Source organism: Mauremys reevesii, linkage group 11, assembly GCF_016161935.1.
Source record: "Mauremys reevesii isolate NIE-2019 linkage group 11, ASM1616193v1, whole genome shotgun sequence".
NCBI classification, from domain to species: Eukaryota; Metazoa; Chordata; order Testudines; family Geoemydidae; genus Mauremys; species Mauremys reevesii.
The window spans coordinates 11293580-11535431 of NC_052633.1; the positions used below are offsets into that span (position 1 = coordinate 11293580).

Genomic DNA, 241852 nt, shown 5'->3' on the forward strand with positions numbered 1-241852 from the left:
AGCTGGTAGAAAATTTCCAAATTTCAATTAAAAATGTCAAAAATATTTTGAATTTCAATTAAAGGACCTGGTATAAAATAACAACATTTGTGCAAAACCTTGTTCTTGAGTAAAAGGATCTTTGCAGTTTAGTCTCAAAACAAGCATCCCTTCCCCACCCCTGCAATGTACCAATGAGCCATGAGCAGATGTGGTTCTGGACCAGGGGTGCAGGTACTCCTGGGGGTACAGAGAGGTCTTTAAGGGGGTACATCAACTCGTGCAGATATTTGCCTAGTTTAACAGCAGGCTACATAGAAAGCACTACCGAAGTCAGTACAAATTAAAATTTCATACAGGCAATGACTTATACAGCTCTGCATACTGTACACTGAAATGTAAGTACAATATTTATATTCCAATTTATTTTATAATTATATGGTAAAAATGAGAAAGTCAGCAATTTTTCAGTAACAGTGTGCTGGGACACTTTTATTTATGTTTGATTTTGTAAGCAAGTAGTTTTTAAGCGAGGTGAAACTTGGGGGTACGCAGGACAAATCAGACTCCTGAAAGGGGTACAGTAATCTGGAAAGGTTGAGAGCAACTGAAAAATTAAACCTGTAGGAAAGATGATGCATTTCCTCATTTTGTCCTATAGGGGACGCCAGAGAGCTTCGGTTCCTTGCAGACCACCTCAGTCTGAAGCTTAACATCCGAATATACAATTCTGGGCATGCTGACCGAAAATGGATTAAAAAAAAGAATAGCCAGTTTAAAAAAAATAAGTTGACAGCTTAAATATAGCTAAAGTGCAACAGCAGAGCTACAGTGAAAAATATTGTGTGCTGATGCTGGCCTGTATAATAATACCGATCTCTTGTATTGCACTTCTCATCAGCAGATCTCAAAGCACTTTTCAAACAGGAAGTCAGTATCATTATCCCCATTTTACAGATGGGGAAAACTATAAAGGGGTTTGCAGTTAAATTATAATGTGGACTCTCTCGGTAACTATCAACACAGCAACTCGACACCCACAGCTGGCCTTATCAGAAATTTCGGGAGGTGCCCTCCTGCTTCTAAAGGCCCCTCTTCCAGCCTTGCGGGAGGAACCGCTGGACCAGGACCCAACTGAATTTGGGGGACAACTAAGGAACAGCAGGGCAGGGAGTGGTAGTCACAGGTGCAGAACTAGGGATCCAGTGGGTGACACCAAGCGGAGAACGCCGGACAGCACCCACTGCTCCTCAAAGCTGTCTAGGGAGCCAGTGGACGCCACCCAGAGGAACTCTGCCCGGAGGCGTGAGACCAGGGAGGAGCAGAAATAGGCCCCACCGTCGCAGAGCACCCCCTCATCCAGCATCCTCCTCCTGGTATTGTAGGTGGCCACTTTGGCTAGGGCCAGGAGGAGGTTGACAAGGACTCGCAACTTTGTGGGGCCATGGACAGGGTGTGAATATATGAAGAGGTGTGGGGAAAAGTGCAACCAGAACCTCATCAGGAGGAGCCGGAATAGGGGCTGAAACCTGGCGCATTCTAGATAAGCGCGCATCAAGGTCTCCCTCATGCTGCAAAAGGGGCAGACGCCCATGCTCATGGCTCCATGAAGGAGCCGCCAACCAATCTCCCCAGCGGGCCACAGGACCAGGGTGGAATAGAGGCTGGCCCACCGGGGTTCCTCATCCTCTGCAGGTGGTAGAAAGTCCCACAACTTGGCATCGGGGCAGGATGCCAGGGTGAGGAAGTGAAATGTGTGGAGCACAAGCGTGTAAAGTTGTTCCCTTGGCGCAGTTCAGAAGCAAACTGGTTGCATGGCACGGATTACGGCGGAGGGGGTCTGGGGGGCTTGCGGGACAGGGGCCTGATTTAAAGGTCTAGAGGGCCTGGGATGAGAGGATAGCACCCTCACACGGGACCCTCTCAAAGAAAACCTGAGAGGTGAGTGACAAGGCTGCCCCCACATCCTGGAGTACGTGCAGGGGGGTCTGAAGGGTGGAGAGCCCCTTGCGCTGACCGAGCGCTCGTGGATTCACCTACTACCCGTGCCAGCTACCTAGGGCTCATGGGGCTCAGGCTGCAGGGCTGTGTCATTGCTGTGTAGACTTCTGGGCTTGGGCTCTCGGACCCTGTGAGGTGGGAGTGTCACAGAGCTTGGGCTCCAGCCCAAACCCAGATGTCTGCACATCAATGAAACAGCCCTGCAGCCTGAGTCGACTAGCATAGGCCAGCCCTGGGTTTTTCTTTGCTGTGCAGAGAGACCCAAAATGGCCAAGATCCAGCTGTGCTGGGCCTTTGGAACAAATAATGTATGAAAAATGAAATATTGTAGGATGCTATGTGGTTATCCAAGGACATAATTTAAATTGTATGATATTATAGTGCATTGTCTGAGAAATCATTGAGAGAGATCGCATATGTTGTTTGAGCAATAAGTTATTGTATTATTACAGAATTCGATTGTGACCATACAATTCATTCCTTTAGGCATTTGAAGAGTACCTTTGGCTTCACGGACTACTTGTACATTAGGTTAAGTGTGTACTTTGTTTGAGGGATCAAGGCCTAAGAAGCTATCAGTTGTGCGCTACAAATACACGTATCACTGTAAATATACTGTATCTATTTAATACAGTTATCTCCATAGCACTATGAAACACACAGGGCCTGATTCTCCATTGTCCGTACTTTGTGCAGTCATTTACACCAGTGCAAAGTCACTTCTGGTTTGGTAGCATTTGACATCCATATAGCAGACATTTTGCAGTAGTGTGATTGGCTGCACAAGTTAGACGGCAAGAAACAGACAGGCCCAACATTTATGGTGGAGAAAAACCTGTTTTCAGCTTTCCTGTACAATTACAAATACAGAATTTTCAAATCAGTAGTGAACAGTGCTGTGTACACAAATTCTTTTCTGAAATTAAAGAAACGGTTTGACAGTGTGCAGAACGCACATACAATATACTGAAAAGTAATATTTGCATTTTATGAAGGCAGTTTGAGGAGAGGTCACATAAAAAAACCCACAAGTTCATAGAGTCCAAGGTCAGAATGGACCATTGCAATCATCCAGTCTGACCTTCTGTATAACACAGCCCATAGGACTGTCCCAAAATAATTGCTAGAGACAATATTTTAGAAAAGTATCCAAATCTTGATATTAAAATGGTCAGTGGTGACGGAGAATCCACCACGATCCTTGGTAAATTGTTCCAGTGGTCAACTCCCCTCACTGTTAAAAACTGGATATGTGGACTCAGACCCTATGCCACAAGCACTCCCAGCTATCTCCGTGACACCACTGATTTCCTGAGGAAACTACAATGCATTGGTGACCTTCCAGAAAACACCATCCTAGCCACCATGGATGTAGAGGCTCTCTACACAAACATCCCACACACAGATGGAATACAAGCTGTCAGGAACAGTATCCCTGGTGATGCCACAGCACAACTGGTTGCTGAGCTCTGTGCCGTTATCCTCACACACAACTATTTCAAATTTGATGGCAATATATATCTCCAGATCAGTGGCACCGCTATGGGCACCCGCATGGCCCCACAATATGCCAATATTTTTATGGCCGACCTGGAACAACGCTTCCTCAGCTCCCGTCCACTCACGCCCCTTCTCTACCTACACTACATTGATGACATCTTCATCATCTGGACCCATGGGAAGGAGACTCTGGAAAAATTCCACCAAGATTTCAACAGCTTCCACCCCTCCATCAACCTCAGCCTGGACCAATCTACACGGGAGGTCCACTTTCTAGACACCACGGTGCAAATAAGTGATGGTCACATTAACACCACCCTATACCGAAAACCTACCGACCGCTATGCCTACCTTCATGCCTCCAGCTTCCATCCCGGGCACACCACAAGATCCATTGTCTACAGCCAATCACTGAGGTACAACCGCATCTGCTCCAACCCCTCAGACAGAGACCAACACCTACAAAATCTCCACCAAGCATTCTCAAAACTACAGTACCCGCACGAGGAAATAAGGAAACAGATCAACAGAGCCAGACGTGTACGCAGAAGCCTCCTACTGCAAGACAAACCCAAGAAAGAAACCAACAGGACTCCACTGGCCATCACATACAGTCCCCAGCTAAAACCCCTCCAGCGCATCATCAGGGATCTACAATCCATCCTGGACAATGATCCCACACTTTCACAGGCCTTGGGTGGCGGGCCAGTTCTCGCCCACAGACAACCTGCCAACCTGAAGCATATTCTCACCAGTAACTGCACACCGCACCATAGTAACTCTAGCTCAGGAACCAATCCATGCAACAAACCTCGATGCCAACTCTGCCCACATATCTACACCAGCGACACCATCACAGGACCTAACCAGATCAGCCACACCATCACCGGTTCATTCACCTGCACATCCACCAATGTAATATACGCCATCATATGCCAGCAATGCCCCTCTGCTATGTACGTCGGCCAAACTGGACAGTCTCTAAGGAAAAGGATAAATGGACACAAATCAGATATTAGGAATGGCAATATACAAAAACCTGTAGGAGAACACTTCAACCTCCCTGGCCACACAATAGCAGATCTTAAGGTGGCCATCCTACAGCAAAAAAACTTCGGGACCAGACTTCAAAGAGAAACTGCTGAGCTTCAGTTCATCTGCAAATTTGACACCATCAGCTCAGGATTAAACAAAGACTGTGAATGGCTTGCCAACTACAGAACCAGTTTCTCCTCCCTTGGTTTTCACACCTCTACTGCTAGAACAGGGTCTCATCCTCCCTGATTGAACTAACCTCATTATCTCTAGCTTGCTTCTTGCTTGCATATATATACCTGCCCCTGGAAATTTCCACTACTTACATCCGAAGAAGTGGGTATTCACCCACGAAAGCTCATGCTGCAAAACGTCTGTTAGTCTATACGGTGCCACAGGATTCTTTGCTGCTTTTACAGATCCAGACTAACACGGCTACCCCTCTGATACTTCACTGTTAAAAATGTATGCCTTATTTCCTGTCTCAGTTTGTCTAGCTTCAACTTCCAGCCACTGGATCGTGCTATGCCTTTCTAGATTAAAGAGCCCATTATTAAATATTTGTTCCCTATGTAGATACTTAGACACAATATTGCCAACCCATGATTTTATCACAAGTCTTACAACAGTTGGAATTTATTTTAAAACCTGACCTTCTAGAATCAAGAGACTGCATGAAATTTTCAGCTTTTCATTTAAAAAAAAAAAAAGTTTCTAGGCATCATGGTTGCCAAGAAAAGCTGGGGAACATGAAGTGAGTACAACCTAAAGGCTCAGACACTGGAAAGCAAATAAAAACAACCCCACATTTGGGGGGGCTTCTCTCTTGATATTTGAACTCTTAGGTTACTACTGTGAGAGACAAACAGGAAATAGTAAATAGACAAAACTTTGTACATGTATTCTCTTAGAAGCAGCTTGTGACATACAGTAATAAATCTGTTCCAAAGGGTATCTGTGGCCAAATGAAAAATACTGTTAAATAGTACGAGTGCCATCATTATTATAATTTACACCTCAGAGAGAATAAACCTTCCATAAAGAGTACAAATTTAGAAAGTTGTGCTGGGCCTTTGGGACAATTAATGTATGAAAAATGAAAAACTGTGAGGTGTTATGCACGGCTTGTGACAGATATGGGAATTTCCTGCAATAATCCTGGACAAACCTTATTGAATTAAGTTAAACCAGACTGAATTAAATTTAAGTATCTTAGGAGTTCATTGTATTAAAAATCCAAATACTTATGTATTATTGTGAGGTTGTATGTAACTTCTTTACAGAGGAGACATGGCTAATATAGACCTTAGAAAGCTTCATGAGCTCCAACAAACTGTTTGAAACAATGTGCTAGACACACAAATTAAATGACATTCCTAGGAAATACTGGAGAAGAAGGGAAGGCAATGTCTTCTTTCTGGACCCATACTTTTGAAGCTGCGTCCTGAGGAGAACCCCATTGTCACCTGGTACATGAGCACAAAAGCAGAGGCTCCAAAAGGGGTTTTAAGGTTGACCTGCCAGAGCCCTTGTTGGAATTGGGTGATTTTTGGTAAGCTTTTTAGCATGCGTGTAGATTCTTTGATTGTTTTCAGTGTTTTCTCTGTAATGAATTTAGCCTTAGAATAAATATGCTTGCTGAGAAAGAGCAGTATAGTAAATTAATTGTGAGTAATTACACTGTTGGTAGCCTCTCAGGAGAAAAGCAAAGCAGGCCTGCTTAGGCAGTTGGATTTGCTCGTGAATTCACAGTATAGGTACGGAACTGTTTAGCTTGGAAATACCCTGATCCGAAGGGAGAGAGATGCATGTCTCTGCCCAAGAAAAGTGATGGCTGGGAGCCAAAAGCCTATGGGTCAGGGCCGTTAGTTGGAGTATAAGAGGAAAATACAGTTGCAGTTGCCCTGAATTGCGACATAGTTATCCAAGGATGTAAAATAAATTGTAGGATATTGTAGTGCACTATCTGAGAAACAATAAAGAGCGAGACTGTGTATGTTGTTTGAGAAATAGGGTATATTGTACTATTACAGAACAAGTATTTGATCATGCAGCCATTCCTGTGCCATAATGCTTACACACAGCGTCCAAAAAAATAGTTCAAGGGACACTGTCAAAGTAAATGATGGAATTTGCTTTCCCAGCTGATCCAGCAGTTTGTTGTCTTTCAGGGCACGTTGCAAGGGCTCTGTCATTTCAGGGTTTGCCTGGTGGGGTAGCTGGAGCCGGGGCTGAGTTTGCTTCTTGTGAATTGACATTTTAGTTGATTTTATTGAGCTGACAGTTTAGCTGTGCTTTAGTCACCCATGTGGGTTTATATGTGACATGCATGTTCCGCAATTCACGACAGACATTTAAAAAATAGAAAACAAAGAAATAAGAGCAACGCCTTCCTGAGTTTTAGTTTGCGTTTTAAAATTAGTAAGTACTAATTTGCTTTTTAAAATGAATACACCTCTACCCCGATATAACTCGGCCTGATATAACATGAATTCGGATATAACGCAGTACAGCAGTACTCTGGGGGTGCGGAGCTGCGCACTCTGGTGGATCAAAGCAAGTTCGATATAACGCAGTTTCACCTATAAGGCGGTAAGATTTTTTGGCTCCTGAGGACAGCGTTATATCGAGGTAGAGGTGTAATTATTACTAATGGCTGCTAATACATTTTTTTGTGATGATCACAAGCTTAGGGAAAGCTGAAGTACCCCACACTCCCACCCCTTCAGCAGGGAGAAAGGAGCTCACTACAGTTTTGCCTTGTGCTTTGAGCCACCACAAGAATGCAAGAGAATCGTACTGAAAATTATAAGGAGAGACTAGGGTAAGACAAACAGTAACAATAGGATCACAGACATCATATAAACGTGTTACTTTGTTCGTACCAAGCTCTACATCCGTGCACAGACAATCAGACTTAATTAACTCTGCATTCTGCCGCTTTAATGAAGAAAAGTGAAAAGCAGGTCAACACTGAATAGGGATATACAAAGAACACAGTTCCAGTGTTTGCAGTTGTCAAGGCGATACCCCAGATTCCCCTCTCTGGAGAGGGTAGAAACTAATGGCAATGCTCTTTATCTACCTTGGCTTCAAATCGCTATTGTAACGCTCAGTTTTTGTATGCAGCACACTAACAGGATTATAGGGAAAAAAGAGGTTGATTTAATCACTTATTCATTTTGGTATGTTAAAAGGACCTCTGGGTGGCCTAAATATTTTTTTTTAGGTCCTTCTCAATAACTAATTGTTTTGCTAATTGTTCATGCAAATCAAAAGCAATTCAGAGACTATACCCTTTGAGTCAATTATGTTCAAAAACTCTTTTGTCTTCCTTTATTCTCTTTATGTGACTCCACTAAAAACATCACGATTCTAATAGCATCCAGACACAGATATTTTGTATAATTTAAGGAGAGCCAATATGCAACATCTGTTCCATATGAACTGTTTTTCATACTAATGGTCATTTAATACATCAGAAAATGAGAATCCAACGTACAATTCAGGAAGAGAACTACATTTTAAAAGGTGATTGCTATTATTTGCATTACAGTAGCACCTAATGCCCTCCTTCTGATATAAGGACCCCATTGTACTAACCACACACAAAAAATGGTCACTGGCCCAAACATCTTACAAGGTAAGATACCAATTCTGCAAACACTTATGCATGTGCTTAACGTTACTATCTACTGTCCACCGAGAAGATAGTAGGGTTATAAGGAGAAGAGCCAACAAACATTTGTCAAGAACAAATCATGTCAAACCAACCTAATTTCCTTCTTGGACAGGGTTTTTGGCCTTGTGGGTGTGGGCGAAGCTGTAGAAGTGATGTATCTTGAATTTAGGAAGGCTTTTGAAAGGGTCCCACATGACATTCTCATGTGCTAATTACGGAAATATGGTCTAGATTAAAGTACTATAAAGTGTGTGCAAAATTGATTGAAAGACCTCAATCAAAGAGTAGATCTCAATGGTTCGCTGTCCAACAGGTAGGCTGTATCTAGTGGGGTCCCAAAGGGGTCTGGTACTAATCAGTGTTTTCATTAATGACTTGGATAATGGAGTGGAGAGTATACTGATAAAGCCCGAGGGATGACTCTAAACTGGGAGGGGTCGCTAACATTTGGCGGACAGGATTAGAATTCAAAATGGCCTTGATAAATTGGAAAACTGGTCCGAAAACAACATGATGAAATGCAATAAAGAAAAGTGCAAAGTGCTACACTTAGGAAGGAAACATCAAATGCACAACTACAAAATGAAGAACAACTGGCTAGGCAGTAGTACTGCTCAAAAGGATCTGGGGGTTAGAGTGGGTAAAAAACAGAATATGAGCCAACAATGTGATGCAATTGCAAAAAAGGCGAATATCATTCTGGGGTGTATTAACAGGAGTGTTGTTTGTAAGATCTGGGAGGTAATTGTCCCACTGATGAGGCCTCAGCTGGAGTGGTGTGTCCAGTTTTGAGCATCACACTTTAGGAAAGATGTGGATAAGCTGGAGAGAGTCCAGAGGAGAGCAACAAAAATGGTGATAGGTTTAGAAAACCTGAACTATGAGGAAAGATTAAAAAAGCTGGGTATGTTTAGTCTTGAGAAAAGAAGACTGAGTGAGGACCTGATAGCAGTGATCAAATATGTTAAGGGCAGTTATAAAGATGACTGCTCAGTTGTTCTCCAGGTCCATTGAAGGTAGGACAAATACTAATGGGCTTAATCTGCTGCAAGGGAGATTTAGGTTAGATATTAGGAAAAGCTTTCTAATTGTAAGGAGAGTTAAACTCTGGAATGAGCTTGCCAGGGAGGCTGTGGAACCTCCACTGTTGGAGGTTTTTAAGAACAGGTTGGACAAACACCTGTCAGGGATGGTCTAGGAGGTGTACTTGGTCCTGCTTCAGTGCAGGGGGCTGTACGAGATGACCTATCGGGGTCCCTTCCAGCCCTACGTTTCTATGATTAGGGGATGGCTCACAAAAGTGAAGATAAGCATATGCTTATGTGTTTATAGGGGTAGGGCTTAAATAGACAAGTTAGAGGCGCCGAGAAATGATGTGATTTACCCCGCATCACACGGAAGTTCAGAAGATTAGAACCCAGCTTTCCTGAGTCTCAATCCAGCATCCTACCCATGGGATCAACTGCCTCTCAGATTTATGGTGACTTCAGAAAGGATCATTACTACTGCAGGATGAAGCATCACCTGTGGGGTTATAACATGGAGTGCTAGAGTTAAGCTAAGCATTGCTCTATTGTATGTTGTTCAAAAGCTGCTCCACACTAAACAGGCCACCAGCTTTCGGTAGCTAATTAACAGAGGTTTATTTAGCAGCTTTGCTGAGGAAAAGACTAGCTAAGCGTAGTCCATAGTAACCAGAGAGACCGAGAGCTGTAATTATTTTACAGTTCCCCTATCCATTGTCTATCCCTGCGCAAGCAATTCTTGTGATTCTACATTCAATTTATCCTTAGCAGGTGTTACTGATTCAACTCCTTTTCATACAACAGCACAGGCTGATGGTTCTGCTGGCTGTCCTTGGCACGTCTGACAGCAGGATCACAAATACAGCTATGGTGACTTGCTTGTCAACAGCTGAGTGTTGTTCTTCAAAGCAATTTAGAGCTGAATTTTCAAAAGCGCTCAGAACCCACGACTGGGACCAGATTTCCCCAAGTTCAGCTTTTGTTTATGCACCAAAATAAGCACAGAGGAGCTGAGCATCCAAAGTGTGGAGCTGTTTGGAAAATATGGCGCATACTTTTGTAGAAAACAGTACAGACTAGGCAACATCTACACTCGCTGTTGGAGGAACTGCTACTCACAAGACAGGCAAAGCATGTAAAGAAGGGGTTCTCAAACTGGGGGTCAGGACCCCTCGGGGTCGCGAGCTGTCAACCTCCACCCCAAATCCCGCTTTGCCTCCAGCATTTATAATGGTGCTAAATATATAAAAAAGTGTTTTTAATTTATAAGGGGGATCGCACTCAGAGGCTTGCTATGTGAAAGGGGTTCCCAGTAAAAAAGTTTGAGAACCACTGATGTAAAGGACAAGAGCATGTGCTAAGCAACGGTGCCACCTGTGGGCATACGGTTATCCAATATTTTTTATGACACGTTCATCTTTGGTGCAGTTTGATTTCTGGGTCTGCTTCTGAGAAGAAAGCCACTTCTATTTTCAATTGTGCTAGTGCACTCTTATGCTCAGCAGTGCATTCCTTACCGCATAGTCCTATAACATCCAGTCCCCTAAAGAGATGGTGGTGGGGAGAATGGGACAAGGCAGGATGTACTAAACCAAACTTGTTGTCTTTTTTTTTCCCCACCCAAAAATGGGCTAAAACATTGTATTAGAAAAACAACAATTCAGTCATCGGAAGCACCAGCAGGTTAGTTATAAAAACCAGCCACATTAGAAAAGGGTAGGTGGTTTAAATGGCCAGATTGAAAAAGGCACAGTTGAAAGTAATTTGGTTCCACCACCTTTAGTTTTGCAACAAAGAAAAAGCACCTTCCCCGGAATTCTTTTTTGGGAGTTCAAAAACAGACAAAAAGGCAGTTTTGTGATTATATTTGTCCACTAAGTGCGGGGACCTCAAACACCACCCCTCATTAAACAGAGCTCAGGCAGGTGCTAATTATTTCCAAGCTGCAGAGTTTTGATGCTTATGGTTCTCGTCAGCACCCGAGCTGTGTCGTAACTTGTTTTTTGCATCCCACAGATTAGCAAAGTAGAAGAATTGGACCTCAAATCCCTCCAGGGTGATTTGTTAGCTTGGCTTTCGCGTTACCTTCCTACGCACTCCTTTATTTTATTTTAAATTCCATGAGCAGGAATCATGGCTGTACACCAGTTTGCGTGCAGTGGTTGGGAGGGTTCTTGTTCTGAAGTCATTTGATGCTAACGATAAAGCTGGCTATAATTTGGGGGGGGTATTTTTTTTCTTTTAAAGATAAATAATTGCAAACAATTACATTACAGATTATTTGTTAGGATTCAACCTTTACTGTTCTAATGCCCTCTCTCTATAGGGGCCTTCACCCAGTGCAAATAATCGCTGATGTAATTCTGAATGCAAATTGTAAGCACAAAAAGGAAAGCGCTAAGCGGGGTTTAAAAATAAGAGCCATTATCTCTTGTTTTCCTTCAAAATAGAGCAAATGGCCATGGCTGAATAACCATGCCACAAGTATCTTCTCTCAGCCTGCATCACAGGACAGCTATGGAGCTACTCGGCAGAAGCTGGAGGAGTCTCCATGAGCAATGATGTGCCCCACATGGAAGGACTGTCCCCTCGGTGCGGTGACTGATGTTTTCTAGGGCCAGAGAGCCATAAGCAGCGGTAGGGAACAGGAAATAAAGTGAGGCCAAACTACAGGGTCTGATGAGCTATGGTTGTTTTCCAGAATGAAATTAATACATTCAAGGGGTAAAATTGTGGCTCCTTTGAAGTTAATGGCAAACCTTCCATTGAGTTCACTGGGGCCAGGAATTCACCCATAGAGGTTCAGACCAGAAGAGATCATTGGGATGATCTAGCACAGGGGTTGGCAACCTTTCAGAAGTGCTGTGCCGAGTCTTCATTTATTCACTCTGATTTAAGGTTTCGCGTGCCAGTCATACATTTTAACGTTTTTAGAAGGTCTCTTTCTATAAGTCTATAATATATAACTAAACTATTGTATGTAAAGTAAATAAGGGTTTTAAAATGTTTAAGAAGCTTCATTTAAAATTAAATTAATATGCAGAGGCCCCCGGACCGGTGGCCAGGACCCGGGCAGTGTGAGTGCCACTGAAAATCAGCTCGTGTGCTGTCTTTGGCACGCGTGCCATAGGTTGCCTACTCCTGATGTAGTCTGACCTCCTGTATACCACAGGCCATAGAATTTCACCCAGACTATTCAGTGTATTGTAGTATTGATTATTTTCTTCTCATTTTTTTTTGTACTAAAGAAATGAAGGAAGTTGTTGGATATTAGCCACCAAATTGTGCCCTTGGATAAATGTCCAATGTCTTGCTAGAGCAGAGTGGACTTATCAAAGGGCAGAATGTGGCTATATTCCATTGACTAGATTAATGGAGTTTAAATTTGACATTCTAAGGACAGAATCCTGTACATTTTTATTGATCATAGAATCATAGAATCATAGAACTTAAGATCAGAAGGGACAATTATGATCATCTAGTCTGACCTCCCGCAAGATGCAGGCCACAAAAGCTGACCCACCCACTTCTGAAATAATTCTGTCCCTTGACTCAGATGTTGAAGTCCCCAAATCCTGATTTAAAGACTTCAAGTAGCAGATAATCCTCCAGCAAGCGACCCCTGCCCCATGCTGCGGAGGAAGGCGAAAAACCTCCAGGGCCACTGCCAATCTACCCTGGAGGAAAATTCCTTCCCGACCCCAAATATGGTGATCAGCTGAACCCCAAGCATGTGGGCAAGACTCTCGAGCCAGACACTCAGGAAAAAGACTTTCAATATCCCAACATTGACCCTCGGTACTAATTACCAGTGGTGGCACGTTATTAACCTATTGACTAAATCACGTTATCCTATCAAACCATTCCCTCCATAAACTTATCAAGCTTAATCTTAAAGCCAGAGAGGTCCTTCGCCCCCACTGTTTCCCTCGGTAGGCTGTTCCAGAATTTCACTCCCCTGATGGTTAGAAACCTTCGTCTAATTTCAAGCCTAAACTTCCCGACTGCCAATTTATATCCATTTGTTCTCGTGTCCACATTAGTACTGAGCTGAAATAATTCCTCTCCCTCCCTGGTATTTATCCCTCTGATATATTTAAAGAGAGCAATCATATCTCCTCTCAACCTTCTTTTGGTTAAGGAAAACAAACCGAGCTCCTCAAGTCTCCTTTCATACGTCAGGCTTTCCATTCCTCGGATCATTCTAGTGGCCCTTCTTTGTACCCGTTCCAGTTTGAATTCATCCTTCTTAAACATGGGAGACCAAAACTGCACACAGTACTCCAAATGAGGTCTCACCAACGCCTTGTATAACGGGACTAGCGCCTCCTTATCTCTACTAGAAATACCTCGCCTAATGCATCCCAAGACCGCATTAGCTTTTTTAACGGCCACATCACATTGCCGACTCATAGTCATCCTGCGATCAACCAGGACGCCGAGGTCCTTCTCCTCGTCCGTTACTTCCAACTGGTGCGCTTATAACTAAAGCTTATAACTAAAATTCCTGTTAGTCATCCCTAAATGCATAACCTTACACTTCTCACTATTGAATTTCATCCTATTACTAATACTCCAGTTTACAAGGTCATCCAAATCTCCCTGGAGGATATCCCGGTCCTTCTCCGAATTGGCAATACCTCCCAACTTCGTGTCATCCGCAAACTTTATCAGCCCACTCCTACTTTTGGTTCCGAGGTCAGTGATAAATAGATTGAATAAGATCGGACCCAAAACCGAACCTTGAGGAACTCCACTGGTAACCTCCCTCCAACCCGACAGCTCATCTTTCAATACGACCCGCTGCAGTCTCCCCTTTAACCAGTTCCTTATCCACCTCTGGATTTTCATTTCGATCCCCATCTTTTCCAATTTAACCAGTAATTCTTCATGCGGTACCGTATCAAACACCTTACTGAAATCAAGATATATTAGATCCGCCGCATTTCCCTTGTCTAAAAAATCTGTTACTTTCTCAAAGAAGGAGATCAGGTTGGTTTGGCATGATCTACCTTTCGTAAAACCATGTTGTAATTTGTCCCATTTGCCATTGACCTCAAGGTCCGTAACTACTCTTCCCTTTAATATTTTTTCCATGACTTTACATACTACAGATGTTAAACTAACAGGCCTGTAGTTACCCGGGTCACTTTTTTTCCCCTTCTTGAAAATAGGAACTATATTAGCTAATCTCCAGTCAAACGGTACAACCCCTGAGTTTAGAGATTCATTAAAAATTATCGCTAACGGGCTTGCAATTTCACTCGCCAATTCCTTTAATATTCTAGGATGAAGATTATCCGGGCCGCCTGATTTACTACCATTAAGCTGTTCAAGCTTGGCTTCTACCTCGGATACTGTAATTTCGAACCCCACACCTTCATTCCCATCAGTCACTCTGCCACTATTCCTAAACCCTTCATTAGCCTCATTAAGGACCGAGGCAAAATATTCGTTTAGATATTGTGCCATGCCTAGCTTATCCTTAATCTCCACTCCGTTTACAGTTTTAAGCGGTCCCACTTCTTCTTTTTTGGTTTTCTTCCTATTTATATGGCTAAAAAACCTTTTACTATTGGTTTTAATTCCCTTCGCAAGGTCCATCTCTACCCGGCTTTTGGCTTTTCTCACTGCATCCCTACACCCTCTGACCTCAATAAGGTAGGTTTCTTTGTGGATCCCTCCCATCTTCCACTCCTTGTACACTTTCTGTTTTTTCTTAATCACCCCTCTGAGACGCTTGCTCATCCAGCTCGGTCTAAAACTGCTACCTAAGGACCGTTTTCCCTTTCTCGGGATACAGGCCTCTGACAGCTCCTGCAACTTCAACCTGAAATAATCCCAGGCGTCTTCCGCCTTTAGATCCCTAAATATATTAGTCCAATCCACTTCCCTAACTAGTCGCCTTAATTTCGTAAAGTTAGCCCTTTTGAAATCGCAAACCTTAGTCTCAGATGCAATTTTGTTTATCCTTCCATTTATTTTGAACCGAATTAGCTCATGATCACTCGAGCCAAGGTTGTCCCCTATGACCATTTCCTCAACAAGGTCCTCATTACTCACCAAAACCAAATCTAAAATTGCATCCCCCCTCGTCAGTTCAGCAACTACTTGATGAAGGAATTCATCAGCTATCACGTCTAGGAAAAGCTGAGCCCTAATATTATTACTAGCATTTGTTCCCCAATCTATATCTGGGAAGTTAAAGTCTCCCATGATCATACAGTTCCTATTGGTATTTACCTCCTTAAAAACATTAAAGAGTTCTCTATCCATATCCAGGGTAGATCCCGGCGGTCTATAGCACACCCCAATCACTATCCCAGGGGAGGCTCTAGTAGTTTTCTTCCCTAATGTGACCATTGCCCAAACAGACTCCGTATTATCCATTCCATTACTAGTTATTTCATTACAGTTTACCTCATTATTGACATACAATGCTACTCCCCCACCTTTACCTTTGATTCGGTCTTTCCTAAACAGCACATACCTTTCCATACCTGTACTCCAGTCATGACTACCGTTCCACCATGTTTCGGTTATTCCTACGATATCCGGTTTCAATTCTCGTACCAGGAGCTCCAATTCCTCCATTTTGTTACCTAGGCTTCTCGCATTGGTGAACAAACATCCTAATTTTTGCTGTTTGGCTTCTCTCACCTTCGTTACCCAATTTGGTAGGGACACAGTACCACCAGTATGACCTATTGGTCTAGTATCCATCCCCCCCCCTCTTCCTTATGTCCAAACCCCTCCCTCTGGCTATATCTGTTCTTATCCTGTTGTCCTCCCTCTCAATGTTTAAATTAGGCGTGGAGAGTGCCTGGACATCTCCCAACCGTCTCCCCCCAATTCCTAGTTTAAAGCTCTTTTGATCAGATGAGCCAGCCTCCCTCCTAGAAATCTAATTCCTTCCCTACTCAGGTGGAGCCCATCCCGTGAGAACAGTTCTCTGTCCCCAAAAGCCTCCCAGTGCCCATACATCCCAAAGCCCTCCTTATAGCACCACTCCCTGAGCCAACTATTTATCATCACAATCCTGTCACCCCTTTGTCGCCCTTCCCTAGGGACAGGTAGAATCCCACTGAAGATCACCTGAGCCTCAATTTCCTTGAGCGTCTTACCCAGCCTGGCATAGTCTCCCTTGATTCTCTCCAGCGAGAATCTAGCCGTGTCATTCGTTCCTACATGAAGGATGATCAACAGGTTCTTACCTGCTCCTTTTAGGATCCTTTTCAACTGCAGGTCCACATCCCGTATTTTAGCGCCCGGTAGACAGCACACCCTTCTGTTCTCTGGATCGGCCCTGGTCACAGGCCTGTCCAACCTTCTCAGTATGGAATCCCCAATCACGTAGACCTGCCTTTGCCTGGTGACAGTGCGGTCTGCTAACCTATCCCCCGTTCCCCCTGGTTGCAAGCTCTTTCTATTCCTATCCTCCCTTGTAGTCCCCCTTATAAGCCATCCTGCATCCTCCCGGGGCCCAAAGTTGGTGCTGTCTCCATCGACTCCTCCCCTCTTTCTATTGGACTAGCCGCTATTCTCTTCTTCCTTGCCCTCCCACCGTCAGCTACCACCTGCTGTACCCCTTCTTCATTCTCCAAACCTTCGAACCTGTTCCTTAGCTCTATTTCTCCTTCACTGGCCCTCCTTTTCCCCTTCCTGCTTCTCATGGTCACATGCTTCCACTGCCCATGTTCCCCATCCAGCATTCCCCCCTCACAGGCCTCAGCCCCTGCTTCCCCCTGTACCCCTGAGCATTCCCCTTCAGCCACAGCTTGCCTTTGCTCCATCAGCTGCTCAAACCCCCTTCTAAACTCTACCAGGGTTTCTACCTGCATCTCTAGACCTAGGATCTTTTCTTCCAGCAGCTCTATTAGGCGACACTTCATGCATACATACCTCTGTTCCGGTGCCCCCACAAGGACCATGTACATACCGCAGCTGCCACATGCAATCATCCTCATTGTATCCTCTGCTGCTTGGCTCATGGCTGCTGTTGTCTCTGCCTCTATCAGCCTTCTCACCTGGGGAACACAGCACACACAGCACCACGCCCCCTGCCCCTTCCTACTCCCACTCAAACTCCCCTGTTCGCCGGCTCCTGTGCCGCCGCTTGCAGCTGTGCCGCTGCCTGGCTGGGCGGCCGCTTTTATAGGCCCCTCCTCAGCCTAGCTCCTCAGCCTAATCAGGGCTCGGCTGCCCGCTCAGCAGTCTGCCCCTACAGGCCTCTACAGAGAGATACACAAGCACTACAAAGACAGATGCAAATACAAATACCTGCTGATGGTATGTAGCGTTTAGCTAGGGAGTTTGATAGCCAAAGGATTTTTTCACCCAATGCTTATAAGCAAAGTAAACTTTGGCAGAATCTGAAAAATGATGGTTTGGTTCCAGCCATAGTTAGCTGACACAGGCTGAGCACCCTGGGACAGAAAAACACAATTAAAGAAGACATTGGAAAAAATAGGCCTTAACCCAGCTAAGAGCAGATTAATCACAATAAGTCTGATAAGCATCTTTTAAAGGTAACCTGAGGAGTTTCTCTATTCCAAGTCTATTCCTAAAGTGCTAAAATCCTGCAACCAAGCACCAGCAACAACTATTGGACGCACAGGATTAGGTGACTACTTGTTGCCTATAGTCTTAGATTGTAAGCCCTTCATGACGGGGACCGCCTTTTTTATAGTATCGTACGGTGCCCAGCACAACGGGGATTGGGCGTTAGGTGCCACCTGTATACAGTAACAGTGATAATAGCCATGGCTGAAAGTTAGGAGTCCTGGGTTCTGTTTCCAGCTTAGGCACAGACCTCCTCTGTGAATCCTGGGCTAAATTCTACCCTGGTGCAAGTGCACTGAAATTGCTGGTGTTCCAGCAGGAATAAGCTTAACCTTCTGCATTTTTTGTTGCAGTCCTAGTTTAGATTTTCTCCTCATTTTTCCAGATCGTCACCCAAAACCTTCTCTGTTTTATCCATGTTTTTCTAAACAGGGCTCAGTCTCATTACCAAAAAAACCCCATACCAATTGCCCATCTTCTTACAGACAGGTAAGTGCTTCTGTTCTCTGCAGAGATTTGCATAGGCTTTCCAGGGAAGCCTCTCCTTTCCTTCCTAAAACACTCACATGCATAGTTCCTATGTGCTGGGTTTTCAAACACAGCCTCGGCTACAACCCATTGAAATAAATGGAAAGACTCCTATTAACTTCAGTGGGGTTTGGATCAGCTCATAGAGCACCTCCATCAACCCCATATCTGGATGACGGGGAATCACGTTTAGCCAGACAGTCCCTAAGGGTATGCTAATATAGGCAGACCATGGAAGCAAGCAATACTAGTCATGCTTTGCCTCTAGTTCCCAGAGCAAAGGGGAATCCCCAAGGGAAGCTACCAGACAAGAAGTGGCAGCAGCAACTTACAAAACCAGTAGCAGCAATGGGGGGTGATAAGGAAAATATAACCTGCAATAAAAGGGGAAGAACCTGCTCTACCTGCTGTCACTCAGCAGCATGTGCATGCACCCTGCTCTTGCTGGAGTTTTCCCTATCGGGAGTAGTTGTCTAAGCAATTGCCTATGAAATTACCAGATGCTGAAAGGGATGTCAATGGCTTCAACAGTTTCCAAACTCTGCTAGACCAGTTTTCTTACCCGCTGGCATTTAGAGTGAATCACAACCCTGAAATTCACATTGTTACAAGGCTGAAAGGAGACCGAACTAAACAGGATTCCAGTGACTCAACAGAATGCCTGATGTCATCTGATACAGCAGCTACGGGATAGAGAAGAAATTATCTTCTCTCTGCCCACTCTCTCCAATCCTCTCCTTGCCTTTCCAACTAAGAGCATGATCAGTTTTCTTACCTCCACTGCCAGAAATCTAGCTGTCATTTTTGATCAGCAACTCTTTTTTTTTTAATCCACTCCCAGTATTGCCAAATCTTGTGGTTCTACGGTAAGTCTCATGATAATTGGTGTGTTTTTGTCTTAAAGTCTCAGCTTTTAGAGTCATATGAATACACGAGAATTTTAGGTTCCCTTTTTAGAAGAGTATATTTCTAGCCCTTATGGCTGCAAAAAGAAGTTTGAAAACATAACCTCAGAAGGTTCAAAAACCAGTAGACAAATACAAAGAATGTAACATTATTTGAAAACCCATCTTGTGATTTTCAAGGCCCGACTCTTGATTTTTGAAGCATGCCAATACCACTCCTCCCATGCACATATCTCAAGCTTCTTCTTCTTGGCAGTGCTAAAAGGTTTAGTATTCTGCCCTCAGCTTTTGCAGCGCTATCCGTGCTAGTCAATTCCATGCGCCAGCTTGCTCTGAATTACGCAGCACACCTAACTTTGTGATCTGCCTTCCTACTCACTGACTTACCGCTCTGTGTTGTTGCTTTCAGGTTTGTACCTTTATTTTCACTTGCTCCTACTTCTCAAACTGACACATACCGTACTTCCCTCCTCACCCTCTTCCTTCCTTCAGCTTTTCAGAACCTGATCAGAGTTCAGACACAGAGGGCTGTCCCTAAACCTCATGCTCCCACTCTGCTTATTGTTTGTCTCATTTTCAGTTGAAATCCCCTCAACCCCTCACTCCTTCGCATTTGATATTCTGCGTTTTATTTCTGTCATTTCCACCTAACGATACTGACTTTCCACCTCTTCCCATTTCCGTAGGCTGGGATGGAATTTGGATGGGGCGCTACCAGTTTGTTGGTTTTGACTATTCTTTTAATTCCGTTATTCATTGTATACGTCATTGTTTCCTCTGCAGTCCCTGCCCAGCAAGGTGGTAGTAAAGGCGTTACGCAGATAAATATAAGGGAAGGCAATGCAGTGCTAATTATTAGAAATGGACAAAACCAAGACGGTTTTGCGAAAGTCTTGTCAGTCAGGTTTTGGTTTGGTTTCAGGCCTTATTATTATTTGTTTATGGTAGCGCCCACTACATGCTAGGAGCTTTCTAAGTGTTCAGTTCTCCCGCTCCAAGACTGGGCCCTGGGCTACAGTATCCTGTGTACCAGGGCTTGTCAACACTTACAGCACTGCACTGCGGTAGTGCTTAGTGAAGATAGTATCTATGCTGAAGGGAGAGCTTCTCCCGTCAGCGTAGGTACTCCATCTCCCCAAGAGGCAGTAGCTATGTCCATGGGAGAAGCTCTCCTGTCAACATCGCGCTAGGAGTTCAGTGGGTATACCAGGATTGTTGATTTTCACACCCCGAGCAACATAGCTATACTGACATAAGTTTGCAGTGTAGATCAGGGCTTAGTCATTCTTATCCTGGACTTCTTCCCTTTGGTAGTCTTAAAACAATGGTGAATTGAGTGACCAAACAGCCTTCTTAAAACCAGAGTATTGTTTATATTAATAGTAGAAACAAAGCTTTAAAGGGGGTTTGTTAAAGCACAGTGTACATGCATGTCTATTTTACCTAGTCTTTCTTACCATCCCTTCATGGTAACCTCAGCCAGCCTAATTTCTTCAGACACATCCAGCAGATGTCATCTGTCTCATTCTGGTTCCTTCAACAACTCCCTTCCCGTCCACCGCTTGAGACAGAGTCCTTGCAAAGACCATTATAGTTATTTTGATCTGTTGTGTTCCTGTCCGGACTTTGGCTCTTAACAACTCTCAAATAGTTGCTCCTTTCCTGCTCGTGTTTCCTGATCACCCCCATTAAACTAAATCAATATATTCAAACAGTAACCATCCCAGGAACCAATCAACCTACCGTATTCATAAATTATTACACAGCAGCTCCAAACCCATCACAGGTAGTCCCTGCCCTGAGTGGCTCACAATTTAAGGCAGACAAACAACAGACAGGTAGGCTGAGGTTATGGGGAAGAGAACAGGGAATGATGGATGTAATTTGCCTAAGTCAAAAAAATTGTTCAAGAAATGCAGGAAATGCAACTATTCTTATAGCTGGTTAAGCAAAATAATGAAAAAATTCAAAATATTTGAGGCAGCTCTTGAAGGCGAGAGGATTTCCTGTAGACAGCATGGAGAAAGTGAGCTTGTCAGAGGGCTCTACCTGCAGAGAGGGCAGGGGCTTATGGGATGAGCTCAGGGAAGTCTTACCATGCACATGGGACTGTGTCTAAGAAGGCACAGAGGTGATGGTGGGAGAAGCTGGCATATAGGCAGAGAAGGCTGGGGAGCAACACAACGCAACAATGGCAAGTAAGCAATAAGGTGACGTATACGATGGATGGACAGTACTGTGTAGTAACTTACAAGGAATTTATATATGGAAGCCTCATGTGTAATGTCACCACTCCAAATCTCTGTTTTACTCCTCATGTCCATAGCACCGTGGGATGCACTGTAAGAAGGCCTAGCCCAATTTTTCAAAATAAATCTATCATCCAAAGTGAGCTCCACTATCAGGATGAAGTTGAAACTTACCTACCAGGTTTTAACATGCATATTAATCCACCCACTTTAAATTTAAAACCAGTACTAGACAGAAAAGACACAGACATTATTCAAATTAGCAATGACATGCACAAGGTAAAACAAGATGTGAGTAACCTTATCCATGATGAGGTTTGAAATACTGATTTCCCACACTTGGATAGAAGTTGCACTTAAGGCTTTGCTTGTGTTACAAGGTGTATTCGTTTTGGCTATGTTAATTATGTATTGCCACTTACACAGTTTGTTAAAACTCTTTAAATCACATATAAAGGCTCTTACCACTGCTCCATATGTTAATTTGGCAAAGGTGTCTCCTTGACTATTACAATTATCAAGGCAACAAGCAGGGGCCTGTTGACCAATATCTGCTGGCAAGCATATATATAATTATATTAATAATGTGTAATATCTGCACCATATATGTATTAGTTTGCATTAAGAACAAATAGCATTAAGCACAAATATTATAGCAGTTATATAGCTTAAATTGGCCTATACATGTCCTGTAATCCCATTCACTTATGCTAAGTGTTCTATAACACCTTCCATTAGCTGAAGTAATCTTTGGCTTAGGTAGATAGGAAAGTCAGGACCAGGATATATGAGTATTTTACTATGGCAGCAGGTAGGGAGTTATTCTCACAGGCCTGTCCTGGAATGTCCCAAAAGAAGAGGAGAAGACATATGAATGTCTTTGCCAAGATGATCAGGGATGTAACCCTATGCTCTGGGTGTTCCTAAACCTCTGACTGCTAGAGGCTAGGACGGAATGGATTACTTGATAAATTGGGGGACTGGGTATGGATTACTTGATAAATTGCCCTGTTCTGTTCACTCCCTCTGAAGCATCTGGCACTGTCCAGGATACTTGGGTAGATAGCCATTGGTCTGACCCAGTATGTCCCTTCTTATGTTCTTATAAACCCCGATTTTACCCTAGTACAAACCTAGGAGGTGCCTTTACGCCCACTGGTACCTAGAATGGATATGTTCAGAAAAACAAGGTAGAAAGTTGATTGGTGAAATCTAGTTTCTGATGATGTACATGATACCTTTTACTTCTAAACAGGTAGGTTATAAAAAGATGACTTAAGAAGTGTAACTTTGGGAGCGCACTGTGTAAGGTGCACATAGCAACACTGCACAAGACAGCATCCCGGAGACTGGTATCATATAGAACCATTTTCCTGTACTATATTATTATTATTACTGTCTAACTGAGGTTGGTTATTTGGTCTCTTTGGTATATTTCATAATGAACCAAAATGTGGTCAGGCAATTGACTATACAATTTATCAACAAGTTTGATAGAGCTTTGGAGCTGGTGAAAATATGCTTTAAGCCAACGTGATAGTGCATGAGGGATTCAAAGAGGGGAGTTACATGGTCAAACTGATGCACAATCCACATCCACAAAGTGCAGGGTGGTTATTGTTGTTGCTGTTGTTTTTATTAAGGAACTGTGTTTTGTCCATCTGTATTATTTAAAGTAGGGCCTGATGTTGTTCCACTTAGAGTCAATGACAAAACACCCACTGACTCACTGAACCCTGGTCTACTTGGGGTGGGGTGGGGTGTTTTCGATCTAAGTTACGCAACGTCAGCTATGTGAATAATGTAGCTGAAGTCGAGGTACTTAAATCGACTTACCGTGGTGTCTTCACCACAATGAGTTGACTGCTGCCGCTCCCCCATTGACTCTGCCTGCACCTCTTGTGGCGCTGGAATACAGGAGTTGACGGGAGAGTGCTCGGGGGTCGACTTATTGCGTCTAGATCGATTGCTGCCCACCAGTCTGGTGGATAGTATAGACATACCCTGAGGTGGGATCCGGTCCTTGGAGTTCTCAGAAATCAAGGAAAATTTGATACCACTATCAAGTGCATTGATTTCCCCAGTTAGGCAATTAAAAACATGAAATGCTGTGTTGCTAATTTCTTTCTTAAAATTAATTTTACAAATGATTGTTGATGCAAATTAAAGGAAAAGTACTGCTCAAAAGAAAAAAGCTTTATTTGGTAAAAATGCTTCAAAATTTGAGAATATATTCTTGCAGTCTGCAGATACTGGTTAGTTTAATTCCAGAGCAAATAATTTAATTTTGTTTCTCTAGCTATTTTTCACACCATCCCAGAATAATACATTCTGCATGGGGAAGATATTAAGGGGGATTATGACAATTTGGGATGTTTCCTAGTAACTTTTATAATTCTTAATAACTATTAAGAGTAGCTCCATCAGATTCATATCCCAGCCATCAACAGCCTGCACCTGTGGATGGAACTAATGTGTCTTTGCATATGATTAACTGTACAACAAAAGCTAGAGTCAAACACATCCTCCTCATAGAGGCTTGGTTTCTCAACCATTTATACACCCACCTTCTAGTGTTTTCATCTAGACCACGTTTCACTAGTTTGCTGATGAGAATGTCATGTGGGACTGTGTCTAAAACCTTACCAAAATCAAGATATATCACATCTAATGTTTGTCCCAATTCATTAGGCCAATAACCCGGTCAGAGAAGGAAATTAGATTGCTTTGGCATAATTTGTTCTTGACAAGACCATGTTGGCCATTGCTTATTACCCTACCTTCCTCTAGGTGTTTACAAATTTATTGTTTATTTATTTGTTCTAGTAGTTTACCAGGTATTGAAATTAGGCTGACTGGTTTATAATCCTCTAAATTCTCTTTGTTCCACTTTTTAAAGATAGGTCCTGTGTTTGCCCCTCTCTAGTTAACAGGAACCTCACCCCTTCTCCATGAGTTCTCAAAGAAAATCGCTAGCTCTTCTGACAGTGCTTCAGCTAGTTCCTTAAATACCCCAGGAGGAATTTCGTTAGGCCCTGCTGACTTGAATACATCTAATTTATTGAAAAATTCTTTAATTTGTTCGTTCCGTATTCTGGATTGTATTCCTTTCCCCTGGTTGATAATTGTGTTAAGTATCTGGTCTGCATGCTGTCTAACAGCACCACGGACCAACAACTGGTCTCCCCTCACTTCCTCTGTTTCCTTAATATTCTTCCATGCTGCAAAGCGTACTGTGACTTAGGTTGCCTTCCACTCTGAAGGATCCCAGAATGCTTTACACCCTTGGTTCTGATCTGGCAGTGGGCCTCTGCCCAGCCAGTTCTCGCTGAAGGAGAATGGCCTAACACAAAGCATCCCTGAAAAGTATCTGCCCTTAGGTTGGCAAGCTACAGCTGAGTGGAAAAGCAGCAAGCACCATAGTGAAGAACAGTGGTGAGAGGATGACTTTGGTCACAGTCACCAGGATAAAAGCTGAGCTGATTAAAAACATGACCTGATACAAAGAGGCTGTGAAGAAAGTGAGCTTTTTAAAAGAGCAGGTATGGACTCACATTGTGCATTGATGCATGTAGAGGGTTGGATGAGTCAGACATAAATAATGTCTTGGTTCTTTATGCCTATTTTTTGATCATGAATAGACCATTATAAGTAGGCTTTGAAGGACTAGATTTTTATTGGTAAATGTCAGTAAGCATTGGCTTCACCCCACATACACAAACTGAAAACAAATATTTCCATCAACAATTGAAATGTACAAATAGGCAAAGTAAGAAAAATGCTGCTTCAGAACTTCTTAGGGTTTGTTTTAAGGATATTTACGTTGTATAATTTGATGTGATGCTGGCAATTTGTGTAGGGCTTTTACTTTTTGAATCTCAACATCTAATGTCATTAAATAATTGTCTGCCCCCCCTCACCATTTCCCACAACGATGAAAATGTAAATAGATAAAAATAGAAAAAAAATGCTTAAAATAAACATTGGTTTTAGCCATCAAAATTATAGAAATAAAAATCAAATTCCGCTAAGCCTGATGATAAGACCATGATTTTTGAAAATTGACTTTGTTCAAAATTATTGGTTAAATTATTCCTACAAGTAATTCTGGGTCTGCAACTTCTTTGAGAGCAGTTCATTACAAGTGTCTGATAGTCAGCGTTGTGCACATAGGTCACATGATATGTTTCTGCTCCCTATTGTGTAAGGGTTAGAATCAAGTTTCCGTTGCAAATGTTGGTGATCATGAGTTCAGAATTTCCAGCTCCAGACATTCAAAGAGCAGGCCACCAAAACCATGAGATTGGTCTAAATATCATGAGATTTAAAAAATATCTTATTTTCATTTGCTTTCTGGTATCTGAGACTTTAAGGTTCACATTTTCAAACTTTTCTCTGCAACCATTCGGGCTAGAACAGAGGTGGGCAAACTTTTTGTCCTGAAGGCCACATCTGGGTGGGGAAATTGCATGCAGGGCCATGAATGTAGAGCTGGGGAGAGGGTTGGGGTGCGGGAGGGAATGCAGGGTGTGGAAGGGGGTGTGGTGTGCAGGAAGGGGCTCAGGGCAGGGGGTAGGGGTGCAGGAGGGGTGCAGCAGGAGGCTGGGGGTTGGGGTGCAGCAGGGGACTCAGGGCAGGGGGTTGGGGTGCAGGGGGCTCAGGACAGGGGGTTGGGGTACAGTCAGGGTGCTGCAGAGCTCAGGGCATGGAGTTGGGGTGTGGGGTGCAGGAAGGGTTTGGGGTGCGGGCTCCGGCCTGGCGCCACTTAACTGGAGCAGCTCCGGAGTGGCAGGAGCATGCACCGGGTCCAGGACAGGCTCCCTGCCTGCCCTGGCCCCATGCTGCTCCCAGAAGCAGCTGGCACCATGTCCCTGTGGCCCTTGGGGGAGGGTGGGCAGGCAGAGGGCTCCACATGCTTCCCTCACCTCTGGGTACCTCTCCCAAAGCCCCCATTGACCACAGTTCCCCATTCCCAGCCAATGGGAGCTGCTGGGGAGTTACCCACAGGCGAGGGCAGCTCCTGGAGCCCTCTGCCCACCCCCACCAGGGGCCGCAGGGACTTGGTGCTGGCAGCTTCCTGGAGGGGCGCAGGGCCCACAGTGCCATGGGGGTGGCAAACCCACAGGCCAGATCCAAAGCCCTGACCGGCCAGATCCAGCCCGTGGGCCATAGTTTGCCCACCCCTAGGCTAGAAACTTGCTTTTTCTTTTAATGAAAGCTGAGGTTCTCACTTAATTAAATGACTCCAGGAGTTGGGGCTTTAAGAAGAACATCAAATATTGCGAGAGTGGGCAGCAGTGCAAATTCAGAATTTGTTTTATCAGAATATTGTGCACTAGTCACTTGATGTTCCCCTGTTCAGTGAGCTTTTCTGCCAGTACGCTCATTGGAAGAGCGTTTGCTGGCAGGGAACACTTCAAGAAGTGCAAAGTAAACTTGGTTAAAAATTCAGATGCATACTTGGAGCTATTTTGTTTTCAATATTCACCCTTCTTTAGCTGCTAGAATATTCCTGATGCTCTCTACAAATCTGGCAACTCACAGCTTCCTTACTAAGAGTTATTTTGCTTAAAAGGAACAGTACTGCACTTAACAGAGCTTTAAAACTGGATACTCTGTGATGAAGTGGGACTGTTCTTAATGTTTCCTCTGAATACTGTGTGGGTGCCTCAGTTTCCCCTATGCATTTCTTAAGTCTCTAGGTGGTGGGATAAAGGCCAGTGTGTATAAATCACGGACACTCTGTCTCCTGGCAACAAATGGCCGGGGCCCTTCCCCCCTGCAAGGGGATGGCTAAAGGTGAACAAAGAGATCCAGTGACCTCCTGGTCCGGGAAACAGACAAAGGCCAGAAAGGAGGGGCTGCAGGGGGTTTCAGTTTGGAGCTGGCTGGGGATGGGAAGTGAGTGCAGACGGGGTTGTTTGGCTCGCTGGGCCCCAGAATGGACCCAGCTGAGGGGTCCTGTTCTCTCTAACTACAAGCTCTGTTTTAGACTATGTTCCTGTCATCTAATAAACCTCTGTTTTACTGGCTGGTTAACAGTCACATCTGACTGCAAAGTGGGTGTGTGTGCAGGACCCTGTGGCTTCCCCAGGATTCCACCTTAGTGGATTCGTTGTGGGAAGCGCACGGAGGGGCAGAGGATGCTGAATGCTCCAAGGTCAGACCCAGGGAGGTGGAAGCTGTCTGCTCCAAGGGAGAGGAGGCTCCCCAAAGTCCTGACTGGCTTTGTGGGGAGCAGTTCCAGAGCATCGCCCGGGGACTCCATGACATACTCAAAATCACTTTTTCCACTCCCTCTCAGAACATCCCAGGTCCTCTTGGTTTTGCGGGTATTCTGTCTGATGGAATAATTACTACCGGCATAGAACAGTCCCATAGACAGCCCTGATACTCTTTTTTGGCTTTTTCCATAATATCTTCCACAGGCACCTGCGCTGAGCAGCTGGAACGAGATGTCACCAGCAGTATTTTCTTTGCAATCCATATTGATTTTGATAATTGACAATAGAGTCCAGGACAATGGAAATAGGATGAATAGGATGCTGCTTTTACAAGACTTGCCTAGTCCCACTCTCCTATATCGGATCTCTCTATCTATCATAGAGTAGCAGACTCAGCTGATGGCAAGATATCTGCAGCTGCCTGCCAGTAATAATTAACTTGGGTGGCGTGTGAAGGTACTCAAGAAACAACTTGAATCTGCAAAGGAAAAGCTTAGAGGTAGGATTGCATTTTATTTTTTTTTAAGCAGATGCTGAATGCAATACTTTTAACTGAATCTCCACTACATTCACAGTGGGCATTGAAATGTAGTGGAGATTCAGTTAAATCCACATACTACTCATTAGCCATGCCTGGTTTGGAATAACATCTGGCATCAAAAGAGAACACAAAAAGAAATCTGTCACTTCAGCAATAAAACACAGGGCGTGCCATGCTGAAGATCACTAGGCCAGGTAGATCATTTAGGTACAAAGCTGTAGGCTGATTTATGCAATCATTTGAAGGTGGTGATGTCCTGTGACACACTCCCTGTCATAGATAATTGCCTTTGAAGATATTTTTGAACAGCAAACATATTATTACATACAAAAATACAATTCCATAACCCAAGATAAATTAAATTAATTTATGCACATAGTAAGAATTAAGCCTTTTAAAACTACGTTTTCTTGCGCTACACAGAAGCTGGCCTTAGAACTGATTTTCTTTTTCGTTTGTTGTTTATTTATTTGATATTTGTTGGTTTTCCAGTCTGGAATAGAAATGAGCAACACACACAAAGGAGTGAAGACAAGTATACAAGCTGGCCCAAGCAGCCCAGTGCACATCACATGGCCAGGTGACCTCTGGCTTTCAAGGTCTCGTATGAGATTCTTTTACTCTGGACTGTAGTGTATGGGGCCAGAGAGACTTTTGAATATGATCGGTGTTTTAAAAGTAAAGGAAGCTAGATTCTGTGGTTTTACAAGGAACCTTCCCTAGCTGGAACTACAGCTTTTAAAGATGTTTTATGCTGCGCCAACCTTTTTACATCATGTATAGGGGCTGCAGCATGGACAAAGGTCTCACTCCAGAAATTTAAGGCTTGGTTCATCACTGTGTTACTCCAGTTTTATCCTGCCCTTACACTGGTCTCCAAATAACTAGCTATTGCTAGGGGGCTTGAATCCACAGGGTGATTTGAAACTATTCGAGCAGAAGAGAGCCACTGGGAATATCCCAACCCCAGAGCATTTTTTTCACTATGTCCAGATCTATCATGATTTAACTGAACTTAGGGCAAGATTAAGACAAACTGATTGTTACTGCTCTAGAAAAGATACGCTGGATAGGACAGTCCTTATGCAAGCCCATTTCTAAAATTTGCCAATTACATCTTAATATCAGGGGTTCTTAAATTTGGAAGAACTAAACCTTAATTATAGGGGAGATGATTGATTTGTTGCATTCAAACAGGTTTCATCTATTTCATGTTATTTATAACACTTATGTACATCTAGATTTCTTCATACTGTATATCTCATGCCAGTGCAATGGCCTTCTTTCGTAAGAAGTAACTCTACTTGGTGTCAGATGACTGTAGAGAAGAAATATCTCCATAGCGTATGCTCTGGTTATGCAATAACTTCTGGGAAGAAGCTGTTTCCCAGATCTGGGGCATAAAAAAATTGGGATCCCTGTTTCCCCTGAAATATCTTCACTTTAAGTATCTTGTCAGGCTCAGGGCAGCACAAATTGAAGTTGCTGCTTTTACGGTCTATTTGGTAATATGCTTGCACATAGCACACGGGCACATGGTGAAAGGACAGGCATGAGGGCCCCATCCTGAAACCAGTTAAACATATGAGTTACTTCATTCCCACAGATTGTTCCATTGACTTCCATGGCACTAGTCACATGAGTCACATTACTCATGTGCTTAAGCGTTTTCAGCACCAGGTCCCACAATTGGAATTCAGCCACAGACGGTGCCATTTATAGGATAGATTATTCTTTAGGCATAACTCTGAGCAAGAAGTGGTACATAAACTGCACCTCCACAGAAGCATCTCCTGGAGGGGTGCCACAAAAGTTTTCAATTAAAAAAATTCATTTTCATTTACTTTCTCCACTGAAATTTTGATTTTCAGTGGAAATTTGAAAACCAAAATATTTTGATTTGGAAATGCCACACTAGTGCCTCATGGGAGTTGTAGTGTGGATACCTTAAACTCCCATTCTTCTCTAGAGACTGGGGCCGGGGTTCCTTGGTTGGACAACATCTTCCATGATGCACCATAGTCTCCCCCCTCTTAGAGAGCAGAGGCAATGCATCATGGGAATCACTGGCCATAGTGCACAATGGGAGAGGTAGGCCCACTAGGAAGCCCAGCTCACAGGGAGAATGGAGATATCAGGCAATTGAACTACAGTTCCCGTGAAGCACTGTAGCATTTCCAAATAGAAATATTTTGGTTTAGGGGCATTGCATTTTTGACCCCCCAAAAAGTCAAAATTTTCCAGAGAAAGCAGATGATTTCACAGAAAATTTTACTGTGTCAAACCCCCAATTTTCTATTGAAAAAGGTTCTATCCAGAAGTCATTGTTCCTCAAAGGCACGATTCCTCCCAGCTTCCCGTTTGTACTGGGAAGGGGGACTGGGCTGTAATTTGCTGTTGGCCATTACCAGGAGCAAAACACCCCCCATCCATCCTGGCTGGTTCACTGGGGAGGTGAGGAGATTGAAGTCAAGGGTCCTGCCACTCCCTGGCTACCTGTCCTTGGAGTGTGGAGGAAACAGTGAGTGCCCTGTGCGCACCCTTGCATGCTCTGATGCAAAGTCCAGGTGTCTCACAGAGGTGCTCAACTGGGATTCTTACTCCCCTGCACAAGTGCATACTCCTAGTTACAATCTAGGCCTTAATCCAAGCAGTAATCTATCCAGGGATCAAGAAGATTACACTGGTGTTAGCTTTAGAAAATTAGACCTCAGCTAACTCCTGCCAAGGGATCCAATATCCTGGATGAATCCTCCTCTTGCATCGATTCCGACACCAGAAGTTGCCTCCGATTGCTTGTGGATCATGACACAGACTTTGAATGTTTGGCTTAATATAAAATAAAAAAGTGGCATTAGTAAGGCCTGCATGTGGCAAAAAACTGGGACATTGATCTCATGCTGGGCCCTCTGCTGAGGGGTGAATTTTATCCATGCTAATAATCAGTGATTGTCTCAGGCCATACAGCTGGTCAGAGACAGGACTAGAACAGAATCTGGGTCACATGCTGACTCCAAGGGCATGTCTACACTGCAGCTGTAGCACATGTAGACAGACTGATCTAGCTAGCTCAAGTAACCATAGCAGTGTAGCCATGGCAGCATGGGGAACAGCCAGGGCTAGCCACTAGAGTCGATCCCCAGGATCCCGGCTAGGACTGCATTCAGGAGGCTAGCCACGCTGCTATTGTGACTCATTTGTATCTACATATGCTGCAGCCACACCTCCCGAGTGCAGTGTAGGCATACTGCCTTCTCCCAACACACTGCGTTCCCAACCCTTTCAGGGGGGAACATGCTTCTCTCTGGGAAGGATTGGGTTGGTCCCTGGAGAAGTTACTTATCTGATTTCACCAGACTAGGCGCTCTTTCCTGCACCAGTAAACAGACCCCCAAATTTACCCTTGTAACTCCCACTTTGAAACCTTCCCTTCACACCACACCACAGACCTCTATGACCTGAGTCAGAAGATGGATTCTAGTGTCTTGTTGGAGTGGTAGCAGGCAGCTCTCCTTTGTAGAAGAATGAAACGGGAGATGCATACCACTTAATGAATAGTGGATGACATTAGCATTGCTTATCTATAGCTTAGAGACCTGCTTGAAACACCCTCTGAATGGGAGCAACCCTTCCAACCACAAACATTTATATTCATGCTCCCCATTCACCTACAGGCCTTTGTGAAATGATTTGCATACACACATCCTCTTGCAGTGGGTGAGTTCAAGCTCTGGGAAGTTGTCATGCAGCTTAAACTTGTGCAATTTGCACTTACTCATCAGTACGCCCCATTGCAGCTTGCAAATAAGGGTGTGTTTTTAGATAGCTAATTTTGTAATAGCACCCAGCTACCATGGTGATAGACACCTAAGAAATCATTCTAATAACAACTTATAAATGCCACATATCTGCACACCGTGTTGTTGTAGCCATGTGGGTTATTACAACAATCTGTAACCCACTAACAGCCCTCTCCAGCTGCTTCTCCCCCAACCTTCCTCCCTATAACTGGAGGGGTGTTAACGGGCCACTTCACTATGAACGGTCCCTTGAAATGTGTTAACTACTTATGCTAAACAATCCGTTCCACCTTGTATTTAGCACCTGACTTAGGGTGACCAGATAGCAAATGTGAAAAATTGGGACGGGGTGAGGGTAATAGGAGCCTATATAAGAAAAAGCCCTGAATATTGGGACATCTGGTCACCCTATCCTAACTTAGTTTCCCAGACCTGCAGAAGAGCTCCATGTAAGCTGGAAAGCTCATCTCTATCAGCACCAGAGGTTGGTCCAATAAAAGATATTACCTCACCCACTTTGTTTTTCTACATATTTGCACCACATTTTGACAGATCACTTTTTTGAAATACAGTTTGATCTGTAACAGGGTCAAATGGCTTCATGAGCAATATCACGTTCACTAGTTCTTATGGTAATTATTTTCATATCTGGGAGGTTTTTCCACAGATCCCAGTCCTTCACTCTAGGAAAATAGCTTCTAGAAAGTTCCACCTCCAAGCAAACTAGAAGATAAAAAGAGGTTTTATTATCCAGTAAAAAGGGAAATGTGTCCACATATATATATATATATATATATATATATATATATATATATATATATATATATATATATATATAAAATGTATTCACTTTGATCTACACAAATCCATATTTTGTTTGGCTTTATTACAGTAACCACACTCTTAACCTAATCAGATGGTTTCTCTATTAGCTCCATAACATCTCATTTTACCATCCATTCAATTCTGCTTTTACTTGTGGGAGACCCTTGGGACCAAGAAATGAGCTTTGTGGTGATTTTTCTATTCTAGCAGCTTGGACATAACGTAATAATCTTCTGATCATTTTCCTCTTTGCTTGTGTGCTTGATTAAGCCACATGGGCTTTTCCAGTAATTTGACTGTAGCAGCAGTATACCAGAAATACCAATATGGTTGGTTACAGATGCCATTAAGTTACTCTTTGTTATATCAACATCCTGCTGAATGGAATTGGCTTCTAATTCACTGGACCATGGTAACAAGACAGTAAAGTTCTTTTCATTTTAAAAGGTTCTTAGAGAAAAAAACATTTTTACTCTGGCTGGTAATTTGATTTGCCTAATGTATGTATTTTTGGTGGCACGCTGGGATCAATAGTAATGTGCTGTATTCTATCACTAATGCAGTCACATCCATCGAATACCTAATCAATTTCTTTAAGAATACTTTTCTGGAGGCAAGTTACGCTTGCTGACCCGTTTGATCATCAATAAGGTGTAAGTTTTGACAATGAGAGTAATAAACTCTTGGAACAATTTGCTAAGGGTTGTGGTGGATTCTCCATCACTGACCATTTTTAAATCAAGAATGGACGTTTTCTAAAAGATCTGCCCTAGGAATTATTTTGGGGCAATTCTCTGGCGTGTGGTATACTGGAAGTCAGATGATATGATCACAATGGTCCCTTCAAGCCTTGGAATTTATGAATCTGCAACTCACACCCCTCTGCTACCCGGCTACATACACCTCTACCCTGATATAACGTGACCCGATATAACACGAATTTGGATATAACTCAGTAAAGCAGCACTCTGGGGGGGGGGGGGGCAGGGCTGTGCACTCCGGTGGATCAAAGCAAGTCTGATATAACGCGGTTTCACCTATAATGTGGTAAGATTTTTTGGCTCCCGAGTACAGCGTTATATCGGGGTAGAGGTGTACATTGGACTTCCTAAACCACTATCTCAAGCTCTGTTGATGGGTTTCTGCCCTTATGTAGATGTGTGTGCTACCTGGCCTGATTTTGTGCCCAGTATATGAAGCAAGGTTAAGTTTCTGTTTAACAGTAGGTCATCCCTAATTATTTTGTACTGAATACACTTTCTGTGATTACATTACACTTAGCTCCAGTATCTATTGTGGAATATACTCTTTATTCATTTATTTCTAATGCCCCAAACCCATCTCTTGCAGAGTCTTGCCTAGCACATTTGTTAAAAGACCCCTAAAGAACTCCATCTCTCAAGCAACACTATCAGATCTTTGTCCTCCACCCCTATCTCGCCGGATGTATTTTATATGTGTGTATTTGTGCTGAGGGGAACACACTTTTATAAGAGGCTACTAGTGTAGGCATGACACCACTCGCCTGATAGGGATGAAGACCTTCAGGTGATGTTGGAAACACCGCCACATTTCTCACAGTCAAATCTGGCTTTTGCCACTTACGCCGTGTATTAAGGGTTGTGGTGAAATCTCCATGACTGGCAACTTTTAAATAAAGATTGGGTGTTTCCCTAAAAGATATATGCTCTAATTCAAACAGGAATTATTTGGGGGAAGTCCTATGGCTTGTGTTACCCAGTGGTCCCCTCTGGCTTTAGAGTAGATGCAACTATGAATTTCTTTACCCTTGTAGTCTGTCTGAATGCTTTTTCATTAAATGTAGTTCAGTTTTTTGATTGCTTACTGACACTTTTATTTGGGAAGTATCATTCTATGCAACGAGGAGAAAGATAGTCCAGAAGAGGATCTTGATAAATGGAGAGATGGGTTGGAGAGACATGGCCTCAAAATCAGCAGAGAAAAAAATAGAGTATATGGTATGTAATTTGAATAATGTGGACACTGAAGAATTAGCCCCAAAACTAGATAGGTAGACAATACAAAAAAATGCAAAGTTTCAAGTGTCTGGGTTCCAGAATCTGGGGCAATGTGGAAACTGAGGATGAAATTAGAGCTAGGATACGAAGTGCCTGGCACAAATGGAGAGAGAGAAATGGTGTAGTATGTGATTGGAAGATGCCAGTATGATTAAAAGGGAAAGTCTATAACCACTGGTCCATCCCATTTTAATATATAGTACTAAACGTTGGGCAAAAAAAGAAGAAACATGAGCAAATCCACAGAGATGCAAATGTTGAGATGGATGAGGGGTGTCAGCAAGAAAGACCATGTGAGGAATGTGCATGTTAGAGACATGCTCAAAATAGGACCCCTACATGAAAACATGGGGGAGTGCAGGCTCTGATGGTTTGGTCCTGATAACGGTGTGGGTAAAACAGTCCAACAGATCAAGACTGAAGAAAAAGACAGAGGCCGACCCAAGAAGTAGTGCTGGGATGTCATAAAGGAAGACATGTTCCATGTCTTGTGATAGAGGATACAGCACTGAACTGAGCACTTTGGAGGTCGAAGAGTCTTAGGGTGAACCCTGTTTGCTGGGATTTAAACAAGGAAGATGACAACTTTAATGTGGGAAGCACAGTTTTCACCAGTCCTGCAAATATCACCTGGACCCTTCCTGAACACAGCTGTTGCCTGGGACACACCTAGTCTTGTTTTTGCAAGGTTTTACAACACAGACACTTTACTATGGCAAAGCCTCAGGCCATCTCTTTGTATTTAAAAGGGACCCTCTGGGACTGTAGAAGTCTCAACCTCCCCAAAATGACCACAACATCTGGGCAAACAGCCAACTGCCAGGGGAACACTTGCTGATACAGCCCCCACCTGGTGTGTCCTCCCCTCCCAGGCTGCCGAGTGCGGGTTCGAGCCCTAGTGAAAAAAAAATTTCTGCCCCCCCCCAGCAAGGGCGGACCAGCTAAACAGGGCTGACAAAGCCAGGGAAGCCGGGTCCCAGGGGCCTGGCCCCAGTAATTTGTACTGGCTTTCCCACCCCCCTCGTCGGCCCTGCTCCCCTCCCCTCATCCCAGCATATCCCCCATTTCAGTAAGAACTGGAACACTCTAAAAAGGCTTTTCAAGAGCTGGTTCTGCCTCCTCATCTGACTTCTTCATCCTTGCTATTGCTTCACAAGCTTCCCTTCCAACCAGCCATCTGCTGATGGCACTGAACCCAGACTGGAATCACTCTGGGTAAGACCCTGTTGGTTACTCAGAACCAGCTGCATCCTTTGCAGATAAAAATGCAGATTCAAGGTCCTAAAAAAACACCTCTGGGTGTCTCATCCCCAAGCCTCTGTGTTCCACCTCTCGACAGACCAAAGACCTCTTAATGAATGGATACATCTTCCATCCTCACAACAAGAGAAAATACAACCCCATCAGGTTCCCCTTTCACTGTGCTGAGGGTGGAATGTACACTCTGACCAAGTGAAGGAAGAGCAGAAGCAGGCACTGATGTATCATTCACACTCTATGGAGGTCCATGCCAGCTCCTCCATCGTTCCATCACCCACTCCCCCAGCTCCAGGGCCCTCTTCCAATTCTGTCTCGCAATCGCTCCTTCCAAGCAGAACTCTGCCCCCCACCTTCCTGGTGTCTACTCTACAGCCCTTCCAAAGGGGGGAATGCTGGACCATTGCCACCCCGTCCCACTCATCCCCCGACCATAATGCCTTACTCTTTGTCAAACTAACATGGCCCCTGACAGTTGCTCAGACCACTGGAGGTAAGTCCTCAGCCTGTCATTCTCCTCAAGGTTCGTGACTGTGACTGATATCATCCACAAAAGCTACAACCTGAGGGAAACTGACATGACCCTGGCCTCCCTTCCCGCCCTCCCCCTAACTTCACCATCTGATGCCAAGAGTCTAACAAGGGGATCCACCAAGAACACACAGGCTCAAAGAACAGCCTAGACCTCAGTGGGATTGCCTTCTGCCCTGGCCAGTCACCGCCCCCTTGCACGGTGTCTGCAGCCAGGAGATAAAGGACTCGGGATCCCATAGTGCTGTAGTTCATCGCAGAGATACTCATGCCACACTTGATCAAAGGCCTTGTTCTGACCCAGGGAATACACGTACCCTCACCACGCACCTGCTGCCCCTGCCTCAAACACTTGCCGAAGATTACACACCGCATCTGCTAGCAGCCTGCTCTTGTCTGCACTGGCCTGGGCTAATGGATCAGGGTCCGAGCCACCTTGCCAAGCCTCTTCTGGAGCACCTTTGCTGAGATTTTATAATCTGCATTCAAGAGGGTGAGAGGTTTTCCAGTTTTCTAACAACCACATGTCTCCCCCTTTGGCCAGCAGGATCAACGAGCCCTCATTAAATGATATCTCCAACTCCTCCTTACTCAGTGCCTGATTAAACTCAGCCATCAACACCCAGCAAAAACCTCTGGGGAAGTCTGGTACAATTCACTTGTCAGCCCATCTGTGCTGAGCAGGAAGAGGGTGTAGTCAAAGCTGGGTCTGTGAGGGAATCCTTCCCATAAAGCATGATGCTGCAGCCTCTCTTGATGATATAACACAACACTTCTTTTAACACCACCATTTCTCTACCCAGTGCCTCCTCCCCCCGCCTTCCTGCCCTGCCTGTGCCAAACAGTCAGTATCTCTCCATTTTCTGAATTTGCCTGTTATTGGCAAAACTCCTGAAAAACTGCTTCATTTCCTCCTTCCTATTCACCCACCGGCTCTCCAAGGAGGGGTATGCCTCAGTTACTCTCTCTGAATTCTTAAACTGAGCAAGGAAATGAAAAACGCAGTCTTCTTCCCCCTGCTCCACCCAGTCACTGCCACTCATTACAAGAGCCTCGGATTCAACTTCCAAATTCCCTTCCCAAAGTGAATGAACTGTATCGAAATGCCAAGTGACCTGCACCAATAAATGATCTGAAACCTCCAATGCAATGGTCCTAAACCCTACAGACTTTACTCCCTTCTGTATGTACAGTCTATCAGTTCTAGTCCTCCTTGCCCCTCTAAAAAAAATGGGTATCCACAAACATACAGAATTGCCTAACATCTGCTTCCCTGATATGTTGATGCCCCTTCCAATCCACCTCACTGCCCACTCTTCTGTACCTGAACATGAGAGTTAATGTCGCCTCCAGAAATAACAGTCCGAGACATGAAAAAATAAGGAGCAACATCTTCCAACAATAACGCTCTTGCCTCCCTCCCCCTGTCCAAGCTAGGGTGCACAGAAATAGTGCTGCCAAAAACTCTCCATCAGAGAGCTATTATGAAAGCAGAGGTTGACCTCTCTTGACCCTGGCAACTGAATTGCTGCTATGATGTCTGAAGGCACAAACCCCTGCCTTTCAATAACAGTCTCTGTTAAGAGATCTCTTTCTGGCATTGGCGTTATTAGGGAGATATATTGGAAACGGACTGTGCACCTCCTTGTACATCTCCATTTAGTTGTCTCTGTACCCCTACTTCCCTTTCCCCACAACCCACCTTCCAAACGCAGCCTCCTGCCCTCACTGTTGGCCACCCTCCCTTCCTCCCAATCACTTCAAGGCTTTTGCATAAGAGACCACTGACCCCACAGCACCCCGCTTGGTAGCAGTTAACGCAGTGTCCGATTGCGACCCCTTAGTTGTCATTGTTCTTTTCTGGGCTAGGGGCCCCAGCTCCGGAGCAGACCCAGGCAGTTCCATGCTCTGCTGCTGCTGTGTCCTCTGCAGCAGTCCCACTATCCCACAGAGCCCTAGCAGGAGAATTGCCTCTGTTAGCCCTGTCTTCCTGAGTCCTCGATTTTCTAGTAATCCTCCCCTTTCGTTTGGGAGACTCTCATTCCCCAATCAGGGAGATTATCCTGTTTGTCCAGTTGATCCACCTTCTCGAATCCCACTCCTTCCTCCTCCTCCACTTCTACAGCCACCCTGGTTTGTCCCAATCCGCTTTCTTACCTCTGCTCCATATCCACACCCACATCTCTCTTCGGTGCAGCCCTCAATCCAAGCTCTGGGCGAGTAGTTCCTGCCTCCACCACCAGCCGCATAGCAGGTTCTCCCTAGTCACTGGGCACCTGGGGCGCTGCTTGCTGCACCCCAGGCATCTGCCGTTCCATCGCCATGCCTGCTGCTTCCTCTGTCATCCACCTGAGCAGCTACTGCCAGACCCTGTGACTCAAACTCCACCACCGGGGCTGACAGAGAGAGGGGCCTAGCTCATGCCCCTCTCCTCCTTCCATACTCCCTAGCTTTGCCCGGTTCTGTTGCTTTTCCTACTCCACCATGTCCACTGATGCCTGCCTGCGGCTGTTACTGCTGTACAGCTCTTTGCCTTCTCCTGGGTCTTTCCCCCCACCTCTCCAAGCTACCTGCCCTCCTGAACCCCAACATCCTCCCCTGTCCCCTAATCTGCTCACTGCTCTTGGAAGTCTTCTGGTCTATTAGCTGCAAGAACTCTTCCTGATGGGGCAGGCTCCCTAGAGAAGCCATTCTCCCCACCCCCAGACTTGGGAGACAGGCCCCTTCTCTCCTGTCCCAGCCCAGCCCTGGCCCAAACTACTTTTCATGCCCTCTGCTTTATGCCCTTGCCCTTCTGCAATGCCTCCTTCTGTCCTCCTCCCTTTTTCTTTCTCCTCTTCTTCCTTTTTCTCCTCTGATCCTAAATGAGAGCCTCGCAGGAGAGATTCAGGCCTTCCTTGCAACCCCCCTGGGTGTCCTCCCTGGAGCTGCCAAGCAGGCACAGGCCCCTAACTCAGCAGCCATCTTGTTCCTCTCACCCAAGTCCACAGCTAGTTCTCTGAAGGGGTCAGGGGCCCAGTGTACCTCTGACAGGCTCTGCAAGGCTGGGGGAATGAGGTAACTCCAGCTTCACCTGGGCCTAGTTAACATCTTGTGTTACCGGGTGCAGGTAATTAGGCAGAAAAGCACCTGGGTAAGATAAAAGAAAGCTGCTCCCCAGGTCACTGTCCAGTTTGGCCGATGTACATAGCAGAGGGGCATTGCTGGCATATGATGGCGTATATTACATTGGTGGATGTGCAGGTGAATGAACCAGTGATGGTGTGGCTGATCTGGTTAGGTCCTGTGATGTTGTCGCTGGGTAGATATGTGGGCAGAGTTGGCATCGAGGTTTGTTGCATGGATTGGTTCCTGAGCTAGAGTTACTATGGTGCGGTGTGCAGTTACTGGTGAGAATATGCTTCACTGTACATCGGCCAAACTGGACAGTCTCTAAGGAAAAGGATAAACGGACACAAATCAGATATTAGGAATGGCAATATACAAAAACCTGTAGGAGAACACTTCAACCTCCCTGGCCACGCCATAGCAGATCTTAAGGTGGCCATCCTACAGCAAAAAAACTTCAGGACCAGACTTCAAAGAGAAACTGCTGAGCTTCAGTTCATCTGCAAATTTGACACCATCAGCTCAGGATTAAACAAAGACTGTGAATGGCTTGCCAACTACAGAACCAGTTTCTCCTCCCTTGGTTTTCACACCTCTACTGCTAGAACAGAGCCTCATCCTCCCTGATTGAACTAACCTCGTTATCTCTAGCTTGCTTCTTGCTTGCATATATATACCTGCCCCTGGAAATTTCCACTACTTGCATCCAAAGAAGTGGGTATTCACCCACGAAAACTCATGCTGCAAAACGTCTGTTAGTCTATAAGGTGCCACAAGACTCTTTGCTGCTTTTACAGATCCAGACTAACACGGCTCCCCCTCTGATGTTTGGGGAAAGTGAGGCAAAGCTGCAAAGGTGGTGCTGCACTGGGCAGCCACGATGCGCTCCAGGAGTGAGAGGCCCCATTACAGGGGGTAGATAAAGGGATTACCCTCCTTGCAAATAGAGGGCCTTAGCTGCTAGTCGTAGAAGTAGCTGTGGCTTGTTGAAGAGCAAACGTAGATGAAGGTGCATTTGACTTGGGAGCCGGCTTCCAGTGATCAAGAGCTGACCAGCCATGACTGGTGACTGTCTGTGCGCTGGAGCCAAGTGATCAAGTGTATTATTTATTTTGCTTGACCCTTCTGGAATAAGCTTCTGAAGCTTTAAAGGGTGGGTTTTTCATCAGTGCTCTGCTTTGGTCTCATTCTGCATTGGCGTTCCCATTAACTTCAGAGGAATAGCCAATAACGAGCACATGTGGAAATCCCACCCCAGGTTTTCAATCATGGGTGCCTGAAATGGAGGCTTGGCTAGTCAGCACGTTTGAAAGTATCGCCACTTTGTTTTAGATGCCCATGTTTAGGCACTCGCGTTTCAAAGTGTTGGCCTAAAACTCTCACTCAGACCGAGTGCTGCTTCTCTAAGGCAGGGTTGATCAGAACCACTCTAAAAAAAGAGCAGCTATCCAAGCGCTTGACCCCACAACCAATGGTACAGCTCCCATTGACTCAACGGGGCTATGTACCTGTACTTCTTTAGGGTTGTGTAGCTGCCTAAATGGATGGCACCAGCTCTCCTGTGTGATGGCTGCTTAATGGGGGAACTCTTACAACTTCCTTTTAACAGAGAGAATTAAAAGGAACCCATTATTTTGCCCCTAAAACATAGAAAAACACCTAGTCCAGTGGCAACGTGCTGCCATTGTGGGCCAAGCTGTTCCAAAGTGACTGGTGATTTTGGTGGCCTCTGTTCATAGGTGCCTAAGGTGAGACATTTTTAAGGGGCCTGACTTCAGAAAGCGCTGAGCACCTGCCCTCAGATAACCAGGTTCCCTTGCAGCTGTCTCAGTTGGACACCTAAGGCCCCAAAGCCACTAGTCAGTGTGGGGAAAATCTCAGCCCCTGATTCCCATCAGGGAGACTTACATTGCCAGACACTTGCTGTCTGCTCACAAGGAGCTTGGAGTGGCACATCAGGCCCCTTTAATCACTCTCGGAGGGTTCTCTGCCTTGGTTTGCCCCACAACACCTTTTATGCAGCATTCCTGCTCGGGTAGCATAAAACTCACATGCCTCTTCAGCATCAACTAAGTGATAGTGTATCACATTGTCCAGAGAGATCAAATACTCCTGCAGAAACCTGCCCTGTGTAGGAGGAAGATGGCAGACACAAGGTGGCTTTGGGTCCCTTAACTTTGATTTTCCTCATTGCTGCAAGGGCATTTAATACTAATGAATTAACTCTTTCATTGCTGTGCTCTGTTCCATCCTCTCTTCTGGGGCAGAAATGATGTTGGTGCTGTGCTGTCTGGCACATGAGATACCTTCAGGGCCGGTGCAACCATTTAGGTGACCTAGGCAGTCGCTTAGGGCGCTGGCATTTGTAGGGCGCCATTTTCTTTGGCAGCGACCGCAGCAGCTGGATCTTCGGCCACCCCGGTCGCCACCGGCATTTAGGCGGAGGGAGCTGGGGCAGGGGAGCATGGGGAGGGCCGCCTGCAGCAAGTAAGGGGGTGGGGTGGCACACAGGGGAACTCCCCGCCCCAGCTCACCCCTGCCCCGCCTCCTCCCCGAGCACGCAGTGGCTGCTTCACTTCTCCTGCCTCCTGGGCTTGCGGCGCCTAAGCTGATTGGCGCCGCAAGTCTGGGAGGTGGGAGAAGTGAAGCGGCCACGGCGTGGTCGGGGAGGAGGCGGGGCAGGGGTGAGCTGCTTCACTTCTCCCGCCTCCTAGGCTTGCGGCACCAATCAGCTTAGGCGCTGCAAGCCTGGGAGGCGGGAGAAGTGAAGCAACAATGGTGTGCTCGGGGTGCTCGTGCGCGGAGCAGGGGTGAGCTGGGGGGGGAGTGCCTCAGCGCAGAGGGTGGGGGGTGGGGAGCTGCTGCAAGGGGGACGCCTCAGGGCGGAGTGGGGAGAGCTGCCGGGGGGGGGGCGCAAGGTGGAAGTTTCGCCTGGGGCACGAAATATCCTTGCACCGGCCCTGGATACCATATGAGTGCAGTCCTGCAGGCACTCCTGCCCCAAGCTGGCACAGCACTTAAGCACGTGTTTAACTTTAAGAATGTGAGTTGACCCAGAATGCTCAGCACCTTGTAGCGTCGAGCCCTACCTGAATCTTTCCCTAAGTCGCTGGTAGATTATGCAGCAGTCAGAGGGTTAATGCTTTTTCAAAGAATGTAAGAATGCAGAGAGATTTTTATTGTGCAATTAAGACATCTGCCATTGTATCATGCTGCAATCTGATTGAAGATGGTGTCAAATCCAAGTGACACTCTTGACAATGGAATATAAATTAGGGCTCCAGAATGTGGCCTGTTTGCCAATCAGACCATTACACAATGCACCCATGCAGATGTCTTGCAAATCCGTCTGCATTCGGTGTGGTTTTTTGGAATGGTGGCTAATCTGATTATGTTCCAATGACTGCCTTCAGAGCTCACCCCTCTCCTCCTCCAGGCCTCTACTGGCACCTAACCACTGCTCACTTCTGCCTCTTAAGTTTTTTCATGGTGTAGTCTCTGCATGCATATAGCAGCGCTACATGCCTTTCCATGGTAAGTGGAGGGCAGCTCTTTCAATGCTGGTTCCCTTGCCAGCTGGCTGAAGTCTTTGCATGTGCAGAGCTGTTCTACCTTCCTTCTGCAAGGGAAAGCAAACGGTGGCACCAGCCAGTTTAGTGCCTTTGCACACCTGGTAGAACATCACTCACCAGGCCCCACAGCTTCTCGAAGATTATAGCCCTGATTCAGCCCTGGATTTAAGCTTGTGCTTAATTTTAAGCACACAAGGAGACCCACTTGGTGTTGCTATGCATGTGTATATATTTGTGACTCAAGAGTTTTTCCTTGCTTATAGTGCCATTTCCTCCTTGCTGCTTCTGGAGGTTTCAATTCTCTATCAAACTGGCTCTCAGAACTGCTCTGTCTGGGCAACTCCCCTGCAGAGGCCATGCTGCAAAGGGGCTCGGAGAGCTGAAGTAGCATCTGGATTCACTGCATTGGAACTGGGGAAAACAGACCAGAGAGCATTTAAAAAGCCTAGTCTCTTCACACCAGTGATGTACACACCCGTTATAGGTGGGGCTTGGCCTTGCTAGCCCATAATAACCAGCCGCTATTGCAATTTATTTTCTCACATTCATATCGGGTAATATCTCTGGCTATTCTCATGACACTGGATCCCCTCCCTCAGTCCCTTTCTCTCTGCTTGGCTCTGCTGCACTCTGCTTCCTAGCTCCCCGATGGTGGCAGGGCTGACATCACCTCTTTGATGTGATCCTCAAGGGTGATTATGGGGCCTTTGGGTCATATGTGCAGCCCCTGGGTAGTGTAAAGAGGTGGTTCTAGAGAGCAGTTGTTTCCAGGCACTGATGCCCTTGCTTCAGTAGCTGACCATTGTCACAGGGTTTGGGGTGGAATCCAGACCAGTGAGAGACTGAGTCACCCCTGTCCTGTAATCCGTTGCCTCATATGCGTTACTACTGTAACTCCCTGCCTGGGATATTCAGTCAGCAGCAAGCATGCATGCCATCACCTGAGTGTCTGTATATAGCTGCAACCCTGATCCAGCAACTTTGACCCCGGCAGCCTGTCAGCCACACACCAGTCACGCTCGCTGGTCTCGACCAGCCTGGGTTACTACTTGTAGGGTGACCTCAACACACTCCCAGTCCTGAATTTCCCCAAAACCATGTGCTCTGCAAGGTCCAGCCCTCTCCTGGACAGTTCAGAAATAAGTTTTGTTTGTTCCTCTACAGGCACAAAAGCAGGCCACAGTTTATTAATTTAAGTGAGGGGTAAATATACCCTTTTATTTAACACAGCACTGAGTTGGTTTCTAGTGAAACTAAAACAAATTTAACAATTGGACATAGGTTAAGTGATGCCAAGTAAAGAATAAAAGTAAAGGTGGTTGCAAGCAAATCAAAGTGAAAACAGGTATCTAAAAGTCTAGAACTTAATCTAGCAAGTACTGGTTTTGCTCAAGATGGTTTCTCTCACCAGTCATTCTTCTTCCCAGCCATGGAGGACTTTCTCTCAGTCAGGCCCTTCCACAGAAGGTGCTGGATTCCCTTGTCTTCCTAGGTGAAAGATCTTTGCCTAAGCAGGTTTCTCACCTATATTCAGTTTCCAGACACTTCAACCCCCCCTTGGCAGAAGGACTCATCTTTCTCAGCTTCCAAGAGCTCTGGCCCCTTGTGTCTGTCTAATGATGGGTGCCAAAGATGGTTTCTGTCTTCGCTTATATCTTCCAAAGCTCAATGCCTTTGTTTCAAGAGGCAGGATGCTGTTTTCCCCTTCCTGTGTGCTTCCATTCACCTATATGTAAATGGGCCTTCTGTTGTTTTGATTCAGCCATGCTTAATTTACATAGGAGACAGGTAAATAGCTGCCTTCTCTCCTGTTTGGCCACAGACTTCAAAGTATATATCAAGTATCCATATTTCCTAATATAGGCATTGTACAATGATATTAATCACTATGGTGCCAGTAGCTTTCAGAAAAGACCTCACTCTGTACACTTTTATAATATTGTATAGTCAGTGAATTCAGTTGCTTATCACGTGTGGTTCCACCCCCGCTCTGCATCTTTATAGACCAGTAAACCTTTGCAATGTATTCTTTGAAGAGTAAAACCGAGACCCAGCTTCTCTCTCCTGCTGGGCATAGATGCCATGCTGTCTCCTCCCCCGCTTGATCACTTTGTTTACCAGATATGTAATTGGACCTTCATTGTCTCTGCCTGATAACTAGTCAGAGAAGCAAATACACATTCCTTTGGCTAGGGCAGATCTGTTTACCAATGCCCCCTGACATGCCTGGCTGACACATTTTAGTCGTCATTCCAGCATGTATCCATAACTCTTAATACACACTACATACATGCATCATGCCAGTATATTAACCATCACTGAGTTATTAATTTTCCGATGAGACCTCACAAGGCATATTTTGTACAAAGAATATTACAGTAGCGTGTAGGCTGTGAATTTAGGGAGAGTTAGGGTCACTACCACACAACGGGCACCTTACTACATGCTCTCATGCTGTGACACGTGTAGTGTTGGCCCAGTGCTGAGCACTCTGCTGCTGCTCTAACCGAGAGCTTCAGAACGTGCTCGGCCTTTGGCATGAACACCAGTGAAGCCCACTCAGTAGTTTGTTTCATTTTCTCCTGTTTGCGCTTGCTAGCTCTCTAGGGTCTTCCTACCGTGCAAGTGGTGGTGTGATTGTAGCAGTGCTGGATTTAATCTAGTTAGCACAGGTAATGCTAGCAATGTAGATGTGGCAGTATGGGTTAGCAACCTGGGTAAATGCGCTCTGGGAATCTTGGCGACTCTTAGTTTCTCACTCCTTTCCAGTGCTCTCAGTCCCAAACACATAAAGCTACATTATATAGGGCGAGTATATGGAGTATATGAAGATGCTCATTTGCATTCACTAGTTTATGCACAGACACCCGTATTTGCATGAATAAAAACTTCCCAAACAAAATCCAGATGTGTGAATGTTTGTGGGAAAGCAAACTAAGTTAATCAACTGTTTGGGGAGGAACTTTGTTTTTGTTCTTTTTCTACAGCGCCTTGCACAATGGGGTCCTGGTCCATGACTGGGGCTTCTAGGTGTTACTATTATTTATATTACATAATACTGAAAAAAACTGCACACCTGGATTATACCGAATCATGCTTCAGAACTCACAGATGTGTTTGCAAATCACTTTTCCCCACTCCTTGCGCATCTTCACGTTGACAGGAACAGATTCTGCTTTTCACTCCTGTGATCAGAACTGGCAACTTGCACCTGAATGCAGAATGGTGGAAACGTCATTCTCTTCTGCTCTTCAACAAGTTACCCTCTGGCTACCTCCCACAGGGAGTGTTTGCTGACTCAGTTCAAAAAAGGAAGTAAGGATATAAATTTGCTTGAGACAATTATTATCCCAATCACAATGTTCTTTTTAAATAAGTGTTGAGCAAATACCAAAAGGGAGCAATTAGACCTTGCCTCATAAGACCTTGGCAAAGCGCTGAATGGTGAAGCCAGAAACCCATTCCCTTTCTACCTTGCCCCTCACCAGAGCAAATGTATCTATTTCTGCAATTTATTCAGCTCAAGAGAGTACTGGGGTCAGATTTGTAAATGGCATCGGACAAGAAGTTGTTTGCCATGCTGGAGCCTCATTCGCATAGTTAAAATTAGAGTTGTGTTCCCAGCATTAGAAAATGCTGTTGACACAGACACAAATGACACTTTTCTACTCACAGCATAGAGTAGCGGGCAGCTGTGCACAGCTTTGGGAAGTGGGGACTAGAGCTGGCTGGGTCACATCTTTTGGACAAAATGTTGTTTTTTGGTGTGAAAAATGTGGATTTTCATTGTCCAGAACATTTCACGAATTTGTGTTAAATTCGTCAGATTGTTTCAGTCAGGGAAAAAAAATCCCCCCAAATCTAACAGTTTCATTTTGACATTTTCGTTTGGATTTTTGTATTTGAAATGACATTTGGTTTTGAATTTTGTTTTAATTTAATTTTAAAAGGTTTAAAAAAAATCTCAACGAGGGAAACAAAATGTTTCATATCCGTTCAAACCAAATATTTTGTTTGCTCCGAAACAATTTTTTTTTTTTTACTTTTTCAGATGGTCGCAAAATTTTCATTTCAGGTTGACCCCAAATAAATGTTTCCCACAATTTTTCAGTTTGATTTTTTTGGCTCTCTGCTCAGTTATTTGCCTGGCTCTAAAGGGAACTTTTGATCCTCTTCCTAGTTGCTATATGAGTGGCCAGAATATGTTCTTTAAGCTGTCTGTGCCTCTGTTTCCCCTTCCCATCCTTTGCCCTGTCTGTTTACATTGTGAGCTCTTCTGGGCTGTGGTCCCTTCAAAGTCTTTGGAGTATTTCCTTCACAGTTCCTGAACCCACACACTCCCCCTCACAGCCTTCCGAACCTATGCAGGGAAGACCCATCTCTTCTGCAGGCAACAGCTCCGTCTTTGTTATTTCAATGCCATTGGCTTGTAGTTGCTCTGCTATCTCTTCAAGTTGTTTCTGGCCATTAGGACTGGCTCCAAGGTACGGAGAGGGGAGGGCCTTTTTAATTGTCATTTTGGCTTTGCAAGTCACACAGCTGGCTCAAGTGCAGCAGAAATATCTTGCTATCGGCACAGGAATCGTTGAGTCTTTTTCACCTCACGTGAGTTCTCAAATTTTCTAGCGAGAGGAGAAAAGACCCATTGGCCCAATGATAAAATAAAAGGCAGGGGACAGGAAATGAGGATCAAGGTAAGCTTTGCTTGTTGAATTCACCTCTTCTCTTCTCTTCCACCCCTGTTCCACCACATTATTACAAAGTTCCCTTTTATTTCAGCAAGCGTGAAATTTGGGTGGCTCAGCAATGATTAAACCAGCTAATTAAGCAATGCTAATAACTCGTGGGCCAGGCTAATTTGTCCCTTCTGTTGCCTGATCCCATCCTAAAAAGATCCTTCCATTTTGCCAGCTAGCCCAGAAGAGGTTGGTCAGACTGTCTGAGTTAAGTAGGGGGTGACTCATGGTGAAAGAGATTCGAGGAGAGAAGTAGTAACCAAAATTGCATGCACGTTGCCTTGGAACAGGCAGTCAAGATTGTATTGTGATTACTGTTAGAGGGAAAAAAGAAAGAAAATAAAAATCCTGAAGCTTATTCCGCGGTGTTTAACTCTGCTTCCTTCCCCAGACCTGAAGAAGAGCTCTGTGTAGCACGAAAGCTTGGACCTTCCACCAACAGAAGTTGGTCCAATAAAAGCTATTGCCCCACCTACCTGGTGTCTGTCATATCCTGGGACCTGCATAGCTCAACAACACTCAAACGAAGTGGGTATTTACCCACGAAAGCTCATGCTTCAAAACGTCTGTTAGTCTATAAGGTGCCACAGGACTCTGCTGCTTTTACAGATCCAGACTAACACAGCCACCCCTCTGATACTTAACACTCAAACTGTGTTTGACTTCTCCACTGAGTAGCTGGGGTTCTCTCTGCATTTATATGCCAAAGTTCATAGAGGCCAAGTCCACAATAGTGTTGGTATGTGTTGGCGTTATGTATTATATGTGTAGAGTTGGATGTAGGCGGTTGGAGGTTACGTTCGCTTTTTAGGGTGTGTTTGACAGTGTTGCCTGGTCTGATCAAATCCAGTTTCATTTATTGTTTTGTTAAGGTCACCACAGAGCTTCATGCTTGGACCCCCAGGAGTTTAGATCCTCAGCGGGTGTTACCCAGCTGAGCATCTGGCCTGTTATTTTGAATATTCTTCTGCAGGAGGATTAAATGGAACACTGCAAAGTGCTAGGCTACGACTCAACGGGATGGAAAAATGGGTCAGACTTTTTGTCAGCCACTTTCCTTTAAGGGCAATGAAAACACTGGGGAGCTGCTAATGCATTCAGACACTGATCAAGGGCAATCAGGCTATTTCTAATCGCACCTATGGCCAGGCTCTCATCCCTGCAGTGATAGTGTTTCGTTCAACCCTGAACAGGAGAGAAATGAGATATTATACACAGGATCTCAGAGTTGGCCTGGTAATCCAGTGCCATCGTAATGCAGAGGACATGTCCTAGCTCGGCTGGGGAATGTACAGTGGCAGCCCATTCAGCCCTTGAAGGAGGGGAATAATAATACTTTGCACTTACATAGCATCTTCCCCCCCAGCACCTCAGCTCTCTTCACAAGCATGAATTAGCTAAGCAACACAGGACAGGGATGCAGGCATTACTACTCCCGATTTATAAATGGGGAAATGGAGGTACAGACGGAGTAAATTACTTCCCTAAGGTCAGATGGGAAGTGTTGTGACAGAGACAGGATTTAGACGTCTGTATCTTCTGATTCTTAGGGTGGGGTGGGGGAATGGGGACCCTAATAATCATAGTGGGTTTATAACCATATTTGGTAAATCAGCGGAGCTGGTTGGAAAATGTTTTTTTTCTCCCATGGAAAATTATGATTTTTTAAAAATAAACAGGAAGAGTACCCAAAACTGAAAAAAAAAAGTCAAAAAACTGTTTGGAAAAAAAATCCCCAAACTACTGAATACTGGGGGAAAGTTGACAATTTTTTTTTTCAGTTTTTGGCTGCAAACTTTCTGGGTTAGGGTTTTCCAGTAACAGGCTGAAAATTTTCAAGGAAAGCTGTTACTTTCTGAAAAACTTCTCATCTAGTCAAACATAATTTTTCAACAACAAAAATGTTTCAGGAGAAAATTGTCAGCCAGCTCTATGGAAGATCTAAAGAGGAGGCTCTCCCCTCCGAATGTGACGAACGCAGGCCCGCTGACTGGTTAGAGAATGCTGATTGACATCAGCACAGTGCCTGGGGAAGGCTAAGCTTATGAAGAGTGATAATTTTACATTGAAAATTCCCTAGGGAAAGATCGCAAGCTGGTTTGTGCATTTGCCCTCATCTGGGAACCATTCTTGCAGCTCCATGTGGAGTAGAACAAAGGGCACGTCTGCACTGCGAAAAAACAACCACCCTGGGGCAGCAAATCTCAGCGCCTCTGAGCGTGGCTGGCATGTATTTTTTGTTTTTGTTTTTGGCAGACATAACCTTATGCACCTTATCCTGCACTAGTGACACAACACACCAGTTTATAGGAGGGGAAATGGAAAAAAACCCATTGATTTTCTAAGGGGCGCAGCCAGTTGAATTAGGAGACTTCTCTTGGAGTATGGCTACTGCAGCTATTATTATTGCTACTTATTATAGCCACAGTGTAGCATAAAGCTTTGATAAGCGCAGTGCTCTGCTGCCCTGGGAGAGCACTCCATGCTTAAATGCAGTAAAGGCAGGAATTTAGACAATTGCTGTCACATTGCTGCACCTGCTATGGAGGCTGTAGTACTCATTATGTGAGGAGAAGAGTCCTCTTGGAAGTGGAAGGACTTGGCTGAGCTCTTGAGCTGCAAATTGTCTTCCTCTTGGGAAGGGGCAGGTCCAGATTAGCCACAGCATGGAGGTAGTTTTGATTGGCACCAAGACCAGCGAGGGGAGGGCGGGGGGCCGTGAGTGATACTGAATGACACCTGCATATAACAGGGAATAAACAAGCAGAATCTTGAAGCAACTAGACACACAAGCCATCTGACTGGAAGTCTGCATTATAAAATATGCTTTTATAATATCTAAAATTTATCACCAGAAGTGTACACATTTTAAAGCAATACAGATTAGGATTAAATATCCAGTGTCACCTCATTTCTCTCTTGGCAAGGAAACAGCCCACTCCTGGAGCCAAATACAGTCTAATCTACCTATTTACCAATCCATTTCTACTGCACTCATCACCGTGATGAGTGACAGTGGAAGTAATTAACCATTGGAACAATTTACCAGGGGTCATAGTGGATTCTCCATCAATGACAATTTTAAAATCAAGATTGGATGTTTTTCTAACAGATCTGCTCTAGGAATTATTTTGGGGCTGTTCCCTGGCCTGTGCTATACAAGAGAACAGACTAGATGATCACAATGGTCCTTTCTGGCCTTAGAATCTGTGAATTTATGAAACTTCCTGACTGCTTAGAAGCTCAGATAATACAGTATCACAACTCTGAGCGTGTATCAGTTTGGAACTGTGCAGCTGTTTAGTGGCTGACTAGAAAGAGAGATAGATGTCATACTTTAATGTGCTTGCAGTGTTCTTTTCGCCATGTTGGTCCCAGGATATGAGAGAGACAAGGTGGGTTAGGTATCAGAGGGGTAGCTGTGTTAGTCTGGATCTGTAAAAGCAGCAGTCTTGTGGCACCTTGTAGACTAACAAACGTATTGGAGCATGAGCTTTCGTGGGTGAATACCCACTTTGTTGGATGCATGTGGGTTAGGTAATATCTTTTATTGAACTGGTGAAAGAAACAAGCTTTTGAACTCTTGGAAACTTGAAATCTTGTGTCTTCCACCACCAAAAGAGTCAAACTCTCTCATACTTTACCTAACAGATATGGAAGACTATCTTTTAATTCAAGATCATGTGGTGATCGGTGTAGTATAAAAATGTCAATAGATAGATGGGTCCTATTCCCAAATCCACATTTATTTAGGTCACTAACAATCATAGTGACTTATATGTAAGTGAGGAGATGAGCAAAAAGATGAGATGTGGTCTTGGTTTACATAGACTTCCTGTTGACATATAGACTTCCTGTTGGTATTTCAAATCCAGCTCCCATGATATTCCAAGCTCCAGACTTTAGGAGAATTCAGATTTCTGATTATGTCCCAACTTTATTTCCAAACCTCACTGACTAGGTTATGGTTTTGATTGAGTTGGAGGGTATGTGTGTGTCCCATTTTACCTGAATCCTCAAAATTTTGTAGTAAGAGATTTTAGGTCAAAGATTTTACTCTCAACTTTTCTCTAGTAGTGGCCTTAGACTATAATAGATAAATCCCACTCACTGTTTAACTGCACTGCTGTTCTCCCAACTCTTGACTATGGGATTGAGTCACAGCTGAGTTAAATTGAATTTGAGAATGAACTCAGCCTTACCAGGCAAGGTACCCATGTACGTGTGTATGCAGCTGTCCTCTTCTACATAGAATCAGCTGCTCAGATCCTCCCACCTGGCTGAGCTGTTGAGCTATTCCATAGCGAATTGCATATCAGTTCCATAATTCATAGTTGTTCATACATGCTAGATGTCTTGTATGAGGTGATGCTGTCCACTGTGCAGTCTATCTTTACTTTTCCATCTATCCAGCTATCTAGCTATCTTTCTAATTTTCCTAGTTAGCTGGTTACTAGCAAGAAAATTCACCAACCAGTGATCTGAATTAACCTCACAAAAGGCTCAATCCTGCAGCAAAATTCCCATTACATTGCATCTGTCACATGGAGTTCAATGAGAGTTTTGCCTCAGTAAAGATTGCAGGATTGAGCCTACAGGAAGGAAGCCCAAGTTAGAAATTTGGGCCTTTGGATCAGCCCATGGTGGTTGAATTTTACATGCAATGAATACGTTTTTTCCATCCTTAACATTCTTATCATAATTTCCCGTAAATTTAGATTTAATAGAGAACCTCCATGTAGATACAGCTAATTTGACTTTAGCTTAGCAGAGAATGCACATGTTGCTGCTGCTGTTTTTGACTCCCAGTCATTGTGTGTGTGTTAAAGGAGGGCAGAGAAATATGACCGGTCATACAGGCCTGGCAAGCTGTCTACTGATGAATTTTTTATGACACCTCTTCCTCAGGTGCAATGTGTGGGCAGATATGTAGTTTCATCAAGGCGTGTAGCAACTTCAGCAGACGCATCTTGGAATGCCACCCATTTTATCACTCTGGGATTGAACAAAGCACAGTTAAGAGAGACTGGATATTATAATTAACACAAGCCACTACAGGCTGCTGCGTCTGTCTCCTCACCATTAGAAGAATAACCTGTTGAATTTGCTAGGAGCTATTGCAGTAGAGGAGGGAGCTAGATTTACTGGGAATACGGCAGCTACGAGTGGCTCAGGTAGCTGCTCCAAAGCTATGCTGTGGGGAGGAGGAAGGAGCTCGTATGCTGGACGCAGCAAATCTGGTTGGGTCAGAGCATACATTTTTGCTTTCTGAGACTGAGGGGAAAGAGAGGAAGCTGCTCGTCTGCTTTTGCTTGGGCGCTCCCAAGGATGGCTTCACTTTTTCAGCACTTGCGGATCCTGCTGTGGAAGAACTGGCTGAGCATCAAGAGGCAGCCTGTGAGTATGAAAATGAAGCTGCTGGAGGGGTGAGGAGAGAGACTGATGCAACGGAATGGAGGGAAGGGGAGTCCTGTGGTTTTTAAAGCCTTTGGGAGCAAGTGACAGGTGTAGAGAGAGGAGGAGAGGCTGGAAGTGAAAACTTGTATTTTTGCATCAGCTGAAGTCAGGGTGGGATAGCTCAGTGGTTTGAGCATTGGCCCGCTAAACCCAGGGTTGTGAGTTTAATCCTTGAGGGGGCCATTTAGGGATCTGGGGCAAAAATCTGTCTGGGGATTGGTCCTGCTTTGAGCAGGGGGTTGGGCTAGATGACCTCCTGAGGTCCCTTCCAACCCTGACATTCTATGATTCTATGAAAGGCTTTGATCCTGCATTGGGATCCACCAGTATGGACCCTGGGCACCCAGGTGAAGTTCCATGGAAGTCAGTGGGGCTGTACAGGGGTCCAGAGGTCCATGCTGGCGGGACCCGATGCAGGAACATGGCGATATCTGGTATGTTCATTGTCTGAACTAAGGACCTGATCCTGCTGCTAGCTCCAGGGCAGAGTGCAAGGTACATAAAAGGGCAACAAAATTATTAGGGGTCTGGAACAGCTTCCATATGAGGTGAGATTAATAAGACTGGGACTTTTCAGCTTGGAAAAGAGACACCTAAGGGGGGATATGATTGAGGTCTCTAAAATCATGACTAGTGTGGAGAAAGTAAATAAGAAAGTATTATTTATTCCTTCTCAGAACACAAGAACTATGGGTCACCAAATAAGATTAATAGGCAGCAGGTCTAAAACAAACAAAAGGAAGTATTTCTTCACACAATGTACAGTCAACCTGTGGAACTCCTTGCCAGAGGATATTGTGAAGGCCAAGACTATAACAGGGTTCAAAAAAGAACTCAATAAATTAATGGAGGATAGGTCCATCAGTGACTATTAGCAAGGATAGGCAGGGATGATGTCTCTAGTCTCTGTTTGCCAGAAGCAGGGAATGGGCGACCATAGATGGATCACTTGATGATTACCTGTTCTGTTCATTCCCTCTGGGGCACCTGGCACAGGCCATTGTTATTAGCGAGGATACTGGTCTAGATGCACCTTTGGTCTGACCCAGTGTGGTTGTTCTTATGTTCTTATGTCTACAGCTAAATCTAATTCTGTCAAGAGAGTGCTGCTAAGGGGAGACTTCTCGAAGATGGTGAACCTGGGGCCATTTTGGCCCCAAACTGTAAGGGACAAGGACTTGTCTATAGAGAGAAACTCAAAATGCATTTCCTCCCATGGTGCACCCAGCAGCCCTGCAGATCTTCCTAGCCTCCTCATAAGCAGCAGTGTCTATTTGTCAATCATTGATTCTTGTGCTGCTCCCAACACCTTGGCCTGCAATTACGTTGCAGGAATTTACATTAGTAATAATGTGTGTGTCTGTGGGTATGTGCACAAGGTAAACTTAATTAAACAACGTGCATCAGAGATTTGATTGCAGGGGAGGAGGAGAAAGTGGGTAATAATGTAAAAGAATGATAAAGGTACTATTTTCAGTGGCATACTGGTATTCTAAATAGCACAGAGAAGAAAAGGCATGTAAATCAGTTGTTTGTAAAGGCTAAAATGTTGTTAAATGCTGAAACTGTGCAAATAGCCGCTGAATGGGAAGGAGCATTTTCCTGTGTCTGATTTGGTGGAGTTGTTTCCCTCGTTGGACAATGCAAAGACTCTCTATCGACTCCTAGAAATCAGCTCTGCTGTCAGTTACACAGGCGTAAGTCCACATGAGGCCCATGGGCCTTGCTGGCATTCCTCTCATCCCTCCTCCCTTTGATGGTGTATCTCAGAGATGAATCAGGCTCCTAGGCAATGGGCCTAACTCTGGGTTTTCAGTAAAGAGAACTGAAATGTTGCCTTTTGGAAAACTCCATGGATAGTATCTTTTTTTAAAAATTGTGAATATTGTTGAAAAATATGTTTTAAATGGGTCGGCTTTGGGCACAGTAAAACAATCCTCTCATGCTTTGACTTCTGGCATAATAACCACCATCACAGGAACTTTCACATGCCTGCCATTACTATTATCTAGCACTATCTCAATGTGCATAGCATTTTGTCCAGCTAAGAGATGAACCTTCCTGTGTTTCGGTATTTCCAAGTGAATCACTTTAATGTCATTTTGCAATTTTATTGCCCTTATAAATACTACCTGGTTTTTAATAGTGTACATATAATAGTAATACCCAGTTTTTATCATCAGTAGATGTCAAAGCGCTTGGAGGTCACTATCCTCATCTCCACTTTACAAGTGATTTGCCCAAGCTCACCCAGCAGCAAAGACGGGAGTAGAACCCTACTTTTCCATATCCCTGTTCTAGCCACTAAGGGGTAACTGTCTTCGCTACAGTTGCTGGTTAATCTAAGCTACGCAATTTGAGTTGCGTTTGTAGTGTAACACAAGTCAACGTAGCTTAGATCTACTTTCAGAGAGGGCCACACTATGTTATGTCGACGGGAGACGCTCTCCCGCCAACGTTGCTTCCGCCTCTTGTTGAGGTGGAGCACAGAAATCGATTGGCGAGCACTCGCTCATCGATTGAGCATGTCTTCACTAGACCCGCTGAATTGATGCCACTGCATCGATTGCAGCAGCGCCAGTTTAGCTCCGTAGTGAAGACAAACCCGAAGCAACACTGCCTCTCAAAACAAGACAACCACTATTTACAGCATACTAATTATTATACACACATATTGGTACTTGTACTTTCTAACCAAGTTCCGGTGCTCACCAATACAACCAAAATAACAAATGTGCCTTTATTATTGTTTTATAGCTTTGGTCGTTCACCTTAATTTCCTGGCCTTTGATTGTTTTTATAATCCTGGCTATCGTCCGAATCAAATTCCCTCCAGAACCACAACCAAACTGTAAGTAACTGGAACATTTCTATATCTTTGGGATTTAATTCCCATTTCAGTGACTGACGTATTACTTTGAAGTATTTGGTTCCTTTACATATACAATTTTCTATCGTTTCCAGCTCAAATTTCCATAGGTACAATATGCTGCATACAAAACATCTCTGCTCTTCAGAGGTTATTTTTATTTACAGGTCTTTCATATTACCTGCATAGTTAGAAAGGGGGTTTACACCTATCTCACATTGAGATCTGCTCAGATACTACTGTAATGGGGGGGGCAATAGAAACCCCTAGACAAATGAGAGAGAGGGCAGTATGAGACACTCCTATTCAGCAAAGAGAGTAAGTACAAAGCTAACGGCCCACGCCCAGATCCACGAGGGTATTTAGGCTTCTAACTTCCATTGTATTCAGAAGTTAGGAGCCCAAATACTTCTATGGATCTGGGCCCATATCCTTAGCTGGTGTAAATCATAGAATCATAGAATATCAGGGTTGGAAGGGACTTCAGGAGATCATCTAGGTCAACCCCCTGCTCAAAGCAGGGCCAATCCCCAACTAAATCATCCCAGCCAGGGCTTCGTCAAGCCTGACCTTAAAAACCTCTAAGAAAGGAGATTCAACCACCTCCCTAGGTAACCCATTCCAGTGCTTCACCAATGGATGAAAGAGATCTGCCTCTTTATGTCAGCTGAAGATCTGGCGCTAAATGCATTCCATTTTGTTTGCACATAACCAGTGTTGCCAACTCTTGGGATTTTATCATAAGATGAGCAATATTTGCTATTTTATTGTAAAGCCTCACCTCTGGGAGTCATATGACTACATGCTCGGCTTTCATTTTTGTAAAAAAGTAGTTTTTTAGCTCTCGTAGTTGCAGAGGAACACTTGGAAATGTGGGGTGAAATCCTCCTCCCTGCTGTGGCCCTGTTACAGCATGGAAAAGGACTGTAGCACTGTAAGGCCCTGTATCTGGCCAAAGCAGGATTCCCCCGGTGCAGCCACAACAGAAACAGCCATAAATCTGTCTTCTAAGGACCTCCTTGCAAGTGCTGATGTAGGGTGCGTGGTGGGAGTGGGACAGGGGATAGGAGAGAAGTGTCGGGGCAGGGCTATAGCACCTGGTGCTTCCTGACCAGCTCTAGTGCATATTTTTAAGGATGCAATCACTGAGCATAGGTAAGGAATTGTTTACCATCACATAGCAATGGACAGATTATTACATGTCGCTAGCACAGGCAGAAAAGGGAATAAGCTACAGAGAGATAGAACAAACTTCTCAGACACCGACTTTTGTATGCTTAAAGATTCTCACTGAACACCTCAGTCTAAGAGCTAATCTCATCTAACCAGGGAACCTAAAAGTACCATGAGATCTGCAACTATGTCCAGTCAAGACTAACACAGCTCAAATCTTAATATCAAATTCTCCATAGGACAGGCTCCTAGGCAATCGACCGATCTGGAATAATTCAGTGACTAATGTTCAGTAATGAATAAATAGATTGGGAGGTTTTAGGGTAGGGAGTATCTTTTTATTGCACACTCATACAGCACTTAGCACAGACTGATGCCTCTAGATGCAACAACAGTACAGATAATAATAATAATATGCTGTTTGCAGATAATTCAGGAACAGAAAAAGAGCTGAAATGGGTCAGGTACATTATTTGCTATGCCTAGTAAAATAATTCACTCTTGGAGTGGAAAAATTAACTAGTCTGCACAGTAACGGTGGAAAAAACATCACCCCGCGCCATGCAGGCAACCTAGATGGTCTTACAGATCCTGGGAATGTGTACAAGATAGAATCGATCCCTAAGGGCTCAACCCACTCAGTCTGCCAAGGAACATAAATTAAACTCCTCGCCCTGACTGGCACTTGCCCTACCCCGCCACACCTTCCTATCCCTCTCCGCCACCTTTTTATTCTACTCCTTTGCTTCCCTTTCTGTTGCCATCTCACATCTTTCTATTCTCGGTATATGCTCTCCTTAGGGGACTGATCCCCACCTTCTTCTTCCACTTACAAGAAGTGGAAGATTGAACAAATAACCAGGGAGGAGTATAAAAGTATTGCTCAGGCATGCAGGAGTGAAATCAGGAAGGCCAAATCACACTTGGAGTTGCAGCTAGCAAGAGATGTTAAGAGTAACAAGAAGGGTTTCTTCAGATATGTTATTAACAAGAAGAAAGTCAAGGAAAGTGTGGGCCCCTTGCTGAATGAGGGAGGGAACCTAGTGACAGAGGATGTGGAGAAAGCTAGTGTACTCAATGCTTTTTTTGCCTCTGTCTTCACAGACAAGGTCAGCTCCCAGACAGCTGCACTCTGCAGCACGGTATGGGGAGGAGGTGACCAGCTCTCTGTGGAGAAAGAAGTAGTTTGGGACTATTTAGAAAAGCTGGATGAGCACAAGTCCATGGGGCCGGATGCGCTGCATCCGAGGGTGCTAAAGGAGTTGGCCGATGAGATTGCAGAGCCATTGGCCATTATCTTTGAAAAATCATGGCGATCGGGGGAGGTCCCGGATGACTGGAAAAAGGCTAATGTAGTGCCCATCTTTAAAAAAGGGAAGAAGGAAGATCCAGGGAACTACAGGCCAGTCAGTCTCACCTCAGTCCCTGGAAAAATCATGGAACAAGTCCTCAAGGAATCAATTCTGAACCACTTAAAGGAGGGGAAAGTGATCAGGAACAGTCAGCATGGATTCACCAAGGGCAAGTCATGCCTGACTAACCTAATTGCCTTCTATGATGAGATAACTGGCTCTGTGGATGAGGGGAAAGCAGTGGATGTGCTATTTCTGGACTTTAGCAAAGCTTTTGATACAGTCTCCCACAGTATTCTTGCCAGCAAGTTAAAGAAGTATGGGCTGGATGAATGGACAGTAAGGTGGATAGAAAACTGGCTAGATGGTTGGGCTCAACGGGTAGTGATCAATGGTTCCATGTCTAGTTGGCAGCCGGTATCAAGTGGGGTGCCCCAAGGGTCGGTGCTGGGGCCGGTTTTATTCAATATCTTCATTAACGATCTGGAGGATGGTGTGGACTGCACCCTTAGCAAGTTTGCAGATGGCACTAAACTGGGAGGAGTGGTTGATACACTGGAGGGTAGGGATAGGATACAGAGGGACCTAGACAAATTAGAGGATTGGGCCAAAAGAAATATGATGAGGTTCAACAAGGACAAGTGCAGAGTCCTGCACTTAGGACGGAAGAATCCCATGCACTGCTACAGACTAGGGACCGAATGGCTGGGCAGCAGTTCTACAGAAAAGGACCTAGGGGTTACGGTGGACGAAAAGCTGAATATGAGTCAACAGTGTGCCCTTGTTGCCAAGAAGGCTAATGGCATTTTGGGTTGTATAAGTAGGGGCATTTCCAGCAGATCGAGGGATGTGATCATTCCCCTCTACTCAGCACTGGTGAGGCCTCATTTGGAGTACTGTGTCCAGTTTTGGGCCCCACACTACAAGAAGGATGTGGATAAAATGGAGAGAGTCCAGCGGAGGGCAACAAAAATGATTAGGGGGCTGGAACACATGACTTATGAGGAGAGGCTGAGGGAACTGGGATTGTTTAGCCTGCAGAAGAGAAGAATGAGGAGGGATTTGATAGTTGCTTTCAACTACCTGAAAGGGGGTTCCAAAGAGGATGGATCTAGACTGTTCTCAGTGGTAGAAGATGACAGAACAAGGAGTAATGGTCTCAAGTTGCAGAGGGGGAGGTTTAGGCTGGATATTAGGAAAAACTTTTTCACTAGTAGGGTGGTGAAGAACTGGAATGGGTTACCTAGGGAGGTAGTGGAATCTCCTTCCTTAGAGGTTTTTAAGGTCAGGCTTGACAAAGCCCTGGCTGGGATGATTTAGTTGGGTTTGGTCCTGCTTTGAGCAGGGGGTTGGACTAGATGACCTCCTGAGGTCCCTTCCAACCCTGAGATTCTATGATTCTATGATTCTATGATTGCATGATGTCTTGAAAACAACCGCCAGATTCGGACAACTAATTTGATATTCTTACTTAGCTGCCCAGTCACAATGTGCCCATCACTGTAATGCCAAGTACAAGTACATCATTCTCCAGTTAGACCATAATCTCCATTCTTCCAATGACATGGACTTTCTGAGGAATCGTGCTCGACACAGTTTACAAAGCAGATGTCACTGGCTTGATTCACAGCCTGCTTTGCATAGGAAAGGCCTGTGCACAGAGCAGAACTATGCATTGTGTGCTCTTAATGTGACAGGAGTGTACCTCATTCCTGCTCTGAAAGGGTTCCTCATCTGAGGGCCTTCCATGAAGAATGCTCTCCTCCCTGCTCATGAAGTCTTTGCCCCACTTTCCATCATCCAGCATGTCCCTGTTTTCGACACTAGTAATCTTGGGGGTAGGGTGTAGTGCAGAGAGAAAGGTGATTCTTGTGCTGAAAGCCAGTCTTGAGTTTAACCTCGGCCCTGACATATTTTTATTGTAACGTACAAAGTGGGAGGGATGTTCTACCATGAGCAAGGGCCGGGGTCGATGCTGAAAGCCCGCTGAGTGTGGAACTCCCATTGGCCTCAGAGAGGAGTTCTCCTGGCAGGATAGGGCTCTAAGTTAGTAACTCAAGAGGGAGCTAATGAGGCTGAGATAATGAGGCATGATATAATCATTATTGAGATTAATACTGGAAAATGCCCACGCCTTGTTTAAAAGTAGAGGTTATACAATTTGCCTGTGGCATGTGAGCCAGGACTTACATAGGGTCCTACTTGTGTAGCAGAAACAGACAGATTCATATATTACATTTTTTTTAATAATAGAAATTTTAAAAGCCCTGAACAGTTTCACTTTGGGGCTAGGGAGAGAGAAAGAAAGACCCCCAGGTGACAGATGCGAGTCACAAAGGCGCATGTGGAAAGCGCTCAGGTACTACAGAGAGGATAATCGTAGCTGAACATGAATAGAACGGATCCTGCATGGTGCTGAGCCTCCTCAACTCCCATTGACTTCATGAGTGGTACAGGGGAAACCTGCACTCCCAATTCAGCATCATTCATGGGGTGAAATCCTGGTTCCACTGAAGTCAATGGAAGTTTTGCTGCTGATTTCAATGAGCGAGGATTTCACGCATGATCCCTAAATTAGCTTGTAAAATCAGCTTCCAGACACTAAGGGCATGACCTCGTGTTCAACGTTAAGCTCATTGAAGGCAATAGGACTAAACGTGTTTAAAATTAAACATGTGCCTGAATTTTCCGGGGTCGGGGCCTTGCTATCAGGAGCTGCAGTGCTTCATGTTCTCTTCTGTATTGGAAAGCTTTGATAAAAGGTGACATTTTTGATCATTTTGAAGTTTTTCTTTTAACAAACGATACTTTAAAAAAACTTGTTGTGACACAGGAGGGAAGAAGAACCTTTGCCCCTGGGCAAAGCAGATCACAAGCACCCTGAAGGAAGCTGGCTAGATTGGTTCTTTAAGGCCATCTTTGCTCCCCGCCCTGGTTCCTTGCCAAGGCACAGTTCAGCCGAACCTGGGAATTGGAATCTGTATAGTTTAGAAAACTTGTTTCGAGTTTTCAGACTATTATACTTTGTTCCCCCTCTAAAGAATGTGGCAACCCCCATCACACATTTTTAGAGAGCAAGTTCAGGGCTCATTGATGTTGCAGATTTTCTTCTCTCCTTGCTGATCCAAACCTGTCATGCAGGGACAGCCAATGGAGCTGAGCCCTGGCCTCTCTGTGGGACAGACTGACAATTAGTATCGGTTGTGATGGTGATTGTTGCTATGTGGAGACCTGCCCATTAGGCACTGGATTGAGATCACCACAGAGAATGGTTTGTATGAGGCTACCAGCAGACTGTATGCTCAGTCAGAAGACCGAGTGGGAGCCAGCTGGCCATAGAGGGCACTGGTATCATGGCTGTGAAAAAGAAGGGGGAAAAGCCTTAGAGTGGGATTACCAAAAGCAGTCGGCACCGACCTCACTCTGCTTCCATTGAAGTCAGCGGTAAAACTCTTATCAGTAGGTGATGCCTGCTCCTTTCTCCTGGGCCAAGTTCAGTCTTGACTTTTGGAGAGATGCCAACAACTCTATTGTCAGTATGTCACAATAGACCATACTGCTGACAGCAGAGACAAGCTGCTAACCATTTTTAATGAGATCCTTTTCCCTGTATTCATGTGTAATATCTTACTACCAAATTCATAAAGCTAGGGATGGACCAGCCAGTTATTGGATCAGTCAGCAGATAATTGTGAAGTTGTTTGATTTTTTAATATGTATATTTGGTGTCATAGAATATAGAATAGAATATCAGGGATGGAAGGGACCTCAGGAGATCATCTAGTCCAACCCCCTGCGTCAGAGCTATGTTTTGAAGGGATGCCAATGGCTCTTATGTCAGTAGTCCTTAAAGGCCACATAGTTGTTGCTAGGGCAGAACTGGTCAATATTTTAACAAGACTCTACCCCATGTTGATAGTGTGGTGTAATGCCTCATCACTCAGTGTAAAGAAAGGAGGGATAAGCAAATGAGTTTTGGTAAAATAGGAACAACCTCAGTCTTCTATCCAGAGTGAGATTCAGATATTTTCTAAGGATTGAAGGAGTTCATTTAACTTCCTTCCCGTTTTTGTGCACTTCAATGTTTTTTCATTCAGCCTGCGAGAGGTCTGCTCCCAGGCCCTGGATATGAAACCCCCAAACTTTAGGGAATTCTGGATCTGGACCTTATTTAGTGTCTGGCCCTCATGCTTATAATGGAGCAAATCAAAACCTCATATTCATACAGGTGCTTTTTGCTGAATAGTTGCCTTTTATTTGGGAAGGTTCAGATCTTGACTCATCTGGATCAGTTGATGCTACCTGGTTGATACCAGAAATGGGTGTATAGGTTCAGAGAAAATAAGGGGATTTTGATCCCATTCAACTACCATTGAAAACCTCACACCAAATCTTTTTATGAATATTCTACTTTTCTTTCATTATATTTCACTTCCCCCACTGCTCTGCATTTCTGGGTTTCACCTGGATGTGGAAGTGCCAAAATAAAATGAGAGAGGCTGTTCTTGTACAACGTCCAGCCCAGCTGGAAGTAGAAGAATCTTGTTTCTGTAGATCCAACATGTCAGGATTCCCTGGATAAGGTTGGGAGAAGCATCCACATTGATGAGCAAATATTTTCACTAAACTTTCAATTTTTTCTTTAGCTTTGCCAATCGCAGTCTAATAAACAATCGGATGCTGGGCCTGGAGGTTAATAGTTCCATTCTGTACAGAGTTTTATCAAATTATTCTTCACAATAAAGTTTTAGTCACCAATTAAAGAGATAAACGTGGACTTGGGGAAAGACTGGGAAGTTCTGAGCAGCTTTCAGGTAACACAATGAAATCTTCTAAGGAAGATGGCAGAAGTTCCACTGGAACTATATATCCTTTACTGTCTGATTGCTTTTTAACTACAGCCCTGGTAGGGGGAAGGAAGAAGTTGAACAAGGAGCAATAATTCAGTAGCATAAGATGAAGCACATAATGCAGCAGTCTGAATTAAAAGCTACACGATCTCATATAGCCCATAAGAAGGCATATAAGCAAAAATGGACTAGCTGGAACACTGGTATTAGGATAGCGGTTTCTAACCCTCATCACTCCATAGCCCCCTTTTATCACCTCATGACATGCCCTGGGGCAAATTCTGAATAAGACCTGAATATAATTGGTAATTTTAAAAGAGGGTGACATGGCTTAACACAATTCCTGGTTATAAATTAAATAGAAGAGATGGTTTAGGTTGCAGAGCCAAGAGAGCAACTGTATACCTAGAAGTAACCATAGCCTGTATCAAATGAATATTTTTTGGTGGAGGAACACGAGGTAGAATCTGTGCTTGTGTAAATATGGTGGAGTGCATACTACCAGCGTCCTGATCCGAACACGGATGGTGCGTATGAAACTCCGAGAGAGCTTAGAGAGGCTACAACAGCAAAAATAGGTGACGTGACTGTAACTGACTGAATGTCAGATTGGTGTGTGGCTTATGGGAACAGTGCAATGAATATCTGAAGCTGGAGCTTCACCCAGCAGCATTGGGCTGGAGGCAGGGAGTTGATGTTTTTCACAACGGGTGTAACAGTAGCCACTGGAGTCATGTGTCATGAGACGGGGGTGTTGATCTTTATCTTCTTGACCATGGTTGTGTGACTGGGCCAGGAAATAAAGTCACAGTTCCTTGCCAACATAAGAGAGGGACATGACGGGGATGGGAGCAGAGAGTGAGAGAGGGCACTGTGTATGGGGGAAGGGAGAAGATCTCATGCACAGCAGATTTAAACATTTTGTGTGGAAAAATCCAACAAGGTAAATTTTCATGTAAATATTTTTACTATACATTTTGTAAAATTTTGGTAAATATAAATGACAATAGACATCTAATGAGTTCCAAATGACAAAACACCATTCCGATTAAACACAGTGCTTTTTAATGAACAAATTTGCTCACAAATATGTTCAATGCACTATTTGACAGGTTGAGTGTTCTATGGAGTCCATGTGTCTTATGTATGGCGCATGGGATGACTTGATAAGGTTTATAATATGATGGCATGGTATGGCAAATTTGAGAGTAAGAGAAGTTTCTTACCCCAAGAAACTGGTAGTTCTATGAGGAAAGGAGGGAGGGAGGATGGACGAAAAGATAATAAAAGTTGCCTGAAACAAATAAAGAATGAACAGGGAGGGAGGAAAAATATTCTTAAATGTCAAGGAACAAACATTTTTAAGGCCCAAGAAGAAACCATTCAGACCACATCCATCCTGTAGGACAGAATATTAACTTTGGCAGGTGCTGCAAGGCAGAAGATGAATACAGAGAATGTGAAGAGGAAAAGTGAATCACTAAGAGCCAGAAATACAGGATGTAGACACATAAGAAGAAATGAATTAAGGACAGCAGTAGTAGGAAGCCAATGAGTGAGTCAGCAGAGCAGATTCAGTCCTGATATAAATCGGTGTAACTTCCAAATGGGAGTTGCATATTTTTATGCCAAGACTGCATTTTAACCAGGGTTGGAGAGTGGCCAATCAAAGAGAATAAGGAAAAGGTAGAGAAGTGTATTGGTCGATAGATTACATGCCAGATCCTCAGCTGGTGTAAATCAGCTTCTCTCTGTGGGTTTACAACCAACTGAGCATCTGGCTCTGTGTTTGTCATTAGCATTTACCATTATCTCATGCTCCTGTGCTGGTTTAATTGATAAGTAAAAGAGACAAACCTCTAGAAGTTTAAAGTAGAAAATGCAAGATATGTAAATTTGATTTCCTTTTCCTGTTGTTGGTAATGATGGCCTTGATCCTACAAACACTTAAGTGCTTGCTTACGTTCCCTCACATGAGCAGTCTCATTGACTTCAATGAACATTCTCGCATGGATATAGTTAAGCATGTCATGTTTGCATGTGAGGGATCATGATTGTATTCCTCTGGGCCCCAATCCTGCAAGAGGACCCCTGTCCTCATGGGAAGCGCCAATGAAATCAGCAGACCAAATCCTCCTCTGGTGCAAATCCGTGTAGCTTTAGTGGCTTCAGTTGAGTAGAATGGGTTGAAAAATTTTCAATGGAACAGTTTTCCATCAGAAAATGCAGTTTTGTCAAAACCGAAACATTTCATGGGAACATATTGATTTTGACAGAATTTAAGGTGGAAAAGTGTCATAATGAACCATTTTGACTTTACTGTTTTAATAACGTCAAAACATTTCATTTTGATACAGTAGAAAAGTTTCTTTTTAGACTTCGTTGTTTCAAGATATTTTGATTAAACTTTTATACCCTATTCAAATATTAATGCTAATGTTTTATACATAATCAATAATAATTTATAATGTTTCAGCATAATCAAAGCAAAGTGTTTTTATTCTATCAAAATGAAACATTTTGATGGTTTCAAATCAATTTTTTCTTTTGGAATTTCCATTCTGCAGGACATTTCACATTTTTTGACTTTTTGTTCCAGTTTGGAACTAAAACAACTGTCAAAATGTTGGAATTTCCTGGGGAACAGGCATTCCGGTGCCCAATCTGCGCTATAATCAAGCTATGCTGATTTACAGCAGCTGCAGATGTGGGCTAATATGTCTCTCCATGGGTGCGGACACCTACCAGATGGATCCAGGTGTAGGTCTGCAGTTCGTTGTGGTGTGAGTTGTTTAGTTTTTTCTTTAGTTAGTTTAAAATTTTAGAGGAAGAAAATTTTTTTAGAGAGGAGAGAGTTTGACTGAGAGAGTGGGTGTGAGATGCAGCGTTGCTCATTGCTAGCAAAAAGCAATTCCAGTGTCTTATTTATTATTAAAGAAAACTGTATAACACTGTGTTCTGATGGTCATGGTGGATGAAACCACTTTGACAAAAAGATGCTGCTGTGCTGCACATCTCTGCTGCAAAGAAGACTAGGGAAAGAAGATGGGCAGAATGTGTTGCCACATGCTTTTAGTGAGCTTTGATGACAGATGAGAGAGAGAATTACTTGACTACTTAGCTATTTTTAGGCTCCCCTCCCCCTTCCCCATCCCTATCTGAAGATCTGCTTGCATAATAGCTAAAAATAAGAAAAAATTCAGTGTTGATGATGATAATGAATGTTACATAGTTGCAAACAGCAAGTTCTTTTTTTTCCTGGCCCACCAGATCAGCCCTGATGTGATGGGGAGTGAGGAGGAGCAGGCACTCAGTAAAACGCTGCTGCTGCCGCTGTCTCCTCCTCTCCACAACAAATTCTCTGCAGCCTGGTCTACTAAGAGAGGGGTCTAAGAAAACACTAGGGCAAATTCAGCTACGTGAATAGCGTAGGCTGAATTCGAACTTCGAACTGAACCTACGCCCCACTCCACCACGCGCCGAACGCCGCGGCTCGGCTCTCAATCGCTACTCTGCAGCTTCGAGGTGGGGGTGAGAGAACGTCGAACTGCGGCTTCGGAGTTTAAAGTCTAGATCTAGATCACGCCAGCGATGACTCGAAGCTCGAAAGTCACCGCTCACGCGCGGCGTAAGTGTAGACTAGCCCTGAGTTACAGCTCCTGGGCTGGGGCTTACCAAAGGCCGTGTAGCCAGCCAGAGGCAGAGTTGAGGTGAAAGCTCAGAACTTCCTGGTTTCTGCTCTGTGATGATTGTAAAAATGCCTAGAAATCTGATAGGAGCCCTGATACCTAAGGGCATGCCTACTAATTCTAAACTTATAACTACTATTTTTAGTACATTTGCCAGCCACCACAGTTATGTGATTCACACACATTCATCTTCCTCCTCTTCTTTCTTTCTTCTGTGGAACCCTTCCACTGACTCAGAGGGGCAGGGGAGGGAGGGGGAGAGTGGGGGGCCAGCTCTGTGTCAGCTGCCCCTGTGCCTCAGCCCTGCCAGTTCCCCTTCCCCCTCCCCCTGCCTCCCCCCCTCCCCTCCCTCCCTGCCCCCCGTGTCGTCTGTTTTTGGTTTGGTTTTTCTGTTTTCTCTGAAATAAAAGAAAAGGATGCCAACTTAGAGACTAACACATTTATTTTTGAGCATGAGCAGTTGAGCATGTGCTTCAACCTTCATTGGGATGGGAATGGTGGAAAATACAAATATAAGATATATATATACACAGAGAACATGAAACATGGTATAATGTATGTAACTGTAATGGTTTGTACAGTACATGGTACATGGCAGTACATGTACCATCAAACAGTCTCAATAAAAGAGAAAGAGAAATGGACAACAATCATTAAAAAATTTAATTAAAAAAAAAAAACTTGAACACTTCCATTTCTTCTCTACACTCAACTCAATTACCTCACTCAAACAACAAAAAAAAAAAAAAATAAAAAAAAAAAAAAAAGAGAAATCAAATTTAAATTAATTTTAATTTGCAAATTGGACATGGGGGGGGAGGGATAGTGGTGGTTTTCAGTGGTTTGAGCATTGGCCTGCTCAACCTAGGGTGATGAATTCAATCCATTTATTTATGGGTTAAAAAAAAAAATCTCTGTCTGGTCCTCTTCTTCTCTCTGGGTTGGGTGGCCTAGATGACTTCTAACCCTGATATATTTTATGATTCTGATGAGGAGGCTTGAATAGACTGTGGTGGGGGATGGTCATTACACAAAAAAAAACCTATTTTCCCATTTTTTTTTTTACCCTTAACTAACTCACTTCTTGTCAACTGTTGGAAATGGGCCATCCTGATTATCACTACAAACATTTTTTCCACCTGCTGATAATTGCTCACCTTAATTATTTACTCTCATTACAGTTGGTATGACACCTATTTTTTCGTGTTCTGTGTGTATATATATCTTCCTACTGTATTTTCCACTGCATGCATCTGATGAAGTGGGTTTTAGAATGCAAGGAAAACGTTCTCTTTAGATTCCCTAGATTTCAATGTATTTATCCCATTGACTCAGAGCCATATGTTCCAAGTGTTCGGTATGTTGCTAACACCGATGCTACCACTGGGACCATTCAGGCTGTCGTTTCAGCTTTGCAGGCATTGCTGTGCACTAATACACTTAATAGGCCTAATGCTGGGGCCCATGAAAGAGATGGAGAGAAAGCGGTGACCAGATCAGGGAAAGGCGTGACTGGTCATCTGTTGTGGTTAAAGGGCAAGCTAATCAATTGCCACTACAGGCCACACAGAGTTTTCAGGCGGGGACTCATCTCCGTATAAGAAACAAGAGCAGCCGCCTTTGCCAAGTGTTTTTTTATTATTTGTTCATCTCTCCTTACATGCTGTGATTAAGTGAAAGCTCCAGGATTTACTAGAGGTGATGTCACTGAAAATAAGGCCCTTTAATGAGCCAAGTTGGCTGGCAAAGGGCAGGTCAGGGCAAATTGTATTTAAAATGCTGGCCTCTCTAATCATGTAGACCCCATCAAAATCAACCCGAGTTAGGTACCTAAATACCATTGAGGATCTGGGTCTTTGGATATGCCTACAGTGCAATAAAACACCTGTGGCTGGCCTGGGTCAGCTGACTTGGGCATGTGGGGCTATAAAATGTCAATGTAGATGTTCAGGCTTGGGCTGGAGCCTGGCTCTGGGACCCTCCTGCCTCACGGGGTCCCAGGACCCAGACCGACCCCAAATGTCTACATGGCGGATTTACAGCCCTGCAGCCCGAGCCCTGTGAGCCTCAGTCAGCTGACATGGGCCAGCGCCAGCCACAGATGTTTTGTTGCAATACCCTTAGGCTCAATTCTGGCCCTGGCTATGGGCTTGCACAAGGGAGGAAGGGGACGTAAAGGCACCCACTTACTGCCCTGGGCTGGCTACATGGATCACTGAACATGGGATGTGGGGGAGCAGGGGGAATGCAGCCATTGTGAGGTTGATACTGCCTTTCCCACGCATGCTGAGGCCGGAGGACAGGCACTGGTAGCTCCATCCCCCTTTGTGCACAGTCGAGCCAGCACACTAGGAGAAGCCATCTGGTTCCAGATCTGCTCCTGCTCTGCCCCGTCTATGAAGCTTGTGGCAAAAGCCACAATGGAGCCATTACTTCAGTGGGGACTGGATACAGAAGCCAGTGGTCCTGCAAAGAGGCTGTCCCAAGCAAACCCTGGAGATCCACCCTGTCATTATGGATGTTTAGCCGTTATGCTGGAGCTAAGTCCTGCCTTTCAAATGCAGGAACTAGCCATTGCAATTCTAAGGCTTTTCTCATCTTTTATATATTCATCTTTTTTTCCCACTTCTCAAAATCTTGTACTGTGTGTGTATTGACAAAAACCTTAGTAAAAATAAGGAACACCGGTTCCCGTTTACACAAAGCCCCTTGCCATGGTTCTGGCAGGCTAAAGGAGCTTTAACATAGGCAGGGCTGCCCAGAGGGGGGGCAAGTGGGGCAATTTGCCCCAGGCCCCGCAGGGGCCCCCACAAGAGTTTTTTGGGGCCCCTGGAGCGGGGTCCTTCATTTGCTCTGGGGGCCCTGGAAACCTCTCATGGGGCCCTGGCCCCCGGAGCTTCTTCCACTCCAGGTCTTCGGCGGCAATGCCGCCGAAGACCCCAGGCCCCCTGAATCCTCTGGGCAGCCCTGAAGATAGGCAGAAATGTCCTTCACAAGTACCATACATCCCCTTTGCATTGCCAGAGTGGTGTGAAGGGGCCTTAGCATAAATGAGACTCAAGCCAAAGTTCCTGAACTTAGAAAATTATTATAGATTCAAATGAAGAAAACACCATGTCACAGGAATTAGATTTTTTTTAATTTGTTTTTTCCAGGTTATCTAGCTCCTCGGAACCTCCCCAGTGCTGGTTTCTTCCCATTCCTACAAACCGTGCTTTGTGATTCAGACGCCAAGTGCAAGGACACACCGTACACACCAGAAGATCTGTTACCAAGACTTCCTGGCAACTCCCCTCTCAGACGGTAAGGGAATATGAAACTGCTTTGTTGTTATAGGCTAGGGAGCCAGCCATTCAATGACGTATGGGGGCCATCATGCACACCATTTCTGGGCATCACCCTCAGTGAGTGGTAGACCAGTCCCAGGCACTACAGTGCTTTAGAAATGTGTGCAGTGGGCATATTGCCCACTGGGCACTTTAAAAATGTTGGTATTAAAATAGTTATAGAAGGAGCTGGCACCAACATTATAATTCCCCGATGCGTTCCACTATGAGAAAATCTTCCGACACTCAATGCGCACACACACACACACACACACACGAGGGCTGAAGTTAGATTGCCAGAGAAATACAGGGGTGGCGTAGATCCCCACTGCACGGGTTAATGCTTTTTACTAGCATGACCTCTGTGCATTCATCTTTTGTCAATATTCCCTAAAGCAGCGGTTCTCAACCGAGGGCCGGTGGCCCCCTGGGGGGCCGCAGGTGGGATTCAGGGGATCCACCAAGCATGGCTGGCATTAGACCCACTAGGGGCCAGGGCAGAAAGCCAGAGCCCCACCGTGCAGGACTGCAGCCCAGGGCCCCAAGCCCCAGAGCTGAAGCCGGAGCTTGAGCAACTTAGTTTTGCAGGTGCCCCTGTGCCATGGGGCCCTGGACAATTGCCCTGTTTGCTACCCCCTGCTGGTCCTGGCTTTTATATGCAGAAAGACAGTTGTTGTGGCACAGCTGGGCCGTGGAGTTTTTATAGCATTTTGGGGGGGCCTCAGAAAGAAAAGGGTTGAGAACCCCGGCCCTACTTTGAGCCCTAAATCAGCTCTCCCAGCTTGGGACGATGACCTCTCACCCGAGGTGGGTGGGCCAGATGCTCAGCTGGTGTAGAAGATCTGTCATTCCATTGAAATCAGCAGAACTTTGCTGACTTACACACACGATGATCTGGCCCAGTACCTCTGGGGTGACACTGGGAAACTTGTGTTAGAGTGACTGCTATAATTTCTATTGGACTAGTGCCTAGAGGCCCCAACCAACAGCAGGGAACCATTGTGGTCAGCATTATATGAACACAGCGTAAGGGTGTGTCTACACTGCAGGGTAAGCCTGGGTCTGTGGGACTCAAGTCGGCAGGCTTGGTGGTTCTAAGCCTGCGCTTGAGTGTTCACACCGATTAGCAACCCTGGGTTTAGAATTTCTGACTCCTGATCTCCCACCCGCGATCACACATCCTCATTGCCCTACACAGACTAGAGCCAGACCAGCCTATCCCAGGCTTCCTAGTGCACTCCCCAGCTGTAGCCCTTTCTTTGTGGTGCACTGTGGGAAAACTTGACTGTCCATTCCGTGGCACTGTACTAGAAACTGTCTCAGCCTGTCAACACATCCAGCTGTGTCATCTTTTGGCTCTGCACACTCCCATCAACTGGAGCCTACAACGTGGATGAGGCACCATTTGAAGAACTTGTCCTGCTGGCGCTTGCACTCTTGTTTCAGGAAAAGGGCAGAGCACTGCAGACGTACCCTAAGTGACAGTTCTTGCACTAAAGAGTTGGCTAGCTAGATAGTAGAGCTGGTTGGAAAAGCTCTGATGGAACATTTCATGGAGACGGTTTCATTTTGTTGAAGTTGTGATAGAACCCAGGCAGGGCTCTAGTGGAATCCTGCCTGCCAGGTTTCTGAAACCTACCTGGTTTCCTTGCCTGCCCAGCTCTTTGGCAGCCGAGAACCTGGAAGCACTAGGAACCTCAGCTCCTGAGCTCCTTGACTTCTCAATTCCTCTGCAGTTTTCTTGGCGGGCAGCTGTGGAGTGGGGTTCTCAGGGCTCCCAGCTCTCTGTGAGGTCATCAGGTGGCCCAATAGAGAGCCAAAACCCAGGAAATATTGGGAGCTGCAATTCCCAGGGGAGCTCTGGAGCAGCCCACCAGGGGAACTGTCCCAGAACCAGAGCTCCATCCCCTTTCACCGAGAAGTTCAAAATGTTGGGGTTTTGTTCCAAATGGGAATTGACACCAAATCTGAAAATATTGAAATCCTGCATGAAACAGAATTCCCTTTCTTCTTACAGCTCTATTAAATAAACCAAGGGCTGAACTTGCCTAAGGTCACATAGCAGCTGAGTAGCAGAGCAATGAATCTCTCAATTCCCAGCCCACTGCTCTACCCAGTAGACCAGGCTGGCCCTGCTGTTTTGGCAGTCGTCATTTTCTTTATGCTTCTTAAAGAAGGTGGTTAATTAGGGATAACTCTCAGGCCCAAAGTTATTTCAAATGTTGCCATTCCTCCTGATTTGTCTTTTATTGCTTTGTGTAAAGAGGGCCAGATAAGGCTTTATTTTCCCAGCAGAAAATTTGGTCAAATGTGGAAAAAAACCTGAAAATGCAAAAGCCGATTAAAAAAATAATTTGGCAACTGAAAAACAAAATATTTTGGCTAAATTGTAGCCCCCTCCCCTCCCTTCCCAGGTCATTTGGATTGTTAATCAGCTATCCTGTCACTGGTAATATTTATACGTTGCTTTATACAATATAAAACAAATCTATCTGTGTGTGTGCACATGCGTGTGTGTATACACGCCCACATGCTCATTGATTAGATGCTTAATTTATCCGATTTTACAGGCTGCAAAAGCCTAGCTGAAAACTGTAGGGTCTGTGATATCAGCAAAAGGGTTACTTGGAGCAAAACAACACCTGGAGGTCTCTGATTTCAGTCATGTCTCTGGGGTAGGATCAGCCAATGGGAATTTGTTTTGATTACGTAACGCTTCTATCTTGGTGTTTCATTGGCTGGGTGTGTTGCTGCTAGACATTTTTCCGGAGGATTTTAGGGGAGACACACTGAGAAAACTAAGAATGTGTCTCCTATTATGCAGCTTGGTTAAACTTATCATTTTGCTAACTTACCTCTGAACTGTTCATTTCTATTGCTCCAAACACAGTAAATAAGCCAGTTTCTCAGCTTCAGTTCCATCTCACTTCCCGAGCAATGGAAGTCTGGCTGCAGCTAGCCAGCTGAGATTTCCCCCAGTGAAGTGAAACTGTTTCCCATGCCAACATCCTCACTCCCACCCCCAGTTTAGGAGATGATACACAGGATGGAGGTAGTGCTCTGGTACCCTGTGGTGATTCTCAAGAGGAGTACAGTCCCTTAAGGAGCACAGCCTGTTGTCTTAATTTAGAGTAGCCCCTAGGTTGCTTTAACTTGCAGTAAAGCCTGGGCAACTGTAAAATCAGGGAAACATAATCAACAACTTGGTGTTCCACCCCAGTCTTGTTCCGAGCATGTCTTGGCAAAGGACATAATCTGGCCTGATTATGTTTAGCCCTTCATTCAAATACAGGAAATTAAATAGATATTGAACCAAATTAATGCCAGATGTAATTCAGATGTAGTCAGTGGGGCCACATAAGGGGTGAATTTGGCCTTCTTATATTCAGTACCTGGGCCTCCCCCTGGAGTCAATGGTACTGAACCAGAACTTCAGTGCAGAGGGAGCATGAATCAAAACCCCTCATCCAATCAGCCCTGAAAGTCAGCTCAAGCTCTAACCTGAGCCCATCTCTAGTTTAGAGTAAATTCAGTTTTAAGCAACCGTATGTGGAGTTACAGGTCTCATCTCTTCCTTTATATCAGAAAGCAGAAAAGGTCACCTAACCTGGGGAAGACCATCCATCCATCACTGCAGAGTGCTGAGGTTCCAAAAAGCAGGAACGCTTCACTGGGTATGTTATTCAATTCTATTAGTGTTTAGAGAGTTCTCGGTGTGTGGCAGGGAAAGGTCTAATCTTTTAAAGGCTCATCTTTTAAAGCTCTCCTGACAGAGATGCAATTCCTAGAAGAGTGCTGTTGAAATGATTGATATGTTCTCTATGGCTGCTTGAGTGTAGTAGTGCTATTATTTTAAACTCGTGGGAATAATCACAAATACATTTCTTTACAAAGCTCAAAAATTTATTAACCCCTCAGGGATCAGAGCTTAGGCCCTCCTAGAGCTGAATCCAATGTTGGAATGTGGCCAGAACACTAGGGTTTTCTTCTAAGGAGTTTCATAAGATCTTTGATGCCCACTAGGGCCATCCAAGTATTTAATAAATAAAAATGCATGTAACTAATATTGCCTTTTCCCCTGATCATAACTCATCTACAAACTATGATCTTCACAAATTTCTTATTCAAAATTCTTCAGCAGATAATTTCTGTGAAAAATCCTTTCCCTGTAGCTCATTTGTGGCAATGTGAATATTTAATCTTTGAGATGTTTTCATTGGTCACAAGTTTCTCTTTCACTGAAGGAGTACTGCATATCTTTTGGACTTAGGTTTCAAGTATAAATAGTCATAATTATTATTATACAGTATGTGCTAGGAGTTTCCCAAACATTCAAGATGGACATCTCTGTTCCAAGGAGCACTCCATTAAATTATGAATTCACAATTCACATTCTGTAATATCTATTAAGTATTCATAATGACCGGAGGTGGTCAGGAACTGTTGAATTTTACATCTCATTCAAAAGATTACAGGTCAGATGTAAATCTGCGTAACTGCATTGATTTCAATGAACTATATAGTTGCAAACATGTGAATGTATACAAATTAGGGCTGTCAAGCAACTAGAAAATTAATTGCGATTAATCGCACTGTTAAACAATAACAGACTATCATTTATTTATATATTTTTGGATGTTTTCTTCATTTTCAAATATATTGATTTCAATTACAATGCAGAATACAATGTATACAGTGTTCACTTCATATTTATTTTTGATTACAAGTATTTGCACTGTAAAAAAACAAAAGAAATAGTATTTTTCAATTCACTTAATATAAGTACTGTAGTGCAATCTCTTTATCATGAAAGTTGAACTTGCAAATGTAGAATTATGTACAAAAATTAACTGCATTCAAAAATAAAACTATGTAAAACTTCAGAGCCTATAAGTCCACTCAGTCCTACTTCTTGTTCAGCCAATCACTCAGACAAACAAGTTTGTTTACATTTGCAGGAGATAATGCTGTTTGCTTCTTGTTTACAATGTCACCTGAAAGTGAGAACAGGCATTGTCAGGGCACTGTTGTAGCCAGCGTCACAAGATATTTACGTGCCAGGTGCGCTAAAGATTCATATGTCCCTTCATGTTCAACCACCCTTCCAGGGGACATGCGTCCATGCTGATGATGGGTTCTGCTCGATAACAATCCAAAGCAGGGCAGACCGACGCATGTTCATTTTCATTATCTGAGTCAGATACCACCAGCAGATGACGGTTGATTTTCTTTTCTAGTGGTTCGGGTTTTGTAGTTTCCACATTGGAGTGTTGCTCTTTTAAGACTTCTGAAAGCATGCTTCACACCTCATCCCTCTCAGATTTTGGATGGCACTTCAGATCCTTAAACCTTGGGTCGAGTGCTGTAGCTATCTTTAGAAATCTCACATTGGTACCTTCTTTGCGTTTTGTCAAATCTCCAGTGAAAAGTGTTCTTAAAATGAACAACATGTACTGGATCATCATTCGAGACTGCTATAACATGAAATATATGGCAGAATGCGGGTAAAACAGAACAGGGGACATACAGTTCTCCCCCAAGGAGTTCAGTCACAAATTTAGTCGACGCATTTTTTAACGAGTGTCATCAGCATGGAAACATGTCCTCTGGAATGGTGGCCGAAGCATGAAGGGGCATATGAATGTTTAGCATATCTGGCACGTAAATACCTTACAATGCCGGCTACAAAAGTGCCATGCAAATGCCTGTTCTCACTTTCTGGTGACATTGTAAATAAGAAGAGGGCAGCATTATCTCCTGTAAATGTAAACAAACTTGTTTGTCTTAGTGATTTGCTGAAGAAGAAGTAGGACTGAGTGGACTTGTAGGCTCTGAAGTTTTACATGGTTTTGTTTTTGAATGCAGTTATGTAACAAAAAAATCGACATTTGTAAGTTGCACTTTCACGACAAAGAGATTGCACTACCATACTTGTATGAGGTGAATTGAAAAATACTATTTCTTTTGTACAGTGCAAATATTTGTAATAAAAAAGAATATACACTTCAATTTCAATTACAACATAGAATACAATATATATGAAAATGTAGAAAAACATCCAAAATGTTTAATAAATTTTAATTGATATTCTATTCTTTAACAGTGTGATTAAAACTGCAATTAATTTTTTTAATCATGAGTAATTTTTTTGAGTTAATCGCGTGATTAACTGCAATTAATCAATAGCCCTAATACAAATAGTTCTAAGAATGTTGACTTCAGTGCTGCCATGCCGATTTACGTCAGTTGAGGATGTGCAATATACCTCAAGTAGGATAATAAACAGTGCCACCTGGTGAATCACTAAAATCACTTCTTGCAGTGCTTTGGTGTTCCTTAGAGATGTCCCATCCAATTACAGACCCAGGTCATTACCTTGTAAGACCTTGTAAGATGACTCCACCAAGTCTGTAAGACTGAAGACCCAGCATTAAAGTAAATGTGAAGACCCAATGAAGCATTCAAATGGATGAGTTTTAAAAGGTTACAAAAGGAAAATGTGACCTTTAGGATTTCATTAGATCAGATAAATCCCTTAAATATTTGATATTGACATACATCTTTGAAGATGGAGTAGTGACTAGAACTTTTTGGGAAACAGTTTTCATGAGAAAATGCCAATGTTGAAACCAAAAGTTTTGACGGAAATGGGTTGGTTTTGACCAGTTTTTCAAGTGTAATTTTTTTTTTGGGTATGGGGGGATTAATGAGACTGTCAACATGTTTTGTTTCGACATTTTTTAAACAAACAATTCTGCTTTTTTGGTTTGAAATTAATTTTTGTTTTAAAATTTGAGCTAATTATTGTAAAAATGATTTGTAAAGGTCAAAATCAAAACAAAACATTCTGAAATGATCAAAATGAACTGTTTTGAGAGTGATCAAACCCAATTTTTAAAAAAATGTTGGTTCACAACAAATGTCGGGATTATTACTTTTTGTCCCAATTTGAGAGGAGAAATGTTTTGATATCTCTACAATTTTTGTGCAATGGGAAAACTGTTTTCCACCTTGCACTAGTACTAATCACACAAACAAAGGTGTAGCGTTGCTAGCTGTGCTATTGCATGAGGTGGTTTATTCAAGAGGTTAAGAGTTATGGGTTTATTTGTGTCAGAACATTACATTAAGTATAATGTTTGAAAATTCTCATTATTACAGCGTTCTCAGATTCAACAGCTAACCTGAAAAGCACCTTGGAGGATATTTCATCACCATACAACTTGACTTCCAGAATAAACATGCTCAACAAAATTCTAAGTTTGGGGAAGGTAATTTTTGCATCCGTGGTGCAGTGACATGGAATTAATTTGTTTTTGTTTAAATAACAGAGTTTTAAGCAGAAGGGGGCCGACTACCAGCTGGTGTGAATTGATTTCAATGGGGTTACAACAATTGCGACGCCAGCTGACAAGCTGCTCCCATCATTTGAACATGCATTTTATTTTAGGAAAGGGAAGATAGTTGAGGAGGGTGGGTTGTTAAGTGACTATTGTAAATTTTGTTTTCCTCTTAGCATAACCTGCACGTGTTATGTTATTAATCCAAATTACTTTGCCACTTCACAGATAACCAAATACCAACAGACCATACCTCTGATATTCGAGCACAGGATTTCTCTAGTTCATTCAAAGGCACTCTATGAGGCAAAATGTATATTCTCTTTCATATTCAACTAAAATACCATGTCAAGTCATTGCTATCCTAGCCAGCATTTGCCAATGGCTACCACACGGTGGTTTCGGAGATGCCACACTATCTGTCTGTGATAAGAATTGTTTAGGGTTGTGAGCTTTTTGTCAGTTAATGTACAATACTATGCCCTGGACTTTGAATATATTAATGTTTTTATGTTATGGTCCCAATCATGCAAACACCTACCCATGTGCTTAACTACATGCATGTGAATAGACTCAGAGAAGTCAGTGGCACCATTCACATGCATAAAATTAAGTATGTGCATAAATGTTTGTGGGCTCAGGGCTAAATTGTTTAATGTAATTACCGCCGGTCACAATTCCTTATTGCTTTGATTAAAGTGACTGTCAGGAAAACCCTGTTTTTAGTACCACTAATGTTAAATTTTCCTTTTAGGCACAGACGCAGGAGTCATCTGCGGCGAACCTCAGAATTGTTATCTGTGAGATCATGTCACCATATATACCCTCTTCCAATCTCCCTTGGGAAAGCATGGGAGCTAACGTTCACAGGACGTTTTGTTTTACCAACTCGTCTCTTTTAGAATCATTTTTCCAAGCATTCCGAAGTCAGATATCTCAGGTGAATAGCCACCTCCTCTTGTCTCCATTGAGAAGATTAAGAACGGCTGTTATTATTCTGACTGTTGTATAGGGTAGTGCCTGGGAGCCCTACTAATGGACTAGGATCCCATGTGCAAGGTGCTGTACAAACACACAACCAAAAGATGGCCCTTGCCCTAGAGAATTTGCATTCTAATTCCTTAGGAGCAAGGATAATGTAATTGTTTAGGGGTGGCATTTTTTCAAAGCATCTACTATAATGAAGCACTCAATGCCCATTGAAAAGCAATGAGACTTAGGCATCTAACTTACTCCGACTGGTGTTTTGAAAATTCCCACAATAAAGATGGTTTGTTTCCGCCTGCTACTAGTCTGTCTGCTTTAGTAAATATAGGGATCTGCTGAGAATATTAGTAGATTTTTAGAGATCATCATGACCATCTAACCTGACCTCTTTCATAGGAGCCATATAATTTCACACAGTAATTCCTGTGTCAATCCCAATAACCTGGGAAAGAGCATATCTTTCAAATGGCTATATAATTTATCACTCAAAACAATTTTATCTTAAATAAGGTGTATGCTCCCTTTTTTATCAGGATGAGGGCTGTCTTGCGTTCTCATACAGAATATTCTCAGACTCAGACAGAAAGCTAGATTAGGTGGCACCCATGAGCAGGGTTCTCCGAAAGTATCGCCTGATGGAGTCACAGCCAGCGCAGCACAGCTGCAAAGTCTTTAAAACAGTTAGACCGCAGGGATCTTATGCTCTGACGCATTCATACTCCAGCGCTGAGATGAGGCTAATAAAGGAATCCTGGTCATGGCACTCTGCCACTTAGAGCCAAATGCTCGGCTGATGTAAAGGTGCTGCTTCATTGACTTACATGAATTTCTCCCTGTTTGCACCAGCAGAGAATTGGGCCCATGTTCTTTTCTCACCCCTCCCCTTGGTTCTAGTTTTACCACCTGTCATGTCCCCTACATCCATTGCTTCATGATCTCTGCTGTATAATCTTCTTGTTCTGGGTCCACGAGTGGGAATCTGTGGAGGGGATTTCATGAAGGAGAACAAGTTATTCCACCTCGCTGTGCTCATCAGTTACTCACCATGAAAAGACTAGCTAGAGCTGGACTCATCCCAAATCCTGTATCAGCTGAAACAATCGCTTGAAATGGAATTTAGATGGGCTGGCCAAATTCATCCCTGGTGTAAACACTTGGGAGGAATATGATCCATTGACACAAACGTAGGCACAATGTGCAGAATCACCCAGAGATGAGCCCTGCTGAATACCTGCGCTGGGGAATAAGAAGGTGTGTGGAGCCTCCTTGCCTGAATTGCCAGGTCCTAAGTAGAGGGAAATCAGTTGCCAAAGGGCTGCTACCTCTTGCCCCCGGCCTCCACTAGGTGACCAGATGTCCCGATTTTATAGGGACAGTCCCAATATTTGGGGCTTTTTCTTATATAGAGGTGTATTACTCCCCACCCTCTGTCCCGAGTTTTCACACTTGCTCTCTGGTCACCCTAGGCCCCACACAGGTTGTTGAGGAGTGGCTTGTCGGGGGTGTGGAATAAGCAGAACCCCATAAAGCACCAGGCAGCACAACTAAGCTGGCTTAGAGGAGGTCGTAAGCTGTGTTAGAAAAAGGGCGGGGATTGAATTGTGACTCCAAGGCTACGTCTACACTACCCCGCGTGTCGTAGTAGCGACGATTTTTCAGGGATCGATAGTGGCGGGTAAGTTCGATATATAGAGATTCGACTTTTTCAGCTCGTATTTCACGTAGCTGAAGTTGCGTATCTTATATCGATTTTTCCCCTTAGTGTAGACCAGCCCCAAGAGACCCCAGTTTGGTTCCTTCTCATGCTCTTGGGTCATTGCAGTTGTGTGTTATCCTTTGCTGAGGCTGGATTGAAAGGGTGCAGCCTCGCTCAAAATAAATAGCGTACTCAGCTCACAATTGTATTACATTCAAAAATATTGTCCAATTTTAATTTTCACACAACTGGTAAACACCCTCTAAAAGTGTCCTGGGGTTACCAGAGTTTAAAATGCTCTGGTACGAATTCCAGATAGCTGTACCCGTTTGAATGCGCAATGTGAATATTTTTGTTATGTGGTGCAGCTAGTTAACAAATATTAAATGTCCCCTTAGTCTGTAAATAATTTTATCTCATTTTTATGGTTTAAGTTGCAGCAGGACCCTCAGTACCAGGTGACATTTGTCAAAGAAACCGTCTCGTTCCTGTCACTCATTTCACGAGTGCAGAATGAAACCTCTCTGTGGCATTTCCTCTTGATGGTCCCCGATGTGGTCCAGGGCAGTCTGAGAATGAAGGATATATTGGGTTTTCTTCAGAACGCAAGCAGGTAGGACAACAGAAAGGATGGGAAGGGCGCTGATGGTATGGTGGTTATGCCTGTTATTGAGCAGGCAGTCATGATGTGGCAACTCAAAGGAACAAAGTTTTGGTGGTGCAGGGCTATCTTACTGTATGTCTGAAGGTCTCTAAGGATGGTGGGTAACACATTGACTTTCAGTGAGACTCAAGCCCCTCTGGGTATGTCTGCACAGCCCGCAGAAGGGAGCCTTTCAGCCTGGGGTTAACAGACTTGTGTTAGTGGGGCTCGCACTAGTGTACTAAAAACATCACTGCAGATATTCCAGACTGGGCTGGAGCTCGCGCTCTGAAGCCCACCCTGACCCACAACTTCAAAGCTAATTTTAGAGCTCTAGCACAAGCCCTGCTAGCCCAAGTCTGTCAACCTGGGTTGGAGGGCTTGCTCCTATGGGCCATGTAGACATACCCTGTGTTGCTGAGTCACTTGTGAAAGTAACTCCTGGATCACTCAAGTACTTTTGCAAATGTTACCCAGTGTCTGCTGGCTGTAAACCTGTTCTGAGGCATAGTCGGTGTGCAGCTATCATTACCACGTGGAAGTTGAAAGGCTAGGTAAGTGACTGTCCAAAATGTCAGATGAAGACAAATCCTTTCTTCTGTGCTCCTCAATAGGTTTTTGATGATGGTATTAGCTAACCAGCTCCTTTCAGAAGATCTCAGGGCCAGATGCACTGGTATATTCCAGCTGCTTTGTACCACTCTATGAATTTGGCTTAGAAGAAATATTAAACTAGGTTTACGGTTACTTTGCATTGCTACATTGGCATCAAGCAGCCAGACCAGAGTGGTGAATCTGGCTTTTAGAGTTTTGTGGCTTTGAAACTATATCTCTAGGTAGGAAGAAGTATCTTTGGCATGATATTTGTTGCTCAACAGTTACAGGGAAAATGGAGGGGACGAACCAGAGACTCATACATAGTCTTTGTTGCCCTGATTGAAACCTTTGACATTCTCTCCAACTAGGATTGTGAAAACATTCCTCAGTGGGCTCAGTCCTGAAGTCCTTTCCCAATTCTTACTCAGACAAAACTCCCCTCTAAAGCAAAAGGACTTCAGGATTGTGCCCCAAATTGGGGTATCGGGAGAAATTTGTGCAACTCATCCACTGGCTGCGTGACTGAAAGCTGGAGAGTGTATCCGTGGAGATCATTGTGTCTGGTCCACTTTATAATATCCAATGGAGTCAAACCAAGTGTCTCTCTGTCAAGTCTCTTTCCAACAATGATTGATGCAGATGATGCTGGCAAGCTGTATTTAATAAACACCTGGTAAGCTCCTTAACTTGAGCAGTTTGAAGACCCTTACAGAGGGTTGGTTGTGACCTTTTTTATGGAGTTGATTGTGATCTTAGTAGACTTGGGACTCACTCTTGCTCATCATTAACAAGAAGCAGAGGAAACTAAAAACAATCAATGTGCCATTAGTCTGGAGAAAACTGAGATAATGTCCTAACCTGCACTTGGGGAAGCACATGTAAGATCTAGTATCACGATCCTCAGTGGAGCCTTTCTCAACGTGATAACAGATTTCACTTTCTTCGGAGGAGTTTTGTCAATGCTACTCTTAATCGAGGAGCTACCTGTGAGTGTCCACATTCATTAGATTGCTGCTTCCAGATCTGTAACCAGGACTGTATCACACAAGAAGACATAACATTCACTGTGCTTATTCCATCTCACAGGGACATGTTATCACCTGTACATCAAAGAGCTGTGCAATTGATAAATGCAACAATAAAGGGTTTGTGCAAAGAGCTTGCACAAATACAATTGGAAATTATTATTATGACAGTACATCTTAGCCAGACTGGGCATGCCCTCTACAGGAAAGAACAGGTTCTCAAGAAAATATTGCACAGTGATTTTTTATAGGTGAGTGATCAAGAGGCACACAAAGAACCTATATATATATGGGAAGCTGCTGCACCAGAGCAGAGCAGTGAAGTACCATCTTGTGCAGAAAGTTTTGGAGCAAATTTTATTACCCTGTAGGAGAAACTGAGGCCTTGCAAGCAAAGAAAACAGGAATTATGGATAGGGTGGCCAGTTTTGATTGGACATATTCCTGAAGGTTTCATCACATGACATAATAATCAATTAAAGATTAATCTTTAATTCCAGAAGACTCCGGGACAATCCCGGGGGTTTGGCAACCCTTATTATGAACACCCCTAGTAAACATTCCTGGTTTTTAAATTTTCCTGCCCAGCCAGGGAATTAATAATTGGACTCTTCAGCTACCTTCAAGACCACAGAAGTTCTTGCAAAACTATTCAACTTTGACAGAAAGGACAAACAGCAACACCAGCTTCTATTTCTACTACCTGCTCCTTTACATAATTTGTGCTCACATTTGGCAATCCATGGCATCTAGTGCCCTCACTATTCCTTTCCTGATGCTTTTGGCATAGTGAGACAGGTGCAATTTTTATGCATATCCCAGCAGCAACTTCCCCTTTTTAGGCTCTTGCTACTTACCCTTCCTAATGTGCACCTGGGCAGAATGAAAATATTCAGGTTAACACCGAGGGGAGAAAACCTATCCAAGAACATTACAATAAATATGGAGTCGCAATAAGCACCATACTTTGTCCTTGCTCTGGGCCCATTCTTGCAAGGCAGTGTGTGTTCATCCACACAGGACGAATCAGCTCCGCTATGCTGTTTGCATATCTCTTGCAGTATGTAAACAGGGCAGCAGTTGTAACTCCACATGCAATGCTGAATTGTACAATGACTCCGCACCTACCATAAATTTTATACATGCAGAACACAGAGCAGCTGATCCAATGCCCATTGAAGTCAATGGAAAGAGTCCTAAAGATTTCAGTAGTCTTTGATATATGCAGTGTTGTTGTAACCGTGCTGGTCCCAGGTTATTGGTGAGACAAGGTGGGTGGGATGCTATCTTTTATTGGATCAGCTTCTGTTGGTGAGAGAGAGACAAGCATTTGAGCTTACGCAGAGCTCTTCTTCAGGTCAGGTTCTTCAGGTTTTTCAGGCCTGTGTAAGCTTGTCTCTCTCACCAACAGAAATTGGTCCAGTAAAAGATATTACCTCATCCAACTTGTCTCTCTAATGGTCTTTGATTCATATCCATAACACTGTGAATATTGAATAGATATTTTAACGGATACCTCTGCAATACAATCAACCTGACAGCTTTTTCTTTTCTAAAAGATCCCTTGTTTCCCTTCAGTCTGAATGTTTTAGAGAGAAAATGAATCCTTTGAAATGGCCACATATTTCCCTTCCATTTATCTTGTCTTCTGTGGATTCCCACTTTATCTTGATCCTTACCTGCTCTATTTCTTAGTTTCTTTCAGGATAAAATTCACCCGGCACAGTGCACCACCAGGATGGTGTGTCACTTTCATCCTAAGTACGCCCTATTTTGCAAATTTAGGTAGAGTACAGGCTTTGCTTAAGCTTCTTGATAGGAGAGTTTTAATGAGTATAAGGTGTGTGACAAAGCTCTGAGCCTGTATTGGTGAGTCCTGTGCTTCCAGGGGGATTCAGTGGCCTCAGAAGCTCGCTAAGGCCCTCAGTGTGACCTCCCTTTCTCAGTATAGCGGCAAAGGTCACAGCTTTTGGAGCTTCTTTTGTCACAGGCCAGTTTGGGAATTGGGAAGGTAGAATACCCACAGTCTCTGTTGCTCCTTAGAGCTCAGTAGGTTCAGTTCGGCCTCCTGCCTGGACCTAAGTCTGCTTCCCCTCTCAAGGGGATCTCTGTAGAGCAGGGGGGAGGGAGGGAACCCGGGCCCACCCTCTACTCTGGGTTCCAGCCCAAGGATCGTAATGGTAGCAGCTGTTGGCAGCTTCCCCTTCACCACTGATGCTGCTTTGATTCCCTGGGCCACTTCCCTGTGATACCCTTTTCCCAGCTTCACCCTTACCTCAGGTTTCAGCAACCCTTCTTCTCCTCCAGCTCCTTTCACCTGGGCTTTCTTGAGGAACTGGAAGGAGAGCTTTTAAGCAATATGAGTAGGACCTTGATTAGTTCTAACTGTCTCCATTAGCCTAACAGCCTTAACTGACCCTTTTCTGGTTAATTGGAATCAGATGCCTGCATTAGCCCAATGACCTTAACTGGTTTAATTGGCATCAGGTGACTTGATTGGCCTGGAGTAACCTTTGTTTGGCTACCAAGGGAACAGGGACCTGCTCATCCTGAGGCTGATATATTTGCCTTCCTCTACTCTTTTATAGCCTGCTGGTCTGAGTTTGTCACAGGTGTTATACATTTCTGCTAATATACTGCTATGGCTTTCCTTCAAAGCCCTTTGTTAGCATTTTGTGCATGATCCAACACATAATTAAACATAAGGGCAGCATCTTTTTTGCCATGTATTTTAAGAATGGTATGCTGCACTCCATCTATTTCCCATGCTCTTTTGTTTCTCCCGGTAATCCTTGAGCCACAATTTGTTTTCATTGTTTTTTCCCCTTAGTGTTCAGATGGCATCTCAACAGGTTTCTCCTCCAGTCATGAGTAATGATGGAATCAAAACTATCCACAACAGGGTTTTGCGTCTTTTGTATTCCCTGAACTGTTCAGAACAAGGTAAGAGCCTTCAAACTAGCTGTATCTTTGTTGAAAAACTGCAGCACCAAGGAGAAACATACTGTGAGCTTGTAGGCAACCAGACCAGTCCTACGCCATTCCGGGCTTGGAATAATGAATTGTCCCTTCAACTTTTAACAAATCTAAATAAATAAATAAAATGTCTCATCACCAATGGAAACTTAAAACTCTTCCTCAATTAATCTGCTGCTACCAAAAAAGATATGTTTTTACAGCATGATAATTAACATGAAGTAGCTTTCTTAGTGTAATATCTTAATGGAGGCAAAGTGTCATAGTTTTTACCTCAGTGTAACTAGGCACGGTCAACCCCAGGTGGAGAGTGTGGTATTGAACTCAGGTAACTAAGTAGAGGTGTCAAGTATCAGAGGGGTAGCCGTGTTAGTCTGGTTCTGTAGAAGCAGCAAAGAATCCTGTGGCACCTTATAGACTAACAGACGTTTTGCATCATGAGCTTTCGTGGGTGAACACCCACTTCTTCGGATGCAAGCCAGAGGTGAAAAGAGGTAAGTAGAGGTGAAAACAGCAGTGCCGTGTCTCCAGTTGGACTTTACAGTGAGATAGCTATCTCAAGGTAGTTGTCTTGCTGTAAAAACACACTTATTGGCAGTGAAGGCATAGCCTTTGAAACTTGTAGGGTATACATGAGGGGTCAGGAGAGAGATAAAGCATATTTTATATATACATATACAAAATAGGCTATTCTCCGTGTGTTCCTTTACCTAGTCATAATCAGTTTTCTGTTGTCTTGTTCAGTATGATTCATGGATGGTAGACATTGACATTGATAAGGAGGTTGTGGGATTAGTAAAGGGTGGAATTCCATGCCTAAGGTGTGGTCTGGAAAAAAGCATGAAGTCAACTGGTGGGAGAAACAGACAGTGGAAGAGGTTCGAGGTGGCAATGTTTGCAGAGCAGAGGATATGGAGGGGGGTTCCAAACAGAGATAAGAACAGATAATTGAGGGAATTGTGAAGGGCCTTGAAGATGAGCACAGAAAACTGAAGAAGCAGGCAACATCAAGTTGTGTTACTGGCAGCAAGATGCTGGTAGTGCTAATGGAGTACCTCTGCTAGCAGCCCAGATGTTCATGATTCCAAGGTGTTCCTCAGATGGGGAAAACATAGATGGGGAAACCAGGTCACTTATTTAGCTGCCTAAATATAGATTTAGGTGCCTAACCTTAGACATCCAAATTTGAAAATATAACCATAATTTTCAGTTCAGTTTCCAAACTAACATATGCATCTTCTTTATGCTTCCACTGTAGGCAAAAATAACAGTTCAACAGTGGCTGATATTTGCAATCTTTCCATTAACTGGAAAGACAACCGAAGCTCGGTATCTCAGATGGAAGAAGTTTGGAGGTAAAAAAGGACTTACAGAACCACGGACAATGACAAAAATATCATTAAAATTTGTGCTCTTTTCTCCAAACTGCTTTTATGTTTTCACTTAAACTAATTTCATATTTTCTATAACACTTTTCTTTCTTTTTAGAAAAATCAAATTACCAGAGTTTGATGGAGAAGACTTCAGAAGAGCTATTTTCTCAAAGGATTTAGAAACCGTACAAAAGTCCCTATATCTTCTAAAGGGCTTCCAACAATATTTGAATAGAAACAAATCAGAAAACTTAAATCCATTCACAGAATCTATTGGGAATGAAACCATTCAGCGACTGTATGAAATTCTGAAGTTGGGAATGAATATTCTTTATGACTATAAATTAAGGAAACCATTAAGTAAAGAAACAATTGATGAAGTCTATAACTTCACATCTCCTCTACTTCAGAATGACTTTAATGGGACTTCTATTTTCAATACAGCAGCCCACTGGAAAGAAATTCAAAGTGCTTTTAAATTAGCTACAGTGATTTGGGATCTAGCATTTTTAAATAAGACTAATTTTAATACAGTGAAGACATGGGATATTATCAAAATGAAGATATCTCATAGGATTTCATCATTCCTTGCAGACGTTAAAAACTATCTCTATGCAATGCAAGAAATCCCATCTTTGTTTTCAGATTCTCTTCTTAAACCTAATATCAATGAAGTCTTTCAAAAGGAGCTCTTTAATTTCCAGAAAATCCTTGCTCGTGTGATGCATGTGAATATGATGAGTCAGTACTATCTATTGAGAAACGTGTTTGAACTTATGGAGACAATCCAAAATTCCACTGATGAAGATCTGTGGAAGGAGCTGAATGCCAATTGGCGTACTGTTGAAAAACTAAGGTCTGCAAAATGGAACAACACTGACATCATTGCATATCAGCAGTTTTTAGATATATTGCACAACTGTTTATACACATTGAATAATGGTTCAGATGTTCTTTTCAATAAAGAATTGGAACAACTGATGGAATTTGCTACCTGCATGTTACGAGAGTATGGTGGAGAAGCCTCCAGAATGGCCAATATCTCAATGACCATAGAAGCCATACAAAAAACCCTGGACATATTAAAAGAGTTGCAGAAAAAAATTAATATTAATACATTAGAAACTATTGATCTAGTCTTTAATTTTGACAATAAAAACACTGGTAGATTGTTGGAAATATTGAGGGTAGGAAGGAAAATCCTTTATGACAACAGATTGGGCGAAGCATCCGACAAAGAAAAAATTGATGCTGTCTATAATTTCTCGCATCTGCTACTTCAAAAAGAGTTTAACAAGACTTTCTTACAGCACAATACTTCACTGGAAACAAAAGTGTTGGATCTCTTGCATTTAGTCTTGAGTCCCTTCCTCATGGAAAATAACAATCGTAATGAAAAGCCACAGAATTGCTCCGTCCAAGACATTCTTCACATAATTCTTCAGATGTTGCTTAAAAATATCACACTAAGTGAGTCCTTACCAGGAAGCCATTGCAAATTCCTGTTTACTTCCATGGACATTCAGACCAGAACAATGGAAAATCAAACATTTACTGAATTGTTTCAGCTTGCAATAAGAAACCTAGAGCAGACTCCGGAATTTGCTAGCATCTTCAAGAACAATAGTGAATATTCTTCAAGGGAGCTGTCGTGTATCATCCAGTCATTACAATTTTCTTCTAGTTTTCTTTCAAACTTAAATGCTGTCTCTAACTTTAAGAATCTTTGGATAGAAGAAAAGTATCAAACTCTGACAGCCATCTCTAAGGATCTTCTCCAGAGTAATGCAATGTGCCCAATACCAGTCTTTCAGAATATGGATAGTGTATTTAAATCTTATCCTTTAAACATTTTGATTCCTATTATTTTGAATGAAACAGACTTGAAGTCACAAAATTTCTCTGGCAGTTCATTGGACTGGAATAGGTGGCCTTTGTCTACTGCCAATCTACTGCCAACTGTTCCCCAGTGGAATGCCAGTATATATGAATTGGTACAGATGGTCCAAAATGCCTCCAACCAGCCTGAATTGAGACATTTCTCAAGAGTCTGGAAGAGCATTGGCAATCTGATGATTACCAAATGGAACCTGACAGAAGTGGATTCCAGTGTGAAACTATTGGAAATGTTGAAAAAAACTCTCAATGTTGTTGACATTGGATTAGTGCCCAGAAAAGCAAAAGCAGATCAGTTCCTTCATAACTCTAGCCTGGGAATGAAACCCTCAGATTTGGAAGGTATATTTAATTTGTTAAAACTCTTCCTCAACTCAACATCTGCCACAAACAACAAACCTGACTTGGAGAGGATATTTAAAAGATTTGCCCCACCAAATGAGATCCCCACTGAAAGACTTTTTTATACTAATTCCTATTCAGAGGAAACACAACGTTTTTTTAACTTAACTAGAGTAATTTGGTATAAACTCATTTTAAATAAAGAGTTTTTATCCCTCCAAAAGCTCCTTGCTACCATGGCAAAGGTGAACATAACTCAGCATTATCTATTGATCTCTTCCCTGCCTAAACTAATGCAGCGTATTCAAAATTCCACTGATGGAGCTCAGTGGAATGATCTCAACAGCTACTGGCACATTGCTGAAATACTGCAGTCCATGAAATGGAGCAGCACCGGTGTGATTGCCTACAAGTCACTTTTAGATGCATTGCAAAAACATTTACATACAGTGAAAAATGGCTCAGGTCTTCTTTTTAGTAACGAATTGGAGCAGTTGATAAAACTTGCATCCCAAGAGTATGGTGGAGAAGACGACAGAGAAGCCAATGTCTCAAAATATTTGCAAGCAGTACAAAGGAGTATATTCATTATAAACGACTTGCAACAAAAGTTTAATATCAGTGAATTGGAAACTATTAATCGGTGGATGAATTTTGACAATTACTCCACCCAGAGATTGCTTGAAATATTGAGGGTGGGAATGAAAATCCTTTCTGATGCCAGATTGAGCGAAGCATCCAATAAAGAAAAAATTGATGCTGTCTATAATTTCTCACACCTGCTACTTCAGAAGGAATTTAACAAGACTTCCTTACAGCACAGTACTTCATTAGAAGCAAAAGTGTTGGATCTCTTGCATTTAGCCTTGAGTCCCTTCGTGAAGGAAGGTAACAATGACAAAGAAAAGCCACAGAACTGCTCTGTCCATGACATTTTTTACATAACACTTCAGATGCTGTTTAAAAATGCCACTCTAAGTGAGTCCTTACCAGGAAGCCATTGCAAATTCCTGTTTGCTTCCATGGACATTCAGACCAGAACACTGGAAAATCAAACATTTACTGAATTGTTTCAGCTTGCAATAAAAAACCTAGAGCAGACTCCGGAATTTGCTAGCATCTTCAAGAACAATAGTGAATATTTTTCAAGGGCACTGTTGTGTATCATCCAGTCATTACAGTTTTCTTCTAGTTTTCTTTCAAACTTAAATACTGTCTCTCACTTTAAGAATCCTTGGATAGAAGGAAAGTATCAAACCCTGACAGCCGTCTCTAAGGAGCTGCCCCAGAGTAATACAACATGCCTACCACCAGCTTTTCAGAGTATGGAGAGAGTATTTAATTCTCATCCTTTAAGCAGTTTGATTGTTTTTATTTTGAATGAGATGGCCATGAATTCACAAAATTTCTCTAGCAGCTCAGTGGATTGGAAGAACTTGTTCATTCTCTTCAGTGACGTGCAGGCTGATGTCCTGCGGAACTCCAGAGTGTATGAACTGCTACTGATGGTGCAAAGTGCCTCCCGCCTTTCTGAAGAGAATAATTTCTCCAGAGTCTGGGGAGCAGTTGACAACTTGCTAAGCACCAAATGGAACCTGACCGAAGCGGCAGGATATGTGAAGCTGCTGGAAGTGATGAAGAGGGATCTGGCTGACCGTGAATTAGTTTCAGGAATAATAGAAGCTGATCATTATGGTCCTAAGAAACTGAACTCTTCTGATCTACCAATCTTATTGAAAATGGACCTCAATCCAGAGTCTGGCCCTGCCAGAGCTGACTTTGATACTGTATTGGACAATGTTGCTCATCCTTTCAGTGTTATGGCAGAAACTCTTTTCAATAAGATCCTGACTTGGAATGAAGGAGAACAAACCCTGTCTCCTAACAGTTTGGTTGCACAGTAAGTTCATTTATTTCCAATTTCATAACTAACTCTCAGTTTCTTGTAGAATCTACAATGACTTCTGGCTTCCAGTTTATTTTACTTGTATATTAAAGGAGCAACATTACACTGTAGTTACATGGGCTACACCTAGCTAGGGACATGAGATACAATAAGAAAAGGTTCTATGAATACATTAGGAGCAAGAGACATAGGAAGAAAAATGTAGGTCTCCTACTTTGTAGGGAAGGATAGCTAATAATGGATGACATCAAGAAGGCTGTTGTGTTTAATGGGCCTGTTTTGCTTCAGTTTTCATAAAGAGGTAAGTTGTGACCAGATACTCAACACAGTTAATATTAACAAGGGGGAAGGAATGCAAGCCAAAATAGGGGAAGAACCAGTTAAATAATATTTAGATAATTTAGGTGTATTCACGTTGGCTGAAGCTAATAAAGTAGCTGAAGCAGTGTCAGAATGATTAGTAATTATCTTTGAGAACTCCTGGAGGACAGATGGGGTCCCAGGGGACTGGAGAAGGATAAATGTAACACCTATCTTTAAAAACGGGACCAAAGAGGACCTGGGGAATTATAGACCACTCAGTCTAACTTTGATACCTGGAAAGATACTGGAACAAATTGTATTAAACTGTCTGTAAACCCAAAGAGTATAATAGGGTTATAAATAATAGCCTACAGAGATTTGCAAGAACAAATCATGCCAAACCAACCTAATTTGCTTCTTTGCCCCTGGTGGATAGTAAACACAATATATCTTTTTGTCACAGTTCCACATGACATTCTCATGAGAAAACTAGGGAAGCGTAGTCTAGATTAAATTGCTACAAGGTGGGTGCACAATTGTCAGAAAGACTGGACACAAAGAGAAATTATCAATGGTTCGCTGTCAGACTTGAGGAATGTGTCTAGCGGAGTCCATCAGGGGGCTGTTCTTGGTCTAGTACTATTCAATATTTTCATTTATGACTTGGATAATGGAACTGAAAGTCTGCTTATACAACTTGTGGATGACCACAGGTTTGGAGGGATTGTTAGTGCTTTGAAGGTGAGGATTAGAATTCAATACAACCTTGACAAATTGGAGAATTTGTCTGGAAACAACAAGATGGAATTCAATAAAAACAAGTGCAAAGTACTGCAGTTAAGAAGGAAAAATCCAATGCACAAAAACAAAATGGGGAATAACTGGCTAGGCAGTAGTGCTGCTGGAAAGGATGTGGGGATTACAGTAGGTAAATAATTGAATATGAGCCAGCAATGTGATACAGTTTCAAAAAAGGCTACCATCATTCTGGGTGTATTAACAGGAGTGTCGTATTCTAGAAATGTGAGGTAACTGTCCCTCTCTACTGGGTACTGGTGAGGCCTCAACTGCAGAAAAGTGTCCATTTTGGGGTGGCGGATGTGGAGAAATTGGAGAGAATCCAGTGGAAATCTACAAAAATGAGAAAAGGTTTAGAAACCCTGACCTATAAGGAAAGGTTTAAAAAAATGGGCAAGTTTAGTGTTGAAAAAAGAAGACCGAGAGGAGGACTTGGTAACAGTCTTCAAGTATGTTAAGGGCTGTTATAAAGAGGATGATGATCTATTTTTCTTCATTTCCACTGAAGGTACAACATGAAATAATCAGCTAAATCTGCAGCAGGGGATATTTAAGTCAGATATTAAGAAAAATGTTCCAACTATAAGGGTAGTTAAGCTCTGGAATAGGCTTCTAAGGGCGCTTGTAGAATCCCTGTCATTGGTGGTTTTTAAGAACAGGTTGGACAAACACCTGTGGGGTTGGTCAAAGGTTATTTGACCGTTCCTCAGTGCAGGGGGCTGGATTAGATGGCCTCTAGAGGTTCCTTCCAACCCTCCATTTCTCTGATTCTGTGTCTCAGACCTACCACCCTTATTTATGGGTCCAAACCACACAGACATTGAGAAGACGGGTAAGGAAGATTTCATAGTCACTAAACCATACAAACACTGGGAGAGATTTTCAAAAGTGCTCAGAGTTGATCTATCTCTCTTCCCATTGAAGTCATTGGCTGTGGAGTTTTAACCATTGGCTGTGGAGGGAGGACAATGCTAAATGCTTCTGAAAAATCTCACCCTAGGAAAACTAAGCTCTTTAGCCTCTTCCCTCTAGTTAAATGACTTCCACCTGCTTCTCAGTTTTCCTCACTGTGTCTTTAAGATCAGCCACTTTCATTCAAATGAGTGACCATTTAATATACATTTTCTTTTGCTCATTGTCTCAGGGTGAATTTCCACAGAGGACTTTTCCTATTGTGTGTGAGATAATAGCAAAAGAGATTAATGCAATAAAAATCAGGAGCATCTTCAATGTTTAAATATCACAGACTAGATCCTCAGATGATGGAAATCAATTGACTTCCATGAAGTGATGCTGATTTATACCATCTGAGAATCTAGCCCTAATGCTGCTGACAGGTTACTCACTAATGCTCCTTGTTTCTTTTAAGCAGAAAAGGACTTATTCCAGTCTTATTTTCCAGGTTTCTGCTTTTAGAATTGGAAAACGCCATCTTACAGGTGTCAGCCGATAACATTTACAAACCTTACTTGATCTGTTTAATGAATGTGAGTGGAAGTCAAGACAATGAGTTGACAGGTAATAATTATTTCATTAACTCTGTGGGAATTATCTGGTAATGTCTTAAGCCTATCTTTTTAAAATGCTACATGTAATGACATGGAGAAATGGTGCTGTGTGTTTTCAGTGTCCTTGAAAGTCCATTGGAGCTGTGGGTATGTCTACACTACGGGATTATTCCGATTTTACATAAACCGGTTTTGTAAAACAGATTGTATAAAGTTGAGTGCATGCGGCCACACTAAGCACATTAATTCGGCGGTGTGCGTCCATGTACCGAGGCTAGCATCAATTTCCGGAGCGTTGCACTGTGGGTAGCTATCCCGTAGCTATCCCATAGTTCCTGCAGTCTCCCCCGCCCATTGGAATTCTGGGTTGAGATCCCAATGCAAAAACAGTGTCGCGGGTGATTCTGGGTAAATGTCATCACTCAATCCTTCCTCCATGAAAGCAACGGCAGACAATCATTTAGTGTCCTTTTCCCCTGCATTGCCCTGGCAGATGCCATAGCATGGCAACCATGGATCCCGTTTAGCCTTTTGTCACTGTCACTGTATGTGTACTGGATGCTGCTGACAGACATGGTATGGCAGTGCTACACAGCAGCATTCATTTGCCTTTGCAAGGTAGCAGAGATGGTTACCAGCCCTATTGCACCGTCTGTTGCTCTGGAAATTGGCGATGACAGTTATCAGTCCTTTTGTACCGTCTGCTGCTTTGGAAATTGGCGATGACGGTTACCAGTCCTTTTGTATCATCTGCTGCTGTCATGGGTGCTCCTGGCTGACCTCACTGAGGGCCGGGGCGCATGGACAAAAATGGGAATGACTCCTCAGGTCATTCCCTTCTTTATGATTTGTCTAAAAATAGAGTCAGTCCTACCTAGAATATGGGGCAAGTCTACTAGAGAACCAGAGAGCACAGCTGCTCCGGGTCAGAGCCCCAGATATCCCACAGAAATGATGAGCTGCATGCCATTCTAGGGGGTGCCCCTGCAACAACCCCACCTGTTGCTTCCCTCCTCCCACACCCCTCCTGGGCTACAGTGGCAGTGTCCTCCCATTTGTGTGATGAAGTAATAAAGAATGCAGGAATAAGAAACACTGACTTTTTAGTGAGATAAAGTGAGGGGGAGGCAGCCTCCAGCTGCTATGATAGTCCAGGCAGGACAGAATCTCCATTACTCATTAAAGGGTGGGGGGGGGAGAGGAGCTCAGCGTCCAGCTGCTATGATGAGGATGGTTACCAAGCCTATTGCACCGTTTGCCTCTCCAGGAGACAAAGCTTAAAGAAGGGAATCATAGAATCATAGAATTCAAGATCAGAAGGGACCATTATGATCATCTAGTCTGACCTCCTGCAAGATGCAGGCCACATAAGCCGATCCACCCACTCCTGAACTAATTCTCTCCCTTGACTCTGCTGTTGAATGCTCCAAATAATTATTTAAAGACTTCAAGTAGCAGATAATCCACCAGCAAGCGACCCCTGCCCCATGCTTCGGAGGAAGGTGAAAAACCTCCAGGGTCACTGCCAATCTACCCTGGAGGAAAATTCCTTCCCGACCCCAAATATGGCGATCAGCTGAACCCCGAGCATGCGGGCAAGACTCTCCAGCCAGACCCTCTGGAAAAGGCTAACAGTATCCCAACATTGACCCTTTATACTAATTACCAGTGTGGCACGTTATTGACCTATTGACTAAGCCCGTTATCCTATCATACCATCCCCTCCATAAACTTATCCAGCTTAATCTTAAAGTCATGGAGGTCCTTCACCCCCACTGTTTCCCTCGGTAGGCTGTTCCAGAATTGCACTCTGATGGTTAGAAACCTTCGTCTAATTTCAAGCCTAAATTTCCTAACTGACAATTTATATCCGTTTGTCCTCGTGTTCACATTAGCACTGAGCTGAAATAATTCCTCTCCTTCCCTGGTATTTATCCCTCTGATATAGTTAAAGAGTGCAATCATATCTCCTCTTATCCTTCTTTTGGTTAAGGAAAACAAACCGAGCTCCTCAAGTCTCCTTTCAAACGACAGGCCTTCCATTCCTCGGATCATTCTAGTGGCCCTTCTTTGTACTCGTTCCAGTTTGAATTCATCCTTCTTAAACATGGGAGACCAAAACTGCACACAATACTCCAAATGAGTATATCTCCAATTATTATAAAAGGGGGAAGGATAGCTCAGTGGTTTGAGCATTGGCCTGCTAAACCCAGGGTTGTGAGTTCAATCCTTGAGGGGGCCACTTAGGGATCAGGGCAAAAATTGGTCCTGCTAGTGAAGGCAGGGGGCTGGACTCAATGACCTTTCAAGGTCCCTTCCAGTTTTAGGAGATTGGTATATCTCCAATTATTACCTATTATTCTGAACCACCCACACAGTGTTTTTGACCCTTCAGACATTGGGAGCTCAGCCAAGGATGCAAATGCTTTTCAGAGACTGCGGGGACTGTGGGATAGCTGGAGTCCTCCGTCCCCACTCCCTCCCTCCATGAGCGTCCATTTGATTCTTTGGCTTTCCGTTACGCTTGTCATGCAGCACTGTGTTGAGTCCCTGCTGTGACCTCTGTCTATCATAGCCTGGAGATTTTTTCAAATGCTTTGGCATTTCATCTTTTGGAACAGAGCTCTGATAGAACAGATTTGTCTCCCCATAAAGCGATCATAGATTCATAGACTCTAGGACTGGAAGGTACCTCAAGAGGTCATCGAGTCCAGTCCCCTGCACTCATGTCAGGACCAAATACTGTCTAGACCATCTCTGATAGACATTTATCTAACCTACTCTTAAATATCTCCAGAGATGGAGATTCCACAACCTCCCTAGGCAATTTATTCCACTGTTTAACCACCCTGACAGTTAGGAACTTTTTCCTAATGTCCAACCTAAATCTCCCTTGCTGCAGTTTAAGTCCATTGCTTCTTGTTCTATCTTTAGAGGCTAAGATGAACAAGTTTTCTCCCTCTTCCTGATGACACCCTTTTAGTTATCTGAAAACTGCTATCATGTCCCCTCTCAGTCTTCTCTTTTCCAAACTAAACAAACCCAATTCTTTCAGCCTTCCTTCGTAGGTCATGTTTTCAAGACCTTTAATCATTCTTGTTGCTCTTCTCTGGACCCTCTCCAATTTCTCCACATCTTTCTTGAAATGCGGTGCCCAGAACTGGACACAATACTCCAGTTGAGGCCTAACCAGTGCAGAGTAGAGCGGAAGAATGACTTCTCATGTCTTGCTCACAACACACCTGTTAATGCATCCCAGAATCACATTTGCTTTTTTTGCAACAGCATCACACTGTTGACTCATATTTAGCTTGTGGTCCACTATAACCCCTAGATCCCTTTCTGCCGTACTCCTTCCTAGACAGTCTCTTCCCATTCTGTATGTGTGAAACTGATTGTTCCTTCCTAAGTGGAGCACTTTGCATTTGTCTTTATTAAACTTCATCTGGTTTACCTCAGACCATTTCTCCAATTTGTCCAGATCATTTTGAATTATGACCCTGTCCTCCAAAGCAGTTGCAATCCCTCCCAGTTTGGTATCATCTGCAAACTTAATAAGCGTACTTTCTATGCCAACGTCTAAGTCGTTGATGAAGATATTGAACAGAACCGGTCCCAAAACAGACCCCTGTGGAACCCCACTTGTTATACCTTTCCAGCAGGATTGGGAACCATTAATAACTACACTCTGAGTACGGTTATCCAGCCAGTTATGCACCCACCTTATAGTAGCCCCGTCTAAATTGTATTTGCCTAGTTTATCGATAAGAATATCATGCGAGACTGTATCAAATGCCTTACTAAAGTCTAGGTATACCACATCCACCACTTCTCCCTTATCCACAAGACTCGTTATCCTATCAAAGAAAGCTATCAGTTTGGTTTGACAGGATTTGTTCTTTACAAATCCATGCTGGCTATTCCCTATCACCTTACCACCTTCCAAGTGTTTGCAGATGATTTCCTTAATTACTTGCTCCATTATCTTCCCTGGCACAGAAGTTAAACTAACTGGTCTGTAGTTTCCTGGGTTGTTTTTATTTCCCTTTTTATAGATGGACACTATATTTGCCCTTTTCCAGTCTTCTGGAATCTCTCCCGTCTCCCATGATTTTCCAAAGATAATAGCAAGAGGCTCACATACCTCCTCTATTAGCTCCTTGAGCATTCTAGGATGCATTTCATCAGGCCCCGGTGACTTGCAGGCATCTAACTTTTCTAAGTAATTTTTAACTTGTTCTTTTTTTATTTTATCTTCTAAACCTACCCCCTCCCCTTAAGCATTCACTATGTTAGGCATTCCTTCAGACTTCTCAGTGGAGACTGAAACAAAGACGTCATTAAGCATCTCTGCTATTTCCAAGTTTCCTATTACTGTGTCTCCCTCCTCACTGAGCAGTGGGCCTACCCTGTCCTTGGTCTTCCTCTTGCCCTTGGTCTTCCAGTACAGATCCAGTATCTCCCTTACAGTCCATGCTGATCAGCGCTCCACGCTGGGCAAACAGGAAATGAAATTCAAAAGTTCGCGGGGCTTTTCCTGTCTACCTGGCCAGTGCATCCGAGTTCAGATTGCTGTCCAGAGCAGTCACAATGGTGCACTGTGGGATAGCGCCCGGAGGCCAATACCGTCGAATTGTGGCCATACTAACCCTAATCCGACATGTCAATACCGATTTCAGCGCTACTCCCCTCGTCGGGGAGGAGTACAGATATCGGTATTAAGAGCCCTTTAGATTGAAATAAAGGGCTTCGTTGTGTGGATGGGTGCAGGGTTAATTCGGTTTAACACTGCTAAATTTGGTATAAACACGTAGTGTAGACCAGGCCTGTGAGAGCTCAGAACCTCTGAAAATGAGGCCCCTTTCGATTTGTCTCGTGTATTTTTATTTTCTTGGTGTTTAGATGCGTCACATTATCAGTGTAATTTGTCCACTCCAGTAACCATAAAAACACGGAACACTTCCCTTCGTGGTTGCATGGCTAGTAAACTGTATGCTGCTGACTCCTAAATAGTGAGTCCTTAGTAAAATGAATCTTGTATTTCCTCCTCTGCTGTGTCTTGCTGCAACGTCTATGTTCCTTTAAAGTGGCAGCCATTATTCCGAGAGAGAAGTTCCGTTGGTATAATGGTGTTTCATATGGACAGGCTTGGTACATACTTACAGCAGCACCAGAGTTGCTTATTTGCCTCACATACAAGGTGTTACCGACTCACTAGGTCTCGCATGCTTTCGTGAGTGTTGTTTCCCTGATGGGGTGGGTTTCAGGAGCAGGGGGTTATCATCTTGAAGGTCCTCTCTGAAAACTCTTGGCATACTCATTAAGGATTTTAATAATAGGGCTGATGCCTGTTACTTCCCCCAGAGCCAGAAGGAAGCAAGGACCAAACTGTGACTCTTGGTTCCTGCCCTGCTCCTGGGCAATGCTGCTATGTGAGGGCTTCTCGGGAGGTAGCTTTACGGCTGTCTCCTGAAAAGCCTATCCTGGGGGAACACTCTGGCTGCAACAGGGGCACCGGGAGACCCTTTATACCACTCCGGCCCTTTAATGCCATGTCATAAAGGGGCCTGAGTGGGGGTGAGGCGCTCACAGGCTGGATCATAGGGGTACAAACCAGGCCTGAGAGCATGACTGCAGAGGTGCTAAGCACCATTTGAACTCAATGGGAACTGCGTGCACTCAGCACCTGCGGAAGAGGAAGTTCAGTTTTCCAATGTGCAGGGTTTCTGTAAGAACTTGTGTGTCATCTAAAGTAACTTATTTTCCCTTGCAGAAAACATAACACTTCTTCTGAACCACGCTCAGCTAAAAGAAGCTGCTTTCACTCAAAACAACACCTATGAGAAACATGCATCTATTCCAGAGATCCTACGGTTCAAAGTAAGTCTGCTTAAAATGCTGACTCGGAGGAACCCTGCACTGATACATTAGTGTGCAATGGCGCGTTCAGTAAACCAGCACGTGGAAAACAGGTTTAAAAACACCTCATGTGAGCTAGAACTGGACTGGATCTTGCTGGTGCTGCCTGTGCTTTGGGGTTGCCGTTACCCGGGGCAGAGAACACTCTTTCCCACATGGTCAGTGCAAATGCACATACGTGTTTGGGAGAAAAGGGAGGTGCTCAGAGTCTGCCTGGACTGACTCCGAACTACAGTGGTTTTCATTACCCCTCTGGAAGTGGCAATCAGTGCTATGTGGCTTGTGACTGGCAGTTCATTTCTTTGTTGAACGGATCGAAGGTTTATCCCTATTTTTAAGGCTCAAGCCACTTGTGAGACTTTCATAAGTGCTTAGTGGAGTTAGGGGCACCATTCCCATGAGACTTGTGCTCCTAACTCCCACAGGTGCATTGGAAAAAAACATGTATGGGGAGATTTTTCAAAGGCACAAATGACAGTTCTGCACCTAAGTCCCACTGAAAGTCAATGGGAGTTTGGCATCTCTAACTGGCACTGGAAAATCTTCCCTGTAACTAACAAGACATGCACCTTTGACAGTCTGCTGGCATATTCCTGTCTATGATTGCTTCTCTCATTAGATTGGAGGCTCTTCTGGGTAGAGACTCTCTCTAAATATGTTTACACAGTACTAGCAGGCAAGTCCTTATGCTGATTGGGGTCCCTCGGCACAGCTGGAATAATAATAACCACCATAGTCATCATAATTAATAAATAAGAGTTTTCATTGCTGGAGATCCTGTCCCAGGAATTAGCTAGTGCCAGGGTTGGCTTTGTAATGCCAGTGTATCATCTTTTATTGTGCTAATATGTCTTTCATGAAAATAAAAATAGTCAGTTTTTCCCCAAACCACAGCGGAAACAGGGGTTTCAGAGCCTGAGCTCCAGCCCAAGTGGGGATGTCTATGCTGCTATTTTTAGCCTTGTACTGCTAGCCACGTGAGCCGGAGGCCGTTGACCCAGGCTCTGAAACCTGCTGCCACAGGGTGGTGGGGGGTTGGGTTTTTTTGCAGAGTAGATTGACCCAGAACTTGCAGACCCAGAGGAGAGAGGGCTAGAGTAGCTGTCTACCACCATGCCTACAACAGGGAAGTCCTCCATGGCTGCAACCAGGGCCCCTTGATGCCACTCTAGCTCTTTAAAACAGCACCAAGGAACCAGAGCAGGTGTGGGGCTTTCACCATAGGTACCTGCAGTTCATGTCCTATATTTACGTTTAAGCACCTAAATAATATTGAAGGGTCACAGAGGGCACACTGGCAATTGTTTACAATGCTTAACTTTTATTAAAAATAGATGCGAGAAGTCAAACATCACTGTGCAAAATCACAAAAGTGGTGCAATGGACATCGTGATGTAATGTTGTTAATTGCTTGAATTACAACAGCCCCAGTGAGCTGGGCACTGTACAAACACATAGTAAAGATAACCCCTCCCCTAAGGACTTTACAATCAAAATAGACAAGGCAGATAAAGGGTGGGAGGGGAAGCAAAGGCATGAAGAGAAGCAGGGCCGGCTCCAGGCACCAGCCCAGCAAGCTCGTGCTTGGGGCGGCAGATTCTACGGGGCGGCGTTCTGGCCAATCCTAGGGTGGCACGGCCGCTTTTTTTGGTTGTTGTTTGCTGATCCAGCCGCCCTGTAGGGGGTGGCAGCGCGGAGGAGGGGAGCGCCCTGCTGGGAGCAGGCTGCGCTCTCCGTCTGCCCCAGCCAGTGTCAGGTCTGCAGCAAGCCTGGCAGGGCAGCCCACGTCCTTCCCTCCCCGCCGACAGGAGCTGCACAGAGCCCTCCTGGCAGGCGGCACAGCGAGCGCCCCGCTGAAGCCCTGGCCGCCCCCCTTTTCTCTCTCCCCCCGCTCCCTGCCCCTCCCCCCGCTAGTCGGGGCACATCTGCAGCGCAGGGAGACCCCCTGCACCCCGGCTCTGGCCGCCCTGCAGATTTTGGTTTTTTTCCTGCTTTGCCGTTCTGGCCGCGCCACAGGTATTTTTTATTTTTTTTGCTTTGCAGTTCTGGCCGCCCCGATTTTTATTTTTTTTTGCTTGGGGCGGCAAAAAAGCCAGAGCCCTCCCTGAAGAGAATTTGCTCAAGGTCACATAACACAGCAGCAGAGCGAGGAGCTGAGAATTCCAGGCCAGGTCCCTGGACCTTTCTGCCTCTCCAGGGCTGGGAACGGTCACTGTGAATTTTAAATATCAGAGGGGGAGCCATGTTAGTCTGGATCTGTAAAAGCAGCAAAGAGTCCTGTGGCACCTTATAGACTAACAGACATATTGGAGCATGAGCTTTCGTGGGGCATCCGACGGAGTGGGTATTCACCCATGAAAACTCATGCTCCAATACGTCTGTTAGTCTATAAGGTGCCACAGGACTCTCTTAATTTTAGTTCATTTTAAGACCTTTTGAACTAAAGGGCTTAAACGCTGAATCCTGAATAAAAGCAAAGCAATGTTGGTATCCTTTAGCCCAGTATTGATAATCCTTTTCTTTAACTTGTGTGTCTCTCTCTCTTTTTTTAATTTAAAGACATCTCGCTTCCGAAGCATGATAAAACTTCTTTGTGACTACAAGAGCTTTAAATCACTGCAGCGTATCTGTCAGCTCCCTACTGTTAGCTTTGAAGCACTGTGTGAACAAAGTCAATTTCAAGAGCAGCTCCTTCGCAGCGCCGAGTTAAGCAATCACCTTGTGACAGATGTAGTTAATCACAACAGGGTCCTTCGAGAACTTCGGGATGTAGTGATTGGGGATCCCGCCAAAATCCAGTCACAAATTAATTGGTAAGGACTTGTCTAAGCTCTTCTACACCACTGTTTCTTCCTGAAATTATTAATGTGGACCCTTTATTTTCTTTTAATATTGTCCATTTTTTAAAATTTAAGGATTCAAGAAAATGTGCCGCAAATTGATTATTTTCAAGATATCCCTCGGTATATGGCTATAATGAGTTCCATGATGAATACCACTGAGAATGCAACAGTTTCAAAAAAGAAAGGTAGTTTTACCTGTTTACTTTAAAATGTTGGTTTATAAGAATGGTCACTAATTTACTCGTTGCTGTTGGCCTTTCCAAGGCAAATTTCACTGATTGTCTTATGTAAGCTATATGATGACTAAAGTAAGCATGTGCTATGTCCATTAGCTTCTTTTCTAGGACAGGTCGTAGGCCTATTGAAGTCAGTTACAAAACTCCTATTGAATCAGAGTTGCTGGCTCAAGCCATCAGAGGTCCGAATCTTATGTACAGGCAAACTGTGCTCGGTGCAGGACCCAAAAGGCCTGGCTTCAACAATCCTCAGGTCTGCCAGAGGCCTCCAACAATCTCTAGGTCTGCCAGAGGCTTATAGATTGTCAAATGGTCCAACCAAATTCAGACATGTTTGAGCATGACACATGGTAGTGCTCCTCTCAGCCAACATGCACAACATCTTCAGTCTGGGCAAAAATGTTTCCATTCCGCTGTCTTAACATAGGTGCTCTGTGCATAGATATATAATAGCTCTGTAAGTATGGAGAAAACTATTCTATCATTTTTTGTTTTTTTTATTTTAAAGAAATGTTAATGGCTGTGTTTAAAAATGTTGACCAGCTCAAAGAGGAGCTCAGAAATGAAGCAGGAATGTCCACAGCAAGTATCAAAGCTCTGATGGAAATGCCTCTCCCAGAAAACATAACTCAGGTAAGTTTACCGTAATTCTAGCTGAAGGTCCTTTTAAATTCGGCACTCAGATAATTAAATCCAGGGGCTATTAGTGAAAGCAGCTCAGCAGATCTCTGCTCCTGTGGGGACGCAGAGGGAGATGCATGATGTTTAAGGGACACAAGCTCTATAGTGCTTTATATATCAAAATAGACACCCTGAATTGCAACTGAAAGAACTTTGTAAGCCGGAGCAGCCTCTGGAGACCAAGAGCGCCATATTCTTTGACTGACACTGCTAGCGGGTGGGTAGCCACATATTGGGTGATGGCTGAAATATTTAGCTAGTGCATCATGCATTGCAGTAATCCAGTCCAGTGGTCACAAATGCATGGGTATTTTTGGTGAGGTCCACACTGCAGAGAAACAGTCGCAATGCAGATGGAAAAGGGCATTTCTGGCCACTGCTACCACCAATAATTACAAGAGTTACCCCTGGGATCCAAAATATCCTTGCAGACAATGAATCTCAGCCAAGGATGGACCTGCTGTCCTCAATGGTTCGGCTCCAAAGACTTCTTCCCCCAGCCCTGCCTCAGAGCCTCACCATCATCTTGTCTGGATTCAGTCTCAAACAGCTCATTTTTACCCACCCCCCAGCTCTGTCAATCACTGGGAAAGTTGAACTGCTGGGTCATTTCAGCCTGTGCAAAGTGTGCTAAAGCACTACCATTCTGCTTTGGTTCTCCATGCAGGAATAATGGGGAGGAGAAAGTATGTTTCTTAGTCTACAGCATTGGAAGATGATGTTGGAGAAGCATTTAGAAGTGGTAGTTTAAACCACGCATGTTGGAGTAACCTAATAATGTACAAATCTCCTGCTTTTTTTGCAAATACAGCTCGTTTCTCAGATTCTCCGGCTGGAGTCGTGTGACGTCCATTCCATCGACCCAAAGCTAGACGCAGTAGTAAAGGAGTTCTGCCACCTGTCACTCCCAGAAAGGACCCACCAATCTTACATCCTGGGGGTCATATTCTTACGTCACTTAGACGTTTACAACTTTCTGTACAAGGTTTGTGTTGGATTTTTAGAGCACTTTTGTGGCTTTTGTTAGCTACTGTGGCTAAGATCCTCATCTGGTATACCAGTACTGGTATGGAGCTAGGATGCTTCCCACCACCTGAGGATCTGGTCTTGTGCGTGAAATAATGAATAATGTTATATTGCATACCCATGCTGACATATACATATAAGGCGATTGTCCATTATAGAGCCAGCTGGTGTAAACTGGCATGCCTCAGTTATAACCATTGGGACTACACTGATTTATGGCAATTTAGGATGTGGCTCACTCTGGCCTGGTAGACCAGCCAACCATCCTAGCCTAGGTCAGGTTCCAGTGGATACAAGTCACTGAGCTAGGGCTCACTGTACCAATTAGCTATGCCACCAAATCCCAAACTGTAAAAGGTGCAGTGACATTTATTTGCCCAATCCATCATAATGTTGCAATTGCTGTTATGACCAATCAAATATTCAATATGTGTCATTATGGTTGGTGAAAACCACATGCTAAAATAGGTATGATTCATCAACAAGTATGTTTTCGATACACCTTTAATAATGCTGAAATAATTGTCCTGCCGAACAATGCAATCAAATGAGAATGCCAATGAACTTGGCTCTGTAGTGATGGACATAAGAACGGTCATACTGGGTCAGACCAATGGTCTATCTAGGCCAATATCCTGTCTCCATCTGTGGCCAGTACCTGAGCTTCAGAGGGAGCGTACAGAACAGGGCAATTTTGGAGAGATCCCCCTCTTCTTCCTCTCCTAGCTTCTGGCAGTCAGGGTTGCCCTGAGCATGGGGTTGCATCCCTGTCCATCTTGACTAATAGCCATTGGTGGATCTGTGCTCCATGAATGCATTTAGTTCCCTTTTTGAACCTGTTATACTTTTGGCCGTCACAACACCCCATGACAATGAGTTCCACAGGTTAATTGTGCACTGTATGAGAAAGAACTTCCTCTTGTTTGTATTAAATCTGCTGCCTAGTCTTTTCATTGGGTGGCCCCTGTTTTTTGCATCAATGGTGCTGAAGGACTTGTACTGTATTCCAGCCATCCTCCAAACAAACTTTCCCACATTTTAACTGTTTAGAGCCAGGTTCTTTAGAGCTATACCTAAAGTTCCAGGGTGGAATTTTCAACAAGTGGGTAAGTGACTTGGGAGTACAAGTCCCATTGATTTCCTATGGGATTTGTGCTCCTAAGTCACTTAACCACTTTTGTAAATCCCACCGCTGACCCCAAAGAATTAGTACCAGATATGTGTGTCTGTAGATGCTGACAGTTATTTTCTTCCTTCCTCTCTCTTCTAGATGTTTTTCCCCAAAGAACTGCAGAAATCAATGGACAAGATGTTAGGCCTCCTCAAAGAGATGGAACATTTCAGGAACCAGGTGGCGTCTGGCATGCATCCACTGCTAGAAGCAATTAATTCATTCAAAAAGCTACGGCAGTCTAGAAATGTGCCCCTCTCCAAGGTGTGTATTAGTGTGGGAATGGTCCTGAGCTAAAATGCCTTTGGAGTAGTTACACAGTGTTGTCCGTAGAATCTCTAAGTGCATGAAGGGAAGTAGCCAGTAGTCAGCAAGTCTCTGTCGGGATACTGAGAAGGTTCTTGTTTGGAATGACGTAGGTAGCAGAGGGACAGTCACATGGTCGGTCGGGGCGAGGAGAGGAATGAAAACACAGAAGACTTACAGCTGTGTTGAAGTAGGGTAACTAGGCAGGAGATTAAAGGAGACCTACAGGCACATTGAAAAGACCCTGCAAGAGGATAGTAAAAACAGCATGAGAGCAGGGGCGCTGGAACAATTCGTATGAGGTGGGGGTGCTGAGAGCCCTTGAACCAAACCGTAAACCCTGACTATGATAGAAACCACTTCAAGCCAGGGGGTGCGGCAGCCCCCCTAGTTCCAGCACCTATGCATGAGAGTGACACAGCAAGGGCCTGATCTGGGCCCCTTCCCTGAGACCCCCACTGCTTCCTCCATTCCACACCCCAGATCCCCGCTGCTCGCCGCGTCCCTCCTCCTCAGGATGGGCGGCAGCTCGGCCCGATGTGGCTGGGGTGGGCGAGCAGGAGCTCCTCTGGTCGCAGGGGGCCCTCAGGCCTTCTCCTTTTATTGGGGGTTGGGGCACTGGCGTGGGGGGGGGGGCAGGGCCTTGGGCAGAAGAGGCAGGGCTGGCGGGCTAGCCTCCCCAAAGCGGGGGTTCACCGGCTGCCCATCGGCCTGATCCAAAGCCAGCAGACGTCAATAGAAAGTCTCCCATCAACTTCAGTGAGCTTTGGCTCAGGCGATCATCACACTTACCATGGTGATTACACTTATCAGCCAACTGGCTGGTCATGGTGCCTTACGCTATCCCTAGGGCCGGGTACCATCCTTCTGCAGCTCATCCTTTGTCCTGTCATTACGATTCTTTCGCATTATGGGAGTAAATCTTGCTCTACATACTCCAGGGAATATATCACCTTGAAATCAATGAGAGCTGATGTTCTTCACCTTACAGGAGACATCCAGCATGTCTCATGATTGGATTCTCAACACCTTTATATAAATTTGCCAACTGCTAACACATATCAGCACAAATTATCCTTTGATACTGATGCTTTTCATTCGTATTTATAAATAAGCATGCAAAGGACCAAGCCAGATATTTTCAGGTTTTCCAAGGAAAGTCCCTTGTTTTGTACACAGATAAACTCTTCTCCAAAAGCCTGCATAAATGCGGTTTACTTCTCCCACTGAAATAAGGTGCTTTAAACATGCAGGTGTTTTTGTTTGCTTTTGTTTTTTGTCCCATAGGCATTGTTGAAAACAACTAACATAACAGTAACTCATGGATCATTTAAGTCCATTTCGAAAGCTCTCTGCAATGAGGAAATCACACCCTTGTTTTTTGAATCTTTGCTGCCTGATTTTGGAGCTCCAAAAAGACCTAGTTCTTCTACCCAGGATGAAAATGTACAGAAAATGATGAGGAAATATGGCATTCCCCAGGATCCCAGTGAGTTTGCTGCAAAAGACGCGCCACAAGAGAAAACACTGAAATTATTCGCTTTCTCAGAGAATGTAGTTAGACTTAAATAGAAGGTTAAAAAATTGTGTGGGCTAGATTCTGTTCTCTTTTGCCCTAATTATAAACTGGTGTAACTCAGTTAACTTCAATGGAGCTTCCCTGATTCATGAGAATCTTCCCCCTCGCCCCGAGCCAGTTGAAATTTTTCAGACAAAACTTTCCATTTGAACAATTGCTTTTATTTTCAATGAAAATGTTGTAAAAAACTGTGTTGACATTTTTAAAATTGTTCATTACTTTTTTACCTTGCATCTTTCTGATGCCATTATCTAACTGGGGTGACAATTTTTTGGTCATTGAAAACTCTGGGTTTTGGTCAAGCAAATGTTCTTTCCATGGGTTCATTTCTAACCTTGAGAAACAATCGGAAAAAAATCTTGACATTTTTTAAAAAAAAGTTTTGAACAGCTCTGGTCCCTTGCAGGTTTAGCAGCACACAAACGCATCAGACCAAACACTCAGCTGGTTTAAACTGGCAAAGCTGCATTGAAATCAACGGCACTATGCCAACTTCCACCAGCTGGTTATTGTATCAGCTCTTTGAGGACCACAGATTGATTGATGATGGAACTTTAATGTTTCCGGATGTAGCAGTTTATGTGGAAGGTGATGTGTTATTTTGTGCAAGATGCTGTGTTATATGACAGCTTGGGTCAGGGTATCCGTGCCGCTTCCACAAGTGGAGACGACTTGGAGCTGGCAGATCCTGGTGGAGAAGTGGGGAATGCAGCCTTTACGGCATTGTCCCTCTCTTCCCCCAAACCTGCAGTAGCCCATCTGTGGGAATCGGGCTCCAGAGGCGAGGTGGGAGTCGATGTGGCTGGGGGACACAGCTGCCTTCCACAGCTCTATGGGAACTCATGAAGTCCCTTTTCTCGACATAGGTCTTTCTCCCCTAGGCATCTGTCTCTTCCATTTTATGTAACAAAAAAGAGTCGTGCATTTGTTTTGAACACTGGCGACAGAAACATTTTGGAGCTGACCCAAGCGTTTCTGATTAGATCTAGCACTCAAGCTGTTCTGGACCAAACCCTCAAGTGGTGCAAATCTGCATAACTCTGTTCAGTGGAACTGTGCTGATTTACACCCGCTGAGGATCTGGCTCATTATGCTTATGGGTGACTTATTTTCGTAAAGCTTAAAAAGGAAAACTCAGGCTTCTGAGAGGAGTAGGGCAGCAGCTTAATGCTTCCTCATCTCCCAATTCCCGTGGTGGTCTGGTTTTAGGACTTGACAGGTCAGTGCTTTTATCCTGATGTGTCGGTTTTCCAGCTGCACTGACATTATTAGCTCCTCCTAGTTCACAAAACTCCATTTAACCTTAAAGCAGAAAAAGCTCTGCTAGAACAATGAGAATCTTGCTGTCTTGATTTCAGCAACAGGAGAGCTTGGGGTGGATTAGTTCTGTCAAGAGGTATTACATCAGTCAGCGCAGAGAGGGTTATGCAGACATTAATCGGACACAGCAACAAAAATACTCGTGGGAACTGTTGTGCGTCTACTTTATTTGTGCTATTTGTTGGTTTTTTTGCCTTGCAGCGCCATTCTGCTTATCATTTTATCTGGATTTGGTTAGTACCTCTACTGGAGCTTTAATATGGTCTTTCCTCAAGCCTATGCTGTTTGGGAAGATTCTGTATACACCAGACACCCCAGAAACTCGAGCAATCATGGAAAAGGTATGATGTTGTAAATACTAAGAGGAGCTCTGGTCAAGCAAATCCCAATGACGGGGCTTCTTGTTGGGTCTCCAGTGCAGGCGGTTTTTTGGAGAAGCAGCAGAATTCTGCTTTCTGCCTGCACAGGAAGTGTTAGACTTGGTTGATAACCCCTTGGGGAAAAACTGAACCTTGAAGCATTACTATAGAACATAGCTGATGTGGTCTCAAACTGGGAGTAATCTAAGGCTTCTAAGACGCTCTGAGACAAAAGAAGAATGAAGATCAGTCATCAGCAAAGAATTGTTTAATGCATTTAAATTCAAAATGGGAGTGAGGTACCGACTGTGGGGTGTTGGTTGGGACCAACTGAAATCACGGCAGCTGGATCATAATTTTGCGAGTATTCAGAGCTGGGGGTTTGTTATGGACCCATCGCTGATTGGGTCATCTCTAAAAATAATGAGGTTAGATAAGCTTGCAAATCCTTTGGAACTTGTTTCCAGTGCACCGTAGCTTTGTATTTCTGTTTGTGGGAAGGTACTGCAGAGAGAATCCCGATCTCCAAGAAACGAAAATACAAATGAAAGTGAAAGGCAGCAAATTTAAACTGAGGAAAGAGAAGCATGACTTCACGCAATGCACAGCCTCTGGGGCTCTTCGAGACAAGCTGTCACTGAGGCCAAGAGCTTAGCAAGATTACAAAAGAGACTGGACATTTAGACAGATAGCAAGAATATCCAGAATTATAATAGAAAGAATGTAAAAAAAACAACGGTGAAACCCTGTGTCTATTGAAATCAATGACATAGCTTCCATTGACTTCCATGGGGCCAGGCTTTAACCCTAAGAGTTTTGGAAGTGATGTAGACATTCACTCTTCAAGTTATAAACCAACCTCTAATGAATGGGGGTAGGAAAAATATTTCCCTGTGCTCAGGTTATCCCATAACTATCTACTTCATGGGGTTTCTTGCCCCTTAATCTGAAGCAGTTGATGGTGGCCACAGTCAGAGACAGAATGTGGGACTGGGTGGACCCGAGGTCTCATACAGTCTGGCGATTCCTATGGTTTACCAGTCCATTGAAAAAGAAGATTGTTAAAGAGGCAGTGACAATTTGAAATCTACCACTTTGTGAATGTGGCAGGCAAATAGTTTCGTTTGCATGAAACATCCAAGCAGCACTGGAAATGTATGGGGCATTACAGGGTTTGGAAGGATTTCTCTGCAAAAGGCCTTAGACTCAAATCACTCTTGGCATAAGCAAAGGAATATCTTCCATTAATGTCAATGGCAGTTGCTCTCCCTTCATCAGGACTGACTTAGGTCCTTCATCACAGCGAAGCGCTGTATAACCCAACAAGAAAACAGAGAGAGTTTTGTGACTGCACCACATTACTGCTCTGTGCTAACTAGGTAAGGAGCTGAGGTCAATAGTCTTTAGTAGCTTCTGAAGGAGTTTTCGGGGAGGAAAATGGTTGATTCTTCATTAATAGAACTGGACTTTTATTCTTAGTCATAGAGCAAGTCTACGCTTAAAACGCTTTAAGCTTCTCCCGCCAACAAAGCACTGTCTATGCAGGGGGTTAGGTTGGTATAAACGACGTCGTTCAGGAGTGGGGACTTTTCAGACCTCTGAGTGACATAGTTATACTGATATAGGTCTGTAGTTTAGACCAGACCTCAGTCATAATACTTAAGGCCCCAACCCAGCAAAGCATTTAAGCAGGTGCTGAAGTCCAGCCCTGTTTAGGAAAGCACTGAAACATAGGCTAAACGTTAAGCACCTACATGTGACGGAGGCATGTGTTGAAGTTAAAGACATGTTAAAGTTAAGCATGTGCTTAAGCAGTCAGCAGAATAGGGACGGATTGCTGAATCGGGGCCTAAAGAAGGAAAAACGTGTTCAATGTCGCGGTCAAGCATCATGGAAATATTAATTTAGCATTTTGTAAACAGGTCAAATGGATTTATTTTGTGTGTTTGTTTTATTTGTTTTTTTAAGTCTAATGCAACCCTGAAGCAAATGGCTGATCTAATGCAGAAGTCCCAGGAATGGCTGGACAAGTCACCATTGATCATGAATTCACTGACTACGTTAAACCAAACAATTCCAGTTGTCAAGGTATTATCTCACAGCTAACAGGGTCCCTTTGTCGCTCAAGTAAACAAAAGCCTGGGGGCAGATTGTAGCTGATATAAATTGCTATAGCTCCATTAATGTCCACCAACAATACAAGCACCAAGAGATTTTAAAGGGGCACCTTTTCAGAGCTAACCCCGCCTTCTGAAATGCTTACAGTACGTCCTCTAAAACTTCCAACACTGAGGAGAGATTGTTGGCTATACAAAGGGGAGAATTCTCTGAGGTTTGTAAATGCAATTGCCTTCTGCTTGACATAGCAATCAAAGCTGGGTGACTCATTACAAGGCCCATGGCAGCCTGAGATACCAAAGAAGTGGTTCTCCTCAGGAAGCAGAAAAGCTGGGATAATACCTAGTTCTCCTCATTAGAAAAGTGACTGAGAGCCTAGAGGATGAACAGATGCCATTCTGCCTTTGTAGCTCAACGAGGAAAATATTTAAATATCAAGGTAAAACTTCAGACTCTCTCCATGAGGGAAAAGTCACTGCTCAAACCTGGAAAGCTGTAACGTGCCTCCTCTTTCTACTCACTTTCCATGCTCAAGTTCCTTTGAGGCCTTAGCAGCACCGATTGGCTTCTTTTTGGTTAAGAAACAGAACACAGCCTGCTATAGAAATGATACCTTGGGAACACAGAGTAATTATTAACTGGTCCCGGTGGGAGAAATTCACCACAGTGTAAAGGGAAAATCCAGGATGGCGCGTGTGAGAGTCAGAGGTGAAACGTTCTCCTCTGAGCGGACTCATTTGTGGAATGAGCTATTAGAGATTCAGCTAAACTAAAACCTGAAGGCCTGAAGCTCATTTACACTCAGGCCCCTGTGCGCCGTGCTCTGTGTAAGGTTCCCCTACAGGGTATGTCTACACAGCATTTTGGAGCCCGCGAGTACGAGCCTCCCAGGAGGGTCGAAAGACTCAGGCTAGCATGGCTCATGCTAATGTTCTAAAAACAGCTGTATAGACAGGGCTGGACCTTGGGCTCTGAAGCCTAGGGAGAGGGGTGGGTTGGAGATCTCAAGCCACAACGTCAAAGCATTGGCTGTGCAGCTATTTTTAGAGTGCTGGGGCAAACCTCTCCAACCCCAGCCTGCTGATCTGGGCTGGGAAGCTTGCTCCTGCAGGCTCCAAAACTGTAGATACACCAAAAGTGGGTAGAAATTACTTACTTTAACATCTCCGTGTCACTAAGGATTCAGGCCTAAGTACTGTCCAGAACCAATCCGATGCCCGGTGACATCAGTGTGAGTGTTTTCCATTGGATCAGGCCCTTAGAGGGCTGTAAGACACCGTCATTGGCTAAAGTTTTCTCACCGTAACTGAAACCAAGTGAAGAGAGGAGGCTGAAGAAGGGCGTAAGGAACATGGAGGGGCTCCAAAGGGGATGAATGTCACTTTCGCTCTCCCTCTCTCATTTGATAGACTACCCTGCAGAATCCATTCATGCAAGTTTTTATCAAACTCATGGTGAGGCTGGATGCTATCGAACTGCTGAGCCAAATAAATGAACTGGGTAAGTCGCTATTCATACACCTCCTATTTATATAACAGCGCTTGGACCATCACACCTGCTGCACTGCCTTAGCCCATTGGTGTAATGATTCCACTGCCTTAGCCCATTGGTGTAAAGTAGCTGATGCTTTAGTGCCAATCAAACTCATCCGTAGTGTATATTTGCAATGCTTCATGCTTTGTGGGGCTGGAAAGATTCCTCTTTCACCCTCTTGAAATATCAACATATGTCCTGAGCAATGTGGTTTGAGTGCCCACATTATGGATGGATAACACAGATGGGGGGAGAAAGGGAGCATTATGATCCTTGTTTTACAGATGGGAAACTGAGGCATAGAGAGATTAAGTGATCCACCATACACAGGAATTCTGTGGCAGATTTTGCCTTGAAGTGCAGTCTCCTCAGTCCCAATCTTGTACCTTAGCCCAGTGCCACTCATCCTCTCCATAAATGTGTCTTATGTGGCATAGAATCATAGAATGTCAGGGTTGGAAGAGACCTCAGGAGGTCATCTAGTCCAACCCCCTGCTCAAAGCAGGACCAAACCCAACTAAATCATCCCAGCCAGGGCTTTGTCAATCCTGACCTTAAAAACCTCTAAGGAAGGAGATTCCACTACCTCCCTAGGTAACCCATTCCAGTTCTTCACCACCCTACTAGTGAAAAAGTTTTTCCTAATATCCAACCTAAACCTCCCCCTCTGCAACTTGAGACCATTACTCCTTGTTCTGTCATCTTCTACCACTGAGAACAGTCTATGACCTGGGCTACGCAGGGGGTCAGACTAGATGATGATAATGGTCATGTTCCAGTACCAGATAAGGCCTGGCTCCAGAGCTTGCATATACACATCTGACGTGTTCATCAGAAGATCCTTTAATGCTCTGCCAGGTCTGGTTGAGGTTCCTTTAAATCAATGGTCACTAACTTGTCGATCGCGATCGACCGGTCAGTCCTGGAGCCTCAGCCATTCGATCATGATCTCCAGGCCGCTAAATGTCCAGCGGTGCAGGGGCTCAGGCAGGCTGCCTGCCTGCCACGGCCCCATGCTGCTTCCGCAAGTGGCTGGCTGCTGACTTGTCTCTGTGGCCCCTGGGGGAAAGGTTGGGGTGAGGCGGCTCCGTGTACTGCCGGAAACCGACCAATGGGAGCTACGGGGGTGGAGCTTGCCGGTGTGGGCAGCGCATGGAGACCCACTGCCGCCCTTCCTCCAGGGGCCGCATGCAGAGATGTGCCAGCAGCCAGTCGCTTCCGGGAGCGGTGTGGAGCCACAGCAGGCAGGCAGCCTGCATGAGCCCTGCTGCGCTGACCGGGAGCCACCTGTGCTAAGCACCTCCCAGCTGGAGCCTACACCTCGCACCCCCTTCTGGACCCTCACCCCCAACCCAGAGCTCCCTCCTGGACCCTGCACCCCCTCCCACACCCCAACCCCCTGCCCCAGCCCAGAGCCCCCTCCTGCACACAAACTCCCTCCTAGAGCCTGCACCCCTCACCTTCTCCTGCCACCCAATCCCCTGCCCCAGCCCAGAGCCCCCTCCTGCACACAAACTCCCTCCCAGAGCCCACACCCCACACCCCCTCCGGCCACCCAAACCCCAGCCCCAGCCCAGAGCCCCTCTGCACCAAACTCCCCACAGAGCCTACACCCCTCACCCCTCCTGCCACCCAATCCCTGCCCCAGCCCAGAGCCCCCTCCTGCACACAAACTCCCTCCCAGAGCCTGCACCCCTCACCCCCTCCTGCCACCCAATCCCCTGCCCCAGCCCAGAGCCCCCTCTGCACCAAACTCCCTCCCAGAGCCCACACCCCTCACCCCCTCCTGCCACCCAATCCCCTGCCCCAGCCCAGGGCCCCCTCTGCACCAAACTCCCCCCCAGAGCCCGCACCCCTCACCCCCTCCTGCCACCCAATCCCCTGCCCCAGCCCAGGGACCCCTCCTGCAAACAAACTCCCTCCCAGAGCCCGCACCCCTAACCCCCGCCTGGCCCCCAATCCCCAGCCCCAGCCCAGAGACCCTCTGCACCAAACTCCCTCCCAGAGCCCACACCCCTCACCCCTCCTGCCACCCAATCCCTGCCCCAGTCCAGAGCCCCTCTGCACCAAACTCCTCCCAGAGCCCACACCCTCACCCCTCATGCCACCCAATCCCTGCCCCAGCCCAGGGACCCCTCCTGCAAACAAACTCCCTCCCAGAGCCCACACCCCTCACCCCCTCCTGCCACCCAATCCCCTGCCCCAGCCCAGAGACCCCTCTGCACCAAACTCCCTCCCAGAGCCCACACCCCTCACCCCGTCCTGCCACCCAATCCCCTGCCCCAGCCCAGGGCCCCCTCTGCACCAAACTCCCTCCCAGAGCCTGCACCCCTCACCCCCTCCTGCCACCCAATCCCCTGCCCCAGCCCAGTGACCCCTCCTGCAAACAAACTCCCTCCTAGAGCCTGCACCCCTCACCCCCTCCTGCCACCCAATCCCTGCCCCAGCCCAGAGACCCTCTGCACCAAACTCCCTCCCAGAGCCCACACCCTCACCCCTCCTGCCACCCAATCCCCTGCCCCAGCCCAGAGCCCCCTCTGCACCAAACTCCCTCCCAGAGCCCACACCCCTCACCCCCTCATGCCACCCAATCCCCTGCCCTAGCCCAGAGCCCGGTCCTGCACACAAACTCCCTCCTAGAGCCTGCACCCCTCAACCCCTCCAGCCACCCAATCCCCTGCCCCAGCCCAGAGCCCCCTCTGCACCAAACTCCCCCAGAGCCCGCACCCTCACCCCTCCTGCCACCCAATCCCTGCCCCAGCCCAGAGCCCCTCTGCACCAAACTCCCTCCCAGAGCCCGCACCCTCACCCCTCCTGCCACCCAATCCCCAGCCCAGAGACCCCTCTGCACCAAACTCCCTCCCAGAGCCTGCACCCCTCACCCCCTCCTGCCACCCAATCCCCTGCCCCAGCCCAGAGCCCCCTCCTGCACACAAACTCCCTCCCAGAGCCCACACCCCTCACCCCCTCCTGCCACCCAATCCCCTGCCCCAGCCCAGGGCCCCCTCCTGCACACAAACTCCCTCCCAGAGCCTGCACCCGTCACCTTCTCCTGCACCCCAACACTCTGCACCAGGCTGGAGCCCCCTCTGCACCAAACTCCCCCCCCCAGAGCCCACACCCCTCACCCCTCCTGCCACCCAATCCCCTGCATCAGCCTCAGCCAATGCACACCCCACAGTTGAGAATGTTACACTGATTTGTGACAATCCCTGCAGGATTTTGGATCGATAAACCACAAACGACACTAATAAAAAGTAAAACTCATGAACTGTCCAGTGGATTCTGTGAGATTAGGTGCAGTGTGACCATATGACCCCTGCACCCGAACTCCCTCCCAGAGGTTGCACCTCTGCCCCAGGCTCAGCCTGCAGCCCCCTCCCCCCTCTGAACCCCTCAGCCCCAGCCCAGAGCCTGCACCTCCTCCTGCCCCAGCCCGGTCAAAGTGAGTGAGGATGGGGGAGAGTGAGCGACAGAGGGAGGGGGGAATTGAGTGAGCGAGGTGGGAAGGGGCAAGGCCTTGGGGAAAGGGCAGGGCCTCAGGGAAGGGGCAGGGTAGATCCTGGGTGGATCTTAAGTTCAAAATATGATCTTGTGCGTAAAAAGGTTGGAGACCGCTGCTTTAAATGAACACCGTGCCACCTAATGGCTGAACAGTGTAATAGGGTTTAACATTCCATTATAATAATAGTCCCTTCTGGCCTCAAAATCTACGAAAAATAGTCTTAAAAATCAAAGGACCTAGTTTAAATGACTTGGATCCTGAATGTTAGTCAAATAGACATTGCAAGAGAATCTCTGCAGCAAATTGTATTAATCCCCTCTGGCCACCAGAGGACACTGTTCAGACATAATTATCCATCCAAATAGTGAATTGGAAGTCTGATGGGAAGTGGTTTTAATAGTTCACTCACATCAGAACTGGAGTTTTGCTTTAAAGTTTTCAAGTCTCTCAGTCCCCCGTCCTCCCCGCCTCCCTACTCCCTCAGAGAACATAAGAATGGCCATACTGGGTCAGACCAAAGGTCCATCTAGCCCAGCATCCTGTCTTCCAACAGTGGCCAATGCCAGGTGCCCCAGAGGGAATGAACAGAACAGGGAATCATCAAGTGATCCATCCCTTGTCACCCATTCTCAGCTTCTGGCAAACAGAGGCTTGAGACACCATCCCTGCCCATCCTGGCTAATAGCCATTGATGGACCTATCCTCCATGAACTTATCTAGCTCTTTTTTGAACCCTGTTATAGTCTTGGCCTTCACAACATCCTCTGGCAAGGAGTTCCACAGCTTGACTATGCGTTGTATGAAAAAAATCTTCCTTTTGTTAGTTTTAAACCCGCTGCTTATTAATATTTGGTGACCTCTAGTTCTTGTATTCTGAGAAGAAGTAAATAACACTTTCTTATTTACTTTCTCCACACCGGTCATGATTTTATACATCTCTATCATATCCCTCTCCTCCCACCCAGGTCATCTCTTTTTTCAAGCTGAAAAGTCCCAGTCTTACTAATCTCTCCTCATATGGATGCTGTTCCATACCCCTAATCATTTTTCTTGCCCTTTTTTTAACCTTTTCAAATTCCAATATATCTTTTTTGAGATGGAGCGACCACATCTGCACGCAGTATTCAAGATGTAGGTGTACCATGGATTTATATAGAGGCAACATGATATTTTCTGTCTTATTTCCTATCCCTTTCTTAATGATTCCCAACATTGTGTTCGTTTTTTTGACTGCCACTGCACATTGAGTGGATGTTTTCAAAGAACTATCCACAATGACTCCAACACAGCCCTTGTTTATGCCAGTGGAAGCTGATGTAGATCAGGAGTCAGTCTAGTTCATTGCAACCCATATCAGCATGCTGTGTAGAATGAAATCTGTGAACATAGTCACCTACTGAGTGCAATCATCTGTCCTAACTGCAGCATAACCATCATCCTCATGTCCGCTGTCCCACATTAGTTACACTGCATTGTGTAGTCACCATGTACAACAGCCAGAAGACGGCAGTACCCTTATTGGCTGCATTAACAGGTCTAATACACACAGCACCATGGCAGACCTACCTCTTACCTGACGGGCTTGGATAAAATAGATTGCATTCTCTACTGAGCTAAAACAGATCAGCAGACATGGCGATTACACTGAAAATCACTGGACGCGGAAGGAATGGAGAACATCATACACAGTTTAAAAAACCAGCAGATTAGCAGTAACCTCTGGTTTGAAATGGCCATCACATTCCATAGTTGGCATTCTTCCAAAGACAAACTGATGAACGTGTTAAGAATGATTAACCTAAAAATTGGGTCAACCACATGCATTCACTGCCCTGATAAATGCAGAATAATATTTTACGATGAATGTTTAGTGTGATTGTTTATTCCATCATTATTAGCATTAACGGCATAATGAAGTGATGGTTCTTTTGCTTCATTCTCTTCCCCCTCCCCCAGATGATATAAGGTTGGAACTGCAGAACAACGCCGACATCATCAATCAACTGAACACATTATCTACCCTGGCAGTAAATGTATCCTCCTGTGTGTCGTTTGATCGCATTCAGGTGGCAAAAACCAGAGAGGAGCTGGAAATGGTAGCTAAAGACCTTTTTTTGAGGAATGAACTTTTTGGAAGTAAGTGCCGTGTTCAGTTACAGAAATGTCCATGTAATTAATGATTTAACCCTTTTTTACTGTGCTATCATGTGCAGTAGCCAAAGTGCAGTTCATGAGTCAAGTGCTATACATAGAGTTCTATATTAGGAAGACAATAGGTCCCAGCAAACAATGCTCAACCTGCAATCTTCAGCCAGTCAGCCATGACATATTGCATGGCCATGCCTCCTTATTACACACGAGAGTGTGCTACAATCTGCTCCTTTTCATGCAGACTAGGTGTAGGTAGCCCTTGGTATCCTGGCAAGGTGCCAATATGGTCTTCTGTTGAGCACCTTGGGAACCCTTGGTGAATCTCCAGGATACAGAGCTGTCCTCCAGATAGGCCTGTAGAGGAAAAGGAATATGTAAAGCAAGTAATATGAAGAGACCACACCTTTCTTTAGCAGATCATAATGTTCTTGAAATGCTTTAATGAAACCAAATAGCCCATTATTGTAGGAGACGTATATTGGCAGATGAGAACTACATTCATAAAAGTCAGATGAATTTGGCCCATTAACTTTTGGCTATCATATCAAGTAGGGAAAAAGAAAGGATCTTATGTGTGTCCTTGGTTTAGTTTTTAAAGGTATTGGAATCAGGGGCGGCTCTAGCTTTTTTGCTGCCCCAAGCACGGCAGTCAGGCAGCCTTCGGCGGCTTGCCTGCGGGAGGTCCCCAGTCCTGCGGATTTGGTGGCTTGCCTGCAAGAGGGCCGCCATTCCCGTGGCTTCGGCGTACCTGCCGCCGAATTGCCGCCGAATCTGTGGGACCGGCGGATCTCCCATAGGCAAGCCACCGAATCTGCTGGACCGGGGACCTCCCGCAGGAAAGCCGCAGAAGGCTGCCTGGTTGCTTCCCTCGCGTGGACCGGCAGGGTGCCCCCCACAGCTTGCCGCCCCAGGCACTTGCTTGGAGCGCCGGTGCCTGGAGCCGCTGCTGATGAGAATGTGAGATCAGGACTTTCTTGTATCAGAGGGGGAGCCGTGTTAGTCTGGATCTCTAAAAGCAGCAAAGAATCCTGTGGCACCTTATAGTCTAACAGACGTTTTGCAGCATGAGCTTTCGTGGGTGAACACCCACTTTGTCGGATGCAAGACCAACGAAGTGGGTGTTCACCCACGAAAGCTCATGCTGCAAAACGTCTGTTAGTCTATAAGGTGCCACAGGATTCTTTGCTGCTTTTACAGGACTTTCTCGAAAGTTTCATAAACTGTTCTTTTTTAATATCCCAGCCACCATTAAAAACATCTCCCTTATCAACAGAAACTTTACTAACCTTGATAATGTGATGTATCAGTAGTTATCAAAAATGATTTCCTGTAAATCAATTGTCGAAGAAAAACTAAGTTCTCGCTTTTTGTTTGGGTGCAGCAAAAATCAAATACTTTATTAATTACTCTAGTGAACACAAGAGGGAGAGAGTGTCATAGGAACTGGGTTGCCCCTTGTCCCGGACGGATCTCTCTCAATTAGTAAACAATCATAGCAATCATTTATACCTTTGTTACAGACAGTGGCTAGCAAACCTGGAGACAATAAAAGTAAACATTTGCATTTGTTTATACATAAGCCTATTCGCTATCTTATTTGTCTTCAATACTAGAACAAAAAACAAAACTGCAGTTTACAAGGTCGTAATGACTCTTCACACAATTCACTCTGTACCAGATATCTTACAGCATGCAGGGTCACATCCTAACTTCTGCTAAATTTGCTAACATACATTAAGATCCCTTCAAACCTTTATTCTAACCTTTATTAATTAATTCTTGGCCTCCACACTATCATACATAAGATTTGATACTCTGTATATGGAATATTTATATTTTTTCTAGTCGGGTTAGATCAAGACCAAGGTTTTCCAAAAGTGACTAGTAATTTGGGGTACCTCCAATACTGAGTGCTGACGTAGGGACAACTTGAAAGGGCCTGCTTTTCAGAGGGTGGGTTCTCAGCACCCAGAATCACCAGTCGGTTTTGGAAATGTCAGCTAACTGTTGAGCAACAACAGCTAACTCTACTTTGACATGCTTGATAGTGACAACAAACTGCATAACCATCTGAGCCAGCAGGCTCTTTAGTTAAAAGACAGTTGGGTTTTAATATGCAAAAGGGTTATAAAAATGAGAAGTTCAGATTTGATACTTATACGTGGCACTATCCTACTGCAACCATTGTTGACTGAAAAATAAACTTCACTTTGTTTTCTCAAGGTGTCATTTTCAAGCTACCATCAAGCAGTAGCAGCCAGAGGAGAGCAACTCCCGGCAGTCTCTCCCTTCCTCCACTGGTCAATTATACCATCCGAATGAGCAGCAGGATTTCCCAAACAACAAATAGGATCAGGGAGAGGATCTGGACCGTGGGCCCACATAATTCAGCCTCGCAGAGCCAGATCTACAGCCGAGCCTTTATCTATATCCAGGACAGTATCGAGAGAGCAATCATTGAGCTGCAGACGGGGAAGAGTCCAGAGGAAATCGCTGTTCAAGTCCAGGCCACTCCCTACCCCTGCTACAATAAGGATATGTAAGTCCGTGAGCTTTTAGCTGTTTAAAATGAAACAATCATAGAATCATAGAGCTGTAGGGCTGGGCGGGACCTCAGGAAGTCAGCAAGTCCATACCCTTGCACTGAGGCAGGACCAAGTAAACCTAGACCATCACTGAGAGGTGTTTGTCTACAGCGTTCGTCAAATCATCCGGTGACGGGGATTTCACAGCCTTCCTTGGAAGCCTGTTCCAGAGCTTAACTACCCTTATAGCTAGATTTTTTCCCTAATATCTAACCTAAATCTCCCTTGCTGCAGATTAAGCCCATTACTTCTTCTCAATGACAATGGCTTGCAGAACATGGTATACATTAGCAGGATAATCACAATGGTTGGGACTTACAGGCTTCCTCGAAGCCATGCTCCTATGAAAAGAAAATCATAATAGAAAAAGAAAATCTTTATGAAGATTTAAAGAAATATTTTTTTGTTGTTTTAAAGGATCCAGGATGAGACTCTGGCCCTTCCGAAATCAATGGCAAAATGCTCAATGACTCCAGAGGGGCGAGGATTTCACCAGAGTGCTTTCTCTCTTCGTAACTCTATAAATATGTGAATCATCATAATTCCCGTAGGTAGTACTGTACGTGAAAATTACTATCCCCATTTTATAGACAGGGAAACTGAGGCATAACGAATCACTGGCAGAGCTAGGATTAGAGTTCAGGAGTCTTGGCCTATTCCAGTAGGTGTATAAATGCAGATAGTTTACCCTGATTATGTATATGAGAGCTGTGACAGAAATAAACACAGATGTGTGCACATTGACGCTGTCAGCCACATTACTGTTACTGACTCTGTGACACACCATGGGAGATGATGTGCTGCTTCTATGATTTATGTGATGCAAGCAATGGGTGGGCTGTGTGGATGAGTATTGAAGCATGAAGAAAGAAGAAAAAAAAAAAAAAAAAAAAAACAAAAGCGCGGAGATCCCCCGCTGCAGGAGAGGAGAGCAGCTCGGAGAAAGAGACGCTCCGCTGTGAGGGAAGGCAGGCGCCAGGCAGGGGGAAAGGCAGCAGGCCCCTGAGCCCCACCTCTGGAGCTGTGCTGGCGCCTGCGTGCCTCGTTCCTGCGCCAGGGCTGATGGCGGGCGCTGGGGCGCGCCGGGCAGCAGAGTCTTCAGGGGCTTCCGTGGCGGCCCAAAACAAACCTGCAACAAAAAACAACGCTCTTCAAATGGCTTTTCAAAAAGCTCCAGCCTGGAGTGCTGCAAAGCTCGCTCACGCTGCCTTCAGTGCCTGCGGTTTGGGCTGGCACTTTGGGGCAGTTGGCAGAGAGCTCCTGCAGAGAGAGGGGGGTTGCAAGGAAGCAGAGGGACAGCAGAAGGGAAATGAAAAAAAAATGTGTGAGAAAGGAGAAGAAGAAAAAAAAAAAAATGTGTGTGTGGAGGTGGAGAAATTGAAGTGAGCCATGTTGAGCAAGTGTTTGTGACGTCATGAGGCATTATAGTGAGCAATATTTTCTGTTTGTAAGGAAAAAAAAGTGAACAAAATAAAATGCATTTGAAAAAAAAAAAAAAAAAAAAAAAATTTTTAAAAAAAAAAAAAAAAAAAAAAAAAAAAAAAAAAAAAAAAAAACAAAAAAAACACAAAGCTGAGGGGCCTCTGAAAGGTTGTGAGCACCTAAAGCAGGCGGCTGAGCAGATCTGAGGGGGAGCGACGGCAGCTAAGGGCACCTGAGAGGAGGCACAGACGGCAAGGGAAGAGAGAAAAACACAGGGAAGAACGGGAGCAGGAGGAGACCTCTGGGGAAAGTGGGGGGTTTCCTGTTGGGAAAAAAAGGAGGAGGGGAGTGACTTGGGGTGGGGTGTGAGGGAGAAAAGTTCCTCTGATCGTTCTCCGCCCACCATGGTGAGAGCCCAGACTGAGATGAGTAGAAGGAAGAATGAGGAGGCAAATCTGAGAGATTGAAGAATGAGGTAGAAGATAGCTGCAGGCAAAGCAGGCAAGGCAAAGAAACTGAGAAGGTTCTGCAAGCAAAGAAAAAAAAGAAGAGAGGAAGGAAGAATCTTCTTAGTTGAAAAGCCAGACTGAGTGAACTTCAAGGAAAAAGCCAAGCCAGCTTGAAGGCAGCTGAAAAAAACAAAAAGGCAACAGGAAAGTGAAAAAGGACCAAAGAGGAAGGAAGTGCAGCAAGACAGAAACAATTGAAAAGCTAAAGTGAAGAAAGAAAAAGAAAAGAAAGGTAGATTTTGAGTGTGAAAGAATTAAAACAGGACAAACTGATTGAAGTGAAAAAAGGGACAAAGAAGCGGCTGGATGAAAAAAGGAAAAAAAAGTGAAGCAGATGTGACAGCAAGGTGAAAAGAAGGGAGTTGAGCCAGTCCCCAACTTGAAAGCCAGCAGGCAGTGATGAGAGCCAACCTGGAGAAAAGAGAAAAGAAATAAAAGCTTCCAGCTTAGAGATTTTGGGCTTGAGATAGAGTTGCATACAGTTTGGAGAGAGAGCAGGAGTCAAGCTTAGAAGCAGCAAGGCAGGCAGGAGACAGAGCTAAGGAGAGAGCCAGGCAGGAAAGGAGGAAACAAAGAAGAAGAAATAAAAAAAGGAATAAGATAGAAAGTGGGAGCTGAGGGAAGCTCACTGGAGGGTTCAAGTCTAACTACTTTTTGCGGAGCACAGCAACATCCCGAAACAGTGAGAGCAAGGCTGGGCAGAAACAGTACTAGCAAAGAGAGGCAGACAAGCAGTCCTAAAGCGTAAGGAGGAGGTTCAAGAGCAGCTAAGCAAAGAGAAAAGAGGTCAGAGCCTTAAAAAAGAGAAAAAAAGCAAAGTTAAAAAGAAAAAAAGGTTCAAAGTTAGGAACCTAAAGCAAAAGAAAAAACATGCTGTAAACAAGCTTCTGCTGCTGTGTGAAATTAAGAAAGCTGTACAAGCAACTGAGTAAGAAGAATGCTGAGCAAGCTGAAAGCTTGCAAAAAACAAAAGTTATGATATTGCTCAACGTGCTCTTCTCCTTGGCTCTCTAAAAGAGACAGAGACATGAGGGGGATTTGCAGGTAGATGTAGTGGCCTTGGAAGCCGGGCTGTTAAGCTCTGCTGACTCTGTGTGCTGTCTTGGTTGCTTAAAGCTCTAAAAACAGCCAAGTGCCCCCATAAAGCATGCAGATGCCGGGTGCCCAGCGATTAAACATGTCAGCGTTACAGTCGGCAGCCCAATTATGGTGCGCAAATATTAAATCATCAAATGGTTTGTTGACTTGGCAGGGGTTATGGTTATGTGTGTGTTGCGATGTGTGGCCACTGTGATGGTGCCCGCGGTGGTCAAGTGGGGATGCCGTCCGGTGGGGGCCGGGTCCGGCTGGGTGGAGCCTTGGAGAGGAGCAGATAGGAGCAGGCTTGGAGGGAGCCCAGACGCCGAGACGGGGAAAGGAGTATTGGAGAGGCCAGGACTTTTAGCTTTTTCCCCTTTGAGAATGAGTTTTTTGTTTGAATTGTTTTGAATGCTTGAGAAAATTTTTTTGTTTGCTGGCTGTGTTTTGTTTATGTGTTGTGTTTTTTTGTTTTGTGCTGTGTTTTGTTGTTTGTTTTTGTGTGTTGTTGTTTGTGTGTTGTTTGTTGTTGTTGTGTTGTGATGTGTGTTGTTGTGTCAGTTTGATCGCCTGACATCTGAATTGATGGATGATCTCTATGGCACTAACAAACAGCATTGAAACAACCAGAGAATTTGTTGCAGAGAGAATTTTGTTTGTTTTTTTGTGTTTGTTGTTGTTTTTGATTGAATTTTGAGTATGAGTTTGTTGAACTGAATTTGAACTTGAACTATTTTCTATTTTTGCTAAGTTGTCTAAGGCTGTTTTCACTGTTTTGTTATACTGTTCTATGTTCTAAAAAAACAAACTCTATAAAATTTTAAAAACTTTATAAAATTTTTATTTTTATTGTTATAGTGTTATGCTGTTATGAGTTGTTTTTGTTTTTTCTTTTTCTTTTCTTTTTTTTTTCCTCTCCTTTTTTTTTGTGTGGAGAAAAGGAAAAGAGAAAGGAATGTGGAGGAGAACAGGACAGGTGTGTAAAAATTATAAATTTTTTATTATTTATTTTTTGATTATGTAGCCTGCTGCCTGCCTGCTGGAGTGGATATACTATACATTTTTTTTATTGGTTGTGTATTGTGATCTTATTTGTTTGTGTGGCAGAGATCATCATCTCAGTGTTGTTTGTTACAGCTGACCTTTACCTATTATTTATTCATTCATAATATTTATTATATTATTTTATTTACTTCTTGAAGAAGAAGAGATAGATTGTGGTGTTGTGTTGTTTGTAGTAAGTTGTTTTGAATGTTTTTTTTTTTTTTTATCCTCTTTTCTTTCTTTTTTTCTTATTTTGAGATGGGGGGAGATGGAGGATTAGAATGTGCTGAGCTGAGCTGATTATTGTGTGTGTGTGTGGCTTGTGGGCCATTCTTGCCAGTTCATTGTAAATAAATAGGATACAGGTAGGTGTGTGTGTGTAGGATGATTATAGCTGCAGCTGTGTTGATTTGATTAATCAATTAGTAATTGATTGTCTACCATATTGTATATAAGAGCATGCTGGGAAATGAATAAACAGAGATGTATACACACACGCTGTCTCTCTCAGCTTGTGACCACACTTGACTGTTAGACTTCGTTCCTGCTCCTGTGATGCAACAAATGGTGACCCCGATGTGATGCAACAGATAGTAGGTTAGAGCTGGGAAACTCATCTACTGAGAAAAAAAAAGTCCCTAAATTTATGAGCCTAAATATGAGCTTTAAGTTACTTGATATTACTTCAAGTTGCAGTATTTATTATTTGTTCCAGCAATTCCAGTTTAGACACAGTTCAGAGTGTGCAGTTCTGCTATATATGCCTCCTTCCCAGGTGCTGCAAGAGCTATAGAGGAGATGAGGTTGTAACCCTCCTTTCACTGTGACGTTCCCCCTGGTGTTATCCAGACCAGTGATCTGCTAGATCACTCCAATCCTTGACTCAGGGAGCCAGCCTTACCCTGCTCTGCTCTGAGAACCCCCACTCCTGGGCTCTTCACGCACAGCCGCTGGCATGTAAACTGTTCTTTGGATTGTGCAACCAAATGACACTAGCCAGTATCTTCAGTCCCAGACACAACCCTAGGAACCTCCATCTTGCAGTGTCCAGTTATGCCCGCTGGACACTGCAAGCTTATATGAGTTCATCAATTTAACAAAGAAATTGATATGTACTAGGCTTGTTATCCCATGGGGAGTCTCTGACACGCTTCAAATCAAACACACTGCTTCAGGCAGAATAAACAAACGGATTTATTAACTACAAAGATAAATTTTAAGTGATTATTAGTCAAAGCATAACAAGTCAGATTTGGTCAAATGAAATAAAGGCAAAACGCATTCTAAGCCGATCTTAATACTTTCAGTGTCCTTACAAACTTAGATGCTTCTCACCACAGGGTGGCTGGTTGCCCTTCAGTCGCTTGGTGGTGAAGTCTGTAGATGGAGGTGGAAGAGAGAGGAAGAGCATGGCAAATGTCTCTCCCTTTTATCATGTCCTTTCTTCCCTCTTGGCTTTGCCCCCTCCTCCCCCCGCCCCGAGTCAGGTGAGCATTACTTCATCACAGTCCAAAACGGACTCACTCGAGAGTCCAGCAAATCCTTCATTGTTGCCTAGCCCAATGTCCTTTGTTCCTGTGAGGCTGGGCTGAGTTTGTCTCATATATGCCCTGATGAGGTGTGAACTGCCCTTCTGCTTCTGGAGAGTTTTTGCCTGTGCTTGCTTTAATTCATGAGGACACATTTTCAACCTCATAACTATATACATGAAATTACAACCTATAACATTATTATAACAACGATTACTATAACATTACCATAACAACAATGGTCAGTGAATCATGAGCCTTCTGAAGACACCCGACATGAGAAATTTTGCATTGGATACCACACAATCATTTTACAAGGATGAACATGGGCATTCTGGGGGTTCCCCCGAGGTACAGAATGTCACAGCCTAAATATGAGATTTAAGTTACTTAATATTACTTCAAGTTTCAGTATTTGTTATTTGTTCCAGCAATTCCAGTTTAGACATAGTTCACAGTGTGCAGTTCTGCTATATATGCCTCTCTCCCAGGTGCCGCAAGAGCTATAGAGGAGATGAGGTTGTAACTCTCCTCTCAGCAATGATGGGGAAAGACAGATGAGATTCCAGTGCACTGAGCTGTCAGGGTTAACTGCCTGTTACACTAAGTGGTGCAGTATGAATGGTGTATGAACCAGAATGAGTCTTGGTAAACAGACTGGCACAGGAGTAAGGAGTTTTGGATTCTGATCACCTTGAGCCAGATCTCAGCTGGTGTATATCAGCATAACTCAGCTGACTTCAATACAGCCAAACCATTTTATACCAGCTGAGGATCTGGCCCCTGGGTGTGACAGTTATGATAAGAAATGGAATCCTGGGATTGTGAGGTCTCAGAAATTATTGCAGGGACCAGAGGCAGCAGCCAAGCTGGGTAAAAGCATGTGTGAAAAGCCATTTTCATTGTATTTTAAAGCAGTGAGGGATGTTCAGTGCGGGATGTTGGCTTGGACTATCATTCTACAGAGGACAGTATAACTGACTCCACTCAGGCCAACCGAAAGGATTGAATGGAGTTAGGCAGGGGTGGTGTCCCTAGCCTCCGTTTGTCAGAAGCTGGGAATGGGTGACCGGGGATGATGGATCACTTGATGATTACCTGTTCTGTTCATTCCCTCTGGCGCACTTGGAATTGGCCACTGTCAGAAGACAGGATACTGGGCTAGATGGACCGTTGGTCTGACCGAGTATGGCCGTTCTTAATGCAGAACATTTCATACTAAAAACCCGAGTTTGTACCACCTGAGCTAAAAAACAAGCTGCAACCTGTAGGACATTTGTTAACCTTATATGTTGATCAGAGAGAGAGTTGTATTCTAAATGTAGGTTACAATAAGATAATTCACATGCAAATGGTCTGCCACCTTATTGTGACTGTGAAATGGTCAGGAATAGCTCAGACAAAATGTCAATTATTTACAGCAAAAATATGGATTTTTATTGTTAAATCATTATGTACTCTGATGAACTATTTCCTGGAGCACTTAGTATTGAGTTGTATGCTGCTTTTCTCGCAATCTTGCTGCCAAGAAAACAACTCACCTTCACAATTCTCTTTCCCCCACCTGGAAAGTTCAGGAGATGCCATTTCATTCAATTATTAAAATACTCAGGAGCTGTGAAATGACGCTGCAATAGAAGCTGTTATAAAGTCAACATTCATCAACTGCTACCACTCAGTTACCATTTTACAGGCAAAGTTGTGGCAATCTCATATGTCATTGTACCGTAACATTTGGAAACTGCTGAAATTTGGAGACCTGGTTGACGTTCTTTTTAGTTGAAAAACACAGTTTTATCGAAATCAAAACATTTCATAAAAATGGGTTGATTTTTATGACATCTTTGAGTTTTCAACTAAAACAATTCAGAACAAAATGAATTTTTTATTTTGTTTGAAATAGTTTCATTTGAGACTTCTTGCAGAAATAGTATTGGCTTTTTTCATCAGAAAGGGAACATGCTATATGTTCATTAAAGTTAATCTACTGTAGAAAAACAATCTGTTAATAATCTTGTTTTCAAATACAGTAGGTTCAATTTACTACCACTACTACTTCCTTTTGACTGGAAGGAAAGTCTGCTGGCTAAAGCATATGGATGGGGGTCATGAAACATGGATACTAATGCCGGTTCTCTCACAGTCTGACACTGGGCAAGACACTCAGGCCACAATTTTCAAATGTGGATGTCTGGTTAGGCAGCTGAATCCATAAGTAGACAGGGAAATAAGCAGCCTGATTTTCAGAAATGGTAACCATCTGCTGACTGTATTGACTAACTTCATTCGGAGTCATGAATTCCCAGCACTTTGGATTTAGATGACTAACTTTAGACATACAGTTTTGAAAATATTGGCCTTAATCTCTCTGTGCGTCAGTTTCCCCAGCTGTAAAATCTGACTAATAATACTTACATGACAGCAGGGTAAAAAGGGTTAATTCATTAATATTTTTAAACTGTTTGGAGGTTCTTGGCTGGAAGATCCTATGTAAGTGCAAAATACCCTTTTTCTAATATTAATTATACTCTACATTTAAAAACATGAGCATGGTTTTCCTCTGCAAAGAGTATTAGTTTGAAAAGTATATTCAGCAGAAATCCCTAATCTAGCACATTTTCTGTTCAGCTAAATCCTGCATTTGCCTTTTACAGGTTCTTAAGCAGTGTGACCTACTCTCTTCCATTTGCTCTGATGGCTGCCTGGTCGCTGTTTATAGCTGCTTTTGTGAAAAAGCTTGTTCAAGAGAAAGATCTAAGGCTTTATGAGGTACATTAATGAAATTATGACTAGATTTTCTATCAAGAATGTAGCAGATAGATGATGTGACATTGACTGGAGCGGCACAAGTGTTAAAAGCCCTGTTGTCACTGTATAAAATGCACATGCTAAACATGTAAATGTATGGACTCAATGACATGAATTAATCATAGTTGAAGGGAAATCACTTACTTACTTTGTTAAAATGAGAGCTGGGGGCTGACTAGCGTTTCGGCAAATAAACCGACTCTTCTGCTGTGTGTTTCCATTTGGGTGGGTGGGGATGGCAAGTTGTCGATGTGTTATTAGTGGTTTTATGCAGTGAGGGATGGGGGACAGCGATGTGAAATGTTCAACTCCAACCTAAAACCAACTGACACACAGCCGGGGTTCAGGTTTCACCTGTGTTTCTGAACTTGCTGCAATGGTTTGCTGGAGCTGCTCTGTTTCTGTAAACTGTCTTGCAAAGCTTTTGTCATCTTGATTTTTCAGGAAAAGTCGCTCCGGGCAATCTAGTCATATAAATCTCATGGCTTGTCTCTTGTGTCCCTGATTGGACCCATAGCCCATGTGATGAGGAGGGTTTGGCAAACTCAGCAGACACAATGTTCCCCGGGTATCTAAAAGAGAGGCTGAAACTGGGGCAGGCCCCCAGACAGTAGAACGCCCCGGGCGTCGTATTTTACCTCATCTCTAGCGAAAGGGAGCTCTTCGCTCATTACCCCTACCAGAGGGAAAATAATGCACTGAAAGCAAAGCGACGCTCTTTTCCCTACCATAATTTAATTGCATTTTCAAAGTGAACATGTACGACAGCCTTGAGAGCAAAAGGGCTTTTGCAAGCCTCACCCTCAGTAATCAACAAGAACTCAGACAGATCTGTTCCTGTTACCATTCCCATGAAAACAGCTGCTGGATCACCAAAAAATGTCTTAAACTAATGGATACTTACAAACATTGAAGGAAATTTAATGAGCTTTTTTTAAAAAAACAACCCCAAACCAATTAATTGATTAATCTAATTGATCGCAGCTTTTTCTCATGCTATTTTCCACAGGAACCAAAGTAGTAGCAGGCTACATTAGAAATGTAACCAATCGCATCAGTTCTAGAAGAGAGCTGTGAATGTGGTTTCTCTTGCAGCACATAATATTCTTAGGCTCCCAAAGCCGAGAGGGCCAGATTCACAGCTTATGTAAATGAGCCTTTGTTGCAGCTGTGTCTATTTATACCAGGAGGCTCGGGATTTCTAGTGTTAGGTAAGTGGGAAATGGAGAAATTGACTTTTTCTTTTACAATGAGATCATTGGTTGAGATTTTAAAAGTGTCTTTGCAGTGAAACCACTCACTGGTCTTTTAAAATATACCCAAAATGTTTTAGAAAAGCAACAAATACGGTTATACTAGAGGCAAATGTTAGTATTTGCGTTCAATTTTGGGGGCCATATACACCTTCCGGGACATGGCACTCTTGTACTGGACTGTTCTGCAAACACAGGATGGTCTGAAGATGCAAATTTGCTAGGCTGCCCTGGTTTATAAGTAGAGCCTATGCCAAAATCAGAGCAGACATGCTCTAATTCCATGCACTATCCGGAGTGTGAGAAGAGAATGTTGAAGTATTTCAGTGCCAAGTATATAATCAGAAATATCTCGTAATAAACAGCTGTCCGTTTTCTGCCTTCCTTTCCATAGTACATGAAGATGATGGGTGTTAACTCCAGCAGCCATTTCATTGCCTGGTTCATTGAAAGCGCCACCTTCCTTCTAATCACAGTCACGTTTCTCATCATTATACTGAAAGCTGGCAACATCCTGCCCAAAATCAATGTGGTGATCCTGTTCCTGTACCTCATGGACTACAGCCTCTCCATCATAGCCATGTGCTACCTCATCAGTGTCTTCTTCAACAACACCAACATTGCCGCCTTGGTTGGCAGCCTTATCTACAGCCTCACCTTTTCTCCCTTCATTGTGCTGCTGGTAATTGAGAATCATTTGAGCTTCTCAGTGAAGAGTCTGCTGGTAAGTTTTTTTTTCTCATTAAAATAAAGGGGCAGAAGTGTTTGGGAGCAGACATTTGCTTCTGGGGCACCCGAGGGTCGCAAATGAATGTGAGCCAGGTGGCTTCATTCTACACGCTGTTTATGGACATCACCGAGCCACTGAAGAAAGTGACACAAAGTAGACTTCTCCATGGCTACACGGCTAGAATAGAAAGGCTGTTATGGATAGAAATGAGGGGCTCTGGCAGAGCTTTAAGGGAAGGTTGCTGACTTCATTACACCTGGTGCTGCTAATTCTTTAATTGCACAAACCTCCAATTCCCCTTGACGTAGTAATAAAAACAGAACTCAAGAATTATAAAATGTAATGCTTGCGCCAAAAGAGAAAAAAACAGGATGATCAGATATCAGTTCCTTTCTTAACTGAGATATGGAATGAAAGGACGTAGCAGGAGGGGCAAAACATCTCACTGACTAACCCATCTCTGTCCTGAAATGGAAACCTCAGATCCTGCACTCCATTCGGATCCTACAAAGTAAAGCAGTTACACCCAAATCTTCAAATGCATTTAGGCTCCCAACATCCACTGATTTCAATTCAAATTGGGAGCCTAAATACCTCTGAGGATCTGGGCCTTAGTGTCATTGTGGCATTCAGGAGTACCTTTCTCATTGCCTGGACTGTATAAAGTATAAGGCATTAGTCTCATAAGTAAAAACCTCCTGCTGGAGAAAAACATTTCTCTGGAATCATAGATGTTTAGGTTCCAAAAGCCAATTTCATTGCTTGCATAAGCAAACATAAATCCACAGAATTCAATGGATTAATTTTGCCTTGTGCGTCAAGTAATTCTGACTGCCTGATTAACTTGCAAAGTTGCAATTTTTCAAAAAAATGTATCAGCCAAAATCCTCTATTTGTGAATACTGCTTGCTTAAGATATCTAACTATCTGATTTTTGTGTACAAATGCATGTTTTTGCACAAAGAAGCAACTGCATGTGCAAAATCATAGAGGCAATTTTTGAGATCACCACTGAAAATTTTGTCAATGATGTGTTTGATCCAGTGCTCACTGAAGTCAGGGGAAAGATTTGCATCCACATCTCTGGCCACTGGATCAGGCCCAATGAAGGGTTTTTTGTGAATTCTTCAGTAATTTTGTTTTCCAATTTGTTCCTCAGAGCCTGTTGTCCCCAACTGCATTCAGTTATGCAAGTCAGTACATTGCTCGTTATGAGGAACAGGGCATAGGTATGTAGGGCACATATGAAACTAAGTTTTGCTCCTTCATGACTGTGATACTTCATCAACATATTTCACAATATATTCTTTATATCTTGACTTCAGGCCTGCAATGGGACAATATGTATAGCTCACCAATGACTGGCGACAATACTTCTTTTGGCTGGATGTGCTGGCTAATTCTGATAGACTCTTTCATCTATTTCATCCTGGGCTGGTACATTAGGAATGTTTTCCCAGGTAAGAATGCAAAGTATTACAAACGACTGCCACACAGTCCCTCTGGAAAATTATAAATCAGCCCTGGCGGATTCCAGAGTGCATTGGAGTGGGTAGATCTGTACTCGGAGGCACCCTCCACTTGTGGATCACGGAGGTGTGATTTGCTTTTTAATTTTGTGCGACACAAAGTAATAACTTTGGGGGTGTCCCTGGGTTCCAGGTGTGACTGGGGATCTGAGAGGAGTAATGAAACTGTGACAGGGTGACTCAGCAGCCTAGAAAGGGTTAGGGGGTCCCTGCCAGTCACATGGCTAGGTGGGCTATATAGGAAGCTGGGCTGGGGAAGGCTGCGTACTCTTTCCCCCTGGCTGATGGAAGCAAGGGAAAAGCCTTTGGGGACGTCGCCAGCATTTGTCAGTGGAGTTGTTTTATTTTGTGCCCTACGTCTCCTTTCATTTCACACAATAACTCATGCCCTGAGGCAAGGGGCTTTAAAGGACTTGGGTGTGGTGTTTGTTTTCCTTCCCTGGCTGGTGAAATGGTCTATCAGTGCACAGACACCTACAGTGGACCTGGGCAGAAAAGTAAAGGGCTCCTTCCATTTGACTATGAAATTATTCAGGATAATATATTACCCAATATTTCCTACTATGCAATCAGGGAAAAATCCTCTATAGGAGTTACCAATAGTACACGGGGGCATCAAGGCAAAAATAAACTCCTTCAGACTTTATCTTTGCTATTCGTCAGTGTGCAGTCGCAGCTAGTACTTTCTGTAAGATGCCCACGAGCAAATACTTTAATTTGTTTCTTTCCTTCTTTTGTCTTTTGTTTATAATTGCAGGAAAATATGGCATGGCTGCCCCGTGGTATTTCCCATTGCTCCCATCCTACTGGGCCGAACGCTACGGTTACATACCGTTATGGAATGAGAAAAGATGCAGTCTCCTCTTCACCAAACTCTTGCTAAGGAAAGAGGCTGCATTCACCAATAAGATGTGTACGTGCACCCTAGAATTGTTAATGATGGTAATCCAAGCAAGAGCTATATGAAGCTAAGTTTACAAAGGGGGGCGCCATGTTGTATGTAGGCCATATTTGCCCAGAGGACACTCTTAACAAGTCCATTCCTGTACTAGAGATAGTGCTGGTTGGCAGACTGGTAGCCCAGTTTTTAAATGTAAGGGATATCTCTGAAACCCAGAGTCAGCTCCAGGCACCAGCACTCCAAGCACATGCCTGGGGCATCAAGCCGTGGGGGGCGGCAGTCAGGATGCCTTCGGTGGCTTGCCTGCGGGAGGTCCGCCGGTCCCGCGGATTCAGTGGCAATTCAGCGGCGGGTACGCCAAAGCTGTGGGACCGGCAGACCTCCCGTAGGCAAGCCGCCGAAGGCTGCCTGACTGCCATGCTTGGGGCGGCAAAAAAACTAGTGCCGCCCCTGCAGAAACCTTTCCCTCTCTAGAACCAGAATGACCTTGTTAAGTACACCTGCTCTACCATGTCTATGTGCAGACTTCACACAGGCACATGCAATCTTAGAAGTGTGCAGTTACCTAGTTTGGGCATGAAAATGCAGGTTTGCCTTTGGCAAAGGGGATGCATGTATTTAAAAGCTTGCTAGGTTTACCTAAGATACAGAAATAGGGGTTGCTTGGTATCTTTAGCATGCCCTATGCTTGTTTTAGGGAATACCTTACATTCTGCAAAGTTGAGCTAATATTATTTAGTTAACTACAGACCTAACGAAAAACCACTTCCCTTGGCTTCAGTGGGTGATGGATCCAATCCCACAACTGCTCTCAAGCCATAGTGCTTACTGCCTTGAGAAATCGTATGAAAACTATTGGGACTCTTCTCACTCTGCTTTGTAGCAAGTGTTTTCAGGATCAGGACCTAAGGCGTTAGGTCAGGCAAGGGATTAAGGGTGGCAGGACATAATTCCACATCTGTTTCTTTTAATCAGTTTGTAACATAAACTCCTTTAGTTTGTCTTCTTCAGAAGCATCTGAGCTCAGAGCCAGGATCTGCTGAGTTTTAGTCCTCGCTCTTACTCCCCCTGGGGCCTAGGGCAAGTCACTTCACCTTTTTGTAGGGCTGCGTCTACACTAGTGACCTTACAACAGCACAGCTGTATCACTGCAGCCTCCCATGTAGCCGCTCTATGCCCACGGGAGAGAGCTTCATTAATGTAATGTATAATTGAATTAAACCACCCCCAATGAGCAGCGGTAGCTATATTGGTGAGAAAGCGTCTCCCACCGACACAGCTCTGTGCACATCGGTGCTCCTGTCGGTGAAACTTACGTTGGCCGGGGGTGTTTTTTTCACACCCTGACCGAGAAAAGTTTTACCAACCGAAGTGCTAGTGTAAACACAGCCTCAGTTTCCTTGTGTGTAAAATGTGGTTAACACTGTAACCCTTTTGTACCTTCCTGACAGGGGTGTTGAACAAACTGATTGATTAGTGAAGATGGGTTAAACACTTCGTGCTTATATAATGCTTCTCGTGTTCATAGGGTGCTTATTATTTCAAATAATGGCTTTTTAAAAGAGGAACAGGAATAGCAGCAGCTAAAATAATGAGAGTACAATGCAGACAGTTAAATTAGCATCATTATTACTACTAATGATAATAATTAATTTTTACAAAGAAGTGCCTAGAGTCCCCAATCATGATTGCGCCCCCACCCCCAGCGAGGCCGAATGAGAGACAGGCCTTGTCCTAAGGAGCTCACCCTTCAAACAGACAAGAAAACAAAGGGGGTGGGGGGAAGCAGAGGCACAGGAAGTGGAAGTGTCTTGAGCAAGGTCATGCCCAGGTCGGTCATCAAACCGTGAATAGAGCCCAGGTGTCTTGTCTCCCGGTTAAGTGCCCTACCCACTCGACACACCCTCCCTCCTCAGACTGGTGTGTAATTATTGAGCATTATTTGCGTTAGGTGGCATGGGAGGCATGGGCAGGGGGCCACTTATGACCGGATTCATTTGTACTGGTATGTGTTGCTATAAGCTGTAGAGAGGCAAGGTGGGTGAGGTAATATCTTTTGTTGGAACAACTTCTGGTGGTGAGAAAGAGAATCTTTCGAGCCTCACAGAGCTCTTTTTTGGGTCTGGGAACTGTAGTCCGAGTGTCACAGTTAAACACAAGGTGGAACAGATTGTTTAACATAAGTAGTTAACACACATTTCCAGGGACCATTCAAGGTGAAATGGCCCATTGGCAACCCTCCAGTCATAGGGAGGAAAGGAAAGGGTGTGAGGGAAAGGCAGCTTGCTGGGAGGTGGGGGGGTGCGTGGATTATAGATTGTTGTAATAAGCCATAAATCCACTAGTGGCTCTGTTCAGCCCGTGGATTTTAGTGTCTAGCAAAGCTACGAATGTAGACACCCAGGCTTGTCCTTTGAAGGTGCTGTGCAGGTTTCCTTTGAGGATGAGGACTGAGAGGTCCGATATGGAGTGATCATTTTGTGAGAAATGTTCAGCCCAGGTGACAGGGTGCTTTTGTCTTTTATCATTTTCCTGTGAGAGTTCATTGGAGAGTGCAGTGATTGTCTGGTTTCACCCACATTGTTGGTGTTGGGGCATTTAGTGCACTGGATGAGGTACACCACACACTGTGATAGGCATGTGTAGGACCCATGGACCTTGAAAGGTGAGTTGCGGGAGGGTATTGATCATTGTAGCAGTGGAGCTGTGTCTGCAGGTTTTGCATCTGTTGTTCTGGCAGGGTCTGGTGCCGCTTTGAGTTGCTGTGTCCTGGTCTGTGGGGAGCTTGCTTCTGATGATGAGTTTGGAGAGGCTGGGGGTCGTTTGAAGGCCAGAAGAGGAGGTTCAGGAAAGATGTCTTTTAAGATGTGGTCTCCATCCAGGGGTGGCTCCAGGCCCCAGCATGCCAAGCACGTGCTTGGGGCGGCATGCCGCAGGGGGTGCTCTGCCGGTCGCCGGGAGGGCGGCAGGCAGGCGGCCTTCGGCAGCATGCCTGCGGAGGGTCCACCGGAGCCGCGGGACCGGCGACCGGCAGAGCGCCCCCCGCGGCATGCCGCCGTGCTTGGGGTGCCGAAATGTCTAGAGCCGCCCCTGTCTCCATCGAGTAGGGATTGTCTGGGTTCCAGTGTGGGGTGATAGGACCAAATGTGGCTACAACACCGCACACTATAATGGACGTTTTAAGCTGTAGGAAGTTAGAGGGAGAAATATTGGAAAGTACAATGCAAATACCAGGAAATGTTCCCAAGTTTTCAGCTGACAAGAATATACTTTTCTTTATTGTTCTTTATAAAAAGCCCTATACCTTTTCTCGATAAAAAGGTCCATAGCCTCATATATAAAGTCATCAGTTATCTCTTCTGATTCTTTTTTTAGATGTCAAAAGTGCCCTTCCTCCTAACCTCGAGCCTGAACCCCCCAACCTCACCGTGGGAGTTTCTCTTCATGGAATAACAAAGACCTATGGCTCCAAAGCTGCAGTTGAGAACCTCAGCCTGAACTTCTATGAAGAAAACATCACCTCCTTGCTGGGGCACAATGGAGCTGGAAAAACAACGACAATGTATGTCTCTTTTGTAGTGTGGTTATTTGATACTGCATCAAATGGGTCTGTTCACTAGTGGGGGTGAGTGAAAGAACAAATGGGAGTTCTCAGTGTTATAAGGGTTGGATAAGATGTCTTCTTTGATTTGGTCTTTTTGTAATTATCTTATATTGGTGTATCTTGTTCTTTGTCCATCCCCTCTGTTATAGATAAGGGTGTCTTTCTACCTTGGAGTCTGACACTACTGGTTAAGAACATTTTAACAGGGGAAAGTGATCTCTCCTGATACTGAGAAAACAGAATGAAAAGCCATAATAGTCATTGGATGCTTCCTAATCTAATGGAATTCCTATAATATTATACAGCACCGCAGTGGCTGCAAGTTCAATGGCATTTTGGTGCCCATGGCAACTTGCTCCCGAAAGCAGTGGTTGATTGGCTCATATCCCAAGCTGCAGCAGTATTGGGAAGAAGCTTAATGGCTGCATATTCAAATGAAAAGCAAATGAGTCTGCTGGGCTGGGAAGAGCAATGGGATGATCTATTGGCCTTTCAGTTCTGCCAGGTTTGCATGTTTTCATTATTAGGATTTTTAAATAACGAATCTGAAAACAGACCTGTAGGACTGGATTCCCCCTGTGTCCAAGCTGTGCTCAGCACTGTGATGGGATGATGTGCCCCACAGGGAACTGTTTACACCTCTGGAGCTGGGAGCTGGTCTATGCAGAATCCAGGCATGAATAAAAGCAGCAGGGGTTAGAGCAGCCTGGGGAACCATACATCACAACAAGAGCAATGTAGCACAATGGAACTCCACCCCACAATTGATATTCATCTGGCTCCCCAAACATGCCCCCTATGCTGGACTAGGATGGAGTCTGACTGTTCCAGGAGCAGCTCCATCAGTCACACAGGTGTCTGGGGTAAAGTGTATGAAACCCAGAGTTCCCCTCTCTGGAGTCCTATGCTGCAGCCTTAACACAAGGCCCTACTTCCTCCCTTCCACAGCACCCCAGCGATAGGCTGAAACCAAAGCACAGCATAACAAACCGTGCAACAACTGAAAGGCCCAGGAATGACTAACATGTAGGCATTACCCAGGCAGTACATTAAGCTGATAAGTAAAGTTATTCCAAGGAGGACTGAACCCACAAAGGCAGACACATGTTATGATTCAGCAGATTACAAATTCATCCTGTATCCTCTGAGAAGCTCACCAGAGAGAGATGGTGTGAGAGTAATCGTAGTGACGTCCTGGAACCTGACAGCTGGGGCAAATTCTGACGGGGGCGAGTGGGGGGTCACAGGTTCCTTTCTTTTCCTTTTTTAAATGCAATTAAGGGAGGGTTTGGAGTCCCAAGGGAATGAAGAGCTCTTGTGCAGGGCTGAGCAGCAGCTGGGATGGCCAAGGGGCAGCTTGAGAAATAGCTTCTCCTTTTAAACCCTATAGGAAGTCTCTGAAAGCAACCAACATTGTCTAAGTAGTCATTCTGGGGAGAAAGTACTTGCCTCAGTTCCACTGGGTATTGCTGGATAGGTAATTATTTGCCTGAACTAACCTACTGGATAGAGACCTGCACTACATGAGGTGCTCATTGTAGATGTATTGTCTGGAAGTCTACAATTTGCTCTTTTTCTAGCTAAGAATGGCAGTAAACTCAGTGAACTCTCTCACTTTCAAAGCCGGTGTGGTTACCAGCAATTTGGAGGTCACTAGGTAGTGCAGCTAAAACTCTTTAAACTTCAGAGTGATCGTCACAATATGTTTTTTCAGTAACTAAACAGCAGCTTGGGGTCCATGTTTATCTAGGTGTGGGGTAAGCCCGGTGGCCTGATGGCAGAGTGATGTGCTTCCACAAAGAGGATCTGAGTTCAGAACCTGAACTTTGGCCCCTCGACTCTGGGCCAGCAGACCCTGAGTATGTTGCCGGTATAAAATAATCCTTTTATGGGCTCCCCAGCAATCTCGGAGACAAAGAAGCAGAGTCGACAGGCTCTGAAGGGAGATGTCTTGTCCTCCTTGGCTGAAAGGAGTGTTGCCATGACGTGGAGTCTTTGTGAATAGCAACAGGGGAGGGATAAAAAGGCGAAATGGGGATACCTATTGCTCCGTTTCTCTTTACCTGGCTGCACAGGTCAGTCCAGCCTTTCCTCACGCTGTAGGCCCCCAGAGGCATCTGGAACTTCCCCTTGGCAGCTGGAATGCATCTGCCTTGCACTAAATCAAGGAGAGTTAAATTAGGGGTCCCGCTAGGGGAATTCTGCCAGGCGCTCAGCGAAGCCCCTGGGGAACAGAATCTCCGCATTTGTTTACACCATTTTCTTTTTTCTCTCAGATCTATTTTGACAGGGCTGTTTCCTGCCTCATCAGGCACGATATTTGTTTATGGCAAAGATATCAGGACCGATCAGGACCTCATCAGGAAGAACATGGGTGTCTGTATGCAGCACAACGTGCTATTTAGTTACCTCACTGCCAAGGAACATTTGCTGCTCTACGGCTACATCAAAGTCCCTCACTGGAGTGAGCAGGAGCTGGATGAGGAAGTGAAAAGGTCTGATAATGGGGATGTCACATTCCCTCAGCATATATCACCTACAGTGTCCTTGCATGTTAATGCAGAGTGTTGCTATAAGAGTCACCACAAGCTGTTGGACTCAATGCAGGAATCACTGGGTAAAATTCTACAGCCTGTGTTAAGCAGGAGGTCAGGCTAGTTATTATAGTAGTCCCTTTTGGCCTAAAATCTTTGGATCTAGGAACACATGGTCCCTGTCCCAAGGAACTTATAATCAACTGCAGATATTCTTTTTGAGGAGATTCCCCAGTATGGTTCCAGCTACTTTGCACCACTCCAGAGACAGGGCTCCAAGGAGCCAGCTACAATGGGTTTATAGCTGCTTTGTGTCACCAAACCATGCAAAGCAGCAGGAACGTACCAGTGAATCTGGCGCTTTGTGTTCTCCAGCCGCAGGATCGTGCCCTTAACCGTGACATGTCAGATGGAATTTTTTAAGCATCCTAAAAAAAACCCCCAACCCTGTGTCTGCGTTACATGATGTTGAACTATCATTCTGCATTATGACAATTCTGCATAGCAGTCCATGCCTGAGCAGTTTTTCATTTGTGTTAATGTTGCTTGATGCATTCAGATTCCTTTCCTTTTGCTAAATAACTGAACTGCAGCCTTTGGGGGCTTTTTTTTGTTTTTTGAAGGACTTTGAAGGATACTGGCTTGTACAACCATCGTCACAAACTAACTGGCTCCCTGTCAGGAGGGATGAAAAGAAAGCTGTCTATAGCTATAGCTTTCCTTGGTGGATCAAGGGTCGTGATCTTGGATGAACCAACCACTGGTGTTGATCCATGCTCTCGGAGGAGTATTTGGGAGATTATATCAAAAAATAAAAAAGGTACTGTAAAGACACTCAGGGTAGCGTTTTTCAAAAGCACCCAAGTGATTTAAGCTCCTAAATGGCTACATCACTTTTGAAAATGGGACTTAGAGACCTTAGTTACTTTTGAAAACATTACCCAAGATTCTTACGCTTGAAAATCCAGCAGCAGTAGCCACATTTAGAAACGGGGGCACTGGCAGTAAAAGTTACCCTTGATGCTAATGGTGGGATTAGGGTTGGTTGGAAAATGGTTGGATGTTCAAGGGTGTGGCAGGCTTGGCCGAGCAATTGTGTCCTTCATCCAGGCTCTGATCCAAAGCTTATTTAAGTGAATTAGAGTCTTCAATGGGCTTTGGTTAAATTCCACAGTCCTTGCAAAGTATTTCCAGAAGAATTATAATCCATTAAACAATGAGGGAGCAGTTTTCTCAAAGTCTTAATTAATTTAACAACTTCATGAAAGGGGCCCGACTGACAATCCGCATGATTCATGCCTGATCTTGTACTAGCACCTAAGTAACTGGTCTGAGGGCTGAATGGTTCAGCCAGGCCAGCAGGGGCGGCTCTAGACATTTCGCCGCCCCAAGCAGGGCGGCATGCTGCGGGGGGCTCTCTGCCGGTCGCCGGTCCCGCGGCTCCGGTGGACCTCCTGCAGGCATGCCTGTGGAGGGTCCACTGGTCCCGTGACTCCACCGAAGCCACGGGACCAGCAGACCCTCCGCAGGCACACCTGCGGGAGGTCCACCAGAGCTGTGGGACCAGCGGACCCTCTGCAGGCATGCTGCAGGAGGTGGCCTGCCTGCCGCCCTCCGGCGACCGGCAGAGCGCCCCCCACGGCATGCCGCCCCAAGCACGCGCTTGGCGTGCTGGGGTCTGGAGCCACCCCTGCAGGCCAGGCTCCTTCTCCCTGGGCTATGAAGTAGCAGCAGGACTGCTCCAGGGGCACTGTTCCAGCCACAGGAATGGATGACGCTCCACAGCCCAAGCACCTCTGTGTCTATAGCTAGCGGAAGGTCCATTGGTACCACATTTCTCTGCCTCTCCAAAAACCTCCTTGGACTATGGGATATGGAGGCCACAAAGAGCTGGGCTTTGTGGGGAACAGGGTCTTTTCAGACCCTTGATTGGATCCTGTTCTCTTCCGCTAAATTCATTTTGAAAAATTAACTCTGCCATAGTGCTAAGGGGAGCTTTCAGTTTCTTCCTAATGCTACCTCTTCATCAACTCCACTATTAATTCTAGACATGTACATACGATATTCTATGCACTGTCTTTAGCCCTCATTTGACTGTGTCTTTTGCCTGTACCACATATTTCAAAATCTCCATTTATTCTATCATGTGTCTTTGCTTTGTTTTCATATGCATTTTCTAGGCCGAACAATTATTCTTTCTACCCATCACTTGGATGAAGCAGAAGTTTTGAGTGACCGAATCGCATTCCTGGAACATGGAGGACTCAAATGCTGTGGGTCTCCATTCTACCTCAAAGAAACGTTCGGTGATGGATACCACCTGACTCTCACTAAGAAGAAGGTTTGTAACTGTGTTAGGCACTGAAGAGGTTTAGACTGAAATTTTCAAAAATAACTGGTGGTTTTGGTTGCCCAATTTGAAATACCTTCAAGGGGCCTGAGTTCCATAATATAACAGGATTGAGAAGAGAGAGGCAAATAATGGCATCCCATAAAAATCAAGCTGACTGTAGAAGTGTTGGTAGAAAGTCTTAGCTACAAGGTGGAAATTGACCAGAATAGCTATTCCGGAATACAGTAACTCCTCACTTAACGTTGTAGTTATGTTCCTGAAAAATGCGACTTTAAATGAAATGATGTTAAGCAAATCCAATTTCCCCATAAGAATTAATGTAAATGAGGGGGTTAGGTTCCAGGGAAATTTTTTTCACCAGACAAAAGACTATATATATATATATATATATATATATAAGTTTTAAACAGACAATTTAATACTGGTACACAGTGATGATGATTGTGAAGCTTGGTTGAGGTGGAGGAGTCAGAGGGTGGGATATTTCCCTTTCTGCTAAATGATGAACTAGCAATTGGCTGAGCCCTCAAGGATTAACACTCTCATTCTACAAGGCAGCAGGAATGGAGGGAAATATGTGCATTTTCCTTTTCAGTACACTGCCTTGTTAATTAGATCAGCTTGCTGAGATCCCCAACTGCTGCAAGCTCCCTCCGTCCTGAGCCCTGGTGTGTCCCCCCTGCTCTATGGAAGATGTGGTAGGTGGAGTGCAGGGGCAGGGGGGAGAGGGACAACCTGACATTAGCCCCCCTCTTCCTTCCCTCGCCCCCGCACAGCAAGCAGGAGTCTCGGGGAGCAGCTCCAAGGCAGAGGACAGGAGCAGCACATGGCAGTGGGGGTGGGACAGCTGAACTGCAGGCAGCTGCTGCACAGGGAATTTAGGGGAGCGGGGAGCTGATAGGGAGGCTGCCGGTCCACCCTGGTTCCTAGCTGCAATGGGCTGCTCTTCCTGCAAGCAGTAGACAAAGCAGGTGGCTGCCAAACTTTAAATGAGCACGTCCCCTAATTGATCAGCAATATAACAATGAAACAACGTTAACTGGGCCGACTTTAAGTGAGGAGTTACTGTACCTTCTCATGTCTGGACCCTTTATTCCAGATTAAATATGATATTATTCTAGAGTAAAGTCACTTTTATTTCAGAAGAGTTCCCACTCAGGGAATTTTTCTGGAATAGCTACAGTGGAATAGTTATTCCAGAGTAGCTTTGCCAGTCTGTGTTTCCCCAGACAAGCCATAAGTGGTGGAGTGACTCAAAATGAAATCTTGACTCCTGATTCAGCACCTAGTCACAGTGGGAAAAGAGAGAGGGTTTATGGGTGCCTTCCAGTCATGTGGGAAAGCTGAGTCAAAGGGGAATTTAGGGAAGGGTGAGTCTTCCCTCCTCCTGGCTGTCTGAAGCAGGGAAAGCCTCTGGGAATCGGGGCCCAATGTTCCCCAGCTTTCTTAGCTTGCACTCATGCTTATCCGTGAAGTAAGCTGGAAGGAGGGATTTCCAAAAGCAGATGAAGGTCCCACATTTAAAATCAATGGGAGTTGTGGCCCTCATCCTCCTCGGTGCTTTTGAAAATCTCAGCCTAGGCCAATGGGGCTTAAGCACTTGCTTAAAGTTAGGCACATGCTGAAGTGCTTTTCTGAAAGGGGGCCTTTGTGAGCAAGGTTTTATTCTGGAGTGCTGGGGACAAGAAAGAAAATAGTGGGTTGTAACTAGAAAATAGAGAAATTCCCAGGGGGTGTAGGATTTCCTTTGCCGTGGCATCCCCACTTCTGATTACCAAGTAGCTGATCTGTTTACTCCTGAGGACATTCCACACCAAAAAAAAAAAGGCATGGGATGTTAAAGGCAAAGCCGCCTGTCGAATGTAAAGTCAGTAGTTCAGAGAAACAGGCAGTGGGGAGAGTCCATGGGAAATGTCTTCCCTGGAGCAGAGTGTTGTGCTCTGGAGGAAGAAATCTGCTATTGATATTATGTAGCAGCAAAAGCCCTGCCAAGCAGGGTACTTTGCAGACACGTAGTGAGAGCCAGTTCATGCCCCAAAGAGCTCACAGTCTAAATAAATAAGAGAGACAAAGTGAATATTATTAGCTCCATTTTACAGGTGGGGAAGTGAGCTAAGGCCCAGCTCCTCAGAGGGACATAGGTGCCAAACTCCAATTGAAATCAATGGGAATTAAGTGCCTACCTACTTTTCAAGATCTGGGCCTAAGGGTGTGTCTACACTGCAGCTGGGAGCGAGCCGCCCAGTCTGGGTGCACAGACTAGCACGAGCATGCTGAAAATAGCTGTGTGGACATTGCAGCTTTGGCAGAGACGCAAGAGGTCAGGTGGGTTAGAGCTCAGGTGGCTATCCTGAGTCTCTGCTGGAGCTGTATCGTACACACAGCTATTTTCAACACATGAGTGCTTGTCTGTCTACCCAGGCTGGGCGGCTCACTCTCAGCTGCTATGGAGACATACACTACGTGACTTGCCCAAGGTCACCCACGTCTGGCAGAGCTGGACCTTGAACCCACATCTCCTGCCTCCCAGTCCAGTGCCTCAGCTGTAAGACCATTTCATCTGCCTTTGATAAAATTGGAATCTCGTGTCTTGAAGATGAAAGGTTCACAAAGCACTTGCAGATAAAGTCATGGGTTAAGAGGCTGGCACCCCTGACTGATATTTGATCATTGAGTAATATCTTCTTTTCTTAGTGTACAAACCAGGCCCTGACAGAGGAGTACGATACCTCAGTAGTGACCTCCCTGATCCAGTCACACCTCCCAGAAGCTTATCTCAAGGAAGATGTTGGTGGAGAGCTTGTGTATGTGCTTCCGCCATTCAACTCCAGAGTCTCTGGAGCGTATCAATCTCTCCTGAGGGCTCTAGATACCGGCTTGAGTGGTCTCCACATTGGTTGCTATGGGATTTCCGACACCACCGTGGAAGAGGTATGAGTTCAAAATCTTTTAGTTTTAATTAAATGATATGGAGTGTTGGTGACTAACTTCCCCAAAAATCTATAATTCTGCTTTGGGGCCAACCAGTGACATGACTGGGTGGGAATGGTGGGTTGTTGGTTTTTGGTAGGTTAGTCAGCTGGCTTCCCCCCCATCCCACTGGGTTTTGTGTTTTGTTATAGTTCTATTTTTTTTAAAGTCCAACAATGAGAATGTTCTGGCTCACCAAAAATTCCCACCTCGCTCAGCGTTTTTCAATATCTTCCCAGGAAAAAGAGATGATGGGGGTAGGGGAATGGGAGTGGTGATGTGCTACTTAACTTCTTTTGGCAATCTCAATGAATCAGGGTGTTTCGGCTGAAACAATCAGAGTGAGGGAGTTCATAATATTGACATTTTGGTATGTTGTCCATTATGCTTCAGGGTGAACACCATATAGGCCACTCAGAATAACTATTTCCGTCTGTCTGTCTGCAAACTCACAGAGACAGTGCTGCATTGTTTCCCATTCAGAAGCTTTCGTTCACTAAAATAAATGTTTTCAGATGAAAGAGTAAATTCTTCAGAAACTGATGGGGGCTGCTGGAGATGCATTGGTCCAGGTGCCCAGTCTGACCCATTGGACTCTACAGAGGCAAAAATAATTGAAACCCCCAGAAAGTGTTTTCTCTATCCCAGCCAAAGTCACTGTGAGGCTAGTGTTGAGAATCTGCTGACGTTTCTTGCGAAGAAGATTTATTTCCCACTGCTGAATCATTAACTCCCAACAAACACGGGCATTCAGCTAAACATAAAGTAATTTAAAAAAATTAAGGGCTAGGTTATCACAGCCCTTTCCTGGCAGTGCAGTAAGGTGGCAAAAGGCTCCGATTCACCCCTTGAACAGATCTCCCTGGACTTGTCTTCACTGCAAAGTTAACTCGACTTAACATGGGTGTTGCCCATCCCCACGAAACCCCCTAACTTGAGTGCTTTTAACTTGGCTGGCCCAAGAGGCTGTGTCTTCAGTAGGCAAAAAAGTGTGTTCTTGAGTTAATTAACTTGAGGTAAAATCCTAGCAAGGACAAGGCAATTTGTGGTTTTCACATGAGTTAGCAGGTCAAGTTAAAAACTAGGCTTCCCAGTAATCCTTAACTTGACTTGCTGACTTGTGTGAAAGCCACAAATTGCCTTGTCTTCACTACAATTTCACCTCAAGTCAAGAACACGTCATTTTTGCCTAGTAAAGACAAGAACGAAGAGGGTATAGGGTAAAACCTGAGTGAACACAACTTTTCAGTTGACAACACGACCACTTTGCCGTGCAGATACCGCCTATTGCCACTCGAGTGCTGCTAGTCTTCCAATGCCTTTCCACAATTCCCCTCATGTGCCCAGACAATTTCTTCCATAATTCACTGGGGAAAAGTGTAACAGCGGTGCTAAGAATCATGGGATGTGTCCCCAGAAGTCGTCGTGCCACACATAAGTCAGTGCAGCGCCAGTGCGGACACAGCAACTCGAGTGTTATTTCACAGCGCGGCCTCTCACTCAAACTAGGCTACTCAAGAAAAGTCACTTGAGTGTAGATAACTTGGGATAACTCCCTCACTAGCCAGAGTAGCTGATAGGGTGCACAGTGAAGAGGAAGGCACTCCATCAAAAGGGGCAAATTTTCACCTTGCCCAGAGCAAGGAGGACAGCAGGGAGGGGACTTTAATTCAGAGGGGTGTCTCCGAATCTCACAATGTCTCATGAAGGCCAGAGGCACAACTGGATGATAAGAAGACAAGCTGAATGGTTGTTCTGTTTTGTTGTTATGCTAGGGAATGAGTGCAACTTGGAATATTCTTCTCCTTTGTTTTCTTGTCCTACAGGTATTTCTTAACCTGACTAAAGACCTGGAGAAAGACAAACAGCATGATCCTGGATTGTCCCAAGAGGTGCCTGCGCCCAGTGGACTAATGGACAGCAAGGAGATGTCTCTGAGCACTGATAGCTTCACTGAAAGAGATGGTAGTCATTTAACGTGATTTTATTCCCAATTTATACCAACTGTAATTAATGACAGCTAGGCTGAGCATCGAACACGTTGTCTCCTTTCTTTGGTTAAATACAGACCAAACTTCAGCCAACCAATCATCTGTCCAATACAAGTACATTACATAATAGTTTTATAATAACACTGGTTTCTAATTGTCTGAATCACAAAAGAAGTTCTCGATGTATTTTTTTACCCACCTTCCGTTAAATAAGTCCCTCCTTAGAACACAGGATTGGGACTCAAGAGAACCAGCTTCTATTCCTGGCTCGGTCCTTGGCCTGCTGGGTGACCATGTGTAAGTTATGTCACCACCCTGTGACTCACTCTTGTCATCTGTAAATGGGGACAATGAGACTGACCTCCTTTGAAAAAATGCTTTGAGCTCTATTGATGAAAAGTGCTAGATAAGAGCTGGGTATTATTATTATTTAATCCAATCAAATACAGCTCTCGGTAAAGGTGCAAATGTGCATCTGAGTGTAATCACCATAACAGATGCAGATGATTATTTATAAAAATTAGACCAGCCTCAAAGAGACTACCTGGAAAGACCTTTAATTTTGTGTAGTACCAGCACAGCTATGGCAGAGTGAGCTGGTTTCTGTTTCTTTCTGTCATAACCATGCTGGCAGGTTAGAAACCTATCTTTTTGCTTGTAAACTGACCCTGTAAGATAGAGAAGTAATTGAGGAGATTCGGGCTAGGTATTAGGAAAAACTTTCTCTTTTTTTTTTTTTGGATTTATAATTTTTCCAAATACAACAAATATACCAAAATGCCAGCGTCACCCTAATACACAAAGTAAGTAAAGATAGGTAGGCTAAAGGGAGGGGAAGTAACATATCTATCCTCAACATTCATCATAGACCTCTAAAAAGTCAGCACAAATTATTCTGAATTTTTGAGGCATGCCAGAAGCTGGGAATGGGTGACAGGGGATGGATCACTTGAAGATTACTTGTTCTGTTCATTCCCTCTGGGGCACCTGGCACTGACCACTGTCAGAAGACAGGATACTGGGTTAGATGGACCATTGGTCTGACCCAGCATGGTCATTCTTATGTTCTTATGCCCCTTCTGTGGAATGCCAGTTGTTAGGAAAAAATTTCTAACTATAAGGATGGTTATACACTGGAATAGGTTGCGTAAGGGGGCTGTAGAATTCTGGAGGTTTTTAAGAAGAGATTAGACAAATACCTGGTCTAGCTATGCTTAATCTTACCTCAGTGCAAAGGGCTGGACTAGATGATGTAGGATTAAGTATAAACTCAATTCCAGCCCTGCATTTCTCTGATTTTACGTCCCTTCCAAATGAGAGCACTGAACATTATTTGCTTCGTGCTGTATTATATATGCGGTAATATTTCCTTCATTACAAAGAAGACTCTGCTGGACCCACTAGAGAAGACTATCCTGTACAAGGATTTGTCTCCATTTTTAACTTATTCAGTGCAATTATCCATTAGTTTACATGACAATTCCTATGCTTTGTTCTTTTTCTTCGTTTGCAATTTTCAGCTAAGTTTCATTATTGATTTGTATGTCTAAGAAGCTATTTATTAAATGATGAAAACATCAGACTTGCAAATATGAACAGTTGTAGGTTTCCTATGCCAGTTACAGTTGTACATGTAAGCTATTTGCATTTCACCGCTGGGGTAAGGAATGAGGAAGGATGGTTCATACACTCCCCTGTGACTTGGGTGACCAGAATTCAGTTCTGTACTGTGGCATTGCCTTCCTCTGTGACCTTGGGCAAGTCACAGTGGCCCAAATCCTGATTTGAACAGAAGTTAGGTGCCTAAATACTTTTGAGGATCTGTGCCTTAGTCACACTGTGCCTCAATTCTCTGTCTGTAAAATGGGGTTAATAGCACTTCCCTACCTCACAAGAGCGTTGTGAAGATAAATGCACTAAAGATTGTGAGGTGATCAGATAGCACAGGAGGGGGAATGGGGGCAGCATAGAAATACTTAAAACAGCTAGACGGCTTGGTTCCTCTCACACACTGGCAGGAGTCTGTGCAAGAGAGGTGTGATGTAGTGACCTGATCTAGGGGTGCCTGAGTTCTAATTCCAGCTCTGACACTCTGGCCTTGGGTAAATCATTTAGCCTTCTAGCCCCAATTCTCTCCATCTGTAAATGGGAACAGAGGTGTTGGGGGGTTGATTCATAACTGTGAAGTGTTTTGACAATGCCAAGTGCTAAGCGGGGTTCTCTTTATCATGCACAGACCAAGCCCTGGTCAGATCAAAAAGGGTGACCGGTTTGCCACTGCTGCTCAAGAAGACAACGGCTGTTTTCATTAAGAGGTTCCACCACACCCGACGGAACTTGAAAGGCTTTTTTACTCAGGGCATCCTACCCGTGATCTTTGTGACGGTGGCCATGGGCCTCAGCACATTGAGAACTGAGGTGGCTGAATACCCAGAACTCCACCTTTCTCCATCCCTGTATGGTTCCTCAGGGCAGGCAGATTTCTTTGGGTAAATCTCTCTTTTTTTATTATTATTAAACCCGTTTTACCGATTGTTTATAAAATGGCAGATTGTGCTGTCAGGAGAGTGACCAAGCAAATCCAGTGGAAAAGTGTTACACAGAAAACCATGTAATAATAAAGTCATAGTCCTAACAGGTCTGTCTGGGAGAACAGTTTTGCTAAACCCAGCAATCTGAAAGCTTAAAAAAATAGCTTGAATAACTTAAAATCTCTCCGTAGGAATTAACTCTGAAGTATGTGCTCTAAGGTGTCTATTGTATTTGTCATTGAAATCCACTTCTGACAGCAGCCATCTTGCCCAAAGGGATCTATTTCACTTCCTTTTTGTAATGAGAAGAGGGGATGTACCTATTCCCAACCCTGGGGCCTTCAGCTCCAGGCCTCAAGATTACAGGTCTGGGACTGAATTCTAGCTCCCACTCATGTTGTGGGCCCATCTGCCTCTCTCTTCCCATCTTCATAAAAAAGCAGAGGCTCCATTATCTAGGCCTCACTTAACCAGACCTCTCAGTTATCCAAAGTTTAGTCATGTCTCCTCTCCAACCCCACACCCCTGAGGTTTGATTTCAGTATGTAAGCCCTTCCCTATTGAAGCCTTGAGGTCTTCCTAAGCATAAAGACTTCATTATGCTTAAAACCAGCCCCCAACTTCTCCAAAACCTCAGTTACTCAAATGAATGTAACGTGCAGCTTTCTAATTCAATAATGAAGTTTCCTGGCTGTCTTCAGTAGACCTGGTCCTTAAGTTAGAAATACCAAATTCAGCTCAAGCCTTCTCCCCACTGCTTTGTTGTTCTTAGAGTTCCTACCTTAGCACCGCTCATGTCCTCTCTTTCTAGCCAACTGCTATTTGGGTGGGGTGGGAAGCCGAAGCCACCTGCCTCAGTGAGTCAGCAGAACTCACATCCTCCATTCCCAGCATGACCTATTCCTGCTAACAGAGTGGGTTGTTTCAGACAAACACTGCCAGATAGATGGGTTTGGAGGGAGGCTCTTCTTTGAGTGGACTAGAGTTTTTTGGCTTCACAGAAGATGGGGGAAATGATGGAGGTGAGAATGGAGACATGTGCCTGTTCTACCTGAAATCACAATAAATGGTTCTCATTTGAAATGAAATTCAGAACAGCCATAATTGTATACGCCAAAGCGACCCCCCTCAGGCCTGCATTCAGCACAACACTGAAGCATATATGTAACTTTAAGCATATGAGCAGTCCAATGGAAACCAGTGGAACGATTCTTATTCTTAAAGTTACACACGTGCTTAAGTACTTTGCAGCACCAGGGCCTAAAATAATTCATTTCCAATCCTTATTTCATTCGGTGGATGGGTTTTTACTACTGGGTCCATAATGAAAGTATCTTGAACACTTCTCTCTTTTTTTGTTAAATCTTAGGAACTTTAATGAGACCACAGATGCTTTAGTTGCTTCGATGCTTTCTTTCCCTGGAACAGATAACACATGCTTGAATGAAAGCAATTCGTAAGTAGTTCTTCGTCTCCTTCTTTTTAAATTCCTAATCTGCAAAAAGGAAATGACATAAAATTAATAACTGTCAGGTATTAATAACATTCTTTGATCATCTGCAAAGTTTTCATACCCTGGAGTCACATCAAAAAAGGCTTCATCTCTTGCCAGAGTTCCCAAAGATAGACTCACATTTTGAAGCAATCTGATTTTAAAACTCCTTACATTTACAAAGAAAATCAAACTGTGCTAATCTCAAAGGACTAGATTGTGCAGCCCTCACTCACTGTGGTGAGCACTTACTTACCACTGACTTCACTGAATTTACTCACATGAATAAGTTCTCATCATAGGTGGTAAGGGTTACCCTGTAGTAAATATAGACCAGTACTAACACCTTGGGTACTACTCAACATGAGGAAGCCTATCACAGTCTAGGCCCGGAGGCCAGGTAAACATCCAAGCTTGAAAACTCTCATATCTTTTGGCTGAGTGGGCAGAGGGTGGGGTTACCTGGGATTTTGCTGCTCAGTCTTCAAGAGGTCAGTGCAGTAGCTGCTGATAATTCCTGAGTGACTTAGTACATTGTGTGCCATGCAGAGAAATATTTGTGCTGCCTAGACACAATTTGTCAGCCATCAGAGGACTATCCAATTAATGCAACACCCCTGAGAGTGGGGTTATGTTTCTTTTGTAAGATAATTTTGGCCTCTTCATGTTAACTTCATAGACTGCTTGCTAGGGGACTTGAAGCAGCCTCACCAGGCTCTTTCTGAGAAGTCTCACAGCGTACTCGCTAGAAACAGATCTAGCAAGAACCACTAAGGAACGAGGCCAAGCGCCTCATCAGCAGAGCTAAGCAACCGGAGCCCCCAGTGAAGTCAGTAGGAGCTGATGGATGCTCAGCACTTCCCGAGAAGCATCCGGGCCCAAGGAAAAACAACAATCTCTGCAATGTGCTACGTGTGCTCTGTCATCTTCATTCCATTCACTAGGACTCTGCCATGGTGCAATTACATGTCACCTGCTTGCCTGTATACAGAAAACCTCAGGGTAACGTGTGCTCATTTTCAGGGTGTGTTTGAACGACAGCATGCTTGGCCAGTGGGTATTCCATGGAAACCAGAGTACTAGATATTCTGCATGCAACTGCACAGACAGCAGCCAGGTAAAGTTGAGTTAAACTTTAATGGGGGAGTAAATTTAAAACACTCAAGAGGTACCTTGGCTCACATGGCTCACAGGCCTGGCATTGTGCCTGGGGACTCATTACCGCCAGGTCACTGCTTCAGATTCATTCAAGCTTGTGTTACAGTAAGTAGCTCCTAGAGGCCCTAACTGGGATCCCAGGCTCCTTGTGCTGGGGGTGATGCACAAACATAGTGAGAGGCTGTCCCAGTTTGCTTACCGCCCAAGGCCCCGTTCCTGCAATCACTTACGCGTGTGTTTCGCTCTCCTACCACAAGTAGCCCCAATGATTTCAATGTGTTTGCAGGAACGGGACCTAAATGGACAAAGGGTGGAGGTGAAATAGGTCTGACGAGGTGATATGATCCCTTCTGGCTTTAAACTCCACAAATCAGAGGCACAGGGATGTGAAGGAACCCAGGCCTTCAGAGTCTCAGTACAGTGCCCATGGCACTGGACCATGCTGGCGACCCATGAAACTATCATCATAGCTGGCATTAAATGGCACCCTTGTAGCTAGTCTAAGCAGAGAGGTCATGGGCTGAGTAGGCACAGAGGGTGAACTAATCTGTTGGGCCAGATCCTCAGTTGGTGCCAACTGGAGTAGCTATGCCAGTTTACACCAGCTCAGGATCTGACCCCTGATGTCTAGAAGCATCGCTCTAGATCAGGGTAGAGGCACATTGTTGAGGAGTGGTGATGATGGGGAAGGAATCGCTGCTTCCTCATGTGCTGAACCTGATCTGTAGATGAACAGAAGACTGCATTCTCCAGGGATGTCAATTTAGCACCCTCGACAAGCGCTGAAATCACTTAGAAAATTTTGGCCGGAGCAAGGGGATTAAATACCACGCTCCAAGGATCAATCACACACTTTTGGGGCTGCCTTCTGTATTTACCTACCTCCAGCGGAAAAGGTTTTAACGGTATTCTTCAATGTTGCTTGATGGTCCCATTTAACAAAGGAGAGCATGTATGCAAGAGGATAATTGCATTCATTAGAATATTCTCGTTAGATGAAAGTACTCTATTATTGGCATTCACCATCAAGAATATAAACGTTGTGCAGAAGTCTGGATCCAGCCACTTTTACTGTGCCTTGTCTCATACATTATCATTATTATTACCTAGTATTTGTTTATTTGCATGGCACAGGTACCTACAGAATATGGGTGACAGCAAGGGATGGAGAACTCATTGCAGGGGGAGATACTTGGAGATGGGCGCCCTACAGATAAACACCCAAACAGTGTGGGTGCTTGTCTGAACCACAGTAATTCTGAGGTCCTGATAACTTTGCTAGGCCTCAGTTCAGCAAAACACGTGAGAGTGTAGGTAGGGTCAAGCACGTGTCCAAATCTCATTGATTTCAATGGCACTTCAGCATGTGTTTAGCCAAATAGGGGTGGACTTAAGCCTGTGCTTAAACTAAGGCACACGTGTAAGAGTTTTGCTGAACTGGGGCACTAATCAGAATGTATGTCCCAATGCTAAAGAGCACCGGACTCCTGTCTTTGTGAAGAATTGACCCTTGAGGGGAAAATGTAAATTTTGCCTTGTGATGTTTTTAATTAAAGCAACAATTTTTTAACTTTGTTTTCAGACGTGTCCAAAGATTGACTTCTCCCCACCTCACAAAAGAACTTTTTCCTCTCGGATGATTTATAATCTTACTGGGCATGATGTGGAAATGTACCTTCTAGCAACTGCCAAAGATTTCCTCCAGAAAAGGTCGAGCATACAATTATTTCTTCTCTTTCGCTTTGTCCTCTGTATCACTGGCCAGTGGCTTCTAATGTGTTTGATTCTCCTTTAGGAAAGCAGTCATTTTATATTCATTTCTCATGTTGCTTAAGAACATAAAAACGGCCCTACCGGGTCAGACCAAAGGTCTATCTAGCCCAGTATCTGTCTACCGACAGTGGCCAATGCCCGGTGCCCCAGAGGGAGTGAACCTAACAGGCAATGATCAAGCGATAGGCACAAGGTGGTTACTTTAAAGTGTGGTGGGACTCCATGTTGGCTGCACCGAGTACTTTGCTAAGGCAGGCGTGCACGTGTCTTAAAGCATATGCATAACTACTGAAAGGTGCAGCTGTAATGGGCATCCCCCCCCTTTACTCTGATGGATTTTGAAGAAAAGCCTTTGTCCAATATAGAAACTTAAGGAAAGAAATCTGGCAGAATACCCAGTTAAGCAAGACTTGTACAGAGATTGTGCACCTAAACTCTCATTCAGCACAGAATTTAAGTGGGTGCTTCATTTCAGATGTGTGCTTCAGTCCACTGAAGTTAAGATTAAGTACATGCTTAAGCCGCTTTGCTAAATCAGGGCCTGATGCTAGCCGGCACTGTTTAGCACAAGTTGGGTTTGTGTGTGTAAAATGCCAAAGTGCAAAATTAAATGTACAGTTAAATTAGTCAAGGGAAAACCTACTGTCCATATTGATTGAAAGGGAACTGTTCACCTTCCATGCAAATCTTCCACAAATGTGGAATTGTACCACTAAAGAGGGTAGAAAAATAGCATGACTCTGCAGCAACCAAAATGCATTTCAGAATCGTGTCTATCGACACAGATCAGGGCTTAGCTGAATTGTTGTCTCTTTACTTTCTTTTCAAAAGTAAAGGCTCCTGCAGCAGTGTTAACTGGGTCACACTACAAACACTGGCCAAAATCCTGTTCTCACCTGCACCTGTGTGAATCCAAGGTGATGCCTGTGATGATCATTCGTTGTATAGTGCCTGGAGGCCCCAGGAAAAATTGACGCACCTCCAGTGACTTCAGCAGAACTAATGCCGTTCACACCTGCTGAGGATCTAACCCGGCATCTTTCCAATGACAATAATGCATTTTGCTGTATTGTTTACCACGCAGATATGGCGGCTGGAGCTTTGGGTTGCCTTTGACTACTGACCTCAAGTTTGATATACGCCCAGTGCCTGCAAACAGAACACTAACTAAGGTAATGAATGCCTCCTGCTGCAGTGCAGGAATGCCAAGCGGGCAGGCGCCTGAAACGTCCATTGCTAAATGAAGGGGAAGCAAGATTAATGTCCTTGTGTGTTTTAGGGGCATTACTGAGCAAGCACAGAACTCCTCTAGATTACCATTAACACAAAGGAAATACATAGAGAATGAAGGAGGGAAAAAGAAATTAAAGGAACTGGATTTATCTCCACTGGTGAAGGGAGGGACACTGTACCCCTCAGCTCCCCCTAACTCTGTTACTCTTGCTGCATCCACGACCTGCACTACCCAGAGCCCAGCTCTTCACTTCCACAGACCCCAACTCTCTCCAGCCGCTGCGGCTTTGCTCCAGTAATGGCTCACCTAGCCTGGCCTTGCCAGGACTCCCGGCCTCGCCAGGACTCCCGGCCTCTCCTCCCACCTCCACCCCATTCCCTCACTCTGCATCCTCTCCGCCAGGGCACCTCTGCGGCACAGAAGGTACACCAAGGGGATCCAGAATGACAGCAAGAGTGCCCTCTAGAGGGGTCTTTCAGTGCTGCTCAAGCCATTATATCCTGCCCTCTAGCAGTGCCGGTTAGGGTTAGGGTTAGGGTCAGAGTCAGAGTTAGGGTTAAGTCAGTTCTAGACTGCTCACACACCATCTGTTATGAGGGAAAGCTGGGGTTTCTCCTCCCAGTAACAGAAGCAGTCCCTGGGCTTTGCCCAGGAAACCCTCTTCTCCCCTCAGCTCTACCCTGGTCATCGATCAAACTCCTATGCAGACTGTCCTCGCCTCATATTAAAAAGCCTTGTTTGGCCTTCGCTTGAATTGCTCTGGACAGTTTGCCGCATAGTGTGCTAGTGCTCTGGCATTACAAATGCAACTGTGTTAGTTCTTTTAAATCAACTGTTGCTGCAGATAACAAATGCCCTGCCTCCTAGAATACTACCTAACAGAGTGCCAGATGTGTCTCTCTTAGGCACATGAGTGAGCTCATGTGAGTAGACCCATAGACTCCTCGCTGGGTGAGTAACAAAACCAGTGTGAGTAAAGGGGGCACAATCTGTGCAGTAGTGTAGAGTCGTTTGTAGTTAGTCATGGGGCTGCTTGTTTTTTAATGTAGCAAGACAGAGAAGACCAACTGAATATTGGGCTATTTCAAGAAATACAGTAATCTTTTCTGGATTGCATGCAGGTGGTAAATCCATCCCGAAATCGGCAGCTTGCGTGGTCCAATGAACTAAAAATTGTCTGTTTCCTTCCCTTATTTTTCTTGTCCCTGTCAGGGCCGACGAGAGGGGGGGGAGCCAGTACAAATTACTGGGGCCCGGCGGTCCAGAAGAGCGCCTGGGGCCCGGCTTTGTTGGCCCCGTTAGGCTGGTCCGCCCTTGCTGGGGGGCCCGAAAAAGTTTTTTTCACCGGGGCCCGAACCCGCTCTCAGCAGCCCTGGTCCCTGTCTGCTCTTTTCTCCATCTTCCCTCTCTTAGTCATTATGGGTGTTACTAGTTGTATTCTTTCCTACCTACCCGTGAGTGGCAAAGCCATGCTAACAACCCCATCTGCCCTTTGAGGGAGCGGGATGGACCCTCACTGCAGCCAGCTTGTTTCTTTAGTGCACTCAGATTTACCCATTGCGCTTCCTCATCTCTGTAAAAACATTGTAACAAGTATAAATCGGCATAAAAAATCGATGGTTGGACTCTGAAATAAAAGAGGCACAGTATGGGAACTGTCAAGATCTGGTAAATTCATGTACATCCTCATAGCCACGACAGTGTTCCTTCAAGGGCACTTCTGCTCCGCGATGTGGCTTCATTAAAAATGGAATTGTGTGGTTCCATAGAGTTCATTGTCTCAGTAACTTTCAGAGCCTGGGCAAAGACTCCCAAAGAGTTTACAATCTAAGTGTAAGATGAGACAACCCAGGCTGGGTCATTCATTCATCCCCAGAAGCCCCAATTCAGCTGTAGATCAAGTGCAGTTGAGATGTACAATGGTCTTAGAGGTTTATACTGCTGCTCATCACCAGGATATCTGGGCGCCTTCCATGTAAAATCAACAGCAAAGTCCTTAGTGGACTTCATGGAGTCTCTGTCATGTCTCATTTTCAGGGTAAAAGCTCTGCTTGGGGTAAAGGTGGTGGGTTTTTTATGTATGGTTGGTTTTTCGTAGGGTTTTAAGAGTAGAAAGGGGCACCATCTCTAGGTAAAGACTCTGCAGTTGGAAGGTTGGCCGCCATCCTGCACCAAGCCCTCCATAGATGGACACCTGAAGTAGTTGGGGGTCTGTGCAGAGCTTACTGCAGGATCTGGGCCCTTGTTAACAGTTCTGGTGATAGGGCACAAGCCAGCTCCCTTTTCCCATAGCAGCATTGGCTTTGCAGGGCTAATGAGAGTTAAAAAACATACGTGTCGCTAACATAAGCAGATAGAACGTGTAGTACACAAAGTGTATATTCCATATTCCGTTCTCCCTTCAGTTCCTCTGAATTTATACCAGTGTAAATGAGAGCAGAATTTATCACAGGGGACACAGCTGTTAAATAACAAGGTGCTGTTTTCACAATGTTTTCTACCCCGGAACAATTGGGTGTCCACTGGGCACTTCACTTAAATAGGTCTCTTTGAAAATACCAGCCACTGACATTACTGAAAAGCAAAAGCACTGACTGTGGAAAAGCAAAGTGTCAGGATACGTAATGCCCCAGGCACCATTAACATAAACCATTAGCAAATGGCATGTCTTTCTGGTTTATCTGAAGGCAACTGGACTAGATCTTATAGAAGCCAATGGAACTAGTCACATGCTTAGGTGCATTGTAGGAGCCAGACTAATGGACTCAGAATCTTGCATGATTGAGTCGCTGGCCCTTACTTTGTAGATGGCCCAGCTTTAGCAAATGTTTTTACTGCTACTGTTACAGATGCATTCATTTGTCCAAATGGAAGAAACCACTGTTCTTGGCAATGATTTTCTGCCTGTTTTTGTTTCCCAATCGAGTACAGGTGTGGTATAATCCAGAGGGGTATCACAGCCTTCCAGCCTACCTCAACAGCCTCAACAACTTCATTCTTAGAGCGAACATGCCGAAAAACGAGTCTTCCAAATACGGTAGGTGCTAACCAATCCTTGATGCAGCTCATGCTGCCCCCTGTGAAGGGGGACCAGTTCTCTATCTGTAGAGAGAAGACTATAGTGAGTGGGCCAGATTCACTCCTGGTGTAAAATGGAGCTGTGCCAATTTAATCTAGAAGGAAACTTATCCCCTGGAGAAATTTTGGCCCCACTAAAGTCAGTGGTGAAACGTCCATTGACTTCAGTGGGGCCATGTCTACTAATGTTGATTCAATTCAATTTCCTTTAAAGAGTGTCAATATTTCACATGTCTATTTCTAGGAACAGGGGAGGGGACCAGGTAAAACCTTAAAAATAGGCTTTCCTTCTCCCACAAGCAGCAAGGGCTTCTGCCTAGTATTGACTTCCACCTCAGCATCAAGACAACTGACTGTAAAGATGTGACATTTCTATGCAAAGAAAGGATACTTTAGGTTGCTTCCAGTGGTGTGTTAGATTTAATGTTTTTCTCCCTTTGAGCTGTCCATTGTTGGACTTATGGTAATTAAAGCATTTTATTTTACAGGTGTATATGTTGGGGGGAGGGATACAAAAATATTCTCACACATCCCTGAAGTAGTTTGTCTGCAACGTGTGGTATATACCGAATGCATAGTGGTGAAGTGGAGCGTAAAGGTTTATCAGCATTCATTTGGAATGACCTGCTTAGCTTTGCCTCACTGATGTCATGTAGCGTCCCAAATTCATGCTGATAAACCTTCATACTCTACTGCACTGTTTGTTCCATCCATATTATGTGTATAATACAGGCATACTGGTGTGTGTGTGTTTGCCTATGGCCAGATCTACACTACAGACTTCTCCTGGCATACTCTGTGAAAATCTTATAGTCAATAAAGAGGTGTTTTTACCAGTGTATAGCTTGTTCCACTCATGGGGCAGAGCTTGACTACTTTGGTCAAAGTGCCGATTTGTTGAGATAGCTATATCCACAGTAGGAGCACTTTGCCAGCATAGCATAACCATATTGCTATACCAGTAAAACATGCCTAGTGTCGATACCGCCTGTATCTATAGATTGAGAGAGTAGAATGTCTTATATTCGATTATGGGGCCTCACAAGAGTTCAGAACTCACCTATCAAGTGACTTGCTTCAGCAAACACTGGCCGTTCTGCCACATTCTAGTCTCTCCTGGCCTCTCTCGTGTCAGATGGCTTGTGTTCCTGCTGAAGGATCACACTCCGCGGAAACTGTCTGGAAGGTCATTTTGCTTGTCAACATAAAGCTCTTTATTTATGGATGCATTAAAAGGTAAATCCAACAGAGAAGGAAGGCCTGTTTGAAGCTCTGGGCCTCCTTGACAATAATTAAAAACATAACTACTATTATAATGATGTATCGTGAGTATTAGCACAGTGCATAGGAGCCAGAGACTAGGGCCCCATTGTGCTAGGTGCTGGACAAACGCAGCACAAAAAGATGGCCTCGTCCCCAAGGGGCTTGCAGTCTAATATAATCCTAAGAAGAAAGGCAAAACATCTGCTCAGTTTTCTTTCCCCATCACCACATAGTAATCACCAGCCAGCTTTCACATGGCCAACTCCCTCAGCACTTATCTTCTCGCCAAGCAAAACCAACTCCCCGGCCCCACAGCCACCTCCGTCATACCTGAAATACCCGCCCTCTTGGGTCAGTGGGGCAGCAAATCCCCAAGTGGGAAGGGCCCAGCTGGCAGCCCCCTTTTTTAAATACAGATGGGCTCCCGTTCCCCTCTGCTGCAGCAGTATGGCACAGGCCACAGGCCATCTCCCCAGCAGGACGGTCTCAGACCAACTTAGTTGTCCAAGGGTGAATCCTGGCCATGGAGAGAGAGTGTGGTGATATGCTGGGGAAGATTCCCCTCCCCAATCACCAGTGAGCTACTCAGGCTGAGCTGAGTATTCCAGCAGCAGTGCTTACTCATCAAGCCTTATCCAAAATACAGTGGTCCATGCCATGAGTGGGACTGGGCAGACACAGCCAGAGGGTCCCCCATAAATGTACCTTTCAACATGCCAAGGCCCCAAATGAGGAATACAAAAACTTATTTGAGCAGGAAACCCAAAGTGCTGCAGGATCTGTCCCTTTAACATGAACAAATATCTGCCACCATTCTTTATTTCTAGTTTACATGATTTTGAACACTAAAAGTAAGGGTGTGCCGAATTTATGTGGAAAACATTCATTTTTAGTGCCAAGGTTACCTGATGTCCTTCACAATGAAGGACAGTTGAGACATATTTCCCAAACCGGTCTTCTGCTCGGGGAGCCATTTTATTCTAATCTGTCCCTGAGCTTTCTGGAAATGGCCTTTTATGTTTGTTAGAGCAGGTCAAAACTCAGAATGTCCGTTCCAGAGGAAATTCTAACATTGTGAAATTTGTTTTCATTCTGGATTATAATGAAACAACAACAAAAATTTCCTGTGAGATGAACTTTTCCAACAAAAATTTTGAAAAAAAAAAATTAGTATCAGGCCAATTGAAATACTTTGTTCTGATTTTGACTTTTTTATTTTAAATTATGTTAAAATGTATAATATAAAATAAACTTTAAAACAAAAAGTCGCTTTGAAATGAAAAAAATCAAAACCTTCCCTTCTGGAAAGTTCGAGCTTTGTTTCAGCCCTTTCCCCCCCTGAAACAAAATTTCAACGAGATTGACACATTCCCATGGAAAGTTTTGAGTTTGACAAAATGGCATTTTCTGATGGAAATATGTTCTGTTGGAATATTTTTGAACAGCTCTAACGTTTTCACTGCATCTAGCCAGTTCTGGGTGTCCTTGGAAACAAATGAATGATAACAAATGACCAGATTGATAATTCCCAGGTCCTTCTAAGGACTCTGTACTCAGTATAGGGAAAATAAATGAACTGATGAGTAAAGCTTAACAGGACTTGTGTAAACTGGTCTGAAATACAACTGAAGAGACCCTTCTCTGCAGTAGTTTACTGGCGACCAAAAGCCATTTGTTGCTGTGACAAATAAATGACGGTTTAAGAACCATTGAAATGGCCAGATAAAAGCACAGTCATTTCAGCAACTTGAAAGAGGTGCCAATCCTGCTTTTGAGGTTTGACTTAAACTTCATATATTTAAAAAAAGAAACACATAAAAGGAGCTTTTTGCCCTGTCACCAAGCAAATCATAATAGCTTTCGACTTATGTATACTGGGCTTCCTTCTCTCCATTCCCTCAAAAAAAGAAGTATTGAAATGGAAATTTTGACTTCTAGCCTAAGCTGCAAAGAAGGAAAAATGGCTTTATTCTGCAGCATTAACAGATTAGTCAGACTGGATCACCTTTATTTTTTACAGAAGGAAAACATTTTCTAGTTGTTTGTACATCGTTATTAGCAACTGGAGATTTTCATTGCATCCCGCAAGAAAAATATTGCTCTCGAATGACACTGCTTTTGTTTTCCTTAAAATTAAATGCAGACCAAATCGCACCATTTCATGTGTTTCAATGTTACAGGCTGAATATAGCACATAAAACGGGGGCCAGCATCTTTATACAGCATTATAAATTTAGGCACCGAATTCAGGCGCCTGATTTTCAGAGGCATTGAGTATTCTCACCTCCCTTTGAATTTAATGGCAACTGTGGGTTTTTTTCCAGAACACTCTGAGAATCAGGCCACTTAGGTGCCTAAATATGGATTTAGTTGCATCATTTTAGGCATTTAACATTTGAAAATTTTAGCCTAGCCTCTTCCAGGTCCAAAAAGTCATGGAAGCTGGTCCCCTCTTCCATAGAACTTCCATGGAGCTTGGAACTGATCCACTGGGGTTCAATGGAGTCCCTCTTTTTATTGTATTATGCTGCAGAAGTCTATGGAAAAAAGCCGCAACGAGACTCATAAAAATCCATCCCCACAAAATAGTATTTGCCAGGGGCTGATGCCACAGATGGCTCATCAAGGGCACAGCCCCCACCCTAGGGCAGGGAGGCTGTAGAATGTGTAAAGTGGCATTCTGCAGCTATGCGGAGTCCTCTTCGCCGTGGGAACCAAGAGCAGCTTCCACCACTGCATGCCCTAAGCAGCTCATTATTTCCGTGGAAATAAAGGCCTGCCAGGGCCAGCAATTCCCTGCCTGCATGGCCATTGACACCAGTACGAACTGAGTGTTAAATGCTGCCAAATGGGAGGGAAACGTTTTGCACCAGCTTTGCTCTTACTGTACGCAGGTGTAAATGACAACTCGGGGTGCAAAGCAGTGGAGAATCAGGCCTGGAGTCTTATTATGACTGGATCTGGCCTCTGAAGACATTGCTGTGGCAATCGCAAATGTTACATCAAGCTGATTTTTTTGTGGGTTTTGTACAAATATGTTCACTCAAAATCAGTAATCACAAAAACAAGTAATTGTACGTGTTATAGAGAAACAGAACTCTTGATCATTTTTCTTCTTCATACGAATCTAAAAAAAAATGTGACTACCTCAGGCATGAATCTGAGCATGATTTGGCCAAGAAATAACCTTTGCATGAACTCCACAGCTCTTATAAAAACATGTCAATTAACTTTACATTCCCAGCATCAGTGTTTCTAATCTATTTACAGGGCTCCCCCCAGTGGCTAATTTAACATGTGACAAACGTTTTTCTCCCAGAGGAACTCGACATTCTTCTCTCAAAACAGTCTATTAACATGCAGATATAGATCTGCAATAATACTGGGCCTGTTCTGATTTATCCCAAAACACCTTTACACCACTCTGCTAGTGTAAAAGGAGTCTTAGTCTAAGTGAGAATAATGGCCATAGACTCTTGGATAAGATAGTTGGCTTTGGTAAGGTTATAGGTTCTAGTCCATTTATGATTGTCCTTGCACTCCTGGAATATTTTTTATCTCAGTGCAGTGGATAAATAGATTCTCATTGCTTCTAAACAGAGCAAAAGCCCTTCATATGTGATATCGCCCATATCGAGGGCTAGATGCTGGCTTTGGAAGGGAAGTGTTTAAACCAAACATTTTGGCAGATCTGGTAAGAGAATTCCTGCCACCCTTGACATTTAATTGTCACGGACCTGATTTTGTGAATCTGATTGGGAAAGACCTGAGTTTCACACGGGGCTGAAACCAATAGTCAGACTGTAGGCTGGCTGTTTCTTTTGGTCCAGGTGCTTCTTTCTGGCTTCACAAGACAGAACTGTTACATTTAAATTTTCTCATCAGAAAATATACCAGTTGCCTTCCTAACCGCGAACAGTGTTATCTGAAGCTTATTCCGGTGTCTGCTGGAAGGCTGGAGACCCAGTGGAGAATGTGAAAGATGATTCCACACTGGGTTATCCAAGATAATACTTATCAGATATGGGGCAGCTCATCAAAAATGAGCAAAAGTATGTCATAGAATTACAAGAGGTGCCTATCACTACAGTACATACTTAGTGAGAGTGATACTAATAGGGAGAGGGCTGATCTAGTGAGCACCTGACTTGTAACAGGTGAGTTAAAATCCTGACTCTGATACCAACTCCTGTGGTGGCCTTGGGCAGAGAGGTCGAGTGACCCGCCTTGTCTTCCCCTGCTTTGAAATGGGGCTAATGCTGACTTGCAGTGTACAGTGCCACACTAGTATCAGAGGGGGAGCCGTGTTAGTCTGGATCTGTAAAAGCAGCAAAGAGTCCTGTGGCACCTTATAGACTAACAGATGTATTGGAGCATAAGCTTTCGTGGGTGAATACCCACTGCGTCCGTTAGTCCATAAGGTGCCACAGGACTCAGTACCACACTAGAGCGTACTGAGGCTTAATTAATGGTAGCAAGGACCCTTGGTTTGACTGAGTGCTCTTGGAAATCACTGGGTCAGGCCCAGAGTTATGCTTCTGCAGTTCTCAACTGAGGACTTCAAGTCTGAATGGGGCCACTGGAAACAGACTATTAAATAACTCTTTGTACCAACATAGGATGGTGTTCTTTCCAGGGACAAAGATGGGCGAGCACTATCCATCTTCTACAGATGGGGAAACTGAGGCACACAGACATTAGGGCCAGGATCTTAAAATGTGGCCTCTGAATGCTTCAGCATTGGGCCACCCAACTTAAAACACATGGGCCCTGATTCAGCAAGGTGTTTAAGTATGTACCTAACTTTAAGTAGGTGAGTAGCCCTACTGAAGTCAAAGGGACCATTCACATGGTTAAAGGCATGTGCTTGGGTTTCTTGCTGAATTCGGACTGCAAGGCTTGATTTTTCAGGGCTGCTGAGCATCCACAGCTCCCATTGACTGCAGCTCTGGCACTGAACACTCCTGCAAATTACGCCCTGCAAGAGTCACTCAAAAAAAGTTGATGGCAATTGTGAAAATCCTGCCCAAGGTCACACCATGAATCAGTGGGAGAGTGAGAGCAGAACCCAGCTCCCCTGGTTCCCTCTCATAACCAATAGCTGGCATTACTTCCAGCCTCTATGCCTAATGAGCAACTTAGTCATACATGTTACAAACTACTTCTCTTCTTTTTGTAGGTATTTCCGTTGTGAGTCATCCCTATCCCGGAGGACAGAGTAAAGAACAAGTCATGTAAGAGGTTTAATTTGGCTGATACCTGCTGCTTTGATTCATTTAGTGGCTATAGAAGCAAATCAGCTACCTGGAAATCATGAAACACCTAAATTGATAAATAACTTTTTCTGAGCAATCAAATTGCTCTTTTCAAAGAAGCGAACTGTCTCCCCTGTATCTACAGAGCTACTGATTTCCCTTTGAGTTTCTTCCCGGAATACCTGATAAATGTGGGGACGTTATAGATACGGCATCAATTTTGGAGCACAGAATAGCAATGACAATACATATTTTTCTTTCTGTCTTTCCAAACAATCTGCTGACACAGTCCCGACCCTGCAAAGCCTTTCTGCCAGTCATAGTGCTTCCTACCCTGAGCCAGCTCTACAACCAGTAGGGAATGTTGGCAGGATCAGGCCATTGGTTTTTTTAAGCTATGAATATTGTCTTCTAAATCAGGGCGATCAAACAATGACTCTGTCTTTCTTCCCCTTTTATCCTCAGGCTCAGTAGCTTGCTTGATATCTTAGTCTCAATGTCTGTCCTGATTGGCTACTCCATCACAACAGCCAGCTTTGTGCTTTATGTGGTAAAAGAACATCAAACCAAAGCTAAGCAACTGCAGCATATTTCAGGCATCGGTGTGACAAGCTATTGGGTGACCAACTTCATCTACGACCTGGTAAATTACCTAACTTTTATGCATGGAGAACAGGATTCTAGAGTGAAAAATCCCCACTTCTGTATTTAAAGTTTGTTATCTAGATTTAGTCATATCATCATTACCAAAAGAACTAGGTATTGTTCTCAAAGGCATTACTGATTATTAATTGTGAACCATAACACTGGGGTATGTACAAAACTCAGCAGATTTATAAGAGATCAACATGGCAAAGACCAAAACTTGGGTTAATTTTTAACATGTAGATGCCAAATTGCCTTTGAAATTAGATTGCAGAGGTGGAATTGTTGTTGTCATCCAGGATTTATACATCTGGGTAAGGCTTATGGACCTGATCCTGCAGCTCCTATTCCCATGAGCAAGGGCTGCAGGATATGACCCTATCTTCAGAATTCTACTGCAGATGGTAGATACTTTTGGAACCTTCAGAATACAAGATCCTACATTTGTAAACATCTCTTGGCTGAGATTTGAGAGATTGGAAAAAGCCAACTGGTGGGTTAAGTTTCCAAACTCCTAATGTCAAAGAAAAGTTACCTTCTGTTACTGTTAGTCAGGTCAGGGGTGATGTGCTGTATATATCTAGACTTATCTGCCTCAAAAGGATCCCACGCTTCTTTACGTCTTTTGAAAAAGTCCCTTTCAGGATTCCATAGTCCCCTTTGTCTTTGTCTTATGGTTTGTGAGCCATTATGATGCTCAGAGGTCACATTCTCAAGGTTTTCTCCTCAACCACAAGGCGCTGAGGTTCTCACCTGATTCCAGAAGCTGGGGTTTTAAGAAAAACATCAAGCATTGCAAGGCTTATGACAAAATCATGATGACTGACAGTGCTGAGGATAATCTCAGTGGAGTGGAGTTTCAGTGGAGTTTCACAGAACCTTTTCACCCAGTAGATGATTCCCCAGCTCATCTGAGTTGATGTTTATCTGACAGCACGAATTTGCTCTCTCTTCTGTATTGTTAAGGATTTCCCCCCACAAGTTTGTTTGGCTTGAAATTTAACTGATTCATATTTTGGGTCATCATGATGTCAGAATTCTGGCATCCACTGGAAATGTTCTCCTTTTCATACAGCTTCCCCCCCCCCCCATACACTAACTCAGACTGGTCCCTCAGTCAGTTTCACACAGCTTGTGGCAGAAACTGTGCAGTGGAGTTTTTGGGCCGTGTCTACAGGGCGAGGGTTTTGTTTTTGTTTTTGGTTAGCTACTGGCACAGCTGCCCTGGTAGTTAGAGTGCTAGCCAGAGACTTGGGAATCCTGGCTTCAGTGCCCTCCTCTGCCACAGACTGCGTGACCTGGCACAAGTTAGCGTCTCTGGGTATGTCTACACGGCAGCTGGGTAGATAGTGTGGAGCTAGCATGCTAAAAATAGCAGTGTGGATGTTGCTGCTTGGGCTAACCACCCAACCTCAAGGCTGGGAGGGCTTGAGCTTGGGCGGCCAGGCTGAGTGTCTGCCGGAGCTGCAATGTGCCTGCTCACAGCCATTTTTAGCACGCTATCTTGAGCCCTGTCCACCTGGCCTGGGAGGTTCCCGCCCAGCTGCCGTGTAGCCATACACTCTGTGCCTCAGTTTCCCCTCTGCAAAATGGCAATAATAGCACCGCCTTGCCTTACAGGGGTGTGGTAAGGGTACTTTAATGACTGTGGGGCACTCAGGTGCCATGGTGGGAGGGGGCCATATGAAGCACCTATCACCTGGCTCTTAGCATGGACAGTCTTTATGGCAGTGCAGCTTGAATGGTGCAGGTGCAGCTTATCTTGGCTTGCAAGCTGCATCAGCAGTGCAAATTGTGCTGTGCTGATATCAATGTACCTACACTAGCAGTTTGCAATGCAGCTACTCTGCTGGCTAAATCCCAGTGGAGGCAAGGCCTTAACATTTGATTAACTCCACTTGAACCTCTGGGGGCAGGAGCCATCTTTTGGTTCTGTGTTTGTACAGCACCTAGCACAAGGGGGTCCTGGCCCATGAGTAGGGCTGCTGGGCACCACTGGAATAGGAATAATAACAACAGGCCCCCTAGGGCCAAATGTTCAGAGCTACCTGCCTAAGCCTGCTCATGGAGTGGGCCCATGGAACAAGCAGCTCCTGGTTGTGAGTGCAAACGAGGGATTTGAACACACCATAAATGTGGCCAGGTTTGAAGAATTGGCGCTGGGTCACCGGTCATACACCTGTGACTGTGACTCTGGCCTGCCTCTGCTTTCATGCTCCGTGCTTTCAAGTTGGTGCTGCAGATTTTTAAATGAGCCTATTGAAATAGCCCCGGCGTTCTAACTGCAATCACTATTCAGCAGGCTGAAACTAATCCAGAGCTCTCAGCAACCGGATATTGCTCAGTGAATACCTACCAGCAAATTCTCTGAAATCCCAAAGTCGGGGAAACCAGGAACCGCTTGGGGCAGCTACTGTGTAGATCCCTGGCTTGTATTGTAAACAGCAGAATGTGATTCTATAATAGGAAAGGCACGGGACATTTCTCATTCACATCTAGGCCTTTCATGCCCACACTTCCTAGGGTTCAAAGCTGGGATGCTCCAGAGAGCCTCACAGAATGTATTCTCCTCTCCCACTGAAGGACAGCTTATTGCACCTCTAGGGCAAAATTGAGACCTGGTGTCATTCCCTCCCCCATACAAGCTGCATGCAGCTCTATTAGAGTATTGATTATTCTGACGATGATACACTCTTTAATATCATTTCACAGGTTCTTTTTATGGTCCCGGTTGCCCTCTCAATAGGAGTTATTTCAGCTTTCCAAATACCTGCTTTCTTCAACGATAATAACCTAGTGGCTGTATTTCTTTTGATGATGATGTTCGGGTAAGTGTGAGGCTCAGTTACTTGAAGATGACTCCATGGGGGGGAAATTTGTTTAGGGTTTGGAGTCCTGACCAAAGCTGTGCGACTTTCCCATCACCTCTACTAGGAATCCTCTCTCTTGGCAGAACTGAAGAGAGAGCACTTGATAAATGTTGACTAGTGCGCCTTCAAAAGGCTTGGGAGAGATGAGGCAAGAACTGTTACCCCCATTTTAGTCAGGGGCAACCAAAGGTGGCAGCATAAACCGTAGAGATTACATAGACCCAAGACACCACGGCTGGGGTGAATGATGCATGGTTGTCCTTATTATTTCCTGTTTACACAGACTTTACCTGAACAGCAGCTCTAAATGTTCACTGCACCAAAACCCAATATGCTCAGGTCTCAGACACAGCCTAGGTTGTAACTACACCTGACTGAAACTATTCAAATGTCAAAATATCAGTGACATTCCCAAATTTAAAAAAAAATGAGGAAAATTTAGATAAATTTCACCCTGTTTTTTTCTCAGCAAGCTTGTTCAAATTTTTTAAATTTCAGCCACAAAAATATCAGGATAAAATTCACAAAACCCTTTTTTCAACCAGCTCTCGCTTCTAACCCAGCCCTTCCTGACACCCAGTCTGGTTCTCAGGAAGTATTTCTCTGCCGGAGTTAGGATTAAGCAGACAGGCATGGGGAGATAAGAACCCTGGATGGCTATGAGTCTTTCCTCAAAGTTTTCATTTTTAATTTGAATTGGGTCAGGACTACAAGATCTTCAAGATCTTGACCTCAGCTTGTGTGGTTGCACAGTTTTCATTTGCCATGAATACGTATCATCAACGTTTCCCCCAAATTCCACCAGAAAGCTTTGATTTTTTTTCTCTTTCAACTTCCTGAGACACTGAAGTCCAAGGGCAGCCCAAATGTGGAAGGAAGGATGGTCTGGTGGTTAGGGCACTGACCAAGGCTATGGGAGGCCACAATTCAAATCCCTGGTCCACCATAGACATCTTCTGTGATCTTGGGCAAGTCACTGTGCCTCATCTGTAAAATGGGGATAATGATCCTCCCCTGCCTCAGAGCAGTGTTGTGAGGTTAAAGGGTGGTGAAGACATCTGCTGAGGAAAGGTGCTACATGAGAAATAGGCATCATTATTACTATAATGACTCTACCCTCCTGTGTAGAAGTTCCTGAGCTGAATTATTTTGTTGCCGGTTTTCCCCAGTCTTTAAATTACTTTCATATTCTCTCTGCTGCCGGTGATCTACAGATACGCAACGTTTTCATGGATGTACTTGCTGGCTGGGATCTTCAAGGAAACAGGAATGGCCTTCATAGTTTATGTCAGCATCAACTTGTCCTTTAGCATTAATACCATCATTACTCACTCGGTTGTGTTTCTACTGGCCCAAGAAAAGGCTACTGATCAGGTAAGAGCTCACTAACACTTTGGCCTTGTCTATATGATGAATCAGTCCTCACTAATGGAGTGTAAATTCTAGTGCACGCTAGTGTGTTGCACATTAACTGGCCTGGGTCGACCCTGCTGCTGGCATGCACTGAAAGTTTCCGTGTGTATGCTAATGTATCCCGTTTTAACCAGTACTACTAATGCACCATGTAGAGAAGCCCTGTGTTAACTCTTAGAAAACTGATTCGTTTCCAAATGCAACACCTGTCGGGGCCTGAGTGAAACGCTATTGAAGTCAATGGGAGTCTTTCCATTGATCTCAATGGGTTTTGGATCATACCCGTGGACTTCCATTGTTTTTCAAGGTTTTGAGGGAGGTCAAGTAGGGGACATTACTCTAGAGATCTGGTGAGGTTCCCTATGTCCAAACATGGGGCAAGTGAGACTCTTTCTTCTCCATGTAATTTGCCCCCCCCCCACCCCGTGGTTAGGAACCAGGAGTGGAGAGAGAGGCAGATGGGAGTGGACATCTGGGAGGGTGGAAACCAGATGCATGTGGGAGAGATCAGGGAATGAATGAGGGCCCACACTTTTGGGAAAGATGGTTGTATTCGGAGTTAAGTTCCTCCAGTGCAAATTACTGAGGCTGAGCACTCAGTGCCCCAAGGGCTACTCCATGCCACTTTAACCATCAGACGAGCTTTCTGTCATCTAACTGTGAAACAAGTGCTCTCTACAATGAATTCCTGTCCGTGCAAAGGGAAAAGTGCCTTGAAGGCACTGATATTTCCCTAAAGTGGAGCACTGGTCTTTAATAGATCTGCTTCTCTTGTGCCTTAGAGAATCTGTCCTGGCTAAAAGGTAAGCTTTTTTGCTTGCTTATTACAAGAACAATTTCTTAATTAAAAAACAAAAAGGAATCAGCCCTTGTCCCATTGTCAGGCAATACCTGTTTACCAAACCCTTGGATTGTGACATTTGTAGTTTTCTAGACACATCAGTATGGAGCCGATCTCCTTCCATGCTAATTTGTTGCGTATTCAGTGTGCCATGTGTAATGTCAGTCGTGTTCAGCAGTCTTCACTGCTTGTGTTAGCTAATAACAATATTATACAATGGCGGTTTGTCATGCATTAGCAACTCCCTGGGCCAAACGTGTCTCCTTGTCAGTGGGCATGGAGCTGCTTGACCAAGCAGAACCGATGCGCTTGTGCTACAGAAAGCGAGAAGGAGGATTTGGGTGCTACCTGTGTCCCTTTGAGCTTCATGGGGGTGCCCTGCAATTCAGCGTGCAGTGGGATGGATCCACAGCTCTGAGGCTCCAGGGATAGGGAGCACATCGACGGCAAGGGTTAGCGCAGCTAGATAGCTACCCCAACTTCATGAAGAACACCAGGCTGCAACCTGCTCACTCAGCTTTCCCTCGCCTGGGCATTCCCTGCATCAGGAGAATTCCCAGGTGCAGCCTCAGAGCACCATTCCGGCAGCTGCCTGCTACCTGAGCAGTGCAAAGTAGCTGGAATAAGAGCCAAGGATCTGTACCAGGAAGTATGATCACTGGGTGCCATTTCCAAAGCACCTAAGGGAGTTAGGCACCAACTCCCAGTGACTTTCCCACCCTGAATTCCTTGCAATTGTGAAACAAACTGTTTCGGAGCTCTTTGCTGTTGATTTATCCATGGTGTGAGATACGCCAATAAGCCCAAACAGGCATCAGTCCCAATGCTGTCCAAGAATAAAGTCACAATGATCATTAGTGTTTCTCTTCTTTCAGGGCTTGCATGATCTCGCTGAAATCTTGAGGCGTGTTTTCCTAATCTCTCCACAATTCTGCTTTGGATATGGCTTGATTGAATTGTCTCAGCACCAGGCGCTGATGGGCTTCTTAAAAGCCTACGGAGTGGATTACCCTGACAGAACCTTTGAGATGGACAGAATAAGCTCCAAGCTGCTTGGCATGTTTATCCAGGGCACTATATTCTTTGCAATTCGGCTCTTAATGCATGACGGGATGATTCAGAAAGTCTGGTCTAGTATATTAGAGTAAGTAACATCTGTATTCCTACAACAAATGTAGATTAAAACAGAGTTCAGTGCTTTAGTCATTGACACTGTGACCATTATCATTATTTTGCATAGCTCCATAAACTTACACAGTGCTGTGCAAACCCAGCGTAAGCTCCCTCTGCCGGCAGTTCCCATATCTACCTGTGGTTATAGTGATGACTAATGGAAATGTATGTGCCTTAATTTTTTGTTGCACCTCCCTCTCTATGGGCATTGTGGGTAATGGCTTACCTGCCCTACTTCTGCATGTGCTGGACAATTCCAGTCCCCGGGAGGGGAGAGGTATTCATTATTGTAAAACCCGCGTAGGCCTGTGAGTTCAATTTCAAAGAACAGGCCTGGCTGACTGTATCTATTCTGTGTTGGAAAGGCAACTCAAAGGGCTGCCATTTCAAGTCTCCGGAGCCAAGGGGTATTGATGGGTTGATCGGAAGAGAGGCTCTGGGGTCAGCAGATCCAGAGCCCCTTCAATGCATTCGGTGGCATCTTGAGCCCAAGCTGATTTGGGTTCACTTCATGCATGAGCTGCCCCCCAAATTCTAATGGTAAAAACTGTCACCAAAATGGAATGCTGCCATGACGTAGGACCGACACAAAAAGCAATGCATTTGTTGAATACAAGGAAAAGCTTCATAAAGAAAGAACATTTGTTTTTAAGCTTCGTACATGGAATAATAATAGCAGAGAGTTTTAAATTAATATAATGAGAGCATATAATAGGATCTCATTTCAATTTTACTGAAAAGACACTAAGTCCTCTGCACACGCAGATCCGGACTGTAAAATCACGTGTCTCCTACTCCTTCAGATTCCTGTTCGACAAAGTGCATGGCAGGCTACCGCTTCTGCTGGAGGCAGCTGATGAAGACAAAGATGTTCAGGCTGAGAGGGAGCGGGTTGAGTCTGGCCAAGCAGATGTCGACATGGTACAACTCCAGAGCCTCACCAAGATCTACCATCTTCCTCTCAGAAGGATCATGGCAGTCAAAAATGTCAGCATTGGAATCCCAGCAGGAGAGGTAAGCAAGCAGGCTAAGGAATCAGAAGCCTATCCTATAGTAAAGGAAACTGAAAATGTCCTCCAAGCCACTTCCTTATTGTCTTCCCAATCCCTGCTTAAGACTCAGGAAGACCATCTGACAGCAGCTACGTAAGTGGTGAGCTGAGACTACTACTTATTGGACAATAATTTGCTTTATTGGTACCTCATCCTTCCTTTCTTCCCTCTGGTATTCGTCACCTACATCTGTTGAGTATCACTGATTATTTGTATTATAGTAAAGCCCAGAGACCCCAATTGGAATCGGAACCCCCTTGTGCTAGGTATAGCATGGACAGGGAGTGAGACGGTCCTTGCCTCAAAGAGTTTAAATAGACAAGACAAAGGAAAGGTGGGAGGGAAACTATGCTATTCTAGAGAGTGAACTCCAGCAGGGACTGTCTTTTAACTGTGTGTTTATACAACGTCTAACACAATGGGGTCTTGATCATTGATGGTTTGTTGTCATGGATTTACAGTTACCATTAGAAATGTACTCATAACTCTTTATTCAGACTGCATTGGGCTTGGAAAGTGGGATGGGCAGCTGGAGAGGCAGTGTGGTCCAATGGATGGGAATAGGAGACCTGGGTTCTGTTCCTGTCTCTGCCACTGCCCTGCTGGGTGATCTTGGGCAAGGCCAGAATTGCTGAGATCCTAGTTTGACACCAACAGCCAGATTTTCAGAATGGCTTAGCACCCTGCGTAAATGGGAGCTGACGCTTTTTGAAAATCTAGCCTATGATCTCAGTGGGGGGAGATTTTCAACGGCATAAATGGCAGATACACCCTAAATCCCATGGAAAGTCAGTGGAAATTAGACTCATAACAGCCATTTGTGTATTTGACTCTCTCTCCCTCTATACCTTTGCTTCCTCTCCCATCTGTCTGTGTCTGCAGGACCAGGGCCTATGAATGGTACTAAGTGTCTGTACAGTGACTATGTCTTACTATGGGTCTGTCTACACTGCTGTAGGAGGTATAATTTGAAGCACATGTAGTCATATTGAGCTAGCTTTAATCTGGCCAGTGCAAGTACCAATAACAGTGAAGCTGCAGCAGCAGGGGATTGCAAGAGTAAGATGATCAGAATTTGATCCTTCACATGGCCTACATATGAAAATGCACTTTGCAATAATAGGAATGATAGTATTAAGGACCCAGCCATTATTTCCTACTATATTAAACAGAGGAGCCTAATATGCACTGCAGTACCCTGCCCAATAAACAACCACCGGATAATATTTATATGCTCTTTGACTGCCTGAGCCTTTTCCATAATCTGTTTTGCTCAAGGTCCAGGAGAGGAGAAGTGGCACGGCGCATTGAGCACTCACTGCATGGCAATATGTTAGCATTAAATGCAGCATGCTAACTGTCTCTCTTTCTGTCTCATAACCAGTGCTTCGGGCTGCTTGGCGTGAACGGCGCCGGAAAGACAACAATCTTTAAAATGCTAACAGGAGACATCGGGGCTACCAGTGGAAGACTGAGAGTCCGGGATCAAACTGGGTATGGAAGTGATGTATCAACAAGGCTATCTGGAAAAAAAATTGTCATTTACCCCAGCTCGGATGGGTCAACAAAGCAAATTAAAAAGAGTTAGACTTAATAAAAAGCAGAAAATTCAGCCATTTTAAAATACGATATTTACTTCCTCGGGTCTTCAGTCTCATTTCACTGACAAATTTTTATGTTGGTGCAACTCCACTGGTGTCAATGGAGTTTCTCCTGGTTTACACCATTGTGAGATCAGAATCTGGCCCTTAGTCATTAAGAGCCTGATTCTGTCACCCTTTCTCTTGTTGAATAATATCACTTTCCACAACTGGTCCCACTGAAATCAGTGGGTCTGATGATGGAGTAAAGTGCTACTAGACATGAGTAAGGCTGCGATTCTGTCACAGAGGTCACGGACAGTCATGGATTCCGTGACTTTCTGCGACCTCTGTAGCTTCCGCAGCTGCAGGGCTGCCCAGGGGCCAGTTGTACTAGCTGCTGCTGGAGTGGCCTCAGGACCAGCCGCTCAGGTAGTCCTCGGGGCCAGCCGCAATGGCTGCTGCTCGGGCGGCCCGAGGCAGCTGGTCACAGGGATCACCCAAGCTGTGGTCCTTCAGGTGGCCGGAGCAAAGACCCCGGGGACTGCCAGAGCAGCAGCGGTCCTGAGGGCGGCCAGAGCAGTGGCCCTGGAGGCTGTCAGGAGAGCAGTTTCCGGGGGTCTTGGAGCAGCAGGCCACTGGGGGAAGTTAGCATCCACGGCTGGAGCAGGAGCCCCTCAGAGCAGAGATTTCTCATCATAGGTATTGATAGTAAAAGTCACGGACAGGTCACGGACAGGTCACAGTCTGTGAATTTTTGTTTATTGCCTGTGACCTGTCTGTGACTTTTACTAAAAATACCCATGACTAAATCTTAGCCTTAAACATGAGTAAGACCGCTGGAAACTGGCCCATCAAAACTACCGGACGGATGAGCAGTGTGAGGTACTACTCAGTGTGAGACACACAATCCTTCCTTTTAAGAGCTTAGAACATCAATTCTGCACAGGACTTTATATCATGAACTAAACGCATTCCTGCCCCAGTGAGGGCTACACTTCCCCCTTTCCTTCCTGTTTAATAGAGCATGTAGGAGACTTATGAAGTGTTTTTAAAATAACCGTTCACCTTTCCTGATCCAGATCCCTGAGTGACATTGATGACACCCACTGGTCGCTCTTTGGCTACTGCCCTCAAGAAGATGCCTTGGATGACTTGCTGACGGTGGAAGAGCACATGTATTACTATGCTCGGCTACACGGCATCCCAGAGAAACAGATTAAAGGAGTGAGTAGACCCATATAACTGAAGAGTTCCCTTGGAACCCAGTCAAGTCAGTGAGAGTCTTTGCATTGACTTCAATGGTCTCGATCAAGGCCATTATGTGTAATAATAAACAATGCGGGTGACAATCATGAATTTCCAACCTGGGACTCCCTTGCTTTGTGGCTAGATGGATGTGGGATGGTCACAGAACTTGACTGTTTCGTAACACGGGGGCATGGTATGGAACTGACTTAGAACTGGGCAGTGCTGTTAAAACTCTCCCTACGTAGTCATCTGTGCAAAAACTCCCATTGACTTCAGTAGTAAGTGTTTACTAGTTCAGGTCCTAAATGAAGAAGGGAAGCTGGGATTTGTAAGAAGGATTAGTCAAGGTTGTGTTTCCCGATGTATTTATCCCAAGAGGTCTTCGTGAAATCATTGAACTCCTACGTATTTTAACAGGTATTTCAAAGCAAGTCTCCACACTTCAAAGACTTCTGTGGAGTGAAACCCAACCTGGCAGCAATATGCTATTTCAAAGGACATTTAATTATAGTATCTGAACCACCAGAGACTGAAGGCTAGATCCCTACCTGATGTAAATCGGTGTAGCTCTGTTGAAGTCATTGGAGCTATACTAATTTGCACCTATTGAGGATTGGGTCCTGAATTGTTGGCAAATACATACTTGTTCCAGATATTCTATGGTTCGTCTAATTCTCAGTGTAAACCAAGTTTTTATTATTATTATTATTTGTACCCGCAGATTGTACATCAGCTTCTTCATAGACTTAATCTGATGCCGTACAAAGACAGAGTCACCTCAATGTGCAGCTATGGCACTAACAGAAAGTTATCAACTGCTCTGGCCCTCATTGGTAATCCATCAATTCTATTGCTGGTAAGAAATCAGAAATTTTGGGATGAAAAGATCCATAGCTTTTAAGGCCAGAAGGGACCATTTTATCATCTATTCTGACCTCCTGTCTGTAGCCTTGGATAAGTGTAGAGTGCAAATTGCATCAGTCGCTCATAACAGGTTCTTTTACTCAGCAGCTACGTAAGAAATGTTGCTGAGTTGAAGATTGGTGAAGCAAACACAGAAACTTTGGACTTTAGGTAGTACAGACAAATATAAGTGAAATTATAGAAAAATCAATATGTATAAGTACAGTAAAGTGGTTCACTGCATTGTGCATACTTGCAGCCTTATGGAGGCCGTTAGAAGTGAAGATGGAAAGAAAAGTAAGTGGAGGTCACCCTAAGTGGTGATGACGGTTTTGGCTGCCACTTACGCTGTCATTCTGATTATCCCAATTAAAGGTTGGATTTACACCTTATTTGATATCTCAGACCTTCTTCCCCTGAACACCCATACATGTCCCATGACCATGGTTAGATCATTTTCTGGCCTTTGGTCCATTTTTGGTTGTCCAGGAAACCATAATTGGTGTTATGATTGTTGACATAGCTTTTTGCATTAATACTTTTCCCAGCATTTCCAATATATTAATGAAGTTAACCTCATGGTTACACATACTAAAAATCCCCTAGAAGTTCATTAGCATTCCATTAATTTGTTCTTTGCTGTGCACTTGTGTATTATAATGCATTCTTTGCTAAATCTTATAATCCTAGGTCACTCATAACTAATAAAAGCAATTTTATTACATGCAATATTTTATATATATATATATCAAGCTTGCCTCATAACTTCTGTAGGATCCGGTCAGGGGTCACAGGTCAACATATATAACAAAGGGCATGGGATTTCACCCAGTTACCCCTGTACTGAGCCCAATAAGTTGTGTTTGACTTAAGCATTTCTTCTGGAAAGGCATCAGGTCTTCATTTGAAGACATCAAGAGATGGAAAATCCACCACTTCCCTTGGTAGTTTGTTCCAATGGTCACTGACAAATTTGTGTCTTATTTCTAATTTGCATTGATCTGTTGTTTACCTTCCAGCCATCGGTTCTTGTTATGCCTTTCTCAGACAGATTAAAGAGCACTTTAGTTCCCACTTTATTCTCCTCAGGAGGGTACTTATACATTGTAATCAAGTCACCTCTCAGTCTTCTTTTTGATAAGCTAAACAGATGGAGCGTTTTAAGTCTCTCACTCTAAGGTATTCTTTGTTCCTGTCTTCAGATTATTTTGTGGCTCTTCTCTGCACCCGCTCCAATTTTCCAATAGCTTTTTAAAAATGTGGACACCAGAACTGTATGAAGTATTCCAGGCATGGTCTAACCCAGGGGTTCTCAAACTTGGGCCACGGCTTCTTCAGGGTAAGCCGCTGTCAGGCCGTGAGATGCTTTGTTTACCTGAGCGTCCACAGGTACGGCCACTTGCAGCTCCCACTGGCCATGGTTCGCCGTTCCCAGCCAATGGGAGCTGCAGGAAGTGGTGTGGTCCAGGACACTGCTTCCCACAGCTCCCATTGGCTGGGAACAGCAAACCATGGCCAGTGGGAGCTGCGAGTGTCCATACCTGCGGATGCTCAGGTAAAAAAAGCGTCTTGCGGCCTGCCAGGGGCTTACCCTGAAGAAGTCGCAGCCCAAGTTTGAGAACCCCTGGTCTAACCAATGCTGTATACAGAGATCATTATCCTCCTGACTGTACATGTCTGAAATGCCCCTACTTCAGTCGAGCAGCAGTAGAGAGAAATCCAGAGGCTCTGCATGCGTGCTCCTTCACAGGTATTATATTGTGTCTACCTATTGCTCTTAAAGGGAAAGGAACTGAAAATACTATCACACTATTCCATACTTATTGTCTCTCTACAACTTCCATATCAGATTTAAGATGAGATCACGCCCTCCATGGTATAGCAAGAATGGGATGAAAGGAGCAGATAGCTTGTACCAGTGGCCCCAAACTGCCATGGGGAGTAAAACAGAACCAGAACAGTAGTGTCCCTTTAAGATACAATCTAGAAAGCATATATCTCTTGCCAAATGGAAGATATTAAAATGTTTCACCTAAATGTAGCGTAACATTTTCTTCTTACATTATACTGGAGTTTTGCTCTGAACTAGCATCATAATTGAAATGTTCTCTTTGTGCAAACTGCCATTTGCTGTTGTCAAAGAGATGCCTCAGGCAGTGGGTCTGGCTTTGATGTAAGAGTCACAGATGTTTCTCTCTTGAGGGATACCCACAAGTTTTAGTCACCCTTTCCTGAGCTGGGAAAGGACGCACGCCCAACATTCCGTACATGCACACCCAAAGTCGCAGTTCGGATTTCCCCGTCAGGCTTTTCAGCTTGCAGTTCTCCAAGAGATAGCCCTTGCACACCAAGTTTAGTTAACCCAGCATCCGGAAGTGGCCAATGTTTACATTCCCCCATACCGCCTAAGCAATTGTTTTTCTCTGGCCCTTCTCCTGCTCCTGTTGGCCTCATGTTCTGCTTTCCTCGACAAGCCTCACCTGGCCTTTCAGGATTAAATCAGGGCAATTAGCTCCAGTCTTTTCTGCCTAATTGTTGTTAAGGCAACCAACCTTATTCCCACGTGTCAGCACTCTTTGGGCTCATAGGAAAGACAAGGAAATGTTTCAGCATAAACAAACATAACAGAGAAGGGGGGGGGGGGGGACCAAGACAAGATGATCTTTCAGACTCCGTTCATATCACATTCACTCAGTCACACCATAGGCAATGTAAGTCTTTTAAACTACAGAAACCAACCCCACAAAGTACCAGACCACCCTGCCACCGCTGGGTTGTAAATTCTGCAATACTTGGAGATCACTGAGCCAGATGGGCACAGCTCTGATTTACACCCGTTGAAGAGCCACCCCTAAATTTAGATAATTCCTTCTAAGTTTAGCTTCTCTTTTTACCTATAAAATCTCAATAAAAAGGGAGAAGAGGAGGTTGTCTAAACACAAGTTGCTTTCTGAATAACAAGCTGTTTTCTTTCTGCTTCGTATAATACATTGTCACCAACAATAACCATGCTACAATAGGAAGCTGGCTGGTAATTTTGTTGATGATGAATGAGGTGGGGCACAACATACTGTAACTCATCTGTAGCTTATTGTCTATGGAATCCTGAAGACAGAAAACTTGTTTGTCCGTAAATGAAGTCAGTATTACCCAGAAGACAGATGGGCGTGGAGACAAAGTGCAGTCTGGTATTACCTCCTGTTTGGATCAGAGCTACAATTTATTAATAAGTTGTTATTTATAGAAGTGTGAAATAGAACATCTACACAGAGGGAGGTTTATCTGTGGCACCTGTGACAAAGTTCCTCCTCTGCCTTGGTGGGTCCTGCACTTATTGGCAGATTTGCTTGCCTCAGAGATTCATGGCAGCCCTCAGTTTGGCCACTTTTGCTAGTGGCTCAAACCTGCCGTCCACTCAGCTAACCTCAGCACTGGCCAGCATGGGGGAAACTGAGTATAATCCCCACAGTCTCTGTGTCCCACCTAGTGGGTCGGGAACAGGCCAGATCCCTTTCCAATTTAGACCTTCCCTTCTGATGTTTCTCAGAGACCAGTTCAGCTCCTCCTGTGTCCGATCAGGAGTTGGGGGGAACCCAGGCCCACCCTCTACACCGGGTTCCAGCCCAGGGCCCTGTGGATAGCAGCTGTCTACAATGTTCCCTGTATCAGCTGCGTGACAGCTACAATTCCCTGGGCTACTTCCCCATGGCCTTCCCCCAGCACCTTCTTTGTCCTCAGTGCAGGACCTTCCTCCTGGTGTCTGATCACGCTTGAACTCTTCACTCCTCCCGCAGCACATCTTCTCACTCCCTGCTCCTTGCACGCCCCCCTTACTAACTGCTGGGAGGTCCTTTTTAAACCAGGTGTCCTGATTAGCCTGCCTGCCATAATTGATTCTAGAAAGTTCTTAATTGGCTCCAGGTGTCTTGTAAAAGCAGCAAAGAGTCCTGTGGCACCTTATAGACTAACAGATGTTTTGGAGCATGAGCTTTCGTGGGTGACTACCCACCTCGTCGGATGCATGACGATGAAGTGGGCATTCACCCACGAAAGCTCATGCTCCAAAACGTCTGTTAGTCTATAAGGAGCCACAGGACTCTTTGCTGCTTTTACAGATCCAGACTAACCCGGCTACCCCTCTGATATCAGGTGTCTTGATTAGCCTGTCTGCCTTAATTGGTTCTAGCAGGTTCCTGATTGCTCTAGGGCAGCCCTGCTCTGGTCACTCAGGGGGCAGGGGCGGCTCTAGATATTTCGCCGCCCCAAGCACGGCGTCATGCCGCGGGGGGTGCTCTGCCGGTCCCGCGGCTCCGGTGGACCTCCCACAGGTGTGCCTGGGGAGGGTCCGCTGGTCCCGCGGCTCCGGTGGACCTCCCGCAGGCGTGCCTGGGGAGGGTCCGCTGGTCCCGCAGCTCCGGTGGACCTCCCGCAGGCGTGCCTGGGGAGGGTCCGCTGGTCCCGCGGCTTCGGTGGAGCCGCGGGACCAGAGGACCCTCCGCAGGCATGCCGCTGAAGGCAGCCTGCCTGCCGCCCTCCCGGCGACCAGCAGAGCGCCCCCCGCGGCATGCCGCCCGAAGCATGCGCTTGGCGTGCTGGGGCCTGGAGCCGCCCCTGCTCAGGGAACAGAAAACTGTTCATCCAGTGGCCAGTATATTTGCCTTCTACCAGACTCCTGTACCCCACTGGTCTGGATCTGTCACACACCTCAGAGTCAGTTTTGCTCTGGGAAAAGTAAGGCTGAGATTAATTGATTTGAAATTAATGGGAAGAGGGTTTCCAAATCCTCTCGGCAGCTGAAGTGTTCGTAAATTAGTTTAATGTTCGGATAAGGTCCTTAGCAGTGGAGAGGGCTGTGCCACAGGCCTTCTGTGTGAATTTGGACAAGTAATTTCCCCTCTGTATCTGTTTAGTTTGTAAGCTCTTTGGAGAAGAGACTTCCTCTTAGTATGTGTTTGTACAATGCCTGGCACAAGGGGGTCCCATCCTAGGCACTACCATCATACATATAAATAATATAGACCAAAAGCGCCATATAAGAGCAAAGTGGTTGTATTGGTATTTGTAGTGTCTGTAATGACAATTCTAAACAGAGAGCAGATATGGAGAGGAACAGAAAGGACATTTTCTTTACTATTTAAACTTACAATCTATGCGGGGGGGACATTTTCTTTACTATTTAAACTTACAATCTATGCGGGGGGCGGTTGTTATTTTTTAAAGGATGAACCAAGCTCTGGAATGGATCCTAATGCTAAACGACACCTTTGGAAAATCATCTCTGAGGAAGTACAGAACCAATGTTCAGTGATACTCACTTCCCACAGGTAGAGTTTACTGGCTGCCTTTATGCTTTATTAAGCCCAAACTAAAACTGCACATTGGAACACCCTAGAACTTTGGGGGCACCGAAATTTAAACACACTTACAGATCCAAGTTTTCCAAGTCTGTGTAATGGACTGAATCCTAATCCTGAATCACAGCAGCAGCAAATGTATCTGGATCTAGATTATGCTGCTTGAGCCCATCTTTAGTAACATCCACCTGCAATAACATGTAATATGAAAATCCAGGAAGATCTTCCAGGAAGTGCTGAACACTTCCTGGAAATGTGCGATTGCTCTGCATTGAACGGATCCTTGGCCCAGATCCTCGAAGGTATTTAATGCCCTTAAATATCTTTGAGGTCCTGGGCCCTCTCTATCCTAGTGGAACAGGAGCCAGCTAGAGATTTGAGGTGATTAAGATGATGAGTTACAGGTTAATTTCCTGTGTAGCTCATGGAAACCGTTAATGCTCTAGCCATTGGAGTGTCTTTTATTCCCATTCAGTGACTCTACACAGCATGGATGGCCAAACATACTGACCCTCCGAGCTGCATATGACAGTCTTCAGAAGTTCAAGAGCCAGGGCGCACCTGCCGGGGCTTGGGGCTTCTGCCCTGCGGGAGGCACCTGCTGGGGCTTGGAGCTTCAGCCCCACTCCTGCCGAAGCCCCAAGCCGTGGGAGGCACACCCCGCAGGACTGAAGCCCCGAGATCCCTCCTCCCCACAGTGCAGAAGCCCTTACTCCACCAGCCTGTTGCAAGGCAGAGGTCCTGAGCTCCCCACCACCCAGTCTGGCAGGTGGAGAATGTGGGAAGCGGCAGGAGTGGGGGCTCCGTGAGCTGCACTTTAACTATAAAACGAGTCACAGTTTGGCCACTCCTGGTGTAGAGTTTCTCTGTTTGCTTTTCAGCATGGAAGAATGTGAAGCTCTCTGTACCAGGCTGGCTATTATGGTGAATGGACGTTTCCAGTGCCTTGGCTCTTTGCAGCATATTAAGAGCAGGTCAGTAAAATGCATCTTCTCTCCTTTCACTATATTGCATTTAGAGCCAGATGCCCAGCTAATGTAAAGCAGTGGCGCTTCACTGAAGGCAACTGAAGTATGCTGGTTTACATCAGCTGAGGATCTCACTGTGTGTACTCAGGGCATTAGCACGTAGTGAACAAACCATGGACGTCACTGAAAGCCTTTCTGCCTTTTGTTTCTGGGACTCTGTGATAAATAATGGTGAGGGGCTGGCTGGCAAACAAGAGTTCTGTTTTGTGACCAATGTCAGGGTTTTGGCACTGGGTTTCATTCTACAGCTGAACAAACCCAAGGCTTTTCACCATGTCTGAGAGTGAGAGAGACCCTCCCCAGACTAGCCAACACTCAGTTGTAATGAGGGGGACCAAGTTCAAGGGCCTGTTCCACAACAGGCAGATCAGGGACTTGAACCAGGGTCACCCCCATCCCAAGTGAGTGCTCTAGCCGCTTGGTTTCTCTGGGGTTGGTTGGGAGCCCTCTCGCCCTCTCCCACCCAGGACCTGAGAGGGTTCTACAAATCAACACTCGCCAATGAAAAAATATTTCGTTAAGAAATTCTCAACCAGCTCGCTCAATAATACATGTTCAGCCTCCATGAAGCTTTTGTTCAGTGTTTGAGAGGCATGTGCCTCTACCCAGATGATACAATAACTTGGTCGACTTTAATATAGAAATTAAAAACATATGATGGTGATGAACTTCACGGCTTATTAATGATCACCCTGACTGGATTGCTGATCCAGATTTATTCCTAGCGTGACGCTGTTGACCTCACTGGAGATATTCCGGGGCTGGATTTGTTTCACAAGAGCTCCCAGCAAGGCTACTTGACTCTCTTGTGTTGGTTCCGTACCTGCTGTGCAGCATTCATTCTGCTTTCCTGTCTAGGTTTGGAAGAGGATTCACCGTGAAGATGCACTTGATGAGCAGCGCGGTCAGCACGGAGGCTCTGACGGAGTTAATGCAGTCCCACTTTCCAAATACATGCCTGAAGGTAAGCAGGATAGATCAGACCAGATGCTGGGGGAACTGAGAACGGGATCCCATCTCAAACTTGTTATATTCACAATGGGTATCTTGTAAGCTTCTTCTGACCAGAGCTTTGACTCAGCAATAGCTGCCCAGAGCATTATGCTCTCAGAGCATAAGGGAATTGCACACCCAACTCTCTCTTCCAAAGCAGAGGCAAGGCTCAGATTTACAGAGCTGACAAAAGGGTTTGAACACCGAGGTCCAATTAATTTTAGTGAAATTAGAGCATCCAGATTTCCTAGGTGGCTTTAAAAACACAGTCAAATGGTGACTGTGAGCATGCAAGAGAGGAGTCTAATCCGGCTCTCCAGACTCACTTGAGTAATCCCATTGATGTCAGTGCTACAGAAGGCTGTAGCTGTCTAGCTCCACTTGTTTTCAGAGGGAGCTGGGATTACTCGGTGCCTCTGGTAATAGAATTACATTGGCATCAAAGTGGAGTAACACAGTGTTGAAGCAGGACCAGCCAACCCTCTAGCTTAACCCCAACTTTCAAAGTCATCCATCCAAACTACAAATTGGAAATACCACATCTTCCCGGAAGACCCTAGTCCGTCATGCACTTTACTCTTCCCCAAAAGCCTAAGATAATAGAAGTTTTAGTTGGATCCTCAGATAGATTCCAGAAAGTACCTGATATTTGTTGCACAACAATATTTCCCATGCAATAAATTTCTTCTCCAGCTTTCTCAGTCTTCACCGAGATATTACAGAATGGACTAACTAGCCCATCAGCTGGGGAGTAGCTTTACCAGCCAGAGAAGGGAAATAAAGCTCCAGACCCCTATCTTCCTAAGGCCCGTTCCTCAGGGCTTGTTTATTCACCACCAAAGAGTACCACAAACATAAAACAACTCACTGGAAACACGAGGCCAGCGGTCCTCAAAGTGTGGGTTGTGACCCCAAACTGGGTTGCGACCCCATTTGGATGGGGTCACCAGGGCAGAAAGACCCAGCCCAGAGCTCTGGGGTTGGTGATGGGGCTGAAACCCTAAACTGCAGCTTTAGGGGACGCAGTGGAGGGGCGGAACTAACTATTCTGAGTAACCCAGGGCACTGGAGTCATGTAGTAATTTTTCTTGTCAGAATGGGGTCGTGATGTAATGAAGTTTGAGAACCGCGGCACTAGGCAGTCATTGCCCATAGGCTTTTCTCAGTTGAGTGAGTCAGAAAGGGAAAAGACACATCCTCCCCCTTAATTCCATTTTGAGTCAGCTTCCCCTAACTTTTTATGTTGCACCCAAGCAGCTGTCTGACCTGCCAGGACCGGTTAACCTTTTACAGCTTGCGGCACCTTGACTCTATCACACTGCTCTTGTTCCCACAGGACCGGCATCTCAATACAGTAGAATATCACGTGCCCATCTCCGCAGGAGGAGTAGCAAACATATTTGATCTTCTGGAAACCAACAAAATCGCCTTCAAAATCAGGCACTTCTCAGTGAGTCAAACCACTCTAGAGGAGGTAAGACAGTCCACATATGTTTCGGACGTGAACTGATTACCAGGCACATTGGACCACGTATTGAAAGGGGTTTCATTCCGCTCGCCTTTTGAGTGCACACACCTGCACGTGCATTTTCTAGCACTTCTGTCTTCAGATGCATATGGTAGTACTGGGAAAATGCACAAGCAAAGTTGTGTGAAACCATGGCCCAAAGGACGTAGTCTGCCCTCAGTCACGCTGGTGCAGTGCTGTTGATTTCACTGGGACTACATAGGCGTAAATGAAGGCAGAATTTCAACCCACATTTTTCAGAGGTGAAGGGTGGTCTTGTGGGTAGGGGCCCAGATTGGCAGTCAGGAGCTGTGGCTTCAGTACCTGGCCCTGCCATTGACGTCAGAAGTTATTCCCCTCTCTCTGTGTGCCTCATCTCCCTGTCGGTAAAACACAGATGATATTATTCCTTTCTCCCAGCTTTTGCTTGTCTGTTTAGACTGCCAGCTCTTTACGGCTGCTCTTTTCTAAGTATGAACTAGATCTTCAGCCAATGTAGGTTGCCATAGCTCCATGGACACTTCAGTGAAGTTATGTCAACATATGCCAGCCAAGGAGCTGCCTCTCTATATATTTATATAATCGGGCCCCGATCTCAGTTGAGGCTTCTAGATTCTGCCATAGTTACGTTCCCTCCATTTCCACTTCAAAACTTTTTTCACCAGTATACAAATATTGTAGGAAGATCCCAAGTCTAAGGGCTACTTTGAGTTATGCCTGCTAGGACCATCCTACTGGCAGGGGCTAGCTGGAGCACTAGGCTCTGCAGTCGTGCCCCCAAGGTGACCCACTTTTAGTCCCGGTGGTGTGGGGTGCAGTGGAGCTATCTTGTTTTTATGCCACCTGGAGATTCCCCTGTGACAGGCAAATCCTCAACTGATCTGATAGGGCAGCTGTCCAGCCCCTTTGTACCACCAGAGTAGTGCAAAGTGAAAGGATCTGGAAGCAAATCTATTACCCTGCAATCCCAGATCCTATTCTGAGAGCGAATTGTGTGTGTAGATGTGTGCAATAGGGTGTGTGTGTATAATGGAGGGGTGTGTGTATATAATGTAGCTGTGTGTGTATGGATAGGGTATGGACACACATCTAAATATATAGGTAGCTGTGTGTATAGGTCTACATGCGTATATATAAAATATGCAGTAAAGCTGGGCTTTGCAAAGCAGCCCAAGACATGTAAGTGCCCCAATCCCATTTGGGACCTAGCTCTCTCAGACCCCTTTTGGAAATCCCATCCCAAACACAGAATCCCTCCCTCCCAGGGCTATGGTCCATGGGGGGGAGGGAGCGGGGAAGGCATTTTTTTGTCCATTTCTTGGTTTCTTTTTTTAGGTTTGTCACATAACGAATATTTTCCTTTAAACTTTTAGGTTTTCATCAACTTTGCCAAAGATCAGACTGGGGCTGACAGCGCAGATGCGAGTACAGATGTTGGCTCAGACTGCTCGGATACAAGTAGCCAAGATACCAACATAAATGCCACCTGTTAAAGGGATATTGCGGCGTTAAAAAAAAATCATATTTTTCTAAACGATGGGGTTTTTTTACTTATTTTGTTATTAGCAACCTGGTAAACACGTAAACCTGGTGTATCAGATTGGTCTTGCCCCAGTCGTACAGTTCTTGTTCTAGGTTTATTTTATATCTATATTGCAAAGTTGGTGACATCTCCTGACACTTGCTGTTCAAATACTCTGGAAACTCTTCGCCATTGGCTGTCACCAAGAAGACCAGTGGGGGATATAGTGGAACAGTTGCTCTGGAGTCAGGGACATAAGTGAGGAGGACGGGACAGTCCTTCGGATGCTAGCTGGGCTCTCAGGAAACCCGGGGTTCAATTTCCTGCTTTGCCACAGACTTCCTATGGGACCTTGAGCAAATCACTTGAAATGTCAGTCAAATGGAGGTTTAACAACACTTCCCTGCCCCCCAGAGGTGTTGTGAGTCTGGATACGTCAAAGGTGGTGATACTCCAGCAGTGGGGTCCATCTTAGATAGCTATGTAAAGCTTTTCTCTGCGTGTGGATTATGTCAGTATTAATACAGTTATTTAAAATTCATGCTTCTGTTGTTTTTGTTTGTCTCTGTAGTTTGCACCAACTCTGCATGACCCCTAGTACAGATCTCCCAGTCCCAGGCAATTTCCCCCTACCAATACTGCACAACTCAGCAAACCCAACAGCCTGGACCACAGGAAGCATTGTGCCTAGCAAAATTGCCCAGTCACACTCCAGTTTAATCACCATCCCTCTGCCACCAACAGAGACACATTAACCCGGCCTCTCCCAGATCAAGCAATTACCCAGTCCTTGCAGAACTCCTCCAGGTTTATCCCTCACCACACAGGGTCAACGCCTCCTGGAGGACAGTGCTTCCCAGCTGGGGTGCTGCACTTCACACTGCCAAGTGCTCTGTCTTCCCCTTTGGCCTGGGTAGTTCAGGAGTATTCGGGGCCTGGCAGGGTTGTTTCCGCTAGGGTGAGAAATCCATGCTGAATAAGGTATATTCTTTCTTATTTACTGCTCCCCTGCCCAAAACCCGCCTGTAATGATGGGTGCAGAGCAGGGAGTGTGTGGGACAGAGCGGGGACTTTCAGGGGTGTCTCCCACATGTCAGGTGAGTGCCTTAGCCACCCGGTCGTAGAGGCATTCTCACACTCCTCTGTTGGAGCTGTTGCACTTTGCAGGTAGGGTACTCACCTGGACAGGCTCAAGTTCCTTCTCTGATTCTAAGCAGTGTCTTTACCCCAGTCTCCCATTGCCCAGGTAAGATCCCAAACCATTTGGCTTTAATGAGGCTTGTGATTGGCTCTAAGACCCCGCTGACTGACAGCCATTAGCACCTTTCAGCAGAACAAGAGGTTAAAAACCCCCGTATTGGAACTCACTGCTATTTTCCAAGGGTAGTTGGTGTTCAAACGAGGTCAGAGGCTATTATACCTGTGTGACGGAGCGATTCTGGCGGGACCCAACTGAGAGTGCCAAATCAGGACCAATTGCTTAAACAGGGCAGTCACAGCCCTAGGCTGGGGTTTTTCCACCTCTAGGGCAAACCAAACCAGCCAGACAAAAAGGACTTTGGTCTCACCCCACTGGCTAACCACAAGTCACACAAGCAATTTCCTTAGACACTCCAGTCTCCCAGTATCACCACCAGTGCACTCGTCCTGGGGATGAATGGTTATGAAAACCAACACCCCAATAAAAGAAAAGGTTCCCTCGATCCCAAAGGACCAAGCCCCAGACCCAGGTCAATATACACATCAGATCTTACGCACAAATCACGCTGTTGCCAATCCTTTAGAATCTAAAATCTAAAGGTTTATTTACAAAGGGAAAAAGGTAGAGAAGGGAGGTAGAATTGGTTAAATGGAATCAATTACATACAGTAATGGCAAAGTTCTTAGTTCAGGCTTGCAGCAGTGATGGCATAAACTGCAGGTTCAATTTAAGTCTCTGGAAAACATCCCCCACTGGGATGGGTCCTTCAGTCCTTTGTGCAGAGCTTCAGTTTGTAGCAAAGTCCCTCCAGAGGTCAGAAGCAGGATTGAAGACAAGATGGAGATGAGGCATTAGGCTTATATAGACTTTTCCAGGTGTAAGAATCCCTTTGTCTTCACTGTGGAAATTTACAGCAAAATGGTGCCTTGAGTCACATGAGCCAGTCCCTGCATACTTTGCTGAGTCACAAGGCGTGTCTGCCTTCTCTCCATGGGTCAATTGTGTAGCTGATGGCTCTTTAAATGGGCCATCAAGCCAGCTATGCCGGGCTAACATCAGCTTGTCTGGGACACTTCCCAGAGGCAGAGCAGAATACAAACTATAGACATTACAGAGCCAATACTTATAACTTTAACTACAAATGATACAGACATATAGACAGCATAATTATAATCAGCAACCCATAATCTGGTCTTAGACACCTTAGATGACCCCCTTTATCTAAGATTTGGTGCCACTGCAGGACCTTGGTTGCAACCCATGTTCTATATGGTCCCAATTTATATCAATAACGTCACAACCTGTATTACTTATTTGTAGTTCCATAGCACCAGGGAGCCCCAGCCACGGACCAGACCCCATTCACTAGGTGCTATACAAACACAGCACCAAAAGGGGGTCCCTGCCCGCAACGCGCTTGCAAATGAAGTATTGGCGCTGCTGTAAGAAGGGGAATCCCCAATAAAGTGGTGTGCAGCTTCCATTGCAAAACCTGAAATGACGTGACCCTCGCTCGGTTTCAGGGTCACGTACAAAATTCAAACCAGAGGGGGGGTTTGTTCAAATTCATTTTGGGCCAAGGGAAACTTTTGACGAGACCTGTGATATGTTTTGCTTTGATCTTTAGGGAATGAGTTTCCCTAGTTCAAGTTTGATATTGAGGCTTGTTGAAAAAATCACGCAGGGGCAGGTATTGTTAATAACTAGTGTGTTCAGGACCATGTTGTGGGCTTCAGCATCATGTCGTTTAGTTGTGCCAGAAAGGTTATTGTCTACCCTTGATCTTTGAGCAAACTTCCTGCTGACATCACTGGGAGCTCTGCTGTGTTTCAATGGTAGCAGCTGGCCCTAAATTTAGACCTCAACCCACGGATCATAATTAAAAACAGGAATTCAGTCTTCTCTACAGAATGTGCGTAACGCCCTTAGCTTAGAAGTAACTGAAAATGAAGCATTCGTTGTAACTTTTATTTACTATTGTTGCTCCTGCTCTGTAAAAGGCTGCCTTTTCTTGTTTTCATGGCATGCATTATACAGATCCTGGATGAAATTAGGCTTGCCTTTGATGGAGGTCTTGCGTTCTCTGCAAAGGATTCAGAGCATGTCTACCATTTAAATCTATCTGGAATTCCAATCAGTATTATTTTATGATGTCAATTGCTTTGTGTGCTGCCTCTGGAAGGTGGATCTTCAAATGCTGTGTCCAGATGTACTTTATATCTAACTGCAAGAGGCTGCGATACAGAGACGCTTGTGTCCCTTTAGATTGTACAGATCCAAAAAAAAGGGAAATGATTTTTTGGAATACTGCAGCAAGTTGTAGAGGTTTTTTTTAAAAGGCAGCACTTTGAGTTTCTACCCATTTCTAGCATTAATAGAAACATCTACATTGTACATGATGGGCCAGGGTACGATATGCACTTAGAACTTGGTGGTAAAAGTAAAATTTCTGTTACCTAAGTCAAGTCTGTGGGTATCAGTCCAAACATGCAAAAGTTAGACGCTTAAAGTAGTTTATTGGTAAACCATGGAGAGGTCGTTTGAACCGTTTTGGCATGTAGATCGTAAGAGATACAGCCCAGAGCTGTGTTAGCTTTTCTGTGGCTTCCTACAGAGCCCCCACACCACAGGTACAGCTGTCCTGGACTCCTGCAGATCCCTGTGGATCTACCCATGACTTTCTCTGGTGGAGGAAAACTCCAATCTTCCTCTCAATGGAATGATATGGGAGACTCCATCAGAGGATCTGTTCAAATGCACCATAGAGATTTCTTCTCTCTACATTGGTGGGAGGCCATGCTTTGGTCTCACGTTTGGTTGGAAATAAGAGCGATACTGAGCTGCTAAATTGATAAAAATTCTGACTTTAAAATCACCTGACAAGCCTGAATTTTGCCCAGGCAACATCAGGATAATATGGACTATTAGATTTTGGTGCTTTAAATGATCCTTAATGTTGCCAATTATGGGTATAAAACCCTCTCTTTAATTGACACAAATGGACTCATCAAAATGGGACAGTGAGTAATCAATGTAGGACTTATATTGCAATGGAATCCTACACACTTCAACCACTTACCGGTCAGCATGAGTCTATTTTCTTGCAAGTTGGTGGCTAGTTTATGATGAGGTGAGGGGATCAGTCAGTACTGACAGTGTTGGAAATTAACAGGTGACTTGATCTGGGGAATCGCTTGGCTTTTTTGCAGGTACATTTTCTCTCGTTCTGTCTCTGTTTAAACCCCTACCTCCTATTTTTCCCTTTATAAATATCCTCTTGAGAGGGCTAGATTTTCAGAAGAGCCTGGTGGTAGATTGTCAAGGACGCAGCACCCGAGCTGGTTGGGAATGTTTCAATGAAACGAGTTTTCACTGGAAAATGGCAGCTTGTCAAAACAGAAACTTTTTGCAGAACTATATTGAATATATTGACAAAAATTTTGTTGGGAAGGTTTCTCAGGTCGAGGGTGGACTGTCTGGGCAAAAGGAGCGAGCAACCAGATTAGCCAATAACCAAATGGTTTGGGATCTTACCTGGGCAGTGGGAGACTGGGTTAAAGATACTGCTCAGAATCAGAGAAGGAATTTGAGCCTGTTCGGGTGAGTACCCTACCTGCAAAGTGCAACAGCTCCAACAGAGGAGTGTGAGAATGCCTCTACGACCTGGTGGCTAAGGCACTCACCAGACATGTGGGAGACACCCCTGAAAATCCCCGCTCTGTCCGACGCACTCCCTGCTCTGCACCCATCATTACAGGTGGGTTTTCAGAAAAGCCCCTCTCCCATTGAGACACCTACATAAGGGCAGCTGGCAACTCCCGGTGCGACACTTGTGGCCAAATATCCGGAAGAGTTCAGCACTCAATGTGCATCCTAGAGGCTGAGCTCTGATTCTGGCGCCTGAACAGAAGTTAAGCTCTTCTGAGAAGCCGGCTCCCATTATGCCCTTTTGTTTGGCCTCCGAGGGAGAAGGAGCTGTCTGAGTACCACAGCTCATCAGCTCTCTGCGGGTGTGAGATGAACTCCGAGAGCAGGCGTTTGACCTCTGCTCTCACACATTATCTTTCCAGCCTTCATAAAGCCAGCCAATTTTTCAAGGAGTAAAGACGAAGAGCCCAGTTCAGTCTCCGTTGGATGGAGCATGTGGCTGATACATGCTAATTAGAACTGCATGGTCCTCAACCGGGCTTAATTTGAGAATGCTCCTGAAAATTACAGAGGAAAGTGAAAAACAGTTATACACTATGCAACGGCTAAAATTGTCTGGGGCCAGGGAGTCAAGTAGGAATTTTATAATTAGTTATGTGGAGTTGTGAGACTGATTCAAATCAATTTCATAATTGTCAGTGTGGAGTTAGAGACACTGGCTCAAATCTCTTTCCCGTCTCTGCTAAATTAAACACTTCGGGGGGCTGTTTATTTTGTGACACAACTCCAGGCTCAGACTTTGCAGATGAAGCTTCTGCTTTTAGCAGAGCCACTGGATTCTGCTACCGAGTCTTCCATCTCCCTGGATCCAAATGCAAAGCCTTTATCTGAGTGAGACTGACTTCAGCAATGGGGTGAAACGGATGGCATCTTGGTGGTGAATTTGCAAAGTGAGGTTCATGCCAGCAAGGAAAACATTAGCTCAAGGGAACTGTCCAATGAACATCTCTGACTTGCCTCTAGTTAAAATATAAAATCAAACTCTAATGGATTTTTGTTGTTGTTTATTTGCTTACTTGCTTGTGTAAGAAAATCTGGCTTTTGTGTCATTTCAGCATGTGACTAACTTTACTCACGTGAGTACTTGGACAGACGTATCATTGGGACTTCATGTGTGTAAATTTACTCATTGGCAGGCTCAAGCAACACGTTCCCAACTCAGACCCCAGGCCTGCAAACACACGTGTGTGTAATTTTATTCATGTGGATAATGCAATTGGCATTAATGGGATTACTTGTGTGAATGAGATTACTCGTGGGATAAACTGTTTGCCAGCTCAGAACCTTAGTCGATAATACTGGCGCCAAGATTTTCAAAAAAGGGTGCCTGAAGGTACATGACTTATGTCTCTATGCAGGCCCCTAAAGAAGTGGCTGGGTTTTGTCAAAGTACGGAGCAACCAGCAGGACCCTTTGAATTCAGAGAAGCTTCAGGCAGTTTATTTAGGCACCTAAAGAAGCAATCAGAAGCCATATTTTATGCCCGCATTTTAAAAACTCTCAGTCTAGAGGTTTAGCCTGCTGCCAGGTCCCCAGCAAGTGTAAATGGACATTGCTCCATTAAAGTCAATTAATACAGACCAATTTACGCCATCGAAGGATTTGGCCCAGTTTGAGGTTTAATTACATAATAATTTGCAATACACTTTTAATTAAATTAATAAAAATGTTGACTTCAGCTGATTCTTCATATTAATACGTATACAAATGTGGATTAGATAGGAAACATAAAAATCGTTTGAGTCACATTTTTGCTTAATGCAGGCTAAAAAAATTACAGGAACAGTCCTCAGATGCTGGAATTCAGCCTAGTGCAACTGAAATCATGAGACTGATTTACACCAGCTGACGAGCTGACTCTAGGATTTTTTTATGAACAGAGAAAACTTTAAGCATTTGCATTTAATAGAGGTGATGGGTTTCGTGCATGGGCTGCACAAGAAAAAAAGATCACTGGAAGGCAACTGAACACAGGATGATTTTTTCTTTTACTGGACAACAGCTGTGATCTTGTCATGTAACAAAATACGAACAGAGTATTTAAAAGAAACACGGGGTGATGAACCGAGAAAGGACAAAACCCTAAATCCACCGGAATCATTAGTCTACAATGGTTTTTAACCGAGAATTGCTGTAATTAATGTAGGTGTCTGAGGAGCATGTGGAAATGGGGAAGACGGCACTGAAACAGTGAGAACAACATTAGTGTGGAAGAGCGGCTCCCTTAACTTATTGTTGTCTTTGCTTCTTATGAGGTTTGCATACGCAACTTCATGAATGAGAGAGGCTGGATCAGCCTATCTGCTACTAAAGTACGATAGGTTTCAGAGTAGCAGCCGTGTTAGTCTGTATCCGCAAAAAGAACAGGAGTACTTGTGGCACCTTAGAGACTAACAAATTTATTTCAGCATGAGCTTTCGTGAGAAGTGAGCTGTAGCTCCCTAAGGTGCCCCAAGTACTCCTGTTCTTTTAAAAGTACAATACACGCTCTAAATATTATCCTGGAGGAATGGTATTCTCCTAGGGCCTCATCGCAGGGCCACTGACATTTAACTTCAGTTAGATGGGTATGGTTGGCCCATGTCAGCTGACTTGGCTCACAGGGCTTGGGCTGCAGGACTGCTTAATTGGATTGGAGATGTTCGGGCTTGGGACCTTGCAGGGTGCTAGGGCCTGAGCTCCAGCCCAATCCCAAATATCTACACCACAATTAAACAGCCCCTTGTGCCAGCTACAGGTGTCTAATTGCAGTGTCGACATACCCTACAGGAATCTTTCCACTGGTTTTAGTGAGCTTGGGGCAGGCACTTAAGGGCGGAGGGCAGTGAACAGGAAATGGGCGGGGCCTCGGGGGAAGAGGATGAGCAGGGGCGGGGCCTCTGTGGCCGGGCCATGGTCTGGGCACCAGTGGGCCCCCAACTTCTAGGGGTCACTCATCTGAAATCCAGGATGAAAGTGACATGGGCCTGAGTCTTGTTGGGGCTGAGGCTACATCACACCTTTACCTTCGGGGCTCTACCGGGGCATGAAGCCCCCAGACACGGCCAGAGACAGGGCAAGGGGCCTCAGCACGGGAGAGAGTCAGGCCCAGAGTTAGACGAGGGGGGCAGAGAATATTCTTCTTTCTGGTTAGTTACACGTCGCCCTTGCTAGAAATCCTTCCTGTATTTTCTCCAGTTCACTCCCTGACGCTGTATCTCTGCCCCGTTAACCCATTTGTGCCATTGAATTGTCAGGTTCTGTCAAATAATAGCAGCAATCCAGCCATAAACACGACAGCCTGAAATCTCAGCTCTCCCCCTCCCCTCGCGCTAACGAGAGAGAGGAGACCCAGACAGCCAGTTTCTCTGGGACAGAAGACAAAGGACAGAGGCTTGTGGGAAGATGAGATCGGATGCTTGGCTGGAAAGAGGGGGCGTCTGGACTGGGGAGAGAAAACAGACAGAGCCCACATGGATGCAGGAGAGACCTAGCTGGACTGTGCAGAGGGAGGTTAGGCCTGAGGCCTGAGAGTTTCCTGTGCTATGTTCAGATGCTCAATAAACCCCTCTCTTACACTGGCTGAGCATCACTGCAGTCTAGAGATCGGGGTTGCATTCTTCCTCTGGGAGTAGAGGCTCCAGGGTCCAGAGGGAGGGGACTCCCTGAGGGGCCCATGGCAGACAGGCATGCTCAGGTCTCAGAGAAGTGCCTTTCACGGAGGCAGAGGGGCCTTTACCCTCAAGAGAGAGTGAATCTCCAAGCAGGGCTGTCACACTGAAGGGGGTTCCTTCCAAGGACTGTACGGGGCTGAGAGACTGCACAAGTCCTGGGAGGCAGTGACACCATCCATGGATAGATAAACAGAGGCTGGAAAGGGAGGTGATTCAGCTGTAGTGAGACTGATACTGGAACACTGCATCCCGTTCTGGTGTCCACATTTCAAAAATAACGTTTTAAAAACTGGAGAGGGTGCAGAAAAGAGCCATATTTGAGGGATGGAGAAGATGTCTTATAAGGAGGCATTGAAAAGCTCAATCTGTTTAGAGGTGAGCTGATTGCAGTGTGCAAGTGTGTTCGCGAGAGAAAACACCAATTATTTAAAGGGCTCTTTAATCTTGCAAAGAAAGGCATAACAAGAACCAATGGCTGGAAGCAGAAATCAGAAAAATTCTCATTGGAACAAGGCAGAGATTTGTAAGAGGGAGGGTGATTCATCACTGGAACAAGCTGCCAAGAGAAGTGATGGATTCTGCATCTCTTGATGTCTTCCAATGAAGACTAGAGGCCTTTGGGAAGGTGCTTTAGTCAAAAAGAAGCTATTGTGATACACAGAAGGGCTGGGATATGCAGGGAGTCAGATTAGATGCTCTAATGGTCCCTTCTGGCCTTAAGGCTACTAATTTATGAAAAACTGATGTTTTATTGTGTAGCAGCTCCATCCATAGACTGAACAGTCATTGAGTGTGGTGATCCAGGGGAAAGAACTCAAACACCCAATGAGGCTGGCCAGCGGCAGGACATCAGCTTTGAGGGGAGGGGTGGGTGTGGCAGTGACATCACAAAGGCCTTTTGCAGGAACTCGGCCTATTGGGCAAAGGTGGTGGGGAGGGGGTGACCTCACAGAGAGACCCCGACATCAGCCGGGCAGGACCAAGGTGCAGGGCCAGGCCAGTCTCTGAGACCCCCCGGCTTTGCTGCCGCAAGTCTCCTTCGCGAGGTCTCTCCTCGAGGGCTGAGAGAGAATTAGGATTCACGGCTGTGAGCATGAGGAGGAACCTCTGTGGAGTTTTCTCCTTTCCTGCCACTGACTGTGCCGAAAACAAACTTCCCTTTGACAAGGTAAGAGGCTGAGAGAGGTTTGGAACCTGTTCAGTCTGATCCACCTGGCGCAGGCAGCATTCTAGGCCCAGGAAACACTGGCTTCAGGTGCCAGAATTTGATTTCCTACCTAGGATTTGATAGTTGGAATCCCTGGGGACATTGGGGTTTGTCCTTTTTGGTTTCCCTTTTCCTCTTTCCTCCCTCCTTTCTCCTCTTCTCTTGCTTCTTTTCCCGCTTTCCCCTGCTTCCCTCCCTCTACCAAGGAGGGGTGTGTGGAGTGCGGGCAGGGGAGGGGTATTGCTCTCATTGCAGAGGTCCTCACCAAGAGGTGGGGCTGGATCTGAGAGTGATCTCCTCTGATGGTGACCTGGGCCGTCCTTTGGGACATCTGGTGAGACCCCTCAGCCTTCCACCCCTCAGAGTCTCAGTGCTGATTGGCCGAGCAGGGGGCCATCGACAGCGAGGAGACTCAGGTCCTTTTGGTCTTTTTTTAGATCAGGCAAAAAAGTCACAACCAATCCAATGTACGGGATTAATCTTGCTGCTTCTCTCCATTAATTGTCTCTTGGCAGTTCATGATTTCCTCTAATGTTCTAAGTTTTCTAAAATACTTGCTGAATAATTACTATGAACCACTGTTGGTCTGTAGCTCACTTGAGAGCACTTTATTCTGATCAGTCAATGTATGAAATTCAAGATGTGACAGGTAGGTTGAAAGTCAGGAGCAGTGTTTCCTCTAATTTGTTATGTCCCCATGTGCAGAAGGAATTGTGTTGTGCGCACCAATATGGAGGTGAGGTGTGACACTCTCCTGTATATTGGTGCACGTTACAAAATTCATTCTGCACATGGACGGTGTGTGGCAACGCTGCTGCCGGCTCCAGGCCCCAGCACAGGACCATGGTGGTGCAGCCCAGGACAGCGGCAGCACTACCAGCCCTGCTCTGCAGACTTCTGGCATCGCTCAGGGGTGGGGCACGGGCAGAAGGAGGCAGGACCTTGGGGGAAGGGGGGTGGGATAGGACCTGGACCGCACCCCACTTGGGATGGCCCTGGTGGCAATATCAGGCCCACCCCCGTGGCAGGGCCAGGCTGGAACCAGCTAAGGCCGGAGATGGGGGGGAAAACTGCACTGGCAGGAACCCCTCCCTGGCCACTGCCTGTGTGGTGCTAAAGATGGAGCTATGCAGCTTACAGAAATCTTTTTTTTTGTGGGTGGGGGGGGGAGAATGAGGGTGGCAAAGGGGGATTTGAACCCTGGTCTCCCACATCCTCGTCAAATACTTTAAATGCTGTAAGAGAGCCAGCAGCACTGTGACCGCTTTCTGTTCTGGTGGATTGTTTTGTACCGAATGGCCTAAGCACCTAACTCCAGGTGAGGGGCTCCCAAGCAGACCAAGGTCCCTCTCTCCAAGCCAGACCTGGATGCCTAAGCGCCAGAGAGGGGTGGGGCTCAGGACACACCCCTCATCAGCATTTCCCATTGGGGTGGAGATGCCCAGCATGCTGGGTTTTGTGGGTCCTACTTTCAGGCACCTCCTTCTTCCCATTGATTGTACAGGAGCCTGGGTGCCTAACTCAGGCTTTGTGGATTCTAGTGACTTTTAGCTGCCTAAAAGTTTGGTGCTGTGAGGTTCCTTTGTGGATCCAGGCCTTAGTTCTTTTACTCCGTAGCTGGGGTGGGTGAGTTTCACCCCAGCTGCCAGGAGCTGCATCACTGCCTAGGACAGGGGTGGGCAACCTTTCAGCAGTGGTGTGCTGAGTCTTCATGTATACACTCTAATTCAAGGCTTCGCGTGCCGGTAATACATTTTAACGTTTTAGAAGGTCTCTCTGTAAGTCTGTAATATAGAACCAAACTACTGTTATATGTAAAGTAAACAAAGTTTTCAAAATGTTTCAGAAGCTTTATTTAAAATTAAATTAAAATGCAGATCTTATTAGTTTAGTGTGACCCTTGCCCTTGCTTTTCCTTGCTGAGTTTTCCAATGTCTGGCACGGATTTGGATACTTTAAGCTGCGCACAGGCTTCTGAGTGATCACTTGTTAACCGGCTCTGAGGGGGACAGAGGACAGATTTCATGTGTGAAAATACCTGTTCACACAGGTACGTGGATCCAAATGCTGAAAGCATTGCAAACGCAATTTTCTTCAAACAGTTAAATTTCACAGGCAGTGACGTCCAGCAGGTCAGAATAGAGGCCCCATGATCTCTCTCGGTAGCTTCAAGTGCACTCCCCGGATCCACAAACTTTGATGTCCACAATTCTGAGCTTTTTAACTGAATGAGCTGCATTTTGAAATCTTCAGCACCCATCCACTGAAATACTGACAAATCCAAGTCGCTTTCGTTGAACTTTTCAGATTTAATTAGAAAAGAAAGCATTGGGCCAAATCGCTTGAAATCGGTCAGAAAATTCTGATTCCAGTTCTTGCATGTACTTTCCAATCTCATTGACACTGACAGTGCAACGTGTCAATAGCTCTTTTATGAGTTGGAAGTAGTGGAAAGTAGAAGTTTGAATATCCTTGGAAAAAACTGCTAGTTTCACAACAAATGCTTTCCAGGCTTCATAAAGATCCATAATTGTTTGCCCTGCACCCTGGAGACAGACGTTGGCTTCGTTTAGGCGAGCGGTGATATCAGTTAGAAAAAGACGGTTACTCACCTGTAGTAACTGTTGTTCTTCGAGATGTGTTGCTCCTATCCATTCCAGTTAGGTGTGCGCGCCGCGCGTGCACGGCATCTCGGAACTTTTTACCCTAGCAACCCCGGGCAGCGCTGGCGCCCCTGGAGTGGCGCCGCTATGGCGCCCATTATATACCTCAGCCGGCCCGTCCGCTCCTCAGTTCCTTCTTGCCGGCTACTCCGACAGTGGGGAAGGAGGGCGGGTCTGGAATGGATAGGAGCAACACATCTCGAAGAACAACAGTTACTAGAGGTGAGTAACCGTCTTTTCTTCTTCGAGTGATTGCTCCTATGCATTCCAGTTAGGTGATTCCCAAGCATTACCTAGGCGGGGGGTCGGAGTGAGACGTGGCAGAGTATAATACCGCGGAGCCGAAGGCTGCGTAGTCTCGAGACTGTTGCACCAACGCGTAGTGGGAGGCGAAGGTGTGGACCGAAGACCAGGTGGCCGCTCGACAGATGTCCTGGAGTGGAACATTGGCCAGGAAGGCGGCCGACGAGGCGTGCGCCCTTGTCGAGTGAGCGGTGAGGCGGCATGGCGGCACGCGAGCAAGCTCGTAGCAGGTCCGAATACACGCAGTGACCCAGGAAGAAATTCTCTGGGAGGAGACCGGCTCACCCTTCATGCGGTCAGCGACGGCCACAAACAGCTGGGTCGAACGCCGGAAAGGCTTCGTCCGCTCGATGTAAAAGGCAAGCGCCCTGCGGACGTCCAGGGTGTGAAGCTGTTGTTCCCGAGGCGAGGTATGCAGCTTCGGGAAGAAGACCGGGAGGAAGATCTCCTGGTTGAGGTGGAAGGCCGATACCACCTTGGGGAGGAAGGCCGGATGCGGTCGAAGCTGTACCTTGTCTGCATGGAAGACGGTGTAAGGTGGACCCACCGTTAGTGCCCGAAGCTCAGAGACTCCTCATGGATGTAATGGCGACGAGGAAAGCTGTCTTCCAGGAGAGGTAGAGCAGGAGCACGTGGCCAAGGGCTCGAAGGGGGACCCATCAGCTTGGCCAGGACGAGGTTCAAATCCCAGGTCGGGCAGGACGCCAGACCGGGCGGTACAAGCGGTCCAGGCCTTTAAGGAAGCGGGAAACCATCTGGTTGGAGAAGATGGACCGACCTTCCAGCGATGGACGAAAGGCGGACACTGCTGCCAGGTGAACCCTCAATGAGGAGACTGCAAGACCTTGCTCCTTAAGGTACCAAAGGTAGTCGAGGATGGTAGGGACCGGAACTACGAATGGATTCAGACTTCGCTGATCGCACCAAAGCGCGAACCTCTTCCATTTCGCGAGGTAAGTGGAGCGAGTGGAAGGCTTTTGACTCTCAAGCAGGACTTGCTGAACTGCCGCGGAACAGTCCCTCTCTGCGTGGGTCAACCACTCAGGTACCAAGCTGTAAGATGGAGGGACTGCTGGTTCGGATGGCGGAGTCTGCCGAAGTCCTGGGTGATGAGGTCCGGCCACGACGGGAGGGGGATGGGATCCCGAACGGAGAGCTCGAGCAGCAGGGTGTACCAGTGCTGCCTTGGCCAGGCCGGCGCTATGAGTATGACAAGGGCTCTGTCCCTCCGAAGCTTCAGGAGCACTCGGTGCACGAGCGGGAACGGAGGGAAGGCGTAGAGGAGGCGATCCGTCCAGGGGTAGAGGAAGGCGTCAGACAGGGAGCCTGGCGAGCGACCCTGGAATGAACAAAACAGGTGGCACTTCCTGTTCTCCCTGGAGGCGAATAGGTCTACTTGGGGAAACCCCCACCTCTGGAAGACCGTGTGCACGACGTCGGGCCGGAGGGACCACTCGTGGGAGAGGAACGACCTGCTGAGACGGTCGGCCAGCGTGTTCTGCACTCCCGGAAGAAAGGACGCTTGCAGGTGAATGGAGTGGGTCACGCAGAAGTCCCACAGGAGCATTGCCTCCCTGCAGAGGGGGGAGGAGCGTGCTCCGCCCTGCTTGTTCACGTAGAACATTGCTGTTGTATTGTCCGTGAACACTGTCACACAACGGCCTTGCAGGTGGGGGCAGAAAGTTCGGCAGGCTAGACGGATCGCTCGCAGCTCGCGGACATTGATATGCAGGGCGAGCTCCTGGGTCGACCAGAGGCCTTGGGTGTGGAGATCGCCCAGGTGAGCCCCCCCAACCGAGCGCCGAGGCGTCCGTGGTGAGCATGGCAGACGGGCGCAGAGGGTGGAACGGGACCCCGGCACACACGGTCTCCGGGTCGAGCCACCATCGGAGGGACTCGAGGGTCGCTCTGGAGACCGTCACCACCATATCGATCGGGTCTCGATGCGGCCGGTACACCGACGCGAGCCAGGACTGGAACGGGCAGAGGTGGAGCCGCGCGTACGCGGTCACATACGTGCATGCTGCCATGTGGCCCAGGAGGCGGAGGCAGGAGCGCACCATCATGGTCGGGAAGGTGACTAGGTCCATGATGAAGGCGACCATCGTCTGGTGGCGGGCGCAAGGGAGACAGGCCCTGGCTATGGTGGAGTTGAGGACCGCTCCGATGAACTCCACGCGCTGAGAAGGAATCAAAGTGGACTTCTCGGTGTTGATGAGGAGGCCGAGTCGCCGGAAGAGGGACCGGATCTCCGCCATCTGGCCCATCACGAGTTGTCGAGATTGTCCGCGAACCAGCCAGTCGTCGAGATACGGGTACACGTGGATCTGACGACGGCGGAGGGCTGCGGCGACCACTGCCATGCATTTGGTAAAGACCCTCGGTGCAGTGGAGAGACCGAACGGCAACACAGCAAACTGGTAGTGGGTGTTGCCGACCACAAATCGGAGGTAACGTCGATGAGGAGGATAGATGGCGACATGGAAGTAAGCGTCCTTCATGTCGAGGGCGGCAAACCAATCTCCCGGATCCAGAGAGGGAATGATGGTCCCCAAGGTGACCATGCGAAACTTGGGCTTGAGCAGGTACTTGTTCAGCTCGCGAAGGTCCAGGATAGGACGTAGCCCGCCTTTCGCTTTGGGGATGAGGAAATAACGGGAGTAAAATCCCCCGCCCCGCCTGTCTTGAGGCACTGCTTCTATGGCACCCACGCTCAACAGAGTCTGGACCTCTTGTAAGAGGACTTGCTCGTGAGAGGGGTCCCTGAAGAGGGACAGGGAGGGTGGGTGGGAAGGCGGGGGCGAAACAAATTGAAGGCGGTATCCCGACTGGACTGTTTGCAGCACCCAGTTGTCTGTTGTTAATTGGGACCACGCCGAAAAGAAATGGGAAAGGCGGTTGTAAAATAAGGGGGTAGGATCCGGTAGGGAGAGAGATGGGCCATCCTCGAGCGTCCCATCAAAAAGTAGGCTTGGCCCCCTGGGGGGCCTTGGACGAGGCCTGCCCCTGGTTCCGCCGATTGCCTGACAGACGACGGCGGTTCTGGGCCGGTCGCCGGCTAACATACGGCCGATAGCGCTGTTGGTAGCGGGAGGGTTGCGGCCGGAAGGGCCTGTGCTGCGTCGCCGGCGTGTGCATCCCGAGCGTACGGATGGCGATGCGACCGTCCTTCAGGGTCTGGATCCGAGAATCCGTCTTTTTGGAAAACAGACCCTGGGTGTCGAAGGGGAGGTCCTGGAGGGTATACTGCACCTCCGGCGGCAGGGTGGAGGACTGCAGCCAGGAGATGCGCCTCATCGTCACGCCGGATGCCAAGGTCCGAGCCCCGGAGTCCGCGGCGTCGAGGGCGGCCGTGATAGAGGACCTGGAGGACTTCTTTCCCTCGTCCAACAAGGCCGAGAACTCCTGGCGGGATGTTGATGGCAGGAGCTCCGTGAACTTCGCCAGGGACGTCAGGATATCAAAGACGTACCTGGCGAGAAGGACCATGATGTTTGCAATCCGCATTTGTAAGCCCCCTGCGGAGTAGACCTTATGGCCGAGCAGGTCCATGCGTCGGGCGTCCTTGGACTTGGGCGCAGGGGCAGGTTGGCTGTGCCTCTCGCGGTCGTTGACGGATTGAACGACCAGGGAGTCCGGGGTTGGGTGGGAGTAGAGGTACTCATAGCCCGTTGGGGGGGCTGAGTACTTACGCTCGATCCCGCGTGCTGTGGGTTGAATGGAAGCGGGGGTCTGCCAGAGCGTAGTGGCGTTTTTTTGAATTGTCCGTACAAAGGGCAACGCCACTCGGACGGGAGCGTCCGCGCCCACCACATTGGTGATCGGGTCCTCGTCCTCTTGGACCTCCGCGACGGGGAGACCCATGGCCGTCGCCACTCGGCGAAGCAGGTCCTGGAAGGCCCGAAGGTCAATGGGCAGGGGTTCGTTGGCCGCAGCACCTGCCACCGCCTCGTCCGGCGAGGACGATGAAGATATGCCCTGCACAATTGGCTCCGGCGCCGGGGCTGTTGGTTGAGCCTCCGCTGAGTCGTGCGGTGTGGCTGATTGGCGGTCCGGAGGAGCGGAGGGCTTGAGCGGAGGAGAGGGAGGTGGCCGGCTAACTGTCGCCTCGGGGACCCTGGTCCCGGTGGTCACATCCCGCAGAGGAAATGGGATGCCCTGAGCCTCATGATGCGCCCAGGGGACCCAGTAGCCCCACTGTTCATGATGGAGTCCTTGCGGGGTCGGCAACCGGTGGGCGGTATCATCCGCACCGGAGGCCACCGATGCTGGGTGGGATGGCCAAGGCGGTGCCAAGGCGCCGAGGGATTGAACCGCTGAAGACGGGAGTCCCTCCGCCGACGGCGCCGAGGGTCGATACGTGTATCGCCGGCGGGACGGCGATCGTGACCGCCGGCTACCGCGGTGCCGGGAGCTCGACCGGTGCCGGGAGTTCGACCGGGACCGGGATCTGTGGTGCCGGGAATGACTACGAGAGTCGCGGTGCCGTGAACGGTGCCGGGATGGAGACCTCCGGCGGTACCGACGGTACGGTGACCGGGACTTGGATATGTGCCGGGAGTGCGACCGGTACCGAGATTGAGAGCGGTACCGGGACTCAGACCAGCGTCGGGATGGTGCTCGGTGCCGGGATGAGGAGTGGCGTCGAGATCCCGAACGACGGGATGGTGACCTGCGCCGGGACTGGGAATGGGACCGGGACCGGGAGCGCCTTCCGTGCCGTTCGTCCAGAGAGGGCGGCCGTGTCATTCTGGCCGGTTTCCCCACTGAGACGACAGCCCGCACCGGCGGTGCCGGGGGCCGGAGGCTCGGTGCCTCTATGAGCCGGATCAGCTCACGCGCGAAGGAGAATGTCTCCGGCATCGATGGCAGCCTTGGCTCAACCACGGTCGGTGCCGGGGAGCGTGGCGATGCCGGACTCGACGGCGCTTGCGGTGCCGGAGTCGAGGGCCCAGGGCACGCCACGACGGCCGCAGCCACTCGCGCATCCTCCGTGGCGGGCCTTTGCCACTGCTTTCACCAGCTGTTGATTGTCGGAAGGCGAAGCGAAGGTGCCGGTCTTCTTAGCCGCAGGCTTAGGTACCGCCGCGGTGCTGGAACGGCTCGGTGCTGGTGCACTCTGCACCGATTAAGCCTCGTGCCGGCGCGGATGGTGCCGGGGTTGAGGACGCCCATAAGGAGCTGTTTTAGGCGAATGTCTCGCCTACGGGTCCGCGGCTTGAATGCTGAACAGATAGCACACTTGTCCGTGCGGTGTCCTTCGCCCAGGCAGCGGAGGCAGGAGCCGTGAGGGTCACCAACCGGCATAGGCCTCTGGCACGCTGCGCAGGGCTTAAAGCCCGGTGCCTTGGGCATGAGCCCGCACCGGGGAAGGGAAGGGAGGAAATACCCCCCTTATCCTTACCTAAAATACTAACTAACTAACTACTGAACTAACTATACTAACACTAAATAAACTATGTACAACAAGAAGTAGCGAGAGCTAGGGTTGTGGAGGACAGAGAGCACTCCACAGTTCCAACTGGCCGTCACGGGCGGTAAGAAGGAACTGAGAAGCGGACGGGCCGGCTGAGGTATATAATGGGCGCCATAGCGGCGCCACTCCAGGGGGCGCCAGCCGGCCCGCCGGGGTTGCTAGGGTAAAAAGTTCCGAGATGCCGTGCACGCGCAGCGCGCACACCTAACTGGAATGCATAGGAGCAATCACTCGAAGAAGAACATGAGCTTACACAGCCATTTGTCATCCAGTTTGGGGTAGTTTTGTTCTTTTTCTGACTAAAAGGCCTTGATTGCATTAAAACAGTTTACACAGCCCACCAAAACCTTGCCATGACTTAGCCACCGAATGTTGCTGTGACGTGGGAATTCGTTATAAGCACTGTCCATCTCTTCTAGCAGTGCTTGAAATTGTCTGTGAGTCAAAGCAGATTGAGCAACAAGAAATTCACAATTCGCACCACTGTATTTGTCACATTATTAAGTTCTGAATTAGAAATTTTAGCACACAGGTTTTCTTGATGGAAGATACAGTGAAATTTGACTGTCCGACGGCCAATTTGATCTTCAAGTAACTTTACAAATCCCTTCTGTTTTCCGACCATGGCAGGAGCACCATCTGTTGTCACACAGAATATTTTTCTGATGTCAACTCCTCGTTCTTTCAAAACTTTCCAGTATATCTTCCCCCTTTGTTGTGCCACACAGGGGTTTTAGGCAACAAAGTTCCTCTTGGATTTCATCGGAAGCACAACTGCCAAACGTGGAACGTCGTTTATATCCACGCTCTCATCAGCTGCCACACTAAACACTGCTGTGTCTTTCAATGCCGTCGTCTGCTTTTCCTTAATGTTTTCTGCCATTTCACTTCTGCGTCTCTCAACCGTTCTGGCAGAGATGGGCTCAGCTCGCCCCCGCTCTGGGGTTTCAGCCGCCGGCTCCTGCCAGCTGGGGTCTCAGCCCCCTGCCAGCCTGAGGTTCCTCCCCCCAGGCCAGCAGCAGGTGCTGAGTGGGGCTGCGGCAGGGGCCAGCAGCGGGAAGGAACCCAAGAGTGGCAGCAAGGGGCCATCAAAAATTGGCTCGCGTGCCATAGGTTGCTGACCCCTGGCCTAGAGTCTCGCTCCAGTTCAACAAGTGCTGGGGCCAGGCTGGAAAGTGACTCTGCAGCAATGGCTCCTGCTCTGCCCCGAGTGTCTGCGCGGTGCAGAGCTGCTGCCCCAGCGCCCCCAGGCTCCCCCCGTTATCAGTGGCTGTAGCTACTGGCGAGGAAACGCCCCTGGGAATGCAGGACAGTGAGGGAGAGGGGGGAGCCTGGAAGGGGCAGCTGGAGCAATCAGTGGGGAGGGAGGTGCCGGGCACCCAGCCTTGCCCTACAGCCCCCACCCCCGGGGCAGACTGACTTGCCTGGGAGAGGGGAGGGGCAGGGAGAGTGCAGTGAGTGGGTGTGGCTCCCCTTCTGCCCAGCAGAGGGAGCGCCCTCGCAGGCACCCAAGTGGGCGGAGCCACCACCACCAGTGCCCGCCCCCCGGAAGTCAAGGGGCGGGACAGGAAGTAGAAAAGCCGGCCGCCAGAGCTCAGTCAGGGCCCAGCCGCCGCCGGGAGCAGACGTGCCGGCGGGAGCTCGGGACTGGGAGCCCTCCAGGGCCCGAGGCAGCTGTCCGGACTGGCCGGCGCTTCCCCGCACCCGCTACGAGGAGGAGCCGCCGGAGCCTCCCCGCCCCTGCTGTTACCCGGAGGAGCCGCCCGAGCCCGCCTGGCCGGACTTCCCCGAGGAGCTGCTGGACCTGCCACCAAGCCCTGGTCCCGAGGAGCCCGTGCTGGTGGACTGGCCTGGAGCCGGCGCCACGGCCGAGGTAGGCCCTGAGGGGGGAGGTGGGAGTAGCCCGGGGGTAGCCGACCCCTGTCAGGCTGCAGACGCAGACGAGCCCATGTCCGTGTGTTGCGGTCTGGACCCCACTGACCAGCGGCGGTGATAGCTGCTGCCTAGGGCCCCGGGCTGGGACACAGTGGAGTGGGTGGGCCTGTGTCCCCCCTGCCACCCCACTCACGGGTGGCAGTTTTCCCCCTCACCCAACGCTCCGGTCTAGGGACCTGGGCCTATAGAGCTACAGTTTGTTTGCTGCTCAGCCCCTGCCACAAAGGGCCTGGGCTCCGCGTACTGTATTTCCGCTCAGCCCCTGCACCAGAGGGCCTGAGCTTCCTAAACATTGTTTACTGTTGTTCAGCTGAGTCACAAGGCGTGTCTGCCTTCTCTCCATGGGTCAATTGTGTAGCTGATGGTCCTTAATGGGCCATCAAGCAGGCTAAGCAGATCTAACACCAGCTTGTCTGGGATATCACCCAGAAGCACATCACCAACTTGAAATACAGACAGTATAGAGCCAATATACATAACTTCAACTAAAAGTGATACATGCACACAGACAGCATAATCACAACCAGCAACCCATAACCTGGTCTTAGACACCTTATATGACTCCCTTTACCTAAGATTCGGTGCCACTACAGGACCTTGGTTGCAACCCATGTTCTATATGGTCCCAATTTATATCAATAACGTCACAGAGGGACAAGGAGCTCTCCCCTTCTCTCTGTTCCCTGCAGCCTCCTGGCCAGGGTGGGGTGGGATTCTGCTCCTCTGGCCCTCCCAGACCCGTCCTACTGTGCTTCTTCCCCGATGAATGGTGGGGCTGTGGCTGGGGCAGCAGGCACTGAGTGGGGGGCACCTGTTATTTCAGGGGCCGGTGAGCTTCGAGGAGGTGGCTGTGTATTTCCCCACAGGGCAGGGGGCTCTGCTGGACCCCGTCAGAGAGCCCTCTACAGGGACGTCCTGCAGGAGAACTATGGGACTGTACTTGGCATTGTATGATGTAGGGGCTCGCCCTCAACTAAGTAGCACTCGATAGGCAAGAGACATGGGTTCCAACCCCCCTTCCCCCAGCCAATGAATTGAGAGAGGCTGACGATAGATATTTGTGTCGGGTATCATGGGCCCCTTCTGAGAGCCCTAAACACGACTTTTACTCCTCTTCGCTCCAGCATGCCATAGTAGAGTGAATTGTGACTACTGAGCTGAAGTCACTGATACTTGCTTTAAGCCTTAGACCTACTTTGCGCTAGTGCTGCACTAGTGCTGAGGCTCCCTCGCTAACAGCTAAACTCACTGAGAGCTGAAATCACTAAAGAGCTGAGATCACTGAGAACTGTGTTAAGTGGGGGGAGGCTGGAAGACAAGTTGGTGAGTGGCTTGCACAGAGGGTTGGAGAGCAGGGAGGCATGGCGAATAGAGCAGATAGTGGAGAGGCTTCGCGAGTGGCGAGGATAGCAGGGCGGCTGGCAGAGAGGAGCGGATAGCAGGGCGGCTGGCAGAGAGGAGCGGATAGCAGGGCGGCTGGCAGAGAGGAGCGGATAGCAGGGCGGCTGGCAGAGAGGAGCGGATAGCAGGGCGGCTGGCAGAGAGGAGCGGATAGCAGAGTGGCTGGCAGAGAGGAGCGGATAGCAGGGTGGCTGGCAGAGAGGAGCGGATAGCAGGGTGGCTGGCAGAGAGGAGCGGATAGCAGGGTGGCTGGCAGAGAGGAGCGGATAGCAGGGTAGATGACCCAGAGGAGCGGATAGCAGGGTGGCTGGCAGAGAGGAGCGGATAGCAGGGTGGCTGGCGGAGAGGAGCGGATAGCAGAGTGGCTGGCGGAGAGGAGCGGATAGCAGGGTGGGACACAGGAGGAGCGATAGAAGGGTGGGTGACAGAGGAGCGGATAGCAGGGTGGCTGGCGGAGAGGAGCGGATAGCAGGGTGGCTGGCGGAGAGGAGCGGCTAGCAGGGTGGCTGGCGGAGAGGAGCGGCTAGCAGGGTGGCTGGCGGAGAGGAGCGGCTAGCAGGGTGGCTGGCGGAGAGGAGCGGCTAGCAGGGTGGCTGGCGGAGAGGAACAGATAGCAGGGTGGCTGGCGGAGAGGAGAGAATAGAAGAATGGTTGGCGGAGAGGAGCGGATAGCAGGCTGGCTGGCGGAGAGGAGCGGATAGCAGGCTGGCTGGCGGAGAGGAGCGGATAGCAGGGTGGCTGGCGTAGAGGAGCAGATAGCAGGGTGACTGGCGGAGAGGAGCGGATAGAAGGGTTGCTGGAGGAGAGGAGTGGATAGCAGGGTGGCTGGCGGAGAGGAACGGCTGGCAGGGTGGCTGGCGGGGAAGAGCGGATAGCAGAGCGGGTGGCGGAGAGGAACGGATAACAGCGTGGCTGGCGGAGAGGAGCGGATAGCAGGGTGGGTAACACAGGGGAGCGGATAGCAGGGTGGGTGAAACAGGGGAGCGGATAGCAGGGTGGGTGACACAGGGGAGTGGCTAGCAGGATGCCTGGCAGAGAGGAGCGGCTAGCAGGGTGGCTGGCGGAGAGGAGCGGATAGCAGGGTGGCTGGCGGAGAGGAGCGGATAGCAGGGTGGCTGGCGGAGAGGAGCGGATAGCAGGGTGGCTTGCGGAGAGGAGCGGATAGCAGGGTGGCTGGCGGAGAGGAGAGAATAGAAGAATGGCTGGCGGAGAGGAGCGGATAGCAGGGTGGCTGGCTCAGAGGAGCGGATAGCAGGGTGTCTGGCGGAGAGGAGCGGATAGAAGGGTTGCTGGAGGAGAGGAGCGGATAGCAGGGTGGCTGGCGGAGAGGAACGGATAGCAGGGTGGCTGGCGGGGAAGAGCGGATAGCAGAGTGGGTGGCGGAGAGGAGCGGATAGCAGGGTGGGTGACGCAGAGGAGCGGATAGCAGGGTGGGTGACGCAGAGGAGCGGATAGCAGGGAGGCTAGCGGAGAGAAACGGATAGCAGGGTGGCTGGAGGATACGAGCAGATAGCAGAGTGGCTGACTGAGAGGAGCGGATAGCAGGGTGGCTGGCGGAGAGGAGCGGATAGCAGGGTGGCTGGCGGAGAGGAACAGATAGAAGAGTGGCTGGCGGAGAGGAACAGATAGAAGAGTGGCTGGCAGAGAGTAGCAGATAGCAGGGTGGGTGGCGGAGAGGAGCGGATAGCAGGGTGGCTGGCGTAGAGGAGCAGATAGCAGGGTGACTGGCGGAGAGGAGCGGATAGAAGGGTTGCTGGCGGAGAGGAACGGATAGCAGGGTGGCTGGCGGGAAAGAGCGGATAGCAGAGTGGGTGGCGGAGAGGAGCGGATAACAGGGTTGCTGGCGGAGAGGAGCGGATAGCAGGGTGGGTGACGCAGAGGAGCGGATAGCAGGGAGGCTGGCGGAGAGGAGCGGATAGCAGGGTGGCTGGCGGAGAGGAGCGGATAGCAGGGTGGCTGGCGGAGAGGAGCGGATAGCAGGGTGGCTGGCGGAGAGGAACGGATAGCAGGGTGGCTGGCGGAGAGGAGAGAATAGAAGAATGGCTGGCGGAGAGGAGCGGATAGCAGGGTGGCTGGCGGAGAGGAGCAGATAGCAGGGTGGCTGGCGGAGAGGAGCGGATAGAAGGGTTGCTGGAGGAGAGGAGCGGATAGGAGGGTGGCTGGCGGAGAGGAGCGGATAACAGGGTTGCTGGCGGAGAGGAGCGGATAGCAGAGTGGGTGACGCAGAGGAGCGGATATCCGGGTGGCTGGCGGATTGGAGCGGATAGCAGGGTGGCTGGCGGAGAGGAGCGGATAGCAGGGTGGCTGGCGGATAGGAGCGGATAGCAGGGTGGCTGGCGGAGAGGAGCGGACAGCACAGTGGGTGACACAGAGGAGCGGACAGCAGGGTGGCTGACGGAGAGGAGCGGATAGCAGGGTGGCTGACTCAGAGGAGCGGATAGCAGGGTGGCTGGCGGAGAGGAGCGGACAGCAGGGTGGCTGGCGGAGAGGAGCGGACAGCAGGGTGGCTGGCGGAGAGGAGCGGATAGCAGAGTGGGTGGCGGAGAGGAGCGGATAGCAGAGTGGCTGGCAGAGAGGAGCGGACAGCAGGGTGGCTGGCGGAGAGGAGCGGACAGCAGGGTGGCTGGCGGAGAGGAGCGGACAGCAGGGTGGCTGGCGGAGAGGAGCGGATAGCAGGGTGGCTGGCGGAGAGGAGCGGATAGCAGGGTGGCTGGCGGAGAGGAGAGAATAGAAGAATGGCTGGCGGAGAGGAGCGGATAACAGGGTTGCTGGTGGAGAGGAGCGGATAGCAGGGTGGGTGACGCAGAGGAGCTTATAGCAGGGTGGCTAGCGGAGAGGAGCGGATAGCAGGGTGACTGGTGGAGAGGAGAGGATAGCAGGGTGGCTGGCGGAGAGGAGCGGATAGCAGGGTGGCTGGCGGAGAGGAGCGGATAGCAGGGTGGCTGACGGAGAGGAACAGATAGCAGGGTGGCTGGCGGAGAGGAGAGAATAGAAGAATGGCTGGCGGAGAGGAGCGGATAGCAGGGTGGCTGGCGGAGAGGAGTGGATAGCAGGGTGGCTGGAGAGGAGCGGATAGCAGGGTGGCAGAGAGGAGCGGATAGCAGGGTGGCTGGCGGAGAGGAGCAGATAGCAGGGTGGCAGGCGGAGAGGAGCTGATAGCAGGGTTGGTGACAGAGGAGCGGATAGCAGGGTGGCTGGCGGAGAGGAGCGGATAGCAGGGTGGCTGGCGGAGAGGAGCGGATAGCAGGGTGGCTCGGGGAGAGGAGAGGATAGCAGGGTGGCTGGCGGAGGAGAGAATAGAGGAATGGCTGGCGGAGAGGAGAGGATAGCAGGGTGGCTGGGACAGAGGAGCAGATACCAGGGTGACTGGAGAGGAGCGGATAGAAGGGTGGCTGGCGGAGGAGCGGATAGCAGAGTGGGTGACGCAGAGGAGCGGATACCCGGGTGGCTGGCGGATTGGAGCGGATAGCAGGGTGGCTGGCGGAGAGGAGCGGATAGCAGGGTGGCTGGCGGAGAGGAGCGGATAGCAGGGTGGCTGACGGATAGGAGCGGATAGCAGGGAGGCTGGCGGAGAGGAACGGATAGCAGAGTGGGTGGCGGAGAGGAGCGGATAGCAGAGTGGGTGGCGGAGAGGAGCGGATAGCAGGGTGGCTGGCGGAGAGGAGCTTATAGCAGGGTGGCTGGCGGAGAGGAGCGGATAGCAGAGTGGCTGGCGGAGAGGAGCGGATAGCAGAGTGGCTGTCGGAGAGGAGCGGCTATCAGGGTGGCTGGCGGAGAGGAACAGATTGCAGGGTAGCTGACAGAGAGGAGCGGATAGGAGGGTGGAATACGGAGAGGAGCGGATAGCAGGGTGGCTGGCGGAGAGGAGCGGATAGCAGGGTGGCTGGCATAGAGGAGCAGATAGCAGGGTGACTGGCGGAGAGGAGCGGATAGAAGGGTTGCTGGAGGAGAGGAGCGGATAGCAGGGTGGCTGGCGGAGAGGAGCGGATAGCAGGGTGGCTGGCGGAGAGGAGCTGATAGCAGAGTTGCTGGTGTAGAGCGGCGGATAGAAGGGTGGCTGGCGGAGAGGAGCGGATATCCGGGTGGGTGACACAGAGGAGCGGATATCCGGGTGGGTGACACAGAGGAGCGGATAGCAGGGTGAGTGACAGAGAGGAGCGGATAGCAGGGTGGCTGGCGGAGAGGAGCGGATAGCAGAGTGGCTGGCGGAGAGGAGCGGACAGCAGAGTGGGTGACACAGAGGAGCGGATAGCAGAGTGGGTGACGCAGAGGAGCGGATAGCAGGGTGGCTGGCGGAGAGGAGCGGATAGCAGAGTGGGTGACGCAGAGGAGCGGATAGCAGGGTGGCTGGCGGAGAGGAGCGGACAGCAGGGTGGCTGGCGGAGAGGAGCGGACAGCAGAGTGGCTATGGAGAGGAGCGGACAGCAGTGTGGCTGCCGGAGAGGAGCGGAGAGCAGTGTGGCTGTCGGAGAGGAGCGGACAGCAGGGTGGCTGGCGGAGAGGAGCGGACAGCAGGGTGGCTGGCGGAGAGGAGCGGACAGCAGGGTGGCTGATGGAGAAGAGCGGATAGCAGGGTGGCTGGCGGAGAGGAGCGGATAGCAGGGTGGCTGTCGGAGAGGAGAGGATAGAAGAGTGGCTGTCGGAGGAGCGGATAACAGGTGGCTGGTGGAGAGGAGCGGATAGCAGTGTGGGTGACGCAGAGGAGCGGATAGCAGGGTGGCTGGCGGAGAGGAGCGGATAGCAGGGTGACTGGGGGAGAGGAGAGGATAGCAGGTGGCTGGCGGAGAGGAGCGGACAGCAGGGTGGCTGGGGGAGAGGAGCGGATAGCAGGGTGGCTGGCGGAGAGGAACAGATAGCAGGGTGGCTGGCGGAGAGGAGAGAATAGAAGAATGGCTGGCGGAGAGGAGCGGATAGCAGGGTGGCTGGCGGAGAGGAGTGGATAGCAGGGTGGCTGGCGGAGAGGAGCGGATAGCAGGGTGGCTGGCGGAGAGGAGCGGATAGCAGGGTGGCTGGCGTAGAGGAGCGGATAGCAGGGTGACTGGCGGAGAGGAGCGGATAGAAGGGTTGCTGGAGGAGAGGAGCGGATAGCAGGGTGGCTGGCGAAGAGGAACGGATAGCAGGGTGGCTGGCGGGGAAGAGCGGATAGCAGAGTGGGTGGCGGAGAGGAGCGGATAGCAGGGTGGCTGGCGGAGAGGAGCGGATAGCAGGGTGGCTGGCGGAGGAACGGATAGCAGGTGGCTGGAGAGGAGAATAGAAGAATGGCTGGCGGAGGAGAGGATAGCAGGGTGGCTGGAGTGGAGGAGCAGATACCAGGGTGGCTGCCTGAGAGGAGCGGATAGAAGTGTGGCTGGCGGAGAGGAGCGGATAGCAGAGTGGGTGACGCAGAGGAGCGGATACCCGGGTGGCTGGCGGATTGGAGCGGATAGCAGTGTGGCTGGCGGAGAGGAGCGGATAGCAGGGTGGCTGACGGATAGGAGCGGATAGCAGGGTGGCTGGCGGAGAGGAACGGATAGCCGAGTGGCTGGCGGAGAGGAACCGATAGCCGAGTGGGTGGCGGAGAGGAGCGGATAGCAGGGTGGGTGAGAGAGAGCGATAGCAGGGTGGCTGGAGGAGCGGATAGCAGGGTGGCTGGCGGAGAGGAGCGGATAGCAGGGTGGTTGGCGGAGGAGCGGATAGCAGGTGGCTGACGGAGAGGAACAGATAGCAGGGTGGCTGGCGGAGAGGAGAATAGAAGAATGGCTGGCGGAGAGGAGCGGATAGCAGGTGGCTGGCGGAGGAGCGGATAGCAGGGTGGCTGGCATAGAGGAGCAGATAGCAGGGTGACTGGAGAGGAGCGGATAGAAGGGTAGCTGGAAGAGAGGAGCGGATAGCAGAGTGGCTGGCGGAGAGGAACGGATAGCAGGGTGGCTGGCGGAGAGGAGCGGATAGCAGAGTGGGTGGCGGAGAGGAGCGGATAGCAGGGTGGCTTGCGGAGAGGAGCGGATAGCAGGGTGGGTGACGCAGAGGAGCTTATAGCAGGGAGGCTGGCGGAGAGGAGCGGATAGCAGGGTGGCTGGCGGAGAGGAGCGGATAGCAGGGTGGCTGGCGGAGAGGAGCGGATAGCAGGGTGGCTGGCGGAGAGGAGCGGATAGCAGGGTGGCTGGCGGAGAGGAGCGGATAGCAGGGTGGCTGGCGGAGAGGAGGAATAGAAGTGGCTGGCGGAGAGGAGCGATAGCAGGGTGGCTGGAGAGGAGCAGATAGCAGGGTGGCTGGGAGAGGAGCGGATAGAAGGGTTGCAGGAGGAGAGGAGCGGATAGCAGGGTGGCTGGCGGAGAGGAACGGATAGCAGGGTGGCTGGCGGGGAAGAGCGGATAGCAGAGTGGGTGGCGGAGAGGAGCGGATAGCCGAGTGGGTGGAGGAGAGGAGCGGATAGCAGGGTGGGTGACGCAGAGGAGCTTATAGCAGGGAGGATGGCGGAGAGGAGCGGATAGCAGGGTGGCTGGCGGAGAGGAGCGGATAGCAGGGTGGCTGGCGGAGAGGAGCGGATAGCAGGGTGGTGGCGGAGAGGCGCGGAAAGCAGGGGGGCTGGAGGAGAGGAACAGATAGACGGGTGGCTGATAGGAGAGAATAGAAGAATGGCTGGAGAGGAACGGATAGCACGGTGGCTGGCGGAGAGGAGCGGATAGCAGGGTGGCTGGCGGAGAGGAGCAGATAGCAGGGTGACTGGCGGAGAGGAGCGGATAGAAGGGTTGCTGGCGGAGAGGAGCGGATAGCAGGGTGGCTGGCGGAGAGGAGCGGATAGCAGAGTGGGTGGCGGAGAGGAGCGGATAGCAGAGTGGGTGGCGGAGAGGAGCGGATAACAGGGTTGCTGGCGGAGAGGAGCGGATAGCAGGGTGGGTGACGCAGAGGAGCTTATAGCAGGGAGGCTGGCGGAGAGGAGCGGATAGCAGGGTGGCTGGCGGAGAGGAGCGGATAGCAGGGTGGCTGGCGGAGAGGAGCGGATAGCAGGGTGGCTGGCGGAGAGGAGCGGATAGCAGGGTGGCTGGCGGAGAGGAGAGAATAGAAGAGTGGCTGGCGGAGAGGAGCGGATAGCAGGGTGGCTGGCGGAGAGGAGCAGATAGCAGGGTGGCTGGCGGAGAGGAGCGGATAGCAGGGTGGCTGGCGGAGAGGAGCGGGTGGCTGGCGGATTGGAGCGGATAGAAGAGTGGCTGGCGGAGAGGAGCGGATAGCAGGGTGGGTGATACAGAGTGGAGCGGGTGGCTGGCGGATTGGAGCGGATAGAAGAGTGGCTGGCGGAGAGGAGCGGATAGCAGGGTGGCTGGCGGAGAGGAGCGGATAGCAGGGTGGCTGGCGGAGAGGAGCGGACAGCAGGGTGGGTGACACAGAGGAGCGGATACCAGAGTGGGTGACTCAGAGGAGCGGATAGCAGGGTGGCTAGCGGAGAGGATCGGATAGCAGAGTGGCTGACGAAGAGGAGCGGACAGCAGGGTGGCTGGCGGAGAGGAGCGGACAGCAGGGTGGCTGGCGGAGAGGAGCGGACAGCAGGGTGGCTGGCGGAGAGGAGCGGACAGCAGGGTGGCTGGCGGAGAGGAGCGGACAGCAGGGTGGCTGGCGGAGAGGAGCGGATAGCAGGGTGGCTGGCGGAGAGGAGAGGATAGAAGAGTGGCTGGCGGAGAGGAGCGGATAGCAGGGTGGCTGGCGGAGAGGAGCAGATAGCAGGGTGACTGGCGGAGAGGAGCGGATAGAAGGGTTGCTGGAGGAGAGGAGCGGATAGCAGGGTGGCTGGCGGAGAGGAACGGATAGCAGGGTGGCTGGCGGGGAAGAGCGGATAGCAGAGTGGGTGGCGGAGAGGAGCGGATAGCAGAGTGGGTGGCGGAGAGGAGCGGATAGCAGAGTGGCTGGCGGAGAGGAGCGGATAGCAGGGTGGCTGGCGGAGAGGAGCGGATAGCAGGGTGGCTGGCGGAGAGGAGCGGATAGCAGGGTGGCTGGCGGAGAGGAGCGGATAGCAGGGTGGCTGGCGGAGAGGAGCGGATAGCAGGTGGCTGGAAGGAGAGGAGGGGATAGCAGGGTGGCTGGAGAGGAGCGGATAGCAGGGTGGCTGGCGGAGAGGAGCAGATAGCAGGGTGGCTGGCGGAGAGGAGCGGATAGCAGGGTGGCTGGAGGAGAGGAGCGGATAGCAGGGTGGCTGGTGGAGAGGAGCGTATAGCAGGGTGGCTGGCGGAGAGGAGCGGATATCAAGGTGGCTGGTGGAGAGGAGCGGATAGCAGGCTGGCTGGCGGAGAGGAGCGGATAGCAGGGTGGGTGACGCAGAGGAGCGGATAGCAGGGAGGCTGTTGGTGAGGAACGGATAGCAGGGTGGCTGGCGGAGAGGAGCGGATAGCAGGGTGGCTGGCGGAGAGGAGCGGATAGCAGGGTGGCTGGCGGAGAGGAGCGGATAGCAGGGTGGCTGGCGGAGAGGAGAGGATAGAAGAGTGGCTGGCGGAGAGGAGCGGATAGCAGGGTGGCTGGCGGAGAGGAGCAGATAGCAGGGTGGCTGGCGGAGAGGAGCGGATAGCAGGGTGGCTGACTAAGAGGAGCGGATAGCAGGGTGGCTGGCGGAGAGGAGCGGATAGCAGGGTGGCTGGCGGAGAGGAGCGGATAGCAGAGTGGCTGACGCAGAGGAGCGGATAGCAGGGTGGCTGGCGGAGAGGAGCGGATAGCAGGGTGGCTTACGGACAGGAGCGGATAGCAGAGGAGCGGATAGCAGGGTGGCTGGCGGAGAGGAGCGGACAGCAGGGTGGCTGACGGAGAGGAGCGGACAGCAGGGTGGCTGAGAGGAGCGGATAGCAGGGTGGCTGGCGGAGAGGAGCGGACAGCAGGGTGGCTGGCGGAGAGGAGCGGACAGCAGGGTGGCTGGCGGAGAGGAGCGGACAGCAGGGTGGCTGGCGGAGAGGAGCGGATAGCAGGGTGGCTGGCGGAGAGGAGCGGATAGCAGGGTGGCTGGCAAAGAGGAGCGGATAGCAGGGTGGCTGGGGGAGAGGAGCGGATAGCAGGGTGGCTGGCGGAGAGGAGCGGATACAAGGGTGGCTGGCGGAGAGAGGAGCGGATAGCAGGGTGGCTGGAGAGGCGCGGATAGCAGGGTGGCTGATCAGAGGAGCGATAGCAGGGTGGCTGGCGGAGAGGACCGGATATCACGGTGGCTGGCGGAGAGGAGCGGATAGCAGGGTGGCTGGGGGAGAGGAGCTGATATCAGGTGGCTGGCGGAGAGGAGCGGATAGCAGGGTGGCTGGCGGAGAGGAGCGGATAGCAGGGTGGCTGGTGGAGAGGAGCGGATAGCAGGGTGGCTGGCGGAGAGGAGCGGATAGCAGGGTGGCTGGCGGAGAGGAGCGGATAGCAGGGTGGCTGGCGGAGAGGAGCGGATAGCAGGGTGGCTGGAGGAGAGGAGCGGATAGCAGGGTGGCTTATGGACAGGAGCGGATAGCAGGGTGGCTGGCGGAGAGGAGCGGATAGCAGGGTGGCTGGCGGAGAGGAGCGGATAGCAGGGTGGCTGGCGGAGAGGAGCGGATAGCAGAGTGGCTGGCGGAGAGGAGAGGATAGCAGAGTGGCTGGCGGAGAGGAGAGGATAGCAGAGTGGCTGGCGGAGAGGAGCGGATAGCAGGGTGGCTGGCGGAGAGGAGCGGATAGAAGGGTGGCTGACGGAGAGGAGCGGATAGCAGAGTGGCTGACGGAGAGGAGCGGATAGCAGGGTGGCTGGCGGAGAGGAGCGGATAGCAGGGTGGCTGGCGGAGAGGAGCGGATAGCAGTGTGGCTGGCGGAGAGGAGCGGATAGCAGGGTGGCTGGCGGAGAGGAGCGGATAGCAGGGTGGCTGACGGAGAGGAGCGGATAGCAGGGTGGCTGGCGGAGAGGAACGGATAGCAGAGTGGGTGGCGGAGAGGAGCGGATAGCAGGGTGGCGGAGAGAGGAGCGGATAGCAGGGTGGCTGTCGGAGAGGAGCGGATAGCAGGGTGGCTGGCGGAGGCGAGCGGATAGCAGTGTGGCTGGCGGAGAGGAGCGGATAGCAGGGTGGCTGGCGGAGAGGAGCGGATAGCACGGTGGCTGACGGAGAGGAACAGATAGCAGGGTGGCTGGCGGAGAGGAGAGAATAGAAGAATGGCTGGCGGAGAGGAGCGGATAGCAGGGTGGCTGGCGGAGAGGAGCGGATAGCAGGGTGGCTGGCATAGAGGAGCAGATAGCAGGGTGATCATGGAGAGGAGCGGATAGAAGGGTTGCTTGAGTTGAGTAGCGTATAGCATGGTGGCTTTCTGAGAGGAGCGGATAGCAGAGTGGGTGGCGGAGAGGAGCGGATAGCAGAGTGGTGGCGGAGAGGAGCGGATAACAGGGTTGCTGGCGGAGAGGAGCGGATAGCAGGGTGGGTGATGCAGAGGAGCGGATAGCAGGGTGGCTGGCGGAGAGGAGCGGAAAGCAGAGTGGCTGGCGGAGAGGAGCGGATAGCAGGGTGGCTGGCTTAGAGGAGCGGGTGGCTGGCGGAGAGGAGCGGATAGCAGGGTGGCTGGCGGAGAGGAGCGGATAGCAGGGTGGCTGGCGGAGAGGAACGGATAGCAGGGTGGCATGGAGAGGAGCGGATAGAAGAGTGGCTGGCGGAGAGGAGAGGATAGCAGGGTGGCTGGCGGAGAGGAGCAGATAGCAGGGTGACTGGCGGAGAGGAGCGGATAGAAGGGTGGCTGGAGGAGAGGAGCGGATAGCAGGGTGGCTGGCGGAGAGGAGCGGATAGCAGGGTGGCTGGCGGAGAGGAGCGGATAGCAGAGTGGCTGGCGGAGAGGAGCGGATAGCAGTGTGGCTGGCGGAGAGGAGCGGATAGCAGAGTGGCTGGCGGAGAGGAGACGATAGCAGAGTGGCAGGCGGAGAGGAGCGGATAGCAGGGTGGCTGACGGAGAGGAGCGGATAGCAGGGTGGCTGGCGGAGAGGAGCGGATAGCAGGGTGGCTGGCGGAGAGGAGCGGATAGCAGGGTGGCTGGCGGAGAGGAGCGGATAGCAGGGTGGCTGGCGGAGAGGAGCGGATAGCAGGGTGGCTGGCGTAGAGGAGCAGATAGCAGGGTGACTGGCGGAGAGGAGCGGATAGAAGGGTTGCTGGAGGAGAGGAGCGGATAGCAGGGTGGCTGGCGGAGAGGAGCGGATAGCAGGGTGGCTGGCGAAGAGGAACGGATAGCAGGGTGGCTGGCGGAGAGGAGCGGATAGCAGGGTGGCTGGCGGAGAGGATCGGATAGCAGGGTGGCTGGCGGAGAGGAGAGAATAGAAGAATGGCTGGCGGAGAGGAGAGGATAGCAGGGTGGCTGGAGTGGAGGAGCAGATACCAGGGTGACTGGCGGAGAGGAGCGGATAGAAGGGTTGCTGGCGGAGAGGAGCGGATAGCAGAGTGGGTGACGCAGAGGAGCGGATAGCAGGGTGGCTGGCGGATTGGAGCGGATAGCAGGGTGGCTGGCGGAGAGGAGCGGATAGCAGGGTGGCTGGCGGAGAGGAGCGGATAGCAGGGTGGCTGGCGGAGAGGAGCGGATAGCAGGGTGGCTGACGGATAGGAGCGGATAGCAGGGTGGCTGGCGGAGAGGAACGGATAGCCGAGTGGGTGGCGGAGAGGAACGGATAGCCGAGTGGGTGGCGGAGAGGAGCGGATAGCAGGGTGGGTGACGCAGAGGAGCGGATAGCAGGGTGGCTGGCGGAGAGGAGCGGATAGCAGGGTGGCTGGCGGAGAGGAGCGGATAGCAGGGTGGCTGACGGAGAGGAACAGATAGCAGGGTGGCTGGCGGAGAGGAGAGAATAGAAGAATGGCTGGCGGAGAGGAGCGGATAGCAGGGTGGCTGGCGGAGAGGAGCGGATAGCAGGGTGGCTGGCGTAGAGGAGCAGATAGCAGGGTGACTGGCGGAGAGGAGCGGATAGAAGGGTTGCTGGAGGAGAGGAGCGGATAGCAGGGTGGCTGGCGGAGAGGAACGGATAGCAGGGTGGCTGGCGGAGAGGAACGGATAGCCGAGTGGGTGGCGGAGAGGAGCGGATAACAGGGTTGCTGGCGGAGAGGAGCGGATAGCAGGGTGGGTGACGCAGAGAAGCTTATAGCAGGGTGGCTGGCGGAGAGGAGCGGATAGCAGGGTGGCTGGCGGAGAGGAGCGGATAGCAGGGTGACTGGCGGAGAGGAGCGGATAGCAGGGTGGCTGGCGGAGTGGAGATGATATGAGGGTGGCTGGCGGAGAGGAGCGGATAGCAGGTGGCTGGGAGAGGAACGGATAGCAGGGTGGCTGGCGGAGAGGAGAGAATAGAAGAATGGCTATGGAGAGGAGAGGATAGCAGGGTGGCTGGCGGAGAGGAGCAGATAGTAGGGAGACTGGCGTAGAGGAGCGGATAGCAGGGTGGCTGGCGGAGAGGAGCGGATAGCAGGGTGGCTGGCGGAGAGGAGCGGATAGCAGGGTTGCTGGCGGAGAGGAGCGGATAGCAGAGTGGGTGACGCAGAGGAGCGGATAGCAGGGTGGCTGGCGGATTGGAGCGGATAGCAGGGTGGCTGGCGGATTGGAGCGGATACCCGGGTGGCTGGCGGATTGGAGCGGATAGCAGGGTGGCTGACGGAGAGGAGCGGATAGCAGGGTGGCTGACGGAGAGGAGCGGATAGCAGGGTGGCTGGCGGAGAGGAGCGGATAGCAGGGTGGCTGGCGGAGAGGAGCGGATAGCAGGGTGGCTGGCGGAGAGGAGCGGAGAGCAGGGTGGCTGGCGGAGAGGAGCGGAGAGCAGGGTGGCTGGGGGAGAGGAGCGGACAGCAGGGTGGCTGGGGGAGAGGAGCGGATAGCAGGGTGGCTGGCGGAGAGGAGCGGAGAGGAGGGTGGCTGGCGGAGAGGATCAGACAGGAGGGTGGCTGGCGGAGAGGAGCGGAGAGCAGGGTGGCTGGCGGAGAGGAGCGGACAGCAGGGTGGCTGGCGGAGAGGAGCGGACAGCAGGGTGGCTGGCGGAGAGGAGCGGACAGCAGGGTGGCTGGCGGAGAGGAGCGGACAGCAGGGTGGCTGGCGGAGAGGAGCGGATAGCAGGGTGGCTGGCGGAGAGGAGCGGATAGCAGGGTGGTTAAAGGGGAGGAGCGGACAGCAGGGTGGCTGGCGGAGAGGAGCGGACAGCAGGGTGGCTGGCGGAGAGGAGCGGACAGCAGGGGGGCTGGCGGAGAGGAGCGGACAGCAGGGGGGCTGGCGGAGAGGAGCGGAGAGCAGGGTGGCTGGCGGAGAGGAGCGGATAGCAGGGTGGCTGGCGGAGAGGAGCGGAGAGGAGGGTGGCTGGCGGAGAGGAGCGGATAGGAGGGTGGCTGGCGGAGAGGAGCGGGTGGCTGACGGAGAGGAGCGGACAGCAGGGTGGCTGGCGGAGAGGAGCGGACAGCAGGGTGGCTGGCGGAGAGGAGCGGACAGCAGGGTGGCTGGCGGAGAGGAGCGGACAGCAGGGTGGCTGGCGGAGAGGAGCGGATAGCAGGGTGGCTGGGGGAGAGGAGCGGACAGCAGGGTGGCTGGGGGAGAGGAGCGGATAGCAGGGTGGCTGGCGGAGAGGAGCGGATAGCAGGGTGGCTGGCGGAGAGGAGCGGATAGCAGGGTGGCTGGCGGAGAGGAGCGGATAGCAGGGTGGCTGGCGGAGAGGAGCGGATAGCGGGGTGGGCGGACAGCAGGGTGGCTGGCGGAGAGGAGCGGATAGCAGGGTGGCTGGCGGAGAGGAGCGGATAGCAGAGTGGCTGGCGGAGAGGAGCGGACAGCAGGGTGGCTGGCGGAGAGGAGCTGATAGCAGCGTGGGTGGCGGAGAGGAGCGGATCGCAGGTGGCTGGGCGGAGAGGAGCGGATAGCAGGGTGGCTGGCGGAGAGGAGCGGATAGCAGAGTGGCTGGCGGAGAGCGGCGGATAGCAGGGTGGCTGTCGGAGAGGAGCGGATAGCAGAGTGGCTGTCGGAGAGGAGCGGATAGCAGTGTGGCTGACGGAGAGGAGCGGATAGCAGAGTGGCTGACGGAGAGGAGCGGATAGCAGGGTGGCTGGCTGAGAGGAGCGGATAGCAGGGTGGCTGGCGGAGAGGAGCGGATAGCAGAGTGGCTGGCGGAGAGGAGCGGATAGCAGCGTGGCTGGCGGAGAGGAGCGGATAGCAGGGTGGCTGGCAGAGAGGAGCGGAGAGCTGAGTGGCTGGCGGAGTGGAGCGGAGAACAGAGTGGCTGGCGGAGAGGAGCGGAGAGCAGGGTGGGTAATGGAGAGGAGCGGATAGCAGGGTGGCTGGCGGAGAGGAGCGGATAGCAGGGTGGCTGGCGGAGAGGAGCGGATAGCAGGGTGGCTGGCGGAGAGGAGCGGATAGCAGGGTGGCTGGAGAGGAGCGGATAGCAGGGTGGCTGAGAGGAGCGGATAGGAGCGTGGCTGGCGGAGAGGAGCGGATAGCAGGGTGGCTGGCGGAGAGGAGCGGATAGCAGGGTGGCTGGCGGAGAGGAGCGGATAGCAGGTGGCTGGCGGAGAGGAGCGGATAGCAGGTGGCTGGCGGAGAGGAGCGGATAGCAGGGTGGCTTCCGGAGAGGAGCGGATAGCAGGGTGGCTGGCGGAGAGGAGCGGATAGCAGGGTGGCTGGAGAGGAGCGGATAGCAGGGTGGCTGGAGAGGAGCGGATAGCAGGGTGGCTTTTGGAGAGGAGCTGATAGCAGGGTGGCTGGCGGAGAGGAGCGGATAGCAGGGTGTCTGGCGGAGAGGAGCGGATAGCAGGGTGGCTGGCGGAGGAGCGGATAGCAGGGTGGCTGGGCGGAGAGGAGCGGATAGCAGGTGGCTGGCGGAGAGGAGCAGATAGCAGGGTGGCTGGCGGAGAGGAGCGGATAGCAGGTGGCTATGGAGAGGAGCGGATAGCAGGGTGGAATGTGGAGAGGAGCGGATAGCAGGGTGGCTGGCGGAGAGGAGCGGATAGCAGGGTGGCTGGCGGAGAGGAGCGGATAGCAGAGTGAAATGCGGAGAGGAGCGGATAGCAGGGTGTCTGGCGGAGAGGAGCGGATAGCAGGGTGGCTGGCGAGGGGAGGAGCGGATAGCAGGGTGGCTCGCGGAGGAGCGGATAGCAGGTGGGGCGGAGAGGAGCGGATAGCAGGTGGCTGGAGAGGAGCGGATAGCAGGGTGGCTGGATCAGAGGAGCGGATAGCAGGGTGGCTGGCGGAGAGGAGCGGATAGCAGGTGGCTGATGCAGAGGAGCGGATAGCAGGTGGCGGAAGTGGCTGGCGAGAGGAGCGGATAGCAGGTGGCTGGCGGAGAGGAGCGGATAGCAGGGTGGCTGGCGGAGGAGCGGATAGCAGGGTGGCTGACGGAGGAGCGGATAGCAGGTGGCTGGCGGAGAGGAGCGGATAGCAGGGTGGCTGGCGGAGAGGAGCGGATAGCAGGGTGGCTGTAAGAGAGGAGCGGATAGCAGGTGGCTGGCGGAGAGGAGCGGATAGCAGGGTGGCTGGAGGAGAGGAGCGGATAGCAGGGTGCCTGGCGGAGAGGAGCGGATAGCCGGTTGTTATGGAGAGGAGCGGATAGCAGGGTGGGTGACTGAGACGAGCGGATAGCAGGTGGCTATGAGAGGAGCGGATAGCAGGTGGCTGGAGAGGAGAGCGGATAGCAGGGTGGCTGGAGAGGAGCGGATAGCAGGGTGGCTGGAGAGGAGCGGATAGCAGGGTGGCTGACGGAGCGGATAGCAGGGCATGGGCGAGGAGAGGATAGCAGGGTGGCTGGCGGAGAGGAGCGGATAGCAGGGTGGCTGGAGGATACGAGCAGATAGCAGGGTGGTTGGCGGAGAGGAGCGGATAGCAGGGTGGTTGGCGGAGAGGAGCGGATAGCAGAGTGGATGTAGGAGAGGAGGATAGCAGGTGGCTGGCGGAGAGGAGCGATAGCAGGCGGAGTGGAGAGGATAGCAGGGTGGCTGGCGGAGAGGAGCGGATAGCAGGGTGGCTGGCGGAGAGGAGCGGATAGCAGGGTGGCTGGCGGAGAGGAGCGGATAGCAGGGTGGCTGGCGGAGAGGAGCGGATAGGAGGGTGGCTGGCGGAGAGGAGCGGATAGCAGGGTGGCTGGCGGAAAAGAGCGGACAGCAGGGTGGCTGAGGGAGAGGAGCGGACAGCAGGGTGGCTGGCGGAGAGGAGCGGACAGCAGGGTGGCTGGCGGAGAGGAGCGGACAGCAGGGTGGCTGGCGGAGAGGAGCGGACAGCAGGGTGGCTGGCGGAGAGGAGCGGATAGCAGGGTGGCTGGCGGAGAGGAGCGGATAGCAGGGTGGCTGGCGGAGAGGAGCGGATAGCAGGGTGGCTGGCGGAGAGGAGCGGATAGCAGAGTGGCTGACGGAGAGGAGCGGATAGCAGGGTGGCTGGCGGAGAGGAGCTGACAGCAGGGTGGCTAGCGGAGAGAAGCTGATAGCAGAGTGACTGGCGGAGAGGTGCGGATAGCAGATTGGCTGACACAGAGGAGCGGATAGCAGAGTGGCTGACGGAGAGGAGCGGATAGCAGGGTGGCTGGCGGAGAGGAGCGGATAGCAGGGTGGCTGGCGGAGAGGAGCGGATAGCAGGGTGGCTGGCGGAGAGGAGCGGATAGCAGGGTGGCTGGCGGAGAGGAGCGGATAGCAGGGTGGCTGGCGGAGAGGAGCGGATAGAAGAGTGGCTGGCGGAGAGGAGCGGATAGAAGAGTGGGTGACACATAGGAGCGGATAGCAGGGTGGCTGGCGGAGAGGAGCGGATAGCAGGGTGGCTGGCGGAGAGGAGCGGATAGCAGGGTGGCTGGCGGAGAGGAGCGGATAGCAGAGTGGGTGATACAGAGGAGCGGATAGCAGGGTGGCTGGCTTAGAGGAGCGGGTGGCTGGCTGAGTGGAGCGGATAGCAGGGTGGCTGGCGGAGAGGAGCGGATAGCAGGGTGGCTGGCGGAGAGGAGCGGATAGCAGGGTGGCTGGCGGAGAGGAGCGGATAGCAGGGTGACTGGCGGAGAGGAGCGGATAGCAGGGTGGCTGGCGGAGAGGAGCGGATAGCAGAGTGGGTGGTGGAGAGGAGCGGATAGCAGAGTGGGTGACACAGAGGAGCGGATAGCAGGGTGGCTGGCGTAGAGGAGCGTATAGCAGGGTGGCTGGCGGATTGGAGCAGATAGAAGAGTGGCTGGCGGAGAGGAGCGGATAGCAGGGTGGGTGATACAGAGGAGCGGATAGCAGGGTGGCTGGCGGAGAGGAGCGGATAGCAGGGTGGCTGGCGGAGAGGAGCGGATAGAAGAGTGGCTGGCGGAGAGGAGCGGATAGCAGGGAGACTGGCGGAGAGGAGCCGATAGCAGGGTTGCTGGCGGAGAGGAACGGATAGCAGGGTGGCTAACGGAGACGAGCGGATAGCAGGGTGGCTGGCGTAGAGGAGCAGATAGCAGGGTTGCTGGCGGAGAGGAGCGGATCGCAGGGTGGCTGGCGGAGAGGAGCGGATAGCAGAGTGGCTGACGGAGAGGAGCGGATAGCAGGGTGGGTGATACAGAGGAGCGGATAGCAGGGTGGCTGGCGGAGAGGAGCGGATAGCAGGGTGGCTGGCGGAGAGGAGCGGATAGCAGGGTGGCTGGCGGAGAGGAGCGGATAGCAGGGTGGCTGGCGGAGAGGAGCGGATAGCAGAGTGGGAGGCTGAGAGGAGCGGATAGCAGGGTGGCTGGCGGAGAGGAGCGGATAGCAGGGTGGCTGGCGGAGAGGAGCGGATAGCAGGGTGGCTGGCGGAGAGGAGCGGATAGCAGGGTGGCTGGCGCAGAGGAGCGGGTGGCTGGCGGATTGGAGCGGATAGAAGAGTGGATGGCGGAGAGGAGCGGATAGCAGGGTGGGTGATACAGAGGAGCGGATAGCAGGGTGGCTGGCGTAGAGGAGCGGGTGGCTGGCGGATTGGAGCGGATAGCAGGGTGGCTGGCGGAGAGGAGCGGATAGAAGAGTGGCTGGCGGAGAGGAGCGGATAGCAGGGTGGCTGGCGTAGAGGAGCAGATAGCAGGGTGACTGGCGGAGAGGAGCGGATAGCAGGGTGGCTGGCGGAGAGGAGCGGATAGCAGAGTGGGTGACACAGAGGAGCGGATAGCAGGGTGGCTGGCGTAGAGGAGCGGATAGCAGGGTGGCTGGCGGATTGGAGCGGATAGAAGAGTGGCTGGCGGAGAGGAGCGGATAGCAGGGTGGGTGATACAGAGGAGCGGATAGCAGGGTGGCTGGCGGAGAGGAACAGATAGCAGGGTGGCTGGCGGAGAGGAGCGGATAGAAGAGTGGCTGGCGGAGAGGAGCGGATAGCAGGGTGGCTGGCGGAGAGGAGCGGATAGCAGGGTGGCTGGCGGAGAGGAGCGGATAGCAGGGTGGCTGGCGGGGAAGAGCGGATAGCAGAGTGGGTGGCGGAGAGGAGCGGATAGCAGGGTGGCTGGCGGAGAGGAGCGGATAGCAGGGTGGCTGGCGGAGAGGAGCGGATAGCAGAGTGGGTGACACAGAGGAGCGGATAGCAGGGTGGGTGATACAGAGGAGCGGATAGCAGGGTGGCTGGCGGAGAGGAGCGGATAGCAGGGTGGCTGGCGGAGAGGAGCGGATAGCAGGGTGGCTGGCGGAGAGGAGCGGATAGCAGGGTGGCTGGCAGAGGAGCGGATAGCAGGGTGGCTGGCGGAGAGGAGCGGATAGCAGGGTGGATGGCGGAGAGGAGCGGATAGCAGGGTGGCTGGCGGAGAGGAGCGGATAGCAGAGTGGCTGGCGGAGAGGAGGGGATAGAAGGGTGGCTGGCGGAGAGGTGCGGATAGCAGGGTGTCTGGCTGGAGAGGAGCGGATAGCAGGGTGGCTGGCGAGAGGAGCGGATAGCAGGTGGCTACGGAGAGGAGCGGATAGCAGGTGGCATGGAGAGGAGCGATAGCAGGGTGGCTGGCGGAGAGGAGCGGATAGCAGGTGGCTGGCGGAGAGGAGCGGATAGCAGGGTGGCTGACGGAGAGGAGCGGATAGCAGGGTGGCTGGCGAGAGGAGCGGATAGCAGGGTGGCTGATGGAGGAACGGATAGCAGAGTGGCTGGCGGAGAGGAGGGGATAGCAGGGTGCATGGAGAGCAGCGGATAGCAGGGTGGCTGACGGAGAGGAGCGCATAGCAGGGTGGCTGGCGGAGAGGAGCGGATAGCAGGGTGGCTGGCGGAGAGGAGCGGATAGCAGGGTGGCTGGCGGAGATGAGCGGATAGCAGGGTGGCTGGCGGATAGGAGCGGATAGCAGGGTGGCTGGCGGAGAGGAGCGGATAGCAGGGTGGACATGGAGAGGAGCGGATAGCAGGGTGGCTGGCGGAGAGGAGCGGATAGCAGGGTGGCTGGCGGAGAGGAGCGGATAGCAGGCAAGTGACACAGAGGAGCGGATAGCAGTGGGGCTGTCTGAGAGGAGCGGATAGCAGGGTGGCTGGCGGAGAGGAGCGGATAGCAGGGTGGCTGATCCAGAGGAGCGGATAGCAGGAGCGGATAGCAGTGTGGCTGGCGGAGAGGAGCGGATAGCAGGGTGGCTGGAGGAGAGGAGCGGATAGCAGGGTGGCTGGCGGAGAGGAGCGTAAAGCAGGTGGCTGGCAGAGAGGAGCGGATAGCAGGTGGCTGGGCGGAGAGAGCGGATAGCAGGGTGGCTGGGAGAGGAGCGGATAGCAGGTGGCTGGCGGAGAGGAGCGGATAGCAGGTGGCTGGAGAGGAGCGGATAGCAGGGTGGCTGGAGAGGAGCTGATAGCAGGGCTGGCGGAGAGGAGCGGATAGCAGGTGGCTGGCGGAGAGGAGCGGATAGCAGGGTGGCTGGAGAGGAGCGGATACCAGGGTGGCTGGCGGAGAGGAGCGGATAGCAGGTGGCTGGGCGGAGAGGAGCGGATAGGAGGGTGGCTGACGGAGAGGAGCGGATAGCAGGTGGCTGGAGAGAAACGGATAGCAGGGTGGGCGGCAGAGAGGAGCGGATAGCAGGGTGGCTGGATGAGAGGAGAGGATAGCAGGGTGGCTGGCGGAGAGGACCGGATTTCAAGGTGTCTGGCGGAGAGGAGCGGATAGCAGGGTGGCTGGCGGAGAGGAGCGGATAGCAGAGTGGCTGACTCAGAGGAGCGGATAGTAGGGTGGCTGACGGAGAGGAGGGGATAGCAGGGTGCCTGGCGGAGAGGAGCGGATAGCAGGGTGGCTGGCGGAGAGTAGCGGATAGCAGAGTGGCTGACTCAGAGGAGCGGATAGCAGGGTGGCTGGAGAGGAGCGGATAGCAGGGTGGCTGGAGAGGAGCGGATAGCAGGTGGCTGACGGAGGAGCGGATAGCAGGGTGGCTACGGAGAGGAGCGGATAGCAGAGTGGCTGACACAGAGGAGCGGATAGCAGGTGGCTGGCGGAGAGAGCGATAGCAGGTGGCTGGCGGAGGAGCGGATAACAGGGTGGCTGGCGGAGAGGAGCGGATAGCAGAGTGGCTGACGGAGAGGAGCGGATAGCAGGGTGGCTGGCGGAGAGGAGCGGATAGCAGGGTGGCTGGCGGAGAGGAGCGGATAGCAGGTGGCTGGCCGACAGGAGCGGATAGCAGGTGGCTGGCGGAGAGGAGCGATAGCAGGTGTTAGAGAGGAGCGGATAGCAGGTGTGGCGGAGAGGAGCGGATAGCAGAGTGGCTGGCACAGAGGAGCGGATAGCAGGGTGGCTGGCGGAGAGGAGCGGATAGCAGGGTGGCTGGCGGAGAGGAGCGGATAGCAGGGTGGCTGGCGGAGAGGAGCGGATAGCAGGGTGGCTGGAGGAGAGGAGCGGATATCTGGGTGTCTGACGGAGGAGCGGATAGCAGGGTGGCTGGCGGAGAGGAGCGGATAGCAGGGTGGCTGGGCGGAGAGGAGCGATAGCAGGTGGCTGGCGGATATGAGCGGATAGCAGGGTGGCTGGCGGAGAGGAGCGGATAGCAGGGTGGCTGGCGGAGAGGAGCGGATAGCAGGGTGGCTGGCGGAGAGGAGCGGATAGCAGGGTGGCTGGCGGAGAGGAGAAGATAGCAGCGTGGGTGTCGAAGAGGAGCGGATAGCACGGTGGCTGGAGGAGAGGAGAAGATAGCAGGGTGGCTGGCGGAGAGGAGCGGATAGCAGGGTGGCTGGCGGAGAGGAGCGGATAGCAGGGTGGCTGAAAGAGAGGAGCCGATAACAGGGTGGCTGGCGGAGAAGAGCGAAACGCAGGGTGGCTGGCGGAGAGTAGCGGATAGCAGAGTGGCTGGCGGAGAGAAGAGGACAGCAGAGTGGGTGACACAGAGGAGCGTATAGCAGGGTGGCTGGCGGAAAGGAGCGGATAGCAGGGTGGCTGGCGGAGAGGAGCGGATAGCAGGGAGGCTGGCGGAGAGGAGCGGATAGCAGGGTGGCGGGCGGAGAGGAGCGGATAGCAGGGTGGCGGCCTGTGAGGAGCGGATAGCAAGGTGGCTGGCGGAGAGGAGCGGATAGCAGGGTGGCTGGCAGAGAGGAGCGGATAGCAGGGTGGCTGGCGGAGAGGAGCGGATAGCAGGGTGGCTGGCGGGGAGGGCCGGATAGCAGGGTGGCTGGCGGGGAGGGCCGGATAGCAGGGTGGCTGGCGGGGAGGGCCGGATAGCAGGGTGGCTGGCGGAGAGGAGCGGATAGCAGAGTGGCTGGCGGAGAGGAGCGGATAGCAGGGTGGCTGGCGGAGAGGAGCGGATAGCAGGGTGGCTGGCGGAGAGGAGCGGATAGCAGAGTGGCTGTCTGAGAGGAGCGGATAGCAGGGTGGCTGGCGGAGAGGAGCGGATAGCAGGGTGGCTGGCGGAGAGGAGCGGATAGCAGGGTGGCTGGCGGAGAGGAGCTGATAGCAGGGTGGCTGGGGGAGAGGAGCGGATAGCAGGGTGGCTGGCGGAGAGGAGCGGATAGCAGGGTGGCAGGCGGAGAGGACCGGATAGCAGGGTGGCTGGCGGAGAGGAGCGGATAGCAGGGTGGCTGGCGGAGAGGAGCGGATAGCAGGGTGGCTGGCGGAGAGGAGCGGATACCAGGGTGGCTGGCGGAGAGGAGCGGATAGCAGAGTGGCTGGCGGAGAGGAGCGGATAGCAGAGTGGCTGGAGGAGAGGAGAGGATAGCAGAGTGGGTGACACCGAGGAGCGGACAGCAGGGTGGCTGTCGGAGAGGAGCGGATAGCAGAGTGGCTGACTCAGAGGAGCGGATAGCAGGGTGGATGACGGAGAGAAGCGGATAGCAGGGTGGCTGACGGAGAGGAGCGGATACCAGGGTGGCTGGCGGAGAGGAGCGGATAGAAGAGTGGCTGGCGGAGAGGAGCGGATAGCAGGGTGGCTGGCGGAGAGGAGCGGATAGCAGGTGGCTGGCGGAGGAGCGGATAGCAGGTGGATGAGAGGAGCGGATAGCAGGGTGGCTGACGGAGAGGAGCGGATAGCAGGGTGGCTGGCGGAGAGGAGCGGATAGCAGGGTGGCTGGCGGAGAGGAGCGGATAGCAGGGTGGCTGGCGGAGAGGAGCGGATAGCAGGGTGGCTGACGGAGAGGAGCGGATAGCAGTGTGGCTGTCTGAGAGGAGCGGATAGCAGGGTGGATGACGGAGAGGAGGATAGCAGAGGTGGCTGACGGAGAGGAGCGGATAGCAGGGCTGGAGAGGAGCGGATAGCAGGGTGGCTGGCGGAGAGGAGCGGATAGCAGGTGGCTGGAGAGGAGCGGATAGCAGGTGGCTGGCGGAGAGGAGCGGATAGCAGGTGGCTATGGAGAGGAGCGGATAGCAGGGTGGCTGGCGGAGAGGAGCGGATAGCAGGGTGGCTGGCGGAGAGGAGCGATAGCAGGTGGCTGGCGGAGAGACGATAGCAGGCGGCTGGCGGAGAGGAGCGGATAGCAGGTGGCTGGCGGAGAGGAGCGGATAGCAGGTGGCTGTGGAGAGGAGCGGATAGCAGGTGGCTGGAGAGAGGATGGATAGCAGAGTGGCTGGCGAGAGGAGCGGATAGCAGGTGGGTGGCGGAGAGGAGCGGATAGCAGGGTGGCTGGAGAGGAGCGGATAGCAGGAGTGGCTGGAGAGGAGCGATAGCAGGGTGGCTGGCGGAGAGGAGCGATAGCAGGTGGCTGGCGGAGGAGAGGATAGCAGGGTGGCTGGCGGAGAGGAGCGGATAGCAGGTGGCTGGAGAGGAGCGGATAGCAGGGTGGCTGGCGGAGAGGAGCGATAGCAGGGTGGCTGACGGAGAGGAGCGGATAGCAGGGTGGCTGGCGGAGAGGAGCGGATAGCAGGGAGGCTGGCGGAGGAGCGGATAGCAGGGTGGCTGGGGAGAGGAGCGGATAGCAGGGTGGCTGGCGGAGAGGAGCGGATAGCAGGGTGGCTGGGAGAGGAGCGGATAGCAGGGTGGCTGGCGGAGAGGAGGATAGCAGGGTGGCTGATGGAGAGGAGCGGATAGCAGGGTGGCGAGAGGAGCGGATAGCAGGGTGGCTGGAGAGGAGCGGATAGCAGGGTGGCTGGAGAGGAGCGGATAGCAGGTGGCTGGCGGAAAGGAGCGGATAGAAGGGTGGCTGGCGGAGAGGAGCGGATAGCACGGTGGCTGGCGGAGAGGAGCGGATAGCAGGTGGGTGGCGGAGAGTAGCGGATAGCAGGGTGGCATCCGGAGAGGAGCGGATAGCAGGGTGGCTGACGGAGGAGCGGATAGCAGGGTGGCTGCGGAGAGGAGCGGATAGCAGGGCTGGCGGAGAGAGCGGATAGCAGGGTGGCTGGCGGAGAGGAGCGGATAGCAGGGTGGCTGACGGAGAGGAGCGGATAGCAGGGTGGCTGGAGGAGAGGAGCGGATAGCAGGGTGGCTGAGGGAGAGGAGCGGATAGCAGGGTGGCTGGCGGAGAGGAGCGGATAGCAGGGTGGCTGGCGGAGAGGATCGGATAGCAGGCTGGGGGTGAGGAGCGGCTTGCAGGGTGGCTGGCGGAGGAGCGGATAGCAGGTGGCTATGGAGAGGAGCGGATAGCAGGTGGCTGGCGGAGAGGAGCGGATAGCAGGGTGGCTGGCGGAGAGGAGCGGATAGCAGGTGGCTGGGCGGAGAGGAGCGATAGCAGGGTGGCTGGCGGAGAGGAGCGGAGAGCAGAGTGGCTGACGGAGAGGAGCGGATAGCTGGGTGGCTGGCGGAGAGGAGCGATAGCAGGGTGGCTGGAGAGGAGCGGATAGCAGGGTGGCTATGGAGAGGAGCGGATAGCAGGTGGCTGGCGGAGAGGAGCGATAGCAGGGTGGCGGAGAGGAGCGGATAGCAGGGTGGCTGGAGAGGAGCGGATAGCAGGGTACCTGGCTGATGGAGAGGAGCGGATAGCAGGGTGGCTGGAGAGGAGCGGATAGCAGGTGGCTGGTGAGAGGAGCGGATAGCAGGGTGGCTGGAGAGGAGCGATAGCAGAGTGGCTGACGCAGAGGAGCGGATAGCAGGCTGGCTGGCGGAGAGGAGCGGATAGCAGGGTGGCTGGCGGAGAGGAGCGGATAGCAGGGTGGGTGACAGAGGAGCGGATAGCAGGGTGGCTGGCGGAGAGGAGCGGATAGCAGGGTGGCTGGCGGAGAGGAGCGGATAGCAGGGTGGCTGGCGGAGAGGAGCAGATAGCAGGGTGGCTGGCGGAGAGGAGCGGATAGCAGGGTGGCTGGCGGAGAGGAGCGGATAGCAGGGTGGCTGACGGAGAGGAGCGGACAGCAGGGTGGCTGACGGAGAAGAGCGGATAGCAGGGTGGCTGACGGAGAGGAGCGGATAGCAGGGTGGCTGACGGAGAGGAGCAGATAGCAGGGTGGCTGGCGGAGAGGAGCGGATAGCAGGGTGGCTGGCGGAGAGGAGCGGATAGCAGGGTGGCTGGCGGAGAGGAGCGGATAGCAGGGTTTCTGGTGCAGAGGAGCGGATAGCAGGGTGGCTGGCAGAGGAGCGGATAGCAGGTGGCTGATGGACAGGAGCGGATAGCAGGGTGGCTGGCGGAGAGGAGCGGATAGCAGGTGGCTGGCGGAGGAGCGGAGAGCGGAGTGGCTGATGGAGAGGAGCGGATAGCAGGGTGGCTGATGGAGAGGAGCGGATAGCAGGGTGGCTGGCGGAGAGGAGCGGATAGCAGGGTGGCTGGAGAGGAGCGATAGCAGGGTGGTATGAGAGGAGCGGATAGCAGGGTGGCTGGCGGAGAGGAGCGGATAGCAGAGTGGCTGGAGAGGAGAGGATAGCAGAGTGGGTGGCAGAGAGGAGCAGATAGCAGGGTGGCTGACGGAGAGGAGCGGATAGCAGGGTGGCTGGCGGAGAGGAGCGGATAGCAGGGTGGCTGGCGGAGAGGAGCGGATAGCAGGGTGGCTGGCGGAGAGGAGCGGATAGCAGGGTGGCTGGCGGAGAGGAGCGGATAGCAGGGTGGCTGCAGGAGAGTAGCGGATAGCAGGGTGGCTGGCGGAGAGGAGCGGATAGCAGGTGGCTGGAGAGGAGCGATAGCAGGGTGGCTGGAGAGGAGCGATAGCAGGGTGGCTGGCGGAGAGGAGCGGATAGCAGGTGGCTGGCGGAGAGAGCGGATAGCAGGTGGCTGGCGGAGAGGAGCGGATAGCAGGGTGGCTGGCGGAGAGGAGCGATAGCAGGGTGGCTGGAGAGAAGCGGAAAGCAGGGTGGCTGGCGGAGAGGAGCGGATAGCAGGTGGCTGGCGGAGAGGAGCGATAGCAGGGTGGCTGGCGGAGAGGAGCGGAGAGCAGTGTGGCTGTCGCAGAGGAGCGGATAGCAGGGTGGCTGGCGGAGAGGAGCGGATAGCAGTGTGGCTGGCGGAGAGGAGCGGATAGCAGGGTGGCTGTCTGAGAGGAGCGGATAGCAGGGTGGCTGTCTGAGAGGAGCGGATAGCAGGGTGGCTGGCGGAGAGGAGCGGATAGCAGGGTGGCTGGCGGAGAGGAGCGGATAGCAGGGTGGCTGGCAGAGGACCGGATAGCGTGGTGGCTGGCGGAGAGGAGCGGATAGCAGGGTGGCTGGAGAGGATGATAGCAGAGTGGCTGCCTGAGAGGAGCGGATAGCAGGGTGGCTGTCTGAGAGGAGCGGATAGCAGGGTGGCTGGCGGAGAGGAGCGGATAGCAGGGTGGCTGTCGGAGAGGAGCGGATAGCAGGGTGGCTGACGGAGAGGAGCGGATAGCAGGGTGGCTGGCGGAGAGGAGCGGATAGCAGGGTGGCTGGCGGAGAGGAGCGGATAGCAGAGTGGCTGGCGGAGAGGAGCGGATAGCAGGGCTGATGGAGAGGAGCGGATAGCAGGGTGGCTGATGAGAGGAGCGGATAGCAGGTGGCTGATGGAGAGGAGCGGATAGCAGGATGCCTGGCGGAGAGGAGCGGATAGCAGGGTGGCTGGCTGGAGAGGAGCGGATAGCAGGTGGCTGGCGGAGAGGAGCGGATAGCAGGGTGGCTGGAGAGGAGCGGATAGCAGGGTGGCTGAGGAGAGGAGCGGATAGCAGGGTGGCTGGGCGGAGAGGAGCTGATAGCAGGGTGGCATGGAGAGGAGCGATAGCAGGTGGCTGGCGGAGAGGAGCGATAGCAGGGTGGCTGGCGGAGAGGAGCGGATAGCAGGGTGGCTGGCGGAGAGGAGCGGATAGCAGGTGGCTATGGAGAGGAGCGGATAGCAGGGTGGCTGGCGGAGAGGAGCGGATAGCAGGGTGGCTGAGAGGAGCGGATAGCAGAGTGGCTGGAGAGGAGCGATAGCAGGGTGGCTGGGAGAGGAGCGGATAGCAGGGTGGCTGGCGGAGAGGAGCGATAGCGGGGTGGCTGGCGGAGAGGAGCGGATAGCAGGTGGCTGGCGGAAAGGAGAGGATAGCAGGGTGGCTGACACAGAGGAGCGGATAGCAGGGTGGCATGGAGAGGAGCGATAGCAGGGTGGGTGGAGGAGCGGATAGCAGGTGGCTATGGAGAGGAGCGGATAGCAGGTGGCTGGCGGAGGAGCGGATAGCAGGGTGGCTGGCGGAGAGGAGCGGATAGCAGGGTGGCTGGCGGAGAGGAGCGGATAGCAGGGTGGCTGGAGAGGAGCGGATAGCAGCGTGGCTCACAGAGGAGCGGATAGCAGGGTGGCTGGCGGAGAGGAGCGGATAGCGGGGTGGCTGGCGGAGAGGAGCGGATAGCAGGGTGGCTGGCGGAGAGGAGCGGATAGCAGGGTGGCTGGCGGAGAGGAGCGGATAGCAGGGTCCCGGGCGGTGAGGAGCGGATAGCAGGGTGGCTGGCGGAGAGGAGCGGATAGCAGGGTGGCTGGCGGAGAGGAGCGGATAGCAGGGTGGCTGACGGAGAGGAGCGGATAGCAGGGTGGCTGACACAGAGGAGCGGATAGCAGAGTGGCTGGCGGAGAGGAGCGGATAGCAGAGTGGCTGGCGAAGAGGAGCCGGATAGCAGAGTGGCTGGAGAGGAGCGGATAGCAGGGTGGGTGACACAGAGGAGCTGATAGCAGGGTGGCTGGCGGAGAGGAGCGGATAGCAGGGTGGCTGGCGGAAAGGAGCGTAAAAGCAGGGTGGCTGGCGGAGAGGAGCGGATAGCAGGGTGGCTGACGGAGAGGAGCGGATACCAGGGTGGCTGACGGAGAGGAGCGGATAGCAGAGTGGGTAACACAGAGGAGCGGATAGCAGGGGGGCTGGCGGAGAGGAGCAGATAGGAGGGTGGCTGGCAGAGAGGAGCGGATAGCATGGTGTCTGATGCAGAGGAGCAGAAACCAGAGTGGCTGGCGGAGAGGAGCGGATAGCAGAGTGGCTGACTCAGAGGAGCGGATAGCAGGGTGGCTGACGGAGAGAAGCGGATAGCAGGGTGGCTGACGGAAAGGAGCGGACAGCAGGGTGGCTGGCGGAGAGGAGCGGATAGCAAGGCGGCTGGGGGAGAGGAGCGGTTCGCAGGGTGGCTGGCGGAGGAGTGTATAGCAGGGTGGCTGGCGGAGAGGAGCTGATAGCAGGGTGGCTGACTCAGAGAGCGGATAGCAGGTGAGTGGAGAGGAGCGGATAGCAGGGTGGCTGGCGGAGAGGAGCGTGATAGCAGGGTGCATGAGAGGAGCGGATAGCAGGTGGCTGGCGGAGAGGAGCGGATAGCAGGGTGGCTGGCGGAGAGGAGCGGCTAGCAGGGGGGCTGGGCGGAGAGGAGCGGATAGCAGGGTGGCTGAGGGAGAGGAGCGGATAGCAGGTGGCTGGGCGGAGAGGAGCGGATAGCAGGGTGGCTGGCGGAGAGGAGCGGATAGCAGAGTGGCTGACGGAGAGGAGCTGATAGCAGGGTGGCTGACAGAGGAGGATAGCAGGTGGCTGGGAGAGGAGCGGATAGCAGGGTGGCTGGAGAGGAGCGGATAGCAGGTGGCTGGGGGAGAGGAGCGGATAGCAGGGTGGCTGGTGGAGAGGAGCGGATAGCAGGTGGCTGGCGGTGAGGAGCGATAGCAGGGTGGCTGGAGAGGAGCGGATAGCAGGTGGCTGGCGGAGAGGAGCGGATAGCAGGGGTGGCTGGCGGAGAGGAGCGGATAGCAGGTGGCTGGCGGAGAGGAGCGGATAGCAGGTGGCTGGCGGAGGAGCGGAGAGGAGCGGATAGCAGGTGGCTGGCGGAGAGGAGCGGATAGCAGGTGGCTGGCGGAGAGGATAGCAGAGTGGCGAGAGGAGCGGATAGCAGAGTGTGTGACATAGAGGAGCGGATAGCAGGGTGACTGGCGGAGAGGAGCGGATAGCAGGGTGGCTGGCGGAGAGGAGCGGATAGCAGGGTGGCTGGCGGAGAGGAGCGGATAGCAGGGTGGCTGGCGGAGAGGAGCAGATAGAAGGGTGGCTAACGGAGAGGAGCGGATAGCAGTGTGGCGGAGAGGAGAGGATAGAAGGGGGGCTTCCGGAGAGGAGCAGATAGCAGTGTGGCTACTGGAGAGGAGCTGATAGCAGGGTGGCTGGCGGAGAGGAGCGGATAGCAGGGTGGCGGGCGGAGAGGAGCGGATAGCAGGGTGGCGGGCGGAGAGGAGCGGATAGCAGGGTGGCTGGCGGAGAGGAGCGGATAGCAGGGTGGCTGGCGTAGAGGAGCGATAGCAGGGTGGCTGGCGGAGAGGAGCGGATCGCAGGGTGGCGGCGGAGAGGAGCGATAGCAGGGTGGCGGAGAGGAGCGATAGCAGGTGGCTGGCGGAGAGGAGCGATAGCAGGGTGGCTGGAGAGGAGCGGATAGCAGGGTGGCTGGCGAGAGGAGCGGATAGCAGGGTGGCTGGAGAGGAGCGGATAGCAGGTGGCTGGTGGAGAGGAGCTGATAGCAGGGTGGCTGGCGGAGAGGAGCGGATAGCAGGGTGGCGGGCGGAGAGGAGCGGATAGCAGGGTGGCTGGCGGAGAGGAGCGGATAGCAGGGTGGCTGGAGAGGAGCGGATAGCAGGTGGGTGGCGGAGAGAGAGCGGATAGCAGGGCTGGCGGAGAGGATGGATAGCAGGTGGCATGGCGGAGACAGAGCAATAGCAGGGTGGCTGGCCGATAGGAGATAGCAGGGTGGCTGGCGGAGAGGAGCGATAGCAGGTGGCTGGCGAGAGGAGCGGATAGCAGGGTGGCTGGCATAGAGGAGCGGATAGCAGCGTGGCTGACGGAGAGGAGCGACAGCAGGGGTGGCTGGGAGGAGCGGATAGCAGGTGGCTGGGCGGAGAGGAGAGGATAGCAGGGTGGCTGGCGGAGAGGATGACAGCAGGTGGCTGATAGAGAGCGATAGCAGGTGGCAAGTGGAGAGAAGCGGATAGCAGGGTGGCTGACGGAGAGAAGCGGATAGCAGGGTGGCTGGCGGAGAAGAGCGATAGCAGGTGGCTGAGGAGGAGCGGATAGCAGGGTGGATGGCGGAGAGGAGCGGATAGCAGGGTGGATGGCGGAGAGGAGCGATTACCAGGGTGGCTGATGGAGAGGAGCGATAGCAGGGTGGCTGGAGATTGGAGCGGATAGCAGGTGGCTGGCGGAGAGGAGCGGATAGCAGGGTGGCTGGCGGAGAGGAGCGGATAGCAGGGTGGCTGGCGGAGAGGAGCGGATAGCAGGGTGTCTGGAGGAGCGGATAGCAGGTGGCTGGCGGAGAGGAGCGGATAGCAGGTGGTGGCGGAGAGGAGCGGATAGCAGGGTGGCTGTCGGAGAGGAGCGGATAGCAGGGTGGCTGACGGAGAGGAGCGGATAGCAGGGTGGCTGACGGAGAGGAGCGAATAGCAGGGTGGCTGAAGGAGAGGAGCGGATAGAAGGGTGGCTGGCAGAGAGGAGCGGATAGCGGGGTGGCTGGCAGAGAGGAGCGGATAGCAGAGTGGGTGACACAGAGGAGCGGATAGTAGGGTGGCTGGGGGAGAGGAGCGGATAGCAGGGGGGCTGGCGGAGAGGAGCAGATAGGAGGGTGGCTGACTGAGAGGAGCGGATAGCAGGGTGGCTGGCGGAGAGGAGCGGATAGCAGGGTGGCTGGCGGAGAGGAGCGGATAGCAGAGTGGGTGGCTGGCGGAGAGGAGCGGATAGCAGGGTGGCTGGCGGAGAGGAGCGGATAGCAGGGTGGCTGGCGGAGCCGATAGCAGGGATGGCTGAGAGGAGCGGATAGCAGGGTGGCTGGCGGAGAGGAGCGGATTGCAGGGTGGCTACGGAGAGGAGCGGATAGCAGGGTGGCTGGCGGAGAGGAGCGGATAGCAGAGTGACGAGAGGAGCGGATAGCAGGTGGCTGGAGAGGAGCGGATAGCAGGGTGGCTGGCGGAGAGGAGCGATAGCAGGGTGGCTGATGGGAGAGGAGCGATAGCAGGGTGGCTGACGGAGGAGCGGATAGCAGGTGGCTGGAGAGGATGGATAGCAGGGTGGCTGGCGGAGAGGAGCGATAGCAGGTGGCTGGCGGAGAGGAGCGATAGCGATAGCAGGGTGGCTGGCACGGAGAGGAGCGGATAGCAGGGTGGGTGACACAGAGGAGCGGATAGCAGGGTGGCTGGCGGAGAGGACTGTAAAGCAGGGTGGCTGGCGGAGCGGATAACAGGGTGGGTGGCGGAGAGGAGCGGATAGGAGGGTGGCTGGCGGAGAGGAGCGGATAGCAGGGTGGCTGACGGAGAGGAGCGGATAGCAGGGTGGTGGGCGGAGAGGAGCGGATAGCAGAGTGGCTGGCGGAGAGGAGCGGATAGCAGGGTGGCTGGCGGAGAGGAGCGGATAGCAGGGTGGCTGGCGGAGAGGAGCGGATAGCAGGGTGGCTGGCGGAGAGGAGCGGATAGCAGGGTGGCTAATGGAGAGGAGCGATAGCAGGGGTGGCTGGAGGATGATAGCAGGGAGAGGAGCGGATAGCAGGGTGGCTGGCGGAGAGGAGCGGATAGCAGGGTGGCTGGCGGAGAGGAGCGGATAGCAGGGTGGTATGCGTAGCGGAGCGGATAGCAGGGTGGGTGACGCAGAGGAGCGGATAGCAGGGTGGCCGGCGGAGAGGAGCGGATAGCAGGGTGGCCGGCGGAGAGGAGCGGATAGCAGGGTGGCCGGCGGAGAGGAGCGGATAGCAGGTGGCATGGAGAGGAGCGGAGAGAGGGGTGGCTGGTGGAGAGGAGCGGATAGCAGGGTGGCTGACGGAGAGGAGCGGATAGCAGGGTGGCTGGCGGAGAGGAGCGGATAGCAGGGTGGCTGGCGGAGAGGAGACGATAGCAGGGTGGTGGACATGGAGAGGAGCGATAGCAGGTGGCTGACGGAGAGGAGCGGATAGCAGGGTGGCTGGCGGAGAGGAGCCGGATAGCAGGGTGGCTGGACGGAGAGAGCGATAGCAGGTGGCTGGCGGAGAGGATGGATAGCAGGGTGGCTGGCGAGAGGAGCGGATAGCAGGGTGGCTGAAGGAGAGGAGCGATAGCAGGTGGCTGGAGAGGAGCGATAGCAGGGTGTCTGACTGGAGAGGAGCGGAAAGCAGGGTGGCTGACGGAGAGGAGAGGATAGCAGGGTACATGGAGAGGAGGATAGCAGGGTGGCTGGGCGAGAGGAGCGGATAGCAGGTGGCTGGCAAGTGGAGAGGAGCGGATAGCAGGGTGGCTGGCGGAGAGGAGCGGATAGCAGGCGGTGGCTGGGCGGAGAGGAGTGGATAGCAGGGTGGCTGACGGAGAGGAGCGGATAGCAGGGTGGCTGGCGGAGAGGAGCTGATAGCAGGGTGGCTGGCGGAGAGGAGCGGATAGCAGAGTGGCTGGCGGAGAGGAGCTGATAGCAGTGTGGCTGGCGGAGAGGAGCGGATAGCAGAGTGACTGGCGGAGAGGAGCGGATAGCAGGTGGCTGAAGGAGAGGAGCGGATGATAGCAGGTGGCGGGCGGAGAGGAGCGGATAGCAGAGTGGCTGACGCAGAGGAGCGGATAGCAGAGTGGCTGACGCAGAGGAGCGGATAGCAGAGTGCTGGAGAGGAGCGATAGCAGGTTAAGGCTGACCTGAGGAGCGGATAGAAGGGTGGCTGGCGGAGAGGAGCGGATAGCAGGGTGGCTGGCGGAGAGGAGCGGATAGCAGGGTGGCTGGCGGAGAGGAGCGGACAGCAGGGTGGCTGACCCCAGAGGAGCGGATAGCAGGTGGGTGGCGGAATAATTGAGGAGCGGATAGCAGAGTGGGTGGCTGACTCGAGGAGCGGATAGCAGGAGTGTGACACAGAGAAGCAGATAGCATGCCTGGTTACAGAGAGGAGCGGATAGCAGGGGTGGCTGGGCGGAGAGGAGCGGATAGCAGGGTGGCTGGGCGGAGAGGAGCGGATAGCAGGTGGCTTGGGAGTGGAGAGGAACTGATAGCACGGGTGGCTGGCGGAGAGGAGCCGGATAGAAGAGTGGCTGGCGGAGAGGAGCGGATAGCAG

The 241852-nt window shown here is 48.1% G+C and overlaps 1 protein-coding gene and 2 long non-coding RNA genes across 4 annotated transcripts; 1 reads left to right on the forward strand and 2 right to left on the reverse strand.

Moving 5' to 3' along the window:
* Window positions 1-44598: 44598 nt before the first annotated feature.
* Window positions 44599-62461, reverse strand: LOC120375006. The gene is made up of 3 exons (XR_005586394.1): window positions 62368-62461; window positions 46440-46574; window positions 44599-44851 (listed from the first exon to the last, which is right to left on the reverse strand). It is a non-coding gene; the product is annotated as an uncharacterized LOC120375006 (long non-coding RNA).
* ABCA12 (ATP binding cassette subfamily A member 12) lies at window positions 53428-188217 on the forward strand. 2 transcript variants are annotated; one of them, XM_039495525.1, is made up of 54 exons: window positions 53428-53496; window positions 56314-56407; window positions 70645-70792; window positions 74401-74489; window positions 77977-78086; window positions 78910-79095; window positions 81273-81451; window positions 85934-86046; window positions 87338-87434; window positions 87568-91590; window positions 94100-94215; window positions 99979-100085; window positions 102684-102937; window positions 103040-103152; window positions 103712-103836; window positions 104696-104869; window positions 106181-106345; window positions 107675-107876; window positions 109488-109627; window positions 111614-111733; window positions 113173-113263; window positions 118758-118937; window positions 121176-121491; window positions 129773-129887; window positions 131574-131903; window positions 133069-133138; window positions 133235-133369; window positions 134196-134351; window positions 137715-137901; window positions 140220-140438; window positions 141101-141297; window positions 142658-142818; window positions 145525-145761; window positions 147627-147765; window positions 150028-150280; window positions 151692-151778; window positions 152838-152931; window positions 154555-154682; window positions 155830-155917; window positions 158911-159016; window positions 165500-165554; window positions 166041-166218; window positions 168933-169048; window positions 170305-170464; window positions 172220-172488; window positions 173321-173531; window positions 174954-175063; window positions 176232-176376; window positions 177122-177256; window positions 182524-182627; window positions 183539-183631; window positions 184544-184649; window positions 186015-186152; window positions 187559-188217. In XM_039495525.1, the coding sequence occupies exons 1-54, from the start codon at window positions 53428-53430 to the stop codon at window positions 187676-187678; spliced, it is 11853 nt and encodes a 3950-aa protein (XP_039351459.1). In that variant the 3' UTR covers window positions 187679-188217. The 2 variants fall into 2 exon arrangements, with proteins under 2 accessions (XP_039351459.1, XP_039351460.1); XM_039495526.1 differs by lacking the exons at window positions 53428-53496; window positions 56314-56407; window positions 70645-70792; ... (6 more) ...; window positions 87568-91590; window positions 94100-94215 and adding an exon at window positions 99387-99423.
* On the reverse strand, window positions 151790-154705 carry LOC120375007. Its single transcript, XR_005586395.1, has 3 exons — window positions 154648-154705; window positions 153203-153267; window positions 151790-151817 (listed from the first exon to the last, which is right to left on the reverse strand). It is a non-coding gene; the product is annotated as an uncharacterized LOC120375007 (long non-coding RNA).
* Window positions 188218-241852: the final 53635 nt, after the last annotated feature.

What these genes read in the sequence shown, in the direction of transcription:
- ABCA12 (XM_039495525.1), top strand. Translation starts at nt 53,428, where the DNA reads ATGGCTTCACTTTTTCAGCACTTGCGGATCCTGCTGTGGAAGAACTGG. An exon ending in GGCAACTCCCCTCTCAGACG is followed by an intron (nt 70,793 to 74,400) that starts GTAAGGGAATAT and finishes CCTTTATATCAG; the next exon opens with AAAGCAGAAAAGGTCACCTA. An exon ending in GTCAAACCACTCTAGAGGAG is followed by an intron (nt 186,153 to 187,558) that starts GTAAGACAGTCC and finishes TTAAACTTTTAG; the next exon opens with GTTTTCATCAACTTTGCCAA.